The sequence below is a fragment of the Acinonyx jubatus genome, chromosome E1 (genome assembly GCF_027475565.1).
Source record: "Acinonyx jubatus isolate Ajub_Pintada_27869175 chromosome E1, VMU_Ajub_asm_v1.0, whole genome shotgun sequence".
NCBI lineage: Eukaryota > Metazoa > Chordata > Mammalia > Carnivora > Felidae > Acinonyx > Acinonyx jubatus.
This window is the reverse complement of record NC_069397.1, coordinates 26,497,096-26,706,666: the sequence shown is the minus strand read 5'-3', so window position 1 is coordinate 26,706,666 and position 209,571 is coordinate 26,497,096. Positions and strand designations below refer to the sequence as shown.

At 36.2% G+C, this 209,571-nt stretch overlaps 3 protein-coding genes and 1 pseudogene across 7 annotated transcripts; 2 read left to right on the top strand and 2 right to left on the bottom strand.

The window, feature by feature from the left end:
• Positions 1-8,055: 8,055 nt before the first annotated feature.
• Positions 8,056-72,740, top strand: CLTC (clathrin heavy chain). 2 transcript variants are annotated; one of them, XM_027034260.2, is made up of 33 exons: positions 8,056-8,556; positions 31,350-31,557; positions 34,761-35,029; positions 35,586-35,747; positions 38,817-38,930; positions 39,351-39,524; positions 42,446-42,643; positions 43,364-43,564; positions 45,695-45,847; positions 46,466-46,588; positions 47,456-47,593; positions 47,803-47,967; positions 48,202-48,382; positions 49,733-49,896; positions 54,217-54,342; positions 54,985-55,127; positions 56,924-57,158; positions 57,839-57,961; positions 58,907-59,052; positions 59,521-59,704; positions 59,906-60,098; positions 60,568-60,725; positions 60,929-61,093; positions 61,214-61,321; positions 61,404-61,571; positions 61,920-62,069; positions 62,156-62,287; positions 62,402-62,512; positions 63,420-63,590; positions 64,178-64,399; positions 65,631-65,651; positions 69,341-69,416; positions 71,660-72,740. In XM_027034260.2, the coding sequence occupies exons 1-33, from the start codon at positions 8,515-8,517 to the stop codon at positions 71,782-71,784; spliced, it is 5,049 nt and encodes a 1,682-aa protein (XP_026890061.1). In that variant the 5' UTR covers positions 8,056-8,514; the 3' UTR covers positions 71,785-72,740. The 2 variants fall into 2 exon arrangements, with proteins under 2 accessions (XP_026890061.1, XP_026890063.1); XM_027034262.2 differs by lacking the exon at positions 65,631-65,651.
• Positions 72,741-76,523: 3,783 nt separating this feature from the next.
• Positions 76,524-132,329, bottom strand: PTRH2 (peptidyl-tRNA hydrolase 2). 2 transcript variants are annotated; one of them, XM_027034266.2, is made up of 2 exons: positions 132,189-132,329; positions 76,524-77,147 (listed from the first exon to the last, which is right to left on the bottom strand). In XM_027034266.2, exon 2 carries the CDS (start codon positions 77,145-77,147, stop codon positions 76,608-76,610), a length of 540 nt encoding a protein of 179 aa, XP_026890067.1. In that variant the 5' UTR covers positions 132,189-132,329; the 3' UTR covers positions 76,524-76,607. The 2 variants fall into 2 exon arrangements, with proteins under 2 accessions (XP_026890067.1, XP_053068651.1); XM_053212676.1 differs by lacking the exon at positions 132,189-132,329 and adding an exon at positions 82,841-82,972.
• VMP1 (vacuole membrane protein 1) lies at positions 83,031-209,285 on the top strand. Of its 3 annotated transcripts, none has more exons than XM_015069710.3 (12): positions 83,031-83,231; positions 106,354-106,455; positions 109,016-109,151; positions 113,788-113,878; positions 115,387-115,497; positions 140,205-140,372; positions 148,523-148,654; positions 180,132-180,212; positions 184,319-184,435; positions 189,603-189,664; positions 207,256-207,358; positions 208,452-209,285. In XM_015069710.3, exons 2-12 carry the CDS (start codon positions 106,380-106,382, stop codon positions 208,593-208,595), a joined length of 1,221 nt encoding a protein of 406 aa, XP_014925196.1. In that variant the 5' UTR covers positions 83,031-83,231; positions 106,354-106,379; the 3' UTR covers positions 208,596-209,285. The 3 variants fall into 3 exon arrangements, with proteins under 3 accessions (XP_014925196.1, XP_014925197.1, XP_026890065.1); XM_015069711.3 differs by having other exon boundaries at positions 83,031-83,235; XM_027034264.2 differs by lacking the exon at positions 148,523-148,654.
• LOC113592658 (developmental pluripotency-associated protein 3-like) lies at positions 90,315-91,584 on the bottom strand (annotated as a pseudogene).
• Positions 209,286-209,571: the final 286 nt, after the last annotated feature.

The window sequence follows — 209,571 nt, the reverse complement described above, 5'->3', positions numbered from 1 at the left end:
ACCGACAGAGCCACGCAAGTGCCCCCAAATTCTTTCCTATATTTATTTGTTCGCATTATATTATGAGAAAGAGCTTTCTTTGAAGAATTTCCAATAAACAGATGGGAGTTGGTATATAGATCAAGACAGAGAATTTAAAAAGCCCAGGTGCTATTTGAGAAGGGTAGCAAACAGTCTCTTTATTTGGTGCATGGATTATATGTAGGAAAGTAACAGGCTGAAAATGTTGGTTGAGAACAGATTATGGAAGGCTTTGGAAACCAATTTATGGCATTTTGACTCATTTTGTACTATATGAATTTATTAAAGCTTTAAGGTAATTGTGACAAGAGTTCCTGTAAAAAGAATTGATTTCCAGGGCACCTGGGTGGCTTAGTCAGTTGAGCGTCTGACTCTTGATTTCGGCTCAGGTCATGATCCCAGGGTCATGGGATTGAGCCCCACTTAAGGCTGCACACTGAGCGTGGAACCTGCTTAAGATTCTTTCTCTCTCCCTCTGCCCCTCTCCCCAGCCCATACTCACTCTCTCTCTTAAAAAAACAAAAGAATTTGATTTCCACTGTGAGAGAAATAGTATGAGAGGAATACTGGATCTAGTTAAGAAGGTGGAAGGAGCCTTGGAGCAACAGTAGTGATAATGGACAAGTTTGTTCTTAAAAGAATGAGGATTCACTTTTTCAAATCACTAAATGAAACAAAACAAAAAGAGACAATGAAGATAAATGTTACCATAGAAAAATATCCAAGGGACATATTTCCTCACAAAAGAAGAAACATGGTCAGTAAGATATTAAATCTTACTAGTAATTAGGGAAATCCAGTTGAAAACAGTGAAATGCCATTCTTTTCCATTAGATTGGCAACAGTCAATATGCCTAAAAAGCATTGGCATAGAATAAATTGATTTTATTTTAGAGAACATTTTGGCAAATGTGTAGTAAAGTTGAAGATGTGCATAACCTATGACCCAGCATGCCCACTTTTAGATATAGATTCTAGGAACTCTTTTGAGATTATAGAAAATATGCTGTTCCTCATAAAGTTTGACTCACACAGATTTAGCATCAGTTGATGGTTGATGTTAAATACATGGAAATGTTAAGTACAGCATTCATAAAAATGTTATATATCCTCCAGTGTTTCTAATAGCAAAACAGTTGAAAAATACATATGTATCTATCAATAGGAAAATAGTTGAATAAATTGTGATATGTTCTTACGGTCAAATTCTTTATAGCATTGAAAGTGATTTTTTGAGACTCCTGATGGTTTGCTTTGCAAAACAGGTGAACCAGTTTATGTTCCCAACAGCAATGTAGTAAAGTGCCTGCCTTACTGCAGCCTGTTGTCACTCAAAAATATTCTTCTAATTATAGAACAAAAAAGGTGCCTCATTATTATCTTAATTTACATATTTAGATACTCATCTTTTTCCTTATGTTGAAACTGTCTATAGGAAATAACTGATTTGAATGATAAGGGCAGATAGTAAATATTTTAGGCTTTCCGGCCACATAGTCTCTCTTGAAACTACTCTGCTGTTGTAGTATAAAAGCAGCCATAGACAAATGGATATGGCTGTGTTCCAATAAAACTTTATTTATGGACAATGAAATTTAGATTTCATATAATTTTCACATCAGGAAATATCGTTCTTTTGATTTCACTTTTTACCACTTACACTTTAATCCAGGAAAGTACTTTTCACATACCAATTCTAATTCAGATTATTTCATTTGTAAGAAGAGATCTTAATTTCATGAAGTATCTGAGATTTTTCCGGCTTTTATTTTTCTTTATTATTAAAAAGTATTTTATAATGTTTATTTATTCTTGAGAGAGAGAGAGAGCATGAGCAGGGGAGGGGCAGAGAGAGAGGGAGACAACAGAATTCGAAGCAGGCTCCCAGTTCTGAGATGTCAGCACAGAGCCTAACACGGGGCTCAAACTCACCAACTGTGAGATCATGACCTGAGCTGAAGGTGGATTTAGCTGACTGAGCCACTCAGGTGCCCCTTTTATTTTTCTTTATAGCAGAGTTGACGGGAATGAGCATAATGTTAGATATCAATAAATTTAAATTATAGTCTTTATTCTGCCCCCGAATTTCAAAGTAATCCATATTACTTGTTAGCTGTTCCTTTACCTTAAAATATGAATAATACAAAACTCTTGTGAAACTATTAAAGATTTTTGAAGAAAAGATCACATTACTTGTCCAGATAAAAGCTACATGTTTCTTAATCTAATATTACTTGGTGTTCAGCTAATACAGAGGAAATGAGAGGGGTTAATCCAAAATAATAGCCTAGCACCCAGTTTGGTGCCTTGTATATATGTCAGATATTTATAAATGATTGTTGTGCTAGCTCCAGGTATGATTATTGACAACGTAAGTTAGGTTTTGAATTAAACAGGGGGTACAGTCAGTAAATGTTATAATAGCTTAACAAGTAGGATAAATAGATTTTAAGCTCAGTTTTTAAGGCAGAGTAGGAGTAAGACTAGGACTAGAATAAAAAAGACAGAATTTTTGTGGTTGGGAGAGGAATCAAAGTTAAACAACGGAAAGATCCATCACAACAATGGAAAGATCATGTCGCCTTGAGAGGGGCTTTTTTGAAGGGTTTTTCAGTTTCCAGTCTGTAACTTGGGCTAACACTAAGTAGTAAAATGAATACTTTGGGTGCCACTCATTCTTGGGAGACAGAAAAATCTGAAAGTCCTCTTGGATTCAGGTTATCTGTTTATAGCATGTAGTACTTGGAGACTGCCATTGTGTGCCAGTCTGCTATTCCATTTAGTTCTCTTTCAAGAACTGGAATTTTTAAGCCCTCTTCAGTAATGAGGAGTATAATATCTATGTCTGATTTGATGGCTTAGCTAGACAACCCAAAAGTATAGAGATGGTAAAGAACTGTATCAGGTTAGTTTTTATTTTCACCCTAAAACTTTCATGCCCCTTAATGCTAACAGGGCTGGCTCAGAAAAAGAAATTTAAATCAATGAATATGAGGTAAGCTTATATGAATGCTATGTATTTTTCATTACTGGGATGTTATGGAATGACTAGTTGTATGGTTGTGTACTATACAACATTAAACTCACAGTTATTTGGAATATAAGCAACCAGGAAAAGTAAATAAGCAGGTTTTTGGTTCATTTTACATAATCTACCCTTATCAGTCATGACCTATTCAGGTAAGTCATTTTTAAAAAAGTAATTTGTAGTGTGTCCTAAATTTGGTATATATTCAGATCAGGCTACGTATGTAGGTGTACTTACAAAAACTTCACAGTGATGAACCTGAGGACCTTAAAAGTCAGAATTGCTTTCTCCATATAAAATATTGTCTTAATTAATCAAGAGTTTTTAACATTGTTTAACTTTTCATTGTATGTACTGAAAGGTGTTTGTTGATCAAGTAAATTATACTTTCTTGAACCTTTATTATTGAGTTAAGCAAAACTTTGCTTACCAGATTTTTTTTTAATGGTTATTTATTTATTTTTGAGAGAGAGAGAGAGAGAGAGAGAGAGAGAGAGAGAATCTCAAGCAGGCTCCATGCTGTCGGTACAGAGCCTGACATGGGGCTCGATCTCATGAACTGTGAGATCATGACCTGGGCTGAAATCAAGAGTTGGATGCTTAACTGACTGAGCCACCCAGGTGCCCTCAGATCTTAGTTTTTAACCATTCTGTTCTGAGAAAGAGTTTACTACTATCAGAAGGCTGCATATGTGCATTGCTACTAGTGGAACTATCCCTGGAGTGTAACAGAATTTTACGATTGCTGAGAGAACATGTTTGTGGGTCATGCCTTGCTTTGGAGACAGTAATAACTCTAGGAGGTGAAGAGACAGTTCTACATATCTAGAAAGGAAATAAAAAGCCCATAACAATCATTCCAACACCTTGATCCTCATTATCCCTTCCTGTATAAATCCCCCTCAAGCTTCTTATGACTTCAAATTTTGGATATGAAAGGGACACTGACATGCATCTAACTCTCTATTGATCAGCATGGTTATAACTTTTCTAGGTTTTTCTGTCCATAGTGTTCTGTGTGTATCACTATATTTGAACCAACTTTCCTGAGAGGACTTTTAAGGTAATGTTATGAGCTACTTCATTCCTCTGTTGGAAACTGATTTAACCTTTAGACAACATGGGAGGGGCCTAAATAATATGACTAGATTCCAGATTGTAGTCCCACAGGGCTAGTCTTGGCTATTCACTTGGGACATGCTCAATCCTGACACAGAATAAAGATTCAGTATAGATCTTATTTGCCATCCATGATACATTATAAAACTTGTCTACACAGATTTAGGACAAGCCTGAGTAGTGAATGATACTGAGTATAAATTCAGGTCCATCTCATACTAAAAAGGCCATGACATTTTTTTTCTGGTTTTGTAAATGTTTCCTTTCAGGCGAGCTTCACCTATAACCAGTGCCTTGTACAGGGCCAAAATAAAGTGGGCACTATAGGTTGACTGATACCTGAGTCAGTGCATTTGATATGATGCTCTTTACCTAATCCTGTGGGATTCATATCCAGGAAGTTATGGGGCTGAGATGTTTCAAAGCTGTTTAAATGGCAAAACCACTTATTGAGTAATGGTAAAGTATATCCCTTTGGTTTCATTAAAATCTGAATTTTAAATAATTGCTACAGTGGGTTAGGTTTAAAGTTTTGCTTTAAGGGGCATCTGTGTGGCTCAGTTGGTTAAGTGTCCGACTTTGGCTCAGGTCACGATCTCACGGGTTGTGGGTTTGAGCCCCGCTAACAGTTCAGATCTGGCCTGGAGCCTGCTTCAGATTCTGTGTCTCCCTCTCTCTCTGCTCCTCCCCCACTCATGCTCTGTCTCTCTCAAAAATAAATAAACATTGGGGCACCTGGGTGGCTCCGTCGGTTAAGTGTCTCTGACTTCGGCTCAGGTCATGATCTCATGGTCCGTGAGTTTGAGCCCCGCATCGGGCTCTGTGCTGACAACTCAGAACCTGGAGCCTGCTTCAGATTCTGTGTCTCCCTCTCTCTCTGACCCTCCCCTGTTCAGGCTCTGTCTGTCTCTGTCTCAAAAATAAATAAACATTTAAAAAAATGTTAAAAAATAAATAAACATTAAAAAAATTTTAAGTTTTGCTTTAAATTTAATCTCTTAGGGGCACCTGGGTAGCTTGGTTGAGTGTCAAACTCTGGATTTGATTTAGGCTTGGCTCATGATCCCAGGGTCCACTGTAGGATTAAGCCTCACCTTGGGCTCTGTGCTGAGTATGGAGCCTGCTTGGGCTTCTCTTTCTCGCTTTCTCTCCCTCTGCCTCTCTTCCCTGCTCATGCTCTCTCTGTAAAAAGCAAAAAATAAAAAGCAAAAATATCTCTTAATGTTTGAGAAATGTTTTTACTTTGTGGCTTTTGCAATGCAGCTAGCTCATGCTATTTTTAAAAGGTCAAGTTAAAAGGTAGTGGCCTTAATTTGGGGGCTGCTTGAAGATAAGCACCTATAGAGCAATCAAATGAATTTTTTTCTGAGGTATCATACTCACTAGATGTTTTACACACACACACACACACACACAAAATATATTTCCTGGCACAAAATATAAAATTAGGGGTACAATAAATGTTTCTTGTATAGGTTTTGAGAAATGGACACTCCTCAAAATAGCATATGAACAACGCAGTTTTTGCTAATGGTGCTTGCTGTGACTCAGAGCGAGGACCTACTATTGAATACACTGATAAAAATAGCTTCAAATTCGAAGAACTTGACCATTTATTTTTATTAATATGGCTACTTACTAAAACATTTTATGAAACTAAAAGCCAGGATGATAACACATTAATACAGTATACGTGTTAAGACTTTGTCATAGTTAGAAAAAACTCCTCCCAAACTTAGCATTTGTTTTCTGATTTATTAGGTTATGTATCTTCTCTAACTTAAGGTAGCATCTGAAAACAAAGCCATTTGGTTACTGCTCAGGTAACTGCTAACAGTGACTCTGCCTTTGGGACTTCCAACCAAGGATAACCTTTCTTTTCGCCTTTATACCATTAGCAGGAACAACTTACTACTGTAAAAAGCTCTCTTTATTACCTCAACCAAAATTATTGCTCTTTAAAATGTACAGGTTTGGGTTTTAATGTTTATCATCTGGACCCTTTTTTCCTCTTGAAACATTTTGGATTTATTGATTTGAAGGATGCAGTGTTCAAAACGAACTGGTAAATTATAATGTTTTTCTTCTCCCTAAATGACTTCTGAAAACAATGCATTTTTACATTTCTATGTCTGATGACACAGCAGTCATTAATATAACGTCAGTGCACTTTTGGTTAAGATATTGCATACATTCAAATATCCAAGCTAAAATCAACTGCTTTGGGAATTCTAAATGTACAATGCTTACAATTACAGGTCTGCATGAAAATACAAGACAGTTATTAACAACTTAAAGAAAATTTTGGTGGCCCATTCATGATATAGCTCTTGTACCTCAGATTCTGAGATTAGAAATGTAACCCGATTAAGCTATTGCTTTTACTGTAATAAAACAATAACTCCTTTAGATTTTTAATTTAGAATTTGTCTATTTCCAAAAAGGATTGAAAGCAACTACTATTAAACCGGAATTAGAAAGGTTGCAGAATACAGAACATATTCAAACATTTTGCCTAGCATAAATATTCACTCTTATGGTGGCAAGGCTTTTCTTTGCAATGCAAAACAGTCTCTGTCTCCTAAACTGCCAAAGATTCTTCTCTCATCCTAAGTAGGTGAGATATATTTTGGGAAAAACATTAAAAGCAATTTAAATGATTAAGCAAACTTCTCTAAGCAAAACTGCTTAACACACAGAATTATTGTATACCTAATAGGGTTTTATGTTTAACTGAAAAGGCCAGTAAAAAGAATTACTATGTGCTTATTTTTCCTCAAGATCTTTCTGGAAAAATAATCACATCTCCTATAAAGATGAAAGGTACAGAACTAAATTCTTGTATCCTTTATTGCATTTGTGCCATTAATGAAATATTACAGCTTATACCTTAGCAATAAACTACTGGGAAGGTTATTAATTGATAATGAATACCATAGTTCTATTAACGCTGTTAGAAGACAAGATGTGCCAGCCAGGTTTGAAGCGCTTACATTCCCAAACGCTGCTCATTAATGGGCAATGTTAAGGTGGTCCCACTGAAATACACCAATTAATAGCTAAACCCTTTTTCGAAGAACGTGTGTTAATCACACCATAGACCCTTAAAGGTGTCAAACTTCTCCCTTAAACTAATTATCGAGATCTTTCAGACTCATTTGATGTGGCTAAAAAATCCTATCACAATTTTGGTCCAATTCTGTAGCACATATATGATACTCTAATTCTTTATACCAAGCTTGACTCATGTCACATACGTGTCCGCCAAAATGTCCGCAGAAATAAAAGCTATCAGGCCAGCTTCAGACACCTCATAAATGGCCTTCACTGTCCTTTGGGCCAATTATTTAGGTAACGTACAAAGAGATTGCTAATTCTAGTTAGAATCCAAGCGTCAGCTTCTCCAAGCGTCAGGACGGTGTGCATAAGGGCAGGCAGTATCTTAAACCCCATTTCATTCCCACTCCCTGAGATGTAAGAAACCACCCACGGTTTGAAAGTAGGCGGGGGAGGAGTGCTGCAGGCGGCTGCCAAGAGAGCGCTCTTGCAAGGAGGCCGTTTCCCTGAGTCACGGAGAGGGCGGGAGGCTGAGCCCATCTACCCACGCCACGTCCTCTTCGTATGGGAATCAATATAAATAGGCAGGGCCCAGAAGGAAAGTGAGTAACACCGCCATTCCTCACAGCAGCCCAACAGCCACTCTATTCTCAGGAGACACTACACTTCCATGGAACTCGCCCGGCACTCGGGCAGCTATCAGCCGACCCTTCCTGACCAGCATCACGTGCACCCGGAAGTACGTGGGTGGGACCTAAGCGCCCACGGAAATGACGTCGGTCACTGCTAGTCGCATGATGTGGCAAAATGCAAAAAAAGGGGGGGGGAGGAAAAGAAGGAGGCTGGAGAAAGTGATGAGTCCAAAAAAGTAGTCCCTCCGATTCCTCTAATTTACCCTCGTGGCGCAGCAGTAAGCGAGAGCTCCTCGGCGTACTGCGCCCCGAATTCCTGCGCCTCACTGCACCGCGGCACTCCGTGGAGGGGTACATAAGGCGGAGGGGGTGAGGTGCCTTGGGCGGAGTTCTGTCGTCGGGATCCCTCCGCAGGGCTCAGCCGTTTCCGGAGTCTGCGCTGCGCCCGGTTCCGCCATTGCGGCTCTCCCGGACCCTGGAGCCTCCGCCCCCGACCCGAGCTCTTTCGTCTGCCTGCCAGTTTCCTGCGTCCCCGGAGAGTATCCTGCTGAGTCCAGCCTTCCCCCTCCCCCTTCTCCTCCTCTCCCTTGGAGAGCCTGGGCAGCCACTGCCCCGCAGCCCCAGTGACAGGAGGAGACCATACACCCCGACAGCGCCATGGCCCAGATTCTGCCAATTCGTTTTCAGGAGCATCTCCAGGTGCGGCTGGGTTCGGGCCTATGAGGGCTGTGGAAAGGGTAGTAGGAAGGAAGAGGCTGGAGTCTGGGCCCAAGCAAAAAGCAGGATCGGAGCGGGGTGGGTATCGGTGCTTGGGGTATTGGGGTAGATGGAGGATAGGGGCGCTATCTTGGAAAGCCTAAGGGTTAATGGTGTGGGACTTGGATAGAAAGGACGAGAGTCGGGGTGCAAAAGGCAGCGAGGCCAGGCCTGGGTTCGAGGGCCTCTATTTTCGCTTCCTGAGTGGTAAAAACTGCGCATTCTAACCCCCTCCCCCCCTCGCCGTTTTATTCAGTTCATTCATTTGGGTTGCTTGGCGGGGGGTGGGGTGGGGGTGGGGGGTGGGAAGAAATCTCCCGCGTTTCTTCCACAGCAAGGATTTTCAATCCCTAGGCCAGTGCAGAGCTGTCATCTCCGATTGCTCTTCTCTTCCCTTTCCCCATCGTGTCTGTATTCGGCAGTTGTGGGGCGGGTGGGCTGGGGAGGAGCAACCTTTTTTCTTCCTCCCTCTGCGGCTCTCAACTGGGAAAGGCACCTTCCCCTGGGGGTGGGTGGAACGGCAGTGACTTGCCTCAAGCCTTCCCTGAGGCAGTAGGAACAGAAGGTCACTGAAGGAACCAGGAGGAGGGTAAATGGGGGAACGTATTTCTCAGGGCGGTGTCAGTCTCAGTGCGTGGGGTCAAGGTCCCTAGGGGTACTCGTCTTTTTTTCCTTTCTTGATTTCTCTGGGGATGATGCAGCTTTTATCCCCTCTTTCGTTTTAAGAGGTGGGAAAGAGTTATCCATAGGTTATCTTGGGGTCTGCTGGAGTATAGCAGGTAGTTGTGGGCTTGGCGTAAGTACTTCCTTCAGGATTGCATGGAATGAAATAGAGTCCTGGAGATAGAGCATACCTGTTCTGAGATATGCAAGGTTGTTTGGTCTGCAATTGGCTTACTTTTAGTAGGTTCTAGAGTTCTTCCCCGTGGTGCATTTTCCTATGCAACATACTGTCTTATCTGGCAGTTTGCCGGTGGCGGGCTCAGGCAGATAGATGATCATTGGAGGGCTTGACTGAATTAAGCCGTTTTTGAGCTTCTGATTTTCTTAGTTCACCAATCCTGGTTTTACTCTGGCTGCAGTCATTTATTCATGTATTTTGTTTTCTTCCCAAATACCCCCTTAAAGAGGCCTGCCTCAGCTCATCTTCTGAAGGCCTGAATTCATAATGATAAAAGATGCCGTGGTTTGACATGATATTAGTGTTAGTGGCCTATTGGACACCTTACCGTTGAAAGCTATTTTATTTACTTTCTCCAGTTGGTATACATAAAGGATTCTTGTTAATAAAAAGGTTAATAAAAAGGATGACTATTTAGGCTATCAGTAACATAACTTCATTATTTCTTTACAGGTATTAATCATCTTTGCATCAGCAAGAAATTTTTTTCCTTTAAGTTTTGAATTGTAATGAATAAATCTAAAAAATAAGTAACACACCTTTAGTCATCTGTGCTTTTCAGATAACTCATTTGAAGTAATGGAACACTTTTACAAAAGGTTAAAAAATGTTAAGTGACAGTGGACACAGAGAAGTTCTTGTTTTTGCTCCAAGTTTTAATTGTTGTGTTCTTTCTGTTAAAGTGGGGTGTAAATGAATGTAAAGAGTTGGGAAAATAATATTTTTAGGTCTGAGGGGAAAACACAGGCTCATTCTCACACTAGAGTGTTGCTGAAATATAATCTTTCTGTAGATAAATGTTTGTAAATTATAGACAGAAACAGGTACTGTTGGTGTTTACAAGGCAGAGGTATGTCCCATTAGTAAACCCTATTTCTTAACTAGTGGTGATTTGAGCAGTAGCTTTTCATTTCGATTAAAGACGAGATGAGAATTGTTAAATAATCCCAGAGATTGGAATCTCACCTTGTCACTAATTGAAGACAGATTTAATATGGGTCTGATTTCTGAGTTTCTTCATATATTCAAGTGAAACCATTTCCTTTTGAAATAATTTGAAGATTTGAGTATAAAGCAGCTTTGCAAATGTATTTGGAGAATTCAGTCATTTTTTTGTAGTAATATGCCATGCCTAAAGTTAAGCTTGCTAGTGGGTCTGTGAACTTCCAGTTAATAATGGTTAATGGTGCAAAGGGCCCCAGTCACCAACTTCTTACAGAGTATCTCCTAACTTCTCATTTTTATCCCTTCTCTTTTTTAAACAATTAATGAGTATTATTTTAATAGGCACCTCAGGTCTTTGGCCTGAGTTCTGCCAGTTTGCTAAGTAGCAGAAAATTTTCTGAAACACTTAGGATAAAAATTGGGAACAAGAATTGAGGAACTTGAGTGTAGAGTTAGTTTTTGTGAAAATTTCCAAAGGTGAACTGTAAATGAATTTATTTTTAACTATTCTGTCCAACTGAAGGATCTGTCATCAAGGCTTGGAATTATATGAAATGAATGTTAAGTATTTTAAGTTATGAAGGGTGTGTGTGTGTGTGTGTGTGTTCAGGATTGCTAGGCTGATAGTCAACAGATGAGTGCCTATTTGGGCAAGATATTGCTAGAGTTGCAGATTGTAAAAAACATCCTAGACTATACGTAAAATATTGCCTGCAATTCTCAGTTCTTGGCACATTAAGTATCTTTATGCTGATTGGCACATTTTACTGTATACCCAGGTTCTTGAGTTCTGCAATTAAAAATCTTCCCACCCATTTTTTTTTTCTCTTTGATCCATAAATGCAGGCCTGGAATGTGTTGTGAATTGAATGGTAGAAGTTCTTGCTGTGGCTGTTTTGATTTGCAAAGAGAGAGCAGTGCCCGCTATTATTGTGATATTGTATATGCTTAACTATACTGCTTGGAAGAGGCATACTGCCTGGAATTCTGCCGCAGTTTACCTTGGGAATAGCTTTCAAGTTTAAGATGTATCATGTTTTTCAGAATTTTCCTAATGGTCTATTTACTTAAAGGGGTGTGGCTAATTGTGGTGAATATGCTTGCATTCTGTTTAGGAGATAATGTAAGACGTGGAACTGTGTGTATATAGAACAACGGTCGTTTTCGTGCTAGTGTATAGTGAAATGCGTGATTTTAGAAACCTTAACCTGTGATATTTGAATTATATTTAACAGTATGTTTTTTCCTGTCACTGTTACTGATGTGATTTTTCTTTTTGAGAGCTACTGTCCAAAAGAACTTTCTTCCATGATGAAAATATATACTAGTGGGACACTTGAGTGGCTCAGTCGGTTGAGCATCTGACTTTGGCTCAGGTCATGATCTCACTGTTAGTTTGAGCCCCACATCAGGCTCACTGCTGTCAGCCTGTCAGCTCCGAGCCTGCTTCAGGTCCTCTGTCTTGCTCTCTCTGCCCCTTCCCTGCTTGCACTCTCCCCCAAATAAATAAATATTTAAAAAAAAGGAAAAAAAGAATATATACTAGCTACATAAGGATACTGAAATATGGTTTGTGTCACTGAGGAACTAAGTTTTTACTTTTATTTCTTTTTAATTAGTTTAAATGTAGATGACCACATCAGCCTATTGTCTACTACATTGGACTGTACATTTATAGGCTTGGTAAGAGTGAAGGTTTATCTGATCACCCATATTTGTATGTTTAGAATATTTTATTAACCAAAATTAAAACATTCATTATTTGAAAGTTGTTGGAAAAAAAAAAGTGTTAGTTGAATACTGTCTCTTTTGGGAAGTGGTGGTGATGAACAGTGACTAGTGAATGAAGGGAACAGTAGACTTCTTGTGAGAGCCTGTTTTGCCCTATGAATATGTGGCTGGGTGCTTTCAGTCTTCACTTAATCCCCAAGGGATACTGTCCAAGGGAACACAGTATCAGAATGGGATTTGAACCTGGATCTTTGGACACAAAATATTTCAAAGAAATAGGATGATTGGCCTTAAGAGAAGTTATACAGTATCCTACTTCGCTTTTTTCCTGTTGGACTTTGCTCTGAGGATGTTCTAATTTGATCCAGAATGTTAAAATTTCAACACGTAAGGAGTATAAAATTTTCAAATGAGATATTTTACATTCCTTTCTTGGGGTAGTGATTTTTCAAAATCTGATTTGTATTTTACAGTTAAGCACATCTCCTTTCAGACCCTCTTTTCACTGGAAATATTCTGTATTTAGATTTCATGATATTTACAGTTGAAAAAGCAGATTTGCTTATCTAGGTTATTCCAAACATAAGTTTTCCATAATTGAATCAATTATCAGTTACTATTTAGTTTTAATTAAATTTTAAAATAAATTCAGTCACAGCAACCACATTCCAGGTGCTCAGATCACATGTGGCTTGTGAAATGTGGCTATAGTATTGGAGAACATGGGTTAAGACTAACCTCTTCTGGGGGTACCTGGGTGGCTCAGTAGGTTAAGCGTCTGACTTTGGCTCAGGTCGTGATCTTGTACTCTGTGGATTTGAGCCCCGCGTCGGGCTCTGTGCTGACAGCTCAGAGCCTGGAGCCTGCTTCAGATTCTGTGTCTCCCTCTCTCTCTGCCCCTCCCCTGCTCGTGCTCTGTCTCACTCTCTCCCTCAAAAATAAATAAACATTAAAAAAAACCAAAACTAACCTTTTCTGTTTCTCAGTAAAATAGGCCTGCTGCTTCACAAAGTTACTGTAAAGATCTGAGGTCATGTATGTGAAAGTTCTTGATGTAGCAGTTTAGGAACATGAATTGTGGGGTATAAAATTTTTGTCCAGTACATTTTATTCATGTAGCTCACCACCAGTGATACAGTATTTTATTTGCACACCTAGATTTTTATGGTTTATAAGTGTTTGATAATTACCTAAGATTTGAGTACTTATCAGCAACTATGTTAGACTAGGGACAAAGTGATGAACAATACTGACTATAGCTTGCTTTGGTTAACTGGCAAAGGCTGTCCACACATAATTGCAACACGTTATATAATGTCTGATGCTGTGCAAGACTTAATAGAAATATTTGTATGATACAAAAGTGATCCCTCTCTGACATGTGCCCAAAAGAAAGAAAATTTTTAATTTTTTTATTATATTCCATGAGCTCTCACTGTATGCCATTGGTACATTTTTAATTAGTGTTCCTTGGTCAGATACATTTGACAAACCTCATCATCATATCTGATAAAATACCCGCCTGGAATGCCAATCAGACCTTCGCTGGTGTTATATATGTCCTATGTTGAAATGAATGTTCTCACTTACGTGGGAAATGAGTTCATAACTGATATTTCAATCCTTTATATTAGAATGAGGTTATTTCTCTAAATTTATTCGCATATATGTCGTGATGAAGCTACTTCACAAAGTCAGCTCTAGATGTTTTTTCCCCCTTCTTGGCCAAGTGCCTGTGGCTAATGCTCCTAACCCAAAGGGATGGCAGGAGGCTTGGATCTAAATGCATTATGCAAAACCCAGCTGTCAGAGTTGGATTTTGTGTTTCCTTTTTTTGTGTGTTATGAAAGATATAATTTATTTTGCCCTAACTTTAAAAAAAAAAGTGTTTATTTTTAGAGAGCAAGCACGCACACACACACAACGTGGGGTAGGGGTAGGCGCAGGCTCCGCACTGACAACGTACAGCCTGATGTGGAGCTCGAACTCACATACCCTGAGATCATGACCTGAGATGAAGTTGGACTCTTACTGACTTAGGCACCCATATGCCTCTATTTTGCCCTAACTTAAATTTGCCCTAACTATTCACCAAATCTTGGGGCACCTGGGTGGCTCAGTTGGTTGGGCGTTCAACTCTTGATTTCCACTCAAGTCATGATTCTGGGGTTGTGGTATCAAGCCCCATGTTGGGCTTCACCCTGAGCGTGGAGCCTCCTTGGGATTCTCTCCTTCTGTTCCTCTCCCCCATTTGTACTTTCTCTCTAAAGTAAAACAAACAAAACAAACTTAATTGTCCTGACATCTACAAGATCAAAATTAATTGACCATTAGAGTTATTTGAATACCTGTGTACTGAGGACACTGCTAAATATTGTATGTTCATGATCTTATTTAATTAGCAAGAAAATCCCATCAGATAGGTAGGGTTAGCCTTATTTTGCACTTGAGGAAACTGAAGTTCATGGCAGTTAATCTGTAGAGTCAGACAGCTAATAAGTGGATGGCCAGACTTTAATACTTGGTCTTTTTGCAGTGTGGCACGTTGATGAATGGTCTATATAATTTGAACTGCAAAATATAGCAGTTTGTTTGCATCTATGTTGTGGTGTCCTTTGATGTACACATTCTGCCAGTGGTTTGTTTTTAGGTCAGTAGTTCTTTTTTTTAAGTTTTATTTTATTTTGAGAGAGTGTGAGAGCACATGCTTGCATGCTCAATAGCAGGAGAGGGGCAGAGAGGGAGAGAGAGAGAATCCTAAGCAGGCTCCGAACTATCAGTGCAGAGCCTGATGCAGGCCTGAACCCACAAGTTGTGAGACCATGACCTGAGCTGAAATCAAGAGTTGGATGCCCAACTGACTGAACCATCCAGGCACCCCAATAGTTTTTATATTATAAGAAAAGTAGGGGCCAGTGAGCTAACATTTGACTTTCTATGCTTTAAGTGGCCATTTAGATGATGTTTTTAAAGGGCTTTATTCAAGTTCCCACTAGAAAATTGTGCAGAATGATTGGGATCAGGTTAACTGGTAATGAGGATTATCTTTATCCCTCTCAAAGCTGAACTTCTCAAACATGTCTATAAGAGAGTTTTTCTTAATGACAAGAGTGTGAATATGTTTTAGTTTAAAGCCACTTATGAAAGCAGGAAACTTCTATTTTACTGTATTATTTATGTTTTTGTAAATGTAAATGTTTTGTAATGTAAAACTTGAATAGAACTCTAGGAAAAGTGGCACTTGAGGTGGGGGTGAGGAGGAAAGTGGGAGTTGAACATGCTTGCTCAGTGTGAATAGCATAACCATAGAGGGGAGAAATGGTTACAGGCTTGTAGGGTTTTGCTTTGGAGGTAGAACTACCAGTAAGTTATATTCGTACTTCCTGTTCTGACTCATTGGGTAAATAGGACTTTTAAGTTCTGAAGTAAAGCAGATTTTAAAGCTTATTTCTGAAATAATAGGAATTGAGTGCATTGAAATCATTTTGCCACATTAAAAAATTTAAATTCTCCTGTGTTCTCTTGTGGAAAATGTCTCAGATGTTTGAGATCTTTTTATCTTTTCTGAACTTCCTCATTAAGTTAAAATAATACTTTTTGGCAATTGGAAAGTTATACTGGGGTGTGTTTTTGTGTTTATATCATAATACTTAGCTTATACAGATACTCAAGTATTCTTTCTTAGCCCTGTGCTAGAGTGGAGTCTCCCTTTATCCAGTAGAGTAGAATATATATGCCATGCAAAAGGGGAAAAAAAACTACCATGTACCCAGTTATTGAAGCCAAGATCTTGGAGTTACACCAGATTCTTTCCTTTTATTTTCTTTTTCTTTTTTTAGTGTTTATTTTGAGAAAGAGAGAAAGAACACAAGTTGGGGAGAGGCAGGGGAGAGAGAATCCCAAGAGAATCCCGGCATAGGGCTCTATCTCAGGAACTTCAAGATTATGACCTGAGCTGAGGTCAGGAGTTTGACACTTAACTGACTGAGCCACCCAGGTGGCCCTTTCCTTTTATTTTCCACATCCAGTCCATTTCTGGAGTAGGGAAGGGAAGAACTCTAATAGTGATGCACTCTGGGGATCCTAGGGATTGCAGTTTCTGATGACCTTGAGAGGTGTGTGTGTGTGTGTGTGTGTGTGTGTGTGTGTGTGTGTGTGTACACACACACACATATGTAATGCTTTAAACAAATTCATTTTACAGTTTTAGAGGACAGGCTGAAATGAATCCCATAGGAGATGATAGGGTTTTGGCAGGATTGTATCCTTCCTCCAGGCTCTAGAGGAGAATCCATTTGATGACTCCCATCTATTGACTGAGAATCAGAGTAGATGAAAATGGGATTTGGGAGAGTTGCTTTCATCTGTTTCTGACTAGCTGACAAAAAGGACTTAAAAACCACCATAGTGGACACAGTGAAGCCAAAGATTAATCATGTATACTCAACTTGGCAAACAGGTGACTTTGGATAATTCATTGAGGGTGAATAATTAAGGAAAAAACCCATAGGGAGAACATGGTTTACAAAATTCTTGTCTTTCTCCACTCTCTTTGGTACTGTATATTTCTCCCTTTTGAACTAGGTAAATCTAAGGTGATTTTCTTTTTTACTATAAAATATTCTTCAAGAAGGAGTTCCCTTATATTAAAAGCCTTACCAAGTCTCCACATTTATTGAGTCCTCTCACAGCTAACTTCTATTTCGAATACTGCAACATGTTCATTGAAGGCTATCATAGGCTTGAAATCCATCTGGATTGGTAAGAGGTAAATGTAACATATCTAATAATTATTGTTCTCTGGCCTCACAGTTATAACTGTTGGATGGGGTAAGAAACATTTTAAGTATCCCTCAAAAACTCAATCTATTAGGGGTATATTTCTGGAGATCATAATCCAGAAACAAGTGAAAAAAACAACTCTCCTAATATGCAGTTGGAATTTTAGGTATGTTCTAAAATTCCCATGATTGTACTTTAATGGATTTAAATTTTGTTTTCTTTTTAATGCTTATTTATTTTGAGAGGGAGACACAGAATCCAAAACAGCCTCCGGGCTCTGAGCTGTCAGCACAGAGCCCAACATGGGATGGGGCTTGAACCCACAAACTGCGAGATCATGATCTATCTGAGCTGAAGTCAGATGCTTAACCAACTAAGCTACCCGGGGCCCCTGGATTTTTTTTTTTTTTTTTTTAAAGCACTTTAATGGAATGGAGAGGATTTTCCAGTGTTTATGGAAACACTGGTGTAAAAAAGTGCATATGAAGAGTTAACATGGTTTCTGAAATGTGAAGAGTAGAAAAACATTTTCAAGTAAATTATTTTATAATTTTATTTATTTATTGTTAAGTAGGCTCCATGCCCCCATCATGGGGCTTGAATTCACAACGCTGAGATCAAGACTGTCATGCTCTATTGACTGAGCCAGGCAGGCACCCCTGTAAATTATCTTATAGTTTTAAATGTCTTTATAAACTAAGTCAAATGACTACTTGAAGTATGTATTAAGCATATCTAATTCCTAAGAATTTAATAGGGCCAAAGATCTTTTAAAATTGAGATAAAATTCATACAACCTAAAATTAATCATTTTATTTATTTTTATTTTTTTCTTCAATATATGAAATTAATTTAAAATTAATCATTTTAAAGTGAACAATTTAATGGTACATTGACAACATTGTGCAACCAACACCTGTATCTACTTCCAAAACCTTTTCATCTCCCAAAAGGAAACCCCAAATTCATTAAGAAGTATCTCATTCCCACCCCCCTCCCATCCCCTGCAACCACTAATGTGCTTTCTCTCCCTACAGGTTTACCTATCAGTGGACTCATACAATATGTGACCTTTTTTGTCTAATGTTTACTAAGCATAATGTTTGAGGTTCATCCATGTTGTAGTATGTATCCCATACTTCATTCCTTTACTCAATACTCCATTGAGTAGAAGATATACTGCATTTTATTTGTCCTTTCAGTAGTTGATGGACATTTGGATTCTGTTTTTTTCAGATGACTAAATATTTTTTCTTTTTTTTTTTTTTTGATATGAAATTTATTGTCAAATTGGTTTCCATACAACACCCAGTGCTCATCCTGACAGGTGCCCTCCTCAATGCCCATCACCCACTTTCCCCTTTGGATTCTTTCCACCTGTTGGCTATTATGAATGGTGCTGCTGTGAACATTAAAGTTTTTGTTTGAATACCTATTTTCAGTCCTTTTGGATATATACTGAGGAGTGAAATTGCCAGGTGATATGGTTTAGAACTGTGTTTTAATTTTTTGAGGGATTGCCCAACTGTTTTTTCATAGCGGGTGTATCATTTTACATCGTCACCAGCAATGTATGAGAGTTCTAGTTTTTCTGCATTCTAATACTAGTCAAAAGCTTTTTTGAGTGTCTAGGGAATGGTCTGCTTGCTAAAATAAATACCCCACTTGGGTACATAATGGTATTTTTAGTTCTATCTGTTCTGTCCCAAGTTTTGTAGCTCTGTCCTCTCTTTATTTTTTTTTTTAATTTTTTTTTAACATTTATTTATTTTTGAGACAGAGAGACAGAGCATGAACGGGGGAGGGGCAGAGAGAGAGGGAGACACAGAATCGGAAGCAGGCTCCAGGCTCTGAGCCATCAGCCCAGAGCCTGACGCGGGGCTCGAACTCACGGACCGCAAGATCGTGACCTGAGCCGAAGTCGGACACCCAACCGACCATGCCACCCAGGCGCCCCTCTGTCCTCTCTTTAACTGTGTGCCCTTCTTTAGATGGTATTTCAATTTCTTCTGAGACACCATGTATTCCCCTACATATATTTGGGCTAGGCATGCATCCCTTGTAATTGCACCGTTGTAATTACTGTGTGCTTGTTATGCACTGAATAGAGGAGGCCATAGCTCATTTACTGTAGAATTGTCTGTATTAGTGTGGTGTCTGGCATACAGTAGCCTTTAATTAAAATGTATGATTATGGAAAAAATACTTTAGAACTAGGAAGAGATCTGAGGAAATCTTTAAAAGTTTTTTTCTATTGGAACTGGAAGAAAACTTCAGAGAACTGTTGGCATTATCTGTGGCATGTAAAGAAACTTGATACAATACAAATAGAAAGCTGCAGTAATAGAATATATACAGAAACAGTTGATCCTGGAGCAGTTAGGAGCAGAATTGCCCCTGTGGACATCAGCAATGTGGAAGATTAACTTGAAGATTTTAAATTTAGAGAAAATCCCAGAATTAAAAGAACAGGAGGTGTGACAGAATAGGTTACAAATCTAAGAGTTACAGAAACCAAAATAATTGGAATGGAAGCTCTTTTTAGACAATGGAAGAAAATTTAACTGCTATGAAAGAGGAAACAAGATTTAAAGCGTTCAGCATTTGAGACAGGCCTGGGGAAGTTTTAGTACCATGAATTAAAAAAAAAAAAAAATCTATAAGCATCCATAGCATACCCTTTCCCTGACCACAGTGAAGCAGTATCTATAGGGTTTGGGATGGAAGGTTTTTTCCATTTTTTAGAAGATATGAGCTACATACAAATTGTACACTCTAAACTCTCTGAGCCTAAAACCTGTTATTTTCCTTGTAGGTTGTTACCTTTGTAGTGATGACAAATTTATAGCTTAACAGAAAGTAAAGAAAAGCAGTTTCACACATAAATAGCAGGCTATAAAATATTCAATTGATGTTAAGTTGCCAAATAATAGATGCTCAATAGGTATTGGAAAATAAATCCTGGTCAGTTAGTTATTTTAATGTTTCAGACTCCCTGAATTTGTTAATATTAAGTGATTTTGAGAAAGCTTGTAACTCTCCATGCTGAGTGTTAATTCATTCATTCTGTTGAACTTGGAATTTTTGGCATTTAGGTTCACAAGGAAATATTCCAGTGATTCACATGTAAAAAATTGATTCTGGCCTTGTAACTTGTAGCACCTCTGTGCTGATCATGCTTTAAATGATTGCTCCGACTAGGAAAATGAGCACTAACCACATAATGTCTAATTTCCTAGCAGATATGTTGGTATAAGTTAGAAAAAGACATGAATATGTGCAGCAGTAACGGGGTTGGGCTGAATCACTGGGTCCCACTTAAAAATACATTTTGGGAAGTTGTTGAGAAGTTGTGTCATAGAATGAAATTTCTTTGGGACCTTTACAGTTTTAATAGTAAGGAAACTGACCAGATGTTTTAGTTACTTACACCAGGAAACCAAGCCTGTGGTGTCTGCCTAGGGACATTCACATCATCCTTTGAAGAATTTTAGGTTAGGTCAGCTCTAAGTTTTATAATCTTGGACCCTCAAAGTAAGCCTCATTTCTAGTACTTCGAAAAGAGTGTTTGGATAAAGTCTACGACCCTCCCCTCCCTTCCCCTGACACACATAACATACATACCTATAATCAGTTATGATTTTGGTAGCATTCACTTGTTCTGTGCCAGCTGAATGACATTTATGCAGAAAAGGACATGACCTTGGAGAATCTGCAAGATTTGAGACTTAAAAACTTCCCAATATTCCCCTGTAGTTTGATCAGAATCGAGGTGTAATATTTCATCTAATTATTGGACTGTTTTTTAAGAGTGAGTCAAATTTAAGGTTTTAAAATTTTCCAGTCACTAGTTGGCTACAAGTAGGAAAAATTCTTTTTGAGTTTCCTGATAATTTACCAAAACTAATAGTCTTACAGTCCAACTGTGGTTCCTTCTTGAATATAGTACTTAATTTTGGAGTGAGTGACCAGAGTCAAATTCTCCTAAGAGACCGTGATTGCCTGAAAGGCTAACATGGAGTGGAAACAAAGGGTCAGCAAGAGTTAAAAGCATTTTTACTTCTTGCTTGAAATGTGTGGAGTACACAAAACAATGGCCAGTATCCTGTTGATGGAAGAACTAAAGGAATGCTGCATTCTCAGCATTTGTCTTCATTTCCTGTAGAAGACAAACTGCAGTTTTTATTTGACATTCTGCTAGTTTCATGGCTAGTTTCAAGGGCTCAGTGAAGTGACTGGTGTCAGCATTTTTTTTTTTTTCCACTGTGATTGATATTAATGAAGGTAGAGGATGTTTAGGGGTTTTTAAAGGAAATTATGCTGAGTGGAATACTTGGGATAGGAAGTTAACCAAATCTTCAGGCACTTAACTTCAAAGTAACTACATTGAAAAAAATAACAGCGTTGAGTGATATCCGGGTATCAGCAGGTCTCTCTCAAATTGTTGACTTCTTAACTCTCTAGTGGTAACACTTACTAGTAAGTCTTTATCAAGATACAAGGTTCATTTACAGAAAAGGTAACTGAAATAGGACAATACATGGAGTACCTACAAAATAGACTCATCTGAAATATACTAGCTTGTATGTACTTCCTTTCCATTGTAACTCTTCAGATGAAACCAGGAGGAAGGATCTGGAAAGTGTAAAGCTAAGCACTAATTATGAGACGTGTTTTTAGTAATGCTGTCATAAACACAAGTTTTAATGTATTTTGATTTTCAGCTGATACAGCTGGTAAATGAGTTCTCTTCTGAGTTTACCAGTCATTCATTAGGAAGCAAACTCCCTGAGTATGCTTATAAAGAAGGCTGTTTGCAGTGAATGTTCCTATTGATCGATCAAATGTAACAACTGTTGGTTGAAATTAGTAGGCTCAAAGCAAGACGAATATTCCTTTAATTGTATGATGTTTGTAGGCACAAACAATTGTGATTGGTTGCTGTGTGATAGAGACTGTGCTAACAGAGTCTTCCTCTTTAGTCCAAGAATTGGGCATTGAAGAATAGGATGGGGGTGCCTGGGTGGCTCGGTTGGTTAAGCATCTGACTCTTGATTTTGGCTCAGGTCACAGTCTTGCAGTTTGTGGGATTGAGCCCCACATCAGGCACTCTGCTGTCAGTGCAGAGCCTCCTTGGGATTCTTTCCCCCTCTGCCTCTCCTTGCTTGCTCCCATGTGCACTCTCTCCTTCTCTCTTTCTCTCAAAAATAAACGTAAGAAAAGAAAGTGCATGGTTTTACCTGGTTGTATTGTCTTCTAGCATTTTCTGCCTTTTATAATAAATGCATATTATTGGATTGCATACAGCCATAGTCCATTCAGTCCCTTTAACACTATTTTCATAGTTTAATCACTAATGTATTCTAATAAGGTACTAACCATCGCTGGGTTCCTGATTCCTGCCATATATATAAAGGGTTTTCTAAGCTGTGTTTAGTAATGTGTTTTGAGTAAAGCAAATTGGCCTACCATAGGTTTGACTATGTAATGTTAGTAGGATGACATCAGAGCCATTCTGTTTTGAAAAAGTATATATCATGATGTCACAGTCCCGTAGTAGGTACTGTAAAATGGCAGAAATCCATAAAATAAATCCATGAAATAGGGAGTGCTTATGTGGCCTTGCACTGTTTTAAGTGCTTGATGTGTGCTAAATCACTTTAACCCTCCACGTAGCACCTAGGCATGCTTTGCTCAAGCATGAATGAACACTTTCTCTTTTCTGTTGCCATGTTTACAGTCAAATCAAGTATAGTTCCAGAATCAAGACAGGAAAAACAAAGCTTTTAAGTCATTAAAAACTGATGAGCCTTCAACATAGATTTCTGAATCTAATTCTGCTGAAGTTCAAAAAAAAAAATTTTTTTTTTTTTAGGGGTGCCTGGGTGGCTCAGTTGGTTAAGCATCCCAACTCTTGCTCTTGGTTCAGGTCATGATCTCAAGGTTCTTGAGATCACGCCCTGTGTTGGGCTTTGTGCTGATTGCAGGGAGCCTGCCTGGGATTCTGGCTCTCCCTCACTCTCTGTGCCTGCCCATGTTGTCTCTTTCTCAAAATAAATAAAAATAAAAAATTTTTTATCATATCTCTGATTTTAATACAATCTTTTCCACACTTATTTTTTAGAGATTCATCATACAGTTGTGTATCTTTCTCCAAAAGCGTTATGATATTGATGAATATCTTAGAAATTGAGGCAGTGGCAGTTTATCAAGCATAGAGACAGGCCTCTCTTTTCTCCTGTTTTTCGAAGAAATTACATCTTATTATATCTGCACATTCTTAATCCTTTGTAACCCTGGGCCTTTGCTGTTTGAAAGTGTAGTGATTTCTTGAGGGGAAAGAGCACCTAGATTGAGGAGTTCTTCCCTTGGGTTCTCACTTCTGCTAGTATTGAACTTTGCAGATTTTTTTCTCTCAAGCCTCCTGCAAGCTATCTGGACTTTAAAACTTGAAGGTTCTACTTTTTCCTCCGTCTTTTTGTCTTGTTTGAAATTCTTGTATAACTTTACCAATTGTCCTTCCTATTTTGCCAGAGTTTAATTTTAAGTTACCTTTTTCTCCTTGTTGGACTCTCAGGAAAAACGTCTGAAAACATTGCCCTTCATTAGACTGTGCAACGATGGAAATGTATATTTTGTGCCTTCCAATAGTAGTCACATGTGGCTGTTGAGTACTCGAAATGTGCGTAGTGTGACTGGAGAAGTGAATATTAAATTCTGTATACTTAAAATTGAGTAGTTGCACGTGACCAGTCGTTTCAGTCTTGGACAGTGCGACAAATCTTCGTTCTGATTGGACAACTCCTTTAGAGTATAACTAACTTGAATTACATCATTCTTTGGTTTGATTTTCATCTTTACCTTTTGAAAGTTGTATTGTTCCTTCCTGCCCTACAGGTAAATTGCCTAATAAAAATCTGATCCTTATACATTTAGTTTTCAATTTCTGTAACCTTGTAAGAGAATAGAAATTAATCCCTTTTTAAAAACTTGAAAAAAATAGGAAGCTTTCATATAAGAACTGGGGAGAGGCATATACCCAGTCATCTAGATTTTTAATATTTTGCTATATGTGTTTCTTTTGTTTTAAACATTTTAAAGAGATTCAAGCCATCATGACCTTTCCTAAATACTTCAGTATACGTCTTTAGAAAATAAGAAAAAATTTTTTAAATTTATTTTGAGAGAAAGTGCAAGGGAGAGAGAGAATCCCGAGCAGATTTTGTACTGTCAGTGTAGAGCCTTACACAGGGCTGTGTTCCTCAAACCTTGAGATCATGACCTGAGTGAAAATCATGAGTTGCACACTCAACAAATTGAGCCATCCAGGCGCCCTTATTTATTTTTTTAAGTTCATTTTTTTGAGAGAAAGAGAGAGGGGCAGGGGGAGAACACTAGTGGGAGGTGGTAGGCAGAGAAGGAAAGAGAGAATCCCAAGCAGGCTCTGTGTTGTCAGCCCAGAGCCAAACTGGAACTCTGTATTTTAAAACATAGATATTTCTGAAAAAGTATACATCATTTGTTTTGTTAATGTTCCTCAATTTTGATTCCTCAAAAATGGGTCCTTGTGATTAGTCCATGTTATGTACTTTCAGCAAGAATACCACAGAAGTAATGTGTTCTTTGTACTTCATCATATCAGGAAACATACTGTTGATTTGACCCATTGCTGGTGGTATTAACTTTGTTTGATGAAGGTTGTGTCTGACAGGTTTCTTCACTCTGAATCTCTTTTCCCCAAGTGTCTTAGGAAATACCGTGAAACTATGTAAATATGTCATTCCTCAAAATTTCATCCATTAATTTTAGTATCCATTGATGAGTCTTCTCTAAATCAGTTATTGTGATACTTGCAAAAGAGTGACTGTTTAAAAATTCTATTGATTGGTCTTTCGCCACTTTTTGAGAATTTTTTTTTTAACATTTATTTATTATTGAGAGACAGAGACAGAGCATGAGCATGGGAGGGACAGAGAGAGGAGGAGACACCGAATCTGAAGCAGGCTCCAGGCTCTGAGCTGTTAGCACAGAGTCCAGTGTGAGGCTCAAACTCACAAACTGCGAGATCATCGCCTGAGCTGAAGCCAGATGCTTAACGGACTGAGCCACCCAGGCGCCCTGGTCTTTCACCGTTTTTAAGTTTGCTTTCTTTATAAGGAACAGTTTTTCTTTTTTTTTTTTTTTTTTTAATTTTTTTTTTTTATGTTTATTATTGAGAGACAGAGAGAGACAGAGCATGAGCAGGGGAGGGGCCAAGAGACCGAGAGACACAGAATCTGAAGCAGGCTCCAGGCTCTGAGCTGTCAGCACAGAGCCCAACGCGGGGCTTGAACACACAAACCGCGAGATCATGACCTGAGCCGAAGTCGGACACTTAACCAACTGAGCCACACAGGTGCCCCTATAAGGAACAGTTTTTCATTTTTTGTTAATTATTATTTTTTTATTTATACTAGTGTGGACTCCTGATTTCATGAACCTCTTTTAATTTATAATTGTCCTGAAAAGTAATTAATAGTATACATATTATAAAAGAAATGCTATCTTTCTGTAAGATCATTCTTGCCTCTATAACATTAGTTAGACATTGAAGAGCAAAGATGGAAGAGGCTTTTACTCTTTAAGAAAGTTCTTTTATTTGAAGAACTTAAATTTAGTTGGATGAATTGACTTGGAATTATGTGGCATGGGCTGATTAGGAAACAATTGGGAAACTCTGGTTTTGGAAAGGTGTAGTATAGAGGTGCGTGTGTGTCTTTTAACCAGGTGGCCTAAGCTTTTCTGCACATTGAAGAGTGAAATTCTATGGTTGCTTTACATTTTAACTTCTGGTTGTTTATTTTTTTTTTTTAGTATTGAGCTCTTTAGGCTAAAGAGAATTTTTGATGGTACTGACCTTATGCCATCTGTTTGCGTTAGCTTTCCCAACTTGCTCCCTCAGCAAAGGTGGTAGAGCATATTTGCCAAGTTTGTTAGAAAGCTTTAGCAGTGTTCCATGGTGCACCTAAAAAAAGGAATTAAAATAAAATAGGGTTACTTACCTTGAAAATGTTACATGGTTCCATGTTACATGGTTTTGAAGATTTTGGTTTCTACCTAACTTTAGGCAAATTAAAGAACAGAATTGAAAGTTTGTTGAGTGTAATTTCCTATTCTTTAAAAAGGAAAAAAATGGCATCTCACAGTGTCTGAGTAAGTTTAGCACCCAGAGACCATTAATCTATTATCAGTAGTCAAAAGATATTCACACCCAGAGTTACATCCAACCTGTAGGACAGCTGAATTAAGTAGATAAATGCAAATACAAGAAAAGCTAATCTTGAGCCTAAGTACTCTTGAGTTGTGTGTTCTAAAAGTATCTATTGAGCCTTTACTGTGTGTCAGACATTGTTCTAAGTGCTCTACATTAAACACAATTCTGGGAGGTACTGTTATCTCAGATGTTCCAGAGGAGGAAACAGGTACACAGGTAACTGATTAGCCCATGATCATTGAAGTGACAAAACTGGCACTAAAATCCGGACGTTTTGTCCTTATGAAGAATCTACAGAACGAACTAATTTTGAATGGCACTTGTACTTTATAATCAGTGTTATATATTTTTATAGTAATTGTCTAGTTGAGTGAAGAACCTTCTGTGTTCTCTAGATAATAGGGGGTCTGAAATACTATCTGTATGCCTCACTACAAAAACTAGAAATGTAGTGTCCCCAGCCCCCCACCCCCCACACCCCCCACCACCCCCAGGCATGTTAATCCAAATTGGGGTGAGAGGGAGAGGAGAGGGAAGAAGAAACATTTTTGTATCATTTCTAAAATGTAACTCCAGGATTCTCCAGAGTTTTGGTTTGGCTGATTAACAATACATTGACTTAACTTTTTGGAAAGTAATCTAGGCTTAAGTGTCAGGCCCTACAATATGCATTTATGGACCAGTGCCCAGAATGTAGTGTGGAAACCAAACGAATTGCAACATTTGAGTTGGTTTTCAGAGAAGTTGATAATTTGTATGGTTTTGTGCATGTGCAATTAGTCTTTTGTTTTTCTTTGTTTAAAGGAAGGATGGAAATCTATACTTTCATATACATAGGTTGTCTCTAAGATGGAAAAGCATCTCTAATTGCTGGGGGGAGAGAGGTATTACTGGAAGCATAGGTGGGTCACTTCTCAGTATACCCTTTTGTACTGTTTGAATACTTTGCCATATGCATATAACTATTAAAAAAAAATAAGTAACCCCTTTTCTTGGACCTAAGTTTATTGATTCCATATTTTTAATTAAAAAATTTTTTTAAGTTTATTTAGAGAGAATGAGTGAGAGTGGGGGAGGGGGAGAGAGAGAATCCCAAGCAGGTTCTGTGCTGTCAGCGTGGAGCCCGACAGGGGGCTCCATCTCACCAACCTGAGCAGAAATCAAGAGTCAGACCCTTAACCGATTGAGCTACTGCCCCAACTCCATATTCTTTTTAATTTATAATAAAAAGTATAAGTTTTTTGAAGTTAAAAAAATTCTTACTAGAAATTTCCAAGCATATGTCAAACAATATCCCCATTTTCAATAGTAGCAACATTTTGTCAATTGAGAATATAAAAAAAGGTAGCCAGAATTTGGATATTATTATGTATTCTCTGAAAATTGCTGCAAGTTTGGAGACTCATATGCCCTCTGAGTTTATTAGTGGTTTGTTGCACAGTTTCTGTGGTAGATTGCTCAGATACCATGAGACCTTTATAATTGACTAAGAATTTTGTTTGGCTTCTGGTGTTTTGAAAATAAAACCTTTTTTGAGGGGTGTGGAGCCTGCTTGGGATTCTCTTTCTCTACCTCTCCCCCACTTGCTTGCAGGTGCTCTTTCTCTCTCTCTCTCTCTCTCTCTCTCTCTCTAAAAAATAAAAACTTTTTAAAAAACATTATTGCTTTTTTTTTTTTTAAGTTTATTTATTTTTGAGAGAGAGAGAGACCGAGCACACAAGTGGAGGGGAGGGGCTGAGAGAGAGGAGACACAGAAAATCCCACGCAGGCTCTGCACTGCCAGCACAGAGCCCCATGCGGGGCTCAAACGCAAGAACCGTGAGATCATGGCCTGAGCCAAAACCAAGGATTGTATGCTTAGAAGAACTGAGCCACCCAGGTGCACCCCCATTGTTGCATTTTAAAAGTTTAATCTATATAGATATTAGTAGACATAGTTGTCTAGTATAACCCTTTTATTTTTTTATTTACTTACATATATATTTTTAATTTACATCCAAGTTAGCATGTAGTGCAATACTGATTTCAGTAGAACCCAGTGATTCACTGTTAATGATGGTGACTTGCCCTATTACTGTGTGTTTTGGGATCTTTCCCTTTTGAATATGTCATGGGAAAATATGGGAAGAATTGGTGAGTATTCTGAGCACTCTCACTGAAAAAGGATCACTAGTAAGGAAAAAAATCTTACTGATCTTATTTGAAGAAGTAGAGTCAAATGTAACTTTCTCTGAACTGATAGGAGTATGTCACTTGAAGTTCTGTCACTTAACTGGGAGAGACTTTGTAGGAAGGAGCAGTTTCCTATGTAGTTGTATAAATGGGCATTGATTATGTATGCTTTTTAAAATGTTTAAACATGTGGAATTGGTGAGAGCTTGACACTTGCCTTTTGTTTAACTTCGTTTTTTAAATAAAGCATGGCTATTTCATATGGAGTATTTTGAATAGCACTAGGACATTCTTGGTAGAAAAGATAAAAAATATATATGCATAGCTTTCTTGGTAGAATGTGTAAATGAAGAATGAGAAAAAAATATATGAGGATTACATAGATTGCAAGGAGTGCAAGAACCCCATCCATTTGTAACCAAATCTGCTTTTTCTTCAAATAAAACAACCCTGAGGTTGGAGGTCAGTGCCTACTGTTGACAACATGCTTTTCTGACTACGTTTATTCGGGGACCTAGCTGGGAAGTAAGAAACACAGATTTCTTGACTTTCTTTTTTCCTTCCTTTACTGTCTTTCCTAATAGTTTTCTTTTCTTATAGTTGTCTTGCACCTGCCTCTGAAGAGTAATTTGAGATTCAGTTAGTTACTATTTGACCCACACTATTAGTTTTTACTCTTTCTCAACATTCGAGGACTTAAGCTGTGACAATTGAAGCTCAAAATTGTCTTATGTGAATGCTTGCTATAGTGACTTAGAAACCTAGAATTCTTCTTTTACAGAATAGTTTAGAAGATAACATGTTGCTCTTACACATATAGTTCTGGGTGGTCTGTAAGCCATTAGAATTTTTTCTCCACAATTACTAGAAAGGTTACAATGGAGGGGCGCCTGGGTAGCTCAGTTGGTTAAGTGTCCAACTTCGTGGATACTTCTACAATGAAGATTAATTTATTTACTATTACATATGAGCCAGTATGTTTTGATGTCAAATATTCACTATTAACAGGTTAAAATTCCCCTACAGGGCTGCCTGGGTGGCTCAGTCAGTTAAGCATTTGACTCTTGATTTCAGCTCAGGTCGTGATCTCATGGCTCATAAGATGGATCCCCACATGACAGTGTGGAGCCTGCTTGGGATTTTCTTTCTCCCTCTCTCTCTGCCCCTACTCTGCTCTCGCTTTCTCTCCCTCCCTCTGTCTCTTTCTCTCTCTCTCTCAAAAATAAATAAATAAAAAGAAAATTACATAAGTCTGAGGACCCATCCACTCAGAAAAATAGATGTCTATATCTTTGAAACTAGTGGACAACTTGTTTTGTATAAGGCCTTCTGAAGCCCACCAACAATCCCTTCGTATGTGGTTGGGGTCCTCATTTATCTTCCTTCATTAGTTCTGGACCTAAAAGTTACTACAAAAGTTAAAGTCATGAAGAAATGAAAGTTAATAATTCCTAAGATTTTATTTTAACCAAATTTGTTACAAATTATTTATCAGCTTGTATACTTGCCTTGCATTGCAGCATATACTTGAATTTGTAAAGGTAGTTAATCTTCTACTTTATTATCATGTTTGTATTAATAGACTATTGCTTGACTCCTTGCCCTGGTATTCAGTAACTAAGTTATTGTAACTACACTTTGTAACTGGTTGTGCTTGCAGTCGTTGAAGTGAAAATAAAATGTAGTCTCTTAATCTTATGTTTTATTTTATTCAGAAGCCGGCCTAGTTATTATTAAGTGTGATTAGCAGAATTTGACAAAAGAATTTAGATAAAATACAGTTAACTTGGCTCAGGCCAGTCCATAAGAGAGTAGTGACAATGGTGGTCTCTGGGGAGGAAAATTGGCTATCTGGGCGGTCACGGGCAGAAGGAAGACGTGTGTGTGTGTGCGGGCTTTTTAATTTTGCTTTGGATTTTGTTCCATGTGAATTTATTATCCGTTGGAAAAAAGGAAAAAAAATGGTCAAGGCTAATGAAACCTTCAGTAACTTTTTAGCGGGACTTAATCTGTTAGACTACATTTAGGCACCAGAATATTAATGACCCACTCTGGTAGAGACCTTCTAGCAAGTGCCTTTTTCTCACACACTTACGTGGTTTTCAAAAACCTACCATCTTTAGATTCTCTATATTTATTTAGCAAATACTTTAATATCTTCTTAATATACAAAGCAAATCTGATTCCATTATTTTCCTTGTTAAAACCCGTAAGTAGCTTCCTTTGCCTTTGGAGACATTCAGGATTCTTACTGGGATACATTCAGTTTATCAGTTTTAATTCTTTGCTCCGCAAGCCTTTCATAGTCATATATCTGGACCTTAGTATTTGTTCTTCTGTTGAGCATTCTCTTTTCTACCTTCCTTCCTTGGACACATTCCCTTAGCTGTGGGCCGCCTTTAACCAGGTCCCTCTTACATATCTTTGTTTTGGCGCTTTTGGCAAAGCATTGCCAGTTGTTTACGTGTCTGCTTTTGTTAGTTCCTTTACATAAGAACTCTGAAGTTTTAAATCTCTTTTTATGCTGAAGTTAATTTTCAGATTCCTAAAGTCCAGTACTTGTGAGCAAATGACTGCTGAATATTGAAGGGGGTAAGGGAGGACAGACCTTAAACCAAAAAAGGTCAATGACCTCAAATCCCCTGAACCCTGAACAAATCCCCTGAACAAAAGGTAGCTGTTTCCTTTACCTTTTTATGTATTTGTTCTGCCTCTTAGTTATAACCACAAAGTTAACATATCTCTAGTTATAACTACAAGGTTATAATAAAATAGTTGAATGCTGTATTTGTTGGAAGAACTGAAGGTCCATCAATAGCCTCATTTGAATGAATAACGGAGTTGTTACTGTTGACCTTGAAGGTTAAATGAGGTAATGACAATACGTGAATATCAAGTCTTTCTGATTCACTTTGTAACATGACTTATTATGTTTTTGATTTTTTTCCCCAGCTCCAGAATCTGGGTATAAACCCAGCAAATATTGGCTTCAGTACCCTAACTATGGAGTCAGACAAATTCATCTGCATTAGAGAGAAAGTAGGAGAGCAGGCCCAGGTGGTAATCATTGATATGAATGACCCAAGTAATCCAATTCGAAGACCAATTTCAGCAGACAGCGCCATCATGAATCCAGCAAGCAAAGTAATTGCACTGAAAGGTATAAAAGATTGTGGGGTGGTTTTCTTTCCTTTTTTTCCTTCCCTATGTATAACTTATTCAAATACAATAAAAGGATCTACCTTCTTTTGTATATTAAATTTGGTTAAATCTGCAAACTTGAAGCTATTACTAAATTTGATTTTAACTACTTTCATGACTTGGTATGTTTCTGTGAGATGTCTTTCTATTCAGCATAGATCTATTTGGAAAAATTTTGAGTTTTAGATTTAATGAATTTAAATTTTGTACCTCCAGTGTGATAAGACTGTGCTAAGTACATAAATCCATCTACAGAAGACAAATTAGTGATTCATATCCTGAAATAAAATATGCTTTAATATTAGCACTTAAACATTGCAAGATTTTGTTACGAAGATAAACTTAACATTTATGTTGTGCCTTTTTTTATACTTCAGGTGTGTGTTTCATTTAGATTGTCAAGTTCTAAAAATGTCTTGAATTGGGTGCCTGGCTGGCTCAGTCAGTAGAACATGTCAACTGTTGATCTCAGGGTCATAAGTGTAAGCCTCACATTGAGTGTGAAGCCTACTTTTTAAGAAAAATGTTTTGCATTTACACTGATTATTAGAAGTATATGTATATGTAGATGGGTATTAAAGCTTTGGAATCAGGGGTATTAGAGTTTATTCAAAGTAACTTTTTAGTGTCACACAGTACAGAACTGTACAACCTATCAGTCCAAGCAGTTCAAAGAACCTCATACTGTCTGGGAGACTATCTTAATTTTTTTCCTTTGAACTATAGAATGAGAATGTAATTGACCCCCCTTTTTTTAATTAAAAAATGCTTATTATTTTATTTTAATATTTGAGAGAGAACATGAGAGGGCAGGGATGGGCAGAAAGCAAGGGAGAAAGATAATCCCAAGCAGGCTCTGCACTGACAGCAAGTTCGTGAGTTTGAGTCCCGTGTTGGGCTCAAACTCATGAGCTGGGAGATTGTGACCTGAGCTGAGATCCAGAGTCAGACGCTTAACTGACTGAACCACGTAGGTGCCCCAAATGTGTGTTTATTTTTGAGAGAGAGAGAAAGAGAAAGAAAGAGAAAGTGGGGCAGAGAGAGAGGGAAACAGAGGATCCAAAGCAGGCTCCTCGCTGTCAGCATAGAGCTTGATGTGGGTCTCGAGCTCACGAACTGTGAGATCATGACCTGAGCTGAAGTTGGATGCTAACAGACTGAGCCACCCTGGTGTCCCAGCCCTTTCAAACAGTAGTTTATGAGAAGGCTAAGTGACAAGCTGGCTGACTCTAAAGGCATTTAACTGTCTATACTTTGCTTTATTGTTTTTCTTCTTGGTAGTAGGAGGAGGCTTTAGGTTCCTAGTAATTTCTTGATAAATTTGTTAGGTGAGTTGTTAAAGGTGCTGAAGTGTTTAAACAGATTTTCTTCACATTATTTAAACTTTGTATTTAGTAGTAATACTGGTTAGGGATTAAATGCAGGGTTGGGGGCAAGCATATTCAAATAACTGCATCACCATTAACATATCCAAGATAGGAGTTGTTGATCTCATCTTAAGGAAAGGTCCCAGCTTTCACTTAGGGACGCATGTTTTATAGCCGCAAGCTATAAAACAATTGCTTCTGTTAAACAGTACACATATTATACTTTAAGGTATTAAGCTCCCTTCAGCCTCCTTAAAGAATTTAGATTCAACTGCTTAGCACCTCTCACCCCTCTCTATTAAAAGGCCATCGTTTTAATTTTCTCACAGTTCTTTTCTATTTTTAATGTTATTGTTATCTTATCACATTTCTTAATGCTTTCTTATGTGTGCAGATGGTGAGTTATCTTAAATTAGATTGTATTAGTTATTGTCCTGTTATATAAAAAGAATAAATTGGAAAGATTTTCAGAGCATTGTAATAGCATTATAGATTTGTGCCTATATGTCTACACTACAGAGTTAAGCTGTTAACCCTCACCCTCTTCCCCCAAATCACCCTACATATATTTACTCCAACCCCTCTTGTGTTAAAAAAACAAAACAAAACAATAAAAGTCTGATTAGGGATTGGGAAAGGCAGCAGAGGAAAATAAGTCATTCCCCAATACTGCTTCCCTCTGAAGGGAAATCCTTGGCTTCTTTTTATAAACAGGACTATAACTAACAATTGTTCAAGTCTGGTTGTGGTTTACATATTGTGTGGGATGGGAATAGCATTCTTTGTTTTATGAAAGAAGTTTTTACAGATGTGGTAAGAAGGGTCATGGTACAAAGCTATATGTTTTGTGTCCCATCCCATCACCCCTCCCTTGCTACTACCTTATAATTTTTGTTCTTCAAGAGCCAGATTCTCTGTGGCTCAGGAATGGAGTTTTCCTTAGTCTCTAAGGGCTAATCTGGGTTAGCCTAGTGATAGTTGTGGGCTTTGACCTCTATTAATTTAGACCTAATCACTTTTTCAGACTTATAGATTTCAAATTAGAAATATAAGCCCTTGCATCTGACTCAGTGAACTCTTAACACTCAAGGCAAATGTCATCCTTTTACCATTGTATTAAATGGATAAAGCTTGAATTTTGTTCTTATCTCCAGTATATTAACAGCATCTGAAACTGCCCTCCTTTGTTTCCTCCTCCTTTTTCTCTGGCACCTCCACCTTTCCCTGTGTATCTTAAACCAGTTTTAGCATGGACTTCTTTTATGTGCTGGTAGTGTAAGACTGAGTTGAGGTTGATCCTCCTTCAAAAAGCAGTTTCCACAAGATTTTATTGGATGGGGGATGACTGCCTCTTAAAAAGTAGACATTTTCCCCCATGTGTTTGTATCAGATTTGCTTTGTTCTGTGTACCTGCAACTAACTTAATTTATGCATAAAGTAAACCTTCTTCATTAAAGCCTGAAGGCTACAATCTTGTTTTCCATGATTATTAAGTGAGCTATTCTTTAGACTCATTTTCAGTTGGGATTTAGAAATGTATAGCAGTCATCTATCTATTTAAAATGTCTGTTAGAGATAATAAAGTTTTTGCTTCAGCTGTAGATATAGATTGTGGATTTAGTCTTAGCTATCTCTACAAAGGTTGCTGCTCTAGTAGTGTCACTTGTGTAGTTGGTTATTAGTCTCCTAACAGAACCATTTTGTTTGAAAGTTACAAATCACTAGTCTAGGTATATAATAATTTATCCTGCACTTTGTTTTCTTAATGACTCACAATTCTTAATTTTGTTTTTAGCTGGGAAAACTCTTCAGATATTTAACATTGAAATGAAAAGTAAAATGAAGGCCCATACCATGACTGATGATGTCACTTTCTGGAAATGGATCTCTTTGAATACGGTTGCTCTTGTTACGGATAATGCAGTTTATCATTGGAGTATGGAAGGAGAGTCTCAGCCAGTGAAAATGTTTGATCGCCATTCTAGCCTTGCAGGGTGCCAGATTATCAATTATCGTACAGATGCAAAGCAAAAGTGGTTACTTCTGACTGGCATATCTGCACAGGTAACATTTTTCTAGATGTTTGATAAAAGGTATAGAGAATGAATGTTCTCAGAATGCAGTTTATTTTGAAATTAGGTTGTCTATGCTTGGTCCCGGTGAATGAGACTTATTTGGAAAGACTTTCTTTTTTAAGAAATAAAGGTTGCTAGCTTAATGGCTTTATGCTGACAATACATTTTCAGAGTACTCTTACCAGGTGATTTTAGGTTTAGGTTTTACTTGCAGTTTGAGCGGATATTGAGTTCCTGTGTGAATGATTTGGTACTTATTATGGCCATTTATTGCAGAATGAGTTTTCTAATATATATTCTTTAAGATAGTGTAAAGAGATGGTTGTATATGAAGCACATTTTAAGTATTCATATTGTTTTAATGTAATGTTGGAGCCAAATTTTAAATGAAGAGGTATCAAATCTACATTGAGAGACTACATTATAAAGAATTATAAATCCTGCCAAAAGTGATATAAAACATTCTAATTATTTTACCTCTTGATGAATCTGGGAGTTATTGATTCATTGGGTCTCCAAACTTTATTCTCTTTGATCCTTTGTAGCAAAATCGTGTGGTGGGAGCTATGCAGTTATATTCTGTAGATAGGAAAGTATCTCAGCCCATTGAAGGACACGCGGCTAGTTTTGCGCAGTTTAAGATGGAAGGAAATGCAGAAGAATCAACGTTATTTTGTTTTGCAGTACGGGGTCAAGCTGGAGGGAAGGTAAGTTTTGGCTTTGGAAGTTGTTAGTGAGCACTGATCTTTGTCTCTCTACTAATTAGTCCTTTAATTTCAAAATAGTCTTACCCTTCATTGTTAATTTTTAATTTTTTTTCTTTAATGGACTGTGCATGAATTTTTAAAAAAAATTTTAAAAATGTTTTATTTGAGAGAGAGAGAGAGAGAGAGAGAGAGAGAATGAGTGGGGGAGGGGCAGAGAGAAAGGGGGACGAATGATCCCAAGAGGGCTCTGCACTGACAGCAGAGAGCCTGATGCAGGGTTCACATTCACAAACCATAAGATCTAGACCTGAGCTGAACTCGGAGGCTTAACCTACTGAGACAACCAGGTGCCCCAAAGTTGTTTTGATGTTGTTGTTGTTTTTTAAGTTTACTTACTTTGAGAGAGACCAAGAGAGTGTGAGCAGGGAAAGGGCAGAGAAAGAAGGAGAATCTCAAGCAGGCTCCACGCCGTCAGCACAGAGCCCGTTCAGGGCTCGAACTCACATACTGTGAGATTATGACCTGAGCTGAAATCAGGAGTCGGATGCTTAATCTGCTGTGCCACCCAAGCACCCCGTTAATTTGTTTGTACTATTCAGATTTATGGTGACTTAGTTTGTTTAAATTCTGCTTCTAGTGATACATATCTAAAATGAATTAGTGTTTTCTTGTGATACTTGTCTAAAATGAGTAATGTTGTTTAACAACTTTTTTATATCAGCTCTTTAAGGGGCGCCTGGGTGGCTCAGTCAGTTAAGCATCCAACTTTAGCTCAGGTCATGATCTCATGGTCGGTGCGTTCGAGCCCCGCGTCAGGCTCTGTGCTGACAGCTCAGGGCCTGGAGCCTGTTTCAGATTCTGTGTTTCCCTCTCTCTCTGCCCCTCCCCTGCTCATGCTCTGTCTCTCTGTCTCAAAAATAAATAAAAACATTAAAAAAAAATTTATATTGGCTCTTTAACACTATTTTTATTGCCTTTACCAAAGGCCTTTGTTTTTAAACTTTACTGCGTGTAAGAGTGATTAGGGTTGCTGCAATGTACATTTGTTTGCCTTACATATGGAGAGTCTGGTCCAGGGGTACCTGTGTGGCTTAGTTGGTTAAGCGACTGACTGTTGACTTAGGTCATGATCTCATGGTTCAGTTTGTGAGATCCAGCCCTATGTCAGGCTCTGTAATGATAGTGTGGAGCCTGCTTAGGATTCTCTTTTTCTCCCTCTCTCTGCCCCTGCCCTGCTTACACTCTCCCACTTAAGCTCTCAAAATAAATTTTTAAAAAAATAAAAACATAATCTCATTCAGTAAGTGGAGCTCATAATCTACAATTTAAATGCCATAGGTGTCTAGATGGGTATGGACTACAATTTGAGTATTATCGTCCTAAGTCAGCTTCTCAACCCTGGTTGTACGTTGGAATCACCTAGACAAATTGAAGTACTATATATTGGGATTCTTAGTTACAGACAACAGAAAGAAGGCCTGGTTGGTTAGAGTATAAAAAGTTTAGTGAAAAGATAATGGATTATTTACATTTAGCTAGGAAGCTTTAAACCCAAGCTTGGAAAAAATGAGGAATAAAGGAGAATGGGCAGTAGTCATGGTCCCAGCCTAAAGCCCTGCCATAAAACTTTGGGGACTCAGCTACTGCTATGACTGCACTTCTGGATGCCACAGTTAGTACTGCTGGCTGTAGAAACTCATAAGATCGAGATTGCTTGAAATCTATAGTCTCTTAGCAGAGAGGGAACATACGCGCAGAGAGTTAAAATTCTGCCTAAAATTTCAGAGTAAGAATCCTTGAAGTGAGGAATGATCCAACCATCCTTTCAATATGACAAGGATAGAAAACATTGGTATTTATGTCTCAATTGGTACAATTTAACAAAAAGACACATAAGTTTTAGAAATCCGATCTTATCCTTAAGACATAAGGCTGAGACTTTTTTTTGAAAAGTCCAAAAACTTTGTCATTTTTCTAGTATCTGAAAACCTGTGCCTGAGCCTATAGTCTGCCATGGCTTTTGGAGGGCAGCTATATTCTATACCAAAGTCTGCCATGGCTTTTGAAGGAAGACCCAGTTCTTTTCAGTATCGGTAGTTATCCTAATTAAGGATGAGACCCTACAAGTTTCATATGGTATATATCTTGGAAACCATATTGTTTTCTTGTTTGAGTCCGTTCTTGACATGACTAAGCTAAATATATAATACTCTTTTACTGAGATTATTTACTTTCTTTTGCCTGGCTGATGTACAGCATCAGATATTTTAAACCAAAATATTCTCATCCATGAAGTATATGTGATTAGAGAGACAGTTTAGGTGTATATTTTCCATCTGTGTTAGAGTAGATGTATAGGCAGGGAAGGATTTAACAATTTAAGTTAGAGTTCTATTTGGAAATACTAAATTATCATTGAAAACCATGAGAAGGTGCCTTTGATGGTAATATATTACCATTCTGTGTCCTTAATACAAGGTAGATTGAGGTATGATCCCTCTAACTATTCATTTAACTTTTTAAAGTTTTTATCTTGAAATAATACAAGGACAGCACAGAGAGATGCCTATGTTCTTTACCTAGTTTTTGGTTACATCTTACAGAGCTATATAGTACAGTAGAAAAACTAGAAACAGATGTTAGTACAATTGTGTTATTCTGTGTCATTTAATAGGAGTAGATTCATGATACATACTATCTTCCCTCCTGCAACCCCTTTTTAGTCACACCCACTTGCTCCCTTCTCCCCCCACATCTGTAACTCCTGACAACTACTAATTTACTCTCTGTTTGTATAATATGTCACTTCAAGAATGCTATATAAGTAGAATTGTATAGCTTGTGACCTTTTGAGATTAGCACTTTTTTTTTTTCACTTGGCATAATGTCCATGAGACTTTTTTTTTTTTTTTTTACTGAGGAGTATTCCATGCTATGGTTGTACCATAGTTTAATATTCACCTATTTTGGGACATTTGGGTTGTTTCCAGTCTGGGGCTACAAATAAAGCTGCTGCGATCAACTGGTAAATGATCTAGATTTATATCAATTTTATTTTCTTGTGAACAGTTACATATCATTGAAGTTGGCACACCACCTACAGGGAATCAGCCCTTTCCAAAGAAGGCAGTGGATGTTTTCTTTCCTCCAGAAGCACAAAATGACTTTCCTGTTGCAATGCAGGTATTTTAAGTAAAACAAATGGACTTTTAAAATCTCTCCTCATTACAAAACTAACCCCAAACTGCTACTTACAGTCAATTATTAATAGTGCTTAGAGGAATATCCTTTATTTAATAGTAAAGTTTATTAGTAAAACTTTGTGAAGAAATATTCTTAACATTCACATAATACATAAACTGGGTTATCATAAGTTCAAAATTATGTTTTCTCTTTTATACATTTTATTCATACTCTTTGTTTACAGTGAGAGCTTGGGATATTAACGTGCTATAAAAAGGAGAAACCATACATACGTTAACTTTTAAGATTTTTCATATACGCCTCTTGTCAAAGTTCTAGAATTTACCATATCTGAGATGGAATTAAGTTTTTTCTTTGTAGATTCATGATTTTACTGAAGTGTTGATTTTCTTTATACAGATCAGTGAAAAGCATGATGTAGTGTTCTTGATTACTAAGTATGGTTATATCCACCTCTATGATCTTGAGACTGGTACCTGTATCTACATGAATAGAATCAGTGGAGAAACAATCTTTGTTACTGCACCTCATGAAGCCACAGCTGGAATAATTGGAGTAAACAGAAAGGGACAAGTAAGGAAACCTTGAAACTTAAATTAAGCAATAAAGTAACACTGCTGTTAGCTTTTCTTTTTCCTAAAAAGCAAATGTGGTTTGGATGTCAGAAAATAATATATACATAAAAATACAGAAGCACGTGATAAAAAGTCTCTCTTTGATCCTGTCTCAGAGAAAGAAACTGACATATAGCCACTTAGGATTGTGTTTATCTGTCTTTGTCGTCAAAAGAAATGACTCTCCATACAAAGAAATTATTTGGGTCACATTTTACAGACACCATACTTTCTTTTCAATAGGGTTTTTTTTTGTTCCTGTGATTGCTAAAACAGATAATCAACTATTGGGAAAAGAATTCTCTTTACATCTCTTTTCCTAACTCTAATTATTATTAAATATTTAATGTTGGAAGGTGATATGTTATGGTAGCTATTGTGGGGTACCTGGAAAGTTATCCAATTAGATAGGGAAAATATTAGTTGTTCTGAAATTGTCACATTGAACAGACCTCTTCACAGCACCTAACCAAGTGATCCTTTTTCTCTTTTCTTAGTATTTTAATGTTCCACCAGGAAGTATCTTATTTTCTAAAAAATGGTTAAAATTTCAAAAGCAATACTGTTATTGGTCTTGCCTTTTGCTAGTTTTCCTTCAAGTTAGTATTTTTCCCAGATAGAAGTGGATAGGGTAATAATGTATGTATGTAAAGAGGCAAATATTATAGAGAAAGGGAGTCTTTCTCTACCTATCATTCCCTATCTCCTTCCCACACCTGGTTAGGTGCTCCTGCTTTATTCCCCTAGAATTTAGGTAGCTCTCTTCATAGCACATATCACAGTGAGTTAATTAGCAGTTACTTGTTAAACTGCTTCAGTTGCTATTCTTCATTAGGAAAGGGACTTTGCTTTGTTTAATTGTATTTCTACACCAGTCACTGTCTGGGCACTAAAACAGCTTTAAAAATTCAGTAGCTTTCATTTTATTCAGTTGTATGGATCTCTCTTGGAAAAATCAAGAATGCATTGGCCTTTTGGTGAACTAGATTAGTGATAATTTAATAATCATGAAGTTGTTAAGCCAAAGATCTTTTTATTTCTGCCACTGTGCTGATGGTTTTAAGATAATGCTTAAACTAAAGTATCTGGAAGAGTTTCACCTTGTATATTTGCTGTTCATAACTCTGATTTTAAGAATTTATTGATCACCTTCCCCAACAGATTTTGTGTGCCAGTTGCTCTGAGTAGGGAGATGAGTGTTTATAGTAAGCTTAGGACATTTCCTCCACTCTTTGATCAAAGCCAACTACAGTTGGACATATTCCCTAAGAATGAAGTCATGGTTTCTATTTGTTTGAAAATGAAAAGCTATCAAGGGAAGATTTTTGCCAATATCTAGCTTAAATTCTGAACTTGGTAGAACTGAGTAGGTACTTTAGAAGGTAGAGAGGAACCTTCCCTGTCCCTTGTAGATCTTAAGTACTGGTTGCTAGAAATCTGCTAGAATAGTCTAAAAATAGGATGAAGGTGAAACTAATGGATTTGGTGTCTGGGGAAGATAAAGGTGTAGCAATTAGTAGGAAGCTTCAGGCAGTGTAGTTGGAACCAGATTTGTTCATCTTTACTTTTCCTAGGAGCTAAGCATGAAGAGTCAGGTCCAGAATGCAAACTGTTAAGAAAGTAATTCCTTCCTTTAATGTCTTAATTTGTAGTAGAATGACATGGGGCAGATACAAGATAGCCATAGCTTTGGGGGTGGGGTGGGGGGATCTGACCTATAGAAGTGAAAGCATTTTGGAAGTTTAAAATTTCTTCATTTTTCTCAAAAGGAAACAACAGGCAAGGTACACTGTTACTGTCTGTTTGGTTACTGAGTTCTCAGATTGTATTTTTATTCTTAGTCCTGGGACAGAAATTTCACATTTTCATTTATTTAACAAATATTAAGCATTTATTTTGGGCAAAACACTGTCTGGTACTAATAATGCAGCTAAGGAAAGACACATCCCTGTCCTTATGTGGAATAGTGACTAAGAAATAGATGAGAAATTGTAGTATTAGAAGTGCTGTTGGGGTAATATAAGTAGTTTATAAGCTGAGGTATATAACCATCTTTGGTGTTGGGGAGGGGAATGGATATGAACATAGTGAAGGAAAGGTTCCCTTTCTCATGTCAATTGATAGTAGTTTAGATTTTAGGCAAATAGGGCAGGATTCTGTGGCAGTGACATTTTAGGAGGACTAGGGTGAGTAACTGTTCCCCAAATAGAAGCAATGGAAAGTGCTCTTTACTGATGCTACATTTATTAAGCAACTGCTGTATACCTTGCATTACATTAGGTGCTTAAGGAGTCAGTGATCTCTCCCCTCATTGTTATATAATTTGGCCTCTAGGAATGTAAATGTAATTAAAGAAAATTACTGAAAATCTTTGTTTAAAAAAAAAATCCTGAAGTTAAGAACAATATACCTTAAACTTCTTCCAGCTGAGCCCTAGATTTCATTTAGATCTCATAGCTTTTTCAGAGTCCTGTAGGTTGTCAAGACTGTGTCTCTCAAGAATTGATAAACAAAATGGAGAGCTGTCTTTCAGAGCTCAACTAAATGGGAGCCTTTGGTATTAACCATGTTAAGAATGAATGGATGGTAGCAAAGCAATTTGTTTGGACAATATGAAGATAGTATGAAATAGGGAGTTATTTGTCTTACAGAATGGCCATATTGTAGGAATCCGCAACGGTTTAGCAACTCTTTAGTCTTCTCTGTCTTGGCTTTTTTTTTTTTTCCCTTTAAAACTAAAAAAAATTTTTATGGCAATAAGAAAACAACTGTCACAATTTCATTACCTTATGACTCAGCAGTAAACAGCTCTAAACAGATTTGGTATCTTTGATAGCCAAATGAATACATTGCAGCTATTCATTAATCTTTAAATTTCAGGTTCTGTCAGTATGCGTGGAAGAAGAAAACATAATTCCTTATATCACCAATGTCCTACAAAATCCTGATTTGGCTCTGAGAATGGCTGTACGTAATAACTTAGCTGGTGCTGAAGAACTCTTTGCCCGGAAATTTAATGCTCTTTTTGCCCAGGGAAATTACTCAGAGGCAGCAAAGGTAGCTGCTAATGCACCAAAGGTAAATAGCTATGAAGTTGCCATGATTGGATTAATGTTAATAAGTTCTGTTTCTAATACTGTTAGGAGTGGAGCCAGTTCTCCACAGAGAAAACTGATCCTTTTTAGCTTGCATTTCCTTTAGTCATATATGAGTTACATGTCAGTGCCTCTAGATTTGGTTAGCTTTTTAAAACTCAGATGTCTGATATGTAGATCTAGCAAGCTATGATTTACATAGATGTAATGTTCAGTTACTTAGTTACAATACTGATTGCCCTCATCAATGATAGTTACTGATTTTATTTCTAAGATTTGAAAAGTTAAGTAGAGCATGTTAGTAAGATTTGTCTGAAGTTTAGTTGAGTTTATTCTTACCAGCTTTGTATTACGTTGGACTGAATTAACCTTACACCTTGATCAATCAGCATTATGAAATTTGCACTTAATGTAAACCTAGAACAATAGCTAGCTATAAATAGTTTATGATTATGCTGTTCTCTCATACAATGGCATTGTAATTGGGTTGATAGATTTCTGATTCTGAATAATCTCATAACCTTGAACCAGAGGCGTGACGGACATTTACTGAATCTTTACCATTCAGTGTATTGAAGATTTTAAATTTATTATTGGTAGATGAAATCATGCTTTGAAGATTGGCCTAAGAGATCCGTGGAGTTATTAGTGTGATGTTGTATCACCTATTAAGAGGAGTCTTTAACATTTCTCTTTCTTAAAGGGAATCCTTCGTACTCCAGACACTATCCGTCGGTTCCAGAGTGTCCCAGCCCAGCCAGGTCAAACTTCTCCTCTACTTCAGTACTTTGGAATTCTCTTGGACCAGGGCCAACTAAACAAATATGAATCCTTAGAACTATGTAGGCCTGTACTTCAGCAAGGACGGAAACAGCTTTTGGAGAAATGGTTAAAAGAAGATAAGGTACATTAACTTATGTTAACATATTTTTGCTTTGATTGCATTAAATACCACGGTAGCCAGTTGAAAACATTTAGGCTGCACCAAAATGTCCACTATTTACTGCTTGCAGGAATAGAACAAGGACAGACATTGCATGAGATGCATAAACTTAACTACCTTTTGAAAATAACGTTTTTTGTGGCATGTTGAGATAGGGTATTTTTGTTCAGTTTTTTAAATGGAATCCAGGATTCTTGCTTGGTGCTTAAAACTACTAACCTGGAAACAAATTGCTATCCTTTTGCTTTAGGAAAAGTGTAGTGAGAAAGGCCTATTTCAGTATACATTCATATTTGTCAACATGTGTAACACTCATTTGAATATAAGAATATATTCTTGTCTTTCACATTCCACGCTTGATAAGCACAGTAATTTTAACCATATAAATGCCATATATATATTATATATATATATATATATATGTTTTTTAAACTTCCCAAGTATCATCAAAATTGTCATATTTGCTGCTTGTAACCATGTTTGGATGTACAAGGGAAACATATAAAATGTTGGATCATTGATATGAAGACATCAGGCCTGTCTAATTAGCAGTGATAGAGATTCCCAAAGTGATTTCACATAAAGTTAATTTGCATTATATGGGAAAACATTTAACTAGTTTCTTGAAATTTTTAAAAATGTGAACCTTTAAAATCTGTTGTTGACCAGCTTTCTTTACTATAGGATTTCCCTATGCTTTTTATTATTTACTCAGTACTTACTAATTTCTTTTTACACAGAACATCTAATAGTGCTGTTTCCTAAAGCACATTATGGGAACTATTGCTTACTTGTAAGGCAACTAACAAATTTAAATGTTGCATTGGTGGCATTATTCCTTTCATAACCACCATAAAAAGCCTTTTCCACAAAGTAGCATTATTGAATTGTTCTCTCTTATGCCACTGTTGAGAACTAAGGTGGTACTGTTTAAAGTACTCTTGAGTAATGAATAACTTTTAATGTTATTACACCTTTCAGTTTTAGTGTATTTGATAATATTTTTACAGTAGTGATTCTTAGCCCTTGTTTCTTGACCCAGCTTCTGGCAGTCTTACAGGATACTAGAGAATAGTACTTCAGAGTTGGGATGCTTGGACAGGAGTCTGTGCTGAAGAATAGTTACTAGCCACACTAGCAAGTATTTGAGATGCGTCCTAGTTGTTTCAGATAAGGGAGGAGGATGGGAACAACCAAAGTAACTGAGTTGACCTCTACAGCCTTATGAAAGCTTTTTTTGTGTATCATTACCTTTTTTGTGAATGGTCCTATGGGATCCATTTATGGTAAAAGGGACACTGATCAACTCTACATTAGTTAGCACATACAGTTAAGAGGTATAGGCTCTGATAGAACTTACTTGTCAGTGATAATGCTGTTCTCTAACATTACTATTAAAAGTAGAAAATCAACTCTGGTATATAAGGCAAAACTCTTAGGGAAACTGTTTTCCAGATTGGGCAGCTGACTGACTCAGCTTTGAATAGCACAGAGGAGGGTATCTGCTTGTATACCATCCCAATATTCTATAGTTTTTATCTCTTTGACCTTGTAAAATTAGTATATCCTGCTTTACAACCTTCAATCCGAAAGTCAAAATGATAATGGAGCTTAGATCCTTTAGACATACAGATTACATCATAATTTTAAGAAGGGTCCTTATGATAAGCCTCATCTGGCTTTTAAATAATAAATTTTCATTTGGTTACATTACATTAAAAGTTGCATTATTTTTGGAAAATTGGGACCATGTGGGTCTGATATGTGAATACAGTATTCTTAATAGAAATACAGCATTCTGCTTTTAAATACTTACCTTCCTAGCAAAGTAGTTGTAACATCTTTATGCATGAAGTCCTGGTGGCCTTTTTATCCTTAAGTAGGATGTGTGGAGAATTCTCCTGAGACAGTCTTGTGAATACAAGATCAAGAGTCTTTACTAACCACAACGCTTGCATATTTATAATATATTCTGGGATAATTGAGTAAGTGCCTGTCATATTAGTTTTAATTTATAGTGGAAGTGATATCAACTATTCATTTATAAAATAGCTCATGGATTACTAAACAATCTCTTTTTCCTTTGGACAGCTGGAATGTTCTGAAGAACTGGGTGATCTTGTGAAATCTGTGGACCCTACCTTGGCACTTAGTGTGTACCTGAGGGCTAACGTCCCAAATAAAGTAATTCAGTGCTTTGCAGAAACAGGTCAAGTCCAGAAGATTGTTTTATATGCTAAAAAAGTGAGTTCAATGAAACAGATTCTCAATATAACTTTGTCAAAACATTGAGAAATTAGCCTATAGGAACTGTCAGTGACTTTAATAGTGAATTTCTTTAAATTTAGAATTACTTGAAGAAGTATAAACATTCTATTTTAGTTCTCATATACAGAATTATGCTTATTCAGAGATGGAGACACTGGGGCACCTGGCTGGCGTAGTAAGCAGACATGCAGGGCTGATTGAGGGGTTGTGAGTTCAAGCCCCATGTTGGGTGGAGAGATTACTTTAAAAAAAAAAAAAGAAAGATTTAAAAAAAAATGGAGGCACTCTTGCTTGGCTTCTCAGAATTTAACATGTCAGGGGCCTGTTACCTGTTAGAACAAACTTCGAGATGGTCATTCATTGAAACTAAGTCAGTTATAAAAATTTATAGCTATTCATTCAGGTACGTTTACCACCAAGGTGTCTCTTTGCCTAATATAAACAAACCAGAGTCAGTTAGCATGTTAAGTTAAAACTGAGTTTGTACTTTCACCAGTAGTTCTATATTAGCAAAATTCTGTTGTAGAAAAAGCCTTTAAATGATATAAACATGAAACTTTGCAGCAAAGTTGCAAATTTTTTTTCTATTTGTAGGTTGGATATACTCCAGACTGGATATTTTTGCTGAGAAATGTCATGCGTATCAGTCCAGATCAGGGACAGCAGTTTGCTCAAATGTTAGTTCAGGATGAAGAACCACTTGCTGATATCACACAGGTAAGGCATTAAAATGCATTCTGTAGAAGGTAAGATTTAAATAGGGAATGGAGGGATCTGGGTTTAAACAGCTTTGGAGAAAAATGGGTTATTAACCTTTCAATTTGTAGAAACTAGAGTGTGTTCATCTACATGCATAAACCTCGAGTGTCTTATTAAAAAATACAAAAACAAAAGTTGCAGAAGACTGGACGGGAAGATACCACCTATATACAGTTTTTAAACATGCAAAACAGGGGCACCTGGGTGGCTCGGTAGGTTGAGCATTCAACTCTTGATTTCAGCTCAGGTCTTTATATCCCAGAATCCTGGGATTGAGCTCCAGGCTAGGCACAGAGCTTGTTTGGGATTCTTTTTCTCTCTCCCTCTCTCGTTCCTCTTCCCTGCTCACACACATGTGCTCTTGCTCTCTCTCAAATAAAAATTTAAAAAATGTGCAAAACAAACACCATCTTGTTTAGAGATGTATGTATTAAAAATATGAAAAATACATGGGAATAATAAAACAAAGGATGGTTGCTACTGTTGGATGAGGGAAGAGATGCATAGAGGAGGTGGGAGTCACAGATTCCTTCATATTTTGTATTTTAAATATTTCATTACAATTTTGAAGCTATTGTTTTGATTATATTGTGCTATTATATAGTATCTTGAAATACTTTGTTTTTACCAGAAGTAAAAATAACTGCAGATGACAAAAATTTATTCTTAAATTGTGAAGTGATATTGTATAAATAATACTTAAATCAGGGATTTAGTCTGGCAATTTTTTATATGTAAAGTAAGAGATTTCATTTATGTATTGTCAACAGTATCATAGAGCAGGCTTTAAACATGTTAATTTCCTCTAAATCCTTTTTTTTCCAGATTGTGGATGTCTTTATGGAATACAATCTAATTCAGCAGTGTACTGCATTCTTGCTTGATGCCCTGAAGAATAATCGCCCATCTGAAGGTCCTTTACAGACACGGTTGCTTGAGATGAACCTTATGCATGCACCTCAGGTATGTTTTTTCCTGTTTTTTTTTAGGCATGTTTCCAACATTGTTTTAGTAGTTAATTAGAGCTGCTTAGGTTAAGCTATTTGAAGCTACTGAGTTGCCTTTGTACTCTCTCCTTTATTAATTGACTACTGAATCTTCATGTGTAATCTAGGTATAGAATTAATATAAATGGGGTATAAAATAAATTTGTCCTATTTGTGTTTTTATAGGTTGCAGATGCTATTCTAGGGAATCAGATGTTTACACATTATGACCGGGCTCATATTGCTCAGCTGTGTGAAAAGGCTGGTCTACTGCAGCGTGCATTAGAACACTTCACTGATTTATATGACATAAAGCGTGCAGTTGTTCACACCCATCTTCTTAACCCTGAGGTATTACAGTCTTACCTAACAGAAGCTATTATGATTAACTGGTTTATTGAAAATTTGTTTGTAGCACTGAATAATAGTAATTTCATTCCACCATTAGGTTCAATGTTATTTTATTTATTTATTTATTTGTTTGTTTATTTATTTATTTACCTACCTACCTACCTACCTACCTGCCTGCCTGCCTGCCTGCCTGCCTGCCTACCTACCTACCTGCCTGTTTATTTTGTCCTCTAGTGGTTAGTGAATTACTTTGGGTCCTTATCAGTAGAAGACTCCCTAGAATGCCTCAGGGCCATGCTATCTGCCAATATTCGTCAGAATCTGCAGATCTGTGTTCAAGTGGCTTCCAAGTATCACGAACAACTGTCAACTCAATCTCTGATTGAACTTTTTGAATCTTTCAAGAGTTTTGAAGGTAATTAAGAGTTTCTGAATTGTTTTAAATTAAGATAGCCAAGAGGGGGTTTTGTTACAATCATGGGCTATTGGAAATTGTTTCTACAAGATCAGTTTTATGGGATAGTTTTGAGTTTTATTTAATAAATGTCAACTCTTTTGTGCCAAGTTCTGGGGATGTGCAGTGAACGAGACTGTCTGCTTGGATATTTTAGAGGTGAATTAAAGGCAGAATTTTAAGACCCAAATATATGTAGTAGCTTTGTCAGAATTGTATAAAATAAAAATACGAATGATGAGGTATAATAAGATTTCATGCTTATGTTGTCTGAATCTTACAGTGGCAAATGTTTCTAGCCAAGGACATTTTGTAACTTGTCGCTATATAGTGGGTTTTCTCCATCTTCGCACTATAGTTAATCTAGGCTGGATAATTTATTTCGGGGGTGGGTTGTCATGTGCATGCAGGATATTCAGTAGCATCCCTGGCTTCTGCCGGTAGATGCTAGTAGCATCAGTTGCACCAGTTGTGGCCACTAAAAGTGTCTTCACACATTGCCAAATGTCTGTCTTCTGGGAAGGAAATCACCTCATTTGAGAATCACTGCTGTACCACGTACTAAATCACTGTTGGGTTACTCTTGGGTTTATTACCTTTTTTTTCCTTCTTTTTGTCATAACTGTTCTCAATAGAAGGAATGAGAGATTTCTACTAGTTTTCTCTTCCTGTATGTTAACTATGCACTAAATTGATTTTGTTCATTCAAGTACAGTGTCTAATAGCCACGTGTAGCCACATAAAGTAATTAAAATTGAATACAATTAAAATTTTAGATCTTTAGTTACAGTAGCCACATTTCAGGTGCTTAATAGCTGTATGTGGTTAGCAGCTCCCATGTTGGACAGTGCAGATCTAGAACATTTTCATCATTGCAGAATGTTCTGTTGGACAGCACTGTATTAAATTCTTTTCAAACTGCTTTTGTGTTTTTCCTATTAACTACATATAGGAAAAACCTGCTATAGGGGACATTTAAAATTTCTCACAGGGAATATGGTGTGATTATTAACTTTCATACTAAGTAGCTGTCCCCCTATTTCTCAGCTATTAGAAGACATTGAATTGTTCTGTAGGGATTAAAGTGTAAGTCCATTTATTGAACTGATTACTAGATTAATTAGTATTCTTAATTGAGCTATTCTTAATTGAGCGTTTTGAGCAACCAGTTTTTGGGGGGGGGGCTTATTCAACATAACTTTTTAAACTGAGGTATAATTGTCATAGTATTTTTAATTGCTTAAATATTTTTCAGTTCTATCATTCTCAGAGGTGCATGTATCCTTAATTTCAGTTATTTGTCTCTTTAAGGTCTCTTTTATTTTCTTGGATCCATTGTTAACTTTAGTCAGGACCCAGATGTGCACTTTAAGTATATTCAGGCAGCTTGCAAGACTGGGCAGATCAAAGAAGTAGAAAGAATCTGCAGAGAAAGCAACTGCTATGATCCTGAGCGAGTCAAGAATTTTCTCAAGGTAAGTGGTTTTGAGTAATGCACTTTCTGGTTGGATTGACAATCAACAGTTCTACATGGGTTTCATCATAGTTTGAAAATATCTTTTTTTCCCTAAACGGGGAAATTTTTAACATTCTTGTATTTTGTGCTGAATTATTTCTTCCAAATGTGATACTCTGTGGTTTTGTCTGAAATAGGGAGGGAAATTGGTAAATAATACCTAAGAATGACGAGCTCTTAAAAAAGAAAAAAAGAATGACCATCTCTTTAAAAGAAGAAAAAAAATAGCACTATGTCAAAGGAATTTCCTTTCTTTTATTTCAGTTTTGAAAAGTGGTTGGAGATTCTCCATGTCATTTTAGAATTTCATGTATGCTCCTTTTGAAGATTAAGATCAGCTTGCCCTCAGTGTCCTTTTCAGGAGCCTCTATTATATACAAAGCATTCTGTTATCTGAGAAACATCAGTTTACCTCTTATCAAATTAGCTTTTCTCTAGAAACTGAGTGTTAATTATATATAGTTCATTAAACTGAAGGTAAGATCAAACAGAAAAAACCTTCACTCCGTGGCACTAGTTATAGAGAAGTAAGAACTGCCTGTGTTGGAGTGAAAAGTAATGGTTAAAAGATCTTTAGCTCTTTAAAACATACTTAAGGACACCTGAATTTGTTTAATGTTTACTTAACTTTATTTATACCCACTAGTTCCATTGTGAAAAAAATAAAACCAGAATTGGCATTTGTTGATAAAAATCAGGTAGACTATGGAACACTCAGATTACCCCTTTAAAATATATGTATTTATATATTTCATATTTGAATTATATGGAATGATTCCAGAAACTATATAAAATTCTTAAGTATTTTGTGCCTTTTGGAAGCATTTTACCTTGAAACTAAAACCAAAATGTTTATTTTGTAATTCAGTAAAAAACATAGGCTTTTCCTATTCCTACACTGTTATTTTGGATAATCTATAGTTTTATTAACTGCTCCTTTGAAGAATCACTACTGGGTTCTAGATTAAATAGCTAAACTCTTAGAGGTTTTCCTGTAATGTAGTAGTTAAAATGTAGAAGTTGCCCCATAGTTTAGATTAAAAGATAAACACTCCCCCAGAGTATAACTTTGTAATATCTTGGCCATCATGAGTATTCTGAGTAGCCTGGCCAGTCTGATGTATTTGAATCCATGTCTTTCTGGTGTCAAAAAGCCCTCCAAAGGAGAAGTATTTGATACTTCATGCTTGACTAGAGTATCCATGACAATAGTTCACTTCCTCCTTTGAGTATTGGCACTGTTTCCTTTTTTAAAAAAATACTACCAGACTCCTACACTATCTTTTTTATTGTTAGGAAGCTCTTGACTGTTAAGCTTCAGTTGTCATTTCTTTAGAATTGTGTTTTGTATTTTTGAGTCGTTTATGTGCAAAACGAGACTAAATTAACTTTTTCACTTAATTATCTTAAACTTTAAAAAAAAAAAAAATCTTCTGGATTCTAGCATGGTGCAGTCATAGGTTGCTTAGCCCCCCTGAGATGTAATGAGAGAGGACTCCCCTTCCATACATCACACTATGAATTAGGTGCAGATCTGGTAGAGTAGGGAAATGCATATGGATTTTGGGCTTTTAAACTAGTCAGACCTGGTTCAAATTCTATTTCTGTTATTGGCTATTATTCAGTATCTGTCTGTTATCTCAGGCAAATTAACTAGTATGCCTTAGTCTTGGTTTCTCCAACCAGAAGCTGTGTTGATCAAGTCAAGTACCTTGTATGCCATAGGTGTTCAAGTGATAACTCTTGTTAATATACTGTATTGGTGGGCCTGAAAATAAGGTAGAATCAGCCTACATATGCTCTCTTTCTATCAGGCAGGTTTTCTTTTTGGTTTTAAGTTATTCCTGACTTTGTGAAGGAATTTTAATTTCAGCCTAAGTTAGATGTAAACCTCGTGTCTTATCTTCAGTCTGAGATGGAAGCTCAGTACTAAGATGCTACTGTTGTTTTCAACCTTTCACCTCAGTGGTAAGAATGAACACACTAGGCCCTTTACTCACTTTATTGACCTGTATAGCGTAGCTACAGTGCTGCATCTCATCATCACTGTCATTAAACTTCAGTTTGGAGGTGTTAGCTATATGAGAATTGGTGGTATAAGTAAACTGTGGTAAGAAAAGTAATCTTGAACATTGAAGTGCCAATTACATGTTAGCCACCAGGAATACAGAGATTGGTAGATTATGACTTCTCTTTAAAGTAGCTTGTGAGCCAGGATGAAATGATATCATTAGCATCATCGACTCACGCATTAACCCTGTGGAACTGTGGCTGTCTGTAGAAAGCATGGAACTGTTCTTCAGGCCCATGATGTGCTTCCTGCTGCCTTTGATCTTATTTTTTATCCTTTTTCTTTTCTGGTTGTACTTAAACCATACTTGCCTGCTCGTTATTCCTGCACTTCCCTGCCTCTCCTGCCTCAGGACCTTTGCTTGTGCCCTTTCTACTTTTTTTTTCCCCTTCAAATCTTCATGACCAGGATCTTTTACCTTCGTTCAGATTTCTGATGAAATGTCATGAGAACGGATGATGTCTCAGCTTATTACCCTTCTTAGAATAAAACCTATCCCTATTCCATCCTGCCCTCCCCCATATCCTGCTTTATTTTTCTTTAGAACATTTAACACTATAAGACATTGTTTCCCCCCCCAGAACATAAGTTCCTTGAGGGAATGCTGCAGTGCATAAGAACAGTTTCTGGTATGGAGGTACTCAGTAAATATTAGTTAAGTGAATAACTTAATGTTTAAGAAAACCTCTGAATGTGTTTATATAATTTCAGTTTTGATCTTAAAATCTTTAACCATAATTGCTAATGGGTAGCCTTTTATTTTAGTAAATAATTAAAAATATTAATAGCATCACTGTCATGTATGAAATCATACATGATAGGATAAAAGGATATCCTATCATGGATAGAATAAAGGATAAAAAGGATAAAAGGATAAAAAATAAGATTGCAAATTTAGGCAATCAAAAAAATACTAGTTTTTATCTACTTTTTCAATCTTAAATTGTCTTTGCCAGCAGAAATTTTAAACACTCATGCATGAGAATAGAACATCTAAGTAATCTTACATACTTCCAAGTGTATTTCCTAAGTGGTAAAATAAAGTCTATAATATTTTATGTGGTTATTAAAGAGAGTAAAGAGGACTAGTGTGTTGATCCACTTTTTGATGTTCATTTAGTAGGAAGAACTTGGCCAACTGAAATCTTTTGGATAGGTAGATCCAGCATTTTGTCTAGAAATGATTCTACCAGCTATTAGTCGAGAGTTTCCATGGTACTAAATAAATAACAACACATGCTTTAGACTTTCCTTAATGTGAAAAATCTGCAGCTGGACTTCCACTTCAGATTTACAGCCATTTTGATTTTTTTATTCCAGGATTTCTCCTGACTCCTAGATTTAGTTTGGTGTTACACTCTGATCACTTCATAGGCTAATTTTCAGTTACTTATAATTGGATGAGTGATATGTGCTAAACTTAGGAACCATTTTTTTGTAACATTGCAAATGTTCTTAGTGGCTGTCCATTGGGGAAAGTCCTATCCTGCTTAGTTCTCCTTGCTTAGTAGACTGCCATAGAGGAATCATTTATTGAGGAATGTTTTACTTTGTATAAATGAATTCCTGATGGAAACTGTTGTTTTTTGTGCTGTACCTTATGTCTGTGGAATGTAACAGGACATGTATCAGGTAAATGCCCAGTGTAGGTCTTATCTACCTGTCTGTAACATCTGTGTAAATCTGTAAGTAGGATTATAGCTTGGTATTTGTAATGGTAAAAGCAACTGGTAATTTAAAGATGTCTTTTCTTTATGTGCTTTTTTCTTTTCTTAACCTTTTTCTTACCACAGCAGCATGTGGTATATTCGTGGCTGTCACCATTATGCTGCTCCTTGTAGGCTGTATCGTAATAGTGTTAGGGGCTAGCCATATAGATTGGACTTTGGGAGGGGTAAAAAATCATTAGTTTGAAACAACTATGAGCCATTTTTGCCATTTTGACAATGTGACTGTAATTCTTAAATCAACACTCAATTCAGTTGAAATGTTACTGTTAAAGTCCCCAGTGTGATGGTTTTCTATTCTGAATGCCACTGGTGGCTCACAGATCTTAATTTGTTACTTTTTTTTGGTAAATGGTATATGTGGAAAGGACCTTTATGTGAGCCTCTCCCACCAGTGTAGAATAGATTCCCCTATTTTACATGAATTCGAAAGCTCACAGAAGGAGACAATTACGGCTTTTTTTTGTTGTTCTTTTTTCAGGAAGCGAAGCTAACAGATCAATTACCACTTATCATCGTGTGTGATCGGTTTGACTTTGTTCATGATTTGGTGCTCTATTTATATAGAAATAATCTTCAAAAGTATATAGAGATATACGTACAGAAGGTAAGTAATACTTAAAAGTACCATATTGTAGATTGTACTTCTCACACTATGGAAATCTTCATATCTTTCTGAAACTCTGTACATAATGGGAGTGGTCTGCTACAGTGGCTTTCAACTTTTTTTTTTCCCCTTCAGAAAAAGGGGAATCCTTATTTAGATTAGAATTTTACATTCAGGTATAAGTATGTAAACCAGAACAAACTGCTGTAGATGAAAAAGTTGGGTGACACCTACACACAACTTACTTGGTGACCTAACCCCTGAGGTGTTCGTGTGGAAGCCGTAGACTTTGAAAGCACAGTAAAACCATCTTAAATACTGATCTTAGAAACTTTACCTTCTAACTCCAGAAATCTAAAGGCAGTTCTGCTGTAATGGAGGCCTTTAAATTAGTCTTCTGTACACATTCTGTGACTGTAGCTTCTTTGGACTTACTTAATTTATGTGGAGCGATGCTGAGGTAATTATTTAACCAAGCCACACTTCCTGCTAACTTTTCCTGTCTACTTGCAAATTTAAACTCTCGGTTTATTACTGAATTTTAAAACTGAGCTAAAAAAGGGAAATGAGTTTAATTTTTTTAAAACTTCTTTATGCTTTCTTTGCTTATTAAAGATAACGACATTTTTTTTTTAACCATAGGTGAATCCGAGTCGACTTCCTGTCGTTATTGGAGGATTGCTTGATGTTGATTGCTCTGAAGATGTCATTAAAAATTTGATTCTTGTTGTAAGAGGTCAATTCTCTACTGATGAGCTTGTAGCTGAGGTTGAAAAAAGAAACAGGTGTGGTACCATTTTGACCTATATAACTGGGATAAATCAGTCTCTTAGCTTGGTAATGGATAAAAATACAACCTGTCATTTGCCTAAAAGCTGTTTAATAAAATGTGGATCATGATTCCCTGGAGACATCTAATTTAGAAGTGATAAGTTAGCTGTAGGTGCTGAAAGAAATCTGTTTTCTAAAACATTACAGCTTTGTTATATAGACATTATTTGCATGTTTTTAATTACAGCTGTGTGATTTGACTGTTTTTAATGTAAACTATGTAAAAGCCTCTTTTTACTTAGTTACAGTACCACTATTTTAGTAACTGATTCTTCTCTGATTAATTTTTCTCAAGTATAATGAGAGAAAAGGGTCCCTGCATAACTCTGGGGTTAAACTGATTTTTAATTTGAACCTTAATGTGATAATATGAATTCTGAATTTCCAGTAGAGGAAATTTCTAGAATTTTTTTCTAAAAATTTATTGTACCATGAAGTCTTTTTTTTTTTTTTTAGCTGGGACATTTTGATGAACTAGTATGTTTAGAAAGTGTGGATAGAGTAAATGAGATTGGCGGGTTGGTATAATAGTGGGAAATTACTCTGGCTTTGAAAGATAACGAGAAACCCTATGGGATTTAATTTTAACCGGGGTTGGTATAGGTGTCCTAATAAAGGTATTCATAGAATTTGTATTTGAATATTACAAACATAGAAAAATTCTGTACTTAAGTACAATGGAGACCTAGAATACTGATTTTAAAAGCTTGAGCCTAATTTGAACTGATTATAGGTCATAACAATTTAATATTTAGAAGGAGGTTTCAGTTGACTCTTAAATCTTAATACCTGAAAACAATCTTGTTTGTTGTGTATTCTAAGCCAATAGCCAGATAGTTACAGCTAGACAATTTGGTCTTTAAGTTACAAGTTATATTGTGATAAACTAGATTCACACCTGAGTCACTAGTCTAAATGTGCCTTAGCTAATCTATATTCTTTCGATTGCCATGGCATATCTGCTTGGATTGCATGTGTTTATAGGATCTTGAATTTTTGCCTTAATACAAAAGTTGTGTCTTTACCCTAATGGGAGTGTATTCAAAATAACTACATGAATTTGGTAGCCAAAATATGCCCTACTGTTTTTCCTCTGGGTGCTTGTAATACTTAACCGTGGTCAAAAGAGTGTTAGTCATCAGGACCATTGAAACATAAGCTACAGTGTAGTGAAACCATGATACTTGGAGTGATCATATGACTGGCAGTATTATTAAACCTAGAGTTTCTTTTTTTTTTTTTTTTTTTTTAAACCTAGAGTTTCTAATGCTACCAGATTTTTTTCCCATTGTGTATTTAGGGTACTGACCCCTGTGGCTATAGGTAATGTCTGTTAATTGTGTTAAAATTATAAGAAACGTTAGGTAATCTGGCCTTTTTTCTCATACCACATACTCTTCTTCCAAATATCTAGATATTTTGTCCAGTATAAAAAAGAACAACATGAATCTGTGAATCTCTTCTTTCTATATTCTATCTAGATAATGCGGCAGATAGGTCTAGGAGACTCTAAGGCTATCTTCTGTGTAATGGGCAAATCATTTAATCATCTCTGAATCTTAATTTCCCAGTTGGTAATGGAATTTTTGAGAATTCAAAATCATTTATGGGAAAACATTATATACCATATAAGGTACTTCTGTATTTAGCATGTCAAGAGTTGTGTGTGTTTGGTTTTGTTTTTTTATAATACAGCATGTGTGGTTTTGTGTGTGTGTGTGTGTATGTGTGTGTTTTTTTTTAATACTAGATTGAAACTGCTTCTGCCTTGGCTAGAGGCCAGAATTCATGAGGGCTGTGAGGAGCCTGCTACTCACAACGCATTAGCCAAAATCTACATAGACAGTAATAACAACCCAGAGAGATTTCTTCGTGAAAATCCTTATTATGACAGTCGTGTTGTTGGAAAGTATTGTGAGAAGAGAGATCCACATTTGGCTTGTGTTGCTTATGAACGTGGCCAGTGTGATCTGGAACTTATTAATGTGAGTACTAATAGCTGAATGTGTACAGAGAGAAGGCTGAATTTTTTAAAACCTGTTGCATAATGTTAAATTAGTGAATTTTGAGTTTAACAGTGGCTTTAGGTAATACAGAGCATTTCTTGTAGATGAGTGCTTTTTTAAAAAACTTTATTTGACAATAATTGTGAATTTAAAGTGGCCAAAATAACAAATTAAGTCTATCTTCACTTATTAACATTTTAATCCAGTAGTTTTCTCACTGTGTTTCATACATTGTCTCATACATAAACACACATACACACCATACATATGTATATGTGTGCACATAGGAGAGTAAGTTGCATACCTCTTCAGTGTATAATCCTAAGAGTAAGGAATTCTGTTTCATAACCACACTGTAGATACCAACTTTAGTTATTTTGACACTGATAGAATACTTTAATACCTGTTTTAGTCTAGTTTTGTCATTGACCCAGTCAGTGACATTTTATAACATTTTTTTCCTTTTAGTATAGGATTACATATTGAATTTTAATAACAACTTGGTTGTGACTTATTCAGGTTTATATGTAAAAGTAATGGATTTTTTCACAATGAAACAATAAAAAGTGTGTATTTATATAAAGGAAATAACCTTTAAAGTAGTCTATAAGAAGTCTTTACTTTTTACCTTGAAACTAACCCCTTAATATCTTACTTAGGTTTGCAATGAGAATTCCCTCTTCAAAAGTCTTTCCCGCTATTTGGTACGCCGAAAGGATCCAGAATTATGGGGTAGTGTGCTGCTGGAAAGTAATCCTTACAGGAGACCCCTTATTGACCAGGTAAAATTGGCAAATGTATTTAAGGTTCTTTTTTTTTAATGTTTATTTATTTTTTGAGAGAGAGTGCATGCAAGTGAGGGAGGGGGCAGAGAGAACAGGGAGAGAGAAATCCCAAGCATGTTCAACACTTGTCAACAGAGTCTGATGAGGGGCTGGAACTTGCAAACTGTGAAATCATGACTTGAGCTGAAACCAAGAGTCAGGACACTTAACCAACTGAACCATCCAGGAACCCCTTAAGTTTCATCTTTTTAACTACAAATAAAACCTTTCCTGTCATCGTATACCCATATGTACTTAAATGGATCATATTTTACTATAAGAGAAGACTGTAAGAAAGAATGAAATAAAATTATACTAATACATATACATATGTTTATATATATATATATAAATTTACACACATTGTAAATTGAAAACATTTTTTAAAACCATGAAAAATTTTTTTAAAAAGTAAAAATTGAATGTTGTTATAATGGTTCTTAAATTCTCCTGGTTGAAGTATAAATATGGAAGAGAATAAATCAAAAGCTGTTAATTCTTCATTCCTCTCCTAGGAAGCATTTCTAAGGAAAACTCCCATGTTAGATACAAAGCTTCCTATTAAAGAATCTGGGAGCCATATAACTATCAAAACATGGAGGAATTAGTCTGTATTGCCACATCTATGTAGTCGAATCATATGTAGTCATTAAAGTGATAATGAGGAGTGGTTATTGTGGATAATGTTTTAATCAGGAAAAAAAGATAGAAATTATGTAATTAGGGTGATTTTTTTCAGAAGAATGGGTATATGTGGATGATATGGGTATATGTGGATTTGTGTAGAAAACACCTTTGTGTGGTAAATGTAAAGGTATTTTTCCTATGCCAGATTATTCTCATTAGATAATGTCTTCATAACCACCCTGATTTTTAGTACTTAACTCTATATGTATTCTATAGGTTGTACAGACAGCCTTGTCTGAAACTCAGGACCCTGAAGAAGTATCAGTAACTGTCAAGGCTTTTATGACTGCAGACCTTCCTAATGAACTCATTGAACTGCTGGAGAAAATTGTCCTTGATAACTCTGTATTCAGTGAACACAGGTATGCTATAAGAAGGGTCCATTGGCTCTTTATAGTCAGTCTTTTTTTTTTCTTTTTTTTAATGTATTTTGAGAGAGAGTGAGAGAAAGCGAGCAGGGGAGGGGCAGAGAGAGAGGGAGAGAGAGAATCCCAAGCAGGCTCTACACCATCAGTGTGGGGCATGAGGAGGAGCTTGAACTCGCTAATCATGAGGTCATGATCTGAGCCCAAACCAAGAGTCAGATGCTTAACCATCTGAGCCACCTAGGCACCCCCCTCTTATATTCAGTCTTAAATTGTGGCTTTTCAGTTTTGAGAAGGAACAAAAAGAAAAAGACTAGAGAATGTTGTCTGAATTATTACTCTTCTCATACACTCCTCATCCTGCCATTGAGACAAAAAAAAACTCTTGATAGCTGTAGTGTTTATTTTTCATGACTAATAAGCTTTTGAAATAATACATCCAAAAATTTTTTTTTTCCTTAAAAGGAATTTGCAAAACCTCCTCATCCTCACTGCAATCAAGGCTGACCGTACACGTGTTATGGAGTATATTAACCGCCTGGATAATTATGATGCCCCAGATATTGCCAATATCGCAATCTGCAATGAGTTGTTTGAAGAAGCATTTGCCATTTTCCGGAAATTTGATGTCAATACTTCAGCAGTGCAGGTAGGTCTTCAGATTGCCTAAGTTGATTTACTGAAGGTACTGCCTTCTCTTGATTATTGTATGCTATACAGGCCTGTTAGGCCTGGCATAATTGATGGCTTGGGCAATAGAAAAAGCAATAAAATCCTAACCATTTACATGTAATTGCTGTGTGGCCAGATTCATTCTACTGTAACCCTAATTCAGAAATTGGTTGCCTAGGTCTTGATTGAACATATTGGAAACTTGGACCGGGCATATGAGTTTGCTGAACGCTGCAATGAACCAGCGGTCTGGAGTCAGCTTGCAAAAGCCCAGCTGCAAAAAGGAATGGTGAAAGAAGCCATTGATTCTTACATCAAAGCAGATGATCCTTCATCCTACATGGAAGTTGTTCAGGCTGCCAACACCAGTGGTATGACTTCTTTTATGTGTTTGTGACCTCAGAAAATGTACTGAAGCTATGATTAGCCCTAAGCATTAGGACATCGGTCTGTTCAGAATTTATATAGTAGTTAGATATTGCACGGTTACTTGTGAAGACATTTAGCACTCCATCTTAGTCCACATACAGAAAGGCTGCATTTTGTGAACTTACAAAGGTCCATAGGGAAGATTAAAATTCTCATAAAATTCTGATCGAGTTCTAATCTTACAACTTCAAGGAAAAGGATAATTAATAAAGGGGGAATTCAACTGTTCATTTGGTCAGTGATAATACAGAAACGGAACAGGAATTTTGCCATTTTAGATGCATTTCATTGTTTAGATTTGTTATTTTCTATATTGGTTCCTTAAAAAGGAAATTAACAATAATTTTCATTTACTTGAGTGAAAAATAGTAGGATATTAGTGTTTGGATTTATTTTCTTCTTTATACCTAGGAAACTGGGAAGAACTAGTGAAGTACTTGCAGATGGCCCGTAAGAAGGCTCGTGAATCCTATGTGGAGACAGAATTGATATTTGCACTGGCTAAAACAAACCGCCTTGCAGAGTTGGAAGAGTTCATCAATGGGCCAAATAATGCTCATATCCAACAAGTGGGTTTCCTGTTCAGATTTTTTCAAAGTGTAGAAGTCAACTGTTAAGCAACTTTTTATTAGTAGGATCAACCCATCACAACTGATGATTCCAAAGGAAATACAGTGTTTATCAGTGTTAAATTGAATTGTGACTTTGGAATGAGGATTGAGTTTAGGCCTACCAAAAATGGATTGTGTTTATTTGCGTTTGTTTGTTTCAGGTTGGTGATCGTTGTTATGATGAAAAAATGTATGATGCTGCTAAATTACTGTACAACAATGTCTCCAATTTTGGACGCTTGGCATCTACCCTCGTTCACTTGGGTGAATATCAGGCAGCTGTTGATGGAGCTAGGAAAGCTAATAGTACTCGAACATGGAAAGAGGTAATCTCAATACCAGTTTGAATGAAGAATTCAGATGTTTAGAAATCTCTTTAAACTGATTAATTGAATTAACCAGCCATGTTTACATTTGAGTTTATGTAGTTAAAATTTTTGTTATAGGTCTGCTTTGCCTGTGTAGATGGCAAGGAGTTCCGTCTAGCTCAAATGTGTGGGCTTCATATTGTAGTACATGCAGATGAATTGGAGGAACTTATCAACTACTATCAGGTAATGAACAAGAGTCTTTTATTAGTTGAGATCTATTGCCACAGATAGTCTTAAACTTTAATTGCGTATTTCCCTTATTCAGGACCGAGGATACTTTGAAGAACTGATAACCATGTTGGAAGCAGCACTGGGACTTGAGCGAGCTCATATGGGAATGTTTACCGAATTAGCTATTCTATATTCTAAATTTAAGCCACAGAAAATGAGGGAGCATCTGGAGCTGTTCTGGTCCAGAGTGAATATTCCTAAGGTAATCAGCCTTTTAACATTGTGAGGTGGCTCTGTAGCTATAACTGAAACTTTAATGGGTTGCCTGGGTGGCTCAGTCGATTAAGCATCCCAACTCTTTGTTTCGGCTCATGTCATGATCTCATGGTTTGTGCGTTTAGGCCCACTTCAGGCTCTGCACTGACAGTGTGGAGCTTACTTAGGATTCTCTCTCCCTTTCTCTGCCCCTCACCCATTTGCAACATGTGTGCATGCTCTCTCTTTCTCTCAAATAAACTTTCCTTCCTCTGTTTTTTTTTTTCTTTTCTTTTTTAAGCTTTAGCTAGAATTACAGACCCATATCTAAAGCAATTAAATCTCTCTTACATAGGTGCTTAGAGCTGCAGAACAAGCTCATCTCTGGGCAGAATTGGTGTTTTTGTATGACAAGTATGAAGAGTATGATAATGCCATAATTACTATGATGAACCATCCAACTGATGCATGGAAAGAAGGGCAGTTCAAAGATATTATTACCAAGGTGTGTATCTTCTTCAGAAGATACAAGCTTCAAAAGGAGCTCATTAGTAAATAACTCAACTTCTATGTGGACTTTTCCCACTTTAGGTTGCCAATGTGGAACTATACTACAGAGCAATACAGTTCTACCTAGAATTCAAGCCTCTGTTGTTAAATGATTTGCTGATGGTGCTGTCTCCACGGTTGGATCATACTCGTGCTGTCAATTATTTCAGCAAGGTAATTCTAAAAACTTCAAAACCTCATAGTAGGGAGCTAAGACTTACATCGGTAACTTTTGTCTGTGGAACTTTAAGGATGTATTATGTTTGTAAAACACTCCTTATTTTAAAGGTTAAACAGCTACCACTGGTGAAACCATATTTGCGTTCAGTTCAAAACCACAACAACAAGTCTGTGAATGAATCACTGAACAACCTCTTTATTACCGAAGAAGATTATCAGGTAAAACTTTTAGTTCTTGCATATATTCTCAAAATTATAATTGGGTTATTGGTATGTTTTCGAGTAAAACCCATTATCCCTTAGGTTTGTAAACAGTAGGTACTTGTATGCCTCGGATCTAATTTAGTGGGTTTTCAGGATCAATAAATCTGACTTTTAAGTGCAAAGTTTGCAGAATTTTGCTTAGATCTTGTGTTGGTTAATGCTTTAGAAAAAGTGTTATGGTTACTTCATCCCTAAACATCTTGATTGTAGGCAAGGTTCAAAGAGTTTTGGATTTTTTTAACTAGTCTGTAAAACTGATTTGGTATTAAGTGTATTTATTCACTGCTTTTCTTGCCCTGTAGCGTATTAGTATCTGTCTTTTAATAAACTTGCCTTTGTGAAGAATTTTGCAAAAACAAAATTACAGTTAAGGTTAAGCTAGTTGCCTTTTTTCTTTCTCTTATTACCAACAAATGATGGGTTCAGATCCCATGCTTAGCTATATGACTAACTACCATGTCACGTTGTATCAGAAGTTTCTCTGAAGCATAAAATCTTATCCTCCAAATTACAAATCCTGCCATTTTCATAACTATTCAAAGTTTTGATACTGAAAACCTTGGAGAAAATTACAGAAGTTTTGTAGTACCTTTGAAGATTTTTGTTATACAGTCAGATTGAAGAACCTTGATACTTGTTCAGCTTACAACTTTCTGGTTTGATGCTTGAATCTAGGCTGTCATATTACAATGCTCATTGATCAAGTTGTATTCTATACATACACATCATACAGCATATTGATCACATCATATACAGTCAGTCATATACAGTAATGACTCCTTGATCAAGAATCATGGAATAAATTTTAAACTAAAATGAAACTGATTTGGCATTGGATGGCTTTTTTTTTCTTTTTTTTAAGGCTCTGCGAACATCTATAGATGCTTATGACAACTTTGACAATATCTCACTTGCTCAGCGTTTGGAAAAACATGAACTCATTGAGTTCAGAAGAATTGCTGCTTATCTCTTCAAAGGCAACAACCGCTGGAAACAGAGTGTAGAGCTGTGCAAGAAAGACAGCCTGTACAAGGTGGGAATGTTGGTGGGGGCCGGCCTATTAAGTCAAGTACTAGATGACCTGTTGTAACCCTATAATGGTGTATTAGAAGTGATTACAGGGGCACCTGGGAGGCCCAGTTGGTTAAGTCTCCGACTCATGGTTTCAGTTTAGGTGATGTTCTGACTGAGTTTGAGCCCTGTGTCCAGCTGTGAGCAGAGCCTGCTTGGGATTCTGTCTCTCTCTCTCCCTCTCTTTCTGCCCCCCTCACACTCACTTGTACTTGCTCTCTGTCAAAGTAAATAAATTTAGAAGAAATTAAAAGAGAAGTGATTATGGTCTATACAAGTATTAGTCTTGCAAATGTGAGAATTGTCTTTAAGCCCCCATTTGAGGGAGGTGGTAATTAAGTCAATTTCTTGATTCTAGTGGTCATCTTATGTTCTGTCAAGCCACTCTCTGTTTAGAAAAAGATTGTTCACCCTATTTTTTTCTTTTCTTTCAACAAATCTTCAATTTAAATGATATAACTGGGATCCCCCACCCCGCATTGTATAATTGGTTTGCCATTTCAGCATATTTGAGTTTAATGTTTCACCATCATCCTTTCCTTTGAATAGGATGCAATGCAGTATGCCTCTGAATCTAAAGATACTGAATTGGCTGAAGAACTCCTACAGTGGTTTTTGCAGGAAGAAAAAAGAGAGTGCTTTGGAGCTTGTCTTTTTACCTGTTACGATCTTTTAAGGCCAGATGTTGTCCTTGAAACTGCATGGAGGCACAATATCATGGATTTTGCCATGCCCTATTTCATCCAGGTCATGAAGGAATACTTGACAAAGGTAATGGCGCCTCTGTGTGTATTCAGAACTACTTACCTTGAGGATATATAAAATTACACATGCAGGTCTATTTTTTTCAAATTTTTTTTGTCTAGTGGAAGTAAGTCATTTGATTGTCATAAAATATTCTCCAGAAATTTTTGATGTCTGACAAGTGACATTGAATGGAAAAGGGAACTCAAACATGTCAGTATGTTTACCCTCCATGTATTTCTGAGGGTGAATAGTATTACTTCTATATTGTATGTTTGTTTTTTTTTAACATCTGATAAAAAAAAATTTTTTTTTCCTGAAAATAACATCTTCCTCAAATCCGTTCTTGTGACTTAGATGTCCGTAACAGTAGTATAGATTCCCTTTTTTTTGGTTGCTTCTTGACTTTAATATGTATGCCTGTTTCTTTTTGGGAAGCAAAATCTTTATTCTTAACATCCTGTTAATTTTCTCAATATTTTGATAGTTTAACCCCTAATTTAAAAAAATCATAGGAGTTTAACATATTACCTAAAAGTACATTAAACAAGCTGTGGTTATAATCATTTTATTAAATTCACTCCTCTTAGTGTCCCTTTTTGATATCATAATATTTTTTACTCACTAGATCCTCGACAGTTACTAGCTCTTTACTGTAGAACATTTAAAAAAAAAATGGTCCTAAAGGATCCATTTGTCAAAGCAAAAACAGGCTTATTAAATTTGGAGTTTCCCATCTGATCTCTTCAGCATGCCGGTGTAAAGGGGGAAAAACAAAGTACCACTAACGGCCCCCAGTATGAATATTTCTTTAGGCTACCATCTAGTAGATACCATTGTGTCCAGTTATAATTTTTTAAGAATTAACATTTTTGGTATAAAAACTGCTTGAAATCCAGTGTAAGAAAACAGTTGCCTTATATTAGCTATAGATGAGAATAGCTTCTTTTTGTATGCATAATGCCAACTTATGAGACCTGGCTCTAAGCTGCTGTTAACCGAAATGCTGTAAGTTTTACTAGTGATTATGCTGCTTTCTTTCACACTGACTCTAGCACAAATTCTTCTGCAATAAGCTCTGAAGTTTAAAAAAAAGTTCTAAATTTTGCTTCCAGTATGCCCTTTATTTTCACTTTTCTCATGCCTTTTTTAGTGGTTAGATGTTTCTCCCCTAAACCTTTGTTGCTGATTCTACCTTTTTATGCTCAATATGGAATTTGATTTTTTTCTAAGCTGCACCTTCTGAATTCCTTTGCAGGTTGATGCAATAAAGGAAAAGGTGAAAGTTGATTCTTTTCCATCTTTAAGTCTGGAGGACTAAGTCTAAGGAATTTGCATGATTTTTTTCCTTCCTTTTCTACGCTGCTGCTGCTTTTTCCCCCCAATAAATTTTCACTAAAGCCTCTGCAAGTCCCTTGAAACATAACTATAATAGAGCTGTAGGACATTAGTAGATGTTTGCTACTAATCGGCTAATAGGCTTTAGGAAGGGCAGGAGGCTAATCAGTAGTTGGTTCACAGTCTCTCTTAAATGTATTATTAAAAACTGAGCATGGTGAGTTTCCATATTAATTTCCAAAGTTTCAGGAAATTTCTCTTCCCTGTCAGGGTATCTGGACCATAATAGGATTTTCTTAATACTCTAAATAAATTTAAGCAGCCTCTGGTTTTATTTTGTGAGCTTGCCTGACAGTTGTTGAATTTATATATGTATATATATGCCCTAAAAGGCTTTTGGGGTTTTTTTTTTTTTTTTGGTATTGAAGGACTGTGATCCAGTTTCTGATCTCTTGATTCTTACTAATTTTTTGCTGAAAGTAGATACAAGAGATACTAGCTGCTTCCGAAGAGACTTTCCTCATGTTTCTCCAGGTGTCCAGTTCTTATGGTGCTAGTCCGTTTTCAAGAGGAAACAAAACTTTTTTAATCACGAGAGTAGCTTGCTGTAATTGTTGCTAAGCAACACGGAATATTTCTGTATTTAATGAAGCAATATTAACTTCTTCCTGTAATAAGGGACACCTCTGAAGATACCTAAAATTTGCTTTCATTCATCTGTTGGCTTGTCCAAGGTCAAATTTAGGCACCTCTTGGTTGCTGCTTCCTTCATTGGCTTGTCTCCATCCCAATATAAATGAAACAAACTTACGTCCGTTATCAAATTGTTGTAGTAAAAGGGTGGGAAGGTAAAGGAGAGTTGAAACAAATTTAAAAGATTTTGGGTGGGGGACAATGCCTTGAAATTATGTTGAACCAAACTGGAATCACCATTGGAACTTAGGGCAAACCTGAGTAAAATGCATTGTGTGTGAGGCCCTTCAGCAGCTAGTAAGCAAGGCAGTTAGAAAGCGTGTGTGTGAAAAACAGGTAATTGAACTGCAGTGTTATGCATTGTTTTAAATCAAGCATGTACAACAGTCATTGCAATTACATCATACTACTTTTGAAACTCTTAAAGCATTGCTGTGGGCTGTGTGTGTTTCTTGAGAGCCTGTATAGCAACAGTCATCTTCAGATCTCACTTCTTGCTTCAGTACTTTTGCCTTTTTTTCATGCACACATACACCAGAATAACTGACTGCATGTTAACTTTTCCTCTGCAGCATATTGCAGTCTTTGTGGAAAAGCCTTTTACATTATAGTGAATTTTTAATAGTACAGATGGAACTGATCTCAGTGACACGCTTTACCTGTAATTTTTCTTTTTATCCCTGTAATTTTTCTTTTTATCCAAGGATCAGAAACTTTTGTTACAGCTCTTAACAAAAGCTTGTGTTCATAAAAGCCTTCTCTGCTTTTCTTTTTTGAGCAGTCTAAATTGTGTCAGTGGAAACAAAAATTGGATGTTGCTGTGCCAGAGGCTGTCCCATATTATAGAAAAATAAAAATTTTTTGCTTAGTTTGATGCTATTCCTTCAGAGGTCTTTTTTTCTTTTTTTGCCCTCTGCCCAACCTGCCTATGTGCATGCATGGGCATTGTGATACTGCTAGCTCTTCTTCGAAGTCGTTGGTATACTTCTGTAACAGGACTTCTTTCTTCAACATCTGACTCGACTTCACCTCTGACATTTAGGTTTAAGCATGTGTTCACTTTAGATTCTTGTCCTTGAAAGTCTGGAAATGTATTTTGCAGTGGTGGGGTTTTTTGCTGTTTCATTTTTCTTCTAATAACTTAGAAGTTAAGCACACTCATCCATGTATTTTTTGGTATAACCTCTTTAGCTCACTCTTGGATACAGTTTAGTTAGCAAAACCCCTTGATGGCACAGACTGTGCTTTTAATATTTAACTAATAATATTTAAGTTTGAATGCCAAACATTGGGTATCTCTCATGGAACTTCTCCATAGTAGTTTTTACTTTGATATTGGGCTACTCTGTAACACATGAACTATTTTAGTCTATAAAAATAGGAAAACTGTAAACAAAAGCAAACCAACCCATCTTCCTAGTGTAGAAAAACTAAATTTTATCTGAAGGTATCTAGAGTCTGCCTCAGCTTACATTTCTCAAATTATTCCCTAATAAACTAGAATGCATTAGACTTACATTCTATTAGATATATGTAATATTTAATATGGGACAATTAAAATATGTATAAAATACTGTCCTAACCTTAATAACCTATGTGAAGACTCAAACATACTTTTAAATACTTTCAAAGAGAAAGGAAGGGCTGTTTTAACCTTTTTAGGACCCAGTCTTTATAGTTTTTCACTGACGTCTGCATGTCTTTTTTTGAGTGATTTTTCACTATTTACCTTTTTGAGGAACATGCTGTGAACATTCATTAAAAGATTTTCCTGTATTCTGCCTCTCATTTTGGCGCACTCTGAAAACCGCTAGGAATAGATCATGTCAGAATTTGAAGTTTTAGTTTTACTTCTAGTATAATGATAGACCAACTAATAATAAGACTTTCACTGAGATACCAACTTTTTAAAAGTAGTTTAAAAGATAGAGTTTAAAAGGCAGGTAGAAGTTGTATAGCAGATATCCCCTAAGCCCAATGTCCTACCATCCTTTCTTCCCAATTCTTCACAGAATTATAGTACCAGATCATGTTAGTCCTATAACAAATTTTGCAGAATATCTTATTCAACCATCATTATATAGACAAGGAAGTTTGAGGGTCAGTACAGTGGTTTGCCAGGGTCACATCACTAGTTTATGGAAGGACCTGTGTATTCCAGCTCCTTTTTTTTCACTTTTTTTTTTTTTTTAAACATTTGGACTCCTACTATATTAGTTCTGTCTGATACTATCCACTTTTATTTAGAGTAGTTAGCATGTAGTAGCCATTTACTTCTTTGGCTTCATTAAAAACAAAACAAATTCTTCCTCAAAGATGTGGCAAAAATTAGGCATTCCTACTACTATTTCTACTTCTTAGAAAATAGAGCATTAAAACATGCAGCCTGTCTTTATCTAAAAAGATGGAATATGGAGCCACTTTGTGTCTTAAATTTCAGTCCTCACCTATAACAATCATCAGCAGAAGCTGTGCACAATTGGCAAAAGATAGCTTATTCTAAATGAGTACTTGTCCAGTCATTAACTCATTTCACTTTTTTGAATATCATTTCCTTTGGGGAGGGAAGTCTTGTCTGGTTATGAGTTCATTATTATTACCTTTGATAAAGTTTAAACTTCATTTGAAAAAGTGGTTCCTTCTTGTTATCTCCCTCCCTCAGGCTGGCTGCATCCTAGCATGCCCAGTTTTAGCCTGGCGTGAGCTTTTATGGCATTTATAAATCCCTCCTTCCTGAGGGTTTATAATGACAGTGCTAAAAATCACCTTGACTGAACTATGAACATTGCCATTGAATTTGAGGGGGCCTGAGAATATTCTTTCTAGTCTGTTTTATTTTGACAAAATTCAACATACTAAGGCTTTTCCACTTTCTGCCATAAACCTAGGTGTATAATATTTTTGAGGTGCTAAGTAACATTACCTGTTTTTCTCCAGGTGGATAAATTAGATGCTTCGGAATCACTGAGAAAAGAAGAAGAACAAGCTACAGAGACGCAACCTATCGTTTATGGTAATCTCTCTCTCTCTTTTTAAACCCACAGAAAAGTAGTAGACAAGTGTTTCATTCTTTAAGGATTCTACTTCAGAATAGAAATACAGTTAAGTGTCTAAAGTGCAAAAAGCTCACGGAGTTCAGGAATAATTCTACCATCTTTTTCTGAAAACAGTCTTAAAGCAGACACTGTTATTATTCACTTAAGGTAGTCTTAAATGCAAAGATAATCTTAAAAAATAGTCACTTAAGATCATAACCTAAATTTTCCTCTTGCCTGCTCACTGATTGATTACATATTCATAAATTAGAAGTATTGATGAATTCAGTTTTCAGAAATGCAGAAGCTAAGAAAACATGCCAAGGCTGTCTTTATGGTGCTTTACAGACAGAGTGTATCTTCTCTTTAAGTTCTAACTGGGGCAGAAAATGAGGTAGTTTCCATTTGAGAACTTTCCAGAGAGATAGGATCTTGAAACTCTCAGTGAATATATAGGGCAATTTAATTTCTTCTATGTGCAAGTAGTTCAGACTTGTACTCTTGGTGAACAGATACATTTGAACAATGAATTAGAAGGGTATGTATTATGTCGCTGTAATCAGGTGTTTTTTGGAGGAAGGCATAAAATTGTGACCATTATATCTCAGCCTGCTAAAGGAAATGATAATAGACAAACATATTAGGACATTGTCTCCTTTTAATTACTTACTTACTTACTTTTTAAAGTAGGCTTTACACCCAGTGTGGAGCCCAGCACCGGGCTTGAACTCACAATCAAGGCCTGAGCTAAGATCAACAGACACTTAACTGACTGAGCCACCCAGGCGCCCCCCCCATCTCCTTTTTATTGTAGATAAAAAAGACTTTGGGAATTTGGAGGACTGCATAGTTTTGATAAAGTTGGAGAAGATAAACTTAAAAGTAGATTAAAGATGATTAAAGTAGGTTAAAAGATGGGAGCAAGATGTTTGACATATTTCAGATAGGGAACAGTAGGAACAAAAATAGGGTGGGGGTAATATTTTGGGAGCACCTATTGAATTTAGCTTGCCTTCAGGGTGTTTAAATGGAGAGTCCTTCTAGGCAGTTGAAAATTTCAGTATCAAAGTTAAAAGTGATTTTTATAAACTGCTGGTTTCCAAAAAATTTGCTCACAAAACAAATTCTGGTTGTTCACAAAAAAGAGAGACTTGAGGTCACCTGTCTGAGAGAAACTTTGCACTAGGTTTACATTCTAGTGGGAGATTAAGATTACTTCTTTTGCAAGGGAGTGGATAGAGGTGTTACATTGTTTTTTTCCTTTTAAATAAACCAGGTTTCTCTACAGGTCATTTTCTGTATGTGATCAACTACTATTTGTAGTTGAGTGTTGGGGTGCCTGGCTGGTTCAGTCGGGGTAGAGCATGCACCTCTTGATCTCGGGGTCATGAGTTTGAGCCCTACCATTGTGGGTGGAGTTTACTTAAAAATTTTTTAAGTTTATTTCTTTATTTTGAGAGAGAGTGTGTTTCCAAGTGGGGGAGAGACAGAATCCCAAGCAGGCTTTGCACTGTTAGTGCAGGGCCTGATTGCAGGGCTTGAACACACAGACCATAAGATCTGAGCCAAAGTTGGACACTTAACTGACAGAGCTACCCAGGCGCCCCTGAAAAATTTTTTTAATGAAGTACGAATGCTAATACAGTATTTGAAACAGATTTATGTTCTGATGTATTCATACGTAAGCATATTTGAATGTGTCTTGTTTTTGTTTTTCTCTTAACTAGTACTAGATTCTTTCCTAAATATCCATTAGATTACCATTTCATTTCATTACCATTTATATTGTTTAAATCAGAAATTTAAATCTAATTTTAAAAGTTTATTTGTGTTAAAACCACATCATTAAAAAGTTAAGCTTTCCTGTGCTTATTTCACCAAACATGTGTGAGTACCATGTGGTGATAAGTGTATTGGCAGATGTCTTGCCCATTCATGTCAAGCATGCCTGTGCATATTGTTTTAAATAAAATGAGGTAACATAATTACTGTCAGTGTTCTGCCCTCTGCCCTGAATTGTTTGGCTTTTTAGGCAGAACCCTTCTTAGGGTGGGTGTGATGCCAAAATTGTGACAGTCAAAAGTACCACCACAAAACTCATTCTAAGTTTTGATTATGTTCTTAGAGTAGGGGAGATTAGAGTATGATAGTCTACACTGCTAACAATTTGTCCCACCTCCTGCCCCTCCACCCCCTACCCTTTCTTGTTTTTCTTCTTTAGGTCAGCCCCAGTTGATGCTGACAGCAGGACCCAGTGTTGCAGTCCCTCCCCAGGCACCTTTTGGCTATGGTTATACTGCACCACCCTATGGGCAGCCACAGCCTGGCTTTGGGTACAGCATGTGAGACAGAAAGCTGATCCTGTAGTCGCCTATTTTCGTACTGAAACATCGTCTCTACCCGCTTCTCAGTTTATAATGGGAAAACAGGCACATGTTCTTGTAACCTTTATTTCATGAAGGACTACTTTTTGTTTCTAACTATAAACTCGGATCACCTGTGTTAAAAGCTTATTTCACATTCCGCATCATTTTAGAATTTATTTTCAAAGGGGAATAGTTTCAATGTTTATTCAGTTGGGCTTTTTTTCTTCCCCCTCATTCTTTGAAGAACTGCTTAATACTCAATCTGTTGTGAAGAACCTGATTTGCACTCTGTAGTGTTTAAAGAAAAAAAAACTCTAATATTGAATCTCTTAAATTTAGTGTATGTAAACAGCTTATGATATGTATTGTCTAAAATGCATTTAAATCTCTTATTCAAAAGCTACAGCAAAAGTATTGGTATGTGACCATGTAAGACTGTCAATGCCAACAAAGACAACACTAATCAGCACATCCTACATTGGATAGCAGTGCTCTCCAAATTATTTGAAAAATGCATTACAGACAAATTGCCTGACTTTTAAATGAGCATAAAAGGCCCTCTAACCTATGCAGGTTTCCTCATTACGCATATAGAAAATGCTAGTGTGTTTTTGCTCACTTCATATGTAACAGGTGCCCTTATGTTGTGCTGTATCCTGTGCTTTTTCTGTGGGACCATTCCATTCAGGAACAAAGAGCACCATGATTCCAATCTGTGTGTATTTACTAACCCTTCCCTGAGGTTTGTGTATGTTGGATATTGTGGTGTTTTAGATCACTGAGTGTACAGAAGAGAGAATTCAAACAAAATATTGCTGTTCTTCAGTTTTGTTTGTGGAATTTGAAATTACTCAAATTTAAAATAAATTACTGGACTGTGGAAATAACGTAGAATGGCAGTTTTGATTAAATACCTTTCAAATTTTAACCAAAGAACCGTGGTTGTGGTAGTTTTATATTGGGTATTGAGGCGGTACAGGGAGATGTGAGTGCAAAAGCAGAATGAGGATTGGGATAGGGAAATACACAGCATTACATCATGTACATTCCTGTGGTTAACAAGGTACATGCAGCAGTCTGAAGAGCATTGTAGTAGGCCACATTTTGGCTGTCTCCCATCATTTTAACCAAGTGGCACTTCAGGGTTTTTACCTAAGCATTTCACTTAAATGAACAGATATGGGTATTCTGTCAACTTGCGATCAAAGTATATAAGCATGTAGTTAACATACTGTGCCTCACCATGAAAAGGGCCCCAAAGTATGAGTACTTTTAAGTGGAATTTTTTTAAGCCAGTGTTTGAATTCAACCCTTTTTGTTCATGGCTGAGACTGTTACTTTAAGTTCATTTCACTTTTTAATCCTCAAGAGTTAGAGGATTAAACCCAGTCCTCCACCAAACCTAGCCTTGTATTGCCCTATAATTCTCCACACCGACCAGGCAAATGACCATAAGCAGCACAGGTTTTTTTTTTTTTGTTTTTTAAACATAGAACCCCTGCCCTGCCCCACTTTTAATCATCCTACCCCTAAAATTATAGTATTAACTAGAAAATCCCTTCTCCTGTTTTGGTTTGTCATAGTGAAAACATTGAGCTGTACTTATGCTTCTGCTGTGGATCTCTGCCTCCCTGCCTTCGTTGTTAATCAAAATCAACAGGGAGAATAGCAGTGGTCCTTGGGAGCTTAATCCTTTTCAGTCGAGATGTGTTCTTCTGGACCTTTCCTATACTTTGTGAACCTCTGAATATGTTCCCTTGTGTGTATTAACATGATGAGTACTTTCCAGAATTATTTGCAGGAGTATGTTTAAATCACAAAATGCCTACCTTAAGACTTGGCAGTGGGTGTTGTACATAAGCGGTAGAACAAATTGGTAATAAAATTTATTTTAAGGGATCTTCCATGACATTACTCTGAATAGGATGATGGTCTGGGAGAAGTAACCTAAAACAGGAAACAGTATTAAGAATTCTTATAATTGTCTAAATGTAACTGAAACAGGAGAGAAGAGAGTAATGGAAAACCTCTCAGGAGGTAAACATACCTTCAGTGATCTTTTGCCCTAGTATCCAAATATAGCCATTGTACAAAAAAAAAAAAAAATCTGATATTTGTTAACTATTTCAACATAGACATTAGTACAATAGCAACAGAATGATATGAGCTCCAAGCAGGGCTGCTTGAATGTTCTGTAAAAACAAATTTTAAAAATTTATTTAAATGTAACTATTAAACTCATTGCATGTAAACATAAACAATTTTATATTAGCCTTATTTCTTAAATGAGAAAAATGGAATTGCACTGTTTTTTACAAGTCTCTTCAAAGTTTTTCTTCACAGAAGACTGCTGGATTCTGTTTGCATTCACTGTTACTACTTTTTTTTAAAAAGTATGTGAATAAAGTCTAGCCTCATGAAGATGTATAATTAGGAAAGTATTTTAATAGCCTTTTCAGATACTTGTAGTTAGTTGAAATGTGGAATCTGAAACCGTAACACTGAAATTTAACATTATATTAAAATCCATTAGTGTCTTTAGTTTGAATAGATCTTTTATCTATGCATGATTTGTACCCTCATGCATTGGTTATATGGAAAATAGATTCATTAAGTTGTACAGGTTTTCTAAATGTTGACACATATCTTTAAAAATCCTATCTGTGAGGAACACTGATCTCATCACAAAAATCTTAGGTTTTGGGAAACTTGGAGGAGAGGTAGATAGAAGTTTTCCAGAATACGGTCTGTTGCTTTTCTTAAAATGATTGGCTAATTGGATACTTAATTTGTCAGTTTTTACAAGTAAAACTCTTCCATGACCAAGGCTGCTAGTTCAGCTCACAACTCAGCCACACATTTTTTTTCTCTCAGGACAACATTCATACTTCAGTGTGTACCAGAAGTGTTCAGTGTTAGAATATTAAGACGAAAGTAGTGAAGGGTCAAATTTAATAATTTTTTTTTTTTTTACTGCTTTATCAAGGACATTAAGTGAATCGTGTGTGTGTGTGAGAGAGAGAGAGAGAGACAGACACTATTGGGCAATGAAGTACTACTTGTATAGGTAGGGTGCCCCTGCCTTGATTCATGAAAGATGCCAGAGGTTTTATCCACCTTTGCTTTTGCTTTTGTGTTATCCATGCAAATGTCAACACAGCAAAAAAAAAAAAAAAAGTCTTAGCATTACGAAAATATCTGACCCCTTGAAAGTATCTTAAAGACCCTATGGGCTTTGCAGAGTATACCTTGAGAACTGTAAGATTAAGCACCCTATAAAATAAATACTAAGTACAGGTGAAGTAGGAAATAAGCATAATATATTTCTGGAATTATTAGAATTTGTATACTATTCATCCTGGTAGATATACCATGACTTAGAGTTACTTGAGTCAGCTGGCCATCCTGTTGGGAATGCACTGTCTTTGAACTTGGAGCCATCAGTCTCTGAGGCAAGCCTCAGAAATTACATGAGCCAGAATGGTGCATTTAAGATTAAGTTCTCTTTGCCTCAATTACATGCTGTTGCATCACTTTTGAATCTAGTGTAAACATTCTATTTAGAAGCAGTTGCTACTGTGGCATCATTCACAGATGCAGATGACTGTGCTGTCATATGCCAGTGTAAACTCTATAAAACTGACCAAATAGTACAAACTGTGACTGAGTGCAGTAGTCTTTATTGTTTTACCCAGACTCCACTGACCTTAGACCTTGAAGTTATCGTGCTGCAGATGTTTGAAGCTCAATGCTAAGTAATGCTAATTACTGAAGTTAATCGTGGAGAATTGGAGCTACTTCACATGCACCTGTTGCCAAAATTCTCTCTGGCATCATTAGTTCTTTGGGATATACTCAATTTAGAAATACTATCAGGGTCCCCCTAAAAGACTTTCATTCAAAAAGCTATGTTGCTTTTGTGAACCGGAACCTCCCTCCTATCCTGGGCAGGTGGTGTAACAGTAACTATTGGAATTATGTCATGATAACCATATATCAAAAGGGAAATAAAGATGCCCTTAAATAATTGAACTATCTAGTTCCTTAAGTTCTAGGTAAAGAAACAGTAGGATGTTGGATGACACACCACATTCACTTCACCATTTCTGTAGATTCTTGTGTGGGCCTAGTACTACCTTCAAAGTCCATACAAGTCACTCTGCAAGTTTTTCAATGCCTGCACTATTAGGGAAGTTGTGGGGAAGTAAAAGGAATTTTTTATAGGCTATGATGTAGAAGCACTACTGAGAAATCTTTGGCCAGTGTGGGTCAGGGAAATGAACATGAAATACTGCACAGGTGGGTTAATCCAGAAGGTTAGACTGTAAATCCGCTGTGTGGGGCTATACCATGCTATTAATGTTGGCTATCAGTCATCCAAAAAGTGATGGCAGGAAAACAAACTGCAGTTTGCATCCAATGAGAATACCTTGAACCCTGATCCTTCAATGGGGTATAGCAGCGTTGTCTTGGGGAAGAAAAGCCATTACACAGGGACGTAACCATGCACAGGAAATGCTGCCCCCCGCCCCGCCCCCGCCCTTGTAATCCAATTTGGTTGTGACCAGTTTCTCAAACATTTTTTTGTTTCAGCAGCTATCACTTGAAACATCACGACCATTTGACTTTTTTTTTTTTTTTTTTAAGCCAAGATAACTGAGCCAAGTACCTGATAAAAACATGGGAACAGATTGATTTTGATCTCAAAAATACTTAAGGTAGGGGGAGAATTTCAGTTTTATTGTTAGAATTTGACAGTTTCAAAACACACTGTGGTGGGACAATCATCATACAAAATTCCACCTAGTAAAGTTTTAGGTGACCAGTGACTTTGTCAATTAGATCTGCTGGTCCTGGCCCAATTCCCAGGACAGTTCTAGAACCAGGTGCAATTTGAGTACGTCCAGCATCTTGGATCAAACTTACAGTCAGTCCTAGCATTTTTGCATGGGTCAATAATTCAACCAGAGTTTCTTCATCAGGGGCTTTGACCACCACTTTGGGCTGGCCACAGTATTCCCATTGTTTGAGCAATTCAGGGTTTCTTCTTTGAATTTGCTTGTAGGCAGAAACAGCAGCATGAGAGCACTGGGCAGCTACTTTCCCTTTTCCCATCTTCAAGTCATTTCGAACCACAAGAATCATTTTGTACTCCCCACTTTCTCCTAAGATGCTTGCTTCACTTCCAGTCTCTGTGTCTATCTCGCTCACTGAGCTTTTGGGAGTCCTCCCAAAGCGTACACGGAGACCCCAACCCAGGCACATGCCACAAGCAACTCCGGCAGCCACGCTAAGTGCACCAGGATGAGCCAAATATTCCATCACCAAGGATTTGGAGAGCATCTGAAAGGAAAGGAAAAAAAGTTATCACTATAGCAGTGAAAAATTACAGGCTTATCAGACAAAACACCTTGATTTAGGTAAATAAATGGCAACATTTAAAAACCATTATGAAGTCATCCAGAAAAAAAGCAAAATATTATTTTGGATCTTAATGTACTGTTTTTTCTTCCCTTTGTACTAGAAAAGATTCAAGAATTCAGGTAAAGCAGTTACAATCATTCTGAATCTCAAGGAGTATCTAGTTCTTGGGATACCATAAAGCTCTGTTCCTCTGTCTTCCCCCTAAGTCTTGTAGACAAAGGAAATATTCTATTTTAACATGCTGTCTAAAGGATGTAAAGAAACCAAGAATAACTCATCCCTTCTCTGGAATATAGTGCTTATTTGTGTCTTCATAATGCAGTGGTTCTCAATGGGGATGGTACCAACCCCTCAGAGAAGTTCCTAGTTGTCACAGCAATGGGCCTGGAGTGAGGCGTGCTGCTGACATTTACTAGACCTAAGCATGGAATGCTAAAAGTCTTACAAAGCAAAGATTTTCCCGCTGGAAATAATTGTAGGTAAAAAACCATCAATCACTGAGAGCAGAAGCTAACTTCATTATACACATGGTCAAAAAATATTTTTTGCATAGTTCTAATATACACTGAATTTACCAGAAGTGTAACTATCATATAAAACAAAGGAAGATCATCCTTTATTCTTTATTTTAGAAATTCCTGTTACCTCAGCAAAGCTATTCATGGTATTTGAATCACCAATAAAACACCCGTATCAGTCTACAGCTGAGGCTGTTACATTCAGAATGCTTCCATTTATAGGCACAAATAACCATCAGTTTCTTCTAGTGGAACAGCATCTAACCATTTATATATTGAAATACATGGGACTACCATATTTGTAGTGCTTACAAGTAAGTGCCCTCGGATATTCTACATGGCATAGATGGCAGTCTTGGAAATACTTTATCACAAATATTTTAAATGAGAATGGGGCGACTGGCTGACTCGGTACAGCACGTGCCTCTTGATCTCAGGGTTGTGGGTTCAAGCCCCACACTGGGTGCGGAGGTTGCTTAAAAATAAAATCTTGGAGCGCCTGGGTGGCTCAGTTAAGTGTCTCGACTACAGCTTGGTCTTGATCTCATGGCCACCTCAGGCTCTGTGCAGACAGCTCAGAGCCTGGAGCCTGCTTAAGATTCTGTCTCCGTCTCTTTCTGCCCCTCCCTTGCTAACGCACGCACACTCTCTCTCTCTCTCTCTCAAATATAAATAAACATTAAAAAAAATAATAAAAAATTTAAAAATAAGGATACCATAGGGGATGTTAAATTTCTTGAGATACTGCATACTATAAAAATTCATCTTTTTAAAGTGTACAATTTAGTGGTTTTTTAATATATCCAGAAGTTTGTACAACCATAAGTACTATCTAATCCCAGAACACTTTCACTGCCTCAAAAAGCAATCCCTTGGGGCTCCTGAGGGGCTCAGTTTGCTGAGCTTCCAACTCGATTTCAGCTCAGGTCATGATCTCAGGGTCATGGGATTGAGCCCTGCACTGGGTTCCATGCTGAACAGGGAGCCTGCCTGGGATTCTCTCTCTCTCCCTTTGCTCCACTCCCCTGCTTGTGCATGCAAAAAAAAAAGAAACCTGTGTAACTATTGGCAGTTGCTTCCCATTTTCTCTACCCCCAGGTCCCTGGCATTTGCTAATCTATTTTGCCTATTCTGGACATTCATATAAATCAAACCATTCAATATGTGGCCTTTTGTTTCAAGCTTCTGTCACTTAACACAGAAATACAGATTTAAGAAACAAACATTGAGGGATCAAAGGAGAGTGACACGGAATGGCCAGAGGCAAGAGGGTCACACATGTAAGCTGTCAGTACCTAGTTTCAGTCCTCTTTCACTGGTATGACTAATAATGGTGACAGGGCTGTACTGACATAGTACTTTATGGCTCTAGATGCCTTTTTACAGTCAGAAAAAAAAAATTCTTATTAGAACCCACATTTTCTCAGAATGCATCTATCATTTAGTTACTACATGAGGCTTACATATCAGGATTTCTCTTTCATAATCTAACAACTAGATTCCAAAGTGAATAAATACTCAATTATGTAAAAATTATATCCATAACCTCCATGTCAACAATTAGAAGGATTTTCTGCACCCATTTCTAGGTTGCAAAGTAACCAAATATCCTATATACCAGATTCAGGTACTATCTGGAGATGGGAACCACATAGAGAGGACCTATTATGTGTTGTATAACTTGCTAACCCCTTTACTTCCATTATGGTTGCTATGAAAATTAAAAAAGGCATGAGCCTCATTTTAAAGATGAGAAAAATAAGGATCTAAAAGAGAACCTGCTTATCCACAGTAATATAACTAATAAAAGTAGTATAAAATATACTCATCTAGAGATCATGACAGAAAGCTTCTCACTTTCTGAACTTTATCTAAAAACAGACATATACCAGGTTCCTGGGTAGCTCAGTTGGTTGAGTGTCCTGCCTCTTGATTTCGGCTCAGGTCATGATCTCACAGTTCATGAGCATGCAGCCTGCTTAAGATTCTCTTCTCTCTATCTCCCTCTGCCACTCCCTCACTCTCACTCTCTCTCTCAACAGCAACAAAAACTAAACAAACCAAAAATAACCACCAAAAAACAAACATACCAGTAAGAGAAAAAAACGAAAGAAGAAAAAGTTCTAGAAATTACGAAGTTCATTGCTTCTGTACCATAAGGTCTCTAATTCTACCATATTAATACCATTAATACCTAACATTTTTATTCTTTAGGATGTTCTAATCACCTAATCAGCCTGATTACATTATCATCTAACTCCTCCAAAAGGTGTTTCAGCCTCTTTCCCTTTCTGCATATACACCACACACATATCAAAAACCCAGTGATTGAGACTAAGGTAAACATAACTATTCTTAGTCTCATGGATAATCCTGGGCAATGGTGGCATTGCAAAACAAACACGTCCTGTAAAAACCCTCCTCCTGGTGTGTTCTAATTCCTCCCAGACTAAGCCCCTTTCACCAATGTTCTTGATCCCATTCCCTCCGGAACCGTGCTCCCCACCCATTAATCGTACTCCCTGGGGCTATACCTTGGCTTTTCTAACCTAAAAAAAAAAAAAAAAAAAAATTTCCCCAATCCTTTTTGACCCTTGGACCACTGTCTGACTTCTTTTTCCTTTTACCTCTAAACTTCTTTAATTACCTGCCTCCTTTCCCCATTCAACTGATATTGCTAAGGAATTAGACACTTGTTAATTGCCAAATGTAGTTGCCTCCTTTTAGGCCTCTTCTTGAGTTTTCCCCACCACTCACTGATGATAACGTTTCTTTAAACTTTCCTCCCTCTAATTCTTTAATCTAACTTTCACCCTATTATCATCCCACCTTTCTGATAGTTTTTTTTCCAGTCTCCTCTAGCTCTGATGTTTGCCCCCTGATGTATGTATTGCACCTGCTTACACGTTTATCCTTCTTTTCAGTCTATGCCTACATCATCCAATACAGTATCCATTAGTCAACACAGTTATTTAAACTTAATTAAAACTAAATAAAAATTCAATTCTTCAGGTGCACTTAGCCACATTTCAAGTGCCCAATAGCTGAACAACTTAAAAGTGGCTAACGGTCACTCTGAGCTACAGAATATTTCCATGAAAGTTCTATTGGACAGTGATGGTCTATAAACTCTCTTTTCATCCAATAAGTTGATATTTATGGAAGGCCTATTGTGCACCAGGCACTGTTCTGGACCTTAGAGATAGAGCACTGAACTAAACAAAGTCCTACTCTTCATGGAGCTGACATCTAATACAGGAGAGAGCAAATCCCATTTATTCCCAAATTGTCATATGCTGAGGACTCCTGACACCTCTCCTGGGCTCCAAACTGGAATTTCCAGCTTCTACTAGAATACTATAGAGTATTCTAATCTGTATCCTACACTGAACTCAGTATTTTCCTTTCCCTCTAAAATTTCCTTTTTCTGTATTCTTTTTTTTTCATTATTATTTATTTATTGAGAGAGAGAGAGAGAGAGAGAGAGAGAGAGAGAGAGAGAGAGAATCCCAAGCATGCTCCCCACTTGTCAGTGCAGAGCCCTATACAGGGCTTGCTCCCACAAAGAGATCATGACCTGAGCTGAAATCAAGAGTTTGAAGCTCAACCACTGAGCCATCCATGTGGCCCACCTTTTTCTGTATTCTTGACTTCTTAGTAACCCTGGACTTTTTCTCCACTGGCCTACCACATCCAGTCACCAAACCTTGTTGAATTTATCTGTGTTTAACCTATCTCCTTATCCTTGCTACCAGTGCCCTATCGATGTCTTGGCCAAAAGCCTTCAAATTACTTCTCTATCTCTGATCTTTCCTCATTTGCTTCATGCATATCCTAGTTCATCCTAGTCCATCTGCCATTAAAATTATACTTTTTTTTTAAAGTTTATTTATTTGGGGGGTGGGGGGGAGAGAGGGAGAAAGAGAAATCCAAGCAAGCTCCTGGGAGAGCCACATGCAGACCTCAAACTCACAAACTGTGAGCTCATGACCTAAGCTGTAATCAAGAGTCTGAAGCTTAAGAGACTGAGCCATCCAGGCACCCCTAAAATTATACTTGTAAAACACAAATCTGATCCTGTAATTTTTCTGCTCAAAAACCACCAGATGGAGGTGCCTGGGTGGCTCAGTCGGTTTAGCAACCTACTTCTGATTTTGGCTCAGGTCATGATCTCACCATTCATGATCTCCAGCCCTGCAGTGGGCTCTGCACTGACAGTTCAGAACCTGCTTGGGATTCTCTCTCTCTGCCCCTCTCCTGCTTGCTCTTTCTCTCAAAATAAATAAATAAACTTAAAAAAATATTACCAGGTAAACACCTAAAATATAAAACAAATCCCTTAGCACAAATTCAAAGCACTACACAGTTTGGTTGCTACCTACTTTCTCCTAATCTACTCTTCTGCTTCATACTGTACTATCCAGCGACACCACATTACTAGGTCCCTTCAAAGAGCCATCTCTCCCAGGAATTATTTTCTATTTTCCTCACTTACATACACAAACACAAACACACACAACCTCTTCATCCATTAAGGCGTGGTTCAAACGACACCAATCTCAAGTGTTTATCATCCCCCAATCAGTCTTAATTATTTACTCTACAGAACTGCTGTAGCAATTACACATAACGACTGCACATCACATTTTCAGAGTCTAGTGTCTGGGCTAACAGGATTAAACACTTCTCTGAACATTATATCTGTGTTACACAGAGAGACACATTTTTCGATCATATTCGTGGAAACCTTTCCTTTCCTCGTAGGACTCCATTTCATACGCTGTGGGTATTCAATAAATACTCAACAGGCCTGCGCGGTATTTTCTCACATTCGGAGCAAGCGTATCCATGCTGCCTGAATGAAGGCTCTGCTTGGGAACAAGAAATTCTGGGTTCTTCTCCTTCTCAGGATTTTGGTCCCTTCATCCAAAGGACTACTGGCTGAACAGCAGTAGTGGCTCCAGTGTTCAGTTGGGCGGAAGACAGTTTACGGAGGTGAAAGGCTCGGGGGAGGAGGTATGTAATGAGGTGGAAAGAAACATTCCAACTGGAGAGAGAATGCAAAATTACCTCCCAATGAAGGGGCCGACTTACCTAGAGAACCTCACCAACGCCTCACTCGCGCGGCTCCGTTTTCCCCCTCGTGTAGTGAACACGCTTCTATCCCACGAATTACCTCTTCCGGGACTCCTTGATAAGTTCCGGATCAAGAACCGCGAAGACAACAGTCATTCTTCCTCTCGTCCCGCCCACAGGTCCCGAACCTAGACCCGAACTGAAATCCCGCGAAGATCTTCGGAGGTTGCAGAAAAGAAAAAGGAACTTTTGTCTCTTGGAGGCGGTCCCCGGAGGGATGGGGGGGTGGGAAACGGACCGGAAGTGACGAGAGCGAGTTCCGGTTGGCCGGACCCCAGCGGCGGGTGTGAGAGTCGGTCAGGAGCCGCTTCCAGGATACTGAGATCCGGAGAAGCCGGGGTCAGAGCGGGTAGGTAAACGAGCGCGTGAAATTGGGGACGGAAGCCTGAGACAGTCATCAGGGCTTGGCTTCTTCCGGAGCTCTCCCATTTAGATCATATAGATGTGGGGCACCGTGATTTCGACTTCAAGCAGTGTTTTAGGGCGCTGCTGACTCTGTCTCGGTCTGGCGGTAGCCAGGTTATCTGGGACACCTCACGGTTCACCCCGGTACAGTGAACCCATACACTGGATTTCCTATCATTCGCTCTCATCGTCGCGGACTTGGAAGCTCTTCTAAGCTTCTGTAGAGTACCCATCTCTTCTTCCTTCCCCGGTATCTAGAACCTCAGAGTAAGTGGAGAAGATCCTCCCTGCTGATGACCAAGCTGTTTCTCAGGACCTGTCAGTTTGGTTCTTGCCCTCCCCAGCCACTAATACATGATACTAAATGCATTCGCTTCTAAACAAAATTCAGGCGTGTAAGTGCCATTTAAAGCGTTGGTGGCCAAGGGAATGGGGCCTTAGCTCCGTTGATCTTTTGCAAAAACCCTTCACGTATATCTTACTACTTTATGAGGGGCAGGATTTTCTACCTCTTCCAAATTTCTGACACTCTCCTGGCCCCTGTTCTATTGCAGCGGAGGTACTTGCAGTAAAACCTGGGGATCGGCTTAATCTCTAAAATTCCAAGAAGCCATATGTGGCCCTGTGTCACACTAAGATTACTTAATGACCTCCAGTAGGTTTAAAGTATTATCTTTGTTTTTATGCAGATCATGCAAAAATCTCATATAGGCTCTGACACAGTTTACCTATCACGGCAAGACACCTCCTTTTCTTAACTTCAGTGTCTTTCAATTCTCCTTTGGGGCCGTTGTCAGAAATTTTGTAGAGAGACTGCACTGACTGATCTTTTGGAGAAGTTTGTACAAGGATTTCTATGATGTAATGATAGAGAATTTAATGTTCTGACCGCTACTGCCTATTAATTGTATTATCATGAGCTGTGATTTTTGTTGTGTATTCTTAACATAAATGATAATGGTAAGAAATTATTTACCGGGAACATTTTATGCGTTCTAGATTATGTTTTTATTGATCTTTGGAAGAGGGATGGTAGTACCTAGACAAATGCAGCCAATTTGTGTGGGTATGAAATGATTCTGTAATAGAAATCTTTTATATTTTACTTCTTTGCCTATATTATTTTAAAACACTAAAGCTTTTTTCTTCCCTTTGAGAGATATATCTTACTTGATTAATACAGTTCAATTTCTGTGACTCACATTCCAGAATAAAGGTTGGTAGGTTACCTAACTTTCTGAGCTGGTCTGGATTGTGTTGATAAAAGTACTGCTCACTTTATTTCATAGGATTTTCACAATTGTTAAGTGAGATAGTAAATGGGAAATCACTATATAAATTAAAATATGGTGATGGTGTCAGTTTACTCTGAAAGCTGGAAATATATCACTGCAGAATACTGTTGCTTTGTATCATTTCACAGTTTGATGTTTTATATTAAGTGTTACTTATCTGAAAATATTATCACACACTTCTGAGATGATCTTTGCCCTAGTTTTGGACCCAATAAAAGCTACCTACGAATAGTTTCATACTGTAACCCATTGCATTAGTCATCATGGTTAATAAGTAGGTGACTAGAAAATGAGTATAGTTTTGCATTTGGTAGTTTAAATCTGATCTTTCTTGGTCATCATGTATTGTCACTTAAGAATTTCCAAGTGCAAGGGTTTGCCTGGGTGGCTCAGTCGGTTAAATGTCTGACTTAATTTCAGCTCAGGTCATGATCTCACAGTTTGAGTTCGAGCCCTAGGTCAGGCTCAGTGCTGCTGGTGTGGAGCCTGCTTGGGATTTTCTCTCTCTCTCATCTCTCTCTCTCTCTCTCTCTCTGTCTCTGTCTCTCTGCCACTCCCTCCCATGGGTGGTCTCTCTCAAAATAAATAAATAGACATAAAAAATTTTTTTTCCAAGTGCAGGGCACCTAGATAGCTCAGTTGGTTGAGCATTTGACTCTTGCTTTTGGCTTGGGTCATGATCTCACCATTGGGCTCTGTGATGGATTTGGAGCCTGCCTAAGATTCTCTCTCTTTCTGGGGCGCTTGGGTGGCTCAGTTGGTTGGACATCCGACTTCGGCCCAGGTCATGATCTCACGGTTTGTGAGTTCGAGCCCCTCATTGGGTTCTGTGCTGACAGCTCGGAGCCTGGAGCCTGCTTTGGATTCTGCATCTCCCCTCCCTCTGCCCCTCCCCTGCTCATGCTCAGTCTCTCTCTCTCTCTCTCAATAATGAATGAATAAACGTTAAAAAAAATTAAAGAAAAAAAAAAGATTCTCTCTTTCAGGGTGCCTGGGTGGCTCAGTTGGTTGAGTGTCTGACTTTGGTTCAGGTCATGATCTCACGGTTCTTGGGTTCCAGCCCCGCATCAGGCTGTATGCTGACAGCTCAGAGCTCAGGGTTTGCAGAGCCTGGAGCCTGCTTCAGATTCTATGTCTCCTTCTCTCCCTGCCCCTCCCCTGTTAGCTCTGTGTCTCCCCCAAAAAATAAAATAAAATGTTTAAAAAAAAAGAGAGAGAGAGATTCTCTCCTCAAAAAAAAAAAGAAAAAGAATTTCCAAATGCAGAGGAAGTTGAAGTTTTTGGTGCTTACATATAGTTAACTAAAGGTTAGAAATAACATTACTTACTTCTATTAAGTAAAAAACGTTATCATTTCACCAAAGCCTACTGAAAGCAATATGTAGAATTAGAAGCAATCTCTATGAACATATAGTTATATTCTTCCCATTTAACAGAGGAGAAAATTGAGCCCCACAAACAATCAGTAATTGGCTTTCCTGAGGTCATATGGTTTAGGTAGTGCCACACCCTGAACTGGAAATGAAATTACAAGTCTTTTCTCTGTTCTTCTAAGGTTGTTTCCAGGCATCTTTTTATGGTTTGGTATTATTTTCCAGTTTGCATGAAAATAGTTTCTTCTATGTATTAAAGGGATCTATATGTGTGTATACATTTTTCCCTTTTTAGCTGATTTATTCTTGTTTTAATTTTTTTAACGTTTTTATTCATTTTTGAGAGATAGAGACAGAGCGCAAGCAGGGGAGGGGCAGAGAGAGACACACAGCATCCGAGGCAGGTTCCAGGCTCTGAGCTGTCAGCGCAGAGCCCTATGTGGGGCTCAAACTTATGAACCACACGATCATGACCTGAGCCCAAGTTGGGCGCTTAAACCAACTGAGCCACCAAAGCACCCGTTAGCTGATTTATTCTTATAAATTCTAGGAAAACAAAAACACTGTGCTTGCCAAGATTTGCAGTGGAATGGAATAGAGAAAGAAAGAAAATTAGTTCTGTTCTTCAGAACAGTTTTTCTGAGTTCATGCTGCATTACTATCAGATATCAAGGTGTCTTCTTTCTGACAAGTGGAAAAGACAGAGTATCTTTGTAACATGTTTCTCTACTGAGTAAATGTTGTTGGTAATAAGGAAGAAGCTGTTTTAATTTCTTTGTTCCTGTTAAAAAATCTCCCCAAACTATTTGTGATTTTAATATTCTGTTATATTAATTATCTGTTAATTTATTGAGCCATTTCTCTATTTTATTCTGGGTAAATAGCCAGTGTAGAATAGTTCATTTCTTTTCTTATTGAGAACTGTTTCGTTTCCACTGATTTCATAAAACCTGTTTAGTCTCTCGCCATTTTTGGAGATTATACGGCCAAATACTTAATAATCACTGTTTTTTTGCCTAGTGCTTTTTGTTGGCGTTTCTCTCTCTCTTTGGTACAGACATAAACTCCAGATTAGAGAATCTTTACTAAACCTCAGAAACAAACTTAATGAATTAAGTGATAATGCGTTTGTTGTTGTATTAGTTAATAATCTGCTTTCACAGACTTGCAAGTATTTTGAGGGGTAAACTATTAGAGTTTATTGCTTCAAGAAACTCTATTTAGGAAAGCAACTGTGTTTAGGGTTTGCCGAACTGATATTATATATTATGTAAACCCTTCGGTAAAGCTCATTTAAAAATATTATCCTCCTTGAAGGTTTTGGAAATTTGAACAGGAGACATTTTTCTGTGTCAGATAAAAGACTAAGGCATTTAAAGCTTAAGGCATTTTTAAATTAAGCAAGGGTGACCCATTGAGTAATCCTGTCCCAGCTAGTCTAACTGAAATTGCTAAAGAGTTTGTTGGTATTCAGAGATACATTATCTTTTCAGTATTTCATTATGATGTTTTCTCTTGTTCTTGAAGATCTTTAATAATAACCTTGGTCTTGGGGCGCCTGGGTGGCTCAGTTGGGTAAGTGCTGGACTTTGGCTCAGGTCATGATCTCATGATTCGCGGTTTGATCCCTGCATCGGGCTCTGTGCTGGCAGCTCAGAGCCTGGAGCCTGCTTCAGATTCTGTGTCTCCCTCTCCCTCTGCCCCTCCCCGGCTTGCACTGTGTCTCTCTCACTCTCTCTCTCTCTTGAAAATAAATAAAACATTTTTAAAAATTAAAAAAATAATAACCTTGGTCTTCATAATTTTTTTTTAGAAGTACTAGGTAGATAGTGTTAAGAGCCAGGGCAATGAAGCTAGATTGCATTCTTTCAAATTCCAGCTTTTACTACTATGCAACCCTTGGGCTAGTTACTTAACCTCTTCCTCCTAGGCTATGAAGTTGGTGCCTGTTAAGGTTAAATGAATAGATTTAAGTAAAGTGTTTGGAATGGCATATAGTTAATCATGATTGTTATTGTTATCATCAGGTAGCCTACTGAGCAAGTTGCTAAGAGAAAACTCTTTCCCAACCTTCTTTGAACACATGTCTTTGTTGCTGCTTACTTGTCATTGTTTGCTCAGTATTAATGAAGGTTCAGTAAATAAATATATATATATTTCATTTTGTGAATATTTTACAACATGTGTGAGATTCTTAACCAAATGAGGTATTCTTATAGGCTATTCTCTCAGTTTTTTTGTGTGTTATTGTTATTAGTTTACATTATCTGTGCAAACCATAACAGAATTTGAGAATTGCTATTTGGGAATTTAACGTGCATTGTTATCTTCTAGCACTTACTTTCTTTGCATGGGAAGATTATTCTGCAATGACATCTATTGCTGTATCTGTTCATTCATCCAATCAGGGAACAAAAATCTAAAAATCTTGTGTTAGTTCCTTTACCAGGTTTTGGAGAAAACAGTGGGAAGCAAGGACAAATGTATTTTAGTTGGGACCCTGATAGAGAAAGGAGTAAACACAGAAATGAAAGAATAAACAGTGTAGTAAATATTAGGAAGGAAACAAAGGTATGAGAGTTAATGTGGATGTGTGCCCATTTGAGATTCTAGCACAGTATACGTGGAATACAGCAACATGAAATGAGGTAGGGAACATACTCATGGTCCAGATTATATAGAGCTTTGTAGGCCATGGAAATGAATTTGGATTTGATTTTGAGCGTAATAGGAAGTCCTACAATTTCAAGTAGGGGAGTAGTATGATTTATAAGGACTCCACTCTCGTTCACATGTGAAGGATGAATTGAAGGGGACAAGAATAAAAATGGAAAGAGAAGTTAGGAGTCCATGGCAGTAGTCTAAATGAGAGATGAAAATGGCCTGGACCACAGTGGTGGCAAACAAGTGGAGAGCCGTGGGTGGATACTAAATATATTTGGAATAGGACTGGGTCCTGGATTAGATGTGAAGAGTAAGGAAATGAGAAGAGTCAAGGATGACTGTGCTTCTGGATTTAGTAACTAGGTGGAGGGTTGTGCCAAGTACTGGGAGAGGGAAGGTTTGGGAAGGACCAGGTTTATGACAAGAAGGGGGATGGGAAGGACATGTTAAATTTGAGATGCTTAGCAATCATCCAAATGTGGTATTAGGGACACAGATCTAGACAGCAGGACCAGAAATGCAAATTCAGGTTAGTATTTTAGGGGCGCCTGGGTGGCTACATTGGTTAAGTGTCCGACTTCAGCTCAGGTCATGATCTCGCGCTTCCTGAGTTCGAGCCCCGCATCAGGGTCTGTGCTGACAGCTTAGAGCCTGGAGACTGCTTCAGATCTATGTCACCCTCTCTCTCTGCCTGCACTCCACTCACACTCTGACTCTCTCTCTCAAAAATAAACATTAAAAAAATTAAAACAATTAAAAATTAAAACAAATTAAAACAAATTCAGGCTAGTATTTTAAACTACCCAAATAAATCACTTGGGGTGACAGGGAAGAGGAGAGGACCCAGGTCAGGTAAAAGAGAGCTGGCAAAGGAGGCCAAGGAGTGTTTGAAGAAAAAACAAATACACAAAAGTAATAAAAGTGAGTATATCTAGCAGGGAGAGTACTAGATAGATGAGGGAACTAGATTGTTCACTTTTTTCATATATATATATATATATACATACACACATACACATATATATAAATATGTAGGCATATGTAAAAATATAAATATGTAGGTATATGTGTGTGTATATATATGTGTATGTGTGTATGTATATATATATACACACACATACATGTATACATATATATATAAAGCATGTGAAAGTTTTTACTTATTCAGAATTCTTTTAAGAAAGGATCAGCTCTGTGAGTTCTTATTCTGTGGTCTAAATGAGACCAGACTAAAGTCCAGTAAAGTTTATTATTATTTTTTAATGTTTATTTATTTACTTATTTTTTCAAATAAGTCTCAATTTTAATAAGATCTTCTACATACACATTTGCTACTAAAACTGGAACCAGCACATAAAAAAATTTTTGTTACAATCCAAGTTTTTAAAAACAGAAAATCTAGCCTATGCACCCTGCCCTAATTATAATTATGCTCTAGCCAAACCACCCAGTATTCTCTATAATTCCTCCTGCACAAGTTACTTGGCTTCCAATTTGATGTTAGGTTTTCTTTTTTTTTTTTTTTTTAATGTTTTTATTTTTTAGAGAGTGTGAGTGGGGGAAGGGCAGACACACACACACACACACACACACACACACACACAATCTGAAGCAGGCTCCAGGCTCCCAGCTGCCAGCACAGAGCCCTATTCTACAGAGCTCTATTGGATGCTTAACCCAACTGAGCCACGCAGGAGCCCCGTGTTAGGTTAACCTATCTTCATGACTTCAGGCTTCTCAAACACACAGGCAACACTCAAAACCTACTAGTGCTTCCATGGGTCATATCAAAAAATGGAACTAAAGTATATTGAAGTCGTTCAAATGCAAGCTACAGGATTCCTCACAAATTACTGTTATCAAGGTAGAAAAGACAAAACAGAGTTTATATCATAGATTATCAAAATATTACACAGTTTGTCTTAACAGAGCAGCTTTCCCAAGCTGCTGCATACTGATCCTAAAATTACTAGCAAGAAAAAAAACAGTATCATAAGGTTTATGTTTACATCAACTCCATGTCATAATTATTCTCCATGCTGGTATCCTCAGAAGGATCTCTATGATACAGGTGATAGTGACATATACATCTAAATCTTTCCACTCTTGATTCATCCGTGGAATGCTGGTTGAAGTAGTGATGGTTTTTAATAAACCACATCAGCCTTTCCGTTCTTTCTTTCCGAGCAGTTAACAAAGTCCTTATTCCACCCCTCCTCCTGTTGCTGAGTATTTGGTCCACAAGCTCCTGTGGTTTCTTCTCGCTGTCCTGCTGTTGGGGTGGTTATTCCGGTAGAGGGGAAGGGAGTTTGATACTAGGGTTGAGAGTCAATTTACTAAGGTTCTTTATTAATACCTCAGAGATAGTTTGAGAGGCAGCTGAGCTTTCCTGGGAATTCTCTTCACTGGCCATCTGAGAAGGTTCTGGGCTACAAGATGGGTAAAGCTTTGTTGGCGAATGCATTGAAAGCCTAGTTGCAGATTAATCTTCTTCTAGATCTTTGGATTCCAGTGGAAAGTGATTCTCAAGACTCAACTTGCTGCAAAGTAGCCTGGAAAGAACGATACAGCCCAGAAAAAGTGAGAAGAACCAAAACTTCAACAAACTGTAGCAAAGAAAGAACAAATGTTTATTTATTTTTGAGAGTGAGCAAGAGACAGAGCACTAGAGGAGGAGGGGCAGACAGAGAAGGAGACCTAGAATCCAGGGCAGGCCCCAGGCTCTGAGCTGTCAGTGCAAGAGCCTCATGCGGGGCTTAAACTCAAACTGCAAGATCATGACCTGAACTGAGATTGGACACTTAACCAACTGAGCCACCCAGGCGCCCCTAAAGTCCAATAAAGTTGAAATTGTTGATCTGACTAGCCACTTCCTTATTGTTGAGTCTGATTCCTTCCAGAAACCTTCAAGTCTCCATATTGCAAAAAGCATTTAATTAAGAGAATATACAAGGCTCTCCTGCCTCTTATAAGTTTTTAAGATCCACTTACAGGAGATGTTAGTACTGCTTCTATGGAGCAGAAGAATTTTCTTTAATTTCTTATTAAATAATCATAAGGATATCTCTAGGATCTCTATATCTGCAAAAATCTAATTTAGAAATTCAGATATTTGAGTTTATTAGTACCTTAGTAACTGTTGTCAAGTGTACCTCAAAGTATGCCTAGCTGATAGTAAGTACTCAGTAAATATTTATTAAATGAGTAAATTTCATTGTATAATTTTATGCCAATTTATTTGTTTGTTCTTTTGACAATGGACAGTTGAGTTGTTATGACTTTTGCTATTAAGACCAGTGTAGCTAAAAATATTGTACCTATCAGCTCTTCACGTGCAGGAAGTTCTTTTGGCTATATGTCTAGGCATAGAATTGCTAGCAAGGATATGCCAGTATTCACCTTTTTACAAGGTGTTTTCCAAGTTCTGCTATTGTCATCTGCTTATATTTTGCTGAAAGAATCCATGCAGAGAATGGTGTGGTGGATTATAAAATTTAGTGGTGACTTGCAAAATGGTCACAAATTCTTCTCATCCTTTGTAGTGTGATTTTACTGTTACTGTACTCCTTGACGCTGTACTTTGCCACATGACTTTTTTTGACCAAAGGAACATTAGCAAGTGTGATACAAGCAGAGACTTGAAAAACTTGCACATTGGGCATATCTTCTCTTACGGCTCTTTAGAACTCTGAGCCCACCATGTGAAAAAAAAAAAAAAAAAAGCCAGACTAACCTTCTGGGGCATAGGAGACCTAACATGAGGCATCCCAACTGAGACCTGCCTAGCTCAAGAGCCAAGCTAGTCCAGACCAGAATTGTCTAGCCTAACTCACAGAATCATGAGAAATATTGAATGATTTTTTTGAAGTCACTAAATTTTGGAACTATATTACTACATAGTAAAATAGACTGGATAAAAATGGTATCTTGTGATCTTGATTCATATTTTTTGATTGTCAGCGAGATCAAATAGATATCTTCATTATTGGCCATGAAATACCTGTTTATGTCTTTTGCCTATTTTAGTTTTATAGAGTTATCTTTTTCTTCATATTTAAATTATTTATATAACTCTTCTGTTTCTTGGTTTGTTTCTCTTTTTCCATACATATACAAAACACCTTCATTTTTTGTTACTATAACATGTGTGTATGTATGTATATATGTACAGAGAGAGAGTCTGAACACAATTTTGTCAGATACATGTATATTGCAACTATTTTCTCTCATTCTGTGGTTTACCTTTTTGGTTTTCTTTTCTTTCTTTCTTTCTTTATTTATTTACTTACTTACTTACTTACTTACTTACTTACTTACCTTTTTGGTTTTCCTAACAAGTTTTTAAACTTGATAAAGTACAGTTTATCAATTTTCTTTTATGGTTCTTGTTTTTTAAGCCTAAGAAATAGTTGTCCACTCCAAGATTGCAAAGATTTTCTCCTTGTTTTTTCCTAGAAGGTTTATAGTATTAGTTCTTACATTTAGATCTATGATCATTTCAAATCAGTTATTGCATTTGAAAAATAAAGGGTGATGTTCACTCTTTCATAAGAATATTCAGTTATTTTAGTACCATTTGTTGAAGAGATGTTCCTTTCACCATTGAATTGCCTTGTACCTTTGTTGAAAATTAATTGACCCAATATATGTGGGTCTAATTCTGTATTCTCTATTCTGTTTCACTGATCTATGTCTGTCCTTTTGCCAAAACCACACTGTCATTACTGTAACTTTATAATAAATCTTGAAATCAGTTAGTGCAAGTCTTACAACTCTGGTCTTGATCCAAATTGTTTTAGCTATTCTAAGTTTTTTGCATTTCCATATAAATTTGAATCCACTTGTCACTTTTGAGTTTTTAAAAAACCTGCTTGCGTTTTGATTTAGATTGCATTAAACCTATACATCAGTTTGAGGGAAATTGTCATAATAACAATATTGAGTCTTTCAAATGATCAACATGGTATATTTCCCTGTGTATTTAGGCCCTCTGTAATTTCTTTTCTTACTGTTTTAGAATAGGTCTTGCATGTATGTTATTAAACTTACCTCTTTTTTTTTTTAAGTGTCCAAAATGGTTTTATTTTTTTTTTCCCCTCTATTTTTTTAAAAATATAGTTTATTGTCAAATTGGCTAACATACAGTACGTAAAATGTGCTCTTGGTTTTTGGGGTAGATTCCTGTGGTTCATTGCTTACATACAACACCCAGTCCTCATCCCAACATAAACTTACCTCTTAAATATTTTATGTTTCAGATGCTATTGTAAATTAAATTTTTAAAAAAAGGTTTTTTTAGTGTTTATTTTTGAGAGAGAGTGTGAGTGGGGGGAGGGGCACAGAGAGAGAGGGAGACACAGAATCTGAAGCAGGCTCCAGGCTCTGAGCTGTCAGCACAAAGCAGGGCTTTGATGAATTTGATGCAGGGCTCAAACTCACAGACTGAGAGATCATGACCCAGGCCGAAGTCAGACGCTTAACCAACTGAGCCACCCAGGTGCTCTGTAAAATTTTTAAATTTAAATTTCTAATTGTTTATTTCAGGTATATAATAGAGAGTTGGTTTTTACACCTGTGACCTTACCAAATTCATTTTTTAGTTCCAGTAGTTCTGAGCATTTTTCAGTTTTCTCTTATTTTGACCCATGAGTTATTTAAAACTGTGCATTAGCTTCTGAGTATGTATAAATTTTATATTTTTGTTACTAAAGTTTGACACAATTTCTGAATTATCAGAGAATGTGGTCTCTGATGCCCATTCTTTGGAGTATGTTGAGACTGGTCTCTTGACTTAATCAAGGTTAAGTGGCTTTAAAAATTCATATTCTCTGATATTAGATGCTGAATCTTATATATATCCATTCCTACCCTTTATTATTGTTTTTAACATTTCTTTGTCCATAATTCTACTGACTGCTGCCTTTTTTTCAATGTTTATTTTTGAGAGAGAGTGCACAAGTTGGGGAGGGGCAGAGCAAGAGAGGGAGACAGAATGCAAAGAGTCCAGGCTCTGAGCTGTCAGTGCAGAACCTGACCTCACGAACTGTGAAATCATGACCTGAACCAAAGTTGGATGCTTAACTGACTGAGCCACCCAGGTGCCCCGCAACATTTTATTTCTTAATTGTATTGTTCAAATCTTTTATCTTCACTGAATATTTTTCTTTGCTTGAAATGTCAGTAACAGTTCTTTTTAAATCTACCAATACAGTGTTGGATTTATCCATTTCTCCATGTATTTTTATGTTATAAATTTTTTTAAGTTTATTTATTACTGAGCAAGAAAGGGAGAGAGAGAATTTCAGGCAGACTCTACTGTTAGCGTGGAACCTGATACAGGGCTTGTCCAGTGCTTAACCAACTGAGCCACTCATATGCCCCTGTTATAAATTTTGCTGCTATATTGTATTAGTGCTTTCAGATTTAGAATTATTATATTTTCCTGGTGAATTGAAACTTTTATTATTATGTTCTGTGTCCCTAATAATGACTTTTGTCTTTCGTCTTATTTTCAGCCTTTCTGTGTCCTTATAAAAAAGCATGGATTTTTTAAAAATACAGTTTGCAATCTTTTTAAAGCGATTTGATAGTTTTTTAAATGATTGAGAACCCTTTAAAAAAAAAAAAGTGTTTGTTTTTGAGAGAGAGTTCACACACGCACACACACACAGGGGAGGGGTGGAGAGAGAATACCAAGCAGGCTCCACACTGTCAGCGCAGAGCCCCACACAGGGCTTGAACTCATAAACCATGAGATCATGACCTGAGCTGAAATGAAGAGTCAGCCACTTAACCAACTGAGCCACCCAGGCACCCCTAAAATGATAAGTTTAATCTGTTTATGTTTATTTTGATTATTGACATATTTGGACTATTCGGACTTCTTTCTATCAAGCACTATTTTGAAGCTCCCAAACTTTAGAACACATTAGATCTCATCTTTCTCTTCCATATTTATATATCATTATCCAAATGTAATTTCTTTTTAAAATTATTGTCACAGACACTATTATTATTTTATACAATACTTGGTTAAACACGCTTATTTATTGCCTACCATTATGTCTTTATTTTATTGGGCACACAATTCTAGACTAGCTATTTTATCTCAAAACTCTGATATTATTCCATTATTTTATGGCTTTTATTGTTGCTGTTGAGAGTTCTGCTTCCATTCTAACTGTTCTTCCATTTCTTAGCAATTTGTCCTTTTTGACTTTTTTCAAGATCAAGACTTACTTTAGTGTTGTGCAATTTGACTGCAGTGTTTCTGGTTAAGACTTATTTTTATTTGTTCTACTTGGGATATATTGTACTTCCTAGATTGATGGGCTCAGTTTTGGAAATTTTAGGTCTTTATTTTTTGAATTTACATTTCTCCTATTTTTTATATTCTTCTGGGTTTGCAATTAAACAAATGATAGACCTTCTCATTCTGTCTTCTGTGTCTCTTATTTGCTTATATTTTCCATCTTTGCTGCATTCTTAATAAATTCCCTGGATAGCTCATCCAATTAATCTGTGTTTGACCCGTGCATTTTATCCATTGGCTTTTAATTTCAGCAGTGATTACTTTTAGAATTTCCATTTACTTTTCTTTCCTTCAAATCTATTTAGTTGGGGTAGTTTGTATTGTGTGCTCATTTTTGTAATTGCATCCTTTGTTCAGTAAACATTTTATACATAACTATTCTATAATATATGTACTCTGCACCTGAATCTCTAATATCTGTTGTTCTTGTTCTGAAGGGGTAGTGGATTGGTAGAGCAGTTGGAGGTGTTTGTATTGATAATGGCTTGTTTTCTGGTACTTCTACGAGTTTATTGATTGATCTTACTCTGTTGGAGTCCAGCAAACCTAATTTACAAAGAGGGTTTACTTCTGCCTCTGCTTAAAGCTAGAAAGGCACCTCTGATTTGGGACTACATCAGTAGTGCTTGGGGTTGTAGCAGAAGAAATATTCTCTATCCTCTTTGAGTCTCTTGCTGGGCCTAGGGATTAAACTGATATAAAATAGATTCGTAGGGGCGCCTGGATGGCTCAGTCGGTCATGATCTCACGGTTTGTGGGACTTCAGCTCAGGTCATGATCTCACGGTTCATGGGTTTGAGCCCCACATTGCGCCCTCTGCTGTCAGCACAGAGCCCGCTTCCAATTCTCTGTCTCCCTCTCTGTTTGCCCCTCCCCTGTTCATTCTCTCTCTCTCAAAAATAAATAAATATTAAAAAAAAAAAAAGACAGTAGGAGAAAATCATACAAACTTTACTAATTTTTTAACATGTAAATGGGAACCTTCACAAGAGAATGAAGACCCAAAGAAGTGACCAGAGCAGGAAACTTTTATACCTTTTAGATCAAGAAACAATAAATTTGTGAAGAATTGACAACACAAAGAAGTTTGTTCTAGAAGTAGTAAATGGTGAATAAATAACTAGAAAGATAAGGGTTAATTTAATACAGCTTGTTTGTACAGATTTGTCAGCCCCAAGTTTCCCGTCTCTGTGTTAAGAATGTCTTCCTTCCTCCTGGTACGGGGCGGGGGGGGGGGGGGGGTGCCTTTTACCTGGGAGTTTTATTTCCTGCTGTCAGGAAGAAAAAGGAAAGTCAAAGTGTCCTTCTTGTACCTGCCATTTCTTAAAAGTACCTTTAATTCAAAGGAATCAATATGCCTAAGTGGCATATTTTGGGGTGACATTCTATTTTTCTTCATGGGTTTCTGCCCAAAGAGGAAGTCACAAGTATAGCTTCTCATCTCCAAAGTTCAGTCTTTCTACAGGGATGTTGCTGTAGGAAGCTTCTCAGGGTAGCCTGAGCCCTCTCATTTGCCAGTTGCTCTTCTCAGTTTCTTTCCTACTGCTCAGGTTTTCTTCTGTTCCCACTCTGCTTCACAAGTACCCTAGCTCTTAGACCAGTCTCTGTAGGTCTGTTGTATAGTTTACTTATTTTTTGGAGGGATGGAAGGGACCTTGGAGACTGCCTCTTCCCTTTGTGAAACCAGTGATGTCTCAAAGAATTTGTCCAATCTAGCGTGCAGTTTCTATAGAGAAGGAACCCTCAAAATTCCTAGTGCATGTACCTGACTTCATATAGTAAATGTTACTGAAAAGTTTAATTTATATTTTTGCACGTATATTATTTTGTTATTTTATGAAACCCTATCTTGAAGTCATGTGGTGCTAAGAATTCATCGATACATATAATGACACCATAATTTACCTACTCAGTAGGTTCAAATTTTCCTAAGATAGAAGTGAAGGTCCCTAGATGATTATTATCAGGAAGCTATTTAATATTTAAGAGAAAATGAAACACAAAATAGCCTTTAAAGTGAGCAAAGAATGACAATTCAGTGTAGAAAATGATGTAGGAAATTCTGTCTCTTTAATGTTGAATGACCAAAAAATACCAACAGTTATTTCCATTTACCCATCTTAATAGGTGTAGTGGGGACATTACTACTATTTTGATGCATGGATAACATATAACAAGTTCTAGTATTTTTCCAAACAATGGGTAATAAAAAAAATTCTGTTTCATAGATCATAAAGTTTGGAATTATCTGGATCAAATCCTTCATTTTGATTCAAATAATTTGAAATGTGTACTTTTGTCATTTGCAAGTATTCTGTGATGTAACTTTCTCTCATTGAATTTTTTTTAATGTTTATTATTGAGAGAGAGAGAGAGACAATAGGGAGAGGGGCAGAGAGAGGGAGACACAGAATCTAAAGCAGGCTCCAGGCTCTGAGCTGTCAGCACAGCCCAATGTGGGGCTTGAATCCACGAGCTGTGAGATCATGACCTGAGCCAAAGTCAGACACTCAGCTGACTGAGCCACCCAGGCACCCCTAACTTATTTTCATATTAATGACTTATATAGGCTAGTTTATAAACCCCGCTATTTTAAGTAAGGAGTCTATTAAGCAATCTGAATTTAAAATTTTGTCAGAAATACACAAACAGTAAAAAACCCACAAAGAAATTACTAAAAGAAGCAAAGGTGAAATCTTCTGATTTTGATGACAGGCCTTTATTTGTCTATTTGTGAGAATCAACAGAGATGAGTGTTCTCTTAATTCTGCTAATGGGGAATGTTTTGTAAATACCATAACATGCTAAACCTTTGGGACTACTTTATTATCAGTTTTTTTTCCTATGACTCCAGAATTTCTTGATAAGAATTGAAACACTCTCACAAAGACTGTGTAGTAGAAGAAATGTTGAATTTGGAGTTGGAAACCTGAGGTTGAACTCTCACTTTGCCATTTATATGCTGCTGAATTGCTATTTAGAGCCTTTGAGCCCAGAGTTTCTCATTTGTAGAAGGCAAGGATAAAAATAACTGTTCCCTACACAGGTTTGTTAGCATCAAATTAACTAATCTATATGTAAACTATAAATCATTATACAGAGTAGGTATTGTTGCATAAATCCAAACTCTGGCCTTGGGTTGGGTAGAATTCTTAGACTATTAGAATAGAAAGAAAATTATGGCAGTAATTTATGTGCCTGATAATTGGTTGAGGAAAGAGAATCAGAGATTTAGAGTAACATTCCCAAGGTCTTACAGTTAGCTGAATCTCCCAGCTCTGGAATGTTACTCGTTTTACTGGTTTAATTTTTTTTAAGTTTATTTACTTTGGGGGAGAGAGAGAGAGAGCACACACAAGCAGGGCAGGAGCAGAGAAAGAATCCCAAGCAGGCTCCACACTGTCAGCACAGAGCCAGATGCAGGGCTTGACCCACAAACTGCGAGATCATGACTTGAGCTGAAACCAAGAGTTGAACTCTTAACCAACTGAGCCGTCCAGGTGCCCCTAGTGTTTTAATTCTTGATCTTACTCCCCCATCTTTTTGGTGAAAATGTTTTGCTAAAATTGCACTGATTAAGAAAAACTGAATGAATATTTAGTAGATTGAGAGAAAATGAGAAATGGGATTTTTCAAGCTGTAATTTTATAAGTTATATATTTTCTGCCTTGAAATAAAATCATGTTTTTACACAAAGAAACATAAAATTATTTTTTTACATATTGGAAGTGAGAGATAAACAATCCCCCCAAACCTATCAAACTCTGAAGAAGGGGGTCCGTAAAATGTCCTCCAGGTTGTATCTTTTTAAAATATGGATTCTTGGGGGTGCCTGGGTGGCTCAGTCAGTTAAGCCTCTGACTTCGGCTCAGATCATGATCTCACCATTTGTGAGTTCAAAGCCCCATATCAGGCTCTGTGCTGACACCTCAGAGCCTGGAGCCTGCTTCAGATTCTGTCTCCCTCTCTCTCTGCCCCTCCCACACTCGCACTCTCTCAGAAATAAATAAACATTAAAAAATTTTTTTTTAATATTTAAAATTTTATTTGATTAAAAATTAGATCTGTGGGTTCCATGTTGACAGTGTGGAGCCTGCTTGGGATTCTCTCTCACTCCCTCTCTCTCTGCCCCTCCTGCGCTCTCAAGATAAATAGACCTGGAGCAGTGACCTTTTCAACGATTAGAAGACTGTGACAAGTTTAATGTATTTTACACTTCACTAAGTTAGGTTGACGGACCTTTTAGGCCATAAATATATACTCTCATAAACTGCTAACCCATTATTGGGAGATATATTGAAGTTTTGAATGCATTTAAATTGTATCTTGACTTGGGGCTTTATTTATGTTTGTTTGTTTGTTTGTTTTATTTTTTTCCCCTTTTTTAAATTTAAATTTTAGTTAGTATACAGTGCCGTATTGATTTCGGGAACAGAATTCAGTGGCTCATCACTTACACACAACACCCAGGGCTAACCAAATAAGTGACCCCCTTAGTACCCATCACCCATCTAGCCCATCTCCCACATACCTCCCTCTGTCAACCCCATAGTTTGTTCTCTATCATTAAGAGTCTCTTGTGATTTGTTTCCTTCTTTTCTCCACCCCCCCTTCATATGTTCATCTGTTCTGTTTCTTAAATTCCATGTATGAATGAAATCATATGGTATTTGTCTTCTCTGATTGACTTATTTTGCTTAGCATATTTTGAGTTTTTAATTTGTCTAATTCTTCAAAACTTTAGAAAGTTCCAAAAGATTCAAGGATTTTTTTTTTCATACATTCTTATTCAAGTAATGAATTTTCAGAGAACACACTTTTACACTGGCACAGCCATGTGATGATCTCTGGCTCTTATAGTCAGATGATCCAGTAGTCACTGATATTGTTCATGGTGTTTGGATTAGCTTTGGCTTTTTACCCTTGCACAAGTGGAAAACTGTATCAAAGCCTCACTGATCAAGATATATTTATTACCCTTTACTTAGATTATTTATTAAGTTTCCAATAATAAATTGCAATTGCTTTATCTTCACAGTTTTAGAGAAATCTATAGCTATTTTGAAGTAGTCTGTGAATGAATGTACTAAATAGTCCAATTACGTACCTACATGCTTCTCAAAGCAAGAAAGATTACTGAAATATATTCAAGTTGAAATACAATACTTAATTGGCTGTCTTTGCATGCCTTGTATGAAGAATGGTGTACATTATTGAGAAAGCCGACTTAATATTTTTGTGAGAAAGTAGAATCATTTGAATAAATGGTTTTCTTAAAAGGAAGTGTGTTCATTTTATTTTGGAATACAGTGGCCAAGAAAATTAGAGTCAATGGCTTCATCACTCTTATTTTCTTTTCCTTTTCATCTTGTTAAATTCTACACGCTAACTCATATTACTCTGAGAGTTGCTATTTTCATGTCATCCTTAAGTGTTTTTTGTTTTGCTTTAGGAAACTCAGAGTAACTTAGTTTCACATTGTTTTTGCATTACAAGTGCAGCTCATGTTTAAAATGAATGGAGTATTATAGTCTTAGCGGTAGATATACAACCTACAAAGAACCTTTGTGAGCTGATTTTAGCAGCATTTTCTCAGCACTTCTGACAGAAACAAAAGACCCCACATATTTTAATATCAACCTTTGATTTATTTTTTTATTTTAAAATTTTTATTTATTTTTGAGAGGGTGGGGAGGAGCAGAGAAAGAGGGAGACACAGAATCCGAAGCAGGCTTCAGGCTCTGAGCTGTCAGCACAGAGCCCAACATAGGGCTCAAATCCACGAGTCGTGAGATCATGACCTGAGCTGAAGTGGGATGCTTAACTGACTGAACCACCCAGGCACCCCTCAACCTTTTATTTTAAATGCTTCAGCATTTTCAGATTGAAAATCTGCTAGTTACAACATTTTAAGGCATTTCTTGTATCTAGAAGATACAAGAAGATACATTTCTTGTATCTTTACAATGAAAATTATTATTTGATGTTTGAGTTATGCTTCTTTCCTATTTCTGTCTTCTTATCCTAGCCATAGACCTTTAGAGTTTAACAGTCTCATTCTTGGGATGCCTGGGTGGCTCAGTTAAGTGTGCACTTTTTAAAAAATACGTGTTTATTTTTGAGAGAGAATGCGTGTGTGCGCGAGTTGGGGGAGGAGCAGAGAGGGAGAGAGAGAATCCCAAGCAGGCTCCACGCTGTCAGTGCAGAGCCTGACACAGGGCTTGAACTCACAAACTGTGAGATCATGACCCAAACCGAAATCAAGAGTCAGATGCTTAATTGACTGAGTCACCCAGGCACGCTGAGCCTTCAATTCTTAAGTCACATTTATGGACCAGCTCTTAGAATATCTTATTTCCTTCCATAGATTGAGCTTGTCTCTTTCAAAATTCTTAGGAGAATTTAGTTTTGGGACTTGGGGGTGTCTTACCCCCAAGGTCAGTGTACTCCCTGGTGTTATTGAGACCACCTTGTATCTGGATCCTACCTCTAGGTTTGTCACTGACTTATGATTGAGGAAGATGGGGACAAAAAAAATTTCAAGGGAATTTTAAAAGACAGTAGTGCAAAATATTTTCAAAAATGTTTAAAATGCAAAAATTTTGATACTTCTATAAGCTTAGTTGTTTAGAACACAGGTAGTTTTTTGCATGTTTTGCTTTATAGTTCTTTGGGGAATGGCAAATGGTTTTTAAAAGTTGTTTTTAAAACTGTGAACTTATTTTGTTTGTAAGAAGTATACTGATGAAAAGAAAATAACTTAGTTCCCTTGGTTATTTCTTACAAAACAAAATTCCAGACTATTTTGTTTTCTAGAGAATTTTTTGAGTAGGAAATGTCAGTAAGCTGTTTTCTTTTGTAGCATGTTGTGTAAGAACACATTATTTGCTCAAATGAAAATTCCTGTTGCAATACCTTTAAAAACATCTTCAAATAATTGCATAATACCATTATTATAAGTAAGTACTCAAATGAACTCAAATTTTTTTGGATAAACTTTTATCTCTTAAAGATGATTACTACAGGAAAGAGTAAAGCTGGGGAAATGAGTTCAATTTTCACATTGTTTGGCTGGAGGGCAAGTTTTAGAATCTTTTCTTCACAGTGCACATGCCCTTTTGTGACTTGTTAATCTTTTTGTCGCAAATTAATTACATGTTATTTATTGTGATGTAGGTAAATGGCTGTTCATCTATGAAATGAATTGCCTACAGATTTTGGCTGAATATGAACGTATGTGGTTTTAAGTATTTATAGAACTTAAGTATGGCTTCTAGTTAAATGATTAGAAGATAGAAAATCCAAAACTCCTTTATTATATGGTCCATTTCAAACATCCTCAGTTAATTTTATTAATAAAGCCCAGAAAGCATGATTTGTGGAATAGAGTTACATTTTGTGAACCTATTATGATGCTCTGGTCTTAGAGAATTCCACAGAATAACTTCATTCATTTTTCTTTGTCCTTTTAATTGCTTGGCTATATTTGTATTGCCTTTTGAAAACACCTTCATATAAGTATGACTTAAGTTCGCAGAATCAAACTTCCAGCTTTTATGAACTCTTCTGAATGTACCTGTCCTCTGGACTCCCATATTTTGTCCTGTACTTTCTTCTTCCTTATCATTGTAGCTAGTATATATTGAGTTCATATAAAAGGTACGACAATATATTATTATTTTATACATATTACCTTGTTTAATTCTCACAGTAAACCTTTGATATGTGTCATGTTACCTCTATTTTACAGGTTAAAGAAACTGATGTTTAGAGAGATTTAGAAATTTGTCCAATTCATGGAGTAGATACTTGTGAAGTTTGAGTTTCAATCCAGTTCTGTTAGACTCTAAAACCTGTTTTCTTCCCACTAAGTTGGATACTATATATCTGTTTCATTTTAAGTGAAGTCCTGTGCTCATCTGGCTTCCCTACCAGAAGGAAGGACCCTCGGAGTGCCTGGATGGCTCAGTCAGTTGAGCATCCCACATGGTTTCAGCTTGGGTCATGATCTCATGCTGGCAGTGTGGAGCCTGCTTGGGATTCTCTCTCCTCCTCTCTCTCTGCCACTCCCCTGCAAAATAACTATATAAAAAATTTTTTTTAAGTTAAAAAAAAAAAGGAAGAAGGACCCTCTGGAGGACAGAGACCTTGTTTTATTCATATTTATGTCTCCAGAGCCTGGTGCAGATCCCAGAATTTTTTAAATGAGCACTTAATGAAAGACACTGACATCACTGAATGGTAGCAGTGAAGCATGTAGTTTATTTATTTATTTTTTTAATGTTTATTTATTTTTGAAAGAGAGAGAGACAGAGCATGAGCAGGAGAGGGGCAGAGAGTGAGGGAGACACAGAATCTGAAGCAGGCTCCAGGCTCTGAGCTATCAGCACAGAACCCGACATGGGACTCGAACCCACAGACCGTGAGATCATGACCTGAGCTGAAGTTGGACACTCAACCGACTGAGCCACCCAGGCGCCCCTGTAGTTTCTAAAGTATAGTCAGTTTACTGGTTCATGTACCTCCTATCCTTTTGATGTGGTTATACACAGGTGTGCATGCCCAAATACACATACACACACTCTTTCATCCTTAGTGATCCTGTGACAGTGAGAATTTTTGTTCTCATTTTGTAGATCATAAAATCAAGATCTAGGGTTGCCTGGCTGGCTCAGTTGGTAGAGCATGTGACTCTTGATCTTGATGTTATGAGTTCAAGGCCCATGTTGGGTGTAGAGATGACTTTGAAATAAAATCTAAAACACATTAAACAAGAAAATCGATATCTAGAAAAAATAAGACTTGCTTAAGAACATACCACTAGTTAGTGGCAAATCTGTGATGCAAATCCAGATCTTCAAACTTTATTTTTTTATTTTTATTTTTATTTTTTAATGTTTATTAATTTTTGAGGGAGAGAGGGAGGCAGAATCCAAAACAGGCTCCAGGCTCTGAGCTGTCAACACAGAGCCCGATGCAGTGCTCAAACTCACAAACCACGAGATTATGTCCTGAGCCGAAGTTGGACGCTTAACTGACTGAGTCGCCCAGGTGCCCCAAGATTTTCAAACTTTAAATCTTATAATCATCTACTCCAGGCTATCCATCTGTGCTAATTGAATCCTATACTTCATTTCTTAATATGTTTATTTGCTTGTTGAGAAATGATGGCAAGAAAACAAAGATATCCACAAATGGTTGTGTCTAAGACACCTTCTTTTGAAGTGATGAATGTATGCTCTTTGCTCAGTCTGTCTTATCTATCTATCTGTTTATTGAGAGAGAGAGAGGGAGAGAGAGCAGGGAAGGGGCAGAGAGAGGAGAGAGAGAATCCCAAGCAGGCTCTGCACTGTCTTAACTGACTCAGCCACCCAGGTGCTCCCAGTCTTTTTATATATACATAATATTTCATTTATTTTCCATTATGAAGCATAAATTTGAGGAGCAGTAATTATAGTTAGAATTTTTGTCAAGGGGGCGTCTGGCTGGAGTGGGTAGAGCATGTGACTCTTGATCTCAAGGTTGTGAGTTCGAGCCCCACGTTTGGTATAGAGATTACTTAAAATCTTAAAAGAAAAAAAAGAATTTTAGTTAAGGAATAAAATAGTCACAGCTCACAAACTATATGACCATATCACATTCTAATCACCTGAATATAGGTCTAGCAAGATTCCTGGCACATGCAGAGGGTATTAAGGAGTCTGTATTGCAGACTTGATTGACGTACTGTGCTTCTTAAGTAGAAAGATTTGCCATACTAATACCTGAAAGAATGATAAGTTATAGGCAATCTGATGTTTTTGTGTAGAATAATCATGTCAGCACAATTTATATGTTGTAATACAGGGATTTAAAGTAAAAATATATATCTACATGTGTAATATGAAACATGATATAAAGAGTACATTTAACATATCTTAAACATTTAGGATTTTTCTTTTTTTAGGCTCATATTATTTTTTCAGTAGAATTTTTTTCCTAAATAAAATTGGTCTTTGATCTGTATCAACATTTTTGACATGTTTGATAGTATATTCATTTTTTTCTAGTAATGCTAAAAGAACTAAAAGACTGGTAAATTTGAGTAGGTAGTGTATATGATACTAAATTACGGGTTAGAAAGACTTTAGCTTATCAATATTTGAAGATGCGAGTATTTTATGTTTTGCAGTGGACAAATTGCCTCCAAGTTTTAATCTGGAAAAGGTTTACAACTACATGGCTTTTATATTTTTACTACTTCTATTAGAGTTTCTATACAAATTATTCAAATCTTGATTATAAAAGAGAAGATGAAAGTGTAAACACATTATTCAAACAGCATGAAGAATATCACTACCATGTTGTTTCTCAGTTTTATTCAGTCATAAATGCAAAGCAGAAGTATGTAACATGTCATTGGATTTTATTTTGCTTTACTAGCTCCTCAAGAATTACTGATCTATGAAATGGCAGAGAATGGAAAAAATTGTGACCAGAGACGTGTAGCAATGAACAAGGAACAATATAATGGAAACTTCACAGGTATGGTGATTTGGAGAGAGAAGATCTACAGGTTTAAATGATATCCTTTTCAGTGGAGTAAAATAGAAATATATCTAATATTTACTGTCTTTTGTTAATATATGATAAGTATGTGAGATTCTTATGTATTTTATATAACATTACAGAAATCCCCCCTGCCTCTTATCTGTGTTTTGTTTTTCCACAGTTTCAGTTCCCCATGGCCAACTGCACTCCAGAAACAGAATGATCTATTGTCAGAACATCAGTAATAGCCTAATGCCACATCACAATGCCTACATCATTCACTTCACTTCATCTTATCACATAAGCATTTTATCATCTCACATAATCTCAAGAAGAAGGACAGTACAATAAGATATTTTAAGAAAGTTACATTCATATAACTTTTATTAAACTATATTTTTATAATTATTTTATTATTGGTTATTGCTGTCAATCTTACTGTGTCGAATTTATAAACTTTAGCATAACTATGTAGATATAGGAAAAAACATAGTTATATATAGAATTCAGTACTCTCTGGTTTCAGGCATCCACTGGGCATCTTAGAACATGTCCCCTACGGATGAGGGGGGGACTACAGTAATTATCTTTTTTTACCCCTCTTAGTAAATGAAATTTATGGGTCCGGGCCTATATGGTGAATTTTCACAGTGATAGCAGAAGCAGCCTAGCCATAGTTTCATCACCAGTGTTCTGGCTACAAGGTTATTATTTGTTAATCTTATGCTGTGGTCAGTATTTATTTGGCTTTGTTTGGTGCTCAGTGTTATCATGCTATTTTGTAACTTTAGAAGTAGATTGTAAATTTACTTATTACACTAATCCTAAATGTACAATTATCAAAAAGTCAATGTGGTTATTGTGAGTGTATTTTATTTTATTTTAAATGTTTTTTTTTTATTCATTTTTGAAAGAAGACAGAGAGAGACAGAGCGTGAGCAGGGGAGAGGCAGAGAGAGAGGGAGACACAGAATCTGAAGCAGGCTCCAGGCTCTGAGCTGTCAGCACAGAGCCTGATGTGGGGCTTGAACCCACGGACCGTGAGATCATGACCTGAGCTGAAGTCGGACGCTTAACTGACTGAGCCATTCAGGCGCTCCTATTGTGGGTTTATTTTAAAATTTTCATTTGCAACAAATAAATTTATACTTTAACCAAATTTGGAATTTGTAGTAAATTTCAGTATATTTAACACTTATTCAAACATTTAAAAAAATAATAATAATAAAAGGCCCTGAAAGCCCTGAAACTATGGCTTTTATTTATACAGATGGTTAAAGTAGGAACTTTCCTTCATGTGTTTAAAGGAAATGAAGGCTTTTTCACTTCTGTTAATTAAAATGGTTTTCTTCTTGATTTGTAGTTGTTTGACATCTTAAACATACTGCAAATAATATTCCAGCATGGTAATATTCTATTATAGAAATTCTCTTACATTGGAAGAAGTGCAAGCTATCTGAAATAGTAGTTTCTGTGTTTTGATCACTACATTGCCTTGCAGGGCACATTTTGCAGCACTTATCTGACTTTCAGGTTACTCTGATTATTGATAAATTTTATATCATTGCACCAAAAATTTCAGGATGTAGAGATAAGCATGCATATGTCATAGTCTCTTCACATTAGTGTGAAGTAACTTCACAATAGTAGCTTTTGCATGTTGCTTTTTCTTTCCTTTCTCTCAATAAGCATGTACATTTATATATTCTTCCCCTGCCGCCTAACCCCTTGGAATTTAAAATTAATGTCAGTATGACACACTTACTGTCCTGTACTGTGGTATTTTTTAACTTTGTATTTCCTAGAGATTGTGCTATAACTGTAGTCTTCATTATGGCTGCTTAGTATTCCATTGTATCAGTATACATACTTTAACCACTCCTCTGTCTTCGGTTAACATTTAGGTTGTTTATAATTTTTTGCCAAGACAAGTAACACTGCATTGAATAAACTTGTACAAAAGACATATCACATCATACCTAATCATTCTTAGAAATGGGATTATTGGGTTATAGGGTATGTGCATTTGTAATTTTGATAATAACTTTGTACACTTACTAAGTGTCAGAGTCTTCTGAGAGCTTCACATATATTAACTCATTTAATCTTTGTGATGACCCTAAAGAAGTTAAGTACTATGTTCATCTTCATTTCAGAAAAGAAAAAACTGAGAGATAGAAGGGTTAACTAACTTGCCTGCTGTCTCATGACTTGTAGGCAAGATTTGGAACCAAGTAGTTTGTCGTCCCATTTTGAGCTCTAAACCACTTTGCTGTGTGATGTGATACTAAATCACCTTTCATGGAAGGTGGGCTAACTTAGTATCCCAGTAGTGTACAAGAAAAGTAACTTGTGTCCTGACAATAATTGCTAAAATAGTCCTCAGAGCAGAGCAGAATCACCTAACCCAGACGTATCACAACGTGAATCACATTGCTTATTTTTTGAGGTTTATATGCAGTCCTTCAAATGTGATATGGGAAAGTAGGTGAATTTTTAAAGTGATTGGGAAAAGCGAACATTCTCTTTTAACTTCTGCCCTAATGTTTTTCAGACCCTTCTTCAATGAATGAAAAGAAGAGGAGGGATCGGGAAGAGAGGCAGAATATTGTCCTGTGGAGACAGCCACTCATTACCTTGCAGTATTTTTCTCTGGAAATCCTAGTAATCTTGAAGGAATGGACCTCAAAGTAAAGAGTCTTCCATTACCTTTTAAATAAATTTTATTTAGTAATTTGAGAAATCTTTAACAATCTCCTACTCTCTACCTCCTGCTCTTTCCATATGAATTAGTTAAATTTATTTATTTTTGTTTTTTATTTTTTTAACATTTTTATTTACTTTTGAGAGAGACAGAGACAGAATGTGAGTGGGTTAGGGGCAGAGAGAGAGGGAGACACAGAAGCAGAAGCAGGCTCCAGGCCCTGAGCTGTCAGCACAGAGCCTGACGTGGGGCTCGAACTCATGAGCTGTGAGATCATGACCTGAGCCAAAGTTGGATGCTCAACCGACTGAGCCACCCAGGCACCCCAAAATTTAGAATGTTTTAGGAATATATTTATTTTCCTTTCTATAGTTTCAAGAAAAATAGGGAACATACTGCTATTTGCTCACTAGATTATTGCAATTGACTTCTGTCTCATGTTGAATCTTTTACACAAAGGATAACATAGGAAACAAGATTTTTTTCTTCTGGCTTTACCTTTAAGAGAACTTAGGCCTGTGTACACTAGACACACTGAATCTTTAGTAGGACAGAGTTCAGGATACATGGCACTTTTACTGACAGTTTCAGCCAGTGAAAGAGGACTCTGCCCTGGAAATGTGTTGTATCTTTAAATTTAGTACTTATCAGGCCTGTTTCAGATATCATAAAGAACAAGTTGAACTTTTACATGCCTTATCATTTTGAGCTTGGTTTCCAAATTATTATTATTATTATTATTTTTTTTTTTTTTTTAAGAGAAAGAGCATGGATACAAGTTGGGGAGAGGGGCAGAGGGAGAGGGAGAGATTCCCAAGTAGTCTCTATGTTCAGTGTGGAGCCCAATGCAGGGCTTGATTCCATGAGCCTGGGATCATGACCTAAGCCAAAATCAAAAGCCAAATGTTCAACTGACTGAGCCACCCAGGTGCCCCATCTTTTTTTGTTTTTTAATTATTACTATTTTTTAATTTGCATCCTAGTGAGTTAGCATATAGTGCAATAATGATTTCAGGAGTAGAATCCAGTGATTCATCCCCTGCATATAACACCCAGTGCTTATCTCAACAAGTATCTTCCTTTTTTTTTTTTTTTAAATACATTTATTCATTTTTGAGAGACAAGACAGAATGTGAGTGGGAGAGGGGCAGAGTGAGGGAGACACAGAATCTGAAGCAGGCTCCATGCTTTGAGCTCTCAGCACAGAGCCTGATGGGGGGCTTGAACTCAGACTGGGAGATCATGACCTGAGCTGAAGTCAGACGCTTAACTGACTGAACCACCTAGGCACCCCACCAACAAGTATCTTCCTTAATGCCGCTTGCCTGTTTGGCCCATCCCTCCACCCATAACCCCTCCAACAACCCTCAATTTGTTCTCTATATTTAAGAGTCTCTTATGTTTTGTCCCATCCCTGTTTCTATATTATTTTTGCTTCCCTTCCCTTATGTTCATCTGTTTTGTATCTTAAATTCCACATGAGTAAAGTCATATATTTGTCTTTCTCTGACTGATTTTGCTTAGCAAAAATCTCTGACTTATACACTCTAGTTCCATCCACAATGTTGCAAATGGCAAGATTTCATTGCTTTTGATCGCTGAGTAATACTCCATTGTATATATATATCACATCTTCTTTACCCATTCCTCTGTCGTGGGCATTTGGGCTCTTTCCATACTTGGGCTGTTGTTGATAGTGCTGCATGGGGTGCATGTGTGCCTTGGAAACAGCACACCTGTATCTTTTGGATAAATACCTAGTGATGCAATTGCTGGGTCGTAAGGTAGTTCTATTTTTAATTTTTTGAGGACCCTCCATACAATTTTCCAGAGTTGCTGCACTAGTTTACATTCCCACCAGCAGTGCGAAAGGCTTCCTCTTTCTCCGCATCCTTGCCAACAACTGTCGTTGCCTGAGTTGTTACTTTTAGCTATTCTGACAGGTATGAGGTGATATCTCATTGTGGTTTTGATTTGTATTTCCCTGATAATGATTTGAGCATTTTTTCATGTGTCTGTTAGCCATCTGGATGTCTTCTTTGGAGAAGTTTCTATTCATGTCTTTTGCCCATTTCTTTACTGGATGGTTTGTTTTTTGGGTGTTGAGTTTGGTAAGTTCTTTATAAATTTTGGATACTAACCCTTTTTCTGATATGTCATTTGCAAATATCTTCTCCCATTCTGTTGGTTGCCTTTTAGTTTTGCTGATTGTTTCCTTTGCTGTGCAGAAGCTTTTTATCTTGATGAGGTCCCAGTAGTTCATTTTTGCTTTTGTTTCCCTTGCTTCCGGAGACATGTTGAGTAAGAAGTTGCTGTGGCCGAGGTCAAAACAGTTTTTGCTTGCTTTCTCCAGGAGGATTTTGATGTCTTCCTTTCTTACATTTAGGTCTTTGATCTTTTGAGTTTATGTTTGTGTATGGTGTAAGATAGTGGTCCAGGTTCATTCTTCTGCACGTTGCTGTCCAGTTTTCCCAGCACCACTTGCTGAAGAGACTGTCTTTATTCCATTGGATATTCTTTCCTGCTTTGTCAAAGATTAGTTGGCCATACGTTTGTGGGTCCATTTCTGGATTCTCTATTCTGTTGCATTGATCTAAGTATTTTTATGCCAGTACCATACTGTCTTGATGATTACAACTTTGAAGTCTGAATTGTGATGCTTTCAGTTTCGGTTTTCTTTTTCAGGTTGCTTTGCCTACTATTCGGGGTCTTTTCTGGTTCCATACAAATTTTAGGATTGTTTGTTCTAGCTCTGAGAAGAATGCTGGTATTGTTTTGATAGGGATTGCATTGAATATGTAGATTGCTTTGGGTAGTATCAACATTTTAACAATATTTGTTCTTCCAGTCCATGAGTATGGAATATTTTTCCATTTTTTTGGTATGTCTTCTTCAATTTCTCATAAGCTTTCTATTGCTTTCAGTGTATAGCTTTTTCACCTCTTTGGTTAGGTTTATTCCTAGGTATTTTATGGTTTTTGGTGCAGTTGTAAATGGGATCAATTCCTTGATTTCTCTTTCTGCTTCTTCATTATTGGTGTTTAGAAATGCAGCCGATTTCTGTGCATTGATTTTATATCCTGCGACTTTGCTGAATTCATGGATCAGTTCTAGCAAGTTTTTGGTGGAATCTTTTGGGTTTTCCATATAGAGTATCCTGTCATCTGCAAAGAATTTTCTCAAGTTTGACTTCCTCCTTGCCGAGTTGGATGCCTATATTTTTTTTTAACTTAAGTAAACTGTACACCCAACGTGAAGCTCAAACTCACAGTCCTGACATCACGACATGCTCCACTGACATGCTCCACTGACAGAGCCAGCTGAATGCCCCAAGTTATTATTTTTAATAGTATCTTACATTTTTATTGTACATACAGTTTATTAAACATTTTGTAATATTTTTCAGTTCATTTGATCCCTAAAGCAACTCTGTGAAAGCAGTAAAACAAGTTTATGATTACAGTTGACCCTTGAATAACATGGGGATTAGGGGTGTCCATACCCACACAGTTGAAAATCCGTGTGTAAATTTTGACTCCTAGAAAACTTAACTAGTAATAGCCTACTTTTTAAAAAAAAAATTTTTAATGTTTATTTTTGAGAGAGAGAGAGAGAGAGAGAGAGAGAGAAAGAGAGGTGGGGGAGGGGCAGAGAGAAATGGAGACAGAGAATCCAAAGCAGGCTCTTCACTGTTAGTGCAAAGCCCGACGTAGGGCTCGAACCCATGATCTGTGAGATCATGACCTGAGCCGAAGTTGGATGCTCTGCCGAGCCACCCAGGCACCCCAGTAATAGCCTACTTTTGACCAGAAGCCTTTGTACCTTATATGTATTATATACAATATTCTTACAATATAGTAAGCTAGGGAGAAGAAAATGTTATTAAGAAAATCATAAGGAAGAGAAAATACACTTACGGTACTGTACTGTAAAAAATCCACATGTAGTCCCTGCACTGTTCAGACCCATATTGTACAAGGGTCAACTGTATTATGATTTTATTTTGTTTTATTTTTATTTTTATTTAGTTGTAAATGTTTATTTATTTATTTTAAAAGAGAGAGAGGAGAAGGGCAGAGAGACAGGGAGAGAGAATCCCAGTTAGGCTTTGCACTGACAGCAAGGAGTCCAGTGCAGGGCTCGATCCCACAAACAGTGAGATTATGACCTGAGGGAAAACCAAGAATCTGATACTTAACCAACTGAGCCACCCAAGCACCCCAACTGTATTATGATTTTAAAAATAAGACATAGAATCAGATTGGTTAAACATCTTACTCAAAGTGTAATACTTAGGGACTCTGATCCAGGTCCTCTAACTTGAAGGCCAGCGCTCTTTTCATTATATATATATTTCATTATATTAGATCAGTCTTTTGGGTAAGGGAAAGGTTACCATAGGGTTTATGATAAAAAAAACATTGGGTGTTCTATACTATGTATCTGCTCTTGGCCTCCTTCTGTACCCTAAGAGACCATCATGTTTAAGGACAAGAGTTTAACCCCAGAAAGCATTCTGTAGCTGTGCTAAACAACCTAAGTGCTTCAACAAGAAATTGTTTTGGGAGTGCTGAATCCTAAAAATGAGACTGTGAGATATTTCATTTATTTTTGTTTTTAAGATTATGGCATCGTCAAAGCATTGTGGTATCTTTTTTATTGCTGCTTGCTGTACTTGTAGCTACGTATTGTGTTGAAGGAGCACATCAACAGGTAAGAGGTTCAGCAACTCTTTCTATTCCCTTTTATCTGTTTTTTTTTAATGATTGTTTTGAGAGAGAGAGAGCACCAGCCAGGGAGGGGCAGAGAGAGGGAAAAAGAGAATCCCAAGCAGGCTTCACACTGCTGGCACAGAACCTGGCACGGGGCTCAATGTCACAACTGTGGGATCATGACTTGAGCCCAGATCAAGCGTCAGACGCTTAACCGACTCAGCCATCTAGACACCCCTCTGTTTCTATTCTTGTACCCTCCCTAATCCCAAACAGTTTCAAAATGGGACTGTTGTGGATTTGATAAAATTTCTGCCCTCCACATTTTTAGATTTGGTTTTGTTTTTTACATTTATATCATAAATGATATCTTAATGTCTTAAAAGATCAAATATTAAAAATATTGTGGCATTTCATGGCTGCTGAGCATTTATATTTGGCATATATCATTTCTTTTTATTTTCAAGGATTCAAATGTAACTTTCCTGATGGTGTTTAGTCAAAACTTTGGTTAAAAATAGCAAAACATTAATGTATTCTAATAGGAAATGGTTCTAAAGTAGTATTGTTTTATATTTTATTTATTTATTTATTTTTATAATTAAATTTTTTTTTCAACGTTTTTTATTTATTTTTGGGACAGAGAGAGACAGAGCATGAACGGGGAGGGGCAGAGAGAGAGGGAGACACAGAATCGGAAACAGGCTCCAGGCTCTGAGCCATCAGCCCAGAGCCCGACGAGGGGCTCGAACTCACGGACCGCGAGATCGTGACCTGGCTGAAGTCGGACGCTTAACCGACTGCGCCACCCTGGCGCCCCTTGTTTTATATTTTAAAACAGTTCACCTCTAATTTCAGAGAAGTTTTTATAGTTTTAAATGCATTCCTTTTAACTATTTTGAAGAAATATATGTATGCCATTAAGAGTTTGTAAGGAACTGGTTTGAAGAATTTAATTGCCAGTGTGAGAGTCTAGAATCTAATATGTGGAATGCTTCCAACAAGTCCATAGCTCAGTGGACTTCAGTTTGCTCTTGTTTGAAAAGCATCTCGGTCTTAAATATACAAAAATAATTGTATTCCGTTTTTGTACTTTGATTAAGAAGAATATATTCCATTCACAAATATGTGAACAACTGTCCCACTCTTACCACTGTTTATTAGATGTTTTCTTAAAGTTTTTGTAACTTTTAAATACCTTTAAAACTTTTATTCTCATAGTTAAATCATATTAGTAATTTGCATTTTTCCTATAAATGTCATTCACAATAGGAGGACTTTAAAGGTCTAAAAACAAGATCTGTATTCTAATTAGATGAATTTTTTGTCTCTCTGCTGTCACATATACGAGGAATTAGGCCTCTTCAAGGAATTTTTATTCTTAATGCTTTCTTCCTATTAGAAACTTATTTTAGTTGGTTTGTTTTAGTTTGATTGTAGGTGATAAATAATGTATTTTTGCTTAACAAGTTTTTTTTTTCCCCCCACTGCGTCCATTTTGTTTTTCAGTATGTGCAACGTATAGAGAAACAATTTCTCTTGTATGCCTACTGGATAGGCTTAGGAATTTTGTCTTCTGTTGGGCTTGGAACAGGGCTGCACACCTTCCTCCTTTATCTGGTAAGAATAACTTTTAATAAGCAAGATTGAAAGAGATGTTTTAATTGGTGCTTGAGGAATTAAAATTCTAAGATTTTTAGTTATCTACCTTTGCATTTTAGAAGCACTCTAATCCTCAAATCAGTGTTTTTAAGTTTGATTTAGAATTGTTTTGTTTTTCCTTTTGGGTTGAGGATTTAAAAAGAGAAGAGGGAAAAACCCTTGGGCAATTGAGATTGTTCACTTAAATTAATTCAGCCAGGAAATGTTCCTTCCAGGTTTTGGAATAATGGTTCTTTTGCTTATGCAATGGTCATTTTAATAGCTGAAGTTCTTTAAATGTACAAGATTTCATGTAAGGCTTAGAATTAATTTGAACAGTTTGCTTTCTCTGTTAATCAGCAAATGAGAAATGGTGTCTTCCCTCATGTTCTCAAGTACCACATGCATACACCTGGATAGTCATTTTTGGTATTCTTACTGAATGTAGTTAATGAAGTATATATAACACATGTCGAACTGAAAGCTTTCTTAAATCCTTTTAAATCAAAGTATAAAATGTACCCCTCCTCAAAAATACTGTTTTACTTAGTTGAAAATGGGGGAGATAAAAGATAGGTCATGTAAGTATGGACTTGAGGAGTGAGTGCTCATCAGATTTTGTGCCCTGGATTCCTCTCTTGTTTCACTCTATTCCTTTTGCTGAGGAATTGAAAACAATTCCATATTTGAAAAAAGCCTGATCTTGATTAGGGCAAGACAGGTGAAAAGTTGTCACAGCAGTACTGATTCCTGAATAAAGTTCAACACAGCAAACGTTTCCAATCTTTATGTTTCAATGAATTCATTTCAGAAGCAGATATGGTAAGTATTAAGGAATGATTGTTCAGAAGGCTGCTAAATTAATGGTCTGAAGAATAATTTGAGAATCTATAATTCATAACTTCTCCAAGTTTATGGGAGTTTAAAATCTGGAATTTTAGAATTCTGTTCATGATTGCTCGCTGATTTAATCCCAAATAGGGACATAATCCCAGAGAACTAATCCATATCAGTGTTTCTTTAATAACTAAATTCTTAGACATATAATACTATATTTGAGGTTGAGGGAGAGGAGAAAAGAAGGAATTAGAGGTTATAGGTTACCAGTCTGTTCTTTTCTAAATCTTTCTTCTGAGATTCTTTGGGAAAACCAGATTAAGGAACTAATTTGTAGCACTGGATTAATTTAGAAGTATCTAAAAAGCAACCCAGGTAGCAGATTCTCCTGAATCTTAAAAGTGATTCTAATGAAATGTAGAAATTGCACAATAAGTTAGGGTAAAGAAATTTGAAACAAGGAAGTTTTTTGTTTCCTGTTTCTTTTCATATCCATGAGAAACCTTTATAAGGTGACATTTATAAAATGTCGTGATGTGAAAACATTATTATTTTAGTTCCATTGATATCCAGTAAAGGTTTTAGAAACATACCAATAATCAATAATTATTATAAAATTCATTTGAGTGAAAAATCAAGTCTTTGCTTCCATAAATTAACTAGTTACTTCTGCTGGGGGATCAGAGTGCAGATTTAATGGAATGTGGTTAGACTTTTCACAAGTGTAGAAGAAACTCTTCAATAGCTATTTGAGGGAAGGTATTATACTCTCTCATTAAAGTAAATACTATATATATTAGTTCAGCAAGTATGAAGATTTAATTAGGGAACATCTGAAACTGTTGCATTATAGGTAAGAGCTGTATAAAAGTTTTGTGGCATTATCACTGGTGATAATAAACTGGAGTGCAGAGTGGATCAGGCCACTTTTTTCAGCACTAAATAAATTTGATTTTTGTTTGTGAGTAGCGTTTAGAATTACTTTAAATGCGCTAAAATTAAATACAAGTAAAATAACCAGATCTGCATTTTAAACATATGATATTGGCTGTAGTGTGGGAGATAGATTGAAAATGGGAGAGAAAGAAGATGGGCAGTTATGATAATCCTTCTGAAAGACACAGGCTTCCATGGAGGTAGCAGGCAGCATGGAGAGGAGGCGATATTTACAAAAAAGAATTTGCAGAGAGCAATCAAGTGGAATGAAAACAAAAGATGCCATAAATTTTAAATATTTCAGAAGAGTGGTTGGAGTGGCAACAGCATTGGGATGGAACGGGACAAATCTTAGAGAAATTTTACTAGTATAATCACAAAGATGTTATGGTTTAATTATGGGGAAAGGAGCCAAGATAATTGTTGGTTTTTTACTTGAGTTGATACCACTAACTGAATAGAAAACAGTTTTATATTCAGTTGTTTATTGAGTACATATTATAAGTATCTGAAAAAAGAAATTTAAAAGGATGTTATAATTATCTTGCAAGGTACATGAGATTTTCACCTGATCCAGGTGGGTTGCTGGTGCAAGTGGTTGGACAGAAAGAAGGGAAATTTGTAAAGGACTAAGAATTCTTTCTTTCTTTCCCTTCTTTTCTTCTTCCTCTTCCTTTTTCTTTTCATTTTCCTTTTCCTTTCTTTCCCTTCTTTCTGGCTTTATTTTTGGACCAGTTTTAGGGTTGCAGAAAAATTGAGGAAAAAAAAAAGTTTCCACGTACCATTTTATACACACACACACAGGTTCTCCTGTTTTTTGTTGTTGTTGTTTTCTATTGAGGTTTAATTGATATAAAATATTATATTAGTTTCAGATGTATAACATAACGATAGTTTCCCTATTATTAACATCTTACTTTGGGGTGGTACCCTTGTTACAATTGAGAAGCCAGTATCGATACATTATAAACTAAAACCTGTTATTAGTATTAGAGTTCACTTTGTTTTACAGTTCTGTGGGTTTTGACAAATACATAATGTTTTGTACCCCCCATTATAGTATCATATGGAATAGTTTTACTGCCCTAAAAATTGCCTCTGTTCTACCTATTTATCCTGCCTTCCACCTCCCCTCTACCAGTGAAACCTTAGTAAACACTGATCCTTTTATTGTCTCTATAAGTTTTGGCTTTTCCAAAATGTCGTGTAGTTGGGTTTATATATGTCTTTTTTCACCTGATAGTCAATAACCAATAGGGTAGCAGATGTGGAAGAAAAAAATTCATCAATAAGACTGTCCACTTGTAAACTTTGGCATTCTAGAACAGAGAAAAATAGCCAGGAAACCAGAAGCAAAGCAGAATCAAATAAAGGTTTAAAATTTGATCTGTGGAATGTCTGGATGGCTCAGTAGGTTGAGCATCCAACTTCGGCTCAGGTCGTGATCTCACAGTTCATGAGTTTGAGCCCTGCGTTCGACTCTGTGCTGACAGCTCAGAGCCTGGAGCCTGCTTCGGATTCTGTGTCTCCCTGTCTCTCTGCCCCTCCCCTGCTCACGCTCTGTTTCGAAAATAAATAAACAGTAAATAATAGTAAAATAAAAAATAAAAATTTGATCTGTGATATTTAAGAAGCTATTCTAAATAATTTGTTATATATATATTTTTTTTTTTTTGAAGTTAATTTTGAGAGACAGAGTGAGTGGGGGAGGGCAGAGGGGGAAGGTAGAGAGAGAATCCCAAGCCTGTTTAAAGTTTATTTTTATTTATTTTGAGAGAGAGAATGAGAGAGCGGGGAAGGGGCAGAGAGAGAGAGGGAGGAGACAGAATCCCAGGCAGTTGTCAGTGTGGAGCCCTATGGGCGCCCAAACCCATGAACCACAGGATCATGACCTGAACTGAAATCAAGTGTTGGATACTCAACTGACTAAGCCACCTGGGTGTCCCTATTTTAAAAACTTAACATTTTCTTGGTGACAGATGGTCAACAGAGTTTATCCTTATAGATGGCCACTCCTTTTGCTTTGTATCTGTGAAATGTAATTGTGTTTGGAAAGTCCTCATTATACCTCCCTTCATTTATGAGCCTTTATTCTCACTTAGGGATGTGATATTAACATTCTAATGTCATATATTTTTGTACCAATGAAACTGGCACATTTTCCATATACAACATGTAGCTCCTCAGGCAAGAAAACAAGTGACCATGTTAGGAGAGTAATGCAGTCAGAAATTTAACTATCCTTTTGATAATAATTTGTGGTAAAATAGATGAAAAAGAAACCAGATTTAACAAAAGGAAAAGATTTAATTCATTCTTCATTACAGTACTCTTTACTGGAAGTCATGGCTTAAAAATGAACTAGAAAAATTTTTCCTAAATAGACAAAATTTCCCAATTAGATTCTTCTCAATACGGAAATTACCTCTTTTGGAAGTTTCACTTAGTTCATTATAATTCATTGTACAACTAAATGATCATCTCAAAGGGTTACTATATTTCCTAGAATATTAGATACCTGTCTGTCTGCCCTTAAAATTGAAAAATTGTTTTGGGGTGTCTGGCTTGCTCAGTTGGTAGAGCATGAGACTCTTGATCTCAGAATCATGAATTTGAGCCCCATGTTGAGCATGGAGCCTACTTAAAGTTTTAAAAAATAATAAAATGGAGAAACAGTCTTGATTTATAAGTTTGTCAGTAAACAATTTATTTATATTTTAGATATATTTGAAAAGTTATAACTTAATTCCGATGCCCTGAAAGTCCTCATTACTTCCAACATTAGAAGTAAAAATAGTTGTTTGATCCACATTAAATTTAATGAAAATCAATAGAGAAAAATGACTAGTTTGGGCTACCATCAAATTTTGTAAACTGATTTGAAAACAGTGGAAATCTAGTAGTTTTCAGAGAACATGTATCTAGCCACAAAGGAGAAGTTAGATGCTATTTATGTAGGAATAATGATTACTAACCAGAGAGTAAGGGAAGGGAAAGTGAATGGATTTTTTTCTCAAGGGTCAAGGGAGGTTAGTTGTGCCTCTGAGTTAGTTGGTTTGTTCCATTAATTGTAATAGTCAACAAATGGGCTTCAAGAGGTCTGTCTGTTAATTTCCTGAAACACTATACATGTTGTTATGTGTCTACAAAATATGCATCTTTCTGGCAAAAAGGACTTCTAAGATTCTCCAAAGACTAATGCATAGCAACTTAAGAACCACTCTTCTAGAACTTTTTCCTACGTCTGTCTATTCTTTGGCTGCCACTAGGTGGCATTGCTAATACAACCAATGTAACCGCTATATTTGCAAGTTGTGTTCTAGATAAATATGAAACCTTTAAATAGCTCTACTTAGATTATAGAGGCATATTCTATTATTTATCTGTATTTATAACTATAATGCATGTGAATGAAAATAAGTTTTCTTAATAGTTTTCCATATTCATTAATTAGTTTAACAGTTATTAGCTTTTCCTTCTATTGTGATATAAATATTTGCAGGCAGAACATACTACTGTGGCGTGCCCAGTTTCAGATATAATGCCATAATTCCATTATTTTCTTTATTATTCAAGAATATGCAAGTAATTGAAGGTGATTTTGTTATGGGACTGAAATCTTTCATTCCTATCATGAGAGGTAATAGGGCATATGCAGAGTCAAACAGCTCGGTTTGAATGCTGAGTCAAATATTACTATGATATTTGGCAAGTTTCTTAACTTTTAAACCTTATTTTATTCAGCTGAAAATGGGAATGATGCCTGTTGCATAAGGCTGTTTTGAGGATTGAAATAACACGTTATTGAAATGATGAAGTAACACATGTACATGAAATAACACATGTACACTTTTCAACTCACTGGCTAGTATATATAAGGTTCTCAAATGATAGCTACTACTATTATCATTATTCTTACTTGATTTTATTTAAAAGGCAGTCATTTCATTTTACACACTTTAGCTGTTACTCTTAAGAAATTATAAGCAACATTTCCCACAATTGATTTTTTAAATTCTTCCAAGAATTTAATAAAATGTCTCACAGGTGCTGTACATTTTTTTAAGTCTTAAAATTTTCTTTGCATAGGACTCTCACACCCTTTGTTTATTATTTATTTTTATTTTTTATTTTTGTATTTTTTATTTATTCATTTAAATTCAAATTACTTAACATATAGTGTGGTATTGGTTTCAGGAGTAGAACCCAGTGATTCATCACTTACATATAACACCCAGTGCTCATCCCAACAAGTGATCTCCTTGATGCCCATTACCCATTTAGCCCATTCCCCCACCCAAAATCCCTCCAGCAGCCCTCAGTTTGTTCTCTGTATTTAAGAGTCTCCTATGGTTTTCCTCCCTCTCTGCTTTTATTTTATTTTTCCTTCCCTTCTATGTTCATCTGTTTTGTATTTATCAAATTCCACATAAGAGTGAAATCATATATTTGTCTTTTTTTGACTAACTTACTTTGTTTAGCATAATACACTCGAGTTCCATCCACATTGCTGCAAGTGCTCCCACAATTGATTTTAATACAGCAGTATGTTATAGCATAAAAACCACTGATAATTGTTTCATTTCCGGTGATGATAGATTAGGCAATTTAGATCAATACTCTCATGAAAGTATCTTTAACAGGTTGATAAAATTTAAAAACTCCTGTGCCTGGGTGACTCAATGGGTTGAGCATCTGACTCTTAATTTCAGCTTAGATCATGATCTCATGGTTCCTGGGATTGAGTGCTATGTTGGGCTCTGTGCTGACAGCCCTTGCTCTCCCTCTCTCACTTGTGCCTGTGTGTGTGTGATTTCTGTCTCTAAATAAAAAAAAAAAAAAGTCTGCCTAAAGTTATCATAGAGAAAAAAAAAAGAGCAAAGAATTATAAGGGCAACCGTAATGTTAAAGAGGAAACCTAGACAGGTGATACTGGCAAATGATATGCTTTGATAAACTTGCAGGCTTTGGATTGGAACCCTAAGGAGCCACACTTTAAAGGTAAGGATGAATTAGATACAAATTAGCCCTTACAGAGACTGAAGCTCAGGCTTAAATCTTAAGTCTAGAGGAAAATAAAATCATTCTAGGCTTCACATTAATTCCATATTTTTTTCATATATAAGTCTACCACTCAGTCAAAAGTAATCAGGTATCTGAGGAGGCAAGTTAATTTGGTCAATACAAAGAAATAATAGAAACAGATCCACAGGGGATCCATTTAATGAAGTTATTATACATGTATTAATCTAAAGCAATGTGGGGGTGCCTGGGTGGCTCAGTCAGTTGAGCCTCTGACTTTGACTCAGGTCATGATCTCACGGTTCATGAGTTTGAGCCCCACGTCAGGCTCTGTGCTGACAGCTCAGAGCCTGGAGCCCGCTTCAGATTCTGTGTCCCCCTCTCTCTCCGCCCCACCCCTGCTTGTGCTCGGTCTCTGTCTTTCAGAAATGAATAAACATAAAAAAAAAAATTTAAAGCAGTGTGTTCAAGGTAATAAACAAGTTTGAATATTTTGGCAGAGAATTAGAGTCTATAAAAGAGAGGCAAGTGGAAATTCTAGAATTGAAAAAACATAGTAACTGAAATTAAGAACTCAATTAATGGACTTTCAGTAGATATACCTAAGAGAGGACTAATAAACTGCAAAATAGGCAAGAGAAAAATGTCCAGAACAAAAAGAAATGGAGAAAAAAACCATAATGTCTTCAAAAGGACTCCAGTAAGACTGATTTCTTGCTGTCATGGATTTTGTTGAGAAGTTAACAGCTGACAGTGGAATGGTATCTTTAAATAAAGGGCTAAAAGAAAATAGCTACCAACAGAGGATTCTATACTCAAAGTATCCTGTGAACAGTATAAAATAAAGATACTAAAAAAACCCAAAAAACAGAAAGTTTGTCATCAGCAAACATTCTCTAAAGGAAATAGTAAAAGATATTCTTTGAATTGAAGGAAAGTGTTTCTTGATTTAAGCCCAGAGATTCAGGAACAAATGAAAAATAAGAAGGATAAATATATGGGTAAATTGAAATTAAGATTGACATCAGGGTGCCTGGGTGGCTCAGTCGGCTAAGCGTCTGACTTCAGCTCAGGTCATGATGTCGCAGTAATGATAATGTCTTTTTTTTTTTTAATGTTTATTTATTTTTGAGAGAGACAGAGACAGAACGTGAGTGGGTTAGGGGCAGGGAGAGAGGGAGACACAGAAGCAGAAGCAGGCTCCAGGCTCTGAGCTGTCAGCACAGAGCCTGACACGGGGCTCAAATTCACAAGCTGTGAGATCATGACCTGAGCTGAAGTCAGATGCTCAACCGACTGAGCCACCCAGGTGCCCCAATGATAGTCTTAAGAGATTAAAATATAGAGAGAATTAAAATACATCATCTACAAATCAGATGTGGAATAATTGAAATTATTGAAGAATAATTATTCTAAGGCCTTTGTATTCTGTTAAAGGCTAGATATTCATTTATATAGCACTTTAATAAACAAGGATTTATTTTATAATCTTTAGGATAAGCACTAGAAAGATACATAAAAATCAAGCTAATAAGGGCAGGTAAAAATTGAGTAATTTTTTAAAAGCCAAACCAAAAGAAGGCAAGGAAGGACAAAACGAACATAAATAGGATGATTAGTAAGCATTCAGTGGTAGATTTAAATCCCAAATATATCAATAATTATATAAATGTAAGTGGAATAAATATCATTTTCTATTGTCCAGATAAATGTAAAAAAATATTTAGCTATTTGCTGTATGCAAACTACATACATAAAATATGAATACACAAAGATTAATGGTAAAAGGATGGAAAAAGATGAGCGAAATGTCAGTGAGCTTATGTACCTATATTGAAGTCAAAGTAGAGTATGAGGCAGAAAGTGTTAATAGAATGCATCAGTTCTTAATAATAAAAGATTAATTCACCAGGAAGTTATAAGTTATATTTGTATTTATCTTATATACTCAACATATAAAAAGCAAAATTTGGGGGGTGCTTAGGTGGCTTAGTTGGTTGAGTGTCTGACTTCAGCTCAGGTCATGATTTCATGGTTCATGAGTTTGAGCCCCACATCGGGCTTGCTGCTGTCAGCGCAAAGCCTGCTTCAGATCTTCTGTCTCCCTCTCTCTGTGCCCCTTCCCTGCTTGCATGCATTCTCTCTTTCTCTCAAAAATAAATAAACATTAAAAAAAAAAAGCAAACCTTGGGGCACCTGGCTGGCTCAGTCTGTGGAGCATGTGACTCTAAATCTCTGTCATGAGTTCAAGCTCCACATTGGACATAGAGCTTACACTGGAAAATAAAAATAAAAACAAATAAAAAGCAAAACTTGGCAGAACTACCGAGAGAAGGACATAACTTCCACAAACTTGGAGAACTAATAGGGGAGTATAGTATAATTGTTGGATGCCAGGTCAATATATATATATAACAATTGTATTTTTACATACTGTAAAAAACACTTAGTGAAATTTTTTAGAAGGTACTATTTATAATAGCATTTTATTAAAAAAAAGCAAAAATCTAGGAATAACTTATAAAAGATATGGTTCACTTCTACATAAATTGTAAAATATTATTGGAAGCAGAAAAATCTAGATAAAAAGGAATATCATGTTCATGGATCAGAAGATACAGTATTGCAAGGCTGTGAGTTCTCCCAGTTTTATCCATAGAATCAGTGCAATATCAGTCAAAGTTTGTAGAAATTGACAGACCAATTGAAAAAAGTTTCATTACACTAGCTTTGTAATCAACCTTAACAACCAGTAGGGTAGGTCCCTGTGTTGTATGTTTCTATTTCTTGACCTAGGTAGAGGATACTTGTGCTGTAATAACTCATTAAGATGTATGTATAATGGACTTTTCTGTATATGCTGTATTTAAATGTTCTGTTTTAGTACATATACTGTTTTGTTTTGAAATTTTATAGTCATTTTAAAGTTTTATTTATCTAAGTACTCTCTACACCCTACATGGGGGTTGAACTCATGACCCCAAGATCAAGATGTTGCATGCTCTTCCAACTGAGCCAGGCACCCCTGCTATAGTTATTTTAAATTGGCATCTAACTACTTCCTAAAATCAGAAAGTGTTCATTTAGATAACATTCATTTTTGTGAGGCTTTTTCGAACTAAGACTGAGAACAAATGGGTTGTCTTATATATTCTCAAAAAACTGAATTTTTTCATAAAGTCATCACTGTAGTAGTTCATTTTAGTTCACTTCAAAAAGTTTGAACATTTAATTAGTGCAAAAAAACACTCTGAAATACTATGTGAATTACAAAAAAAAAAGGAATTCATTATATAGAACAGAAGATATATATTACATAAATACATGTACTGCAGGACATTATGGCAAATATAAATACTCTCATAGTGATATTCATAAATTGTTATAAGACCTCCTAAAATGGGGAGGAATTCTCTTGGAGAAAGAATAGGAAAAGTTCACAAAGATGGGTTTATTGAGGGATAGGCAGTCAGATATGAAAGTAGGAAATCTTGGAAATGGAAAGAAGACCCAGGTGTGAAAATACATTGGTGCCAAATTGTGGAAAGCTTTAAATGTCAGTAGGGAGTTTATGTTTTATGTGTCACAAAGAGTTTTCCAAACAAGTTTTAACATGTGGTTTAGGAACATAACTCTGAAAGCATTGTGGAGGATAGATTTGGTGGGAAAGCAACTGAAAATAAGGGGTCTAGTTAGAAGGCAATTGTCCAGGTGAGAGGTAGTAATTACTTGATCTAAAGCAGAGACAGTAGGAAGGGTATGACTGTTGATGAAAAATGACCTAATCTGTCTATAGCTTTTTCTTATTTTGCATAATAGTTTTATATTGAACACCACTACAGCCTCTATTTCCCCAGCAAATAAAACTACATCTACTCTCTGCTTTATAAATAACATTGTAATATGCTCTTTGCATTGAATTTAGGTAAACACCAGGCATAATGATTTAAAATGTGATTTTTGTTTTTTTTACTTAGTGTTTATGAGCATGCTTATGGTCTCTGGTATATCTATAGTAAGATATGTTATTTTTTTATAGAAGAAAAGAATCCTAACTAAATAACAAAATAGAAATTAAATAGCATTTGTAAACTGCTCTCTGCCTATTTTATTTCTTAGGCATTTTTTTGTTCCTTTGTGTGATGTCTATTTCATGAGCAAATTTTGCCTGGAAAGTAGTGCAGGTTACTGATTTCATTCATTTACTTTACTCATGTTTTTTAATAAGTAGATCAGATGTAAAAAGGCTTCTGTGGCTGGCAGATTTTTCTCAGATTGCGCCTTCTAAGCACTCTTCTCTTGGATATTAATTTCCAGAAATCCATTAACAAATCTCTTTTAGTCTTAAGCATGTAGCAGATTTCCTTTCAGAAGATTTAGAACATGAATGATCCAGGAATGCTTATTTATTAGTGGAAATTATGCCCAGAGTAAAAACAACTTAATGAAGGGAATGTTGCTGATGTTAATAACCTCTTATTTCCACCTTAAATGGTCTGATCAGCGCCAGACATCTCATTGGTCAGCACTTTTTCTGTAAAGAGCCATATAGTAAATATCTTAGGCCATGCAGTTTCTCTTGCAACTCCTCAGATCTGTCATTACAATGAGAAAGGATCAAAGGACAATATGTAAAGGAACGTGAACTTTATTCACAGAAACACGTTGATCTTCAAGCTGTAGTTTGCCTTGCTCTAACTCACAAGGTGACAGTAGTTCATTAGAAGTTTGGGAGCCTTAGTGAGCTAGCCATCTTCTAAGGATTTTTATAAGACATATGCATTTGACTCATCCATTTGCCAAAAATATTATCATTTCTCTCTTCCAGTCATAATATTAGACTTAACGTGATGGTTTATAAGAGAATATAGTTGTGTGAGTGCTTGAGTGGTCTAGAAAACCATCGAGGGAAAAAGAATGAATTTTGCATGAAAAGGGAAGTGGGGGAATTGCCTCCAAATGAGTTGCCTGATGACAGTAAGATTTAATTCTAATTTCATGTAGTAATTGTTAATGTGTGCAGCTATTGAATACTGGTTTTTACAACATTGCATTCATTATGAGAAGTAAGTAATTTATGGATTAAGTTTAGAGTGTCAAAAACAGTTGGGAGAAGTGATGGGTTATTTCAGTAGCCACCTTAGAATTACTTCCCATTACTAGAAAAATATGATTCATAATTCTGTAAACAACCGGGCTAACAAAAACAGGAACTTTGGTACTTGATGAGAAATATATCTCAGGCATGCTCCTTAACACACATATATCATTATTCACCAAGTTACAAGGCAAGCAGATGATTAAAGAGCCATTTGTATACTGTATGTGCCATTTATGATTTATAAAGTTTATTTTTCTTAATAATAACAAAGAGAATGAGTCCTTAGACAGGAATTTACAAGTCTCAAATATGTGAACAGTTCTGACACTAGGTGGAGCAGTTTCCTGGACAAAGCCTTAAGAAGCCCTAGATTCCTTTCAAAAAACCCCACTCTTAGAAAAAGAAGTCTAATGAGAACAAGAACTATCAACAATAATGGTAAAAGGCACCCAAATATTGAGCTATAAATAGAAAGCTGAATATATGTTACAGATAACTTTTCCCTTTGGCATGTACATTTTAACCATTGAATTCCTGGATGGGAGGGATAGTCACGTGTTGAAAGTGTTAGAGTTGCCCTGTCTAGATGCAGTTGGGATATAGAAAAGCTTTGGAACAGTTCAATTACGTTGTAGAATATATTAGGTTTTATTAAAAGCTATAACATCAAGGCATTATCATCTGAATAGTATTAATGAGTCATTTGTTTAATAGGACCATTGTAATAGAAAAAAAAATTTCTCTCTGTTATAAAATAAAGAAAGTTAGTTGTGAGATATTTGCCTTTGTAAAATTCAGAGGCCTGTTTCTGCTTTAAAGTTTAGGATTATTTCATTACAAAAGTATGTGGTAATGATTGTATATTTAAAAATATGACATCTTGATTGCTGTTGAATGTTTATAGAACCCTTCTGTAAACCACCCCCCCGCCTTTTCCTTTAATGAACAAGTGCTTTATAGTATGTATATAGTACTTTATAGTATGCTACTAAAAAGCTGTGTTTTCCTTAGGTGTAGACATTTCTTATACTTTTTGACTATTGGCTCTTTAATGCCTAAAGTAAATGTTACTTGGAAAACTGCATGGATATGGATTGAAATGAAATAGTGAAGTAGGTTCAGTAAGAGAAATATTGTAGTAATGGCTTAATGCTATGAGGTAGGAGAATTCTTTTAAAAAATTGTTAGCTAACCTCTTTTTTCCCTGCTTGACTCTGATAAATGCCTCATTGCTCACCTGTCTATCCCTGTATAAGGCAAAAATGAGGGAAGGCATTGGCAAAAGTAGGATTTTGGTGTAACTGGATAATGCTCTGTATAGGTATAATGACTCTGGCTATAAGTATGCAGTGATTCAGGACTCTGGCGGGAAGACCAAACAGGCCCTTCTTAGAAAATGTCTGTTTGCGCTTTTTTTGATGAAGGCTTGATCAGCTCTTCTCCCTGCCTTTCCCCAAAGAGTGACTCATGCATTAACTCTTGTGAATATCACCACATCAAAAGAAGAAACCAAGGTCTCCAGGACATAGGGCCAGGTTTTCACAAAACAAAAGGGGTATGCATAGACTGGATAACTTCCTGTCCTTAAATCACTGTTTATTAATGTGTGCTTTAATGAAAGATAAGGAGATTCAGGTTAGCTGAAATCTGTCCTATTGGGTATATATTTTAAATAATTTATAATAGCCTTTTTTAAAGTTCTCTATAAATGTGTGGTTCTCTTCTCCTGAACATTTAAATCAACTTCATGATCACAAGTTGCTTAGTTTAGAGAAGATAAGTAAAACATGTCTAGGGGCGCCTGACTGGCTCAGTCAGTGGAGCATGAGACTGTTGATCTCAGGGTGGTGATTCAGGCCCCAGGTTGGGTATAGAGATTACTTAAAAATAAAATCTTTAGGGGCGCCTGGGTGGCTCAGTCGGTTGAGTGTCCGACTTCGGCTCAGATCATGATCTCGCTGTTCATGGGTTCGAGCCCCGTGTCAGGCTCTGGTCCTGGCAGCTCGGAGCCTGGAGCCTGCTTCAGATTCTGTGTCCCCCCTTTCTCTCCTCCCCACCCCTAGTTGTGCTCTGTCTTTCAAAAATAAATAAACATTAAAAAATTTTTTTTAAATAAAAATAAAATAAATAAAATCTTTAAAAAAGGAAACATGGATTAATTCAATATAATAAAAATGACTTCAATAGCATGTCCTTATAACTTGGGAGCATGCACTATAGAATTTATTATACATTTTTTGTTTTGGTTAGCAGTTTTATACTTACCATCACACTTTTACTATAGAATCTCATAAAGGGATGCCTGGGTGGCTCAGTAGGTTAAGTGTCTTGCTCTTGATTTCAGCTCAAGTCATGATCTTACAGTTCATGAGATTGAGCTCCATGTCCAGCTTTGCGCTGTGCAGAGCCTGCTTGGGATTCTCTCTTTCACTGTCTCTCTGCCCCTCCCCTGCTCATTCTCTCTTCTCTCTCAAAATAAATAAACATGAAAAAAATAAAAAATAAAAGAATCTCTTACATTCTTGCCCTGTTACTTAGGTCATGCAGGCATTGTTACAATTATTATTATTAGGATTTTTCAGATGGAAGTCCGATTATATCTAATAAGTTACTAACAGATTCAGAAAACAAATGCACATTAATGCTCAAATTACTGCTTTTTGACATTATATATACTGCATTTTATGTAGTGTGACCAGAGGCTTATTTTGTAAACTTGAGACCTTTCTCACAACAATAATATGAACACTAGTTAAACTACTCAGTGCCTATTTGCAATCAATAGTTTTATGCTTTAGCCTTCTAGAATGATTTGCTGTAAACCATAACCTTAGGTAAATTGTTTTCTGACTATGATGAGAAAAGCAATGATTAATAGAATTTGAGAAATAGAATTCCTGTTTGCAAAAGCATTTTAAAGTCCCTTAAAAGTCAGACTTAAAGAAAACAAAGGTTTTGCAAGTTGTACAGACAACCATTTGTCATCTCCTTTCATTTATTTATCACCCAGATATTCCTAATGAATCACATTCCAACCTAACCACTGACTCCTTTTGTTCCTTAGTGAAGGAGTGTGGCAAACAAATGCTTTCCCAGTGAATCAGCACAGGATTCTTGATTTTATTACCTTTGCCCTAAACTTTCCAGACAAAACTAATTGGAAATTTTGCCTTTGGGATCTCACTTGACTTCTGTGTACGGATGATGGATTAGGCTATGAATTGACATTACAGATGTTGTGCAAACAATTCTATTCATTAGGAATGTTTTATCAGTTCTAAGGGAGCTGCCTAAGGTGGATGAATGTCTGTCTGTCTGTCTGCTTATCTTCCTTGTAAAAACTCATATATACACATACTTATATGCTATCAATTAATGGGATATCATATTCTTCATCTGGTTGATAAAGAGGTTTGGCTAAATAGACTTACCATTTATGACTATTTTAGGTTTTTGTTTTTAAGAAAATGTATTTGCAAAAACGGGCCCCTAAATAAATCCAACAGTAAAGTTCCAAAGCAGAAAACTTTAAACAGAGTTTTGTTTTGTTTTTTTAATGTGTATTTTTGAGAGAGAGAGACAGAGCATGAGTCAGGGAGGGGCAGAGGAAGAGGGGAGACACAGAATCCGAAGCAGGCTCCAGGCTCTGAGCTGTCAGCACAGAGCCTGATGTGAGGCTCAACTCTCAAACCTTGAGATCATGACCTGAGCTGAAGTCAGATGCTCAACCGACTGAACCACCCAGGTGCCCCAAAACTTTTTTTTTTTAATGAAGCAGCAATGCATATATAAGTCTGTCATTTTACTAATATAATTTTTTTCAGAGATTAATGTACGAATATCCCACTCCTTCCTTACAAAGATCCTACTTTGTGTTTGTGGTACCAAGTCTTCTTTCTCAGAGCTTATATAGGTACATTATTATCTTCACTACCATTTTATGGGTTTTTTTCTGTTGTATAATTTCAGGTATGATAATTTTATCTGTTTAGGACAATTTTTTTAAATTCTAAATTTGTCTTAGAACTTTTGGTATATTAATTCCTGAAGTTAGAGTACAAATTGATCTCATAGAATTGTCTCTGTTAAATTTTTTCAACCAATCACTAAAACTTCCCCTTTTATACTGCTCATGAAAGAATTTAAATTGTAGAAATGTAACTTCTAAAATTTATCTTAAAAAATATTTTAAAAGTTAAAACACTTCTTCCACAAATACGCGTATCTCCTCTCATAAGAAATTTTACCCCCAAATTAACTATAATTTTGCTCTCACTCAGACATACTAGTCCTTGGCTAAACACTACATCGTTCATCCTGGGCAAGGCAAAATTATTCCATGATCAAAACTTTGGAAAATATAATGTAATACATCTCATGAGACCAGATATATGAGGCTTTGAACTGAAGTAAAACCAGATGTCTGATATGTTACAAATAGCTGAACTATCTTATTGCCACAGCTTCACCTAGAATAACTATACTAGATTATCTAAAAGAAGAAAGAAAAGAAAAAGACCTAAAACCTGCCACTTTAATGAGAGTATAACTTTTCATCACAGTCATAAAATTTAACTTCTTTATCATTAACGGGAACTTCCATTGGCAGTAATTAGGAACTCTCAGGGGTTATGAGTACAGTTAGTGAATGTTACTTGTGACTTGATCTCTAGGGAATTTATAGAGCTTCCTGTGCTGGGGAATAACAGTCTGGGCTAGATATAACTGTTTGGCCTTCCTTTGATTATGACCACATAGGTTAAAAGATACTGACCTTAACTGGAGAAATTAACCTTCAGGACCTTCATTTGCCACTTTTCCTTGAGTAGTGCTCCTTGTGTTGATCTTTTACATTGCTGCATGGCACGTGCTTTTAAATACACTGAGACTTGTCTTATACCAGATTATATGGTCTATATTGATGAATGTTCCATGTGTTCTTGAAAAGAATATGGATTTGGCTGTTGTTGGGTGGAGTGTTCCATATTGTTCAGGTCTTCTGTATCCATACTGGTTGTCAATTTAATTGTTCTGTCAACTCATAAGAGAAGGGTATTGAAATTTTCAGCTGTAATTGTGGATATTTATTTGTCCTTTCAGTTCTGTCAGTTTTTGCTTTATGTATTTTACACTGTAGTTAAGTGCCTACATATTTAGCATTGATGTGTCTTTTCTAGAATTAGTGCTTTTATCATTCTGAAATGTCCTTATTCATCTCTAGTAGTACTCCCTATAGTCAATCCTACTTTATCTGATATTAATATAGCCACTCCATATTTTTTATGATTATTTCAAAATGGGTTATATGTTTTTATCCCTTTATTTTTACTTTTGGGTCTTGATGTTTAAAATGGACTTCCTAGGGGGTACCTGGGTGGCTCAGTTGGTTAAGTGTCTGACTTCGGCTGAGGTCATGATCTCACAGTTCATGGGTTTGAGCCCCACGTCGGGCTCTGTTGACAGCTCAGAGCCTGGAGCCTGCTTCAGATTCTGTGTCTCCCTCTCTCTCTGTCCCTCCCCTGCTCGCACGATCTCTTTCTTTCAAAAATAAATGAACGTTAAAAAAAATTTTTTTTTAATTTTTTTTTTTAACGTTTATTTATTTTTGAGACAGAGAGAGACAGAGTATGAATGGGGGAGGGTCAGGGAGAGGGAGACACAGAATCTGAAACAGGCTCCAGGCTCTGAGCTGTCAGCACAGAGCCCGACATGGGGCTCGAACTCATGGATTGCGAGATCATGACCTGAGCTGAAGTTGGCCGCTTAACCGACTGAGCCACCAAGGCGCCCCCCCAAAATTTGTTTTTTTAATTTTTGTAAAAAAATAAAATAAAATGGGCTTCTTGGAGCACCTGGGTGGCTCAGGTGGTTAAGTGTCTAACTCTTGATTTTGGCTCAGGTCATGATCTCACAGTTTATGGGATCAAGCCCTGCATCAGGCTCTGCACTGACAGCACAGTACCTGCCTGGGAGTCTCTCTCTCCCTCTCGCTCTGCTCTTCTCCTGCTCATGCATGCTGTCTCAAAAATAAATAAAAATAAACTTCAAAGAAAAATAAAATGGGATTCTTATAGATGGCATGTCTTTAATCCAGTCTGACACTCTCTGTCTTTTCATTTGTATGTTTGGTCAATTTATAATTAATGTAATTATGAGTGTGGTTGGATTTAAGTGTACCCTCAAGCTGTTTGTCCCACCTATTTTTTATTTTGTCCCACCTATTTTGTATTCTTTTCCTATCTTTTTTTGGATGGAGCATTTTAAAAATATATATATAATTTAACTGCTCTGCAATAGTATATTCCATTTTTCTCCCTCCCATAATGTATGCTGTTGTTGTCATATATTTTACTTCTACATGTGCTATAGTTTTTAATTCAGACAACTAGTTATTTTTGAAAAGATTTTTAATGAGGAGGAAAGATCTTTTATATTTGTAGTACTCTTTATTACTTTGTATACATTAAGATTTCATCTGGTATCACTTTTCTTCTATCTAAGAACTTCCTTTAACATTTGTTATAGTCCAGATCTGTTGCAGCAGATTTTTTTGGCTTTTGTTTATCTGAAAATATTTTTATGTTATTTTTATTTTGAAAATATATTTTCCCTGGATTCTAGATTTTTTTTTTCTTTCAGCTCTTCAGAGAAGTAATTCCATTGTCTTTGGATTGCATTATTCTGATAAGAAGTATTATCTATATTTCCCCATAGATAATTTATCTTCACCCCTCCAGTTGCTTTTGAGATTTTTCTCATCATTATTGAGTTAATAGCAATTTGATTAGATTGTGATTGTGCTGATTTTCAGTGATTTAAGTGTTTTCTTTGTATTTGTCCTGAGGTTTGTTGAATTTCTTAGATCTGTGAGTTCATGGATTGATATTTTTCATCAAACCTTAAATACTTGGCTACTATTTCTTCAAGTATTTTTCTGCACACACTCCTTCCCACCAACACACACCTTCTCCTCTCTTTCTGGGATTCCAATTACATGTATACTAGACTAGTTGGTATTATTCCACAGGTCACTGTGGTTTATTTCTTTCATAGTCTTTACCCTCTGTATCCTTTTGTTTGGATACTTTCTATTGCCCTGACTTCAAGTTCTCTAATATTTTCTTCTGTGGTATCTGTCTAATCTGTTGATAATCTAGCCAATGAATTTTTCCGTTCAGATATTATCTTCAGCTCTAGAAGTTCCATTTTTTATACTTTCCATTTCTTTCCTCATGTTTGTGTTTTCCTTTTTTTTTTTTAAGTTTATTATTTTGAGGGAGACAGAGACAGTGTATGTGGGGGAGGGGCAGAGGGAGAGAGAGAATCTCAAGCAGGCTTTGCGCTGTCAGTGCAGAGCCCTACATGGGGCTCCAACCCACAAAACTGTGGGATTATGACCTGAGCCAAAACCAGCCTTAACTAGCTGAGCCACCCCTATGTTTTCCAGGTATCAGCAAACTTTTTTTGCAAAGGACCACATAATAAATATTTTAGATTTTGTGGAACTGTAGAGTCTTTCAGCGCTCTTCAGTTTTGCTCTTATAGCACAGAATTAGCCAGAGACGATATGTAAGTGAATGGACATGGCTATATTCTTTGAAACTTTCTTTATAAAACTAGCATGGGCCAAATTTGGTCTGTAATTTGAAGTTTGCCAACTGCTGCTTAAATCCTTGAACTTACTTATATTTACTGTTTTTAGGTTCTTGTCTCATATTTCCATTATCTCTGACATTTCTGTTTCTGTTGACTAATGTTTCTTCTGGGTCATATTTTCGTTCTTCACAGATCTAGTTGTTTCTTATTAGATGCTGGACATGTAGTATTAAAATTGTTGATTGTATAGATTTGTTGTCTTTCTTTGCAGAGCATCAGTTTTCTGTTTTGGTGGGCAGTCAAGTTACCTGTCATCAACTTGATCTGTTTAAGGCTTTTTTAAAAGAAAACATGTTATGGCCTATCTGGAGTAACTGTTACTCTAAGCTCCTTTTAGGGTCTTCCCTGAATGCCGAGTCTCTGCACTCTAGCTGGTTGAACTGCAGGTGTTTCCTAGTCCTTGTGAACTCTAGGAATTGTTTATCTTACAACTGTTGTAGGCTGTTTTCCCACCACTTGTTCTTTGCCTAGCCTAATGGAATCTCACCCTAGCCTGCAATGCAGCTTTGTATATCAAAGTCTCAAGAGGACCCTGTGCATGTTTCTAGAGTTCTTTCTCTTTATTATCATTCTGTCCCACAGATTTCAACTACTCAGGCTCCCTGAACTCAGATTTACTTCTCAACTCAGCAAGACCACCATGCTGTTTTTTAAAAAATTTATTATTTTTAGTAATTTCTACACCCAACGTGGGGCTCAAATTCACAACCCTGAGTTACACACTCTTCAGACTGAGCCAGCCAGGCACCCCAAGACCACCATGCTTTGCTTGGGCTCTTTCTCTTTGGATTTTGCTATAGACATGGAATGTGTCTACAAATGAAGAGCCAGAGCCATCATAGGGTTTCCTCATTTGTATTCCTTCTATCAGCAGTCAGAAATCATAGACTGCCTATGGTACAATGCCTGAAAAGAATTGTTCCATGTGTTTTGTCCGGTCTTTTAGTTTACTGTAGATGTAAAAGTCCGTACCACTTCATGATCTGAGACAGAAAACCCCCAACCAAAGGCCAGGATCTCTAATCCATACATATCAATATCTAAATGCTCTCAGGACAGCTGTAACCTCCTGCTCAATACATTGTTGGGTTTTATATGTTTCATGGTGGTTCTGTCCAGATAGTGTTTTCTGCTTACACTGTAGCTGTTTGTCTTTATCCCTTGGTTTTTCATTTAGCATAGTTAAGACATTTAATATATGATACAGTGCAGTAGGACTTGTAGGTTGTAGAAAATAAAAGTTAATTTGAGTATGTGTAACCTTTAAAAATATTTTAATCAAAACAATTTTTTAGTCTTGGTGTTTGGATTTTTCATGTAAACTAAATTTATTTCATTCAACTCAATTATATATAGGAACCATCAGCCTATAATGTTGAAAAGAATTTGTGAAGTTTCCTATAATTAACGTAGTTTAAACTAAAATGTCAAGGTACGGACTAAACGGGCTCTTGAGAATGAACAAAGGACAAGAAGCTGAGTTATTTGTGTCCGTTTTGCTGGGAACCACATCTGCCTCAAAGGCTGAGTAATCATGACTTATTAGTGTGGTTATGGAAAGTATATATCAGTTTAGTTGTGTGAATGAACCGTCCTTTCTTTAGGGAAAAAATTCTCATCAGATTGCTGAAATTTTCCCTTTTTAGAATTACTTAAAATTGAAACTATGAATAAGTCTTTTATCTTGTTGGATAATGTGTTTGATCTGTTGAGGTACATATTTTATATTTCTAGAATAGAAATGTAGGTTTTTCTTTCCTGTACATCCCAGAAATATTATTATTTAGTATCCGGGGCAGTTTAATTTTGTTCACTTAGAGTTTGTTTCTAGGGTTGAGAAGTAGACTGTACTGTATATTATAGGGACAGTTTGTGGGGTATCATGGGCAAACTCTTGAATTTCTTCTATTTTACTTACTGGTATCACATTATTCTTTTGCGTTTCATACATTATAGGTTGAAGTTACGTTTTTTGTTTGTTTTTTTAATTACATCTGATACTTAGCTATATGTGTAGAGTAAGAAATTTTTCACTAATTATTCAATTATTCTGAATTCCACAAACTTTAAACTTTTTTTTTTTAAGAATCACAAAATAATTCTTTTTCCTCTCAACTGTGAAATCTTTTATGCATATAGTATTCAAAGAAGCAATTGTGGATTTCATGGTTAATAACTTTGAAGGAAAATGTGACTACTCAAAAGCATTTATGTAATTATTCTTTTAATGTAAATATTACTCTTTATTAATTTCTGTGAATTAAAACTCAAGAGAAAGATGAAGAGGCTAAAAATTCACATAGATTTTTTTGGTCCAGAAAAAAACTAATAATTGATTCAGTGCTACATGCAGAACTACATTTTTTAGATTTTCTTTGAACACATAATGCCAGTTGCATATAGGGAGAAATGTAGCTTAGATTTATGAATATATTTTTTGTATTAACTTACAACAAAAAGTTTTGTTTTAAATCACCTTTTATCTTTTTTTTTTTTTTCAACGTTTATTTATTTTTGGGACAGAGAGAGACAGAGCATGAACGGGGGAGGGGCAGAGAGAGAGGGAGACACAGAATCGGAAACAGGCTCCAGGCTCTGAGCCATCAGCCCAGAGCCTGACCCGGGGCTCGAACTCCCGGACCGTGAGATCGTGACCTGGCTGAAGTCGGACACCTAACCGACTGCGCCACCCAGGCGTCCCATAAATCACCTTTTATCTTAATAGCAATAGTTCCTTAATGTTTTATTTTCATTGTTGCATCTTGTGCACTTTTGTCTTTGAACCACTAATTCTTTTACCTTATGATTTAAAAAGGCTCTCAGAAAAGAGCCTCTGGGTGGCTCAATCGGTTAAGCGTCGGACTTTTGGTATAGGCTCAGGTCGTGATCTCGTGGTGGTAAGGTCAAGCCCCACGTTGGGCCCTGCACTGAACATGGAGCCTGCTTAGGAGTCTCTTTCTCCTTCTCCCTCTGCTCCTCCCCCCCCCCCCCACCTGACTCTCTCTCTCTCTCTCTCTCACTCTCAAAACAAGTAAACTTTAAGAAAAGAAATTAAAAAAAAAAAAAAAGAAAAACCTCTTGTATACTGAGACCACTTACTGTATGTGTGTATGTGTATAGAGCTAGAGAGGATAAAATTATATATATATTTTAATATATTAATGCATACAATTTAATATTATATTATCTAAAACATAATATTGTATAACAAAAATTTTTACTACATTTTTATTTGATATTCTACAAAATTTTATTCTACAAATACAGTATTTTTCTTTGTAATAACTAATGGCTAGTACATTTTGAGGGTTTATTCTAAGCTGGGTACTTTATATAAGTGGACTGATTTAAATTTTATGGTATCCCCAGAATGTAGGTTCTGAAGGTATTTGATTATTTCCATTTTATAGATTAGGAGAGCAAGACTCAGAAGGTAAGTTACAGAGTCCAGAACCTGAACCAGAACATGTGGCTCTAGAAGTTATGCTTATAGCCACTAGGTCTACAGTATGCTTTAAAGTAAATATTTACAGCTTGTGTGTTAAAGAAACGTGTTAAGGATGTCCAGTGTTTAGCTCTGATACCTCATGAGAACTTTGGAAATTATTGTTAGATTTTAATTCACATATTTAATTATATTTGAAGTTTTTTATTTTGGAGCTGAATAAAACTATGAGTCTTAATTTTTTTGCTTTGCAGAAGAGTAAACTGAGGCCTAGAAAAAAGTTAAGTGACTTTGTCTAAGGTTGTTTAATTCCTGGGGCGCCTGAGTGGCTCAGTCGGTTAAGCATCTGGCTCTTGGTTTTGGCTCAGGTCATGATCTCATGGTTTGTGGGTTCGAGCCCCGCTCTGCTAACACAGAGCCTGCTTGGGATTCTCTGTCTCTCTGTCTCTGTCTCTCTCAAAATAAAATAAACGTTAAAAAAAAAAAAAGTTTCATTCCTGACCCTTAATTTACTGTTATCCCAATGGTTCCTAAACCTAGCCTATTAGAGAACCTAACTTATTTGAAATTCTAAAGAAACTCATTTAAAACATACAGGTTCCCATCCCCACCTATTGAATAAATCTATGTTAGGAAACCCAGTAATTTGTATATTTAACAAACTCCTTAGTTGGTTCTTATACAGACCCCTCACCTTGGCATGCATGTGCACTTGGGAACCATTGTGTTTATTAAGCCTTTATCACACATCTAATATTAATCCATTTTAACCTATGTGATTATTATTAATTTGTAATATTTTAGTTTATTGTTTTTTATATTTATTTTTTGGGAGAGCACACGCAGGGGAGGGGCAGAGAAAGGGGGACAGAGGATCTGAAGCAGGCTCTGCACTGACAGGTGGACAGCAGTGAGCCCAATGTGGGGCTCAGACTTACAAACTGCAAGATCATGACCTTAGCCAAAGTTGGATGCTCAACCGACTGAGCCACCCAGGTGCCCCTAATTTTTAATATTTTAAAATAAAGGTACAAAGCAGCACAAAATCTTCCATAGAAAATACTGCTTTAAAAGAAAAACTTACTGATATTTGTTCCACAGTTTTATTTTGTTTTAGGACCTCTTATCTTTGGGAAAGATAAGTGAGGCAGTTACTTCACCAACTGTTTTTAAGTAAGGACAGAAAAGTGGTATTCTCGAATCATGCCTAAAGGAATAGGGCACAGGAATTTTTTATCAAAGGGTATAACATTCTTACAAATGAGAATATAGATGAATAAAATCAAATAAAGCCAGAAATCATATGGTGTTGGAGAAGGAGATTGACTATAAAAAGACACCAGGGAACTTTTTGTAGTGATGGAAGTGTTCTGTATCTTGATTGGTTGTGCTTACACAGTTCAATATATTTGTCAAAACTCAATGAACTATATACCTGTATACTATTATATGTAAATTATACTTCAGTAAATCTGAATTAAAAAAACAAGCTAGGAAGAGATTAAGGATTAGTTTTTCAAATTACCAACTGCAACTTGAAATATGTAGTTAGATTCTTATTCTCTAGAAGCTAAGATTTTTCTATTTGTGTATAGTAATTAAGGTACTGTTAAAATGACATGTATATTGATTGGTAATTCCTTTTTCATTAATATTTCTCATCAGAGGTTTCTCATATTTGTTTCATAGGGTCCACATATAGCTTCAGTTACATTAGCTGCTTATGAATGCAATTCAGTTAATTTCCCTGAACCACCTTATCCTGATCAAATTATTTGTCCAGATGAAGAGAGCATTGAAGGAACCATTTCTTTGTGGAGCATCATCTCAAAAGTTAGGATTGAGGCCTGCATGTGGGTAAGATGTCCATTTTCATATTTGTCTAAAATTAACCTCACTATTTTGATACTTTGTTGTACCTCATTGAAAATTTAGTCCAAATGTATATCCACATAGCAAGTCAATAAACAATTAAGTCATGAAGTCACCAGTTATCTGCTTCCAAGTAAGAGAAACCCTTTAGAGCTTCCCCATTCATGAATGACATTCAGAGTAAGGCATGAAGCCATAGGTACAACAAAGCAGTGGATGCCATGTAGACAACAAGAGGGAAATGGAGGATAGATGATACAACTATACTACTTTGCAAAATTTTACCAATGTGAAATATTTGATAAACACATAGCAAGTGGTTATATTTTCAGTCCCAGATTGGTAAATGTTGTATGTCTCTCTCCTAGATTCAGATACTCTGTGTTTATTCTTAGAGGGCTTATTTCATTTTCTGAGTTGTTAGTAATACTGAAGTAAGGTCAGATATTTTTTTAATAGACCAAGCTTTACTGTAGTGAGGGTATCAGACTGTATGGTTGTATATGGTGATCTTGCTTTCATTTGTACCAATTATTCTTTTTATGGTTTGCTTAAGTGTATTTTGGGAAGCTTTTGTACTATATATCCAGTCACAGATTATTTTAATCCATACAAAGTATTCTTTTTTTTCTATATGCCTATATTCATTCAAATGTGTATCATTGAGGAATAGTTCATTTGCTAAAGACTTTGTTACTCTTTGAACATTTTTTGTCATTTGGATTCATTAAGTTATATGTTCTCTGTAACTTTTTCCCCCTAACAGTGTCTTATAAAATAAAACATATGGAACAGATCAGTTAAAAATCTTGACTAAAATGAACATGAATGCCATACCCATGGAAGAGGGAAAGTTTTCAAACACACTTATTTAAAGGTTAACAACTATATTGTCTGTGTGTGTGTGTTTCATACGATGGTCTTTGTTTTTAGTATAACTTATTTGTCAGTTATATATACTATAGCCTAGTATGTTGTGTTTTAAAAGAATTGTAAGGGAAATGCCATATTTTGAATTTGTTGAATATGAAAGGCAGGAAAAATTGTCGTATTTCCTGTTACTCTTTTATAAGCACTGGAAACAAAATTCATTGTACTAGTTGCATATGTTTTATAAATTTGACCACATTAGTCTTTTGATGAAAAATTATTATTAAAATAACAGAAGATACTTGGAACGTGCTAGAAAGAGACCATGTATATGGATTCGGTTTTCTGTTTTGCTTTAGTTCCTTCACAAATGATTTACATGGCTGGATTAACACTAATGCCAACAAAGAAAAACTTCCATCGCAGCTGGCAGTGATAACTGCCTCCTCCAACTCCCATAGTTCATATTGTTTGAAGTGTTCATTTGGCCTAGCTCCATGCATGCCTTAAATTAGTTAACTAGACTAGCGTAGTGGCTTACTTTCCCAAATAAATTTTAAGCTCCTAAAATATATAAACTGTACCTTAAATTTATTACCCTCACAGCAGTCAGTATAAGGTTTTGCACATAGTACAAGAATGTTGATTAATCCTAGTTAATTGGCTGAGTGCTCTTCATATTTCCTTTTTTGAAATTGTCTTTTGTCACATATAAAGTGGAGCGCATATCAAGTTACATTTAAATTGGTTCCTATTGTTCTCAATATTTATATGGATAGTCCTTTCAACAAAAGGTGCTGGGAAAACCATATATACATTCAGAATAATGGATTTGGACCCTTACCTTCTGTAAAAATTAACTCAAAATGCATCAGGGACTTAAGCTTACGAACTAAAATTGTACAACTCTTAGAGGAAGATGTAGAGACAATCTGTATGGTGTTGGATTTGGCAATGGTTTCTTAAATATGACACTCCAAAAACATAGACAACAAGAAAAAGTAATAGGTAAGTTGAACTTCACTAAAATAAAAACCTCTTTTATGTCAAAAAGAAAAAACATTATCAAGAGAGTGAAAAGATAACCCACAGAATGCAAGGGGATGTTCACAAATCATATATCTGATAAAGGTTTAATATCCAGAATGTTTGAAGAACTTCTACAACTTAACAACCCAATTTTAAAAATGGGCAAGGGACTTGAATAGACTTTTCTCCAAAGAAGATACACTAATGGCCAATAAGTGCACAGATTCTCAGCATCATTTAGTCATTGGGGAAGTGCAAATTCAAACCACAAGGAAATACCCCTTTGCTATTATTTTTTTAAAAAGAAAACAAGTATCAGGATGTGGAGAAATTGGAACTCTTGTAGACTGTTGGGAATGTAAAGTAATTTAGCTGCTAGGGAAAAGAGTTTGGTGGATTCTCAAAAACCTAAATGTAGAATTACCATATGACCCTCCTCTAATTCTACTCCTACATTAATACCCACAAGAACTGAAAACTGGGACTCAGGTATAAGTACAGATACTTGTACTTCATTCCTCAGTAGTATTATCCACATTTTCTTTTTTCTTTTTTTTTTTTTTTTTAATTTTTTAAATGTTTATTTATTTTGAGAGAGAGAGAGCACAGGAGGGGCAGGGCAGGGGGGGAATCCCAAGCAGGATCCACACTGTCCATGCAGAGCCCAACACTGGCTTACTCTCACCATGAGATTATGAGCTGAGCTGAAATCAAGTACTGGGCGGTTAACTAACTGGGCCACCCAGGCACCCCTCCACGTTTTCAGAAAGGTGGAAACAACCCAGTGTCCCGCAACAGATAAATGGATAAAATGTAGTATATACGTGTAATGGAATATTATTCATCCATAAAAAGGAATGAAGTTCTGAATTGTACTATAGTATGAACCTCAAAAACATTATGTTAAATGAAATAAGCCATTACATAGAAAGACAGATACTATATGATTGCACTTATGTGAATTGTCCAGAAGAGTCAAATTGGGGGCACCTGAGCGGCTCAGTCAGTTAAGTGTTCAACTCTGATTTTGTCTCAGGTCATGATCTCACAGTTGGTGGGATTGAGTCCCATGTTGGGCTCCACTGTGACAATCTAGGCTTGCTTAGGATTCTCTCTTTCCCTCTCAGCCCTCCCCCCCCCCACCCCCTGCACTCACACACACATTCTTTCTCTCTCTCTCAAAATAAATGAACTTTAAAAAAAGTATAAATAAAAATAAAATAGAAGAGTCAAATTCATAGAGATAAGAAGTACATTTGAAGTTACCAGCGTTGTGTGGGGTGAGAAAGTTAATGCTTAATGGGTGCAGTGTTTCCATTTGGGTGATGAAAAATACTGGAAATAGATAGTGATGGTGGTTGCACAACATTGTGAATGCAGTTAATGCCACTTAGTTTTATATTTTAAAATGGTTAAATGGGATACAGTCATAAAATGTCCATACTGCGGAGGTTGAGAAACCTTGATATAGAGTGTGTCAGCCTTGATTTGTAGTTTACCCTTTTGAGTTTACCCTTTCATTTGTGTTCACACCCGTATGTTTTGTTCTGTTCAAAAGAATGTCTTGCTTGATTAAAAACTCACATCTTATTTGATGCTTTGGATTCTGTCTCCCTCTCTTTCTACCCCTCTCCCTCTCATTCTCTGTCTCTCTGTTTCTGTCCCTCTCAAAAATAATAAACATTAAAGAAAACTGAAAAACAAACTCATATCTTATTTGACATTTTTATCCAGTTTGTACTTTGAAAGTAGTATGTCTTTACAGACGTCGCTATCATTACAAATGTAGTGAATCAGTAAAATAATTAAAATGTAAAATAAATCAGTAAAATCAGTAAAATAATATCCAATTATAGGATAAAGACCAGGGTTGGGGGCGCCTGGGTGGCTCAGTCAGTTGAGCGTCCGACTTCAGTTCAGGTCATGATCTCACATTCATGAGTTCGAGCCCCGTGTCGGGCTCTGTGCTGACAGCTCAGAGCCTGGAGCCTGCTTCGGATTCTGGATTCTGTGTCTCTTCCTCTCTCTGCCCCTCCCACACTCATACTCTGTCTCTCTCTCTCAATAATAAATAAATGTTAAAAAAAAAAAAAAAAGACCAGGGTTGCTCTTAATTTCAGCTTGTTTATATAGGTCTTTAGAGCACGCTAAAGTGAATTGGGTTTTTTTGTGTGTTTCTTTTAAATTTTTTTCTTAATGTTTATTTTTGAGACAGAGACAGAGCATGAAGGGGGGAGGGGCAGAGAGAGAGAGAGAGAGGGAGACACAGAATCTGAAGCAGGCTCCAGGCTCTGAGCTGTTAGCACAGAGCCTGACACGGGGCTCGAACTCATGGACCGTGAGATCATGACCTGAGCAGAAGTAGGACACTTAACCAACTGAGCCACCCAGGTGCCCCATGAATTGTTTGATATTGTTGATCATTAGTTACTTTTTTTCAGTTTGAATCTTTTGATCTTCCATAATTTGTGTCACCGGTGCAAAGCTTCACAAATTTTCATTTCACTCATGAATTCCAATAATAGTTATTATGCATCCAAGCACCAGAGATTCAGAGTGAGCAAAACTGAACAGTCTCATTGGAACTTTACGTTCCAGTGAGGGAAATAATTATCATGGAAAAAATGCATAAGTAAATATCATGGAAAAACCGTATAAATATGAAGGAGAAATCTGTATAACACAGACATTTTCCCTAGTTTATGATTCAAGGAAGATTTCCATGAAGAAGCAGTGTTTTGGTTGAGATCTAAGAATAATAAAGATTTGTAAAGTGGGACAGCAGGTCAGGGGCGAGAGCATGTGTGTTGACTTTTAGATAGAGAGCATCACCTTTTAAGGTCATGTATTTGTTAAGTTCATGGTTAGGGGGTGATTATTGTGGTAAAATATATATAAGGAAAGTTTTACCATTTTAACCGTTTTTAAGTACACAATTTATTGGCCTTAAGTATATTTACAATGTTGTGTCATCATTGCCAGAACTTTTTGTCATCCCAGGCAGAAATATGTACCCATTAAAACAATAACTCCAGAGTCTTTTCTATTTTCTTCTTCTTTGATTGTGTCAATTCTAGATACCCCATCTAAATGGAATCATATAATGTTTTTCTATGTCTGGCTTATTTTGCTTGGCATAATGTTTTCAAGTTTCATCCATGTTGTAGCATGTGTCAGAACTTCATTCCTTCTTACAGCCATTTGAAAACTGACCTCAAGGGAAACTGGAAGCAAATTTTCTCTATGTGCAAAACAGTCTTGAAAATTTTACTAGAATTGGTATAATTGTTTTCTGTAAGAACCCTGCATTTCTCAGTGGTTTCAAGCTTACCCTCCTAACTTCTGCTTTTAACCTCTGATTTATGTTTGTAATTGGAATATGTAATAGAAAAATCATTTTGTTTAAAAAAAATTATTAACACATAGATAATACAAAACTACCATAATATCTGAGAATCAGCATATGTAAAATTTTCTGCTCTCCATATTTTTACTATTAAACTTATTCTCATCATTGAAAAGCAAAATGCTGATTTGCTTGTGAATCCACTTGACAAAACTTTTTAAAAGCATGAACATTCAGGATTTTCCTCCTCCCCTAAATCTTTGAATATAATTGATACTCCAGGAAGATATTTCCCTCTTGGTTTTGCATATTTTGTGCATGTTAAAATCTTCTCCAATTCAAGAAGCAGGGACTTCAAGGTAATCAATTGATATGGAGCAGATGGTTTTTAGAAGAGCTTTCTGAATTATTGCTTGACTAAAAACTACTTGTCTCTTTCTTTTGCAATAAGGAAACCAGTTATTTCTTCCCCTTAATTAAGCCTAGGCTGACAGTTTTTAGTGTTCCACACTTCTGTTTTGGTTTTTTGTTTTGATTTTGCAAGAATTATAAAATTGTTTTGTAAGAATCATGAAATTATGGGACTGCAGTACCTAATTTGAGATAACTAAATAAACTTTTGTGTCTAGAATATAATGTGTTTTGGGGGACCTGTCTGGATGACTGTATTTCTTTTTATCTATTTGTGTAAAAAACAGAATATTGACTCATGATCACCATTCTTGTTTCTTGCTAATGTGGGAAAACATGAGCAGAATTCAACTATAACAATAAATATAGTCAACCAAGTATAATATAGTATGTAGCTCTTGATTTCATTTCAGTCCATTATTACTTCCTTTTTAACTTTAAGGAAACTTGTCATGAGTTTGAATCATATGATTGCTTTCAGAACTATTAAACATTTGAGTTAACAGGTTTTAAGAGAAGTTCATGTTTTGAATAACATGTTGCAATTAACTTCCTACTTTTTGTAATGGGAAAAAAATTTTTTTAAGTACAGAGATTTATATAATTAATTTAATATGTTATCACCCAAACTCAGTTAATATTAATCCCTGGCTAATATTGTTTTATCTGATCCCTCCTCTGTAGGCTCTCCACTATCTTGAAGCATATCCTAGATGACATATCACATTTCATCTGTAAATATATCAGTCTTAGGACTTAAAAAAACATTATCACACCTAAGAGAAATTAGGAATAGTCTCTTCAGATCAGCTACCTAGTTAATGTTCAGATTTTTCTGATGGTGTTTCTTTGTTTTTCTTTTCATATTTATATGTTGTTGAAACTGGGTTGTTTGTCAAATATAATTTCTCACAGTCTCGATTTTACTAATTATATCCCAGTTGGTATAGTTTAAATATGTTTATCTGTTCCCTATGTTTCCTGTGAGTTGATAGTTAGAGAGGCTTGAAAAAAATTTTTTTGTCGAGAATACATGTTATAGTCTTGTGTATTTCTGTCACGAGGTACAGTAATGTCTGATTGTCTTTCCTTTTGTGGTATTATCACCATTGTTATACAAGTCCATTATTAAGGGTTATAAAATGGGGGTAAACCAATTACATCATTTTTTTTTACTTTACTTATTGACTGGAATGTTTTTATAAAGAAAAACTCCTTATCACCAATTTGGTTACCCCAAGATATCTTTCATATAGGTAAGAGAGGATAAGTAATGGATTTTTCCCCTTTATTTACCTGTTTTTTAAATAATAAGTTGGTTCTCTTAACATTCTCCAAAGTTGACTAACATTAACTTTTTTTGTTTAGCAAAATATGATTTGTGTTTTATTTATATATCCCGTGATGTATATGTCTCTCCTCCCTCTCATCTCTCTCTCTTTATTCTTTAAATATAGCCTGCTTCTTTTGACACTTAAGTATATTCTTTTTCAGAATTCTTGTTTCATATGTGGATAATGCAGTCTCATTCGGAGATTATTGATCCCACACATTGAAATATAACACTGTGAACATGAAATATTTGAATTTGATAATGTTCCTTGGGGATTCTTTTCAAGGCATTTGTTGACAAAGTCATAGTACAGAGCAAATAAACCTAAAATTGCTTCTGAGAATTAGCAAAACTTTTTCATTCACTATGACTCAAGGCAGAGAAGAATGGCTCAAAGTTGAGAATTTTCCTAGAAACTATATACCTTTTACATTATCATCTATCTTGTATTTAAGCCATTTAAGTCCAAACCAAGTTCCTGATTCTCTTACCTTTGTTTTCATCCTATGTTTTAAGTTGAGTGAAAAAAAAATTCTCTTCAAAAACAAGAATCCACAAAGTGACTGAAACATGAGTCACTCAATGTCCTGAGGAAATAAACATTTTTCCTGTGGTGAAAATTTATCCATCCTAATGTTGAGTTTTCAAGGGGCTTCCTGACCACTATTTGTTAAAAGTTTTAACTCTGCACACACAAAAAAATTAAAACAGCACCCTAAATACCAGATTAAATACCTTAAATACCAGATTGAAACAGCATCTTAAATACCAGATTTCCTAGAAAGTTTTATCTAAAACTTGTACTAGTGAATACTCATTACCAAATGATTTGAAAAGAGGGAAAAAACTGACAGAAATCACAGAGTATAAGTAGAGATGCTTAGAGAACTAACGTTAATCTAATGTCTGTCATGCACCAGGAATTGTCTAAGAGTTTAGTGTATATTATCTCGCCTGGCTTTGTATTGGTCAGTATTAGGGCCAAGAGTCACACTCATGTTCTCTTGATTATGTAGTATATGCTTTCCTCCCTAATACATGCATCTTAATGTGGTTTTGGCAATGTAGAAAAATATAGATTTAATCTGTTTAGTATTCTTATGTTGAGAACAGAATCTCATGTGAGTATTTTGGTTTTGCACATAGGGTATCGGTACAGCAATTGGAGAGCTGCCTCCATATTTCATGGCCAGGGCAGCTCGCCTCTCAGGTGCTGAACCAGATGATGAAGAGTATCAGGAATTCGAAGAAATGCTGGAACATGCAGAGACTGCACAAGTAAGAACAGTAGAGAAAACAATAGAATACTTTAATTGTCCTTAAAAAAGTTATGGCTAAGGTGAAATTGTTAATAGTTACTTTAAAGAAGAAAACTCCCAGCATAAAAATAAATAATACATTATTTGGGATAGAATATTTAGAAAAGCTGAAATATAAAAGTGATTATAATCTTGATTTTAGAATAGAGAAATACAGAAAGAGTCCACAAGACAACTCACTAAGCTGAAATGCTTTGCCAGAAACCAGAGTAAGTTGATGTCGCTAATGAAGTTTAGGAGCCGAAACATTCTTTGTCCATTATGTGTTTTTAAGTATTACCAAGCAGACCACTAACTGAATAAGGGGGACAAATAGGTGGGTCAGGCTATGAGTCCAAAGTTTTTAAGAATAACGTCAAAATATTTTACCATGTTTAGAGGAAATTATTTGGGAACTCTTAAGAAATGGCAGTTACAGGGGTGCCTGGGTGATTCAGTCAGTTAAGCATCTGACTTCGGTTCAGGTCATGATCTCATGGTTTGTGGGTTCGAGCCCCGTGTCAGGCTGTGTGCTGACAGCTCAGAGCCTGGAGCCTGCTTTGGATTCTCTCTCTCTTTCTGCCACTCTCCCGCTCATGCTCTGTCTCTGTCTCTCAAAAATAAACGTTAAAAAAAGAAAGAAGGAAAGGGAAGGGAAGGGAAGGGAAGGGAAGGGAAGGGAAGGGAAGGGAAGGGAAGGGAAGGAAAGAGAAGGAAAGGAAAGGAAAGGAAAGGAAAGGAAAGGAAAGGAAAGGAAAGGAAAGGAAAGGAAAGGAAAGGAAAGGAAATAGAAAAGAACAATTACAATAAACTTACCCTTTAACAGCTAGAGGGAAGAAAGGCTGAGGCCTTTACACCTGAGCATAAGCTGTATATCAACCAATATCTTAATGTTACAAGATAGGTGTTTCATTCTTTGCAGGAAAATTCCTAAGAATATTGTTAACTGAGTCGCTTCTTAGGAATGACAGTAGAAATCAACATAGACCCAAAAAAAAGGGATGTAAAAGAGATTTTTAAAAGATTATCTATAAAATACATCTTCCTTCCTAGATTTGTTCATTAACCTATGAAATGAAGTTGTTTGGAAAATTGTCTTGTTGTGTGTTTGTTAAGTGCATGTGCCCACATAAGTACACACCCATTTTTTTTATTAACTTAGTAGTCTGTGTTTATATGTAAAATCAGGCTAATTAACATTTTGAAATAAAACTTTTCTACAGTCCTTTTTTATAGTAAGAATAAATAGTAATTATGAATATAAACATTTATATTAAAAAGTAATACATATATATGTACATATGATTATTTAGAAAAATAAAAAGTAAGCCACATTATGATCAAACCATTACTCAAAACTGAAAATATGATTAGAAATAACACAGGTATGTAAATGTTATCCCCAAATCAACCAATACTGAATCTATAATTTCCTGTGGGTTAATTATATATTACAGAGAGTGGATTAAGTAAAAGCACATATTTAAACACAGAAACTCTAACAAAATTGATTCATAAACATCTTCCTGGATTTCTTGGTTATTCATGTGATCTGGTTTTCATAAGATGATACAAATAAAATCTATGTCTCTCATGAATGAAGACCCATAAGAAAATTATTATATATATTGAATCACTTTTTTAATTCCTTTCCCTACTAACATAATTTTGCTATTCTTTGACTTTCAAGTATATTTCCCATAGTCTTTTTTTTTTAATTTAGATCCAAGTTAGTTAAAATACAGTATAATAATAATTTCAGGAATAGAATTTGGCGAATCATCGTTTACATATAACACCCAGTACTCATCCGAACAAGTATCTTCCTTATTGCCCCTCACCCCTTTAGTTAGCCCTTCCCCCCACCCAGCACCCCACCAGCAACCCCCAATTTGTTCTTTGTATTTAAGAGTCTCTTCTGGTTTGTCTCCCTCTCTGTTTTTATATTATTTTTGCTTCCCTTCCCTTGTGTTCATCTATTTTGTTTCTTAAATTCCATATATGAGTGAAGTCATATGATATTTGTCTTTCTCTGACTAATTTCGCTTAGCATAATACGTTCTAGTTCCATCCACATTGTTGCAGATGTCAAGATTTCATTCTTTTTGATCACCGAGTAATATTCCAATGTATATGTATATGTATAGAAATATATAGAGATAGATAGATATAGATATACACCATATCTTCTTTATCCATTCATCAATCAATGGACATTTGGGCTCTTTCCATACTTTGGCTCTTATCGATAGCACCGCTATAAACATTGAGGTGCCTCTGCTCCTTGAAAACAGCACACCTGTATCCTTTGGATAAATACCTAGTTGTACAATTGCTGTGTTGTGGGGTAGTTGTATTTTTAATTTTTTGAGGAACCTTCATACTGTTTTCCAGAGTCACTGCACCAGTTTGCATTCCCACCAGCAGTGTAAAAGGGTTCCTCTTTCTCTACATCCTCGCTGACATCTGTTGTTGCCTGAGTTGTTAATTTTAGCCATTCTGGCAGGTGTGAGGTGATATTTCATTGTGGTTTTGATTTGTATTTCCCTGATAATGAGTGATGTTGAGCATCTTTTCATGTGTCTGTTAACCATGTGGATGTCTTCTTTGGAAAAGCATGTATTCATGTCTTTTGCCCATTTCTTATCTGGATAGTTTTGTTTTTTGGGTGTTGAGTTTGATAAGTTTTTGTAGATTTTGGATACTAACGTTTTATCTGATACGTCATTTGCAAATATCTTCTCCATTCCATCGATTGCCTTTTAGTTTTGCTGATTGTTTCCTTTGCCATGCAGAAGCTTTTTATCTTGATGAGGTCCCAATAGTTCATTTTTGCTTTTATTTCCCTTGCCTCTGGTGACATGTCAAATAAAAAGTTGCTGTAGCCGAGGTCAAAGAAGTTGTTGCCTGTTTTCTCATCTAGGATTTTGATGGCTTCCAGTCTTACGTTTAGGTCTTTCATCCATTTTGAGTTTACTTTTGAGTATACACACGTTTTATGAGGAATGTATTCATAGCTTTATTCTCAGTGGAATCTGAGACCCCAAAAAACCATTAGCCTAGAGGGGGAAAAACATATATTTTAATAACAGATGGGCTTTTTAAAAAGGCATTATTAAGTGGAAATCAACTAAGGATAGTTATGGTTTTTAATTAAAAACAAGACTTTCAAATATGAATATAGAATAGCCAAATAACCAAATATAAAACAAATGAATCAAAGAGCTATGAGCATCTGCTCTGCCTGGAAAGAGACAAGTTGGCCTTGGTATTTGCTTTGCCTTATGTATCAACCAGATATTATGTCTCTGTTCCTCACATCATAATGCTTATGTTTGCTAATAATTGTTACTAATATAAACAACTTTTTAATTATTTTTAATGTTTTTTAAAATCTAGTATCTAATCTGACCCTTGTGTTAACTAAAGTAATATAGGAAGGTACCATTCTTCTAATTTTATAGAAAACTTAAGATCTAGAAGTTGTCATCTCCCTAATTTTACATGCTTAGAAGTATAGCTAGACCCAGAACTCAGAATGCCAGCATCGCTGATATATCCAGCTACTAAAACCATGTCCATGTGTAGACTAGGCTGAGTATGTTCAGTAGCAACAACTGATACATCTGGAATTTGTGGCAATAATTAATGTATGTCATTTAACATCTCCAAAACTCCTTTTTTTGTGTATATAAAGTCAGCAAGTTGATGCTAGAATAAGTCTAGGATGGCTTGCAGCTTTCAATTTTTATGCTGTGGATTGGATGCTAAACAGGTATAAGTATTGTTTTCTATTAAGTCAATTAATATATTATCACTGTTTTCCTTTTTTTTTTTTTTTAACTTTTTGTTTTGGAATTAACATGTTTTTCATTTGCATAGTTTTTTCAATCTCTTCTCTCACTTCTGCCAGCTCTGTAAAACACTTTTCTATGTCACTTCCCACTTGGTAACACCAAAAAAATATTATCAATTCTGTTTTCTTTCTTGGAGTCATCACTCTGGAGCCCCCCATCAATCTGAACGTGGTATTCTCTTGTATTTCCTTTGCACATTGCTTCTTTTTTGGTTTGGATCTCTTGTTGTTGACTTCCTGTCCTCCTCTCCCTCCTCCCCCCCTCCTCCTCCCCCCTCCTCCTCCTCCCCCCCTCCTCCTCCCCCCTCCTCCTCCTCCCCCTCATCCTCTGCCTCATCCTCCTCCTCCTTCTTCTCCTCCTCCTCCTCTTTTTTCTCCTTCTCCTTCTACTCCTCCTTCTTCTTCTCCTTCTCCTCCTTCTTCTCCTTCTTCTTCTCCTCCTTCTCCTCCTTCTCCTCCTTCTCCTCCTTCTTCTCCTTCTCCTCCTTCTCCTTCTCCTTCTCCTCCTTCTCTTTCTCCTCCTTCTTCTCCTTCTCCTTCTTCTCCTTCTCCTTCTTCTCCTTCTTCTCCTTCTTCTCCTTCTTCCTCCTTCCTCCTCCCTCCTCCTTCTTCCTCCTTCTTCTTCTCCTCCTCCTTCTCCTTCTTTTTTTTTTTTGTTTGTTTGTTTTGATTTTTTTTAGTAATCTCTGCCCCCAAACTCATGAGGTCAAGAGTCACTGAGCCAGCCAGGCACTCCTTGCCTTCTTCTTTCTGGATTTACTCCCTCGTTTTGGTTGAACACATTCTACCATAGCTTCCTGAGAAAGAATGAGTAGATGGAAGTGCTGAAAATGCTGTGTCCTTCATTCACACTTAATTAATTAACTGAATATAGTATTCTAAGTGGAAAATCATTTTTTAAACTTAGAATTTGGAAGTCATTGTTCAGTCATCTTAGGACCTCTGGTTTGATACTGATGAGGCTAATGCCCTCCTGACATCTCTTCATAGGTAGGCGCCTCTTTTTTGGTTGTTTTATTGTATTTTTAAAAAATTTTTTTTCAACGTTTTTTATTTATTTTTGGGACAGAGAGAAACAGAGCATGAATGGGGGAGGGGCAGAGAGAGAGGGAGACACAGAATCGGAAACAGGCTCCAGGCTCTGAGCCATCAGCCCAGAGCCTGACGCGGGGCTCGAACTCACGGACCACGAGATCGTGACCTGGCTGAAGTCAGACGCTTAACCGACTGCGCCACCCAGGCACCCCTGGTTGTTTTATTTTTTTATATAGAAGCTGTTAGATTCATTCATTATCTGAGGTATGGGTCTTTTAAAAATTTATCCTGTTAAGCACTTGGAAGCTTGTCAATCAAGAGTCTATTCATTTTGGGAAGTGTTCTTGTATTTTTTCTGTGTCAATATACCCTCTTTATTCTCTTTCAATTCTCATTATTTTGGTGTTGGGCCTCCCAACAGTCATCATTTTAATTTTTTTGATAATTTTGCTCCTAATATCACATTTTACTTTGTATGCAATTTCCTCAACTTTATCTTCTAACTCTAATATTAAAATATTTTTCCACTACCATATATTTATTTTCAAAAAGTGATTTGTGTTATATTTCTAAGCAGTGGTTTCTTATCTTTCTGAAGATACTTAGTTTCTCTAGGTTTTTTTTTTTTCTTCCTTTGTTCTACTTCTGTTGGAAGCTTTCCTCCAAGTCTGGTGATCCTTGTTTTTCTGTTTATATGTAAGAATAAGGCACATAAAAGCTGAATGGGAGCTATGTGTGTGGAGGAAAGTTGTAAGAGTGTCAAACCACCTTATTTATTGGAGCCTCCATATATGAGTTTCTGTGGATCTTTAATTTGGGATAGTTCATTTTCTCTAGTGATGGATCCTCTAGTTTCTTGCTTGGAGAATATAAACTTTGCTGCTTATATAGTAAAGCTAGGCTAGAGAAGGGGTTTAGAGATTGCATATAGGCTTTCATTTAACTCTCTTTGTGTTCAGACTGTGGATACCTACGCAAACATATCCTGAGCCCAGAACTTTTGCTTCACTTCATCAGAAACTGTATACTTAATGTCTTTTAAGGGGCTAGGGGACAACATTATCTGGCTGTGCTAAGTAGGGGTGGGACCTAGAGTCTACTTCTTATAAAGTCTCTTTGGTTTGTGCCCTACCCCAGTCTCTTCTGCCGTTCCACTGAAAATCCTTTTTGGAGTTCTGTAATATATGTCACTTTGCTTCTCTTTCATATCTTTCACTGTTTGTTTTCATCTTCCCTTGTCTTCATTTATCAGTGCTAGTTTCATCAAAGACTGAGTTCATGTTTCTATTTTTTATTTTGGGGTATTCCAGCTATATATTGTTGAGTAACAAACCCAAATATTTAGTAGTTTAAAACAAGAACAGTCATTTATACTGCTCACAAATACAAAATTTGCACAAAATGGCTTGACTGTAAGTTGGAGAATTTACTTTCAAGATGATTTACTTATATGACTGATAAATTGATTCTGGCTGTTATTGGCTTGGAGTTCAGCTCGACTGTTAGTTTGGGACCTCAAGTTACTCTTTTTTTTTTTTAATGTTTATTTATTTATTTTAAGAGAGAGAACAAGCAAGCAATGGAGGTGTAGAGAGATGGGGAGGGAGAGAATCCAAGCAGGCTCCATGCTGTCAGTGCAGAGCCCGAGGTGGGGCTCAAACCCACAAACTGTGAGGTCATGACCTGAGCCAAAACAAAGAGTCGGACGCTTAGCCCACTGAGCCACCCAGGAGCCCCTCAAGTTATTCTCCTTGGACTTCTTCATGGCACCTGAGTTCCAAAAACATGTGTTTTGTATGAATTTATGTCGAAGCTGGAAGGTTTGTTATGACGTAGCCTCAAAATCCCAGTCACTTTGCCACATTCTGTGAGCCAACTAAGAAACTAAAGTTAGCCCAAACTCAGAGAGTGGAATTACATTCCACCACTCACTGAGAGGAGTAAGGAAGAATTTGTAGCCATCTCTAACCTACAACAGGGGCAAAGGTTTTATTTGGTTATCTTGAAGTGGGAACCCTCCTGTAATATCATTTTTAATAGGATAGAACATTGACAAACCAGAATTTCCTTATAGGAGGGGAATGGGATGGTAAATGATTTTGAAATTATATAATGTGAGAGGTTGTCAAAAAGAATTTAGACAGGCACACCTGGGTAGCTCAGTCAGTTAAGTGTCCGACTCTTGGTTTCAGCTCAGGTCACAATCTCATGGTTCATGACTTTGAGCCCCACGTCAGCCTCTGCACTGATGGTGTGGAGTCTGCTTGGAATTCTCTCTCTGCCCCTCCTGCATCTCTCTCTCTCTCTCTCTCCTCTCTCTCTCTCTCAAAATCTATAAATAAACTTTAAAAATAAAAAAAGAATTTAGACATATCTCCTTGAAAGGGGGAAATGATAAACTTGTCAGATATGCAAAAAGTTGTCTCTCCTGTGGCAAGAAGATATAGTCATGCTGAGAAACTGTAGAGATAAACTTTGTCTTAGAATTAGTGGGTAAAGGGGTACTTGGGTGGTTCACTCAGTTAAGCATCCAACTTCAGCTCAGGTCATGGTCTCAGGTCTCCTGGGCTCAAGCCCCACATCAGGCTCTGTGCTGACAGCTCAGAGCCTGGAGCCTGCTTCCAATTCTGTGTCTCCCTCTCTCTCTGTCCCTCCCCCCCCCGCCCTCAAAAATAAACAAACATTTTTTTTTAATTGAAAGAAAGGAATTAGTCAATAGAAGTTTTCTGATGCCTACAGTGGCTCAATATTAAAACAAAAACGGCACTTGGGTGGCTCACTCACTCTTGGTTAAGTGTCTGACTTTGGCTCAAGTCATGATCTCATGGTTCGTGAGTTGGAGTCCCACGATGGGCTCTGTGCTGACAGCTTCAGATTCTGTCTCCCTCTCTCTGCCCCTCCCCCACTTGCACTGCGTCTCTGTCTCTCTCTCTCTGTCAAAAATAAATAAACATTAAAAAATTTTTTAACAAAAACAAAACCAACTTCCTATCAATTTTAATTATGTACAGATGGAATTGCTATTTCAAAAGAATGAATGCCTTATCTCTCTCTCTATGTGATATCTTTCATGAATCCATGCACAGCACTTCCTGTGCTGTGTAAAATATTAGCTGGATGACTCATTTCATTCTTTGCAAGTTTTTGATTATAAATAATACATTCTGTAAACTTGTTACCACCTAAAAGCTCAACTTGTGAAAACTCAGATCTTCTAGAATTTGATGAATTATGCTTCATCTTGTATGTATGATTTGAGCTCTTGAAGACTTTTGAGCCTTGAAGAGACTTAGTCTTTCTCTACCATTAAAGCAGTAATCTTTTTTATTTATCTCTTATAGCTCTGATTATTTTCATTACTTTTTGACTGTAAATTTTCTCTAATTCTGCTTTGTTTTGAGTTGCAGAAACCAGCCTGCACACAATATTTCTGATGGTTATGAGGTTTGCCCGTTTTCATCCTATAAAGCCAATAATTACAATCACTATTTTAGGATAAACTCTTTATTTCTTATTCCCTAATTTTATATTTGTTTATATTTGTTATATTGTTTATATTTATACCTTATTTAAAATTTTTACCTAAAATTGCAGTTATATGTACTATCAACCAATTATACAGTCAAACTGGAAAATAATTAAGTGAAATAATATGGTAAAAGACTAATTCATCTGACAACTATTTTCTTTCTAAGATGGATAAAACTATGTATAAGGTCCTTGAATGAAGTGTCATAGCACAACTCTGAACTAGAGATATTTTTCCTGATTTGAACAGGAAACACACTCAAGAACACAGCCAGTGAATCTCAGAGCCAGCACCCAACCCAATTTTCTGACATTAAGATTAGTATTCTGCTTACTTTACTACAGTATAGCATAGCAACATTTTCCTCTAGATTAATGCAACAAAAAGAAAAGAACTGATTTAAAATTTTTTTCTTTCTCCTATATTTGATTTTTCTTTATTTATGGTCTTTCATGTTTTTTTTTTTTAAACCAGTTTTCATCAGTTCTGTGGCTTACTGTATAGTGTATGTGGGTATATTTATCCCAACTTACTTTTTCCCAGGTTTAAATAGGGGTTGTGTGAGGTTTTTAACTCTTAGGTATTTATTTTGCGGTTAGAGGGCGTGGGGATAAAATAGTTGGAGAAGGGACTGTTGCCAGTTTTCCACATTATAAATTATCTGAGAGTGCTAATTTTTTAATTCATTGTTCTTACTGTGGCTTAGCAAAAATAAGTTTTTGTTTTTGTTTGTTTTTGCTAACACCGTGGATTGTTACTATATCCAAGTAAGATCTCTTATACTCAGCTGTTTTCATATACTTTAATGACACATTCTTGTTTTGTTTAGTAAGATCTCTTATACTCAGCTGTTTTAATACACTTTTATGACACATTGATTTTTTTTTTTAAGATTTTTACTATGCAGATAAATTTATAACAACTTATGAGGATTTTTTTGTCATTTTATTTATAAATTGTAATCTTAAAAATATTTTTTATGTTGTCAGTAACAAATTTGTTTTAGGCTCTTTGCTTCTGTTATTTTTCCCGATTTGTATATTTTTAAATACGTAAGTGCTTATAGTAATAGAATTGGAACATTTCAGATATATTAAAAGTAAAAAGTGAAAGCCCACATACCTACTTCCCAGAGTAGGAGAATAATCACCATATTCTAGACTGTTTTATTTGCATATGTAGCTTTTTAAAATAAAAACTAGAATCATATCATAAATATTAGTCAACGTTTAAGTTCCTTTTTCACATGTATGTCATGACATTTGATACTGATCTTTAAAATTGTCTTCTTATTACGAAGTGAAGCAGGTCATTATGGAATATTTGTGTATTTAAAAATAATTCCTCCATCTTTCAGTCTGTTTTTCTATAAACATCTATAAGAGTGAATCATACTTACTGTTTTGTGACTTGTTTTGAATATAAAAACATACTATGAATACTTTTCAGTGTCCTTAAATATTTTCCACATCTTTGCTTTCTATAACAACTGTCTTTCTGGTTACAAAGTATGTTTATTGTATAACATGTTGAAAATAGAGATAAACAAAAAAACTGAAAGAAAAAAACTTCACCTAACTGGTTCATTTACCCGTTTTTTTGTTTTTGTTTTTGTTTTTGTTTGTTTTTGTTTTGTATTTAGTGTATTTCTCACTCTCTTATTGACTGACATTTTTAAGTAGATTTCTTTTGTCATATGCTCCCACTGTTTTTTCCCATATTGTTTGTTGTTTTTTTTTATGTTTTATGTTTTTTTTATGTTTCTTAAAGACGTTTACTTTTTTTTAATTTCTAATATCTTAGACTTTTCCTTTTGGATTAATGCATAAAATTATCATAGTGAACCCTTATGATTAATTTAGTGAATATTCAGCCATATTTCCTTTTAGGATTTTTATGGTTTTATTCTTTCACCTTTAAATATTTAATCTATTAAATATTTTTGCCTATCATATAATGTAAAAAATCTTACTTTCTCATCTTCAGGTAAATAGCTACTTATGCATCATTCTAATACTGTTTTCCCAGTGATGTTAATATGTTAGTTTTGTCTTATACTTTATTGTCATAAATTATTATATTTTTATAAATAGTTATAATTGGCATATAATAAAACAGATACTAGGTTTTTATTTAGTAAGCTATAACTTTACTAACATCTTTTTAGTTATATCTTACTGATTGTGATTTAAAACTTTTTACAGTAATCAGCTTCACAAGGATCCAAAAGTTTATCTGACTTTGATGCTAGAATTTCTTCACAGATACATGTATTATATAAAATCTCCAATTTGATAAAAGCAATAAAATGTAGAAAAGTTGGATCAACTCTAGCTAAAACAGGAAATTAAGTAAAATGGAGTGGGTATTTAAATTTTAAGCTTGCCTGTGACTGAGGTAGAAAATGTGTTTTTTATTCTTTAAGGTAAAGCCCTTTAATAGAATAAATTTATCAGCAGGAAGAGTGGGAAAAAAAATTGGCTCTCATTGCTTTATCATGTGCTCTCCAACTAGGTTAAAGGGTGTATATACTTTATTACTAGGTAGCAATTTTACAGCTAAGTATTTGCTTAAATTCTAGTTTTGACTAATGATTGGATTTTGTACTACAGATATTTTGAGGGGAGTAAGAGATTATGATACATTTATTTGAATTCTGATTCCTTATGGTACCTAATTTATTTTCATGAGTCCAGTACTGAGATTAGACAGTATTTTTCCACTAAACTGATTTCCTTTTGTTCTTGGCTTTCTATCATGTTTTCACTAGATGTCTGTGGGAGGTAGACATGAATAAATGTAGCTTCCTATGACCTTGAACAATTCTAGCATAATTTATAAAATTTAAGTCTAGATAGCTGTTTATGTTCTTTATGGACTATTTCATACAAGGTTTAATTGCATGAAATTAAATTTAAATTAATTTAATTTACTCTCTTTATGAGAATAATTATTTTTCTTCTTTATTCCTGATTTCTGTTAATGATGTCACCATCCTCATAATCACTTGGGGTCAAAATCTGAGTCATCTGACACCCTCCTTGCTTCCCATATCCATTCATTCTTCAAGGCCTGTTGACTCTACCTCCTCAGTATCTTCATATGTGCCCTCTCTGGTTCAGAGCTTTACCACTTCTTCCCTTGAATGTCTCCAGTGACTTCCTCTTAGGTCTCCTCTTTACTAGTTTTTTCCCCTGCAAACTATTCCTGCACAAAGCAACAAAAATAATTTCCTGAAAAAATAACTCTGATCATGAAACTTTGCTTGCTCAAAAACCTTCCTAATCCCCAGGAATTGTTTCTTGTTGTAACCTTCTTGTGTCACTTTTTACTTTCCTTTTTTTTTTAATTTTTAAATTTTTTTTAATGTTTATTTATTTTTGAGACAGAGAGAGACAGAGCATGAACGGGGGAGGGTCAGAGAGAGAGGGAGGCACAGAATCTGAAACAGGCTTCAGGCTCTGAGCTGTCAGTACAGAGCCTGATGCGGGGCTCGAACTCACGGACCACGAGATCATGACCTGAGCTAAAGTCGGACGCTTAACCAATGGAGCCACCCAGGTGCCCCCTTTCTTAAAATTTTTTAATGTTTATTTATCTTTGAGAGAGAGAGACAGAGTGTGAGTGGGGGAGGGGCAGAAAGAGGGGGAGACACAGAATCCAAAGCAGGTTCCAGGCTCTGAGCTGTCAGCACAGAGCCCGATGTGGGGCTCAAACTCATGAATCGTGAGATCATGACCTGAGCTGAAGTCTGAAGCTTAACCAACTGAGCCACCCAGCTGCTCCTACTTTTAAAACTATGTATAGGGGCGCCTGGGTGACTCAGTCCACTGAGCGTCCAACTCTTGATTTTGAGCGAGGTCATGGTCCCAGGGTCGTGGGATTGAGCCCCACATCAGGCTCTGCACTGAGTGTAGAGCCTGCTTGAGATTCTCTCTCTCTCTCTCTCTCTCTCTCTCTCTCTCTCTCTCTCTCTCTGTGTCTCTCTCTCTCTCTCTCTCTCTCTCTCTCTGCCTCCCTTCCCTGCTCATGCTCTCACTCTCTAAAATAAAGAAGAAAAGTAAAACTATGTATGGACTTTTTGGGTTACCTGGCTAGCTCAGTCAGTAGAGCATGTGACTCTTGATCTCAGGGTGGTGAATTTGAGCCCCAGATTGAGGGTAGAGTTTACTTTTAAAAAAATAAAAGTATTTTTTAAAAATAAAACTATTTATGGATTTGTCTTATCTTTCTCAGGAGTCTGTAAACTCCTTGAGAGGAGACCACAAAAATTATCTTCAACAATACCTGCCTCGTCTTGCACATACTACTCATGCAGTAGATACTTTGAATAAACTAAGAAATACCAAGAGAGATAGTGTAGATGCCATGAAACATGTTCACTTAATATCCAGTCTTATTCCACTACAAAATAAAGTGTAAAACTGCAGTGAACAAAAATCATTTTCATAAGAAATATTGAATTGTTCTACATCTTTGAGTTTACTAGTCATCTGAGAGTGAGTGTTGAAGATAATATAGAAAACATCAATAAGTTAAATGACTTATAATTTTAAGTTCACATTTCGTAAAACAGTATTTGTAAAATTCTGTCTTAGGAACAGTTTTTTCAGGCAACTTGTTTATTCTGTAAGCTGCATAGCCAAAGAAAAGAGGAAAATTTAAAACATTAGGAATAAAAAAGTTTGAAAAATAACTTATTCACTTGATGTATCATAAAAGATTAGAGCAGCCAGTATTATTGAAGTAATGGGAAATGGGAGCATGGGGGTGGTTGTGGTATTTTTGTGTTTAAAGGTTACACAATAGAGTAGGAATGTTGTACATATTTACTTGGAAGAATATGGTTTGAATAAGTTTGCTTTCCTAAACACCATCTGTCCAAGTGACCTAGCTACTTGGATTCTTTTTCACAATACTAGGTTGCTGATTGTGTGAAATTTACTGTTTCTTGTTATTCCTATAGGAAATTGAGAATTAAGGCAGAAGTAAGCAATTTAAATTTCTTAAAACTTTATCTTGTAAAAGAATGCAGGTTTTTCCTCCATATTTATGTTGATTAGCTTGTCTTTCTGTTGAGTGTAAGTCATTGAGTGTGTACACCATTTTAGATTAAGTATTTCCTCAAAGGTGAATTTATACTTTCTGGATTTAATCTTATTTTAAGGGATCATGTTTTTAGCTTCTGTTTAGGACTGCAATATCTAAAGTAATATTTGCTATTTAATTTGATTTATTGAAGCTAAGTCCCCAAATTAAGTTTAAATACCAACATCTTTTACTAGTTGGTGCTTGATATATTTAAGCTCAAAAAACTTTTATTTTATTTTTTTAGCTTAGTGAGATCCTTTTCCTATTTAGAAATTTCAGATTATTTACATTATTTTATTAGTGAAAACACATAATGCAAAAAGTTCATCAGGTTTTCATTCTTATGGCCAGTACGTTTATGCAGTAGAATAGATTATCCAATGAACACCCCCAAAGTGCAAGATGATAATTAAAGGTTCTTTTGACGTTCTTTTGGTAATGATAAAATATGTGTTTGAACATTTGAATTTAGAGACTATGGGAAAGCATTTAATAACAATTATTTATTCACTCACTAAAGTGCTTTAACATTCCTTTGATGCTATTCTCTGTTAAGCACATTTTCCTATGAAGTGTTTGCAGTTGCCCATACCATGTCAATGCCTGCTGGTTTTTCCCCCTGTGAACCGTCTGTTCCTTTACATACAGAGATTTATGAAAGAGTTCATGGTGCTGATGATCTGAAACCCAACAGGACTATTTTCGTATAATTTAGTGCCAGTTGAACACACTGGGTGTCAGTTGTTGCTGGGACCTGTTTTTGACTCTGTTGAACCTTTACTGGCTGTGGTTTGTCTGGCCATCACATGACTTCTCTGAAAATTCCCCCTCCCCTTCATTTCCAGTAAACTGTTTGAGTAGGAGTGAGTCAGAGTGAAACCAGCTTCCCTGTAACCACAGCTTGTTAAAGAATTTGTCAACGTGGACTCTAGAGGGTTTGCATTAAGCTTTGCAGTAACTGCTATGGTTTGTGTTGCGTCAGGACTTCCACAGAAAAGCTTCCTGCTCTCAAGATCTTTTCCTTGTTTGCAAAGGGTTAAACTGATAAACTTTACCATAATGAACATGGGAGACACACGTTAAACACATTTCTTTATCGTTGGGCCCCGTTAAAGCTACCAGGGCTTACTGTAGTTTCTCTTTTCAGAATCAACCACACCCAACAACGTTTAGTTTTTGAAGACAGGCCTGCTAGATCTTCTTTCAGCACTGGCTCATGATTTTACCACAAAGTACCATCAAGATTAAGCAATTTTAAGTGGTCTCTTTTGAAGGATTCTGTTGCAGGATATTGCGACTACTAGCACATTTAGCTTTAGTACACAAAGGTCACTTGCATTGGGCTCAACAACAAAAAGTAGCACTTGAAATAGTTCTGTAGTTGTAGTTTCTAAGCTACACACACCATTATGGTGGAATTCTTATGCCTCATTTTAATTTACTTTCTCAAAATGCCTCATTTTATTTACTTTCTCAGGAAACTTTATTTTGAACTCTTTTTTTGACACCCCACTCCCAGACTTTTAATCCTTCTTTGTTTTCTGAGTCTTCTCTATTTCTTTAACCCATTTTTTTATTTTAATTTTTTTTAATGTTTTATTATTTTTGAGACAGAGAGAGACAGAGCATGAGCAGGGGAGGGGCAGAGAGAGAGGGAGACACAGAATCCGAAGCAGACTCCAGGGTCTGAGCTGTCAGCACAGAGCCTGACGCAGGGCTTGAACTCATGAACCCTGAGATCACGTCCAACTGAGCCACCCAGGTGCCCCCCCTTTAACCCATTTTTATGGTACTGGTAACTAACTGAACAGGTAGGAGAGTTGCTGCATGATGCAGGCTGTTGAATGAATGGCCACTGGGAAACTTAACTACTCATTGTACAATCCTGAATCCATTTGCTTTCAAATATGCATTTCAGTATTTAACCATCTCATCTCAGCCAGACTTTTCTTTAAAAAGTAAATTTAATTACTACATTTAAATCCAACCTCCTAAAGATCATTTTTATTCTGCTTAACTTTTTTTGGTAACAAAATAAATTTAGGGAAAACAAGTGGTAGAAGATTTTGAGCTAGTTATTCCTTAGAGGAAAGAATACAGAATAGTGAAAAGTTTAAAATTGTTTATATTCTAGCAATGCTCACTAACTCTCAATGATCAAATTAAAATAGAAAAAAAATTCTTTTGATGAAGGAGCAATTGTAACAAACTAGATTTTAAAATGCAAAGAGGTTTAATGCAGCCTAGTTACTAGCAAAGTGCAGTAAATTATAAATGTTTAAAATTTTTCTTTTTAGTTTGCTTTGGGCATTGGAGTAGAATATAGTTTTGTTTTATGTCTGCTTTGTTCTTTTCATTTGCACACCTGTTTACAGATGGGGGAAAAGTTATCAGTGGGTAGGCATTAGGTTACTTTTGCTAAACTAAATTAAAGATTTTTTTCAGATTATGTTTCAAACAACTTTTGTAACATGCCTTTGTAAAGGCCCCTTTCATTGAAATGTGGACCAACTGACTATGTATGCTGTACTTTTGCTCATGAGTTTGCAAATCAGCAACATATAAATACAAACCCACCCTCTGTCATACCTGCTGAGTGCTCCCAGAGTTCTTGGCCCAAGATCAGAATTTAACCCAAGACGTGGAGAGAATAACTATTATGCTCATTTCCTATTACAGAAAGTGTTTTGGGGGCCCCTGCGTGGCTCAGTCGGTTAAGCATCTGACTTCAGCTCAGGTCATGATCTCACGGTTCGTGGGTTCCAGCCCCGCGTCAGGCCCTGTGTTGACAGCTCAGAGCCTGGAGTCTGCTTCAGAGTCTGTGTCTCCCTCTCTGCCCCTCCCCGCTCTTGCTCTGTCTCTGTCTCTGTCTCTGTCTCTCTCTCTCTCTCAAAAAAAAAAGAATAAACATTTTTTTAAGTGTTTTTGTTTCTAATTAGCCACAGTGTTTTTCATAGTCAATATGTAGTTATCTCTTATTGAGTATTCAAGGAAATTTCTCCTGGTAGAATACTGGTAAAAGGTTCTTCCCATTTTCTTGTCTTGGAAGTGTAAAAATCTGACTATAATGCCTTTAAACTCAAGCATTAGAGATACCAGGAAGTGGGCATGATCATTAATTCAATGCTCTTCTCAAAAGTACACATATACTCTAGACTTCTTTGTCTCCTTCCCTGATAGGGGTCTGCATCAATTGATTGATCAAAACATATAGAAATTTATATGTTTACTACTTCTTAAGGGAAAGACTTCAGTAAGTTTACACCTGTTATTTAAAGCTATGCTTTGGGGTGCCTGACTGGCTCAGTCAGTAGAGCACGTGACTCTTGATCTTGGGGTTGTGAGTTCAAGCCCACATTAGGTTAGGTTTAAGATTACTTAAAAATAAAATGTAGGGGCGCCTGAGTGGCTCAGTTGGTTAAGCATCCGACTTTGGCTCAGGTTGTGATCTCTCACTCCATGAGTTCAAGCCCTGCATCAGGCTCTGTGTTGACAGCTCAGAGTCTGGAGCCTGCTTCAGATTGTGTCTCCCCTCTCTCTACCCCTTCCCCACTCACACTCCGTCTCTGTCTCAAAAATCAATAAACATTAAAAAAATATTTTTAAAAATTAAATTAAAAAAATTAAATTAAATCTTTAACAACGCCTGGGTGGCTTGGTTGGTTGAGCATCTGACTTCATTCAGCTCAGGTTATTATCTCGCAGTTCTTGAGTTCAAACCCCACGTTGGGCTCTCTGATGTCAGTGTAGAGCCTACTTGAGATCCTCGGTCTTCCTCTCTCTCTGTCCCACCCCCCACCCCCAAATAAATGAACATTTAAAAAATAAATAAAATCTTTAAAAAATAAAAATAAACTAGTGCTTCCATTTGTTCGTTTTAAATTTGCCTCTCTCACATTGTAAAGGGCGCCATCCTCATTCTAGCATTGTGAGATTTTTTTAACACTTCCCCTTTCCTTTTTTCATAATTTTATAGATTTCAGTTGGTTGGTTCCCTTTTCACCCTTTCTAGAGAAAGTAATCATTTACTTTTTATATCTAACAGCCCCCTAAAAGTCTTTGATCCCTTTTTTTTTTGCATGGCTCTTTATCTAATTCTTTTACATCTTTCCTAACATGAAGTTATCAGATCTGCACATGATTTTCCAAAGTTATTGCTATACTTGTGTTTTTCAGATTTCTACAGCTATCGTCCTATTTGGCAATGCATTTTGCTGATGTTTTTAATAATTGTTTTTTTCAATAAACCATTTACATGGGAGACTACTCTCAGTTCCCTTTTCTTTGTTCATATTACAAAACTTTTATAACCCACCATTTTATATTTAATCTTTTTTTTTTTTTTTAAGTTTATTTATTTGAGAGTGACAGAGACAGCACAAGTGAGGTGGGGGCAGAGGGAGGGGGAGAGAGACTCCCAAGCAGGCCCTGCACTGCCAGCACAGAGCCCAACGTGGGGCCTGAACCCACGAACCATGAGTTCATGACCCAAGCCGAAACCAAGAGTCAGATGCCCAGTGGATTGAGCCACCCACGCACCCCACCCATCATTTTATATTTAAATAATTTTTCCCGAAATACGTTACTTTACTGTTGTGTACACTGCCACATTTCTTCTTACTTGCTCTAGTTTACATGATCTTTCAACTTATTGTCATGAATTTGGCATTTACTACTTTAATATTTTAATTTCAGCTATAGATTTGGAACTTAAACTCTCTGCTCCTTTTACTGGGACCATTTGTAAATTTGTTAAGCAGAATTGGTCCTATCTAAGGAAAGAATCCTACTATTTACATCTCTTAGAGGAGATCCCATTTATCTTTATTCTTTGTTTTCCGTGTCTTAAGTTTCCTGTCCCTGATAGTTTTACAGAGTCAATACTGACGTAGTCTTCATAGCTTTGGATGTTTAAGTGAAGTTCATCTCAATTACTTTTACTGTTTTCCATCCACAGCCTAGTATTATTGTCTTACATACATAGCAGGTTGTCATATGCTTTTTGTTTTCTCAGTTCCAGTTTGAATTTGGAAATAAACGTTATTTGTTAATTACTCGTAACCAAAATACAATCAATTATAAAGTGCTAAAAATGAAGGGTGATTTTCCACCCCAGCATCAAACTAAGAGTTGGTAAATACCCTTTCTGGTGAGACATGAGGAGATCACATGAGGAGATATTGGCTTCAGACTGGAAAAAGAAAGAAGAAAAGAAAAATGCATGACTTGTATAATGTGTCATTTCTAATAAATCTTGTGTGCTCAGATATTTTCCCTGAGTATCTAGAGCACTGTTGTTCTTCTTGAACTACAGAGTCTGTTTTTATTTCAAATAGAGGCTAGGCAGGCACCAATAAGAGTGGATGCCTGCCTGCCTTTCTAAGAATTACTATATGGACTCTTTTTTTTTTTTTTAAGTTTATTATTTTTTAGTAATCTCTACCCCCGATGTGGGGCTTGAGAACCCACTACCATGAGATCAAGAGCCTCACACTCTTCCAACTGAGCCAACCCAGGCACCACCTTTTAAAAAAGTTTTTGTTTAGGGGCACCTGGGTGGCTGTGTCCGTTAAGCATCTGACTTCAGCTCAAGTCATGATCTCAGGTTTTGTGGGTTCAAGCCCAACATCGGGTTTCACACTGATAGCACAGAGCCTGCTTGGGATTCTCTCTGTCCCTCACTCTGACCCTTCCCCAGTCTCTCTCTGTCTGTCTCAAAATAAATAAACTTTAAAAAAGTTTTTATTTAAATTCCAGTTAGTTAACACAGTGTAATATGAGTTTCGGGTATATAATATAGTGATTCGACACTTCCATACAACACCCAGTGCTCATCACCACAAGTGTTCTTCTTAATCCCCATCACCTATTTAACCTTTCCCCCCCCTCCCCCCCACATATCTCCCTTCTGGTAACCATGAGTTTGTTCTCAGTAGTTAAGAGTCTGTTTCTTGGCTTGCCTCTCTCTCTTTTTTTCCTCTTTGCTCATTTGTTTCTTAATTTCTACATATGAATGAAATCATATTTGTATTTCTCTGGCTTATTTCATTTAGCATAATACTCTCTAAGAGCTCCATTTATGTCATTGCAAATAGCAAGATTGCATTCTTTCTTATGGCAGGGTAATATTCCATATGGTTTCTTTTCAGCAGTAACCTAAGCTGCAGATACTGGTCACTTTAAATTCAGGTGACTTGGACTTCAATTTTAATTTGACTGGACTGTGAGAAGGAAAAAAAAAAACACTCTATGCTTATCTGAACTTCTAAAAATACTTCTCTACTTTTCATCTGAAAATGTTAAGAACAGCTGATGATTAGCCCCGGAGAAAGCCTCCTGAAACCTTACTTCTTCCATCTCTTCTTTCCTCCTAGACTACTCATGAGATATTTTATGTGTAATAGATTATTTGTGAGTTTTAAGATTTGTGATCATAGTGAGATAACCATTACAGGTGTAAATAACTAAAGAATTTCCTTTTATTTTCTAGAAACAAGAATATGTTGATTAAGAATTAGCATTCAGGGGGCACCTGAGTGACTCATTCGGATAAGCATCTGACTTTGGCTCAGGTCACGATCTCATGATTCGTGAATTCGAGCCCTGCATCGGGCTGTCTGCTGTCAGAGCAGAGCCTGCTCAGATTCTCTGTTCCCCTCTGTCTCTGCCCCTCCCCTGCTTGTTGTCTCTCTCACTCTTAAATAAATAAATAAAAACATAAATAAAAAAAAAAAGAATTAGTATTCAGAAGTAATCTTTTTTTTTTTTTAAGATTTTATTTTTGAGGTGCCCTCATGGCCTAGTCGGTTAAACATCCGACTCTTGATTTCAGCTCAGGACATGATGTCATGGCTTATGAGTTCGAGTCCCACATCCCTGCTTGCGATTCTCTCTCTCTCTCTCTCTCTCTCTCTCTCTCTCTCTCTCTTTCCCTCCCTCTCTCTCCCTCTCTCCCCCCTTCCCCTGTTCTCTCTCTCTCTCAAAATAAAATAAACTTTAAAAATATATAAATACATAAACTTTAAAAAATATATATTTTATTTTTAAGTAATCTCTGCATTCAGCATGGTGCTTAAACTCACAACCACAAGATCAAGAGTCATGTGCTCTACTGATTCAGCCAGCCAGGTGCTTCCAGGAGTAGTAATCTTATCCATTTCTACCCTCTTATGAGGGGAGGATTTGGCAAACTAATTAGTGGCAGGTTTGATAAATTTTCAATTCTTAATGCATTTCCTTCCTTACCTTCTTCCTGCTTTACAGCCCTCTTCCTTCCTTGATATTAACATGTTGCTTTTCTCTTTTTGAAATTAAAAACAAGACAAAAACCTCTTATCCCCTTAGTTGTGAGATTGCACTATAACTGAGCTCATCATATTGTCCAGCTAAGAATTTTGACGAAATATTTTATTTCATTGGCTCTTGGGGTTTCTTTTTTTAATCTTTTGACAGTTAGTAAGTAATATAACCTGTCTATAATTTTTCCCATAATCAGTTTTATCTCTTATCATGGTAATAGATACTATTATTACCATTTTATAGAAAAGATGAAGAAACTGTGGCTCAGAGAACTTTAAAGTCCAGGTAATCAGTATTATATCATTTTGATGTCACAGGAAGTCTGTAGAATTGGTGTTTGTATTATTTCTCTAAGTACTTTTTTCATCTTTTTTTTTTCTATTGTTCTCTCTTACATTGTAGGTTTCCTGAGTCATTCATCATCTCTTTTTGCTTTTTCTGCCAATTACTATTCCCCTCCCATATATACACACTAAATTTTCACAATATGCAATCTAATAAAAGTGCCCTGAGGAATAGAAATATATGATTATGGGGGGGCACCTGGGTGGCCCAGTCACTTAAGCCATTCATGGATTTCGAATGGCTCAAGTCATGAACCTGCAGTCTGTGAGTTCAAGATCCACATCAGGCTCTGTGCTGACGGTGCGGAGCCTGCTTGGGATTCTCTCTCCCCTCTGTAACCCCTCCTCTGCTCTCTCACTCTCTCAAAATAAATAGATAAACTTTTTAAAAAAATGTTTATTTTTGAGAGAGAGAGAGAGCATGGTGGAGGGGCAGAGAGAGAGGGGCACAGAGGATCCCAACTGGGCCCTGTGCTGACAGAGATCCCAATGCAGTGCTCGAACCCACAAAGCGTGAGATCATGACCTGAGCCAAAGTCAGACACTTAACTGACTGAGCCACCCAGGTGCCCCACTGAATTTGTTTTTTAAAAACTGGGATATAATTGACATGTAAAATTGTTTTAGTCTTAGATATACGACATGTTTTGATATACATATATATTGAGAAATGATTATCACAATAAGTTTAGTTAACATCCATCACCACACAGTTACAATTTTTTTCCTTGTGATGAGAACTTTCAAGATCTACTCTCTTAGCAGCTTTCAAATACACAATACGGTATTGTTAACTGTTACTGTGCAATATACATTACATCCCCAGAACTTATTTATTTTATAAGTGGAAGCTGCTGTCTTTTTACCATCCTTGCCTTCCCCCTGTCCTCCACCACTATCCCCCACACCCCACCTCTAGCAATCACCGATTTTTTTCTCTGTATCAATAACTTTGTGGTTTTTAAAATATTCCACATATAAATCAGATTATACAGTATTTGTCTTTCTCTGTCTTATTTTGCTTAACACAACACCCTCAAGGTCCATTCATGTTGCACATGGGAGGATTTCCTTTTTTAATGGCTGAATATTTCAGGGTGTGTGTGGGTGTGTGTCCTACATTTTCTTTGCTTTGTTTTGTTTATTTATTTATTTTGAGAGAGAGAAACTACAAGCAGGGGAGGGTCAGAGAGAAAGGTGAGAGAGGATCCCAAGCAGGCTCTGCACTGTTAAGTGCAGAGCCCCACAGGGGCCTCAAAGCCACGAACCGAACTGCAAGATCATACATGACCCGAGCCGAAGTTGAGAGTGAGATGCCCAACTGACTGATCCACCCAGGTGCCCCCCACAACATTTTCCTTATTAATACATCAGTGGACACTTAGGTTATTTCCATGTCTTAGCTGTTGTAAATAATTCTTCAGTAAACCTGGGAGATACAGAAATCTTTTCACAATACTGATTGTTTCCTTTGGATCAGTACCTAGAAGTGGAATTGCTGGATCATGTAGTTGTTCTATTTTTAATTTTTGAGGAACCTCCATACTGGCTATACAAATTTACATTTCCCCAAACAATGCACACGCACTCCCTTTGCACCATCTCTTGTCTTGATAATAGGCTTTCCAGAGTGCCTGGTTGACTCAGTGTGTAGAACATGCAACTCTTGATCTCAAGGACATGACATGAGTTTGAGCCCCATGTTTGGCGTGGAGCCTACTTAAAAAAAAAAAAAGGAAAGAAAAAAAAATATATATACTTCTAACATTTGTGGGTTGATGTCTCATTGGGGTTTTGATTTGCATTTTTCTGATAATTAGTGATGCTGACTACCTTTTTGTGTACCTGTTGGCCATCAGTAGGTCATCTTTGGAAAATTTCTGAAGCAGGGTCCAGGCTCTGAGCTATCAGCACAGAGTTCGATGCAGGGCTCAAACCCACGAACCGTGAGATCATGACCTGAGCTGAAGTCGGATGCTTAACCTACTGAGCCACCCAGGTGCCCCTCTGCCCATTTTTTAATCAGATTTTTTTCTCTTAAGTTGTAGGAATTCCTTATATATTTTGTCTATTAATCCCTTATCAGATATAGGATTCATGAATATTTTCTCCCATTGAGTAGGTTACCTTTTCATTTTCATTGATGGTTTCCTTTGCTATATGGAAGCTGTTAAGTTTGATAGAAACCCTTATTTTTGCTTTTGTTGCCTTTGCTATGGTGTCCTATTCAAAAAAATTGCTAGGACCAATGTCAAGGAGTTTACCTCCCTATGTTTTCCTCTAGGTATTTATAGTTTTGGATCCTTTATTCAGGTCTTTAATCCATTTTTAATTGATTTTTGTGTATGGTGTAAGATAGGGTCCAGTTTCATTCTTTTACATGTGGCTGTCCAGTGTTCCCAACACTGTTTATTGAAGAGACTGTCCTTTCCCCATTGTATAATTTTGGCCCCATTGTCTTAAATTAATTGACTTGACTATGTAGGTGTGGGTTTCTTTCTAGATTCTGTGTTCTTTTCCATTGATCTATGTGTCTCTTTATAAGTTACTTCCATACTTCCATACTTCCATACTGATTATTGTAGCTTTGTAATGTTATTTGGAATCAAGAAGCACTATGCCTCCAGCTTTGTTCATCTTTCATGATTGTTTTAGCTACTCAGGTCTTTTGTGGTTCCATACAAATTTTGGGATTATTCTCTTTCTGTGAGAACTGCCATTGGAGTTTTAAAAGGGAGTACATTGAATCTGTAGATTGCTTTGGATGTGTGGACATTTTAACAATATTAATTCTTCCAATCTTGAGCACAGAATATCTTTCCATTTATTTGTGTCTTTAATTTCTTTCATCAGTGTGTCATAGTGCAGATAGGATTGTTTTCTTAATTTCTCTTTCTGATTCTTCATTATTAATGTATAGAAATGCAACTGATTTGGGGAGTGCCTGACTGGCTCAGTTGAAAGAGCATGTGACAATTGGTCTTGGGGTCATGAGTCCAATCACCACCTTGGGTGTAAAGATTACTAAAAATAAATAGTCAAAAAAAAAAGAAATGCACTGATTTTTGTATATTGAATTTGTATCCTGCAACTTTACTCAGTTCATTTATTCTAACAGTTATTTGGTGAAGTCTTTAGCATTTTATATATATAGTATGCCTTTTGTTTCTTTTTCTTGCTTCATTGCTCTGGCTAGGACTCCCAAGACTATATTGAATAAAACTGTTAAAGGTGGGCATCCTTGTCTTGTTCCAGATCTTAGAAGAAAAGTGTTCCGTGTTTCACCATTGAGTATGATATTAGCTGTAGGGCTTGTCGTATGTGGCGTTCATTATGTTGAAGTACATACATTTCTATACCCACATTTTGAGTAAACGTTTATATCATGAATGGATGTTGGATTTTGTCAAATGTTTTTCCTGCGTCTATTGAAATGGTCATATATTTTTACCCTTCATTTTGTTCATGTGGTGTATTTCAGTGATTGGTGTGTATGTTGAATCATCCTTGCGTCCCTGAAATAAATTTCGTGTATTAAGGAATTCAGTTTGCTAAGATGTTTTGAGAATTTTTCATCTGTGTTCATCAGGGATACTGGCCTATAATTTTCTTTGCTTGTAGTGACTTTGTCTGGTTTTGTTACTGGGATAATGCTGTCCTTGTAAAATGAGTTTGGAAGTGTTCTCTCCTCTTCTATTTTTTTGGAAAAGTTTGAGACAGATTGGCATTAGTTCCTCTTTAAATGTTTGGTAGAATTTACCAGTGAAGCCATCTGGTCCTGACTTTTGCTTTTGGGGAGGTTTTTGATTACTAATTCAATCTCCTTACTAGTAATTGGTCTGTTTGGATTTTTTATTTCTTCATGATTCAGTCTTGGTAAGTTGTAGATTTCTAAGAATTTTTCCATTTCTTCTAGGTTGTCCAGTTTTTCAGGTATTATTTAAGTCTTTTTTTTTTTTTCTTTTTTCTTAGTGAATCTGGCTAAAGGTTTGTTAACTGTTATGTTTATTTTTTCAAAAAATCAGCCTGGTTCCATTGATCTTTTCTATTGTCTTTTTAGTCTCTATTTTATTTACTTCCACTATGATCTTTGTTATTTCCCTCCTTCTATTAACTTTGGGCTTGGGGCGCCTGGGTGGCTTGGTCGGTTAAGCGTCCGACTTCGGCTCAGGTCATGATCTCACGGTCCGTGGGTTCGAGCCCCGTGTCGGGCTCTGTGCTGACAGCTCAGAGCCTGGAGCCTGTTTCAGATTCTGTGTCTCCCTCTCTCTCTGCCCCTCCCCTGTTCATGCTCTGTCTCAAAAATAAATAAACGTTAAAAAAAAAAAATTAACTTTGGGCTTAACTTGTTCTTTGTGTTCTAGTTCCTTGAGGTATAAAGCTAGGTTGTTTAAGATCTTTCTTGTTTCTTAATGTAGTCATTTATCATTGTGAATTTCCCTCTTAGAACAGCTTTTGCTGTATCCCTTAAGTTGTTATGCTATGTTTCCACTTTCATTTGTTTCAGGTTTTGGGTTTTTTTTTTATTTCACTTTTGAGTTCTCTTTGACCCATTTGTTCAATAGCATGCATGTATTTGTGAATTTCCGGTTTTTTTCTTTTAATTGATTCCTAGTTTTATACTATTGTGGTCAGAAAAGATCTTTATATAATTTCAGGATTTTTAGTTATTAATATTTGTCTTGTGTTTTAATATAGAATCTGTCCTGGACGATGCTCCATGTGTTCTTGAAAAGAATGTATATTCTGCTTTGGATAGAGTGTTTTGTAAATGTGTATTTACATTATATAGTTTTACATTATATAGTTTTTACATTATATAGTTTTAAGTTATATGGCTGGTTTTACATTATATAGTTTAAGTCTAGTGTTTCCTTACTGATTTTGTCTAGAAGATCTATCCGTTGATGAAAGTAAGGTTTTGAAGTCTCCTACTATTATTATATTGATGTCTATTTCTTCCTTTAGATCTGTTAATATTGCTTTATATATTTAGGTGCTCTTATGTTGGTGAATAAATATTTGCAAATGTTATATTCTCTTGTTGGAGTGACACGTTTATCATTATATAATGGCCTTCTTTGTCTCTTATTACAGTCTTTGTCTTAAAGTCTGTTTTGTCTGATAAAAGTATAGCTACTCATGTTTTCTTTTGGTTTTTATTTGTGTGGAATATCCTTTTCTATCCTTTCACTTTCAGTCTGTATGTCCGTAAAGCTGAAGTGAGTCTCTTGTAGGCAGCATATAGATGGGTGTTGTTTTTTTAATCCATCCAACCAGTCTATGCCTTTTAATTGGAGAATTTAATCCATTGACATTTAAAGTTATCATTGATAAATTTATTGCCATTTTAAAATTGTTTTCTGGCTGTTTTATAATTCCTTTGTTCCTTTCTTCTTTTACTCTTCTCCTTTGTGATTTCATGATTTTCTGTAATAAGATGCTTATATTCTTTTCTCGCTGTTTTTTTGTGTATCTCCTATAGATTTTTGCTTTGTGTTTATCATGAGGCTTACATAAAACATCTTATAACAGTTAGTCTCAAGTTGATAACACCTTAAGCTCAAACACATTTTATTTTATTAAGACAAGCAAGGTGGTGCGGGGAGGGCAAAGAGAGAGGGAGAAAGAATCCCAGGCTTCACTCTGTCAGTACAGAGCCCAGTGCAGAGCTTGAACTCTCAAAACATAAGATCATGACCTGAGCCGAAATCGAGAGTTGGATACTTAACCTACTGAACCATGCAAGCACCCCTTAAACACACTTTAAAGCTCTACATTAGGGATGCCTGGCTGACTCAGGTGGTAAAGCATGGGACTCTTAAATTTGGGGTCATGAGTTTGAGCCCCACATGGAGTGTAAAGATTATTTAAATTAGAAAAAAAAACTTTTAGGGGCACTTGGGTGGCTCAGTGAGTTAGGCATCTGACTTTGGCTCAGGTCATGATCTCACAGTTTATAAGTTCAAGCCTTGCATCGGGCTCTGTACTGACACCTCGGAACCTGGAGCCTGCTTTGGATTCTGTGTCTCCTTCTCTCTCTGGCCCTCCCCCTCTCAAAAATAACAAACTTTTTTTTTTTTTTAACTTCTAAATCTCTTAAGTTGTTTTCAAAATAAATATTCTTTGCTTTTATGAAATATCTTTATGTAATGTATTCAGTTTGTACTATTATAGAATTTTACCCTAATATTCAATTTAAATAGAAATTCCAGTGATCATCTCTGATGTAATGCAAAAGCTGTAAATTTGATATTAAAACATTTCATTTTCAATAGTAGTTGCACAAGTCTGTTCTGATCACTATTTTGATAAATGTACTACTGTTGCAATCACTTCATTTCATCAAGTTAATATCCCTACTTTTGCTTATAATTCTAGAGTTTATTTCATTAGTCTTCATCTCATAAGCATGTTTGAGTCCATTATAATTCAAAAACAATAGATGATCTATGACTCTTTAAAACAGACCTCTTTTAAAGTAAACTTACTTAAATATGCAGTGTTAAGGCATAGTAGTTACATTATTAATATTGTTGATTAAGATAATAGTAAGATAAAATATTTTGTTCACTTGAATTTAATGAATTAATCTACATTTTTATGTGAAAATAACCCATAGGGAGCCCTGATAAAGGGTAGAAAATTGCAATTAGGACATGTTTTAGTCTGAAAGATTTAAAGATTATGAGTTATGTTTCATTGCAGTTTCTATGAAGATGAGAATTAATTGTATACTTTAATTATGGTATTATGTTTAGTATTATTTCATTGTAAAAAATATTTAATTACATGGTTATTAGGATCTTAAATTTTTATTTATTTATTTACTTTTATTTATTTGTTTTGAGGGAGAGACAGAGTATAAGAAGTGTAGGGGCAGAGAGAGAGAGAGAGAGAAAGAGAAAAGAAGAGAGAGAGAGAGAGAGAGGGAATCCCCAGCAGGCTCCTCACTGTTAACACAGAGCTAGACACTGGGCTCGAACTCAAAACTGTAAGATCATGACCTGAGCTGAAATCCAGAGTCGATGCTTAACCTACTGAGTCATCCAGGTGCCCCTAAAATGTCATTTTAGATGGTGAAAGAACTTCACAAATTCAGTGTATTTTAAATTCCCCTTACATACAAGGAATTATTATTGAAAAAGTTGTTCTGTGGTTTTTAATTTTATCTGTGGAGCCACTTCATTACCATCCCAAGGTCAGCCAAAGTTTTAACATAGAATGATTAAGAAGGCAGATAATTTATAAAATTTTTCACCATTTACCATCTCAAACTGATATAAGCTATTAAGCAAATACTAATTATCTCCATAGTACTTCATTTGTTTAACAGGTTTAGGTATTTTTTGTTGCTTTTAAAGAGATCTTGAAATTTCACGTGATCACTTATGAAAATTGAAATAGGTGGACTGTTGCCATTTGAAGATAAATGTTATTTCATGTATTTTAAATCCATCTGGTATCTTTAGATTCAAAGATTAGCATTTTTCAAGCTAATTATAACTAGCCATATAGTTTCTCTTCTCCCTTAATCACAAATTTTTCTTAGGAAAAAGAAAGGTGAAATAAAAGTCATGCAGGAATATTCATACTTGAAGGCTTTATCTGTTTTTTCTTTATTAATCCTTAAAGTCTCCGTGATAAGGATTTATTATAACACTGCTTCATTTGTTTTATTGTAGTTATTGGAGAAATGTTTCTAATGTCTCTTCTTCATTTCAGAAGCATGGTTAGTTAAATACACAATCACAGTTGTTGAGAGTGGGAAAGATAATTTTACTTTCTTATATTGTGTTTATTTTTTTAAAAGTAGAAAGAGATACATGATTACAAATTGCAAATGCATGCTGCTTATTTAGGTAGAACTAGAGAATCAAACGTTCCTCTCAGGCATTTAAATTGTGAAATAGGTAAACTTTATGAAATGTGAATCCAGAGAAATGAAACTATTAAAAGGAATTTGTTTTTAGTTGTACAGATTTATTTTTAATAAAGAATGACAATTGAGGAAGTAATCAAATTGTACTTGCTACATTGTTCCCACAGATACACCAAAACCATTAAAATGAGATACTAATTTCTTTTGATATTTAACTTAAATATTGACTACCTATCATATTAAATTGTTAAGCTTTTTGTTTAAAATATTGATTTTAAAATTATTGATGTCCTTTTGTGGCTATTTTATTTTATTTTATTTTATTTGCCAGCCTAAAAAGAATAGCAGACTATGCTTGAAATGATTCTTTTAAACTTTAGTAAAAGAGTTTTTTTGGCTGGTGTTGAGGATGTGTGTGTGTAAGTTGAATTTATTGTCAAATAATATTCCTATGATACAATTCTATTTTAACAACAAGCAGAAATATAAATAGACATATTCATAGTGTTACTTTAAAATCAACATGATAAGAAAGAACTGTCAACTATGCAAATGATTTAAAAGTATCTGAGTTGCTTTAAAAAAAAAAAAAGAAATTTTAAAATATAAAGCAACAGGGATGCCTGGCTGGCTCAGTCAGAAGGTGTGCAACTCGATCTCAGGGCATGGGTTTGAGCCTTACATTTGGTGTAGAGATTACTTAAATAAATAAAACTGAAAATAAAATAAAATACAGAGCATCAAAGTACAATTACATTTAACATGTAGAACATTTTAGACCATGAAAGAATGATGTTTTCAATAAAATTATGTCAATAAAGCCTTTAGAGCCATATCAGTAAGTTGTAAATATATGGCTTTAAGCAAAATAAGTTTAAAATAAAAACAACAAAATGTAGTTGTGTTTATGAAATCTAAACATGAGTTACTACCGTAAAATATTTTAGATTCGGTGCAGACACTAGTACAATGCTTCCCTGAGGGTTTTTTTGGTTGTTTTTGTTTTGTTTGTTTGTTTTTCACTACACTGGCAAGGAAAAACATCAAGAAAATACTCCCTCAAGCTGCATATTCTGCTACTGTTGGCTTCTTATAATGAAAACAAGGGTGTAAACTTCATATTAGTTGAATTTAAATAAATGTTTATGGATTGTTTAGTATAAAAATGTAACTTTAATTCCGAGAATATTGTGAAAGTCCTGGAAAATAAATTACAGGAACTGAAAGTAGCATGGTCACTGTGTGTGTGTGTGTGTGTGTGTGTGCGCGCGCACGTGCGTGCGTGCGTGTGTGTTCAACACATAATGAGATTTGTGAAATCCATTTTCAGTAGACAACTTTCAGACTTTTTAACAAGTAAAACTTCCCATTAAAAAGGCACTTAATTTGTTTTCCTTGTAAGACATGCAAGCTGAAAATTAATTTAGAAAATTTAAGAAAACAAAAAGGTAAAGGGAAGTTTCTACTTCACTTATTTGGATAAAGTAGCTCTTTCCCCTCAAATAAAAATTCTTACAGCACCCTGAAGGATAATTGATGATGGGCACCCAGGCATCTGAAAGAACAAGGAGTCTGTTTTCCTTTGTTTTTATCTAATTTCTGTTGAGTAAAGAGATTCTGCCTCAGAGAGATGAAATGACTCCTTACTTTCAGGATGTGTTGAAAAACAGAATTCCACAAACTTCTCTAGGCTTAATATTTTTTATTATTTTGTATATTAGGTGATCTGCATAAAATTTAATCTTTTTTTCTATTTTTATTTAAGATTTTATTTTTGTTAATCTCTGTATCCAACATGGGACTCAAATTTACAACCCCAAGATCAAGAATCACATGTGGTAGGGGCGCCTGGGTGGCTCAGTTGGTTGAGCATCCAACTTCAGCTCAGGTCATGATCTCACAGCTCGTGAGTTCAAGCCCTGCCTTGGGCTCCAACTTGAGCTGGAGCTTGCTTCAGATTCTGTGTCTCCTTCTCTCTCTGCCCCTCTCCTGCTCATGCCCTGTCTGTCTCTCTTTCTCTCAAAATAAATAAAAACATTAAATAAATAAATAAATAAATTTTTTTAAAAGAATCGCATGTGGTAGGTCAGTATTTCCAAAATAATGAGTTGGTTCATAGATAGTTTATAACATTTTCTTCATCCCTAGATAATCCAGAGATAATCTGAAAAATAAAGTAACAGTGTTTTGGCTTTTTCTTGAAATGTGGTAAAAGTTTGTCTTTAAGGATGTAACTAATGTTCTATCAAGATTTTATTCATATTTTTTAATGCAACCTATGATTTTTTTTAATCATTCATCAAAAGCAATGATTAAGTGAATCAGGTTGTGTGGCATTTAATATTATAAATTCTATAAAGAGCCATCTTTTCTTCTTCCCTATACATTTCATTAATGTTTTGATATCCTCCTTTTATACAGGACTTTGCTTCCCGGGCTAAACTGGCAGTTCAAAACCTAGTACAGAAGGTTGGATTTTTTGGAATTTTGGCCTGTGCTTCAGTAAGTGAATTGTATTAAAAGTGAGGAATTCCAATAAATGGTAGATTTATATATTGATCCAGTTTGTTTTTAAAGATAACACACTTAACAAAAAATAAGGTAACATACTTGAGTGAACAAAAATGCTATCACTTTTAATGAGTATATAAATTTATTAATCATTCATCTTACTCATCAAATGAGCTGTTTCTATTGGATGGATTCATATCTAGTTTATTGACTTTTCAAGCATTTCATCTTGCCATGATGACTTCAGACCTAAATGGCTTGGTTCAGTAAGAATAAAAGAGATAAAATTCATCCTTTCCATGAAGAATTTATAAAATGAAGTGCATTTAACCAAGTAACAATGACTTCATTCTTTCCAGAGTTATAGATAGGTAGTCTTTTTCCAAAGTTTCAAGTATTAGTTATAAGGAAGAAGTCATGTGAAACCTGTCTTAAGGGGTATTTACACCAAGTTAGGTAATTGAAACCTCTGGGGCAAAGTTAAGGGCATTTTTGGCTACAGTGAACTAAGAAGCCACTTAAGTCAAAAACTTAATTTCTTAAATTGCAGATTTGGGAAATCAACATTCCTTGATGAGTTGGTGTTTATCCTGGTCCTTTTCTAATATGATAGAAATAGTTATATTTGAAATGGAGCATTTTGATCAAAGCTTTCTTTGGTAGTCCATACACAATTTTTGGTAGTTCAGTGGTGGATTTGGCCGGATTAACTAGGTGTACCTACTTGATACAATAAAAACTGCACCTATAAATATAATTCACAAAATTATTATCTACTGACACACAGCTGCTTTGTCCATTATTTTCTAGAATATGAACATATCTTTGAGTACTCTCTGCCCCTCCCCTGCCTTAGCAAAAGCAAATGCCCAAAAAAAGAGGACTTTTGGTGCCAAAATTTCTAATGTAATGTCAACATTCTAGAGATACTGTGAGATACACATATGCCTCAATTACTATCCTTTGACCCAGCAATACTAGAAATTTTCATAATCTAAATTTTCATTTCAGTGTATGAGCTCTTTATCATAATTTGATCTCTCAAGTATTTGAGCAGTTTATAAGTATACTATAGTGTGATATTGTAGAAAGAAAATTGGCTTTGGCATTCCTAAGCCAGTCTTGTCTCTTATTAGCTATGTAACCTAATCAAGTTACTCTCTTTGAGCCCTAGATTTCTAATTTTTTTTTAATGGACAATAAGTCACTCATCATTGTAAAGGCCGATTGAGGATTCAAGAAACTATATGTAAGGGGTGCCTGGGTGGCTCAGTCAGTTGAACATCTGACTCAGCTCAGGTCATGATCTCCTAGCTTATGAGTTAGAGCCCACTTCAGATTCTGTGTCTTTCTCTTTCTGCCCCTCCCCTGCTCGCTCTCTCTCTCTCAAAAATAAATAAACATTAAAAAATTAAAATATGTGTGTGTGTGTGTGTGTGAACTAACACAGTGCTTAGAACATAAATGTTCAACCATTTTTTATCATTATTCCTCAGCTTTGATTTAGTCACTGAGTGTTGAGAATAAAGAGATGAAAGATATATTCCCTTTCCTCGAGGATCCTGAAGTCTAGTGAGGGAGACCACTGAAATACAAGGATAAGTAGAAAGTGTTGTGGAAGTCAGCAGACTGGGATTAAACTGAGAGACCTAATGGATAATAATGTCCTTACTTTAGAGGCTAAGAAAACAAGCCTGGGAACCACATTGCCTGGGTTGAAATTCTGCTCTGCTGCTGAAATCCTGCTCTCCCGAACAAACTGTCAAATCTGTCTCATTTTCCTGTAAAATGAGCATAAGCATATCATATAGCATTGTTTTGGGGATTAAGTTGAGTTGGTGATGCAGAAACTTTAGAAAAGTATCCTAAAAATCAGAACATTCAATAAAAACTAGCTTTCATTATTCCTAGGGAAAACATGAGTACCTTCAATTTATTAAAATAAAAAATGGTATTTATTCTTTGGCACTCATCTATCTCTGTGACCTCACTGTTGCAAATCCATTTTCCATACTAGTCAGTCTTCTTTATATTTGACTAGGAATAGTCAGTATTGAACAGAAATTGATAGATCAGTTTGGCCTTCCAGGAACTTTTTTCCAGAAAATTGATATTTCTGTTAAAGTATTAAAAATATATACTTTAAGGTAAAAAGTCTTTAGTTATTTTGTTGTTAACGTTTAAACTAACAAACTTCTACTTGAGGGAAAATTTCAAAGCTACTTAGTAGCTCTTTTTTTTTTTTTTTTTTAAGTTTTCTTTATTTATTTTGAGAGAGAGAAAGAGAACATGTGCAGGAGGGGCAGAGAGAGAAGGAGAGAGAAAGAATCCCAAGCAGGCTCAGCACCGTCAGCACAGAGCCCAGTGTGGGGCTCAAACCCACAAAATGTGAGATCATGACCTGAGCCAAATTTAAGAATCAGATGCTTAACCAACTAAGCCACCCAGACACCCCATTAGTAGCTTTTGTAATCTCAGTTTTCCTTTCTGTATTTAGTTAGATGGTGAAAAAAAGAAGGGGTGCCTAGTGGCTCAATTGATCTGACTCCTGGTTTTGGCTCAGGTCATGATCTCACATTTCACAAGTTCCAGCTTTACATTGGGCTCCTTGCTGACAGGGGAAAGCCTGCTTGGGATTCTCTCTGCCCCTCCCCTGCTCGCGCGTGCTCTCTCTCTCTCTCTCTCTCTCTCTGTCTCAAAATAAACTTAAAAAAAGAATAAATAACATGCACATGCAACAATAAACTCATTAATTATGCTCAGACTGTATCTGGCATACACTGAGGTGTTTAACATGTTTAACAAATTCTAATTTTTAATCTATTCTGATTTACATATCTTATATACTTTAATTTCTATTTCAGCTTGAGATAGAGCCTGATAATAAAGGAAAACAATTAAAATTATAATCCATGGAGTTATGAGGGTCACGTGAGAAAATATAAGAAATGATAGATGTAAAGCTATGCAAGTGATATTATATGATTGTAAGACATGAAATTGCATTAAACATTTGAATTTGGATGAGAAAAACAAAAGTTATTAAATCCAAGTGTTATGAACAAAAGAATATTTGAATTCTAATTTAGTCATGACATTGTTTTTAAGAAGAACATATGTGACAAATATCTTTTAAACAACTAGTCTTTTCTTTGAAAGTTCAGAAATGAAATTATATAAATTAATTGGCTTGTGAATGGTTCTGCCAACTGCCACAAGGACAGAGTGCTTCTATGGGAGAAAAATGGATGAAGTGCTCAAAAACAGCTTGTGGTTTCCTTGCATTTTTACATGAAATTGTCTTTCAGCATTCTTGAAATGTGGGAATGTTTGGAAAAGGTATTTGTTGTGAATCACTTCTTTGTCTCGGACTGAGTATTCAAAACATCTGAATCTATGCGCTCGTATTTCCACACTTGATTTTCTGCCTAAAATATATTACACAGCCTCACAGCCTTGTACTGTCATACAAATTATGAGATTTGTTTGTGCAAAATACAAATTACAAGGTTTTTTTTTACATTGAGGAATAAAAGCACATCTGCCTATAAATATATTTGTGAATTTCATAAGAATATTTGCTATATAGATATGAGTGATTTCTAGATGATATTCTTATTTCAAGCTGAAGATTTTACAACCCCAGTATTACTGAAATAATCTCAGGACTTTTTCTTCGTTTATACCTCACCTTAGACACAGCTACCAAACGGTTAAGTATCTGCTGAATGGGATTAAATTCCTGTGGGTCCATTGGTTTTACCAATTCTAATGTGATAGAAAAAAGTATATTTATGGGGCATTAGCCATAAGTAATGTAAGCAAAAGGACAGTTGGGTTTGCTTTAACAGCAGCCTGAGATGAATATGAGACCGAATTTACAGAAACATTAGAATACTTGCCTAACCTTCTGAACAGTCTAGTATTGATCAGGGAATCTACACCTCTCTTTGTAATGTAAGCAAGGCTTAAGCATAATTCCACATATCTGTAGGCGGTAAAATTAAAACTGTTCCTTGGATTATATATGAAAGTCCTATTTTAATGTGTGTGTGTGTGTGTGTGTTTTGTTTTGTTTTGTTTTGTTTTTTAAATAGATTCCAAATCCTCTATTTGACCTGGCTGGAATAACATGTGGACATTTTCTTGTACCTTTTTGGACTTTCTTTGGTGCAACTCTGATTGGAAAAGCAATAATTAAAATGCATATCCAGGTAATTACACCCTCTGATTTACTGTGTGATGATGGTGAGCCCTTTGAAATGCATTGAAACTTAATTCATTTGCTCATTCCAGTGTGAATTGTTAATATTTTGGTTCTGCTTCTTTGGGTTGGTATTTTCCTTAGGTATTTAACTGTGGAAAGTCATCTGGGGGTTAGTGAATTTGGGGCAGGTTTTCCCTGTCCCTGTTGGAAAATTGTGCCCCTTTATGACTTTTTCCTTGTTTTCTTTCTTTCCTTCTTTCTTCCTCCCTCCCTTCCTGTCTGTCTTTATTTCACTTCTTGCCTTGTGAAACTTTTCATCTAAGACTTTTAGCAAACAAAAATAGTGTTCTCATATAGGAAAATGCACATCATCATTTTCACATACATAACCAAAAATGTCATATTTTTACTATTAGCTGAGAGAATATTGCCTTACACTAATTCCACTTTTCTTTCATACCCCCAAATAATACTTCCTCTCAGGGCACCAATGTCCTTTACAGAAAACCAGCCAGATGTCAGTGTGGCAAAAAATGGGGAAGAAAGGAGTCTCTGAAGAGGCAAAGAGCTGTGGGTTGTGGTTAGAGAAGTGAGAATCAGCTATTGTGCATAGCCAGTCTTAACAAAAGCTTCAGGACAGAGAGGTGTGTGTGTGTGTGTGTGTGTGTGTGTGTGTGTGTGTGTATGAATAGAAGAGAGAAAATGAGGGGAAATGAATATACGAACCTTGACATGAATTGTTGCCTTTTAAAAGGGCAAATCTCACTAGAATAAAATAAAATTAACCTGAATAGAATGTCTTAATCAGTGAGGTTTACATCAAAGAGGCATTCACCAAAGGAAAGGCAAGAGCAGTGAGTAATGTCTTTGCCCTGGTATAATTCCTTCAAAATTAAAAGCATATCTTTTAATTTTCTCCAATTTCTTCTTAACACCTCTCTACCTTCAGTTCTTAGAAGAGCAGAATGAGACAGGAAAACTTCAGCTACTTCTACCTGCCCAGTTTCTAATATTAGATTTTGGCATTTGGGATGAGTTTATTGAGCCTGTCCTCTACTCTCCTGCCATGAAAATCACTCAAAATTCCAAGGACATTCCTCCTTCAAGGAATATATTTTCTGCCACTTACATTAAGTATATTGTTCAATGAAATGATTTTTTAATATGGGAATGCTAGTTACTTTGGTAAATATTACAATATCCTGTTAGATTTTTACAAATAATAAAATACCATGGTGAGTAGTAAATTATTTTGTAGTGTATCAGAAGATAAATTTTTCTTTGATCTTTTTAGTTATTTCTAGGGGAAGAAGGAAGCTATCATTTTGCTTTTTCTTCCAATTAATTAAAGTATTAATTGTCCCTTGAAAGTATTAATGCCTGGGGCGCCTGGGTGGCTCAGTTGATTAGGCCTCTGACTTCGGCTCAGGTCATGATCTCGTGGTTTGTGAGTTCGAGCCCACGTCGGGCTCTGTACTGACAACTCAGAGCCTGGAGCCTGCTTTGGATTCTGTATCTCCCTCTCTCTCTGCCCCCCGCTGCTCGTGCTGTCTCTCTCTCTGTCTGTCAGAATAATAAATAAACATTAAAAAAATTTTAAAAAAGAAAAGAAAGTATTAATGCCTAAGAAACAATAACATTATTTTAATTCCCTTTATGATAGCAACCTCTCTGGGACTCCATAAACTTTATGCGTCCAGCTTTGCATAGTAACTTTCTATAAATTAATAGTAAAATTTATTATGCCAAGAGTACTCTATAGTGATAGGGCATGCAACTTATCAGACTTCAAAACAGAATATGCAAATTCGTATATTTTTTAAACATTCTTAGATTTTATCAAGTTATGATAATGCTTAATTTTTTTTATATAGGCCTTCACACTTTATTTTTTTTAATTGTTATTATTTTTTTAGTACTTCACACTTTAAAGCACTTAGTGTATGTGAGCTGATTTTATTATTATAATCATTGGATAGAGAAATTACTACTCCAATTTTGTAATTGTCACACTTAGAAGATTACTAAGTAGTAGTTGCCTAAGAATGTAAGTAACAGCTAGGATTTGAACCCAAGTCTTTTGGCTTCAAGTTCAGTGTTCTTTGCATTCTTTGGCATTGCCTTCTAAGCTATAAATTACTTACATGATTAAGGAAATTGAATTGTGTAATGCCTGCTATTTATCAAGACCTGTGCCAGGCAGTTTGCACTGGTTATCTCAGAACAATCCTGTGAGGTAGTTGTTATCCAAATTTCATAGGTAGGAGAACAGTGTTAGAGAAGATAAAATCCATGCCTAGGCTCTGGAATTCAAACCAAACTGTATAAATTTGAAGGTATTCCCTGTATGTGTGTAGAGGGAAAAAAAGTTCTATGTTTCTGAAAGCAGAGAATCTGAGTTTCTTCACTAAACAGACTATGGGATGTGTTTGCTGTGTTCCATTGTATCATGGAGACACATACTTTCTAAAGGCATGTTACTTGGTGTACATCCAGATGTAGCTCAGGACAATAAACATTTCTCATTCTTGGGTAGACAATAGTAGTGCATAATATAAGCATTTTAGCTATTTCTGAAGTAACCAGGAGGAAACCCCACACACAGATTTTTCTGTAATAACAAATCCATCTTTTCTTCTGATTCTTCTTTTTCCTCAGCCTAAAGCAAAGAGCCAAAAATATTGTTATTTTTATTGATACCTTGCTATTTGTTAAACTTCTCTTAAAAATTTCAAATTACCCCACCTAATAATATTAGATTGGGATTTCCAAAGTCAATATACTTACACTCAATATTTCATATACCCTGTAATTTACTTACCGTGTATGTTGTTTGTTGCCTCTTTACCTTTCCGACATGGACACATACATGGAAATGGAAGCTCCATGAAGGTAGAGAATTTTGTCTTTGGCTCACTGAGATATTCTAGTGCCTAGAATATCATCTGACATGTTGTAGACACTCAATAAATTTTTAATAAATGAATTTAAGACTCTTTTTTTCCATTGAAGGACGCTTCTTTTATAGATAGTTTCTTTGTTCGTTCTGGCACCATTAGTTCCCTACACCCTCTTTTTTTTTTTTTCTTTCTTTTCTTTTCTTTCCTACTCAACCCTTTCCCTTGACTATTCTGCACACATGGTTGAGTGGGCTGTCTGGTGGTCTGTGCCGTGTGTTTGTTTATTTGGTAGAATCCCCACTCAGACCTCCAGCCCGAATGACTCTGAGATGAGACATATGTTCTTAAATATCTGACACATTTATGTCTTGCCCAGCACTGTGAATTTTCAAGCTGTTACATATAAAAAGAAAGTCTTGTTTTGTTTTCAAGCAGTGAAATTATGCAATTATCTGGGCATTGGCTTATTTTCAATGTTAGGAAATGATGGTAAGGGAAAACTCATGGTGGTGAAATCACTGAGAGGCAAAAGCCATTGTTAGTGAAAGATTTATAGTTCCACCTAACTGGCTTTTAGTATGGAAACTAGAAGGACCCTTGTATATAATGCTTTTCTCCTAAAATGATCTGTATAATTGTCTTGTTAGTTTTGTAATCTTCATATACCATTTGTGTAACATTGTTTATGAAATCACCATCCATTTTGTAACTATTTTTGACATCTATATGTGCTTGCTTTTTCCATAAGATAAGTAGTAAGTAATCTTTTTAAAATTAATAGATATGGGAGTGCCTGGGTGGCTCAGTCGGTTAAGTGTCCGACTTCAGCTCAGGTCATGATCTTACAGTCAAGCCCCACGTTGGACTCTGCACTGACAGCTTGGAGCCTAGAGCCTGCTTTGGATTCTCTGTCTCCCTCTTTCTCTCTCAAAAATAAATAAATAAATATTTTAAAAAATTAATAGATACATAAACACCAAAAAAAAAAAAGACTATGAACTTTTTTTTTCTTTTTTAGTCCTGCTTCCTTACACATACCCAACTGTGCAGCTGTCAATGTCTCTGCTAACACTAGACATTCCTTAAGAAAATATCATTGCTTTATTAGTCTTCTACCTGAAATGATATGCTTTAGTGTAATTTAGCCACTTTCCTGAGATTCATAATGGGTGGATAAAAAGAAGTCTACTATTATTTATTTTATTTTTCTTCCCTCCCCTGTGGTTGCATAGTCTGAAGTTATTATTTGACAAACAATAACAAAGATTTAAGCAGTCGAGGGACAACTTTGAATTACTCATGTTTAATCAGAATTCTTACCATTCCTTTAGAGCTAAACTTTAATACCACATTCTTGAATCTCTAATTGTACTTATGTACCTCTCCTTTCTCTGAACTTCTGTAACACATTTTTAGTACTAATGTCATCTATAGTTATGTGTATATATATATATATACACACACACATAATTTATCATTTTTCTACTATAATACAGAAAAATATTTTAATTTCTTCAGGGCATTGAAGAAGGAAGTGTCCTTGCCATCTTTGTGTTCCCTGAAAATCCATAATAATGCCTTATGTTATATATTATTTTGAACATTTATTTGAGTTGAGGACATTTGCTACCTGTTAGTCCTAAAGACATCTTTACTTGAAAGGTAGGATGTCAACATCTTTAATGGAGAGTACTAAAAAACACCAAATTAAAATGACCCAAATCTGATAAAGATTCTGAATAACTGTTGATACTTTTGCTTGTATAGTAAGCCTAAAAGTCCAAAATCATTCAGGATCTGAAAATGGAACTTTAATAATAACTTCTATAAACTTTCTATGAAGGGCATACAGGCTTTTCAAGATCCTATGGATTAGATTTAGACCAGACGCATGTCATCAGGCTGATCAGCTTTAATTTCAGTAGTGGGGTCTGTATGGGAACCCATGACTTCAGTTTGTCTATGTATCCATTCTAGGATACATAGAACATGCGGAATGTCCACCCAGCCTTGGGTTTCATGACTCATATTTTTCCCTCAGACATGGTCGTGTATGCTGGTTAGAATACAGCTGTGCTAAAGGAAAAACATCTTTAAAATACAAAGTAGGTAGCATTTGTCAGTAAAGTGGTGTTTCGTATATTTTGTTTTTTTAAAGAATTTTAAAAATTGCAATTGGGGCAGTACCTCATCTTTTTAAACTCTTATCAGAATTATGAATTTATAGTGGGGTTTTTTTTGGGTAACATATTTTAACTGGCATTTTCTTTACAGAAAATCTTCGTTATAATAACATTCAGCAAACACATAGTGGAGCAGATGGTGGCTTTCATCGGGTAAGTAATTCTTTGTGGACTAATATTAATATCACTGAACAGAAGAAAATTTATAAAAGATTTTATTGAAACATAATTTTTCTAATGCATATTTTTTTATCTTTTGAGAAGGAAAAATCTTTTGCCCTGTTATTAAATTGAAGACTTTCTTGCTCTACAGCTGAGAAAGATGAAGTTCAGATAACCCTTATTTAATTTTAAATTTTTAATTTAATTTTAATTTTAAAGTCATATAATTCTTGATTTAAAAGAAGCTTTGGAAAAAAATAATAAAGTTTAAAAATAAGAATAAAAGAAGCTTTGGAGTTTGAGACCGTTGCTCCTCCAAAGAAATAAGAAATTCTCTTTATATAAAAGACATGTGTGTATTATTACAGTTTAATGGTGCTTTAGTACAGTGCTGTGATTTTTAGCCAAAATTGGATGCCAGATACACAGTTGCCTTTAATTTAAATATAAATCTTACATAAAATATTAATATTTCATTAAAGAAGGCATGATAAGATGATTTAATATTACAAAATAGGTCAGTTATGAACCTATTACTTCACTAGAGAAAAATCCGGCCATTTAAAAAAAAAAGCCTAGCCTATCCAAAGCTTTTATTTTTGTGTTTATAGAAGTAAGTTTTAACTTATGCTTTAAATGATAATGTCACAAATTTATGGAGTTGACTTTGATAAAAATAAAGACAGACTCATTTTATCTGGTTAATCAGATTATTAACTGGAATAGGAATACTGTCAGATAGCAAATTGAACTTTTTATATATATTTTTTTAATTCAGTGTTTACAGGTATGAGGTTTTCATTTAATACTTTAACTGCCCAAGGTCTCCTGGCTGGCTCAGTCCATGGAGCACGTGACTCTTGATCTCAGGGTTGTGAGTTTGAGCCCCATGTTGGGTATAGAGATTACTTAAAAAAAAAAAAAAGTTTAACTGCCCAGTGGTAGAAAGTACACTTGATGTAGTTTTTTGGCTTTTTTTTGTTTTTTTCCCTTTATGTAGTTTTAACATGAATCTTTATCTTAAAAGCCATTTGTAAAACAAAACACTATTGACAATTTTGCTATTTAAAAAATTGCCATTTGGAGGTAAGTTTATAAGTATTCGTTTTATTATTCTTTAAACCATACCTTGTATATTATATTTATTCTCTTCTATATATATTTTGTAATAAAATAGTTTTTAATATTTTCTATTATGGTTTTAATATAATAATTGAGGAAAAACATATTCTTGAGAATATACTCAGTAGGGCCAGTTATTGGTTTTATTACTTCCTAAGCTTCTGATCACAAATGTGGATTATAGTTTATACATTAAAATTTAATTACTCCAGTTTTTTGTTGCCTGGATCCTTACAGATGAATTGGTTTACAAGTCACCATACATAACATTCAAAAAGAAAGAAGAAATATTCTTGTCCCTTATTTTTTAAATACAAAGAAGGCATTTCATCTGTTCTTAGAGTTTATTGTTCCACCTCAAGAATTATGAAGGACACACAGCTGACTACTACAAAAACCCACACATTATAGGAATGACTGTGCATGTAGCACTCTACATCCTCCCCTTCTTCTGTTCCCATGCTGAACATTTATAGAAGGAAGTTTTTCAACAACTTACCCACCACTACCACCTTCTGTTTCCCCAGTCTTTGGAGTTTCTAAAAAGATTAGTGGGGTGCTTGGGTGGCGCAGTCAGTTAAGCATCTGACTCTTGATCTCGGTTCAGGTCCTGATCTCACAGGTTCATGAGTTTGAGCCCCATGTCGGGCTGTGCACTGATGGCACAGAACCTACTTGGAATTCTGTCTCCTTCTTTCTGTCCCTTCCCCATTGTGCTCTCTCTCTCTCTCTCTCTCTCTCTCCCTCAAAATAAATAAATAAACGTTGAAAATTAAAAAGAAAAAGTAAATAAGTAAATAAAAAGATTAGTTAACTACCTGTCTTCCCTACTCACATCAACTTATGTTCCCTTCTAATCTGTTCTCTATACCGCAGTTAGTAACCTTTTAAAAATATTAATCTGAGCACATTACCACCACCGCCCTTACCCCCAGCTCCTCATCTTTTTTAAAACTTTTACTTGTTTTTTCCTTCATTCTTAAAATAAAGCTAAAATTCCTGAACGTGATCCTTGTATGATGTAACCTCTATAATTTTCTCTTGTTGAGTCTCCCATGAATGGTCTTTACTTGCTTCTGCTTTTCCCTTTGCCTAGTTCAGGGCTTCTTAACCTTTGCATTGTTGACATTTTAGGCCAGGTAATTCTTTGTTGTGGGCGACTGTCCTGTGCACTGTAAGGTATTTGACTGCATCCTGTCCTCTACTCACTAGATGCTAATAGTCTCTCCCAGTCATGATGTTAAAAATGTCAGGGCACCTGGGTGGCTCAGTCGGTTAAGCGGCTGACTTCAGCTCAGGTCATGATCTCACAGTTTGTGAGTTTGAGCCCCTCATCGGGCTCTGTGTTGACAGCTCAGAGCCTGGAGCCTGCTTCAGATTCTGTGTCTCCCTCTCTCTCTGGTCATCCCTCTCTCTCTCTTTCTCTCTCTCAAAAATAAATAAACATTGAAAATAATTTTTAAAAAATGTCTGTAGACATTACCGAATGTCCCAATGCATGTATACCTCCACAACCACCACTAACCCCATGGAGAACCAGTGGCCTAGACAGTGTCCTTTAAATTTCAACTATTACATTAACAAAATGCCTTCCCTGACTAAATCAGATATCCTTTTTTCTAGAGACGCCTGTTCTACATGCACTGACAGTTGTGTTTTTCCATTTATGTTTGAGGGTATATGATTATTGTCTTTCTACCACTAACATGTATGCTTCTTACTGGCAGAGGGCATGCCTTCGTTCACTATTGTGTCTACAGCACCTGGCATCTTGATTGACACATAGCAGGTGCTTGATAACTATCTAGTGGATAAATGAACACATGGTATCCAAATAAAGATCTGGCCCATAAAAATTCGCATATCATTTCATAGCCCAGAGTGTTTCCCCAGCCTTTGGAATTTCTAAAAAGTTGTATTACTTATACACAGTAAATAGAAATAAGAGTCTTTATAATAATAGGCCAACAAATCAAAAGTGGAATTCTTACGGTTTTCAAAATCAGTACTTTCTTCCCTTTACTAGCTCATCTAGCACAGCCCTTCACAGAAAATCCAGTGATTCTTGGGGTGCCTGGGTGACTCAGTCAGTTAGGTGTCCAACTTCAGCCCAGGTTATGGTCTCCTGGTTTATGAGTTTGAGCCCCTCATCAGTCTCTGCCGTCAGCACAGAGCCCACTTTGGATCCTCTGTTCCCTCTCTCTTTGCCCCTTCCTACTCGCTCTCTCTCAAAAATAAATAAACTTTTTTTTTTTTTTTTTTTTATTCAGTGATTCTTCTTAAAGATGGTTTTGCATATGGGGTGCCTCGGTGGCTCAGTCAGTTAAGCATCAAACTCTTGATTTCAGCTCAGGTCATGATTTCACAGTTTGTGAGACCAAGCCCTGCACTGGATTCTATGCTGGTAGCAAAGAGCCTGCTTGGGATTTTCTCTCTCTCTGCCCCTCTCCCAATCATGTGTGTGAATGTGTGCACACGTGCACATGTCCTCTTTTTCTCTCTCAAAACAAATAAACTTTTTTTTTTTAAAGGTGGTTTTGCATAAAGGTATTCTAAGATATTCAAGACCTGTTGGAATCCAGTTTTAATTGAATTAAATGGGTGGTATCATACTTTTAAAATTGTTTTCAGGACATGGATACTGGAACATCCTGGTATCCTCTTTTCCCCAGTGCTTTCTACAGGGATTACCTCATTAACTTCTTTTCTAGATAATGTATTAAATGGCATAAATAACCAGACTTGGCAGATAATAATTCTGTATTACCAGCTGCCAATAGGTGTTTGGTTTTTTGGGTTTTTTTTTTTTTGTTTTTCTCATATTTGTCAGGAATAACATTATCTGTCTAAAGTTTTTTTTTTACAGTTTATTTATTTTTGAGAGAGAGAGAGAGAGAGAGAAAGAGTGCATGAATGGGGTAGGGACAGAGAGAGAATCCCAAGCAGGCTCTGCACTGTCAGCACAGAGCCCAATATGGGGCTCGAACTCAAAAACCGTGAGATCATGACCTGAGCCGAAACCGAGAGTAGGACGCTCAACTGACTGAGCCACCAGGTGCCCCAAGAATAACATCTTTTAATCAAATCCTCCAATTGAGCTTGACATGATCTGTTTTCCTACAGTTTGAAGTAGGAAGTGCTTTTAAATACAAGTGTCTAAATGATAATAAACAGACTCACCAAACCTAGACTGAAAATGAAGTTAAACAAGGATAATGAATTTTGGTAGGTGTAAATTTATTATTACATATATAATAGTTTGGTAGTTTGTTTTAGAAAAGGAAAGAACAGTTAAATTGACTCCCTAGACCCCTTGCTGAGTTGATCTGAAAATACTACCTCTAATAACATTATCCTTTGATTGTTTGGTATCCCTCTTTACACTGTTAAACTGTAAATGGTTTAGCAAATCATCAAACTAAACTAGTAAAGTTTGGAATACGGGCTTTTGAAGGATATTTAAAACTAAGTACCCATAATTAAGGGAGTGGTGAGTTGCTGTGGTAGAGGGAAAAATCAAAAGACAAGACAAAAAAAAGCCAGCAACAATTCAAATTTAAAATGATGAGATACTGAGACAAGAAGGAATGAAAAATGAACCCCAAGAGTAAAGGAGAGCTAGGGAGTGGAACATGAAAAGAGTGTACTGCCTTTGAACAAAATAAATTGAGATTTGAATATGAAGTCTGCCCCAGACTAGTTATTTAACTGGTAGTATTTCTTCTCCAGTTCAGGAGGCCACTGACAACCTTTCCAACTTCCAATCAAATGTGAAATGCCCAGTTTAGTAGAAACATACTTCTATCCGTGGTTTAACATTCCAAGGCATGTGAATTTTTAAAATGCTTTCCATCTCAGGGAGCCCAAGTGGCTCGGTCAATTAAACATCTGACTCGATCTCAGCTCAGGTCATGATCTGGATCATGAGTTCAAGCCCTCAACAGGTTCTCTGCTGTCAGAGGAGAGTCAGCTTCAGATCCTCTGTCTTCCTCTCTCTCTGCTCCTCACTTTCTTGCTCGCTCTCTCTCTCAAAAATAAATAAACAATTTTTAAAAAGTCACCAGTGGGGCGCCTGGGTGGCTCCGTCAGTTAAGCATCTGACTTAGGCTTAGGTCATGATCTGGTTAATGAGTTTGAGACCCACATCAGGCAGTCTGCTGTCAGCACAGAGCCCGCTTTGGATCCTCTGTCCCCCTCTCTCTAGCCCTCCCCTGCTTGCTCTCTCTCTCTCTCAAAAATAAACGTTAAAAAATAATAATAATAATAATAAATTTTAAAAATCACCAGCAATAAATAAATAAATAGTGCCTTTCATCTAGATTTTTTTGTTGTCTGTGTCTTCAGTCTCTGTTTTTTCCAGTTTCTGTTGACTGGATAGAAAGGTAGAATGCTAAGTGACTATTTTGTTTACTCCCAGGAAGGATTGAGGGAAGGCCTAATTCTTGGCCTTTAACCGGGATGAAGTTCTTCATCAAAGATTGTACAAATAATTCTTGAAGATATTATTTAAGTTTATTTATTTAAGTAATCTCTACACCCAGCGTGTGGCTCGAACTCATGACCCCAAAACCAAGAGGCACATACTTTTCTGACTGAGCTAACCAGGCACCCCAAGTATACTATTTTTTGAACATAGTGAGCACTTTACCTACAATTATTATTACTGTTTACTTCTAATTGTAGCCTTGTATGGTGGGTATTTTTTTCCTCTTATTGATAAGGAAATGAGGTCAGAGTTGTTATAAATAACTCATTTATATAATTTGTGCTTTAGTTTTTTGTTTTGTTTTTGTTTTCATAAAAAGAGTATCATACTAAGGGCGCCTATATGGCTCAGTTGAGTGTCTGACTTTGGCTCAGGTCATGGTCTCGTGTTTCGTGAGTTCAAGCCCTGCATTAGGCTCTGCGCTGATGGTGCAGAGCCTGCTTGGGATTCTCTCTCTCCCTCTTTCTGTGCCTCCCCCACTTGTGCTCTCTCTCAAAATAAAGGGGGGTATCATACTATATGTAATTGTTTCAGATTTCTTTTATGTTGCTAATGTTATTCTGTGTTGCTGAATATAATTCATTTTGGTTGCTATATGTTATTCCATTGGGTAATTATTTATCCACTTACCATTGATGAACATTTGAAATGTTTCCGTGTTTTTTATTTTTTCGAACAATGCTTTATGAGCATTTCTTAGTGCAGGAAAGGTGAGCACATAGTAAAGAGCCTGAGAGTATGGTGAAAGGGAAAACACAGAAGAGGGAAAAGGTGAATAAGAGAGAAATTGGACATAAGCAAGATAACCCTCAGTTTTGATAACTTAGTTTTGATAAGATAACTTAATTTTGTCTAGGGCCATATTTGGGCAAATTCTTACCACAGGTATGCCTGTGGCCTACCAGGCTAAACTGCTCACTAATGCCACCCCAACCCCTCACTTCACCCCACCTCCAGCATTGAGTTATTATTGACCATTACATCTCTGGTAGTGTGGTTTAGTATTAATTTTACACAGATTTGAATGCTATACTGATTACTGTAGGATATATTCCTTTCCAAAGGGCTGGTACTCTTAATGTAACTAGGGAGTGGCCCAGCTAAATATGATACCTTAACTATACCCTTGTTTTTTAGTACAGTATGTCATTGTATGACAGTCCTAAGGTTCCAGAGAGAAGGTAAGCCCTACCTTCAAAATTTACTGCAATTTTAACAGTAAATAGTTCCCTTCCTTCAACTAGAAATAATAATTAGTAGATTTATTTCTTAAACAGTTCTGGGAAGTAATTACTAATGTCATTAAGTTTAGGGAAAGGTATCTCTATTATATTTTCTTAAATCAGGGTTAGTCTAGTTATATATGGAAATCTTAACATATGTAATGAATCAGTTTTATATTCTGAGAGATGTTAGAATACAGATAATTGCCTTGAGAGAAAGCCTTTTGGTTTATGATATGTTTGGCAGGAGGACAGAGAAAGGTTCTGAAAAAAAAAGAATAGGCATGTAATAGAGTTTTTCACTGTTTGGTATCTTAGTGTGAAATAAGTCAAGAGATGGAATCAAAGAAAGAGGGAACTTCAGAGCTTCAAAGGCATTACATTTGTTTCAGTCTTTTTTTTTTTAATAAGATTTAAAATTAATTTTTATTTAATTTTAGACTTTCTCCAAATGAGAGAGACCTGGGCATAAGAGCATGACCAAGTCTAACATTAAAATCGTTATTAAAATGACATGTTCCAGTATTCTCACCAAGTAGAAGATGAGAATTCCCAGAAAATAACATTAAGCATATGACTCGTAACAAACCATATGCAGAACATTGGCTTATTGTCAGGTTGCCAGGGTCTTATTGGAAGACAAAGTCCCTAGTTTTACCACACAGGAAAGTTTCCATAACTCAAATCATTGGACTTGGGGGAGGGGGTTGGCTGGAGCAGGGACTTTTTACCAGACACAGAATGTTCCCTGCTCTTTGCTGCCTATTTCTGAGTTAACTTGATGTTTGACCTCAGAGTCGGATTTGCCTGTGGCAAGAGAGGGATCATTTTAACCAGTGAGTAATTAAGTGCTTGAGTCTTAAGGATGTTTCTTCTTCCTTATCCTATGACAAGTGGTCAGAGTGAGCTCTGTTGGCCTGGACTTTTTCTTCTACAGAAAGAAAAATCTATTTTCATTTTAAAATATAAAATGGTTAATGTAGTTGATTCTCTTTGCCTTTGATCACTATAAAATAATTAGAAACGGTTGCAGAAGTGTAAAATACAAATATTTGTATTAACTAAAAAAGGATACATTAAGTTTTAACATTGCAGCTGCTGAGACTCCTTTGTACACACTGACTTTAACATAATCTTCTGCAGTTAGGGTGGAAAATGTTCATGTCCTCTTCCTGTAGTTTGTTATCTTCTCTTTTAACACTTAAATCTTCTATATTTTTGTTATGGATATTGGGAGGCATCATAGCTAAAAGATAAAGCAGGAACTCTGAAGTTAGACTGTATGAGAAGTTGTCATTGCATTAGGAACTTACTGCTGGCCATAATTAGAGCATTTCTGTAGAATGATGTAAATTAAAACTGAATTAAATTGTATTACATGGAATTGTTGATTAAAGGAAAAAGCAGATCAGGGTCACACCTGACACATTTTAAGTGTTGTGTAAACTGAATGAATCCATTCATTCATTTCTAATCATGAATGCATTCGTTCATTCATTATTAGAACAGTATTTTGAGACTGAAGGAAAGACTCTAGTAAAAAAGCTAGAGATGGAAGATAGAAATGAAAAAAGGGAAGGATGTGGGTTGGAAATTAGCATTTACTAAGAACCTGCTTTGCCAGATGCTTTACATACATTTTTACTGAATATGCATAACAAAACCTGTAAGGTACTATCACTGTGTAGATAGGGAAACTGAAACACAGAGAAGTTAAATTCATGTAAATGCAAGAGATGGAGATAGGATCCAGGAGACAAGATCAAAAGCCTCAGTGGATTATTTTCTTTAACCACTGCTTCTTTCAAAACTAAAGATTCTAAGATCTTTTGAGGTAGAAAGAGAAATATTGAGGGAGTGCTGTAGAAAGCAGTGAGGTAGTCTATTTGAAGTTGGAGGTTTGGACTACAGTGCCAGTTTCAAATGGCTACTGTGTGAATTTGATAGGGAGTCAATGTGAATTTTTTCTTTCCACTCCTTGTTCACACTTGCATTCACCTTGTACAGCTGTAATTAGTTACTGCAGATGTTACTTTGAGGGAGAAACCTACTGGCTTTTGTACTGTAGGTTTAAATGCATTTTTTTCCTCTCTCATCACCCTTCTAGATTAAGTTCATTAAGGACAGAGATCATGACTTTTTTCTTCTTCATTATCTACTGCGTTTTGTGATTCTCTTCCTAACTAATGTTGGAATAACTAGATTGTTCTTAGTTGAGGTTGAATTCCAGTCAGTAACTGTCATTTTTTTCTCCACACACCTTCCTGCCACTTTGAATGACTAAACTCAGTAAGTTTTTATGCCATCCCACCTTCAATTTAAAATTCTGCAAACTCTCCTTTATTCTTGATCTTTGGGTCTATGGGTCCCTGTTGGTGATTTCATCCTTAGAATTCAATGGGTCTTCAAGCCAGACACAAATTTGTCGCTGTATAAAGCTGCCATCGGTGCACCATTTTCTAGAACTGAAATCAGTTGATTTTTTTTACGGGATTTTGTTTTGGCAGCCAATCATTTTTACTTGGTTCTTATAAACTGCTCGTTTAGTTCTGGGTTCATTCATTAACATAAATGCCCACTTAGCTCCTACTGCTCAGGTTTTGTTTTCAAAAGTGTCCCTTTAATGATAGCATAATCCAAAGAGTAGCTACTAATTATAAGGAGGTTTTACCTCCATTCTGACTGATAGAAAAAAATTCCAAATGTTCAAAAGCAAGGACAATTGCAGATTATTGTTATTATTATTTTTTGAAAACGTCTTTGATGGAAATGTGCTGTAAGCCAGTAGTAACAATACACCTGATGTTTCTGGATAATGCAGTAGTCTTCCTTCTACACAGCCACTAAGAAACCGATGGTGTCATGTGTTTATAATACTGCTGAACACACAGTGGATTAACTTGAGTACAAAAGAGGTTTAAATCATTTGAAAGGGACACAGATGTGAATGAAATTCAAGATGTTTTAATTCCAGATCCTGAGGTTGAATCACAACGAATTTTAGACAATGCCAGAGATTATCAACCCAAACTTTTGTATCTGAGAAAACCCTAGATTGTTTAGTGTAGTGTAGTTTTCATTCCAACTTTATTTTATGTTGGGGTACTCTTCCAAGGTCCTGAGATATAAAGGAATTTGGTTTGGGTTAGGGCTGCCACATTTCAGATCCAAAAGCAAGTAGAATACATCAGTTAACATTTTTTTCTTGTAATATTAGCTTCAAAGATTCAGGTTCCCTATTCAATTACATGGGGAAATTAATAACCCTTTCATTCCAGTCATACAGAATTACAGGATCCCACTTTTACTGGGTTAAATATAAGTTGATTTGCAATTAACATCAGTTCATTTACTTGTCATATTCCTGGGTTAATTAGGTATCATTTTGTTTCTCTTTTTTTTTTTTTTTTTTTTCTTTCTCTAATGTCTGTGGACTGGAAAGCTATAAATATTAATGGGAGTCATCATGATGGCCTTTGACTTCTTCAGAAAGATTGCATGATAAACTACACTCCCCCTTCCTTCCTTCTTCAGAGCAGTCTACCTTATGACCATTTCATTTGGAGCAATCTGTCATTGTTGAATCAGGCCTGGAGTCTGAGATCCATTCTGAGTCACTATGAATAGAGCTCTAGTATTGGTTGGGCCACAGGGAAACTGGTGGTTAAATACTGTGAGAATCTTTATCAGACAGGAAATGACAACTCATTAAAATACTAACCGTTAAGCCTGTTTAGATCACTGCGGAGGGTGGGGGCGGGGGTGGGGGGGAGGGTGGATTTAACTCTATAGTGTTTGGTTAAAATCTGCACACTTCTGGAAACAGAAAATTATTTATAAAACTTATCAAGAAAGGGAATTGCTGGGGGTGTGGAGCATGTCTGGCTAGCTTAGTGGGTAGAGCATGCAGCTCTTGATCTTGGAGTTGTGAGTTTGAGCCCCACATTGGGAGTAGAGTTTACTTTAAAGAAAAAAAAAAATTTTTTTTTTTTAAAGAAGAAAGGGAATTGTTAATCCATCTTCTTACTGAACTTCTACCATGCTGTCATTGCCTCTTATATATAGAAGACAAGATAAGCATGTAAATGGGGCAGTGGAATGGGAAGGAGTTTTTATTTTATCTCTGAAAATATATCCTACTAGTACCTTCATTGTAAAATTCAGTCTCTTCAGCAGAACCACCGGTTGGCTTGAGTCTGCAGGAGACCATTTTCCATTTAATAGTAAGACTCTCTACTCCTGTGCTTCTGGGCCAATTCTCAGTTGATAGAGGAATTCTCTGGAGTCAGAGGATAAATCCGATTTATTGATTTACATACAGTGATCCTCACTCAATCAAAATCAGTCTGAAGACCCCTGATACTCATTTGAAGTATAATTAAAATTTAACCAAGGGCACAGAATTTCAGTTTCTTGAGGTTTGACTCTCCAGATTCTTAATAGCACTCTTTATAAATGACCCATTAGAAGTCAGCAAAAAAGAGACATCCTGTGTCTTTACAGAAATAGCTTCTTTTCTTTCTGATATATTACCAAACAGTCCTGCACTGAATTGCTCTGCTAACTATACCTTCTTGGGAATAAGGTATAATATTTATACCGCTTGAAGTTTAGCTTCATGGTCTAAACCAGTGGTCTCCACCATCAGAATGGGACTAAAATAATAGAACTTCTCATTTTTTTCAGAACTTCTATGTATATTTATTTTCATCTTTGTTATTTTCTTTTTTTGTGTATTTTTGTTACATATATAACATTATGGTAGCATATACATATAAACTTTATATGACTATACACTATACATATATATGACATGGAGCATATAGTTTACCAATAATCTGATTGGCACTCCCTCAGTCCACAGGTCAGAAAATCACATCTCATGGAATACAAAAATAGGCTAAGGAAACAGTGGGAGTTCCATGATACAGAAGGGTTTCACATTGGGCCTGTTGCAGTATATTGTGTTTTTCTGTGCCCCATTAATCAGATTTATAATTCCTAGTTTTAATTAAATTAACCTTCACAAAACAGACAAGTAGCTTTAAAAGTTTCCTATAAAGAAACAGAAGGAAGATAGTACTAATAATGCAGTCACAAGAAACAGTAAAAAAAAGTTGCAGCATTGACATCTTACTAGTATATGTCTATAGAAGTCAGCCAACAAATTTAGAAATTACTACTTTAATAAAGGACAAGTATGTAATATGTCTTGAAATAAATATTCACTTAATGATAACACAAATGCCATCATACTTAAAGTTAAGAATTTTTTTAAATTTTAGCTTTATTTTATCCTTTTTAATTTGTATTTGTGTATTTTACTGTTTGCACAAGTAATATATACATATATTCAAAATGTTTACAAACCATTGGTCTAAGCTTCTTGGCCTCAAAAGCCACTTTTTATGCTCAAAAAGTAGTGGGCATCATTAGTTTACTTCAAAAAAATTTCTACTATGATTCTGAATTATAACAGCAGTAGAATTGATTAAACCCTAACTTTTCCTTTCTTTAATATTGTCCTTGACCTGAATTTTATTCTAAAAACATTTTTCTGCCATTTATAAGCTTTCAGAGGTTTGACTAATCACACCCTGAGAATGTTATTTAGATGTTATGATTAATCATCAGAGGGATGTTAAATAAATTAGCCTCAGAGTACAGCACAACTAGTGAAAGAAAGGTAGAAAATACATTTTGCCTATAATTTTTTCTAAGAAAGATAAAGGCTTCTTACTCTGTAGCCTTTACTAAGAACTGATGTCAGACAATATATTTTCAGGAAAGCCAGTGTAACTTCCATGATCACATCAGTGCTAAGATCCTCAAAAAAGTGATTAAGAAAGGAGCAGAGCCTATATTAAATAAAACATTTACTTAATCATACCTACTTAATTTCCCTAGGCATTTTAACTGCTTAACCTTTATATGAGGCAGCCCTGTGTAAGTAGGTCTAAACAACAAGACAAATCAATGTTTTTTAAGTCATGTTATTTCTGTTATTAAACACTGTGCCCCAGTTTTATGGTGGCACATAGTAACAAAAACATACACCTGGCTGGAAAAATCCAACCAGAATCGTGAACAGGAAAATTTCAGGTCTTCTAATAACAATTGTTAGTTTGATGACCATCTCTATGATGGAGAAGAGATTGAAAGTTTTAATGATGTGTTTTTTATATCTGTTGAACCATTTTGTTTGAGAGTTACACAATTTAAAAGGAATTCCTTGGAAACAGGAATAATAATGACCGATAAAGTTTTGGGATGGGTTGTGTGCCCAGGAATAACCAACAAAATGAAAATTTAAACACTGTGACAAATAATCATACCACCCACTCTCTCTCCAGCCTCTACCAATTGTGATGCTTCCTCTGGAAGATTTTCTGGCTTTTTGTGGGTACAGAGAATAATGCAGACCTTTATTTATAATAAGTCAATATGGGGAGAGTTTAAAATATAGATTTATTTTCAGAAAAATGATTTTCAGAAGCAGAGTCACATAATGTATTAAAAACTGCAGAAAAATAGTTGTTTGCATATTGGTCAGGGCCCTTAACAGAATTTTACAAAGAAGTTTGTCTTGTTACATACCTCCTAAGGTATGTAAGCCTGGTAAAATACTGTTCCTGTGAAACCGCTTTTCAAGCTTTGGGTGGGTTTGGACTTACGTAGGGTTTTTTTTTTTTCTTTATTTTTTCTCCTTTGTTTTCTCTTTGTTTTTCTCATTTTGCATTTTCTGACAGTTTTTTTTTCTTTATTAAAATCAATAACAGAAATTCAAAAATTGCCATTACTTTTTTGGAAATTTGTTTTTTAATGAGATATTATCTGAAACATGTTTGTGTATGCCAAGAAAGTAAATATCAAGATAATTACTATCCACAAAGCTTTTTCTACCCACCATGTTGAAGGTCTACAGCAAGGAAAAGCAGATGAGATCTTTTTTGTTGTTTTTTCTGTTTTTGTTTTTTAGGGTTTTTTTTTAAGGCTTTCTTACTTAGAGAAAGTGTTTACAAGGGTAGTTTAAACATATTTAAATCCAATAGTTGACTGAAAAATCATTTTGTGTTTGTTCTCCTCCTACTTTATATCCTTTTATATCACGAAACTATAATACTTTGAACTTCATCAGACCTAATGGCAGATGGAGGACTTCACGCATTCACTACAGGTTGAGATGACTCCTTGGCCAGGTGCACAGGGTACTTTGAATTTAATGGCTTTCAGAGAATGGCATTTAAGCTATTTCCTAAGCCAACTGTAAAAAACCACTGAACTGGAATTCAAGTTATTCTTCACCCCCCCATCCCCCATATATGTACCTTAAATTAATCTTAAATGTCAGAATGGACTCTTCTGTCTGCTGCTTGAAAATAACTTGAGGGATGAGGTCATGGGCTGGTATTATAGTTTGCTTTAAATGCAAGTTAAGATTGACAGCTGTACAGAAATATTAATGAAATATATATATTTAAAAAGAGTGACAACTGCACTTTCAATTTTTATGTAGTCCATTACTAAAATGGCTTTGATGTTAATTAAGGGAACTCTAGTGTAATGTGCTTTGTATAAGCTGAGGCAACTGTGGCCTAAGCCATTGTTTGTAGAGCTAGAACAATAAAAATAAAACTAAAATTTTGATGAGTATATCAAGGTTAAGAGAATCCGACAATTAGTTATATAATAGTTAATACTTATGTGTTCTTTTTTTTTCGGATTTATTGAGAGCATGTGACATTTGTTCATGATAGTATTGGTTAATATATTGCAATGAAAACTTTAAAAAAAAATTTTTAACAGTTACTCACTTTTGAGAGACAGAGCATAAATGGGGGTGGGCAGAGAGAGGGAGACACAGAATCCAAAGCAAGCTCCAGGCTGTGAGCTGTCAGCACAGAGCCTAACTTGGGGCTTGAACTCACAAACCACAAGATCATGACCTGAGCCAAAGTCAGAAGCTTAACTAGCTGAGCCACCCAGGCACCCCTGCAATAAAAACTTTTAACTTCTCTATTTCAACTGTTTCCCTAGTCTCTTATGAGAAACTAATAGATTCGTCTCCCACCCCACCAAAAATTCTTCAAAGCATGTAACACTATATAGCACCTTAAAAAATTATCTCAGCATTAGCCCAAGATAGTTGAAAATTGCACATCACTAAATGTAAATGTGCAATAAACTAAACTAAATGTAATGACATATATTCTCTCTCAACTAGAGTGTAGCTCTTAATAGACTTAACAATGGCAACATTTTTTAACTTCACATTATTTTGAAGAGAGTCTAGAATGACTGTTGCCAGTCCCTTCCTCATTCCCCTCAACCACAGCAACAAAAAAGTAGAACCTTTCTAACATGTGGGTCTTAGTTCTGCATTTTCTCTTTCAATAATGGCCCAAGAATGGAGCCCAAGAATTATTTGAGGGTAACTGTAAGCCTTATTTCTGCTAAACTCTAGTCTGAAGTTAGAAGTCTGAAGAAAGAACAAGGCACATATAATGGAATCCAACTCTTAGAGGACATCAAAAAGAGAATTTTCAAGGCATTTCTTGTATAATCTAGCTGTTCACATTAGTTTACAATTATATCAGCCATTGTAAATAAAAGGAGTGTTTTAACCTTAAAAAAAAAAACACAATGGCTTGACTATGGCTTATCCTTGGAAGTTTAAAAACAACGATATAGGGTATTTTTTTTTTTATTTGTTTATTTTTGAGAGAGAGAGAGTACAGGGGAGGTGTAGAAGGATAGGGAGACGGAGAATCCCAGAGCTGCCAGCTCACAAACCATGGGACCATGATCTGAGCCGAAGTCAAGAGTCAGACGCTCAAACCCCCAGAGCCACCCAGGCTCCTAGCATTTGTTATTAAGAGTGAATAAGAATTGATTTTCTGAAGTTAAGTTCTGTCTGGCTGGTTCAGTCAGAGGAGCATGTGACTCTTGATTTCAGGGCCATGAGTTTGAGCCCCATGTAGAGATAACTTAAATAAAACTTAAGAAAAATAAAAAATAAAGAGAAAGTTTGTCCTCTCGTTGCCCTGTTGTAGTGAGAATCATCACTGATAAATAGCAACACAGCTCAGACCCAGCTTCTCTGGTTTACCCCTTAACGTAAAGCTACTTAAAAGTCAGTGAGAGAGAGACTGAGGCTGTAGGTTAAGAAAGAGACTTTGCCCTTCCTTCTCCATTTTTCCTGTCTGTCCGTCTGGGTCTTATGTGCTGATCAGTACAGCCATGGTCTCTGCTATTATGTCTATTCAGCCCTTCCCCGTGTCTTTCAATATTTATTAAAGGATCTTTTTGACAGCTTCACCCCACACTGATCTCTCCTTTCTCCAGTTCCTTTGGAATATGTCTTCTATATCAAAAAATTTTAGTATTAATTTGTAAATTTTGTTGTTCACAAATCAGTTTGTGTGTACGTGTGTGTGCCCGTGTGTTTTGAATCTCCATAATGATTCTAAGTTCCTTGTGGGCACAAGCTATTTCTTGCAGTTGTTTTGTTTTCCCTTAGTGCCAATTACAATGTCAGACACAAAATAAGGACTCCATTAAGTACTTGGTGGTTGATACTTAAGAGGATCAAAGAGAAGTGTCAGCCAGAAGTTATATATGTGTTAACTTCTGGTAAATATAGTAGCAAAAAATTTCTCTTCCTCGGCTTCTCTGCTTTGTATTACAGAAAGCAGTAACTGAATTGTTCTCGAAAAGAGGTGGTGAAGTCAGTACTTATAAGAGGGAACATTAGGTGCTGTTGCAAATACATATTGACATAGCTTTTGCTGGCCGCAGGAGACTGAGCTCATCTACCTTTTAGTCCTGTTATGGCAAATGAGAAAATAAAAGGTACAGAAAATAGAGATGTTTGATTTTCTAAGTTGCCTCAAGTTACCATTTTAAAAAACGCCTGCAAGCATTTCTAAAACAGGATCCTGGTAGCTGGTTGCCAAACCGGTTTAACAGCACTGCCTCCACATATTCTGGGTGAGAGGGACCTCCGAGTACATAAACTTATCAGAGATCCCTATCCCAGTCATTTCAGAACAAGTTGTTTAGTAATGTACTGTAGTTTCTGTGCAAACCATCTACCATAAACCACGAAGTGATTCAAGGTTCAGAGTTCCTTCTTTGTTCCTTTGTTAATCACTGACTTCTGACTAGTGGGAGGTGCCTCCCAAATTTGCTAATGCATTCTTTTTGGATAAGGATGACGCACAGATTGTCCTAATAAGGACTTAGATTGAGAAAGGACCGCCCCCTCTGAGAAGATGGGACAAGTCAGAGAGAGGGCGGGCAGTTTCTTTTTCAACTAGGGATGACACAAGCATAAGTCATTTCCTTATTAATCGGTTCAAACCAGTTCTTACAGGAACTGGTGGTGATAAATGTGGGACTTCTCAGAAGTCATTCATTTTATTCTTTGTGCCACAACAGCGTGCGGCATCAGCCTAGCTGGTCTCACTCTGAGGATGAACTCTTGTGCCAGAAGGGGCTCAGCTCCTAGTTTCTCTCCTGAGTTGGTGGAAGAGATTTTTCTCCTAGAAGGGGTTATTAAAGGATGAATGTATCCACTGAAAAGAGTTCAGAGGATTTTGCCAGTTGTGCTGATTGTTGTATTTTTTTTCCTCTTTCTGTCCAATCCCTGCTTTTTGAGTCCAGGTGGTAAGTGGATTTTTCTTTCACATTTTTCTTGCTTTTCTTCCCAAATGTATCTTTTTCCTTGGGTTATCGTACCCTGCTTCCAGTGCTGTCCCCGGCATAGGTCCATCTCTGCAGAAGCCATTTCAGGAATATCTGGAGGCCCAGCGGCAGAAGCTTCACCACAGAAGTGAGATGGGCACACCGCAGGTGAGACTTTGCTCTGTTTTCCTCTCTTCTGCCACCCCCCTCCCCCCAGTCTCGGGCTGAAATTATACTCCCAGCACTCACTGGCATTTTGAGGCAAATAGAGTAGTTTGTCTGTCAGTCTTCAGTAACTGAAGTGGAGGCTCTGTTTACTCTCTACTGGGACACTGGCTTTGACTAAATCAGAAATGTAATTTCCGTTTGTATCTGTCTTCTCCAAAAAAAAAACAAAGGGAAGGCTAATGGCAAATGATGTGTTATGTAGAATGAGTTGTTGCCTTGATCTTAAATGATTTATTACCAAATCTACTTCCCAAGTGGATTAAAAAGTTAAAATTTGTAGCACTTCATAGCATAACAAAGTATGTGACTAACGGCGGTCACTTGACTATCTCCTTCATTTTTGCCCTACTTTTTTAAGAGATGGGAAAATAATCTTTTTTCTTTTTTTAAAAAAAGGCTCTTCGCATAGCTGAACTTAAAAACTTTAACTTAAACTAAGGCTGCCTTTTCTGTAAACAGTTCTGTGGCAAAGGGAAATGACTAGAAGAGGATGGGTAAGCAGTAACCTGAAATGGGAAACTTGAAGGAAGCATAGTTGTAGAATTCCCCCCCCCCCCCCCCCCCCCCGTCTGCCTTACACTCTGTGTGGCCCTTTGCCGCCCTCAGTTGACCAAACATGACTTCAGAAATAGATGACATATTTTAAAAGCTGCTCCCAGTGCTGGAACGACATGTAACTATCTGGACACTGCTCTCCACAAGTATCTACATGGCAACTTCAGAGAGCAGAATTGAATCAAAATTTTTATTATGTAGTAAAAAAGGCGACCTCACACTGACCCATTCTAAACTATGTGAATCAACATTGACTTTGCATCTGACAAAGTGAAATCTTAATAATTGGGTGTCAGAAGGCCTGAATATAGACTTCAGGGTATCTAGAGACACGGGCCTTCTCATTTTCATTGTTTAGACTTTATAGCTTATAAGCCCCAAATTCTCATCATTTTTCTTAAATATTGTAAATGATCCCCTTTTTACTGCTGAACTAATGAAGCATTTCTCGTGGGTTGTTCTGCATTTATTCTTACAGGGAGAAAACTGGTTGTCCTGGATGTTTGAGAAGTTGGTCGTTGTAATGGTGTGTTACTTCATCCTGTCCATCATTAACTCCATGGCACAAAGTTATGCCAAACGAATCCAGCAGCGGTTGAACTCAGAGGAGAAAACCAAATAAGCAGAAAAAGGTTCTAATGGCAGAAATTAGAAATGAGTTCTGCCTTAAATTGGGAGGACTCCAAACCAGGAAGGAAAATACCCTTTTCCACCCTATATCAATTTAAAAAAAAAAAATGTTTTGTTTTGTTTTCTGAAAACAGTTTAGTCCATATTTTGCACTGACACACTTTTCCTTTGTGTGTTAAGGTAAGGTATCCACCCTCAATTCAATCCAGCTTGTGTTTTATTCAGGTGGAATGTGATGTTCAGCAGCGAACTTAACAGAAACCGGGCTTTTCTTTGTTACTTTCAGAAGGCCCACGTGGTACAATTAAAGAATTCCGGACACCAAAAACTAGTTCCTAAGTATGTTGAGTATGTCAAGCCTTTTAGGCTTGTCAGAAATGACTCCTTTGTTTTTCTAAGTCATTAAAGTGTGTATAAATTATACTAGATTGGATAACGGTCTTGCATGTCTATCATGGTAAAATTTATTTAATCCTGCCCAACCCTTCCTCTCCTACCTTAAAAAAAAGGCCATCTTATGATGCATTGCACACCCTCTTGGGAAACTGATCTTTAAATTTTGAGACAGTATAAGAAAATTCTGATTGGTGTCTCACGAATGAGCTGACACCATTTTTTATTCTGTATATTTAGAATGAAGTCATGAACAAACTTTATAAAGACATCTTTGATCATTCCAAAATTGTGTCCGTTTTCTTGAGCGTTTTGATTTTTTGCTTCCCTTTAGCTACTTCCAACTAATGGTCGACTTTGCCAGATCTACCTACAACCATAATTTCTTCAACCGTTGTTTATTTACGTGTAGGAGCCACCACCGAGGCACTTTCTTGTTAACCTGGAATTGGGGCAGCTTGCTACACATTGATGAAATGGCTCCCTAGGGATTGACATAGCGAGGGGTTCGTGAAAACAGGAGAAATGAAAGTATACAAATTAAAGGGCACTGGAGAGAGAACTCATTTTTTCAA

Excerpts from the sequence above, each read along its gene's own strand:
- VMP1 (XM_015069710.3), top strand. The coding sequence starts at position 106,380 with ATGGCAGAGAATGGAAAAAATTGTGACCAGAGACGTGTAGCAATGAAC. Across the intron at positions 106,456-109,015 it reads ATATAATGGAAACTTCACAG|ACCCTTCTTCAATGAATGAA; the intron begins GTATGGTGATTT and ends AATGTTTTTCAG. Across the intron at positions 140,373-148,522 it reads GGATTGAGGCCTGCATGTGG|GGTATCGGTACAGCAATTGG; the intron begins GTAAGATGTCCA and ends TTTTGCACATAG.
- PTRH2 (XM_027034266.2), bottom strand. The coding sequence starts at position 77,147 with ATGCTCTCCAAATCCTTGGTGATGGAATATTTGGCTCATCCTGGTGCA.
- CLTC (XM_027034260.2), top strand. The coding sequence starts at position 8,515 with ATGGCCCAGATTCTGCCAATTCGTTTTCAGGAGCATCTCCAG. Across the intron at positions 57,159-57,838 it reads GTGATCTGGAACTTATTAAT|GTTTGCAATGAGAATTCCCT; the intron begins GTGAGTACTAAT and ends TATCTTACTTAG. Across the intron at positions 63,591-64,177 it reads AGAAAGACAGCCTGTACAAG|GATGCAATGCAGTATGCCTC; the intron begins GTGGGAATGTTG and ends TCCTTTGAATAG.